Here is a 288358-nt window from a genome sequence, read left to right on the forward strand (position 1 = left end):
CCTAATTGTAGGCTACTACCTTTAATGCTTGAAGTTACTAAAGTATTTTATTGTTGAAATCTTTTCTTTGTCTTTTTAAGCACTACCTCACTACTTTAGCACATGGCCACAGTTGCATGTGTTTCAATGTGAAATCTTTAAGAGATTGGTGAGTCTAAGGCTTTAGAGGGTGTGAACAATGCTACTTGGGCGTAAACAAAGAACAGCACTGTAGCGGTTCAATGTGAAAGGCTATATTTATTATACAACAATAGGCAATTTTATACTGTAAATGGTTTGCCTAATGGGGTAACTTGGTGAGATAATGTTCAGAGAATCCATTTAGGCAATTTGGTGAAAGTATTCCTTTTCTAAATATATGTTTCCCATATATTTAATGTTGAGCAAGTGTGAAAACACAGCAAAATGTTTGAATGCCCTTTTCTCCTAAACGGAATTATAAATTTAAAGAAGAATTACTTCCCCATGTTTCCTCCAACTACAGTGTATGATATGCCATTTACAATGACGTCCCAGGGACTCATCTGGATGTCCCAGGGACTCATCAGGGACTCATCTTAAATGGTGAGTTATCCCACTCTGTTGTCGAACGACCTCTTTGGTACAGCCTCTCCCATAGGGTGTTACGAAAACGAAAGATAAAGTTGGGTTATGGATGTAACCTTGGTTCACTGAGGGGTTTGAGTGAAGTAATAAACAGTATGTCACGCCACACTGCCTGTTATAGTGACAGGTCACGTGGGTACAGTAAGTGTGTGGCGTGGCTGTAAATATATTTGATATTAAGCATCTCAAACACATCAAATGAAGGGGAAGAAGTTCCCATAGGTCGTTTGGCGACCTGATACTCGACTCAGAGAACCAAGTATACATCCGTAACCCAACGTTCTTAGGTATAGTAACTAGCTAGCTAATCTGGCTAATCTCTCTGTGGAAATGCTAGTTGGCCATTTACCTAGCTAGCAAAGTTGGTTTAACTTTTTTGTGTCAACAGCAGCATTTTTCAAACGCACTTCATCTAGATTGTATGTTTGATAGCTAGCTAGCTAAATGACAGGAAGTAGGCCTTTTGCTTTTATTTGAAGGTCGTTTTTGGGACTGTAACTGCAGTTTAAAAAGTCAATATGCCAATTTGACACATTGTAAAGTTGCAAACCATTTGTGAAGGTGCTTTTTGCCCAGGGGCAGACTTATTATTTCTACCTTGAAGTGCCTCTCCCAGTTTTCTTGCCTAAGTCCAGAGTTTCACACCCAACTCAATGGGGTTCTTTAGAATGGATCATATGACTACCTGGGGTACTTTTATCTTATCATGTCACCTTGCTGTGCTATCAGTTGTTATCAATTGAAACTGCTCAGCCAAATGCCAGTGTCAAACATTTCCAAGTATAGCACCAATGGAATTTATACAGATATGATTTAATTCTATCCTCCTTATTCCTGCTTACAAGCAAAAACTAAAGCAGGAAGCACCAGTGACTCGGTCAATAAAAAAGTGGTAAGATGAAGCAGATGCTAAGCTATAGGACTGTTTTACTAGCACAGACTGGAATATGTTCCTGGGATTTTTCCGATGGCATTGAGGAGTACAACACATCAGTCACTGACTTCATCAATAAGTGCATCGATGACTTCGTCCCCACAGGGACTGTACATACCCCAACCAGAAGCCATCGATTACAAGCAACATCCGCACTGAGTTAAAGGGTAGAGCTGCCGCATTCAAGGAGCGGGGCTCTAACTCGGAAGCTTATAAGAAATCCCGCTATGCCCTTCCACGAACCATCAAACAGGCAAAGTGTCAATACAGGACTAAGATCAAAACGTACTACACCGGCTCCAACACTTGTCGGATGTGGCAGGGCTTAAAAACTATTACAGACTACAAAGGGAAGCTCAGCCGCGAGCTGCCCAGTGACACAAGCCTACCAGATAAGCTAAATTACTTCTATGCTCACTTGGAGTCAAGTAAAACTGAAACATGCATGAGAGCATCAGCTGTTCTGGACGACTATGTGATCACACTCTCCGTAGACTGTGTGTAAGACGCTCTTAAGGATCGAACCCTTGTTTTCCCCGCCTAAAATGACACCCAAATCTAAGTGCCTGTAGCTCAGGACATGAAGCAAGGATATGCATATTCTTGAAATCATTTTAATGGAGAAACAGCAGGGGTTCAAACTTTAGAACCCAGTTCCTACATTTGAACGTAAAAAATGATTTTATCAAAAAAACGATGCTACATTTTATCTCCGGGACCCTCAGGATGACAAATCAGAGCAAGATTACTGAATGTAAGAACATTATTTACCTTCAGAGGTGAATGTATCAAACCAAGTGCCGTGCTAAAAGTGTTTTGTTGTTGTGCACTGTAATAGCTACTGTAAACTGGACAGTGCAGTTAGATTAAATTCTTGTTCATCTTTCTGCACATTTAAAACATGTCTATGTCCTGGAAAGTTGGATGTTACTTACAACCTCATTCTAGTCACATTAGCGCACCTTAGCAACAACCTTCCTGATATAGGGACACAGATCCCGTTAAACAGGTCAACATTCAGGAGGCCGCAGGGCCAGACGGATTACCAGGACGTGTACTCCGAGCATGTGCTGACCAACTTGCAAGTGTCTTCACTGACATTTTCAACCTGTCCCTGACTGAGTCTGTAATACCAACATGTTTCAAGCAGACCACCATAGTCCCTGTGCCAAAGAACACTATTGCACTCCACATTTCTCTTTCCCACCTGGACAAAAGAAACACCTACAGTATGTGAGAATGCTATTCATTGACTACAGCTCAGCGTTCAACACCATAGTGCCCTCAAAGCTCATCACTAAGCTAAGGACCCTGGGACTATACACCTCCCTCTGCAACTGTATCCTGGACTTCCTGGCGGGCCACCCCCAGATGGTACGGGTAGGTAACAACACATTCGCCACGCTGATCCTCAACACGGGGGTCCCTCAGGGATGCGTGCTCAGTCCCCTCCTGTACTCTCTGTTCACTCATGACTGCAACACCATCATTAAGTTTGCAGATGACACAACAGTGGTAGGTCTGATCACCGACAGCCTATAGGGAGGAGGTCAGAGACCTGGTCGTGTGGTGCCAGGACAACAACCTCTCCCTCAACATACTTTTTAATTTTTTACTTATCCATTTTTTAATGAACACTTATTTTTCTTAACTGCATTGTTGGTTAAGGGCTTGTAAGTAAGCATTTACTTGTATTCGACACGTGACAAATACAAATTGATTTGATTTGCTGTACAGGGCTCATCTGGAAAAGAGGCCTTGGTCTCAGCATTGCCTTCCTGTCAAAATAAAGGTTAAATACAAATAAATGATGCTGGTCAGTAGCGTTCATTTGGTATTTTCAGTTTTCTCTTTGAGAGTAACGTGTGAACATTTATTTCCACACACTCCCCAGACGAAGAAACATCCATGGATCCCTTCTGGCCAGTTACAGTGTTTGGGCTCTAAGATTGTGGGCTCATCATAGGGTGACCTAGCTACAATACAGAGATTGAGCGAATCAATATATCAAAATATATTTTATATTTGTGATTGTTCAACATGGCCACCCTTTGCCATGATGACAGCTTTGCACACTCTTGGCATTCTCTCAACCAGCTTCATGAGGAAGTCACCTGGAATGCATTTCAATTAACAGGTTTGCCTTGTTAAATGTTAATTTGTGGAATTTCTTTCCTTCTTAATGCGTTTGAGCCAATCAGATGTGTTGTGACAAGGTAGGGTTGGTATACAAAAGATAGCCCTATTTGGTCAAAGACCAAGTCCATGTTATGGCAAGAACTGCTCAAATAAGCAAAGAGATTACTTAAATACATGAAGGTCAGTCAATCTGGAAAATTTCAAGAACTTTGAAAGTTTCTTCAAGTGCAGTCCAAAAATCCATCAAGCGCAATGATGAAACGGGCTCTCATGAGGACCGCCACAGAAAATGGAAGACCCAGAGTTACCTCTGCTGCAGAGGATAAGTTCGTTAGAGTTACCAGCCTCCAGAAATGGGCAAATAACTGCACATCAGATTGCAGCCCAAATAAATGCTTCACATAGTTCAAGTAACAAACACATCTCAACATCAACTCTTCAGAGGCGACTGCGTGAATCAGGTCTTTATGGTCGAATTTCTGCAGAGAAATCACTACTAAAGGACACCAACATGAAAAAAGAGACTTGCTTGGGCCAGGAAACACAAGCAATGAACATTAGACCGGTGGAAATCTGTTCTTTGAGTTTTTTGGATCCAACCGCCGTGTCTTTGTGAGATGCAGAGTAGGTGAACAGATTATCTCCGCATGTGTGGTTCCCACCGTGAAGCATGGAGGAGGTGGTGTGGGGGTGCTTTACTGGTGACACTGTCAGTGAGTTATTTAGAATTCAAGGCACACTTAACCAGTATGGCTACCACAGCATTCTGCAGCGATTATGCCATCCCACCTGGTTTGGGCTTAGTGGGACTATCATTTGTTTTTCAACAGGACAATGACCCAAAACACATCTCCAGGCTGTGTAAGGGCTATAGACCAAGAAGGAGACTGATGGAGTGCTGCATAAGATGACCTGGCCTCCACAATCACCTGACCTCAACCCAATTGAGATGGTTTAGGATGACTTAGTCTGTAGAGTGAAGGAAAAGCAGCCAACAAGTGCTCAGCATATGTGGGAACTACTTCAAGACTGTTGGAAAAGCATTCCAGGTGACTACATTATGAAGCTGGTTGAGAGAATGCCAAGCCTGTGCAAAGCTGTCATCCATGCAAAGGGTGGCTACTTTGAACAATTTCAAATATAAAATATATACGTTTCTTGTCTGTCCAAAATTAGAGAGAGGACAATTTTCTTAGCAAATTTTGACAGCGAGCAGATATAAAAAATTGAGTGCAGCCATCCGGACCTTGTTGAAGACTGAATGTGGACCCCGGGGCAAATTGTTTGACACCCTTGTTCTATAAGATTAAGACCTGCTTAGAGTTAAGCATATGGTTGATACTATTCTTCTTTTGCTCTGAAATCGAAACTACCTATGATGGTGACATGCAGTCAGATGGTTTAAGACTGTAACACCAACGTGAAAGCGAGCAAGGTAATGTCACTTATTCTGTGCTTGTGTATATTATTAGTTGCATATATTAGACAGGAATGGAGTATTTCTGGAGGTTGAGTGTTAATTTGAACAGTTGTTGAGCTGAAACATTCCCAACATGGGACCTTTTAGAGTGAAGGACAATGTAGAAAAACAAATGGCTTTAACAAGTTCCTACCATAATCAAATTACTGTCCCTTATCTTTCCTATATAACATTTCAATGTTTAGTGTGCTATTAGTCAAGCTTCTGAGACAGTGTTGAAGTTTGTTTACAATAAATGTCTTTTAATAGGAATGAAAAATCATTAACCCAACCTTAGAGTTTAACAGTAAAGAATGTATACTGAACAAAAATATAAATGCAACATGTAAAGTGCTGGTCCCATGTTTCATGAGCTGGAATAAAAGATCCCAGAAATGTTCCATATGCACAAAAAGCTTATTTCTCTCAAATTTTGTGTGCAAATTTGTTTACATCCCTGTTAGGGAGCATTTCTCCTTTGCCAAGATATGCCACAACTGTCAGGTGGATGGATTATCAAGAAGCTGATTAAACAGCATGATCATTACACAGTTGCACCTTGTGCTGGGTACAATAAAAGGCCACTCTATAATGTACCTTTTTGTCACACAACACAATGCCACAGATGTCTCAAGTTTTGAGAGAGTGTGCAATTGGCATGCTGACTGCAGGACTGTCCACCAGAGCTGTTGCAAGATAATTTAATGTTAATTTCTCTACCATTTGGCAGTATGTCCAACCAACCTCACAACTTCAGACCATGTGTAACCAGCCCAGGACCTCCACATCGGGTTTCTTCACCTGCAGGATCATCTGAGACCAGCCACCTGGACAGCTGATGAAACTGTGGGTTTGCACAACTGAAATGCACGATAATGCATGTTGCAAGGATCTGGACACAATCTCTGGAAGTTGAAAATGTCCCAGGTCTTCAATGGCCTGCATACTCACCAGACATGTCACCTATTGAGCAGTTTGGAATGCTCTGGATCAAGGTGTATGACAGCGTGTTTCAGTTCCAGACAATATCCAGCAACTATATTCACACAGCCATTGAAGAGGAGTGGGACAACATTCCACAGGCCACAATCCACAGCCTGACCAACTCTATACGAAGGAGATGTGTCGCACTGCATGAGGCAAATGGAGGTCACACCAGATACTGACTGGTTTTCTGATCCACACCCCTACTTTTTTTTAAGGTATCTGTGACCAACGATGCATATCTGTATTCCCAGTCATGTGAAATCCATAGATTAGGTTCTAATGCATTTATTTCAATTGACTGATTTTCTTATTCTTATGTAAAAAAAAACTCAGTAAAATCTTTGAAATTGTTGCATGTTGCGTTTTTATATTTTTGTTCAGTGTAGATTGTGTAAGTCATTTAGGTGTGATTTTAGGTCCATTTAGGCTATTGGCAACTGAAAACAATTGTCAATATAGCATTACAAAGAGCATTAACATTTTGGCTAACTTTAGAGTTATGAGTCATGAAGCTATTGGAAATGGCCATCTTTTAGCATCGATCTCTTAAATTAAAGTCTCTAAATTCCTTTCTCTCATCAAAGCTTTCAGGTGAATGGCTAAAGAACAAGGAATCAGGAAAGGTGGTATCAGAATTGGAACGTTTTTCAAATGAGTACAGCCACAGTGTTTTGCAATGTTAGTTTTACAGGTAACCTTACTTTAGTAACAGATTATATTGCTTACGCTAACCTTAAAAACAACGAAGCTTGACGCTTGCACTAGAATCAACATACTATAAACGTTGATACAAATTTGATGATACTAAAAATATAAATTGTGTTTATTTGTAATGCTGTGTCACAAGGCTGATCCACATGTATTTTTGTCCGCGTGCATTACTGCCAATAATTGCCCCCGTCAGCTGTACCCTAAGGAGTATGACCTGGTCATTCTATGGCTGTCCCAGGATACAGGTGCTTAACTTCTATGGGAAACGTGGGACGTCAGCTTCCCACTCTATTCAACAGCCAGTGGAATCGCATGGCGCGAAATACAAATACCTAAAAAATGCTATAACTTCAATTTCTCAAACATATGACTATTTTACACCATTTGAAAGATAAGACTCTCGTTAATCCAACCACGTTGTCCGATTTCAAAAAGGCTTTACAGTGAAAGCAAAACATTAGATTATGTCAGGAGAGTACCCAGCCAAAAATAATCACACAGCCATTTTCAAAGCAAGCATATATGTCACAAAAACCAAAACCACAGCTAAATGCAGCACTAACCTTTGATGATCTTCATCAGATGACACTCCTAGGACATTATGTTATGCAATACATGCATGTTTTGTTCAATCAAGTTCATATTTATATCAAAAAACAGTTTTTTACATTAGCATGTGATGTTCAGAACTAGCAAACCCACCGAAAACCTCCTGTGAATTTACTAAATTACTCATGATAAACGTTTACAAAATACATAACAATTATTTTAAGAATTATAGATACAGAACTCCTTTATGCAATCGCGGTGTCAGATTTTAAAATAGCTTTTCGGCAAAAGCACATTTTGTAATATTCTGAGTACTTAGCTCGGCCATCAAGGCTAGCTATTCAGACACCCGCCAACGTCGAGGCTCAGTAAACTCAGAATTACTAATAGAAAAATTGGATTACCTTTGCTGTTCTTCGTCAGAATGCACTCCCAGGACTTCTACTTCAACAACAAATTTTGTTTTGGTTCCAAATAATCCATAGTTATTATCCAAATACCTCCGTTTTGTTCGTGCGTTCAGGTCACTATCCAAAGGGTGACGCGCGGGCGCATTTCGTGACAAAAAAATTCTAAATGTTACTTTACCGTACTTAGAAGCATGTCAAACACTGTTTAAAATCAATTTTACGCGATTTTCCTCATAAAATAGCGATAATATTCCAACCGGACAACCTTGTATTCATTCAAACAGGTGAAGAAAAAAATGACCATGTCTAGTGACCGCGCATCTCCTGTCTCTGAGCCACCAGACAGACCACTCACAAACAGAGCTCCTGAACCTTGCCCAGAGACAGCAGACGCCCCAATCCACTTTCTGGCGCCTTCAGAGAGCCAATGGAAGCCTTTGAAAGTGTCACGTAGCAGAGATACTGTATTTTCGATAGCGAGGCAACAGAAGGACCACAAATTGTCAGACAGGCCACTTACTGTATGGAATCTTCTCAGGTTTGGGCCTGCCATATGAGTTCTGTTATACTCACAGACACCATTCAAACAGATTTAGAAACTTTAGGGTGTTTTCTATCCAAATATACTAATCATATTCTCATTTCTGGAAAAGAGTAGTAACCAGTTTAAATCGGGTACGTTTTTTATGTGGTCGTGAAAATACTGCCCCCTAGCCCCAACAGGTTTTAACAGCACGAGCAGGGCTTTCTGGATCCCAAGGAACATTTTGGCTATGTCCAGAGATCCAATGTTTTCAACAGAGGTGTGGGTGAGTTTCTGTGTAAGAGGTCAGGAAGGGATGGGCTTACATGGAAAGAGGGAACGGGGTTGTATTGATATGGAAAGACAAGTTGGATATAAATATCCTCTACACAAAAGACTGTCATGTTTCTTTAACTCCTTCCATTGTTATTTTCTGTTGTTACCTCTATTCATCCATTCTCATCATATATATGGATGTATATATTGTATTGTTATGCTGTACTGTATGTAGCATATTGTATTGTTTTACACTGTTAGTGTGTGGATAATTTTAAATGCACTTTATTTAAAGCTTGGTGTGATGTATTTCTCTGCCGCCCTTCAGGCCAGTGCCCCACCCTGAACCTGATGATAAGGACCCGGGGCAACGTGACATCGGTGAACAAGCAGGCGGTGAGCTCCCGGGTCAGCACCATGAGGGAGTACTCCCACCCCTCCTCAGCCCACAGGTCTCATACTCTCCAACCTGAACTTCATTATAATAGGCATTTGAATTGGGAGAGTTTGGCATTTTTTAAATGTAAGTTATTCCTTTGTGGAACTATTGGGTAACCAACTACAGAGTATTTGTGTGACTCTAGTGAGTCTTTATCAACATGCAAATAATTCGAATTTGCGTTGTTTCTTTACCATACAATTGTAAATCTGTCAAATGTTTTGTTTGATATCAGGTGTGATAATTGCCTTGTATACAGGTTTTCGAGTAATTGTATGTTAACAATACATCTATATGATGTGTTTGTCCCAGGGTTACAACCCAAGCCAGGTGAGGGCGGTGAGAAAACAGTATGTCCATCATCAGAAACCAGCAACGCACCCCCAAAATCTGCCTGATACACGGACCCCCAGGAACAGGAAAGAGCAAAACCATTGTGGGCCTGCTGCAAAAAACATTTGCTGAGGTATGCTGTTTATCTTGTTTCTGGACATTCTGTCTGGATATTTTTCTTTTGCTCTAGCATTCTGGAGAGTGTCTATTTTTTTCATCTTGCTCCTGTTTCTTTCCTGCTGAACACAAGCTTGGCCAATAGCATTGTTAAATTCAAACGTTGATACATTTTCCCTGTGTTCCTCTGTATCAACAAAGCTTTGATATCAGAGGACGCAGACGTCTACCAACGCAGAGTGCAGCTAGATGAGAGCATCAAGAAGATCTCCAAGATGTTTCCCAACTGCCAGACTGAGCAAATGTTAACCACAGGCTTTCGCCAGCAGGGTCCGCTAGAGGGCTAGCCACCTACCTACACTTGCCAAAACTATTCAAAGCTCTCGTCATACGCTGTGGTCTCGCTCATAATCTCTGTAGACCTATGCTCAGACATGCATTAGGAACTGCAAATCCCATTAATATCCTAAGACTTGTTCAGAGTTGTTGTTCATGGTTTCTCTCTTTTATTTCCTCCCTCTCTTATTGGCTGGTGTGTAGTACCATGAGCTGGCAGAGAAAGTACAGACTGCTCCGAGAGAGACAGACTCGGCTACGAGCTAAAACAGGTAAGGCACTGTACCACATTATGTGCATACAGATGTTAGCAACTTTGTCATGCGTATAAGGGCTTATCAGATAAGAGGAGAGATATTATTATTCAGAATTAAAGGGGATAGAAAAAACTGCTTTGGGAAGAGAAATCTCATTAGAAATGCCTCTTTCTCTCAGATCTCGCTTTCTCTTCTATTTCCTGGCTCTTTTTCTTGACCTCTTTCCTCTTCTTCCTTTCCTGTCTTTCTCCCATAGTCTTGCATTAGGAAGCAGGAGACCCAGCCCTGTGTCTTACAGGATACGCATGTGGTCTGCTGCACCCAGAGCACGAGCTGCAGCTCCGCCCTGGAGTCGGCCCTCCAGTGCCTGGGACATGAGCCCTTCAGTTGCATCATCGTGGACGTGGTCAGAATTTGTAGCTCCTTTAGTTTGGCTGCATTTCAATAGTGTAAAGCAGCAATAGTGTTCTATATATCATTGTGGTCATGGAGATTCACGGTGTGCAAGCTTTTGTTCCTGTCCAGTGCTGTAACACAACTGATTCAACAAATTGATGGCTTGATGGTTAGTTGAATAAGGTGTATGGTACTTGACTGGAATAAAAGCTTGCAAGCCCTGTGGAATTACATTTTTTTATTTATCCTTTATTTAAGTCAGTTAACAAAAAAATCTTATTTGCAATGACAGCCTAACCTGGCCAAACCTGGACGACACTGGGCCAATTGTGCGCTGCCCTATGGGACTCCCAATCACGGCTGGATGTGATACACCCTGGATTCAAACCAAGGATTGTAGTGACGCCTTTTGCATTGAGATGCAGTGCCTTAGACCGCTGCGCCACTCAGGAACACCAGTCTTACCCAGTTTGACTGAATCTCCTCTACTCGATCTGTATGAATGTGAGGACCAACCCCTTGTCTTTGTGTTTGTTGTGTCTCCATGGCACTGTGTGCAGGCAGGGCAGACCACTGAGACGGAGACACTCATTCCCATGCTCTACCTCATCCTTGTGGGAGACCCTGATCAGCTGCACCCTACTGTCATCTCTGAGGTACTGCAGCTTTCACTTCAGTATGTGGAACAGGGTCTTACTTTATTAAAGGAGTAGTTCACCCAAATTGCAAAATAATTGCAGTCTGTGGAAACAATGGTCATTTTGTTACTTGTTTGAACTATAAAACGAGAAACTTCCTTAGAATATCAACCCAAAACATTAACATTCTACATTCCAATATATCTACAGCGGATACTTACTTAATACGGCTAGGGGTTCCGCTAGCGGAATGTTTCGACAACATCCGGTGAAATGGCAGAGCGCCAAATAAAAAAACAAATTATTCGAAATATTTAACTTTCATACAAGTGCAATACACCAAATTAAAGCTTAACTTCTTGTTAATCTAGCCACCGTGTCATATTTCAAAACGGCTTTATGGCGAAAGCAAACCATGCTATTATCTGAGGACAGCACCCCATCAAACAAACACATGACAATCATAAATTAACCCGCCAGGCACGACACAAAACTCAGAAATAACGATATAATTCATGCCTTACCTTTGAAGATCTTCTTCTGTTGGCACTCCAATATGTCCCATAAACATCATAAATGGTCCTTTTGTTCGATAAATTCCGTCGTTATATCTCCAAAATGTCAATTTATTTGGCGCGTTAGAATCAGAAAAACACCGGTTTCAACTCGCGCAACATGACCACAAAATATCTAGTAAGTTACCTGTAATCTTGATCCAAACATTTCAAACAACTTTCCTAATACAACTTTAGGTATTTTTTAACGTAAATAATCGATCAAATTTAAGACGGGATAAACTGTGTTCAGGTACCGTGCCCCAACCACAACAGTACACTAGACTCGACCCTCGTTCTGAACAGCCATAGTTCTTCATTACTCAAAAGAAAAACATCAACCAATTTCTAAAGACTGTTGACATCCAGTGGAAGTGATAGGAACTGCAAGCAAGTGCCTTAGAAATATATATCCACATAGAATACCCATTGAAAACACTGTCACCTCAAAAAAAAATATTCCTGGAGGGTTTGTCCTCGGGGTTTCGCCTGCCAAATAAGTTCTGTTATACTCACAGACATAATTTTAACAGTTTTAGAAACTTTTGAGTGTTTTCTATCCAAATCTACCAATTATATGCATATCCTAGCTTCTGGGCCTGAGTAGCAGGCAGTTAACTTTGGGCACGCTTTTCATCCAAAATTCTGAATGCTGCCCCCTATCCCAAAAAAGTTAATATGCATATTTCATTTAATGTCCAATCAAATTAAATAAAAATGTATTAGTCACATACAACAACCTTACAGTGAAATGCTTACTTACTAGCCCCTAACCAACAATGCAGTTTAAAAAAATACGGATAAGAAATAAAAGTAACAAGTAATTAAAGAGCAGAAGTAAAATAACAATAGCGAGACGATATATGGGGGGTACCGGTACAGAGTCAATGTGTGGGGGCACCGGTTAGTTGAGGTAATATGTACATGTAGGTAGAGTTATTAAAGTGACTATGCATAGATAATAACAACAGAGAGTAGCAGCGGCGTAAAAGAGGGGGAGAGGGGAGGGGGCAATGCAAATAGTCTGGGTAGCCATTTGATTAGATGTTCAAGAGTCTTATGGCTTGGGGGTAGAAGCTGTTTAGAAGCCTCTTGGACCTAGACTTGGTGCTCCGGTACCGCTTGCCGTGGCTGGAGTCTTCTACACGTTTTAGGGCCTTCCTCTGACACCGCCTAGTATAGAGGTCCTGGATGGCAGGAAGCTTGGCCCCAGTGATATAATGGTCTGTTCGCACTACCCTCTGTAGTGCCTTGCAGTCGGATACCGAGCAGTTGCCATACCAGGCAGTGATGCAACCAATCAGGATGCTCTCGATGGTGCAGCTGTAGAACCTTTTGAGGATCTGAGGACCCATGCCAAATCTTTTCAGACAATGACCCAAAACACACCTCCAGGCTATGTAAGGGCTATTTGACCAAGAAGGAGAGTGATGGAGTGCTGATGACCTGGACTCCACAATTACCTGACCTCAACCCAATTGAGATGGTTGGACCGCAGAGTGAAGGAAAAGCAGTGCTCAGCATATGTGGGAACTCCTTCAAGACTGTTGGAAAAGCTGGTTGAGAGAATGCCAAGAGTGTGCAAAGCTGTCATCAAGGCAAAGGGTGGCTACTTTGAAGAATATAAAATATATTTTGATTTGCTTAACACTTTTTTTGGTTGCTACATGATTCCTTAAGTGTTATTTCATAGTTTTGATGTCTTCACTATTATCCAAGTTTGATACATCTGTTGCCACCATTATACAGAGTTCAAATAGCATCAACATAAAAATGACCAAACTTAAAATGCTTAATACAATCAAAGATAAAATTGTGACTTACGGTATCGAATGCTTTCTGAAAATCCCAAAATAAGATAACAGGGAAGTCATCCAATAGATCACAATACTCAACCAAATCTAACACCAGCCTCAGATTATTAGATATATGGCGCCCTTTCATAAACCCTGATTGATAATCATCAATCAGATAATTCAAGCACAACTTTAACATTTTCGCAAAGATTGAGGCTATCATTTTGTAGTCGTTATTTAGGAGTGTGATTGGACGCCAACTATCAATAATTAAGAGATGCTTGTGCGGTTTAGGTATAAGAGTAATAACCCCTTGCTTCAGAGAGGCAGGTAGTTCTCCCTTCTTTAAAGCCTCCTTTTAAAAGTTTTCAAGTAAAAATTGTGCTATTTCTTCAGAGAAGGTTTTGTAAAATTCAGAGGTTAATCCATCACAACCTGGAGATTTGTTATTTTTTAATTTAGCAACCCCATATTAGATGGCCATAATGGATAAATCTTGACAAGACCGATTTGAATTCTTCACTAACCGAGTTAAAATACTCTATAGAATCAAGGAGATCCTTAGAGTGACTCAAACGGTTATCTAAGGAGTAAAGATTCTCATAAAACTTAGTGGTAAAGTCTGATAGCAACTGTCTATTCTCAGAGGTTACACCATTAATCTTACATTTCCGAAGTGTGTTGAGTTCCTCTCCTCTTTTCCAAATTAAAAAATGATCTACTGTTCTTTTCACCTTTTTCAAGCCATTGTTCTCTGCCAAAGCAGCAGCTGATCTTCCTGGGGTCCAGCAAAATTAAGGCAGTTATACAATTTTAAAAACATTACAATGCATTCACAGATTTCACAACACACTGTGTGCCCTCAAGCCCCTACTCCACCACTACCACATATCTAGAGTACTAAATTCAAGTGTATGTACAGTGAGGGAAAAAAGTATTTGATCCCCTGCTGATTTTGTATGTTTGCCCACTGACAAAGAAATGTTCAGTCTATAATTTTAATAGTAGGTTTATTTGAACAGTGAGAGACAGAATAACAACAAAAAAATCCAGAGAAACGCATGCCAAAAATGTTATAAAATTATTTGCATTTTATTGAGGGAAATAAGTATTTGACCCCTCTGCAAAACATGACTTAGTACTTGGTGGCAAAACCCTTGTTGGCAATCACAGAGGTCAGACGTTTCTTGTAGTTGGCCACCAGGTTTGCACACATCTCAGGAGGGATTTTGTCGTGGATGGAATACCCATCCACAACCCATTTTCAATGCCCTGGCTGAGGGAAGGAGGTTCTCACCCAAGATTTGACGGTACATGGCCCTGTCCATCGTCCCTTTGATGCGGTGAAGTTGTCCTGTCCCCTTAGCAGAAAAACACCCCCAAGGCATAATGTTTCCACCTCCATGTTTGGCGGTGGGGATGGTTTTCTTGGGGTCATAGGCAGCATTCCTCCTCCTCCAAACACGGCGAGTTGAGTTGATGCCAAAGAGCTCCATTTTGGTCTCATCTGACCACAACACCTTCACCCAGTTGTCCTCTGAATCATTCAGATGTTCATTGGCATACTTCAGACGGGCATGTATATGTGCTTTCTTGAGCAGGAGGACCTTGCGGGCGCTGCAGGATTTCTGTCCTTCACGGCGTAGTGTGTTACCAATTGTTTTCTTGGTGACTATGGTCCCAGCTGCCTTGAGATCATTGACAAGATCCTCCCGTGTAGTTCTGGGCTGATTCCTCACCGTTCTCATGATCATTGCAACTCCACGAGGTGAGATCTTGCATGGAGCCCCAGGACGAGGGAGATTGACAGTTATTTTGTGTTTCTTCCATTTGCGAATAATCGCACCAACTGTTGTCACCTTCTCACCAAGTTGCTTGGTGATGGTCTTGTAGCCCATTCCAGCCTTGTGTAGGTATACAATCTTGTCCCTGACATCCTTGGAGAGCTCTTTGGTCTTGGCCATGGTGGAGAGTTTGGAATCTGATTGATTGATTGCTTCTTTGGACAGGTGTCTTTTATACAGGTAACAAGCTGAGATCAGGAGCACTCCCTTTAAGAGTGTGCTCCTAATCTCAGCTCGTTACCTGTATAAAAGACACCTGGGAGCCAGAAATCTTTCTGATTGAGAGGGACTCAAATACTTATTTCCCTCATTAAAATGCAAATCAATTTATAACATTTTTGGCATGCGTTTCTCTGGATTTTTTTGTTGTTATTCTGTCTCTCACTGTTCAAATAAACCTACCATTAAAATTATAGACTGATCATTTCTTTGTCAGTGGGCAAACGTACAAAATCAGCAGGGGATCAAATACTTTTTTCCCTCACTGTATAGTGTGTGTGTGTATATGCATGCATGCATGTCTGTGCCAATGTTTGTGTTGCTTTACAGTCCCCGTTGTTCCATAAGGTGTTTGTTTTAGCTGTTTTCTTTTTTTTAAATCTAATTTTACTGCTTGTGTCAGTTACTTGATGTGGAATAGAGTTCCATGGCTCTATGTAGTACTGTGTGCCTCCCATAGTCTGTTCTGGACATGTCTTGAGGGGTATGCATGTGTGCCAGTAGTTTAGACAGACAGCTCGGTGCATTCAACATGTCAATACCTCTCATAAATAAAAGTTGTGATGAAGTCAATCTCTCCTCCATTTTCAGCCAGGAGAGATTGACATTTATATTTTTAATTTTAGCTCTCTGTGTACATCCAAGGGCCAGCCGTGCTGCCCTGTTCTGAGCCAATTGCAATTTTCCTTTTTTGTGGCACCTGACCACACGACTGAACAGTAGTCAAGGTGCGACAAAACTAGGGCCTGTAGGACATGCCTTGTTGATAGTGTTGTTAAGAAGGATAGTTAATTGCTTTATTATAGACCAACTTCTCCCCATCTTAGCTACTACTGCATCAATATGTTTTGACCATGACAGTTTACAATCTAGTGTTACTCCAAGCAGTTTAGTCATCTCAACTTGCTCAATTTCCACATTATTTAGTACAAGATTTAGTTGAGGTTTAGTGAGTGTTTTGTTCCAAATACAATGCTTTTATTTTTAGAAATATTTATGGCTAACTTATTCCTTGCCACCCACTCTGAAACTAACTGCAGCTCTTTGAGTGTTGCAGTCATTTCAGTCGCTTTAGTAGCTGACATCTATAGTGTTGAGTCATCTGCATACATAGACACTCTGGCTTTACTCAAAGTCAGTGGCATGTCGTTAGTAAAAAATTTAAAAAGCAAGGGTCCTAAACAGCTACCCTGGGGAATTCGTGATTCTAACTGGATTATATTTGATAGGCCTCTGTGTTCTGTTAGACAAGTAACTCTTTATCCACATTATATCAGGGTGTGTAAAGCCATAACACATACGTTTTTCCAGCAGCAGACTATGATCGATAATGTCAAAAGTTGCACTGAAGTCTAACAAGACATCCCCCACAATCATTTTATCATCAATTTCTCTCAGTCAATCATCAGTCGTTTGTGTAAGTGCTGTGCTTGTTGAGTGTCCTTCCCTATAAGCATGCTCAAATTCTGTTGTCAATTTGTCTACTGTGAAATAGCATGGTATCTGGTCAAACACAATTTTTTTCCAGAAGTTTACTAAGGGTTGGTAGCAAGCTGATTGGTCGGCTATTTGAGCCAGTAAAGGGGGCTTTACTATTCTTGGGTAGCGGAATGACTTTAGCTTCCCTCCAGGCCTGAGGGCACACGCTCTCTAGTAGGCTTAAATTGAAGATGTGGCAATATCGTCTGCTATTATCCTCAGTAATTATCCTTCAGATTGTCAGACCCCGGTGGCTTGTCATTGTTGATAGACAACAATATTTATTTGACCTCTTCCACACTGACTTTACGGAATTCAAAAGAACAATTCTTGTCTTTCATAATTTGGTCCGATATACTTGGATGTGTAGTGTCAGTGTTTGTTGCTGGCATGTCATCCCTAAGTTTGCTTATCGTGCCAATGAAAAAGTCATTAAAGTAGTTTGCAATATCAGTGGGCTTTGTGATGAATGAGCCATCTGATTCAATGAATGCCTCTCCCGAGTCCGTAGGGAGTTGCAGCGATGAGACAAGACTGTAACCTCCAATTGGATACCACGAAATTGGGGAGTAAAAGGAGGGGAAAAAAATAAACAAATAAAAAAGCACTGCAGGCAGTATTTTAGCCTCGTGTTAGGCTCAAGATTAGAGGTTATCACCCACAAGTAAATAATTGATTGTAGTGAATGATCTCTATTACTCCATGTGTACTTTCTCTCCAGGGTTTTTAACTCTCCATATGTCAATTAAGTCCAGGCTTTGGCAGAAATTCACCAATTTCTTCACACCAATGTTAGACCTAAGGGGCAATAGATCAGTCTCATTATAATAAACCATATTATAATCCCCACCAACTACAGTCTCACTGGATGGATATTTTCTCAGAAGCCTTTGTAAGAATTTCCTAAATTTTCTCTAGAATATCAAATCAAATTGTGCTAAGTAGAAAATAGCTAAGTCAAAAAATACGCCGAATACATCAAATTGTATTTGTCACATGCGCAGAAAACAGTAAAAATGCTTACTTACAAGCCCTTAACCAACAATGCTTTAAGAGAAAATAAGTGTTAAGTAGAAAATAGATAAGTACATTTTTTTTAAATAAAAGTAACAAATAATTAAACATCAGCAGTAAAATAACAATAGCGAGGCTATGTACAGGGGGTACCGGTACAGAGTCAATGTGCGAGTGCACCAGTTAGTCGAGGTAATATGTACATGTAGAGTTTGGAAGACTATAACAGTATCCATATGACCACTACTAGCCAATGTCCATTGGTGTCCATTTGAGTAAACAAAAATGTCCCTTTTGAAATGATGTGCTAAATTGCAACCCCAGCTGAATGATTTAGTCCCGTGGGCCAAGAAAATTTCACTACCCCACACATTTTTCTAAAAAGTATAGTCCTCCTTGCGTGAATGTGTTTCTTGAACGAATACAAAATCTGTGTTGCAGTCCTTACAAAAAAAAACAAGTTTCATATCCCCCAGGCATTGATTCACAAACTTATAGTCCATATATACAAAAAAGAAAGGAAAATCTTATGCAGTCTCAACTCTACCCTCTCTATAAAAAGTTGCTTCATATATGTATTAACAGAAGTCTTAACCATAACACCACAATTCAAAACTAGAATGCTCAGTTTGTTGTGGGGAAGGGGCTACCTTGTAACCCTACTGGCGGAACAAATCTCCACGGTCAAATGTATTTTCTGTCGGTGAAAAAGGCTCTGATTCCCATGTAGTATCCACCCTTTCCTTGATTTCGGGGGCCTGTTGGACGAGAGGCCAAAACTTTGCCTTTGCTGCCTTGTCTGCTGCAGTCAGCTCCTCACCGAATCTAAGGCTGCAGTCCAAACACTTAAAAGACACACCCTAAGGAGGAAGGAATGATTTATAAATGGACCGCCCTTGCCCGAAAATTCGTCAATCGTTCATCCCGCGATGATTGTGTTTTCAGCCACTGGTAGCTTGTGGGTGCTTTATATGCTCTACAGTAAATTATGATTGCATATCTACTTACATTAAATACAGAATTATTTATATATGCGTACTGTATAATAGCTAGCAAATTAATTTACTATTTAACGTTAGCCTCCCTAAAAAATATTTTATTTCTACAATTTCCAAAAGCTAACCAAACAAAAACATCATCTCTTTTACGAGACGTGTTTGTGCCGTCATGTGCAGTAGTAGCACAATTTCTAACTGATTTACATTGTATGTTGACTCCATATTGATGTTGAGGTGGTAATTTTGGGCTGACTTTTCTTAGTGGATGTACAATCGTCACAAAAATCGTTGAATTATGGGGAGTTTCAGGCCCCGAAGTGAACATACAGTTGAAGTCGGAAGTTTACATACACTTAGGTTGGAGTCATTAAAACTTGTTTTTCAACCACTCCACAAATTTCTTGTTAACAAACTATAGTTTTGGCAAGTTGGTTAGGACATCTACTTTGTGCTTGACACAAGTCATTTCTCCAATAATTGTTTACAGACTAATTATTTAACTTATAATTCACTGTATCACAATTCCAGTGGGTCAGAAGTTTACATACAGTAAGTTGACTGTGCCTTTAAACAGCTTGTAAAATTCCTGCAAATGATGTCATGGCTTTTGAAGGTTCTGATAGGCTAATTGACATCATTTGAGTCAATTGGAGGTGTACCTGTGGATGTATTTCAAGACCTACCTTCAAACTCAGTTCCTCTTTGCTTGACATCATGGGAAAATCAAAAGAAATCAGCCAAGACCTCAGAAAAAAAATTGTAGACCTCCACAAGTCTGGTTCATCCTTGGGAGCAATTTCCAAATGCCTGAAGGTACCACGTTCATCTGTACAAACAACAGTACGCAAGTATAAACACCATAGGACCACAAAGCCGTCATACTGCTCAGGAAGGAGACGCCTTCTGTCTCCTAGAGAAGAACGTACTTTGGTGTGAAAAGTGCAAATCAATCCCAGAACAACAGCAAAGGACCTTGTGAAGATGCTGGAGGAAACAAGTGCAAAACTATCTATATCCACAGTAAAACGAGTCCTATTTTGACATAACCTGAAAGGCCGCTCAGCAAGGAAGAAGCCACTGCTCCAAAACTGCCATAAAAAAGCCAGACTATGGTTTGCAACTGCACATGGGGACAAAGATCGTACTTTTTGGAGAAATGTCCTCTGGTCTGAAGAAACTAAAATAGAACTGTTTGGCCATAATGGCCATTGTTATGTTTGGAGGAAAAAGGGGGAGGCTTGCAAGCCGAAGAACACCATCCCAACCGTGAAGCACGGGGGTGGCAGCATCATATTGTGGGGGTGCTTTGCTGCAGGAGGGACTGGTGCACTTCACAAAATATATGGCATCATGAGGCAGGAAAATTATGTGGATATATTGAAGGAACATCTCAAGACATCAGTCAGGAAGTTAAAGCTTGGTCACAAATGTGTCTTCCAAATAGACAATGACCCCAAGCATACTTCCAAAGTTGTGGCAAAATGGCTTAAGGACATCAAAATCAAGGTATTGGAGTGTTCATCACAAAGCCCTGACCTCAATCCTATAGAAAATCTTTGGGCAGAACTGAAAAAGTGTGTGCGAGCAAGGCCTACAAACCTGACTCAGTTACACGAGCTCTGTCAGGAGGAATGGGCCAAAATCCACCCAACTTATTGTGGGAAGCTTGTGGAAGGCTTCCCGAAACGTTTGACCCAAGGTATACAATTTAAAGGCAATGCTACCAAATACTAATTGAGTGTATGTAAACTTCTGACCCACTGAGAATGTGATTAAATAAATAAAAGCTGAAATAAATCATTCTCTCTTATATTATTCTGACATTTCACATTCTTAAAATAAAGTGGTGATCCTAACTGACCTGAAACAGGGACTTTTTACTTGGATTAAATGTCAGAAATTGTGAAAAACTGAGTTTAAATGTATTTGGCTAAGGTGTATGTAAACTTTCGACTTCAACTGTAATTGTACACTCGCAGACTCGACTTAAAACGGGGGCTGAGAGGCTTACATTGTAAACTTCCCTTGCTTGGCTAATCATTTGAATCGCCCTCCAAGATGGTGACTGGGATTTCCCCAAGGGCATAAGGTGAGGGTAAGTGGATGAGGATGTGTCTTTTATGAGTTTGAACCGCAGCCTAAATGTTCTCTCTTTCCTTTGCTTTCTTCCAAACTGCATCTCTCGCTGTGCGGAAAGTGAGCTGGATGATGATCGAACGGCTGCCGAAGGCATCTTGCTTCTTCCCAATAAGATGAGCGACATCCACAGCCATGTTCATATATCCTTCTGGGAAGTCTGGGGCCACACGGTCACAGATGTCACTTCCTATGCGCTTCACATTCTCACCCTGGCCCTCTGGGACACCGTAAAGCCGTAGCCCCCACCTTCTCCGGTATTGCTCTGCTTCTGGCAAGAGCTCTTGCGTGTTGGCTAGGGTCTTCTCCTGTTCAGTGCATTTGTGACAAATCGGTCTTATGTAGCAGAATTTTAAATTGTGTGTTTTTTTTTACATTTGATTAAAGTAGAGACGCAACAAAATGGCATATCATACGCTACAGTTGAGGAACATTCTGAAAGTAATACTACTTTGGAAACTCACTTTTGAGAAAATGGCCTATGAATGTTTTGGTACAACTCCTGGAGAGCCCTTCTTTGTCTACACCCATTTAAGGATTGTTCACATCCTCGTAAGCATTAGCCCCACCCATCTCTTTACGGGTTGATCCGAGTGTTCTGTACTAACAGCAGCAGTCAAGAAACCAAGATAACTTGCTAGCTACTTCGACACATAATGAGAGAACACCCCACTCTGACCATTTTACTCGCCCTAGCAGAGCTGGTTATGCTGCTTTCATGTTATCCAGAGCATTAGTGACTACAACTGTGCTACTGGCAACAATTTAATAACGTTTTTTTGCCTATGTTAACTGACACCAGCCATATTCAACGGGTGTTGAGCGTTTCGTAAATTCAGTTATTCTGCGCTCTGGCACACTCAGACGAGAGTGCTCTGAAATTGGAATAGATTGCCAGACTGAATGTGTGAATGCACCCGAAAAGGTTACTTGCATAGTGGAGTCTTCTTATTTTTAGCTAGCTAGGTAAACAATGAACCATAATCCCAACTCATGACTTTATTACCCTGCATGAATCTGCAGGTCGCTAACAAACCAGGTTCAATGTTAGCTAACTAACATTAGGCTATAACTAGCCAAGCAAATGACTCTGACATACGAATAATAAAATCATACACATAACGTTAGCTAGCGAGCCAGCCAGCTAACTTGAAATGAAACCATTTTCTGTCAAAATTAGAAATGTGTAATATCACAAAATGTAGCTAGCTAGACTATCTTACCCATCAAATTAAATCAAATTTTATTGGTCACATGGTTAGCAGATGTTAATGCGAGTGTAGCGAAATGCTTGTGCTTCTAGTTCCGACCATGTAGTAATATCTAACAAGTAATCTAACAATTTCACAACAACTACCTTATACACACACGTGTAAAGAAATGAATAAGAATATGTACATATAAATATATGGATGAGCTATGGCCGAACGGCATAGGCAAGATGCAGTAGGTGGTATAGAGTACATATACATATGAGATGAGTAATGTAGGGTATGTAAACATTATATATAGTGGCATTGTTTAAAGTGACTAGTGATACATTTATTACATCCAATTTTTAATTATTAAGTGGCTGGAGATTTGAGACAGTATGTTGGCAGCAGCCACTCAATGTTAGTGATGGCTGTTTAACAGTCTGATGGCCTTGAGCTATAAGCTGTTTTTCAGTCTCTCGGTCCCAGCTTTGATGCACCTGTACTGACTTCGCCTTCTGGATGATAGCGGGATGAACAGGCAGTGGCTCGGGTGGTTGTTGTCCTTGATGATCTTTTTGGCCTTCCTGTGACATCGGGTGGTGTAGGTGTCCTGGAGGGCAGGTAGTTTGCCCCCGGTGATGCATTGTCCAGACCTCACTACCCTCTGGAGAGCCTTACGGTTGTGGGCGGAGCAGTTGCCGTACCATGTGGTGATACAGCCCGACAGGATGCTCTCGATTGTGTAAAGCTTTGTTACTTGGCGTACACATCTCTGACGAGCTGAAATGGTCCACACACAAACATTGTGGTGAAGAAGGCGCAACAGCGCCTCTTCAATCTCAGGAGGCTGTAGAAATTTGGCTTGGCCCCTAAAACCCTCACAAACTTTTACAGATGCACAATTAAAAGCATTCTGTCGGGCTGTATCACCACCTGGTACGGCAACTGCACCGCCCACAACTGCAGGGCTCTCCAGAGGGTGGTGCTGTCTGCCCAACACATCACCGGGGGCACACTACCTACCCTCCAGGACACCTACAGCACCCGATGTCACAGGAAGGCCAAAAAGATCAAGGACATCGACCACCCGTGTCACGGCCTGTTCACCCCGCTATCATCCAGAAGGCGAGGCCAGTATAGGTGCATCAAAGCTGGGACCAAGAGATAGAAGCTGTTTTTCAATCTCAAGTCCGTCAGACTGTTAAATAGCCATCACTAGCCAGCTTCCACCCGGTTACGCAACCCTGCATTTTAGAGGCTGCTGCCCTGTATACATTGACTTGGAATCACTGGCCACTTTAATAATGGAACGCTAGTCACTTTAATAATGTTTACATATTGCTTTACTCATCTCATATGTATATACTGTATTCTATTCTACTGTGTTTTAGTCAATGCCACTCCGACATTGCTCGATCTAATATTTATATTTCTTAATTCCAATCTTTTATTTTTTGATTTGTGTGTATTGTTGTGAATTGTTAGATACTACTGCACTGTTGGAGCTAGGAACACAAAGCATTTGGCTACACCTGCAATAACATCTGCTAAGTATGTGTATGTAAGTACTTTAGGTGTCGGGGAAAATGTATGGAGTAAAAAGTGCATATTTTCTTAAGGAATGAAGTAAAAGTGGTCAAAAATAAATAGTACAGTATAGATACCCATCAAACACGACTTAGGTAGTACTTTAAAGTATTTTTACTTAAGTACTTTACACCACTGGGTTATTGTATGGGAAGGCATAAGCTATGGACAATGAACACAAATGCATTTTATTCATGGAAATTTGAATGCACAGAGATACTGTGACAAGCTCCTGAGGCCCATTGTTGCGCCATTCATCCAACTCAGCATGATGATGCATGGCCCCATGTCCCAAGCATCTCCCAGTTCTTCCATGGCCTGAATACTCAACAGACCCATTGAGCATATTTGGGATGCTCTGGATCGACATGTACGACAGCGTGTTCCAGTTCCCGCCAATGTGGGACAACATTCCACAGGCCACAATCAACAGCTTGATCAACTCTATGCGAAGGAGATGTGTTGCGCTGCATGAGGCAAATGGTTGTCACACCAGTTGCTGACTGGTTTTCTGATTCAAGCCCCTACCTTTTTTATGTGAAATACATAGATTAGTGCCTAATGAATTTATTTCAATTGACTGGTTTCCATATATAAACTGTAACTCACTAAAATCTTTGAAATTGTTGCGTTTATATTTTTGTTCAGTGAAAATGAACATAGCAAAATAACTGCAAAGCACACTGGACATTATTATTGTCCTTGTTTCAGGGCGGCGCTTATTCGAATAATACTCAGCATGCTATGCAATTGTTCATTTTTACATATACAAAATATTTTTTTCATTTAGCAGACGGTCTTATCATGCGATGGTGCGATCAGAATTCTGATACCAATGCATGGTGAAAGGAGGCCACAATTGTGAACTGCTATATTAAAAATGGTATAGAATAGTATTTTGTAATTTGTTACAAAATACATTGGAGTGTAGTTCAGCAGTGTAATACAAATGACAAAACACATTTTTCAAATACATTTAACAGAAATACTGCACATCTCAGTCTCCAATTTTTGATATTGGAAGGCAATGCTTAATAAAAAAGTTTTTGGGGTAAATAACATCCTATTTTTTTCAAGATTTACTTGTCATATGATGCTTGACTTGAAATACACCAAATAATCCAGTCCTAGTTGAACCAAAAATAGACATGACATCATTTTCTGTATTTTCCAGACTATTTTAAGAAGGTAGATTAAGAATTCCATGTATTTGAAATTGAATGAACCTTGTTTACTTTTCATATTAAGCAGGGAAAGTATTATTTTATTGTTTTATTTGTTTGCAATTGGTGCTGCACCCTCATGGCAATGTTCACCTGGAGCCTGTATTATTGTTCACCAAATCAATCAGCTGAGTTCATCTATGTTTGTAAGCTGTTGGAGAGCTTCCGGTTATATTGATTATATTTAGTGTAAAAACTAAAATGATCATGGTCAACATTGTATGCTGCCAAAAGAGGGGAAAATAAAAGTTGCATTTTTTCATGCATCTTTCATTTGGCACAGGTAGGCGGTAAACTTCCACATCCCATCCCTAGGGGGCAGCAGCAACTGAGCCAGGTGTTGATGAGAAGTAATAGAGAGCAATAGTAATGGCGTTATTTTGTAGGCACTAACTCCGCCATGGTTCGTTGAACAAAGTCTATGGGAAAATGAATGCAGTTTTTCAAGTGTTTTTGGCTGAAAATACTGTCTGTGGTAACCTCAGACTTTATTTTTGGAGTTTATTACAAAACCCTTTTCTCCGAGAATTTTTCCCATAGGAATAGCTGAACAAACCAGAGGTAAATCATTTATATTTTTTAGAACTAGCCTACAAGCTGCTCACAGGTGTGGGTGATTGGCGAGTGAGTGGCAGATTGCAGAGTGAGGTGGAAAGAGGAGCCTGGGGGATAGGTAGGGAAAGATGGCGGAAGTGGATGCTGAGTGAGAATTGGTGAAGACGAATGTTCTGAATCGACAACAGTAGTATCGAAAACTGGAACAAAAAGGAAATTGTCTAAAATTGGAGTGGAGAATATGTTTATGAATGATAATGAATCACTCATTGTTGGGATATGTTTGTTGAGTAAGGATGCATATGTGGGAGACTCGTTTGAGGTGTCGAAAATGGTGAAGTATGCGCTGGGAAAAGTGGGGTCTGTCAGAATGACCAATTCTGGTCTTATTTAGATTAATTGTATTTCTGAAGAACAGAGGAAGATTGCAGTGAGCCTCAAAAGAATCCGCACATCAGAAGTTTTGTGTTTTGAACTTCGGAGTCAAGCAACTGTCAAAGGAGTTATCTCAGGGGTGATGGCAGATGTTCAGGTTGAATACCTGGTGTTGTGAATGGAGAAAAAAAAGAAAGTCTGTCGGTCCTGTTGTTTTTTGATAAAGAGCAAATACCTACGCATGTGAAGCTTGGTTATGTAAGAGACGCTATAAGAGCTTTCGTCCCAAAACCATTGCAGTGTAAGAATTGTAAAGGATTTGGCCATATTTCAAGTATGTGCAGATGGACAGAGGAAACTGAAGAACAATGTGTAGAAGGAAAATGGAGTTGCAATTGTGGTTGGGATAATGATCCCGAGTTCCTGGAGTGCCCTGTAAGGGTCAAGGAGATTGAGCGGTCAATCAAACCTCCTATGCGGAGGCAATTACAATAATTGAGAGAACAAGTGATGCTAGTAGATATGGTAGTGGACGCAGCACAGCCTATAGTAAATGTTTGCTGCCAGTCAAAAGATACCCTGTGTGTTAAAAATATGGATTTTGTGGCGTTCTTTGCCCCACTTATAAACTGTATGGCGCAAGTCTCAAAGAAGTCTAAGAAACTGGACATTATTGTGGCTGCGGCAGAAACGTTTTTGGGACTTCAGGATTTTACATCTGAAGACTTGCAAGGGGTACTGGCGCCAGAAGACCCACCCTCCCAGGTTCCCCTTGAGACTGTGTAGGTATCAGATTAGTTAGATTTTTTTGACAGAAAAGTTCAGTTTATCTTTAGATTTTTTTGTTGGTAGTTTGGTAGTTTTTTGGTAGTTTGTTCTGTTTTTGGGAATCCTGTTTCCATCCCGCACAGTATGTGACGAGATGCACATTGAATTGTGCGATCACCAATATACCAAATAAGAAGAGTCTGGGGGGCCTTCACACGCTTGTTTGAATACTTTGCTTTCAGGCTTGCATGCCTTTGTATTTCCCCTTTTATTTATTATTTTTACTTTATTATTTCTCGTTACCATTCTGCACCAAATAGAACTGCATGCACTGGTTGCCTACCAAGTCAAGGCCGAGATCGCCTTGGGCCTTGGTAAGAACAGTCTTCCTAGTTACCTGGAAACCAGACGTTGAATTGCATAGAGTTCTACATCGGGCAGAAATTAGCATTCGAATCAGGAAAGTTTCCTCTCATGACCTCGAAAAGCCCGAATGTATATCAAGCTTGTGAATCCACAAACTTGTTTGATGCATTTGCTTTTTGTTTTGGTTGTTTCAGATTATTTTGTATCCAATTGAAATGAATGATAAATAATGTATGATCATTAACATTAACATGATGCCTTCTAATTGCAGTCGTTGTACTTATAATATACAGGAGAATGATCGCCTTAGGGCAAGGATAGCTGTGCTGCAAGCCCAGCTTCAGACGCGATCGTTAGGCAAGGGTAATTTCAGTGTAGGAAAGGATGAAACAGCGTCTGTGCCACCAGTAAGTACAGATAGTAACGTTAGTATAAACCCCCTCGCACGGTCCCCGCAGCCGGACATCTTTCTCATGGCTTCTGGAGGGAAACGCTGTAGGAATGCTCAACCGGTGTCGCTTATTCAGCCGACAGAAACTTTCAACCGGTTCTCTCCATTAAGCGAGTCGGAGTCGGAGGCCGAGACTTCTCTGGTCTCTACTCCTCCCGTTGTGGGGTCTGAGACGCCGACGGCTCCCACCATTAGCTCTGACAAATTGAAAAGCCTAGTCATTGGCGACTCCATTACCCGCAGTATTAGACTTAAAACTAATCATCCAGCGATCATACACTGTTTACCAGGGGGCAGGGCTACCGACGTTAAGGCTAATCTAAAGACGGTGCTGGCTAAAGCTAAAACTGGCGAGTGTAGAGAGTATAGAGATATTGTTATCCACGTCGGCACCAACGATGTTAGGATGAAACAGTCAGAGGTCACCAAGCGCAACATAGCTTCAGCGTGTAAATCAGCTAGAAAGATGTGTCGGCATCGATTAATTGTCTCTGGCCCCCTCCCAGTTAGGGGGAGTGATGAGCTCTACAGCAGAGTCTCACAACTCAATCGCTGGTTGAAAACTGTTTTCTGCCCCTCCCAAAAGATAGAATTTGTAGATAATTGGCCCTCTTTCTGGGACTCACCCACAAACAGGACCAAGCCTGGCCTGTTGAGGAGTGACGGACTCCATCCTAGCTGGAGGGGTGCTCTCATCTTATCTACGAACATAGACAGGGCTCTAACTCCTCTAGCTCCACAATGAAATAGGGTGCAGGCCAGGCAGCAGGCTGTTAGCCAGCCTGCCAGCTTAGTGGAGTCTGCCACTAGCACAGTCAGCGTAGTCAGCTCAGCTTTCCCCATTGAGACCGTGTCTGTGCCTCGATCTAGGTTGGGCAAAATTAAAAATGGCGGTGTTCGCTTTAGCAATCTCACTAGTATAAAGACCTCCATTCCTGCCATTATTGAAAGAGATTGTGATACCTCACATCTCAAAATTGGGTTACTTAATGTTAGATCCCTCACTTCCAAGGCAGTTATAGTCAATGAACTAATCACTGATGATAATCTTGATGTGATTGGCCTGACTGAAACATGGCTTAAGCCTGATGAATTTACTGTGTTAAATGAGGCCTCACCCCTGGTTACACTAGTGACCATACCCCCGTGCATCCGGCAAAGGCGGAGGTGTTGCTAACATTTACGATAGCAAATTTCAATTTACAAAAAAAAAACAATGACGTTTTCGTCTTTTGAGCTTCTAGTCATGAAATCTATGCAGCCTACTCACTCACTTTTTATAGCTACTGTTTACAGGCCTCCTGGGCCATATGCAGTGTTCCTCACCGAGTTCCCTGAATTCCTATCGGATCTTGTAGTCATAGCAGATAATATTCTAATTTTTGGTGACTTTAACATTCACATGGAAAAGTCCACAGACCCACTCCAAAAGGCTTTCGGAGCCATCATCGACTCAGTGGGTTTTGTCCAACATGTCTCTAGACCTACTCACTGCCACAGTCATACTCTGGACCTAGTTTTGTCCCATGGAATAAATGTTGTGGATCTAAATGTTTTTCCTCATAATCCTGGACTATCGGACCACCATTTTATTACGTTTGCAATTGCAACAAATAATCTGCTCAGACCCCAACCAAGGAGCATTAAAAGTCGTGCTATAAATTCTCAGACAACCCAAAGATTCCTTGATGCCCTTCCAGACTGCCTCTGCCTACCCAAGGACGTCAGAGGACAACAATCAGTTAACCACCTAACCGAGGAACTCAATTTAACCTTGCGCAATACCCTAGATGCAGTTGCACCCCTAAAAACTAAAAACATCTGTCATAAGAAACTAGCTCCCTGGTATACAGAAAATACACGAGCTCTGAAGCAAGCTTCCAGAAAATTGGAACGGAAATGGCGCCACACCAAACTGGAAGTCTTCCGACTAGCTTGGAAAGACAGTACCGTGCAGTATCGAAGAGCCCTCACTGCTGCTCGATCATCCTATTTTTCCAACTTAATTGAGGAAAATAAGAACAATCCGAAATTTATTTTTGATACTGTCGCAAAGCTAACTAAAAAGCAGCCTTCGCAAATGGAGGATGGCTTTCACTTCAGCAGTAATACATTTATGAACTTCTTTGAGGAAAAGATCATGATCATTAGAAAGCAAATTACAGACTCCTCTTTAAATCTGTGTATTCCTCCAAAGCTCCATTGTCCTGAGTCTACACAACTCTGCCAGGACCTAGGATCAAGGGAGATACTAAAGTGTTTTAGTACTATATCTCTTGACACAATGATGAAAATAATCATGGCCTCCAAACCCTCAAGCTGCATACTGGACCCTATTCCAACTAAACTACTGAAACAGCTGCTTCCTGTGCTTGGCCCTCCTATGTTGAACATAATAAACGGCTCTCTATCCACCGGATGTGTACCAAGCTCACTAAAAGTGGCAGTAATAAAGCCTCTCTTGAAAAAGCCGAATCTTGATCCAGAAATTATAAAAAACTATCGGCCTATATCGAATCTTCCATTCCTCTCAAAAATTTTAGAAAAAGCTGTTGCGCAGCAACTCACTGCCTTCCTGAAGACAAGCAATGTATACGAAACGCTTCAGTCTGGTTTTAGACCCCATCATAGCACTGAGACTGCACTTGTGAAGGTGGTAAATGACCTTTTAATGACGTCAGACCGAGGCTCTGTATCTGTCCTCGTGCTCCTAGATCTTAGTGCCGCTTTTGATACCATCGATCACCACATTCTTTTGGAGAGATTGGAAACCCAAATTGGTCTACATGGACAAGTTCTGGCCTGGTTTAGATCTTATCTGTCAGAAAGATATCAGTTTGTCTCTGTGAATGGTTTGTCCTCTGACAAATCAATTGTAAATTTCGGTGTTCCTCAAGGTTCCGTTTTAGGACCACTATTGTTTTCACTATATATTTTACCTCTTGGGGATGTCATTCGAAAACATAATGTTAAATTTCACTGCTATGCGGACGACACACAGCTGTACATTTCAATGAAACATGGTGAAGCCCCAAAATTGCCCTCGCTAGAAGCCTGTGTTTCAGACATAAAGAAGTGGATGGCTGCAAACTTTCTACTTTTAAACTCGGACAAAACAGAGATGCTTGTTCTAGGTCCCAAGAAACAAAGAGATCTTCTGTTGAATCTGACAATTAATCTGGATGGTTGTACAGTCGTCTCAAATAAAACTGTGAAGGACCTTGGCGTTACTCTGGACCCTGATCTCTCTTTTGAAGAACATATCAAGACTGTTTCAAGGACAGCTTTTTTCCATCTACGTAACATTGCAAAAATCAGAAATTTTCTGTCCAAAAATGACGCAGAAAAATGTATCCATGCTTTTGTTACTTCTAGGCTGGACTACTGCAATGCTCTACTTTCCGGCTACCCGGATAAAGCACTAAATAAACTTCAGTTAGTGCTAAATACGGCTGCTAGAATCCTGACTAGAACCAAAAAATGTGATCATATTACTCCAGTGCTAGCCTCCCTACACTGGTTTCCTGTTAAGGCAAGGGCTGATTTCAAGGTTTTACTGCTAACCTACAAAGCATTACATGGGCTTGCTCCTACCTATCTTTCCGATTTGGTCCTGCCGTACATACCTACACGTACGCTACGGTCACAAGACTCAGGCCTCCTAATTGTCCCTAGATTTCTAAGCAAACGGCTGGAGGTAGGGCTTTCTCCTATAGAGCTCCATTTTTATGGAATGGTCTGCCTACCAATGTGAGAGACGCAGACTCAGTCTCAACCTTTAAGTCTTTACTGAAGACGTATCTCTTCGGTAGGTCCTATGATTAAGTATAGTCTGGCCCAGGAGTGTGAAGGTGAACGGAAAGGCTGGAGCAACGAACCGCCCTTGCTGTCTCTGCCTTGCCGGTTCCCCTCTTTCCACTGGGATTCTCTGCCTCTAACCCTTTTACAGGGGCTGAGTCACTGGCCTACTGGTGTTCTTCCATGCCGTCCATGGGAGGGGTGCGTCACTTGAGTGGGTTGAGTCACTGACGTGGTCTTCCTGTCTGGGTTGGCGCCCCCCCCTTGGGTTGTGCCATGGCGGAGATCGTTGTGGGCTATACTCGGCCTTGTCTTAGGACGGTAAGTTGGTGGTTGGAGACATCCCTCTAGTGGTGTGGGGGCTGTGCTTTGGCAAAGTGGGTGGGGTTATATCCTGCCTGTTTGGCCCTGTCCGGGGTATCATCGGATGGGGCCACAGTGTCTTCTGATCCCTCCTGTCTCAGCCTCCAGTATTTATGCTGCAGTAGTTTATGTGTCGGGGGCTAGTGTCAGTCTGTTACATCTGGAGTATTTCTCTTGTCTTATCCGGTGTCCTGTGTGTATTTAAATATGCTCTCTCTAATTCTCTCTTTCTCTCTTTCTGTCTTTCTCTCGGAGGACCTGAGCCCTAGGACCATGCCTCAGGACTACCTGGTATGATGACTCCTTGCTGTCCCCAGTCCACCTGGCCGTGCTGCTGCTCCAGTTTCAACTGTTCTGCCTGCGGCTATGGAACCCTGACCTGTTCACCGGACGTGCTTGTTGCACCCTCGACAACTACTATGATTATTATTATTTGACCATGCTGGTCATTTATGAACATTTTAACATTTTAACATCTTGACCATGTTCTGTTATAATATCCACCCTGCACAGCCAGAAGAGGACTGGCCACCCCTCATAGCCTGGTTCCTCTCTAGGTTTCTTCCTAGGTTTTTGGCCTTTCTAGGGAGTTTTTCCTAGGGAGTTTTTCCTAGCCACCGTGCTTCTTTCACATGCTTTGCTTGCTGTTTGGGGTTTTAGGCTGGGTTTCTGTACAGCACTTTGAGAATATCAGCTGATGTACGAAGGGCTATATAAAAATAAATTTGATTTGATTTGATTTGATCATTTTGGAGTCACTTTTATTGTAAATAAGCATAGAATATGTTTCTGAACAATTCTACATTCATGTGGATGCTACCATGATTCTGGATAGTCCTGAAAGAATGTTGAATAATGATGAGTGAGAAGGTTACAGACGCACAAATATCATACCACCAAGACACACTAACCTCTCAACATTACAATAACAGGGGATGTTAACATTTTTGGGTGGGTATGACATGTGTACATCAAACTTTCTCAGTCATCATTTTTCACGGGAAATTCAGGACTATGCATAATCATGGTAGCATCCACGTTAATGTAGAAGTGTTTAGAAAAATATTCTATTCTTATTTACAATGAGTGACTCAAATGACACAACACATTATTTACCATTCATTTCTATTGGGCACCAAATAATCTGAAACATTGATGTCATCATTGCGTGCTAGGAATACTAAAGTTTTTGACTACTTTAATACACAAGTGCATTTGTCCCAATACTTTTGGTCCCCTAAAATGGGGGGACTATGTACAAAAAGTGCTGTAATTTCGAAATGATTCACCTGAAATTAAAGTCTGCACATTAAACTCATAATCATTGTATAATTTCAAAGTACAGTACAGTGCATATGGAGTGTTTAGACCCCTTGACTTTTTCCACGTTTTGTTACGTTACAGCCTTATTCTAAAATTGATTAAATACATTTTTTCCCTCATCAATCTACACACAATGCCCCATAATGACAAAGTGAAAACAGATTTTTAGAAATGTTTGCAAATGTATGTAAAAAGTCTAACAGAAATACTTTGTTTCCATAAGTATTCAGACCCTTTGATATGAGACTCGAAATTGAGGTCAGGTTTATCCTGTTTCAGTTGATCATCTTTTATGGTAGAGTGGCCAGACGGAAGCCACTCCTCAGTAAAAGGCACATGACAGCCCGCTTGGAGTTTGCCAAAAGCCCCATATACTACCCACCACTGCGACCTGTACGCTCTCGTTGGCTGGCCTTCGCTTCATAATCGTCGCCAAACCCACTGGCTCCAGGTCATCTACAAGACCCTGCTAGGTAAAGTCCCCCCTTGTCTCCGCTCACTGGTCACCATAGCAGCACCCACCTGTGGCACGCGCTCCAGCAGGTATATCTCTCTGGTCACCCCCAAAGCCAGTTCCTCCTTTGGCCGTCTCTCTTTCCAGTTCTCTGCTGCCAATGACTGGAACGAACTACAAAAATCTCTGAAACTGGAAACACTTATCTCCCTCACTAGCTTTAAGCACCAGCTATCAGAGCAGCTCACACTGCACCTGTACATAGCCCATCTATAATTTAGCCCAATCAACTACCTCTTCCCCTACTGTATTTATTTTATTTATTTTATTTTGCTCCTTTACACCCCATTATCTCTATTTCTACTTTGCACTTTCTTCTACTACAAATCTACCATTCCTGTGTTTTACTTGCTATATTGTATTTACTTTGCCACCATGGACTTTTTTTTTGCCTTTACCTCCCTTATCTCACCTCATTTGCTCACATTGTACATAGACTTATTTTTCTACTGTATTATTGACTGTATATTTGTTTTACTCCATGTGTAACTCTGTGTTGTTGTATGTTGTCGAACTGCTTTGCTTTATCTTGGCCAGGTCGCAATTGTAAATGAGAACTTGTTCTCAACTTGCCTACCTGGTTAAATAAAGGTGAAATAAAAAATACAAATAAAACATGTGGAAAAAGTGAATGGGTCCGAATATTTTCCAAATGCACTGTATTGTCTCACATTATTAGCGCCAAAAACACCAACCGCACGGAGAGCCAGTAAAGTACGTTCAAATTAAATTTTAATGTACTTTACTCGTTGTCCGTACATTTGGTCTATTTGGCAGTAGGATTGTGAGACAATAAATCCAAAGTATAATTACATTGTTGTTTCTCTCTGTCACCCACATGCACACTTGCGAGCGCATACACACACACACAAACAAACACACACACACACACACACACACACACACACACACACACACACACACACACACACACACACACACACACACACACACACACACACACACACACACACACATAACCTTAACTCCTCTCACCGCAACACATACCACAATCGCACACAAGTTTTGATCGAAGTAGGTACAAGTTGCCCCCACTGGCGTGTGTTCATGGATGCCAAGGGAAGCCAGGCTTCTCCCAAATGTACCAATAAGAAAAGAAAATAATGTATCTTTCATCTCTGTGTTTCATAATTGTTCTTCAATTTGCAAGAGGCTGAATGTATCTCACCGGAGAAAGCATCCGAGCGAGCGAAACACTGCCCCTTTGTTTGTGTAGCCCATCTATCTGATGCTGTCTGGTCAAAAATAGTGTGATAGTGTTGCCGCCCATAGCATTTAAGCCAGCGAGCATTTGGCCTCCCTTGATATTCTTTTAAATTCAATAATAGCTAATCATCGTTGAGCTAAACTGAGTGAGCTCAACTGTGAATGGCCCTGGCGCACCAAAAAAAAAGTATCAAGGGAAGCCAGTTTGGATTTGGCATCACACCAATCACATCACAAGCCACACGCCATTGACAGAAAAAAACTTGAATTGTTGAATCTCGTTGTGTTGTTATCCTCTTGCGGCTAGCTAGTTAGTTAAAATGGGCCCTTTCCTAAATTAGCCATGGATGGAGATAGGGATATGGACTTGTGGTTTTACTTAATTCTCCGTACTGGCTAATGATTATAACGGCGATTCTACTCCAACAATAAATTCAGACATTGTGCCTCTGGCCTGAGAGGGTGGAAGTTTAATATGTAGCTAGATGTACGAGGCTAATGATTGCCCATCGAAGGAAGTTAGGCTAGTGAGCAAGAATTGTTTAATTGTTTTATTTTTTGTACTTTTTTACCCCTTTTTCTTCCCAATTGGTAGTTAGTCTTGTCCCATCGCTGCAACTCCCGTACGAACTTGGAAGTGAAGAAGCGAAGGTCGAGAGCCACGCGTCCTCCGAAACACGACCCTGCCAAGCCGCACTGCTTCTTGACACAATGCTCGCTTAACCCGGAAGCCATCCACACCAATGTGTCAGAGGAAACACTGTACAACTGGTGACCAAAGTCAGCGTGCAAGCACCCGACGTGCCACAAGGAGTGACTAGAGTGCGATGGAACAAGGACATCTCGGCCGGCCAAACCCTAGCCTAAACCGGACGACGCTGGGCCAATTGTGCGCCACCTCATGGGTCTCCCGGTCGCGGCCGGCTGTGATACAGCCTGTGATCGAACCCGGGTCTGTAGTGATGCCTCAAGCACTGTGATGCACTGCCTTAGACCGCTGCACCACTCGGGAGGCCCGTGAGCAAGCATTTTAGCCAGGTAGCCTAGGATAACGAAAACTAAAAGTGTGTACTGTATGACAGACTCATAGACTGTTTCAGCAACATGAAAGAGAGGAGGATGGCATTGGCGTTTCTCTACATCTCAGGTGAGTCAACATGTTTTATCTACTTACATACAAACACACAAATCAGTACCATGGACAGCTACATCATGTTTAGCTGATGTTGATTGGACTAAATTGTTTTTGGAGTCTTTTAGTTGTCACTGTCTTAGACTAAACATAGGTGATTTGAAGTTGAAATGGTGCTGAAATAGTGGAGGCAGATCCTGTTTTCTTTGTAACTTGCGGTAACTCTCCGGTGTTCTAAATCAATACTTGTTTCGTAGGCCGAAAATGTCCGAAATGATTGACCATGATGTAGGTCATGAAACTGTTACATGCAATATGCTTTGTGGATTCCAGTGTACAGATTTTGCTCTCTGGTTTTGGGATGAAACAAAGGTGTGGTTGAATTTATTCTGCTACTGTGTTTCGGCATTCAAGACAACTGGTAACTTTGAAAAAAAACGAGTTCAAATCGTGACGTCAGTGATCTTTAGGTTGGAAACTGTGTGGCTCCCTGTGGCTCAGTTGGTAGAGCATGGTGTTTGCAACGCCAGCATGGTGTCTGCAACACCAGGGTTGTGGGTTTGATTCCCATGGGGGGCCAGTATGAAAAAAAAAGTGTATGAAATGTATGCATTCACTACTATAAGTGCGTCTGCTAATAGACTAAAATGTAAATGAAACTCTGAGCTCTAGAAAGATGCTTGAGTTTACGACTTGGAATTCTGAGTTTGATGACCATTTTCGAAAAATATTTTTCCCAGTTGGAGCTCGAGTTCCCAGTTATCTTGAACGCACTGAAGTCGGCGATTTTAGAGTTCCCAGTTGTTTTGAACGCGCCGTATATCACGGTGGCAAGGCATATGAACTAATAAGTTATAGAGCAAACAACACAGTTCTCACAACACATAGGTTGTAATATGGCTTTTTTCCCATGAATTTGCTTCCTCGCGGATTTTACCCACACACCGCTACTGGTTGCTCCTAAGTAAGGTCATAGTTTTCATCCACTGAACACTTCAGTTTATTGTTCTTGGATAATTTCATCCTATATCTGTGCTGTTCAGCCAGGACAACTCCTACCTTGAGCTCTCTGATCTGCACTCAGATCATTCTGTGAGGATCTCCCCCACACGTCTCAATTCACTCCTTACTTACATCTCCACTTTGCCCTTCATTTTAACACTGCAGACTTCTTCTGAAATGGATCCCAGAATAGAGATGCCTCACAGACAGAATAGACTAAAATACCTAATGATTTTTATTTTACCATTGGCACCGGCTGAATGTCTTTCTGTCTTTCTTTTTATTGCATGCTGACACCCACCCCTTTTTTTCCATTCCTCCCAGGTATGCTTTGTGGAGTGCTGGAGTGTGTAGTGCTTTTGTAATGGAGTATTGGTGCATTTCTCCTATAGTTCTCTGTTTATTCAAAATGTCAGTGACTCCAAAGCCAGGAATTACTCTTTCACTGAAATGTTTTATTTTTTACAAAAGCTTAGTAAAAGATGCAACAGTGCCTAGGGTGTCATTAACATGACCCCCTAAGCCTTGGGTTTCCACGCTGATGATGACCTCTGCAAGAGACCGAGAGAGAGTGGGAGAACCATATAAATAAAAATAGTGCTCTGGATGCTTTTTACATTCTAGTAAGTCTATTTCTATGAGGAGAACACTTGTCAGAACCTTACAGGGAAAATGTTTGTTCTGGACATTATGGTGCAATTATTGTTCAACTTTTTATGATTGTATTCTCATGTGCATTGGGGTTGTCTGTCGTTATGAGTGAATCTCATAGTGGTTTGACCGATTCAGTTGTTGGTGTCACTCATCATGTCAGTTCTTCTACCATTTACATAAAACATGTCAGACCTAAATGAAATCAAATACCAATGAATGAGGTTGTCTTTTTTTCCACTTTTCAGCAATCCAGACAGTTCCAATCTGGAGTAGACAATTGAGAGTTTTGGTTGGTAATGACACATTTTTTCTCTTGAAAGAATGAATTGAATCAATAAAGTACAAGCACAGGTAAATCATTCACATTTACTGTAACGCTTACAGTGTAATAAAATGCTCCTCTGGAATAGTTAATTTATTATAACTCCAAACAAAAATAATCTCAACAAAAAATATTCAAATAATGACTTATAATATTGATACTTTCTCCCCTTTTCTCTCTCTCTTTTTAGACTGTTGGTAAGTTAGATTGTTTTATTCCTGAATACTGTGTGAAGATTTAATCTTGCTAAACGGTGGCAACACTCATTCCTATAATGTCCGTAATAGTGACTAAAATCTTAATATTGATAACCCTCTGGATATTGTAATAATTAAATGTATCATCTCAGTCTGTCGGTGGGCACATAAGATACATTAATGGTTTATATTCTAAGTAGTCCTCAGCAGCGAATCACGACCTAGCCCTCCCCCCTCCCACCAGCCCTCCGCCCATGTCTAGTCTTTCCGCAGCAGTAAGTGCAGGGTCTCAAGAGAAGAGGGGTGCATTAACTCAAATCAATAAAGACAAAGGAAACGTCATTGTGTTACATCAGCCATTTCCTCGCTCCCTTCTTCTTCATAGTGAACAGTAATGATTTAAAGTGTTCTCATTTGCTCATTTAATAGTAATAATAATGCTTTTTGGTATGAGATTTCTCCGGGTCTCTCGTATAAAGGGAGAGACAGTGGGTTGGTTGTCTTGATTTTCCTCAGTCTTCCTCTGAAGTCTCATTTTACTCTCACAGCGGTGGGTGGGTGGGGGGGGTCCCTGAGTCAGTAACAGTCTTATGATGTGTGTGCTCATAGGGTCCTTGGCCAGCTAGCAGGCCTTTCCCACTCTTCCCTCTCTGGGGTTGCCCACACACACAACAGTTCCCCCTGTGTTTGAGGGGGCAGCAGGTGACTCAGTGTGCAGTTAATGTGGCCAAAAGGTGTGGTAGTAGGACGAGGGGGGCCAGGAGGTGGAGGGTGGAGGCGGTGTTGCAGGCCTTGCCCCCCTCACAGCGGGACTGTTGGCACAGCACGCCCTTAAACTCTGGAGGACAGATACACTTCTGGTTCTGGGAGCACGTCCCACCATTCTGGCACAGGAGCAGCTCCTCGTCACACACATTAGCTGTAGGAGAGAGAGGGACGGAGGGGGGCGGGGGGCAGAAGAGAGAGAGGTGAGGGAAGTGGTAGAGTGAGAAGGTGTGGATGAAGGTAGCGGGAGGAAGAAGAAAAAAGCGAGAGAGGAATGGTACATGCAGAGAAAGGGGGTGGAGGAAGGTAGGGTTACAGAAGGAGAAAGGAAGAAAGGAGAGATGTAGTGGCAAACAACGGTTTCATGAAAGACAAAATGAGGGTGGGGAGCAAAGAGAAGGAGAATAGTAGGATACAAGGTGAGAGCCATGAGGTGGAAGATGAGAAAAGAGGACAAGTTTTGCCACAGAAACAACAAGATGGGGAAGAGGGATGTAGTGAGAAGGGAGCAATTAAAAGTAAAGATAAAAAGAGAGAGGGGGAAGAAAGAAAAAGAAAATATTAATTCTCCAAGCCTAGCCTCGGCAACAAGTAACACCCTCTTTCTTTTCTGGTTTTCTTGAGCATGCATTTTCTCTGGGTCAGTTTAATTCCTACTTGGTTCAACATGTCCACCCAAGAAAGGGAAGGTAACTGAATTAAATGACTATCTGTCAGGGATTTCGTCGTCGTCAGACGATATGGCGAAATCATCGTCGGAAAAGGAGGACCAATATGCAGCAGGACTGGTTTTGTTCATTTTGAACATTTATTAACTCAAAATGATTACCAAAAACAACAAAACAAACTCACGATATACTGACAGTCTTCTCAGGCTCATACATGCTAGACAAAGAACAATCTCCCACAAATGACAAACACACCCTAATATATGGGACTCTCAATCAAAGGCAAAGAGAAAACACCTGCCTTCAATTGAGAGTCCCAACCCCAATTAATCAACCATAGAAACACACTCACTAGAAATACTAAATCAAACGCCCTTTTACCAAAACACCACCCCGAACCACATAAAACAAATACCCTCTGCCACGTCCTGACCAAACTACAATGACAATTAACCCTTATACTGGCCAGGACGTGACACTATCTGTCATCATGAAGTGCCTTAAGAGGCTAGTTAACGATCATGTCACCTCCACCTTACCCGACAACCTAGACCCACTAAAATTTGTATACCGCCTCAACAAATCAAATCAAATTGTATTGGTCACATACACATGGTTGGCAGATGTTATTGAGCGTGATTCGAAATGCTTGTGCTTCTAGTTCCGACAGTGCAGCAATATCTAACAAGTAATATCTAACAATTCCACTAAATACCTAATACACACAAATCTAAGTAAGGAATGGAATAAGAATATATAAATATAAATATATGGATGAGCAATGTCAGAGCGGCATAGGCTAAGATGCAATATATAGTATAGAATACAGTTTATACATATGAGATGAGTAATGCAAGATATGTTAACAGTATTAAAGTGGCATTATTAAAGTGACTAGATCCATCAACAACGCAATTGCCATTGCACTGCACACTGCCCTATCCCACCTGGACAAGAGAAATGCCTACATTATGTAAGAATGCTGTTCATCGTCTACAGCTCAGCCTTCAACATCATAGTGTCCTCCAAGCTCATCACTATGCTCAGGGCCCTGTGTCTGAACCCTGCCTTGTGCAACTGAGTCCTAAACTTCCTGATGGACCGACCCTGGGTGTTGAAGGTAGGCAACAACACTTCCCCCACACTGATCCTCAACACGGGGGCCCCACAAGGGAGTGTGCTCAGCCCCATCCTGTACTCCCTGTTCACCCATGACTGCGTGGCTATGCACATCTCCAACTCAATCATCAGGTTTTCTGACCACATAACAGTGGTAGGTCTGATTACCAACAACGACGAGACAGCCTACAGGGAAGGGAGGGAGAGCCCTGGCGGAGTGGTGCCAGAAAAAAACCTTTCCCTCAATGTGAACAAATCAAAGGAGCTGATCGTGGACTACAGGAGACAGCAGAGAGAACACGCCCCCATCGATGGGACCGCAGTGGAGAGGGTCAAAAGCTTCAAGTTCCTCGGCATGCACATCACTGAGGACCTGAAATGGTCCTTCCACACCGACAGTGTGGTGAAGAAAGCGCAACAACCGCAGGAGGCTGAAGAAATTTGGCTTGGCCACTTAGACCCTCACAAAATTCTACAGATGCACCACCATCAAAATAATTATGCCGGGCTGTATCACCACCTGGTACGGCAACGCATCACTGGGGGCACACTGCCAGCACTTCAGGACATCTACACCCGATGTCACAGGATGGCCAAGAAGATCATCAAGGACCTCAGCCACCCGAGCCACAGCCTGTTCACCCTGCTACCATCTAAAAGGCAGAGACCGTACAGGTGCATCAAAGCTGGGACAGAGAGACCGATTTAACAGTCTGGTCTGAAATAGAAGCTGTTTATCACTCATCATTTACCGGCCTCCGCCCAGTACCCTGCCCTGAACCTTAGTCACTGTTATGGAGGCTACAAGCTCCACTCAGTTGATCAATGATCAAGGATGATCAAGGGCGGAGGCAGTATTTTTGGGGCAGCGCGCACTTTTGTCCACATTTTGTTGTTGAGTTCCACCTACAGAGGAATTCTGCCTTGTGTAGTGTATATCCACTAGAGGGCTTGGGGTGCCAGAGTAGCTTACCAAGCAACAGGTTTCAAGGCACTCTTTGACTGTAGCTAGTGACGACATTTGAACTTCCGGATCTGGTGTTATATGCCTTTTTGTTTACAAATACTAGCTAACTAACTACATGTCTGGCTAGTCTCGTGTTCTATGCTTTGCGATGCTACTTTTTATCCACAGAAGCAAACTTATCTCTATATGAATTGCAATTGCTAAATCTTGAACAGCTCTTACAGAAGAAAAAATAAACGACTGAGAAAATGGCAAGTTCATCCACTGACCACTACAAGAGGGGATGTCCAACCCATGCGAAGCATTGATGTTTTTGGCGAATGGCAGCACACAAAGTATCGCTGCCAGTTAAGCTAGGAATCTCGACAGTTTGTGCCATCGTCACAGAAGTGTGCCAGGCTATCTTGCATTTCCTGATGAAGGATTTTGTTGCTTATCCCTCTGTGGCAAAATGGGCAGAAATCACAAGAGAGTTTGAGGATTGTTGCAATTATCTGTTTTGTGCAGGAGCAGTCGACGGAAAACATATTAGGATCTGAGCTCCAGCAAATTCTAGCAACGAGTACTACTACAATGACTTTTCTGAATGGTCCTGATGGCAGTCTACGACATAAAGTCCCGCTTCACCATGATCGACATACGAGCATATGATCGGGAGGGAGATGCGGGAATCTTCTCATGAAGCAAGTTCAGCTCCCAAGTCATGGCAGGCCAGCTTTCGCTACCAATGCCAGAGTGCTTGCCGAGGATCCAAACACAGAGCCCATATGTGACTCATTTCAGGAAACTAAGCGTATGTTGTGCATTTGAACGTTTTTTGGCAGAAATGCCTTCTGGAACATGTGAACTTTCATGTGCCTTAATAACAAACTTGTTTGCCATCTGTAAATACGAATAAAATTGTGAAATTACAAACCTAGTTGGTTTAGCCACGGGAAAAGACAAGAACCTTCCCGCTAACCATGATGGGCTGGACATTCCAAGGGATGAGTTCGGATTGGTCTGCCATGTAGCACACTTTTGTCTATAACATGAGCTGGTCAGTATGTGTAGGTAATCCTTTCTACTGTGGCGTTTTTGAAAGATATGTAGTAGAACTGCAAAAATGTTGCTCTCCACTTTCTGGAGGACCGAGTTTTGAAATCAGTGGAATGCCCGGTGGAATTAGAGTATGATAGCTAAGGTGATGGAGAAAATTCTAGCGTTTGATTGCAAATATGCAGAGGGTGTCAAAAAGAGAACACACAGAAGGCTGTTGTATGAAACACCTGTCTCCGGATTACATCTTCAAACTAAGGGCAACCATGGCATCCGTGACAGAGAGGGAGAAGCGTCCATACAGGTATACAGGTAAGATAGTCTAGCTAGCTACATTTTCAGATATTATATGCTTCTAATTTTCTCAGAAAGTCATTTTTATTTCAAGATATAGCGTACTATTAGCTAGCTAGCTAATGTTAGCTGGCTGGCTAGCTAGCTAACATTATGTGTATGATATGTGTAGTAATATTATTCGTAACATTGAACCTGGTTGTTTAGCTACCTGCAGATTCATGCAGGGTAGTAACGTTATGAGTTGGAATTATGGTTCATTGTTTAGCTAGCTAGCTAGCTGCATGTCTAAAGAAAAGACTCCACTATGCAAGTAATCATTTCACTACACCTTCTGTATCCTGTGCATGTGACAAATAAACGTTTTCTGTAATAATGAAGACAAATGAGCTAAAGTGAAGAAGTTGTCAGCTATATGAGGTCATTATTTGAACTGGCTAGCCAGCTAAATTAACTTTAGCTAGCTAGCTAACAAGCTAGAAACAAACAAAAACATTGTTTTGAAAGTTGCTTTGAGTTGCCTGGTTTGTAAAAATAACCATACAAAACGTAAAAATAACCAGACAAAAACATTTGCTGATCTTTTAGGTATGATATTTCCTCTCATGATTGTAAATACATAAGAGGAAAATAGTGCAATGTAATACACAGGTGAAACGTGATGAAAGGGGAAATAAGAGGAAAAAGACACAAAGTAAACACAAGTAATTTACCCACCACATTAACATGTGCATGAGAAAATAAGTAAATATAAAAAAACATGCCCCCCCACCCCAGTAAATTAGCCCCCACCTTAACATGTGAATAAGAAAAAAGTACACACCAGTTTTTGGGGTGAGACGGAGGTCTCACTCGAGAGTGGACACAGTACTGATTGATGGTCCTGTGAAAGTACATTGTCATGTCCCTGACAAATGGGAGGCATTGATCAGAAGGAATAGACACCACCCATAGTACCACCCTTTGCTGGACCCTGCTGCAGTTTCTTTATTTATATATTTAACCTTTATTTAACTAGGCAAGTCAGTTAAGAACATTACAATTCTGTCTCGGAGCTTTAAGGACAATTCCTTCGACCTCATGGCTTGGTTTTTAGTCTGACATGCACTGTCAACTATGGGACCTTATATAGACAGGTATGTGCCTTTCCAAATCATGTCCAATCAATTGAATTTACCACAGGTGGACTCCAATCAAGTTATAGAAACATCTCAAGGATGATCAATGGAAACAGGATGCACCTGAGCTCAATTTCGAGTCTCATAGCAAAGGGTCTGAATACTTATGTAAATACGGTATTTCTGTTTTTTATTTTTAATACATTTGCAAACATTTCTAAAAACCTTTTTTCACTTCGTCATTATGGGGTATTGGGTGTAGATTGCCATATCCCTGTAATGCTTACAGAACATCTCATGTCAAGTTTTATTGAAGTGCTGTGGTTGCAGGTTCACCTGCCTCATCTAAAGCCTTTTATTCTGGGGTGTTGCTGTAGGCCATCAAGTGCTAACAGTCAGTATCTAAATAATGTGTGTGATATCCTTGACAGTGTATGTGATGTAAACAGAGAGGGACCTGAATATTTTCTGGTTTTCATCAAGCTGTCCGCTCAAGAGGAAGCTTTGCACTGTAACCAATGTCTGTAATCTTTGTTCTAAAACTGTATCCATACCCATTGGATGCAGTGATCACAATACAGTGGCTATATCCAGGAAAGCCAAAGTTCCAAAAGCTGGGCCTAAAATAGTGTATAAGAGACCTTAGAAAATATTTTGATGTGACTCTTATGTGGATTATATAAAAAATATTTGTTGGTCTGATGTGATTAATAAGGAGCATCCAGACGTTGCACTTGATGAATTTATGTTCCAATTATTGATAAACATGCACCTGTTATGTTCCATGGATTGATGGGGAATTGAACAACGGTGTGGTTGAAAAAGATGGGGCTAAAGGAGCGGCTCATAAGTCTGGTTGACTTACTGCAAATTGAGAAATGATGGGACTAAACTCAACAAAAAGAAGAAGAAACTGTATTATGAAGCCAAGATAAATCATATCAAGTATGATGTAAAAAAAACTTCAGTACTTTAAATAAAATTATGGGCAGAAAGACAAATTCAACTCCGTCTTTCATCGAATGAGATGGCTTATGCCTCACAAAACCATTTGATGTTGTCAATTATTTTTCCTGATTTCTTCATTGGCAAAGTGGGCAAACTTAGGCAGGAAATACCAACAACGAACAGTAATAATGAAAGAAAAGCATTTTGAATTGAATTTTGTAAATTTAGTGTGGGAGAGGTGGAAAAATGACTGAGGATGGTAGCTGACTATATAGCTACTCCTATCTATCATATCTTTAATCTGAGCCTAGAGAAATGTGTTTGTTCTCAGGCCTGGAGACAAGACAAAGTCATTCCGCTAAAAAGGCTTCAAATCAAATTTTATTTGTCACATACACATGGTTAGCAGATGTTAATGCGAGTGTAGCGAAATGCTTGTGCTTCCGACCATGCAGTAATATCTAACAAGTAATCTAACCTAACAATTTCACAACAACTACCTTATACACACAAGTGTAAAGGAATGAATAAGAATATGTACATAAAAATATATGAATGAGCGATGGCCAAACGGCATAGGCAAGACGCAGTAGATGGTATAGAGTACAGTATATACATATGAGATGAGTAATGTAGGGTATGTAAACATTATATAAAGTGGCATTGTTTAAAGTGGCTAGTGATACATTTATTACATCAATTTTTCATTATTAAAGTGGCTAGAGATGAGTCAGTATGTTGGCAGCAGCCACTCAATGTTAGTGATGGCTGTTTAACAGTCTGATGGCCTTGAGATAGAAGCTGTTTTTCAGTCTCTCGGTCCCCGCTTTGATGCACCTGTACTGACCTCGCCTTCTGGATGATAACGGGGTGAACAGGCAGTGGCTTGGGTGGTTGTTGACCTTGATGATCTTTTTGGCCTTCCTGTGACATCGGGTGGTGTAGTGTCCTAGAGGGCAGGTAGTTTGCCCCCGGTGATGCGTTGTGCAGACCTCACTACCCTCTGGAGAGCCTTACGGTTGTGGGCAGAGCAGTTGCCGTACCAGGCGGTGATACAGCCTGACAGGATGCTCTTGATTGTGCATCTGTAAAAGTTTGAGTGTTTCTGGTGACAAGCCGAATTTCTTCAGCCTCTTGAGGTTGAAGAAGCTCTGCAACACCTTCTTCACCACGCTGTCTGTGTGGGTGGACCATTTCAGTTTGTCCGTGATGTGTACGCCGAGGAACTTAAAACTTTCCACCTTCTCCACTACTATCCCGTCGATGTGGACAGGGGCCTGCTCCCTGTGCTGTTTCCTGAAGTCCACGATCATCTCCTTTGTTTTGTTGACATTGAGTGTGAGGGTATTTTCCTGACACCACACTCCGAGGGCCCTCACCTCCTCCCTGTAGGCCGTCTCATCGTTGTTGGTAATCAAGCCTACCACTGTAGTGTCGTCTGCAAACTTGATGATTGAGTTGGAGGCGTGCATGGCCACGCAGTCATGGGTGAACTGGGAGTACAGGAGAGGGCTGAGAACGCACCCTTCTGGGGCCCCAGTGTTGAGGATCAGTGTGGTGGAGATGTTGTTTCCTACCCTCACCACCTGGGGGCAGCCCGTCAGGAAGTCCAGGACCCAGTTGCACAGGGCGGGGTCGAGACCCATGTTCTCGAGCTTAATGACGAGTTTGGAGGGTACTATGGTTTTAAATGCTGAGCTGTAGTCGATGAACAGCATTCTTACATAGGTATTCCTCTTGTCCAGATGGGTTAGGGCAGTGTGCAGTGTGATTGTGATTGCTTTGTCTGTGGACCAGTTTGGGCGGTAAGCAAATTGGAGTGGGTCTAGGGTGTCAGGTAGGGTGGAGGTGATATGGTCCTTGACTAGTCTCTCAAAGCACTTCATGATGACTGAAGTGAGTGCTACGGGGCGATAGTCATTTAGCACAGTTACCTTCGCTTTCTTGGGAACAGGAACAATGGTAACCCTCTTGAAGCATGTGGGAACAGCAGACTGGGATAAGGATTGATTGAATATGTCCGTAAACACACCAGCCAGCTGGTCTGCGCATGCTCTGAGGATGCGGCTGTGGATGCCGTCTGGGCGGCAGCCTTACGAGGGTTAACACGATTAAATGTTTTACTCACGTTGGCTGCAGTGAAGGAGAGCCCACAGGTTTTGGTAGCGGGCCGTGTCAGTCGCACTGTGTTGTCCTCAAAGCGAGCAAAGAAGTTGTTTAGTTTGTCTGGGAGCAAGACATCGTGGTCCGCGACGGGGCTGGTTTTCCTTTTGTAGTCTGTGATTGACTGTAGACCCTGCCACATACCTCTCGTGTCTGAGCCGTGCTGGCTTGCTGCCAGCTCTTAGTAAACTTTTGTAAAACATGGTGTTTGACCAAATACAAAGCATTTTCCCTGTTAACAAATCAACAACAGACTTTTAGCATTCTTATAGTATAGAGAAGGGCACTCAACATGTACTGCACTGACACAAATGACTGATGATTGGTTGAAAGATATTGATAATAATACGATTATGAGAGCTGTACTGTTAGATTTCAGAGCAGTCTTTGATGTTATTGACCAAAACCTGTTGTTGAGAAAGGTGTATGTTATGGCTAGGGCTGTTGTGGTGACCTTATTACCGCCACACCGGCAGTCATGAGTCATGACCGCAGTAAAATGGATTAATTCAAAACACCCATACGCATATTAGAGCTTATGTATACGCATAGGCTTATGAGCCCAAGACCCCAAAAAACAGTAAAAATGATGATAGTTCCTTATTTTTTTACCCCATTTTCATGGAATCTAATTGGTAGTTACAGTCTTGTCTCATCACTGCAACTCCCGTACGGACTCGGGAGAGGCGAAGGTCGAGAGACATGTGTCCTCTGAAACACAACCCGACCAAGCCGCACTGCTTCTTGACACAATGCCCACTTAACCCGGAAGTCAGCCGTACCAATATGTCGGAGGAAACACTGTGCACCTGGCGACCATGTCAGCGTGCCCTGCGCCTGGCCCGCCACAGGAGTCGCTAGTCTGCAATGGGACAAGGACATCCCTGCCGGCCAAACCCTCCCCTAACCCGGACAATGCTGGGCCAATTGTGCGTCTGCAACAGAGCCTGGACTCGAACACAGAATCTCTAGTGGCACAGCTAGCACTGTGATGCAGTGTCTTAGACCACTGCGCCACTCGGGAGGCCCTGATTGTTCCTTATACAATACATAGCCTACCGCATATTACGCAAGCCAGTAAAACATAAAACAAAACTGATTTAAGATGTCTTTTGTGCATAATTGGTCTAGCATCTACTCAAGTTAAATAATTAGAGTAGGCCTAATAGTATTTGAGTGTGGACTGTATTATTATGCTACGCTCCAAAATTTCTATCCATGAGTCTGGGATAGAACGTATAGCCCTACACAATGATGTTAGTTCATTGATTGTGGCTTACAGTTAGCCTACAATTATTGTGAATTTGTATTTGATTTTGAATAGTTTAATAATAGGGATTTTTTATATTTTCATAATTAATTGGGTGACACATATCCTTTAGCTCTTCAAAATATCTCACTAACATGCGTTTCCATCTCCTCTCTCTCCTTTATTCCTTTCTCGAGCGTGCAGAGGGGCTGTCAACAGTTTAGTGATATTTTTGTTGTTGCGAAAACATGTTACTATCGATGTTCCCGACCAGATTTCACTTGGTTTCCTAAATTAACCACTGGGTAGCTCCAGGAACAAGGTTGGAGGGTCCATGGCATATGGAGTTAGGGAGGAATATCACCTGTCACGCAATGAGAGCATGCTCCTCAAACAGTGGTTGATGCATGGAGTGAAATAAGTGTTTATTTCTCAGCTGCTCATATTAAACACAGCTCCGCCATAACACCAGAGTAGCCGACCAGGCATAATTGAAAAATGGACCGTCGGGAAAGCGCATGTCCTCGAGTTTGTTATTCTAAATCAAAACAAATTTGACATATTAGTAAAATTGAGAATAGTCTGAATAGTTGGATGGGTGAAAATATGATGAGATTACAGCTTTGCAGCCTGAGGCAAGGAACAGAGCGCAAGCTTTTTTGCAACTTTATCAATTCATTAATAGCCTATAGTCGCATCATTTAGCCCATATATATTTTGATTTCTAAGACATTCTAAGGTTTGTATCATTCACAACTAAAGTTGCCAAATAACTCTAAATCTGGTGTATAGGGCCTGTTTGAAATGACAACTTTTACGCTCAACATAGCCATTCAGCTAAATGCATTTTTCTTCACATAATGTTTCTTTAGACCCGTGTGGTATCCCAGGAGGTCTACCCCGGGGGATGGTAATAGAGGGGAGGTACGTGAGGCGACGTTGCTGGGAATATGGGAGCTGGGCACCCCAACACGGACAGCTCTAAGTCGAGGTAATTAGAGGAAAGTGCCAACCAGCCGTGGAGGTCAAATAAAAGGAGCATGGTGGCACACTGTGAGAGAGAATGGGGAGAGACCGACACCAAGCCACAGCAGAGAAGAAGGACTGAGCTAAACCTAAGTCATTTTCTTTGTTGTGTTTATTTTCTGTCTTAGTAAAGTTGTTTTTGCGGACTAAAGCCTCCCTGTCTCTGTGTCAATCTCTCCACGCTCAACCCAACACCCCATGGTTTACCACACCTGACTAAAATAAATACTGGATTTATTGTGATAGTGTATATTAAATTGATTTATTACGCTTTTTTAAAAGAAGATGTTCCAAAGGCACGCATCAGCGGCTTGTATGTAACTTGTATGCATGGAGGCCTGGATTGTCGATCAATTATCGTAAGACCGGCAGTCTTTTGCATGACAATAAATGGCTGACGAAATTTCATGACCGCCACAGCCCTAGTTATGGCTTTTCAACCTCCCCATATCGTGGATTCAGAGCTATCTACTCAAGAGGGGTTTCTTTAATGGAAGCTTATCTAATGTCAAACATGTAAAGTGTGGTGTATCGCGGGGCAGCTCTCTAGGCCCTCTACTCTTTTCTATTTTTACCAATGACCTGCCACTGGCATGAAACAAAGACTGTGTGTCCATGCACGCTGATGATTCAACCCTATACGCATCAGCAACCACAGCTAATGAAGTCACTGAAACCCTGAACAGAGTTGCAGTCAGTTTTGGAATGGTTGGCCAGAAATAAACTGGTCCTAAACATCCCTAAAAATAAGAGCATTGTAATTGGTACAAATCATTCCCTAAGTTCTAGACCTCAGCTGAATCAGTTACTGAATGGTGTGGCTGTTGAAAAAGTTGAGAAAACTAAATTACTTAGTGTTACCTTATATTGTAAACTGTCATGGTCAAAAAACAAATAGATTGAATGGTTGTAAAGAGGGGGAGAGTTATGTCTGTGATAAAGAGATGTTCTACTGTTTCTGACGCAACACTCCACAAAGCAACTCCTGCAGGCTCTAATTTTATGTTGATTATTGTCCAGTCATATGGTCAAGTGATGCAAAGAAGGACCTAGTTAAGCTGCAGCTGGCCCAGAACAGAGCTGTACATTTTGCTCTTTATTGTAATCAAAGGGCTAATATCAATACTATGCATGCCAGTCTCTCTTGGCTAAGAGTTGAGGAAAGACTAAGTGCATCACTTCTTGTTTTCATAAGACACATTAATTTGTTAGAAATTACACATTTTTGGCATAGTCAACTTACACACAGCACTGTCTTTTTCTTTATGTGTCGGACCCCAGTAAGACTAGCTGTCACCATTGGGGTTGGCTAATAGGGATCCTAATCAAATAAATAAAAAATTGAAGGGTTGTAGAGGTTAACGTATTGTCTCTCCAGGTCGCACATTAAACGAGAGACTAACTGTTTCATGCAATTTTTTTCAACTTGAGAAATACTGCACCAAATATCTTAGTTAGATGTAAAATTGCGCGACTAAGATCTCCTTGGCAAAAACTTCCAAATGAATGTCAGATTTCTTGAGTTATCTTAGATTTATAAGACTATTTTGAGAAAGTGTATACTGGCTACCACATCTCAAAATGGACACGGTGCTATTGTATATTCAGTTTAGTAGAACTTGTTAATAACATACAAATGACATTATTTTCATCTTATCATGGGTCGCATGTGAGGTGTATATATACTGCTAAAAGAAATAAAGGGAACACTAAAATAACACATCCTAGATCTGAATGAATGAAATAATCTTATTAAATATTTTTTTCTTTACATAGTTGAATGTGCTGACAACAAAATCACACAAAAATAATCAATGGAAATCCAATTTATCAACCCATGGAGGTCTGGATTTGGAGTCACACTCAAAATTAATGTGGAAAATCACACTACAGGCTGATCCAACTTTGATGTAATGTCCTTAAAACAAGTCAAAATGAGGCTCAGTAGTGTGTGTGGCCTCCACGTGCCTGTATGACCTCCCTACAACGCCTGGGCATGCTCCTGATGAGGTGGCGGATGGTCTCCTGAGGGATCTGCTCCCAGACCTGGACTAAAGCATCCGCCAACTCCTGGACAGTCTGTGGTGCAACGTAGCGTTGGTGGATGGAGCGAGACATGATGTCCCAGATGTGCTCAATTGGATTCAGGTCTGGGGAACGGGCGGGCCAGTCCATATCATCAATGCCTTCCTCTTGCAGGAACTGCTGACACACTCCAGCCACATGAGGTCTAGCATTGTCTTGCATTAGGAGGAACCCAGGGCCAACCGCACCAGCAAATGGTCTCACAAGGGGTCTGAGGATCTCATCTCGGTACCTAATGGCAGTCAGGCTACCTCTGGCGAGCACATGGAGGGCTGTGCGGCCCCCCAAAGAAATGCCACCCCACACCATGACTGACCCACCGCCAAACCGGTCATGCTGGAGGATGTTGCAGGCTGCAGAACGTTCTCCACAGCGTCTCCAGACTCTGTCACGTCTGTCACAGGTGCTCAGTGTGAACCTGCTTCATCTGTGAAGAGCACAGGGCGCCAGTGGCGAATTTGCCAATCTTGGTGTTCTCTGGCAAATGCCAAATGTCTTGCACGGTCTTGGGCTTTAAGCACAACCCCCACCTGTGGACGTCGGGCCCTCATACCACCCTCATGGAGTCTGATTCTGATCGTTTGAGCAGACACATGCACATTTGTGGCCTGCTGGAGGTCATTTTGCAGAGCTCTGGCAGTGCTCCTCCTGCTCCTCCTTGCAGAAAGGCGGAGGTAGCGGTCCTGCTGCTGGGTTGTTGCCCTCCTACAGCCTCCTCCATGTCTCCTGATGTACTGGCCTGTCTCCTGGTATGCCTCCATGCTCTGGACACTATGCTGACAGACACAGCAAACCTTCTTGCCACAGCTCGCATTGATGTGCCATCCTGGATGAGCTGCACTACCTGAGCCACTTGTGTGGGTTGTAGACTCCACCTCATGCTACCACTAGAGTGAAAGCACCGCCAGCATTCAAAAGTGACCAAAACATCAGCCAGGAAGCATAAAAACTGAGAAGTGGTCTGTGGTCACCACCTGCCGAACCACTCCTTTATTGGGGGTGTCTTGCTAATTGCCTATAATTTCCACCTGTTGTCTATTCCATTTGCACAACAGCATGTGAAATGTATTGTCAATCTGTGTTGCTTCCTAAGTGGACACTGGTCACTAATAATGTTTACATACTGTTTTACCCACTTCATATGTACAGTTGAAGTCGGAAGTTTACATACACTTAGGTTGGAGTCATTAAAGCTCATTTTTTGTTAACAAACTATATTTTTGGCAAGTCGGTTACATTGTGCATGACACAAGTAATTTTTCCAACAATTGTTTAGAGACAGATTATTTCACTTATAATTCACTGTATCACAAATCCAGTGGGTCAGAAGTTCACATACAGTAAGTTGACTGTATGTGAACCTTTAAACAGCTTGGAAAATTCCAGAAAATTATGTCATGGCTTTAGAAGCTTCTGATAGGCTAATTGACATCATTTGAGTCAATTGGATGTGTACCTGTGGATGTATTTCAAGGCCTACCTTCAAACTCAGTGCCTCTTTGCTTGACATCATGGGAAAATCAAAAGAAATCAGCCAAGACCTCAGAAAAAGAATTGTAGACCTCCACAAGTCTGGTTCATCCTTGGGAGCAATTTCCAAACGCCTGAAGGTACCATGTTCATCTGTACAAACAATAGTACGCAAGTTTAAACACCATGGGACCACGTAGCCGTCATACCACTCAGGAAGGAGATGCGTTCTGTCTCCTAGATATGAACGTACTGCGAAAAGTGCAAATCAATCCCAGAACAACAGCAAAGGACCTTGTGAAGATGCTGGAGGAAACAGGTACAAAAGTATCTATATCCACAGTAAAACGAGTCCTATATCGGCATAACCTGAAAGGCCGCTCAGCAAGGAAGAAGCCACTGCTCCAAAACTGCCATAAAAAGCCAGACTACGGTTTGCAACTGCACATGGGGACAAAGATCGTACTTTTTGGAGAAATGTCCTCTGGTCTGATGAAACAAAAATAGAATTGTTTGGCCATAATTACCATTGTTATGTTTGGAGGAAAAAGGGGGAGGCATGCAAGCCGAAGAACACCATCCCAACCGTGAAGCACGGGGGTGGCAGCATCATGTTGTGGGGGTGCTTTGCTGCAGGAGGGACTGGTGCACTTCACAAAATAGATGGCATCATGAGGCAGGACAATTATGTGGATATATTGAAGCAACATCTTAAGACATCAATCAAGAAGTTAAAGCTTGGTCGCAAATGGGTCTTCCAAATAGACAATGACCCCAAGCATACTTCCAAAGTTGTGGCAAAATGGCTTAAGGACAACAAAGTCAAGATACTGGAGTGGCCATCACAAAGCTCTGACCTCCATCCTATAGAACATTTGTGGGCATAACTGAAAAAGCGTGTGCGAGCAAGGAGGCCTACAAACCTGACTCAGTTACACCAGCTCTGTCAGGAGGAATGGGCCAAAATTCACCCAACTTATAGTAGGAAGCTTGTGGAAGGCTACCCGAAACGTTTGACCAAAGTTAAACAATTTAAAAGCAATGCTACCAAATGCTAATTGAGTGTATGTAAACTTCTGACCCACTGGGAATGTGATGAAATAAATAAAAGCTGAAATAAATCATTCTCTCTATTATTATTCTGACATTTCACATTCTTAAAATAAAGTGGTGATCCTAACTGATCTAAGACAGGGAATTTTTACTTGGATTAAATGTCAGGAATAGTTAAAACTGAGTTTAAATGTATTTGGCTAAGGTGTATGTAAACTTCCAACTTCAACTGTATATACTGTATTCTAGTCATGGCTCATCCTATATAACTACTGCGGTACACACCTTTTCTATTCATATACTGACTATACACACAATTATTTATTTATATATATTACTGCACTGTTGGAGCTCGATATACAAGCATTTTACTACATCTGCGATAACATCTGCAAATCTGTGTACGCGACCAATAAACTGTCATTGATTGATTGAGAAGACTCATATATAGACTCTTATTTGCCTTTCCATCATAGGTTGAATGAGTACTGTCACACCCTGATCTAGTCACCTGTCCTTCTGATTGTCTCCACCCCCTCGAGGTGTCGCTTATTATCCCCGGTGTATATATCCCTGTGTTTCCTATCTCTCTGTGCCAGTTTGCCTTGTTTGCCAAGTCAACCAACGTTTTTCCTTGCTCCGATTTTTCCGAGTCTCTGTTTGTTTCTAGTCCTCCTGGTTTCAACCCTTGCCTGTCCTGACTCCGAACCTGCCTGCCTGACCACTCTGCCTGTTCTGACTACCAGCCTGCCTATCCCCTTGTACTGTTTTGGGCTCGGACCTGGTTTCTGACCCCTGCCTGGCCTGACCTCGAGACTGCCTATCGTCTGGTACTGTTTGGACTCTGACCTGGTTTATGAACTCTGCCTGGCCTGACCTCGAGACTGCCTATCGTCTGGTACTGTTTGGACTCGGATCTGGTTTCTGACCCCTGCCTGGCCTGACCTCGAGACTGCCTATCGTCTGGTACTGTTTGGACTCGGATCTGGTTTCTGAACTCTGCCTGGCCTGGCCTTGAGACTGCCTATCTTCTGGTACTGTTTGGACTCTGACCTGGTTTATGAACTCTGCCTGGCCTGGCCTTGAGACTGCCTATCGTCTGGTACTGTTTGGACTCTGACCTGGTTTATGAACTCTGCCTGGCCTGACCTCGAGACTGCCTATCGTCTGGTACTGTTTGGACTCGGATCTGGTTTCTGACCCCTGCCTGGCCTGGCCTTGAGACTGCCTATCGTCTGGTACTGTTTGGACTCTGACCTGGTTTATGAACTCTGCCTGGCCTGACCTCGAGACTGCCTATCGTCTGGTACTGTTTGGACTCTGACCTGGTTTATGAACTCTGCCTGGCCTGACCTCGAGACTGCCTATCGTCTGGTACTGTTTGGACTCTGACCTGGTTTCTGAACTCTGCCTGGCCTGACCTCGAGACTGCCTATCGTCTGGTACTGTTTGGACTCTGACCTGGTTTATGAACTCTGCCTGGCCTGGCCTCGAGACTGCCTATCGTCTGGTACTGTTTGGACTCTGACCTGGTTTATGAACTCTGCCTGGCCTGACCTCGAGACTGCCTATCGTCTGGTACTGTTTGGACTCTGACCTGGTTTATGAACTCTGCCTGGCCTGACCTCGAGACTGCCTATCGTCTGGTACTGTTTGGACTCTGACCTGGTTTATGAACTCTGCCTGGCCTGACCTCGAGACTGCCTATCGTCTGGTACTGTTTGGACTCTGACCTGGTTTATGAACTCTGCCTGGCCTGGCCTCGAGACTGCCTATCGTCTGGTACTGTTTGGACTCTGACCTGGTTTATGAACTCTGCCTGGCCTGACCTCGAGACTGCCTATCGTCTGGTACTGTTTGGACTCTGACCTGGTTTATGAACTCTGCCTGGCCTGACCTCGAGACTGCCTATCGTCTGGTACTGTTTGGACTCTGACCTGGTTTATGAACTCTGCCTGGCCTGGCCTCGAGACTGCCTATCGTCTGGTACTGTTTGGACTCTGACCTGGTTTATGAACTCTGCCTGGCCTGACCTCAAGACTGCCTATCGTCTGGTACTGTTTGGACTCTGACCTGGTTTAATAAATATCAGAGCTCTACCATCTGTCTCCTGTGTCTGCATTTGGGTCTCGCCTCGATCCCAACATATGATCATTAAAAAGCTATAAACAGGGTGGTGAAATGCACTCTGGTAGTTTTTATATTGTACAAGATAGTTGACTTAAAAACGTAGTATGTGTGTTTATCACAGCATGTGTGCATGCATCATGCATGTGTGTGTGTGCGTGCGTGAAGATTTGTGGGGCATGACACAAAAGCATGCGGAAGCTTTTCTGTTCTGGATCTTGCTGTGCATCTTGCTGAAGAAAGTAAATATGGTCCTTCCATGCCATGTTTCTTAAAGCGACCAAAAACCTAGCCTTTTACTCTCTCACTTTAATCTAAATATGGGATCCACTATGTCCTACTGACACATTTGGCTAACTAACCAACTGCAGTAAAGAGGGATTCCTTCCAATTCTAGCCTGTAGGGAAAAACAGGTAGGTGAGGCTATATGTGTTTGAGACGTGGCCCTGCCCTGACTGTCACCCAAACTCTTGACGATGTGTTGATTATTTGAATTGGCTATGTAGTGCTAGGGCAAAACCCAAAATGTACACCCCTTGGAGTCCTCAGGACCGAGTTTGGGAAATGCTGCTGTATGGTATATGATATGGCGAAAGAGGCTCCCAAAAATTGGGTTAAGGTGTGACAAGGTCATCAATTAAAGGAACAGGTGATGCTACTAATGTGATACACGCCACAGTCCCATGGGTAAGCAAGGAGATATGGATGCTAACATTAACACAAAGACCAAGTGGCAGAGTGTGGAGAGAGGTTTCTGCATCTAAAGAAAGGGTACAATGTCTGTGACATATTCCCTACAACATTTCTCATTTCATACAAGCATGGGCACTTACACACATGCACCCAAAAAAAACCTCCTCTCCACCCCGCCCCCACACACACACTCCAAGGCCTTCTCCCGCTGTATACTCACAGTAACACCCTTGTTTCCAGTAGTACCCAGGGAAACAGTCGTCACACTTGGGCCCCGTAGTGCCATCTTTACACTGGCAGAAGCCTGTCCCATTACACCGGTCATGGACAGATCCCATCTGGTTACAGTTACACTCTGGTGAGAGCGGAAGGAGGGGGAGACGAGAACGAGAGAAAGAGAGAGAGGTTTGAAGACATGTTAGAAAATATATTTATTTCATTTGGTGTGTGCTTGCATGAGTGCATAAGACGCACACACATACTCTCTTCCTGCGTGCTCTCTCTCCTTTTCTCTCAGCTCTGTATTGATTCGGTGCCAGTCTCAGTGTGCCAGTAGCCTGGCAGGTGAGCTAATGGGGCCTCATTTGTGCTGACTCCAAGGCCTGAACCCCCCCCCCCATTTCCCCTCCTACACCCCTCTAGCCTCCCACCACTCACTTGCAGATGGACTACATCAACACCACAGTCAACTCCAGAGGAATAATAGTCTTATCTCAGTGAGTCAGTGTTTTTTTACTGTCTTTATCTATTTTGTTGTTCTTTTTTCCACGCAGTATTGGTTGGAGATGGAACTGCTGATCTTTGTAAACTGTATTGTTGATCAATGATGCCTTGGTGAATCAACATTACACACTTTGTTTGTGTAACCCACAATGCCTCATGACTAATCTGCAGTAAATACACACACACACACACACACACACACACACACACACACACACACACACACACACACACACACACACACACACACACACACACACACACACACACACACACACACACACACACACACACACACACACACACACCCCACATCCCCCACACACTGTGACTGACCGATGCAGACACCCTCGTCATCCAGTTCAGCTGAGTTATTTCTGAAGTAGCCCAGTCTGCAGTGCTGGCAGTTCTGTCCTCTTGTATTGTGCTTGCAGCTGACACACGTTACGATGTTCAGGTAGTCTATGTAGCTGCAGCGGTTAGAGTGGCCGTAGCACTCACAGTCTGAGAGGAGAGAGAAGAGTTAAAGAATGGTTTGAGAATGGTTATGGGATGGTTAGAGTACAGTAGTGACATTGGAGGGGAGAGAGAAGAGTTGGTGTTATTAACAGTGGGACATAGGACAGTGTTTCCCAACTCCACTCCTTGAGTACCCCCAATAGTTTTAATAAACAGTTAGAGTTGGTTTAGGATATTAACAATTTAGGAACGCTTCAAATATCTTAACGTCAGGCAATCTGAGTCAATGAATCAATAATGAGTGCTTTCATCGTTGTAGAAAGAGAGAGAGATCCTTCCTGCGATTATCTTGGCTGAGGTTTGTACCTAATTAAGGTTTTATTAAGCTTCAGAAGTCAGCTGCAGTGTGTGTGCGCTGCAAGGCATTGCTGTCCTCTAAGGAGGCGTTTACCAGGCATGTTTATGCAAATACACATTTAAATGCACACTAAAAAGTTGGCGTTTAGCTGTTTAATCAGCCATCACATTATTAATTTATTATTGTTTGGTTGATGACACTGAAATATTTATGGGCTGTTTTGAGAGGGGAGAACTACGAACTGAGAAGTCAAATAAAACGCACACACACACTTGCACAGACTCACATAAAATGCTTCTCTCAGTGATAAAAGATGGGTTAGGTGAGAAACGTTACTCAGTAATTCAATATAAATGCCCAATTACTCCACAGACGGGAGAGAGGGAGAATGGGGCATTGTTCCACAAATGAAGGAAAAGTCAACATGGGACTTCATGGAAGGCTGTAAAAATAATATTGTAACAAGGGAGAGGCTCTTATTTTGAAGGTTCCGTATACCTATATTAATTGGTATTCTAAATTGGGATGAACAATATTTCTGTCACATATTAGGAGAAGTGTTGGACAGGGAGCAAATGGACCTGTTTGAATGGTGATAAATAGTGATTAGCAATGACTAGATAGTGACCGTGAATACAAGATAGTGACAGAGAATAAGACATGTAGATGCTTACCTTGTGAGCCAAACAACACCAACATGATGAGGAGGGATGATGGAGTCAGACAGAAGAAACGATGAAAAGGAAGACAACAAAGACACGCAGAGAAAAGGAATCTTTTCACGGTTTTTGCCACTGATCTGGTCATGCAGACAGTGAAAATGTCCATATATAACGTTCTTATTCAATGCAACTCAACTAACTCTCTACTAACTCTCTACTCCACTAACTATACTCTACTCTCTACTCTACGATCTACTCCTCTAAATATCTACTCTACTAACTCTTCACTGATGTCCACTCACTAAACAAGATTCCATGCTGGATGATGCTTCAGTCTCCTGTACGCATCCCTAGTCACTCCACTGCTAGCTACTATTGTTCTGTGTCTTACCTTTGAAATCATCGTATATGATCCCATACAACTGTCTGGCCTGGGGCTCTCCTCCTGAGATCAAGAGCTTGAGAATCCCTTCAGGAGGTGAAGGAATCATTGTTTTAGAAGGGTTTCCTGGATCCAACATGAATCTGCAACCCAGCACAACATGCAAACAGCCCATGCTAGAGCACAACAATGTAGCCTATGGGCTACCTATTGCAGCTGCATATTATTGAGAAGTTGTTCCATAGAGATATAATTATAGAGAGGCTGGTGTTATAGAGCCCCAATGTCCTGGGAATGGAACAGTTTGTCGCCAATCTTGCTTGGGTACAGTTCAAAACCAGCTAGTTTTGTATCTATGGGTTGGTCATCATCTAGTTATAGTAAGGATATGGCTTGGGAGTAGGGTGACCACATTTAAAATACCCAAATGCGGGACAACAGAATTATGTTGTGGGACAGTGTAGCCTACATAAATACAAAATGTTGGCAGCATTCTTATCGTTTTACCGGTGAAACGTCAAAACTACATCTGCATGACAATAATTCAATCTCAATCAGTTTCATGGGAACATGCATTTAGCTCTTCTTCAATTACTTTTTCGTGAGCAAATTAGAGAAGATGGTGTTAACAAACTATATAACCTTCCTGTATTTAGTTTCAATCCAAGAAAATTCTGCCTAGTGCTACCTTGTCCCAGACCTTCTGCTTTCAAACCCTCTCTCTCTCTCTCTCTCTCTATCTTTCTCTCTCTCTCTCTCTCTCTCTCTCTACCGCACCTGCTGTCTCAACCACTGAACGCTCGGCATGAAAGGCAACTGACATTTACTCCTGAGGTGCTGACCTGTTGCACCCTCTACAACCACTGTGATTATTATTTGACCCTGCTGGTCATCTATGAACGTTTAACGTTTGAACATTCTGAAGAACAATCTGGCCTTAATGGCCATGTACTCTTATAATCTCCACCCGGCACAGCCAGAAGAGGGCACCCCTCAGAGCCTAGTTCCCCTCTAGGTTTCTTCCTAGGTTCCTGCCTTTCTATGGAGTTTTTCCTAGCCACCGTGCTTCTACATCTGCATTGCTTGCTGTTTGGGGTTTTAGGCTGGGTTTCTGTATAAGCTCTTTGTGACATCTGCTGATGTAAAAAGTGCTTTATAAATACATTTCATTTAGTGGCGGCCGCTGTTGAGTTTTGAAAGCATGAGAATATTTTTGTGACTATTCAGAAATGACCAAGGTGGTGTTTTTGGTGCAACAGTAACATTATAATATGATATTATATTTGGTTATGTTATGTATAATACTATTGAATCATTATGTGATCGTCGAAGACATTGATTCAGCTTTGATCTAACTTTACTAAACAATCACAGGATCCGGCAGCACTACATCTCTACTGCACCAAATTAGCTAATTAGCCTACTCTTTTGCAGAAGGGAGAGACCATGTGTGGCTGTTTTAATGAAAATCTGGGAATATTTGGCCAAGGAAACATTTCTGGTTGGTCTCAGGGAATGTAAAACAGTTAGGAAGGGAGACTTTTCAAATGGGATTGAGTGAAGAAGCAGCAAATATGTTGAATGAGCAATGAGCATGGAGAGCCTCATAAGTTTGACGAAATCACCTTATATCTTTCAGTCTAATAAGGCTATTTACTTACTTTTGTGGCTCGCTGTCAGAAGCATGAATAAAGTAGTTAGGCAACTGTCCTATCCAAGTTTAACTGGAATTTAGCCTGATGTCTAGTCTTGCCTATGTCAGATCTCAGCAACGATTGGAGAAGTGTTTAACATCACCAGTACCACATCCTTATGATAAAAAAAAAATATTTAGTGCAACATGACTGCAAGAGACAGGTTGGAATGTCTGACTGAAATACGGGACAAATCTAGCTGTTTTCTAAATTAGCAGTGTTTGAGTTTGTTGACAAAATGCGTGATTGTTTGGTTGTGGAACTAAGGGCCAAAATGTGGGACTGTACCGGACAATCCGGGACATGTGGTCACCCTACTTGGGAGAGATGGAATCTACCGGATCCTAGCTTATAGGGTGTGTACATTACACACTAGCATAAGTTCTACCTTTCTTTTTTGCATACTCTCTCTCCTCTTCACTCTCTTCCTCCTCCCACTTCTTCTTCTCCTCTTCTCTCCCAGGGGGCTCTAAGGTCTCCTGACCCAAGCTTCCCCACTCAGGTGTTTCGAGAACTTCCTCTGGATCACCACAGAGGAAGAATGAGAGATCTGAGATCTATTTCTCTACAGGTTGATTAGTGCTGTCTGACTGCTCCCAGTTTCAAGCTCCAACTTCGACAGGCTTCGACTGATCAACAGCTTTACACTCACTAATACTACACACTAGCTCTATACATGTACAGCTCATCCACAGAAGATACCTTCAGTCTTTTTTCCTGTGTCCTCCTCCCTCCCCTCCTCTTTCTCTGCCTCTTTCTCAGAGGGTTTCCCGGTCTCCTGTGTGCCACCCGTTCCCTCCACTTCAGGCATTGGAGGGGTTGTGAGCACCAAAGGATCACATCATTCATTGATTTGTTATTTTGTTTGTTCATTAGTTTGTTCCTCCCTCCGTCTGTTCATTCATTCATTCATTCATTCATTCATTCATTCATTCATTCATTCATTCATTCATTCATTCATTCATAATACTAGTGTACCTAATTGATCCAGTCTATTTCAAAGGAGCACAATGAGTTATAAAACTACTAACTAATGCAGTCTTTCAAATCCTACACCATGACAGATACCTTCTGCCTCAATCTCCTTCTCCTTCTTCACCACTTCCTCCTTCTTTCCTTCTCCCTCAGAGGGGCTCTCACTCTCTCCAGGGCCCTCTGCCTCAGGTTGGGGGGGAACTGTGAGATTCAGAAAGGGTCCGAAAAACCAAGTCAGAATTTGTTCACTTCGCCTCATCCCCTATGAACTACAAACTACAGGTCACTGGGAAAAACGTAACATTTTACACAGCTAGCAAGCTATAACCTTTATTTTTCTCCTTCTCTGTTGTTGTCTCTTTCTTTTCCTCTTTCTTTTCCTTTTTCTCCTCCATCCGCTCATCTTTGCCAGAGGGCTTTTCTCTTTTCCCAGAGTCCACTGCTTCAGGCTTTTGGGTGACTGCGAAGCGAGCACCAGTAAGACATGAGCACTCACAGAAAACTTAGAAAGTAATGTCTGTAACTCTGGTACCGCAAAACTTCAATTAAGAGCCCAGGCGTTTATTTGCTTAAATCACTGAACACAACAGGGAGATTTCTAAGGGTTTGTACTCCCGAAGTTGTTTACTGTTTTTTTGCTTGCCTGTTAGCTAGCAGTTCTCTGCTGTTAGCAGCTAATGGCTAGCAGTTTCTTGCTGGTGAGTCATTACAAAATTATTTATTGTAACAAATAAAACATGAAACAAATCATGTTTATTTGAAACAGGCATTTATTTGCTGAAATGTGTGCTGTTGCCCAGGTATTAAAAGGGACAGGCAGCTATTTGAGACTCAGCTTTTAATTGGAGTTTTTCGTATGCTCCCATTATGATTTAATCAGACGCACAAAACAGACAATGTATCGATTTGAGCTGGATCTTCGTCAGGTCATACCACTGTAAAAACACCTACATAAATAACCTCAGAGGCATTCAATCTGATCAATTTAATTAATTAATATAAATATTACACAGTATACATACAGTGCATTCGGAAAGTATTCACACCCCTTCATGTTTTCCACATTTTGTTACGTTACAGCCTTAATTAAATTACATATTTGACTCATCAATCTACACACAATACCCCGTAATGACAAAGTGAAAACAGGTTGTCAGAAATGCTTGCAAATGAAATAAAAAATAAAAAACAGAAATACATTATTTACATAAGTATTCAGACCCTTTGTTATGAGAATCGAAATTGAGCTCAGGTGCATCCTGTTTCCATTGATCATCCTTGAGATGTTTCTACAACTTGATTGGAGTCCACCTGTGGTAAATTATATTGATTGGACATGGGAAAGGCACCCACCTGTCAATATAAGGTCCCACAGTTGACAGTGCATGTCAGAGCAAAAACCAAGCCACGAGGTCAAAGGAATTGTCCGTAGAGCTTCAAGACAGGATAGTGTCGAGGAACAATCCTTTGCAGCATTGAAGGTCCCCAAGAACACAGTGGCCTCCATCATTCTTAAATGGAAGAAGTTTGGAACCACCAAGACTCTTCCTAGAGCTGGCCACCTGGTCAAACTGAGAGATCGGGGAGAAGGGCCTTGATCAGGGAGGAGACCAAGAACCCGATGGTCACTCTGACAGAGCTCCAGAGCTCCTCTGTCGAGATGGGAGAAACTTCCAGAAGGACAACCATCTCTGCAGCACTCCACCAATCAGGCCTTTATGGCAGAGTGGCCAGACAGAAGCCACTCCTCAGTAAAAGTCAGACAGCCAGCTTGGAGTTTGGCAAAAGGCACCTAAAGGACTCTCAGACCTGAAAATAGCTGTGCAGCGATGCTCCCCATCCAACCTGAGAGAGCATGAGAGGATCTGCAGAGAAGAATGGGAGAAACTCCCCAAATACAGATGTGCCAAGCTTGCAGCGTCATACCCAAGAAGACTCGAGGCTGTAGTCACTGCTGAAGGTGCTTCAACAAAGTACTGAGTAAAGGTTCTGAATACTTATGTAAATGTGATATTTAAATATTTGCTAAAATGTATAAAAACCTGTTTTTGCTCCGTCATTATGGGGTATTGTGTGTAGATTGATGAGGGGGGAAAAACGATTTAATCAATTTTAGAATAAGGCTGTAACGTCTGAATACTTTCCGAATGCACTGTATATGGAAAAACATTCATGCATTTTGATTTGTTTATCCTTATGGGTGTGCAATAGATTAAAAACAGGTGAGACAAATGTGTCAATCATTTTGTATATTATATATGGAAAATGGGAAAATGCAGCCAGCCCCTGGGGAGCAGAACATATCTAGTTTCTAGGGAGTTTTTCCTAGCCACCGTGCTTCTACACCTGCATTGCTTGCTGTTTGGGGTTTTAGGCTGGGTTTCTGTACAGCACTTTGAGATATCAGCTGATGTAAGAAGGGCTATATAAATAAATTTGATTTGATTTTAGTTCCACGTTTAGACCTCTTGGAGAGGTGGATATTTCTCAACATTATTGTTGAGTAAATGTATCCAAAATGACTCTCGTCTCAGGAGGAAATTGTTAATATTGCCCCCTCTACGTGACATTTTCACATGTTCAATTCCCAGGTATTGAAGAGAGGACAAGTTGTGCTTTGACTGGGAAAAGTGCAAAGCAAGGGACTTTTGACATCATTATCCCTTATGCAACTCCTGTGTTCTGTGATTTGTAAGCGCTCTGAGCGCCTTTCCCACATACGCCAATCCAAATGGACACTTGATCAAATAAAGGACGTTTGTGGTGTTGCAGGATATTTTGCCTTTAATTTGTCTCTCTTTGCAAGTCTCTGGGTGAATAAAAACCTGCCATTTGTGAGTCAAGTTGTCCTGAGTGCAATACCCACATAAGCCTACATAATTCCCATTGGGAATATCACTAAGAAAGTGTCTTGCTGGGGTCTTCACACAGGGCAGATGTGTGTAGAGAGCGCGCTGGACCGTACGCCATTACATATGGTTCCTCCTACTCCTCCCTTAACATCTATTTCAACTCCAGCCTTCCCAGCCAGGGTGAGAGCAATATTTTAGGCTGTGGCAGGGGAAAAACAGGCCCAACATCATACCTTCACCATGGAAGAAGATGCGGTGGGGAAGCGCAAACACTCACTATGGAGAACGCAGGTAGGCCTACATGACACAGAGCCAGAAAAGTTGAATGTGATAAATCTATCCAGCAAGTTCCTTATCTGAACCTTGTATCTGTTCTCAGCAAAGGCGTATCATTTGTACTAACAACACATTGTAATGACTTTAACGCTTACAGTATGTTGATTTTCAAACGTTTTTCAGAACTCTAAGACTGATGAAATTCTTTGTCTATTGGAAATGCCCATAATGTTGAAACAAATGAGATGGAAAATGAGAATGCACCAGAAATAAACTTACCCTCAATGCAACGAATATGTAGCAAGTCTGCTATTTTCAGGGGTAAATCCACCTTTATGTCTCAGAGAAATAATGCATCACTGGAAACATATTGAAGACCAAGTAAGAAATGTGAATACAAGGTGTTGAGTAACTTGCCCAAAGAGAGAAGCTTTGAGCGATTTGAACAAATATTTAACTGTCATTGTGAAGCCTTCCGATAAAGGTAGAGCAATATTGGTACAGAACCTGGTGGACTATGAGACAGAGATGAATCGACAATTGTCTGACAATGTTTTGTATCAGAAACTCCCTTTGGACCTTACATCCCAGTTAAATACCTCTATTCATGACAAGCTCAAGCAACTGTATATCTTGGCAGAGAGGAAATCCGTAAGAATGAGTACAACGCCCTATTATTGCCGGAATTGGGAGCCTGACAAAAAAAGATCCACTTTTGTTGACTCATTTCTCAAGCCATGTGTCTCCTCCTTACCCTCCTTCACTGGGGACTTTAGTGACGTGATTAATGTACTCAAGAAGATTCCCCAGATCAATGAAAACACACTACTGGCCTGTTTTGACTTTGAAAATCTATACATGTCTATACCCCACCAAAGGTAGACTAGAGGCCCTGAGCTTCTTTAAGGAACAATGCCCTACAGACTCTCAGCCTAGCTCCTCACGTATCAGAGACCTAGCAGAGCTGGTACTCACAAATAACTGTTTTATGTTTAGAAGTTACTTTTTCCTACAAACAAAAGGAACCACTATGGGGAGTATGATGGCACCCAATTATGTCAATCATTATATATAGAACATGATCACATTCTCAACCCTGAGCAAAATAACTTTCTATCCAAAATCAAACTATATCAACATTATATACAGTTGAAGTTGGAAGTTTACATACACCTTAGCCAAATACATTTAAACTCAGTTTTTCACAATTCCTGACATTTAATCCTAGTAAAAATTCCCTGTCTTAGGTCAGTTAGGATCACCACTTTATTTTAAGAATGTGAAATGTCAGAATAATAGTAGAGAGAATGATTTATTTCAGCTTTTATTTGTTTCATCACATTCCCAGTTGGTCAGAAGTTTACATACGCTCAATTAGTATCTGGTAGCATTGCCTTTAAATTGTTTAACTTGGGTCAAACGTTTCGGGTAGCCTTCCACAAGCTTCCCACAATAAGTTGGGTAAATTTTGGCCCATTCCTCCTGACAGAGCTGGTGTAACTGAGTCAGGTTTGTAGGCCTCCTTGCTCACACACACTTTTCAGTTCTGCCTACAAATATTCTATAGGATTGAGGTCAGGGCTTTGTGATGGCCACTCCAATACCTTGACTTTGTTGTCCTTAAGCCATTTTGACACAACTTTGGAAGTATGCTTGAAGTCATTGCCCATTTGGAAGACCCATTTGTGACCAAGCTTTAACTACCTGACTGATGATGTCTTGAGATGTTGCTTCAATATATCCACATAATTGTCCTGCCTCATGATGCCATCTATTTTGTGAAGTACATCAGTCCCTCCTGCAGTAAAGCAATCCCACAACATGATGCTGCCACCCCCGTGCTTCACGGTTGGGATGATGTTCTTCAGCTTGCAAGCCTCCCCCTTTTTCCTCCAAACATAACGATGGTCATTATGGCCAAACAGTTTCATCAGACCAGATGACATTTCTCCAAAAAGTACGATCTTTTGTCCACATGTGCAGTTGCAAACCGTAGTCTGGCTTTTTTATGGTGGTTTTGGAGCAGTCGCTTCTTCCTTGCTGAGCGGCCTTTCAGGTTATGTCGATATAGGACTCGTTTTACTGTAGATATAGATACTTTTGTACCTGTTTCCTCCAGCATCTTCACAAGGTCCTTTGCTGTTGTTCTGGGATTGATTTGCACTTTTCATACCAAAGTACATTCATCTCTAGGAGACAGAACGCATCTCCTTCCTGAGCGGTATGACGGCTGCGTGGTCCCATGGTGTTTATACTTTTTACATTTACATTTACGTCATTTAGCAGACGCTCTTATCCAGAGCGACTGTACTATTGTTTGTACAGATGAACATGGTACCTTCAGGCATTTGGAAATTGCTCCCAAGGATGAACCAGACTTGTGGAGGTCTACAATTATTTTCTGGAGGTTTTGGCTGATTTCTTTAGATTTTCCCATGACGTCAAACAAAGAGACACTGCGTTTGAAATACATCCACAGGTACACCTCCAATTGACTGAAAGGATGTCAATTAGCTTCTAAAGCTTCATCATTAACGGGAATTTTCGAAGCTGTTTAAAGGCACAGTCAACTTAGTGAATGTGAACTTCTGACCCACTGGAATTGTGATACATTGAATTATAAGTGAAATAATCTGTCTGTAAACAATTGTTGGAAAAATTACTTGTGTCATGCACAAAGTAGATGTCCTAACCGACTTGCCAAAACTATAGTTTGTTAACAAGAAATTTGTGGAGTGGTTGAAAAACGAGTTTTAATGACTCCAACCTAAATGTATGTAAACTTCCGACTTCAACTGTAGATGATACACTACATGATCAAAAGTATGTGGACACCTGCTCGTCGAGCATCTTACTTCAAAATTATGGGCATTAATATGGAGTTGGCTTCCCCGTTCCTGCTATAACAGCCTCCACTCTTCAGGGAAGGCTTTCCACTAGATGTTGTAACATTGATGCTGGGACTTCCTTCCATTCAGTCACAAGAGCAATAGCAAGGTCCGGCGCTCATTTTGGGCGATTAGGCCTGGCTCGCAGTCTCCATTCCAATTCATTTTAAAGGTGTTTGATTGGGTTGAGGTCAGGGCTCTGTGCAGGCCAGTCAAGTTCTTCCACACCGATCTCAACAAACAATTTCTGTATGGACCTTGCTTAGTGTATTGGGGGCATTGTCATGCTGAAACAGAAAAAGGCCTTCGCAAAACTGTTGTCACAAAGTTGGAAGCACAGAATCATCTAGAATGTCATTGTATGCTGTAGCATTAAGATTCCCTTTCACTTGAACTAAGGGGCCTAGCCAGAACCATGATAAACAGCCCCAGACCATTTTTCATCCTATCCTATCATCTACCTATATATATAGTGTTTTTTGCAGGTAGCATAGGTAGCATTCTCCTGGCATCCGCCAAATCCAGATTTGTCAGTTGGACTGCCAGGATGGAGAAGTGTGATTCATCACTCCAGAGAACGCGTTTCCACTGCTCCAGAGTCCAATGGCGGCAAACTTTACACCAGCCAGCCGACGCTTGGCATTGCGCATGTTGATCTTAGGCTTGTGTGCGGCTGCTCGCCCATGGAAACCCATTTCAAGAAGCTCCCGACAAACAGTTCTTGTGCTGATGTTACTTCCGGAGGCAGTTTGGAACTCAGTATTGAGTGTTGCAACCGAGGACAGACGATTTTTACATGCTACGCACTTCAGCACTCGCGATCCTGTTCAGTGAGCTTGTGTGGTCTACCACTTCGTGACTGAGCCATTGTTGCTCCTAGACAATTCCACTTCAAACATATAAACACTTACAGTTGACCAGGGCCGCTCTAACAGGGCAGAAATTTTACTTACTAGAAAGGTGGCATCCTATGACAGTGCCACGTTGAATGTCACTGAGCTCTTCAGTAAGGTCATTCTATTGCCAATGTTTGTCTATGGAGATTGCATGGCTGTGTGCTCGATTTTATACACCTGTCAGCAACCGCCGTTTCTGAAATAGCCGAATCCCTTTGTTGATGTTGTGTATATTGGTATTATTTGCTGGGACTCCCATTGAACTTGAGATGTTCCATGAGTTCTTAGACAAGATGGCGCCGACAAACATCGTCACCCTGTTCCTAGCTCCTAGTCTTATTCCTTACATTATTCATTCAGAACGTTTCTTGCATTATTCCCTACAGCTGAAAATAACTTTTGGATATTTGATCGGCGGTCACTCACCAACATTTCGACCAAAAATGTGACTTACCTGAATTTGATCCTTTGTTCATACCCCACAAGGCAATTCCATTGAGACCAGGGGCTGCTCCAAGACGACATCGACATAGAACAGGAATTTGGAGTGGGCTTTTATTCCGACTCAGGAGGCTTCCGCTTCCGAGTATATTACTCGCTAATGTTCTGTCCCTGAACAATAAAGTAGACGTGTTCAGGGCGAGGATCTCATTCCAGAAAGACCTCAGGGACTGTAACATGCTCTATTTCAAGGAATCATGTCTCTCTCTGGATATACTGTCCCCGTCCATTACAGTCAGCAGGGTTCTCCGTACATCGCGCGGACAGGACGAAAGAACTCCCTGGGAAAAAGAAAGGCGGAGGTGTATGTTTCATGATTAACTCATGGTGTGATTGTGGTAACGAACAGAAACTCAAATCTTTTTGTTCTCCCGATCTGGAAAAGCTCACCATCAAATGCTGTCCGCATTACCTCCTGAGATAATTATCTTCGGTAATCGTCACGGCTGTGTATATTCCCCCTCAAGATGACACCATGATGGCTCTCAAGGAACTACAATGACTTTGTGCAAACTGGAAACCGCAAATCTGAGGAAAACGCTACCGAAGGTTTGTCAACATATCTCCTGCGCTACTCTCTCATCAAGAACTATTGACCATTACTACTCCCCCTTCCAGGACGGCCACAAGGCCCTCCCCCGCCCTCCCTTCAGCAAACCAGATCATGCCTCCATTCTGCTCTTCCCCTCCTATAGGCAGAAACTTAAGCAGGAAGTACCTGTGGTAAGGACTGTTCAACATTGGTCTGACCAATCGGAATCTATGCGTCAAGATTGTTTTGATCATGCGGACTGGGATATCTTCCGGGTTGCCTCTGAGATTAGCATTGACGTACACACTGACTTGGTGACTGAGTTCATCAGGAAGTGCATAGAGGATGTTGCACAAAGTGGAGTGTCAATTCAACAGCTCAGACACGAGACGTATGTATCAGAGACTCCAGACAATCACAGATAATGAAGCGAAAACCAGCCATGTCGCAGACACCGACACCTTGCTCCCAGACAAGCTAAACACCTTCTTCGCCCACTTCGAGGAAAACACTGTGCCGCTGACACGGGCTAACATCGCTCACGAGGACTGTGAGCTCTTGTTCTCTGTGGCCGACACGAGTAAGACATTTAAGTCTGTTAACCCTTGCAAGGCTGACGGGCCAGCCGGCATCCCAAGCCGTGTTCTCGGAGCATGTGGAGTGTTTACGGACATATTCAATCTCTCCCTATTCCAGTATGTTCTTCCAAATTGCTTCAAGATGCCCACCATTGTTCCAATACCCAAGAAAGCGAAGGTAACTGAACATGAAGTGCATTGAGAGGCTAGTTAAGGAACATATGACCTCCATCTTACCTGACACCCTAGACTCACTACAATTTGCATACCGCCCCAACAGATCCATGGATGACGCAATCGCCATCGCACTGCACACTGCCCTATCTGGACAAGAGGAATACCTATGTAAGAATGATGTTCATTGACTACAGCTCAGCCTTCAACATCGTAGTGCCCAAGCTAATCACTAAGCTCAGGGCCCTGGGTCTGAACCCCGCCCTGTGCAACTGGTTCCTAGACTTCCTGATGGCCGACCCCAGGTGATGAAGGTAGGCAACAACACCTTTGTTACGCTGCTTTTTAACACGGGGCCCCTACAAAGGGGTGACTCGACCAAATTAATTCTAATTGAAAGCAAGTCTAAGAAGCGGTAGATCTGTTCTATGTGTGCTATTTCTATGCTTCCCATTCTTAAGTTTAGTTCTTACTTTCAGTTTTGTACACCAACTTCAAACAGCTGAAAATACAATATTTTTGGTTATGGAAAATATATTTCACAGCGGTTTAGATGGTAGAATGATTCTCTACACAATGACTGCTTGTTTTGTCATGTAAACTGAAATTAGGCAAACTATTCGAACGCTAGCGACCAGGAAATAGTGGAGCGATTTCTGCTTATTGCAGGTTTAAGTGGAATGATAATCTTACACTGAACATAAATACAAGCGCAACATGTAAAGTGTTGGTTCCATGTTTCATGAGCTGAAATAAAAGATCGCAGAAATTTTACATACGCACAAAAAGCTTATTTCTCTCAAACTTTGTGCACAACTTTTTTTTTACATCCCTGTTAGTGAACATTTCTCCTTTGCCAAAATAATCCATCCTCCTGATAGGTGTGGCATATCAAGAAGCTGATTAAACCGTATGATCATTACACAGATGCACCTTGTGCTGGGGACAACAAAAGGCCACTCTAAAATGTGCAGTTTTGCCACACAATACAATGCTACAGATGTCTCATGTTTTGAAGGAGCGTGCAATTGGCATGCCAACTGCAGGAATGTCCACCAGGGCTGTTGCCAGATAATTTAATGTTGATTTCTCATCCATAGATTTGGCAGTATGTCCAACCGTCCTGACAACCACAGACCACGTGTATGGTGTCAACTGGGTGAGCTGTTTGCTGATGTCAACTTTGTGTGCCCCATGGTGGCAGTGGGGTTATGGTATGGGTAGGCATAAAGTACAAACAACGAACACAATTGCATTTTATTGATGGCAATTTAAATGCACAGAGATACCGTGACATGATTCTGAGGCCCATTGCTGTGCCATTCATCCGCCGCCATCACCTCAAATTTCAGCATGATAATGCATTACCCCATGTCTCAAGGATCTGTACACAATTCCTGGAAACTGAAAATGACCTAGTTCTTCCATGGTCTGCATACTCACCAGACATGTCAACCATTGAGCATGTTTGGGATGCTCTGTATCGACGTGTACGACAGTGTGTTCCAGTACCCACCAATATCCAGCAATTTTGCAAAGCCATTGAAGAGGAGTTGCATTCCACAAGCCACAATCAACAGCCTGATCAACTCTATGCGATGGAGATGTGTCGCGCTGCATAAGGCATATTGTGGTCACGCCAGATACTGACTAGTTTTCTGTTCCACTGCCCTCCTTTTTTTAAAGGTATCAGTGACCAACAGATGCATATCTTTATTCCCAGTAATGTTTAATCCATAGATTAGGGCCTAATTTATTTATTTTAATTGACTGATTTCCTTATATGATCTGTTACTCAGTCAAATCTTTGAAATTGTTGCATGTTGCATTTATATTTTTGTTCAGTATAGTTTCACCATGGACTTTGATTACTCTAGTGTCAGCTTCTTTGACATTGAGATCACCAAAGGAAATGACACACTCGTCACCAATCTACACAGGAAGCCCTTAGATCGAAACACGCTTCCAAGAAGTGATAGTTTCCAACCCATTCCTCTGAAGAAAAGCCTCCAGATCAGTCAGTTTAAATGTGTCCTCAGAATCTGTGGCACTGATGCTGCTTTCTCCCAACAAAGCAGTCTTGATTAACAGATTCCATGAGAAAGGTTATCCTGAGGAGTGCCTACAATCAGTTGCGGAGTGCATCATGGATACTAGCCAATTGGATAGTGTGAAACCCTCTGTGCGCAAAATGACTGACCCTAGAATACAATGTATTGTGGAATATTCTCCTCTGGGAAATGCCATGCAAGAGGCAATTAAAAATATTGGCATATTGTCAGTTCAGACCCTAGATGCTCCACTATCTTTAAAGAACCACCAAGAGTCGTGTTTTAAAGGCCACAAAATCTCAGAGACATGTTAGTGAAAGCGGACGTCCCACCCCCACGTCCAGCGAGACCCTTTCTCAGTGATACTCCGGATAAGAGTTGTGTAGGGTGAATTCGGAAAGAGTGGGACCTCATATAAACTGGGACAGCTTAATCCTGACCCATTTATTTATTGGTTTGACAAGAGAAAAATCTAAACTATTGTTACTAATCCCTTGTAGATAAACCACATCATCAAAATCACATCACTTCATTGGTGTGACATCATAGAGGAGGACAGAGCAAGCTTCAAACAGGAACATCATTCCGCAAAGCACATGGTAAGATCATAGCTTTCTTTCTGTTTTGATGTAGGGTAGGTAGCATAAATGTAACCACATGTAACATATGGATGTGCATTAATATACGTATTGAAAATCCCAATGCAAAGTTACACCTTACTTTTGTATTTTTGGAGTTATTACAAAAAAACGATCAGAATTCGAAAGAATGACGTAAAATGTTTTTCCGGGGTATGATGTAATGTGGAGGACCCTGCAAGCCAGCCTATTCCCTATAATGTAAACACCAACAGAAATAACTTCAAATATATAACTTCAAATTAAACCAAATTGTTTGCACTCATCACTACTGGTTTCAGTCAACTTACTAACAAATACTTTATGTATTTATTGTTAGAAATCAACATGCAAGGTTTCTAGCCAACTAGCCTACTAACATTAGCCCTGCCAGCCTGCTAATGTTACTTTAGCACTGAATGAATCAGTCAGTTGCTATCAACACCTAGCTTATGACATTAAAGTAAACCAAAGATTTGGAAATACATAACGCCATCTAACCAAATATCAAAGAATGATAGCTATACGTAGTTATATTAGCCAGCAAGCTAATGTTAGCTATTAGCCTAGCCAGTGCAGCATGGCTATGGTCGGCATGCTAGAGCCCAACTACTGGAGACATAACTGCAGATCAACATAACTGCAGATCAAAAGAGCAGAGACTTGCAAATTGATGGCTGGGGACCATCCAATGGTAAGATTTAGGGAAAATCCTATCGCTATAGTGAGAAAAATCCAAAATAAATAGATTCCAGTTGTCAGTCAGCGAGCGTGCTAGCACTAAGCCAAGGTGGGAAAAGTTACAAAACTCCCGTAGCCGACTTCACATTGAACATGCCGAAAAGTTTACAAAACAAAAAGGAGGGCAGACGAGGTACCACCGCTACGCAATTAGAGTAAGCAGGTATGATTTTCTCTTTCATTTTGAGCCCATGGCAAGAAGGCACCAGAGCCTGCAGTGCTAACGAGTTTCCACTAAACAACACAGCCATAAAGTCTGTAAAGAGCATGCAGTTTGGCTAACGTTAGCCAGCTTGAGCTAGCTACCGAGCTAACATACAAACTCAGTATCTCATATCAAATCAAATGTATTTGTCACATGCGCCGAATACAACAGCTGTATACCTTACCGTGAAATGCTTATGTATAAGCCCTTAACCAACAATGAAGATCAAGAAATAGAGTTAAGAAAATATTTACTAAATAAACTAAAGTGAAACCCCCACCCAAAAATCGAAAAGTAACACAAGAAAATTACATAACAATAACGAGGCTATATACAGGGGGTAACGGTACCAAGTCAATGTGCGGGGGTACAGGTTTGTCGAGGTCATTTGTAAAGTGACTATGCATAGATAATAAACAACGAGTAGTAGAAGTTTAAAAATAAGGGGGGGGGGGGGGGTGTCAATGTAATGTAAATAGTGTGGGTGGCCATTTGATTCACTGTTCAGCAGTCTTATGGTTTGGGGGTAGAAGCTATTGGTCCTAGACTTGGCGCTCCGGTACCGCTTGCCGTGCGGTAGCAGAGAGAACAGTCTATGACTTGGGTGACTGCAGTCTTGGACACTTTTTGGGGCCTTGCTCTGACACCACCTAGTATATAGGTCCTGGATGTTAGGAAGCTTGAACCCAGTGATGTACTGGGACGTACGCACTACGTTCTGTAGCGCCTTTTGGTCAGATGCAGAGCAGTTGCCAAACCAGGCGGTAATGCAACTGGTCAGGATGCTCTCGATGGTGCAGCTGTAGAACTTTTTGAGGATCTGAGGACCCATGCCAAATCTTTGGTGAACTTGAAATTCTCGACCCGCTTCACTTCAGCCCCGTTGATGTTAATGGGGCCTGTTCGGCCCTCCTTTTCCTATAGTCCACAATCAGCTCCTTTGTCTTGCTTACATCGAGGGAGAGGTTGTTGTCCTGGTAACACAATGCCAGGTCTCTGACCTCCTCCCGGTCAGGGAGAAGATGAAAATGTCAGTGAAGACACTTGCCAGTTGGTCCGCACATGCTTTGAGTACACGTCCTGGTAATCCGTCTGGCCCCGTTGCTTTGTGAATGTTGACATGTTTAAAGGTCTTGCTGTCACGACTTCCACCGAAGGTGGCTCCTCTCCCTGTTCGGGCGGTGCTCGGTGGTCATCGTCGCCGGCCTACTAGCTGCCACCGATCCATTTTTCCTTTTCGTTTGTGTCTGTCTGTATTGTTTACACCTGTGTCTTATTAGTTGATTTCGGTGGGTATATTTACCTCTGCTTTCTGCTAGTCTTTGTGCGTGATTGTTTTCTGTGGTTACGTCGTTAGGGGTGCGTGTCTGCACCATGGGGTTTTCTTTTCTCACGGTAGTTGTGCCGTTTGAATGAGTTTAGGAGTAGAGGTTTCTCCTCCGTGTGTAGCGTTTTTTTCCCTTTGTGTGTGGCGATCTCGTTTGGGTGTGTTTTCTGTCCCATGTTGATATTGGTTTGGGACTGCTCAATAAACTATTTTGCCACTGGGACTTCCTTGCTCTCCTGCTCCTGATTCCTGCACCTCCCTCCTTTAGGAGGCACGTAACACTTGCTCACATTGGCTATGGAGAGCCTGATCACACAGTCTTCTGGAACAGCTGGTGCTCTCATGCATGCTTCAGTGTTGCTTGCCTCGAAGCAATCATAAAAGGAATTTAGCTCGTCTGATAGGCTTGCGTCACTGGGTAGCTCGCGGCTGGGTTTCCCTTTGTAGTCCGTAATATTCTTCAAGCCCTGCCACATCCGACGAGCATCAGAGCCGGTGTAGTAGGATTCAATCTTAGTCCTGTATTTACGCTTTGCCTGTTTAATGGTTCGTCTGAGGGCATAGCTGGATTTCTTACATGTGTCCGGATTAGTGTCCCGTTCCTTGAAAGCGGAAGCTCTAGCCTTTAGCTCGGTGTGGATGTTGCCTGTAATCCAGGGCTTCTGGTTGGGAAATGTACGTATGGTCTTTGTGGGGAAGATGTCGTCGATGCACTTATTGATGAAGCTGGTGACTAAGTTGGTATACTCCTCAATGCCATTGGATGAATGCCGGAACATATTCCAGTCTGTGCAAGCAAAACAGTCCTGTAGCGTCGCATCCGCGTCATCTGACCACTTCCGTATTGAGCAAGTGACTGGTACTTCCTGCTTTAGTTTTTGCTTGTAAGCAGGTATTAGGAGGATATAATTATGGTCAGATTTGCCAAATGGAGGGTGAGGGAGAGCTTTTTGTGTGGAGTAAAGGTGGTCTAGAGTTTTTTTTCCTCTGGTTGCACATTCTGGCAGAAATTAGGTAAAACAGATTTAAGTTTGCCTGCATTAAAGTCCCCAGCCACTAGGAACGCCGCTTCTGGATGAGCATTTTCTTGTTTGCTTATGGCCTTATACAGCTGGTTGAGTGTGGTCTTAGTGCCGGCATCGGTTTGTGGTGGGAAATAGAGGCTCTCTTGGTAGATAGTGTGGTCTACAGCTTATCATGAGGTATTCTACCTTAGGCGAGCAATACCTCGAAACTTCTTTAATATTAGATATTGCGCACCAGCAGTTATTGACAAATAGACACACACCCCCGCCCCTCGTCTTACCAGACATAGCTGCTCTGTCCTGACGAAAAACAGAGAAGCCGGCCAGTTCTATATTGTGTCGTTGTTCAGCCACGACTCTGTGTATCAGATTTCAGGTAAGACCCAAGTGCAGACTGTGTTGATGTAACAATGTTTATTGCAACAACAGGGGCAGGCAAACAACAGGTCAAGGCAGGGGGTTGATAATCCAGAGTAGTGGGGCCAAGGCACAGGATGGCAAGCAGGCTCTGAGTCAGGACAGGCAAGGGTCAAAACCAGGAGGATGAGAAAGAGAGACTGGGGGAAAGCAGGAGCTGAGACAAAATGCTGGTTGATTTGATCAAAGAAGACGAACTGGCACAGACAGACAGAAAACACAGGGGATAAGTAGGGAAGATGGGTGACACCTGGAGGGGGTGGAGACAAGCACAGGTGAAACAGATCAGGGCGTGACACTGTGAAACATAAGATATTACAGTTTATAATGTCCCGTTGGTAGGATAGTCTTAATCGTAGATCGTCCAGTTTGTTTTCCAATGATTGCACGTTGGCCAATAATACAGAGGCAAGAGGTGGTTTACCTACACGTCAGCAAATTCTTACAAGGCACCCCGCCCTCCTCCCCTTTTTCTTCCGTCTTTTCTTCACGCCGATGATGGGGATTTGGGCCTTGTCTTGACAAAGCAGTATATCCTTCACGTCGGACTCATTAGAGAAAAAATCTTTGTCCAGTTCGAGGTGAGTAACCGCTGTTCTGATGTCCAGAAGCTCTTTTCGGTCATAAGAGATAGTAGCAGCAACATTATGTACAAAATGAGTTACAAGCAATGCAAAAAAAAGTTGATTAGGAGCCTGTAAAACAGCAGCCATCCCTCCGGCGCCATTATATAACGTTGAGAAATAGTGTATTGCGGGTAGTTCCAAAGATATCTGGAAATAAGTTAATATATATGTCAAAAATAAATAAACATAACTATGTTTGTAGTTATAGGTAACCAGATCGTGACAACTAAGTAAATAAGTCTTTGACCACACTGTCTTGTTACGTTGGTGAGTAAAAACTCATGCTTCCTACCCTTTTAAGGTTATAAAACTGTCATAAATAATGCACAGTGACAAATTGTGATGTATATGTGCATACTATGTACAGCTGTATCACAATACAAAAAAAGTATCCAATATTATGATAAAATTTTGTTATTCAGTAATTTTTTTGTTGGCCCACTTTACCAACCATATTTAGCTAAAGTAGGACAGCATGGAGTACAGTAGTTCTTCCTTTTTGAAGTTATGCCGCTACCGTTTGTGGTAGATTGTGGCAGATTGTGGTAAATTGCAACAATGGCTGACAATTAAATAACGTGCCATATAATTGTAGCTAAAGATGGACAGTCTTATAGGCTTTTCCAATGGAGGAAAGCGATCCAATTTACATTAGGGACCACCTGTACTTAGGTTATGCAGGGCTCTCTGGTTCTTGTAGTACTATATCCTTGCAGTAATGTTATTAGTACTGTTATTTGAGTGAATTCAGAAATAGTGGGACACATTTTGCAGGTCAATCAATCAATCAATCAATCAAATGTATTTATAAAGCCCTTTTTACATCAGCCGATGTCACAAAGTGCTGTACAGAAACCCAGCCTAAAACCCTAAACAGCAAGCAATGCAGATGTAGAAGCACAGTGGCTAGGAAAAACTCACTAGAAAGGCCGGAACCCAGGAACAAACCTAGAGAGGAACCAGGCCAGTCCTCTTCTGGCTGTGCCGGGTGGAGATTATAACAGTCCATGGCCAAGATGTTCAAACGTTCATAGATGACCAGCAGGGTTCGTCTTCTGTAACCTCTTCAGACATCTTTCTAACATATGATACATTTCTGAAATCGTCAGATGTTTCCTAATCACACAAATGTCAATTATATTGTAATTGTGGTATAATTAGGACTAGAATAATGGTGTCCCAGTTTATCTCACCTGCTATTACAGTGTGCCAAAAGCAAACTGAAATATGGTCATGCCTCCTGTAAATATGATATCAACATTTGATATCAACGATATCAACATCTTGAGGATTTCAGAAATGTATCATGTGTTGGGCTAATATGTTGGATAGATGTCGAAAAAGGTCATAGAACACACAAAGTGTCCCACTTATTCAGAATACACCCTATGTGGATTGTGCACTCGGGACAACTTTACTCACAAATGCCAGGTTTTTTACAACTCAGAGACTGGCAAAGAGACTGACAAAGAGAAACAAATTAAAGGCCACACTGCAACACCACAAACGTAATTTATTTGATCAACTGTCCATGCGGATTGGCGTATGTGGGAAACACATTCAGAGCACTTAAAACCAGAATCACATAACACAGGATTTGCTTAAGAAATAATGATATCAAAAGTAAAACATAAAAAAATTAAACATGTGAAAATGCCACGTAGAGGGGATAGTCTCAATTTCCTCCTGAGACGAGAGTCCTTTTGGATATATCAAATTAAATTGGATTGGTTAGCAGATATTATTGCGAGTGTACCGAAATGCTTGTGCTTCAAGTTCCGACAGTACAGTAATATCTAACAAGTTATCTAACAATTCCACAACATCTGGGCGGCAGGTAGCCTAGTGGTTAGAGCATTGGACTAGTAACCGAAAGGTTGTAAGAGCAAATCCCTGAGCTGACAAGGTAAAAATCTGTTGTTCTGCCCTTGAAGGCAGTTAACCCACTGTTCCTTCAAGTCTGTATGTAGACAGCAGCCTCTCTGTGTTAGTGATGGCTGTTTAACAGTCTGACGGCCTTGAGATAAAAGCTATTTTTCAGTCTTTCGGTCCCAGCTTTGATGCACCTGTACTGACCTCGCCTTCTGGATGATAGCGGGGTGAACAGACAGTGGCTCAGGTGGTTGTTGTCCTTGATGATCTTTTTGGCCTTCCTGTGACAACGGATGCTGTAGGTGTCCTGGAGGGCAGGTAGTTTGCCCCTGGTGATGTGTTGTGCAGATCCCACTACCCTCTGGAGAGCCCTGCTGTTGTGGGCGGTGCAGTTGCCGTACCAGGCGGCCCGACAGGATGTTCTCAATTGTGCATCTGTAAAAGTTTGTGAGGGTTTTAGGTGACAAGCCAAATTTCTTCAGCTTCCTTCTTCACCACACTGTCTGTGTGGGTGGACCATTTCAGTTTGTCCGTGATGTGTACGGCGAGTAATATACAACTTTCCACCTTCTCCACTGCTGCCCCGTCGATGTGGATACGGGGGTGTTCCTTCTGCTGTTTTCTGAAGTCAACGATAATTTGTTCAACACTCTGTCTCCAAGAGGTCTAAATGTGGAACTAGATATAAAACGTTTTCTATAAAATGTGTTCTGCTGATAGGGGGATGCCTTTTCCCATTTTCCTTATATAATATTGTATACAAACTTATTAATGCATTTGTCTCACCTGTTTTTAACCTACTGCACATCAATATTACTTGACAAGAATAAACAAATCAAAATCTATATGTCGACTGTGTAATATTTATTTTGATGTTAATGTATCGTATTAATTTGACTAGATGCATTCAATGACCGGGTGTAGCCTACATGCCTCTATTCCAGAGGTTAATTAAGTAGGTGTGTTTCACAGTGGTGTATGACCTGATAAATATCCAACTCAGATAGAAACATTGTCAAATCAAATCAAACTTTATTTGTCATATGCGCCGAATACAAAAAGTGTAGGCCTTACCGTGAAATGCTTACTTAGAAGCCCTTAATCAACAGTGCAGTTCAAGAAGAGTTAAGAACATATTTACCAAATAAACGAAAGTAATAAATAATAAAAAGTGGCATCTGTTTGTTTTTGTGCATCTGATTAAGTCACCATGGGAGCATAGCAGAGTTGCGGACATTACTTTTGTCTTTGATACATTCTTCTGTCCTGTACCTGATAAGTTGGATGTGCATATTTTTCAAATTTTTCTTATTTTTTTACACACAGAAAACAACACTAGAGTTTTACCATAAGGGTGGGTCCATGAGGATTTTCCACTGCACATAATTTGGCTGTATTTCACCATAGTTACAGCTCAATTAGCAATCTAATATGAACCATGACAATAAAACAGACTCTTGATAGACCTAATTTATCAGCACTATTCTGTAGTTACCTTAGTCAGTGTATTAGTCTGTCTATGAACAATGACACAGCTACAAGTACTTTACTTCTACTACACATTAACCTACCAGTACACACAGTGCACAATAGGCCTATACCTTCTTCAGTCTTTTCCTCTTTCTTCTCCATTCCCTCTTTCTCCTCCACTCCCTCCTTCTTTAGTCCTATCTTAGAGGGAGTATCACTCTTTGCATTGTCCTCTGCTTCAGCAGGTTTGGAGGTGACTGTGAACATTGAAAGATTTTGTCCTTTACAGTCCGAATATGCATGTCTCTCTACAAAACGCATAGTACTACAGAACTACAGTACCACATAATAGACCTACACCAACTATACCTTCTTCAGTCTCTTCCCCCCTCTCTTTCTCCTTCATCTCCTCTTCCTCACCCTCTTTTTCAGAGGGAATCTCAGTCTCTCCTGCATCTTCTGCCACTTCACTATTAGCATCTGTACAAAAAACATTGCAACCTCCAAAAGAAGTATGTGCAAAAAGATTGTTATTTTCAAAGAGCTCTAAGGGGTATCTAGCCTATAAAATAGAAATGTGGGAAACAAGTTGTAAATAGGGAACATTCTCCTTTAAAGATGGAATCCGCATGTGGGAAAACAGCGTCATGTTTTCACTCTTGCGTGGAGAGGCTATACAGACACGACTGGTGCCCAAAATTGATGACATACAGTGCATTCGGAAAATATTCAGAACCCTTGACTTTTTCCACGTTTTTTTAAGTTGCAGCCTTATTCTACAAAGGCCAGCTCTAGGATATTCCTAGAGCTGGCCGCCTGGCCAAACTAAGCAATCGTGGGAGAAAGACGCTACTTATGTAAATAAGGTATTTATGAAGGACAACCATCTTTGCAGCACTCCACCAATCAGGCCTTTATGGCAGTGCCCAGATGGAAGCCAATCCTCAGTAAAAGACACATGACAGCCCGCTTGGAGTTTGCCAAAAGGCACCTAAAGGACTCCGACCATGAGAAACAAGATTCTCTGGTCTGATGATACCAATATTAAACTCTTTGGACTGAATGCCAGCATCACGTCTGTAGAAAACATGGCACCATCCCTACGGTGAAGCATGGTGATGTCAGCATCATGCTGTGGGGATGTTTTTCAGTGTCAGGGACTGAGAGACTAGTCAGGATCGAGGGAAAGATGAACAGAGCAAAGTACAGAGAGATCTTAGATGAAAAAAAACTGTTCCAGAGAGCTCAAGACCTCAGACTGGGGCAAAGGTTCACCATCCAACAGGACAACAACCCTAAGCACCCAGCCAAGACAATGCAGGAGTGGCTTCGGAACAAGTCTCTGAATGTCCTTGTGTGGACCAGCCAGAGACCAGACTTGAACCCGATCGAACATCTCTGGAGAGACCTGAAAATAGCAGTGCAGCGACGCTCCCCATCCAACCAGACAGAGCTTAAGAGGATCTGCAGAGAAGAAGGAGACTCGAGGCTGTAATCGCTGCCAAATACAGTGTTGCAGTAAGATTATTTTCTGATCCACAAAGCAACTATAAAAACATTGAAAATGCATCCAATCCTGTCATACATCACATCATGGTTTCACAAATGATTTGTTTATCCAACTGTTTGGCTATAATAACAGCATCTATATATATATATATACTGCTCAAAAAAATAAAGGGAACACTTAAACAACACATCCTAGATCTGAATGAAAGAAATAATCTTATTAAATACTTTTTTCTTTACATAGTTGAATGTGCTGACAACAAAATCACACAAAAATAATCAATGGAAATCCAATTTATCAACCCATGGAGGTCTGAATTTGGAGTCACACTCAAAATTAAAGTGGAAAACCACACTACAGGCTGATCCAACTTTGATGTAATGTCCTTAAAACAAGTCAAAATGAGGCTCAGTAGTGTGTGTGGCCTCCACGTGCCTGTATGACCTCCCTACAACGCCTGGGCATGCTCCTGATGAGGTGACGGATGGTCTCCTGAGGGATCTGCTCCAAGACCTGGACTAAAGCATCCGCCAACTCCTGGACAGTCTGTGGTGCAACGTGGTGTTGGTGGATGGAGCGAGACATGATGTCCCAGATGTGCTCAATTGGATTCAGGTCTGGGGAACGGGCGGGCCAGTCCATAGCATCAATGCCTTCCTCTTGCAGGAACTGCTGACACACTCCAGCCACATGAGGTCTAGCATTGTCTTGCATTAGGAGGAACCCAGGGCCAACCGCACCAGCATATGGTCTCACAAGGGGTCTGAGGATCTCATCTCGGTACCTAATGGCAGTCAGGCTACTTCTGGCGAGCAAATGGAGGGCTGTGCGTCCCCCCAAAGAAATGCCACCCCACACCATGACTGACCCATCGCCAAACCGGTCATGCTGGAGGATGTTGCAGGCAGCAGAACGTTCTCCACGGCGTCTCCAGACTCTGTCACGTCTGTCATGTGCTCAGTGTGAACCTGCTTTCATCTGTGAAGAGCACAGGGCGTCAGTGGCGAATTTGCCAATCTTGGTGTTCTCTGGCAAATGCCAAACGTCCTGCACGTTGTTGGGCTGTAAGCACAACCCCCACCTGTGGACGTCGGGCCCTCATACCACCCTTATGGAGTCTGTTTCTGACCGTTTGAGCAGACACATGTACATTTGTGGCCTGCTGGAGGTCATTTTGCAGGGCTCTGGCAGTGCTTCTCCTGCTCCTCCTTGCACAAAGGCGGAGGTAGCGGTCCTGCTGCTGGGTTGTTGCCCTCTTACGGCCTCCTCCACATCTCCTGATGTACTGGCCTGTCTCCTGGTAGCGCCTCCATGCTCTGGACACTACGCTGACAGACACAGCAAACCTTCTTGCCACAGCTCGCATTGATGTGCCATCCTGGATGAGCTGCACTACCTGAGCCACTTGTGTGGGTTGTAGACTCCGTCTCATGCTACCACTAGAGTGAAAGCACCGCCAGCATTCAAAAGTGACCAAAACATCAGCCAGGAAGCATAGGAACTGAGAAGTGGTCTGTGGTCCCCACCTGCAGAACCACTCCTTTATTGGGGGTGTCTTGCTAATTGCCTATAATTTCCACCTGTTGTCTATTCCATTTGCACAACAGCATGTGAAATTTATTGTCAATCAGTGTTGCTTCCTAAGTGGACAGTTTGATTTCACAGAAGTGTGATTGACTTGGAGTTACATTGTGTTGTTTAAGTGTTCCCTTTATTTTTTTGAGCAGTGTATATATATATATATACATACATACAGTTGAAGTCGGAAGTTTACATACATTTAGGTTGGAGTCATTAAAACTCGTTTTTCAACCACTCTACAAATTTCTTGTTAACAAACTATAGTTTTGGCAAGTCAGATAGGAAATCTACTTTGTGCATGACTCAAGTCATTTTTCCAACAATTGTTTACAGACAGATTATTTCACTTATAATTCACCGTATCACAATTCCAGTGGGTCAGAAGTTTACATACACTAAATTGACTGTGCCTTTTAACAGCTTGGGAAATTCCAGAAATGATGTCATGGCTTTTGACGTTTCTGATAGGCTAATTGACATCATTTGAGTCAATTGGATGTGTACCTGTGGATGTATTTCAAGGCCTGCCTTCAAACTCAATGCCTCTTTGCTTGACATCATGGGAAAATCAAAAGAAATCAGCCAAGACCTCAGAAAAAAATTGTAGATCTCCACAAGTCTGGTTCATCCTTGGGAGCAATTTCCAAATGCCTGAAGGTACCATGTTCATCTCTAAAAACAATAGTACTCAACTATAAACACCATGGGACCATGCAGCCGTCATACCGCTCAGGAAGGAGACGCGTTCTGTCTCCTAGAAATGAATGTACTTTGGTGCGAAAAGTGCAAATCAATCCCAGAACAACAGCAAAGGACCTTGTGAAGATGCTGGAGGAAACGGGTACAAAAGTATCTATATCCACAGACCCAAGTTAAACAATTTAAAGGCAATGCTAGCAAATACTAATTGAGTGTATGTAAACTTCTGACCCACTGGGAATGTGATGAAAGAAATAAAAGCTGAAATAAATCATTCTCTCTACTATTATTCTGACATTTCACATTCTTAAAATAAAGTGGTGATCCTAACTGACCTAAAACAGGCAATTTTTACTTGGATTAAATGTCAGCAATTGTGAAAAACTGAGTTTAAATGTATTTGGCCAAGCTGTATGTAAACTTCTGACTTCAACTGTGTGTGTGTGTGTGTGTGTGTGTGTGTGTGTGTGTGTGTGTGTGTGTGTGTGTGTGTGTGTGTGTGTGTGTGTGTGTGTGTGTATGTATGTATGTATGTATATATATTTCTTTGCCTATATAAATTAGCTAGCTAGCCCAAATAGAACTGTCAGCACTGTTTATTAAGATAGCTAGGTAGCTAGTTCATCTTGGACAATTTTTGATTAAATTTAACAGGGTGAGGTCTGGGTACATTACATATATATGTTGACTGTCAAACAATATTCATATACAGTACATGACCAAATGTATGTGGACATCTGCTCGTCGAACATCTCATTCCAAAATCATGGGAAATAATATGGAGTTGGTCCCCCCTTTGCTACTAAAACAGCCTCCACTCTTCTGGGAAGGCTTTCCACTAGATGTTGGAACATTACTGTGGGAACTTGCTTCCATTCAGTCACAACATCATTAGTGAGGTCAGGCACTGATGTTGGGCAATTAGGCCTGGCTCGCAGTCTGTGATCCAATTCATCCCAAAGGTGTTCGATTGGGTTGAGGTCAAGCAAGCAAGTCACGTTCTTCCACACCGATCTCAACAAACCATTTCTGTATGGACCTTGCTTTGTGCATGGGGGCATTGTCATGCTGAAACAGGAAAGGACCTTCCCAAACTGTAGCCACAACTTTGGAAGCATAGAATCATCTAGAATGTCATTGTATGCTGTAGCGTTAAGATTTCCCATCACTGGAACAAAGGGGCCTCGCCCGAACCATGAAAAACAGCCACAGACCATAATTCTTCTTCCTACAAACTTTACTGTTGGCACTATGCATTCGGGCAGGTAGTGTTCTCCTGGCATCTGACAAACCCAGATTTTTCCATCGGACTACCAGATAGCGAAGCGTGATTTATCACTTCAGTGAACGCATTTCCACTGCTCCAGAGTCCAATGGCGGCGAGCTTCACACCACTTCAGTCGACGCTTGGGATTGTACATGGTGATCTTAGGCTTGTGTGTGGTTGCTTGGCCATGGAAACCCATTTAATGAAGCTCCCGACAAACAGTTCTTGTGATGACATTGCTTCCAGAGGCAGTTTGGAACTCGGGAGTGTTGCTAACGAGGACAGACAATTTTTATGCGCTAAGCGGTTCAGCATTCAGTGGTCCCATTCTGTGAGCTTGTGCTGCTCCTAGACTTTTCTACTTCACAATAACATCACTTACAATTGACTAGGGCAGCTCCAGCAGTGCAGACATTTCACAAACTGACTTTTTGGAAAGTTGGCATCCTATGACGGTGCCACGTTGAACGTCACTGAAGTCTTCAGTGTGGCCATTCTACTGCCAATGTTTGTCTATGGAGATTGCATTGCTGTGTGCTCGATTTTATACACCTGTCAGCAATGGGTGTGGCTGAATAGCCGAATCCCCTAAATTGAAGAGGTGTCCACATACTTTTGTATATATAGTGTATCTTGACTATCAAGAAGTTTGTATGAATTTCCCGTTTGGCATGTCTCTTAATGTAATGACATGACTACTGCATCAGTGTTTGGGACAACCATTCCCCCAGATACTGGCTGAAGACCTAGCTGGCCAATAACTAGCTAACACCAGACACAAGTATATTTGCCTTTGATGAATAGGGGAAACCTCTTATTATATTTGCTGAAGACCTAGCTGGCCAATAACTAGCTAACACCAGACACAAGTATATTTGCCTTTGATGAATAGGGGAAACCTCTTATTATATTTGCTGACACGCTGCAGTCAAATTTTGGCACCAGTAGACTAGCTACCTAGCTATGTAAACCACGCCCTTCTGCGATGTTGGTTACAAGACTGTACTTATGTATTAAAATTAGGCTTTTTGTGATGTCACAAAAACCCTGAATAATCCTGCCTCCATCCAGCCTCCTGCATCCAAGTGTTTGACATGGGGAGGGGACCAATAACTTTATGATCAAACTTGATCAATGTAGAAGCAACAGTAATTTTTCATACTTTTGAGATAGATACATTTCCCATTGCTGAGATAAACTACTTTACTTTATCTAGTTTCATCCAAATATCATCCAATTGAATGAAAAACATGATTTTGACTGTTCGGGACCTTTAAGATGACCAGGCTATTGACCATTCAATGACCACATATTGATTATGCAGCACTACTGGGTGTATGGGTGCCATAGAAATACAATCTATTCTATGTATGGTTCCAGGTGTACCCTAGAAGTAGTCTCTATCAACAGCCAGGTGACATGAGAGTCTGCCATAGAGAGCCATTGCCTATCTATACATACATTGTCCCCCTGTGGCTCAGTTGGTAGAGCATGGTGTTTGCAATGCCAGGGTTGTGGGTTCGATTCCCACGGGGGGCCAGTACAGAGAAGAAAAAAAAAAATGTATGAAATGTATGCATTCAATACTGTAAATCGCTCTGGATTAGAGCGTCTGCTAAATGACTAAAATGTAAAATGTACATAGGTATGGCCTTTTCTGTGACGGAGACACATAAGAGCCCGCTATTCATCTATATGGAGCTTACCTAGATGATCATTTAGCTTACACACTCCCTGAGGATTTTCCTCCCAGGCGGTCACCCCTCCACGCCAACTGATAGATCGTGCTGCTGCGCCGCAGAGAGAGGGGACACTGGCAGCTGTTCCCAGAGCACCCTGTCCCCTCGTCCCGCTTTAAACAGCTGGCTCCCAGCCATCATACCTCATCAACGTGACCCCGCCCCCATCCCCCTCATGTCTGAGTCTCGCGATTTTCCCTCTTCCCATTCTCCATACGGGATAGGTAGCGATTGGTTAACACCTCCTCATACATGCATGCACACGTGCGTAAACACAACACACACGTATGCATGTACACAGGGATACCACAGAGAGGACCCACTGGGTACAGACATCATATCATTCTCTAATTTTGGTTTACATTTGGTTGAGTTGTCAACTAATGTTAATTCAACATGAAATCAACAGCAAAAATGTCACCATATCATTGGATTTAGGTTAAAAGTTGGGTGACAAAAATGCAAAATTCCCATACGTTGATCACTTTTTTCAAATCCAATCAGTTTTCCAATCAGCTTTCCAGTTAGTTTTCCACAGTACATCTTTCCAATCAGTTTTCCAATCAGTTTTCCACAGTACATCTTTCCAATCAGTTTTCCACAGTACATCTTTCCAATCAGTTTTCCAATCAGTTTTCCATGTTTTCCAATCAGCTTTCCAATTAGTTTTCCACAGTACATCTTTCCAATCAGTTTTCCAATCAGTTTTCCACAGTACATCTTTCCAATCAGTTTTCCACAGTACATCATTCCAATAAGTTTTCCACAGTACATCTTTCCAATCAGTTTTCCAATCAGTTTTCCATGTTTTCCAATCAGTTTTCCAATCAGTTTTCCACAGTACATCTTTCCAATCAGCTTTCCAATCAGTTTTCCACAGTACATCTTTCCAATCAGCTTTCCAATCAGTTTTCCAATCAGTTTTCCATGTTTTCCAATCAGTTTTCCAATTAGTTTTCCACAGTACATCTTTCCAATCAGCTTTCCAATTAATTTTCCACAGTACATCTTTCCAATCAGCTTTCCAATCAGTTTTCCACAGTACATCTTTCCAATCAGCTTTCCAATCAGTTTTCCACAGTACATCTTTCCAGTCAGCTTTCCAATACGTTTTCCACAGTACATCTTTCCAATCAGCTTTCCAATCAGTTTTCCACAGTACATCTTTCCAATCAGTTTTCCAATCAGTTTTCCACAGTACATCTTTCCAATCAGTTTTCCACAGTACATCTTTCCAATCAGCTTTCCAATTAGTTTTCCACAGTACATCTTTCCAATCAGTTTTCCAATCAGTTTTCCATGTTTTCCAATCAGTTTTCCAATTAGTTTTCCACAGTACATCTTTCCAATCAGCTTTCCAATTAATTTTCCACAGTACATCTTTCCAATCAGCTTTCCAATCAGTTTTCCACAGTACATCTTTCCAATCAGCTTTCCAATCAGTTTTCCACAGTACATCTTTCCAGTCAGCTTTCCATTACGTTTTCCACAGTACATCTTTCCAATCAGTTTTCCACAGTACATCTTTCCAATCAGTTTTCCAATCAGTTTTCCATGTTTTCCAATCAGTTTTCCAATCAGTTTTCCACAGTACATCTTTCCAATCAGTTTTCCACAGTACATCTTTCCAATCAGCTTTCCAATCAGTTTTCCACAGTACATCTTTCCAATCAGTTTTCCACAGTACATCTTTCCAATCAGCTTTCCAATTAGTTTTCCACAGTACATCTTTCCAATCAGCTTTCCAATTAGTTTTCCACAGTACATCTTTCCAATCAGCTTTCCAATCAGTTTTCCAATCAGTTTTCCATGTTTTCCAATCAGTTTTCCAATTAGTTTTCCACAGTACATCTTTCCAATCAGCTTTCCAATTAATTTTCCACAGTACATCTTTCCAATCAGCTTTCCAATCAGTTTTCCACAGTACATCTTTCCAATCAGCTTTCCAATCAGTTTTCCACAGTACATCTTTCCAGTCAGCTTTCCAATAAGTTTTCCACAGTACATCTTTCCAATCAGCTTTCCAATCAGTTTTCCACAGTACATCTTTCCAATCAGTTTTCCAATCAGTTTTCCACAGTACATCTTTCCAATCAGTTTTCCACAGTACATCTTTCCAATCAGCTTTCCAATCAGTTTTCCACAGTACATCTTTCCAATCAGTTTTCCAATCAGTTTTCCACAGTACATCTTTCCAATCAGTTTTCCACAGTACATCTTTCCAATCAGTTTTCCAATCAGTTTTCCACAGTACATTTTTTTGTTGAAATGACATGGAAACAACATTGATTCAACCAGTTTTTGCCCAGTGGGGACAAACACACACACACACTGAAAGAGAGTGCCACCAAATGGTGGTGGACTCCGAAAGATGCCAGTTTCGACTATAGGTGCAACTGTCCCAGAGTCCCGGTAAGAGGACTGAATAACCAGCAGGGGACAGGGATACAACTCACACTTTACTGCCACACCGAACAGACAGGCACACACACAGCAAACAAGAATAGAAGGAAACAGGTGTAATTGATAGTGTAAGTGATCGTTTTAAGTTCAGTGACGCACTAAAGGAAGTCCAGAGGAAGTCCAGAGGCAGGATTGTCCATGTGGAAAAAGTCCAGATGGGAGTTGAGGTGAAGGACAGGAGTTTATAGAGGTTGTTTCAATCTGCCATCCTGGAAACAACTAAAGAGTTCAAGGGCAGACTGGGGTCTCCAACCCCAGGATGGGCCACTGGTTTGCTGACCAGATCAGCTGACTCTGTTCTCTGGCAACCTTGTCCCTAATACATAGGTGTGAAGTGGCCTTCTGCAACAGGACAGTCCCAGGGCCAGAAAGAGGGTTTGAGAGAGGGTTCTGAGAAGTATTCATGGGCAACTGTAAGGGTTTCTACACACACACACACACACACACACACACACACACACACACACACACACACACACACACACACACACACACACACACACACACACACACACACACACACACACACACACACCTCTCTATGGGGTGGGTGGGCTGATCTCTCAGGGACACTGAAGTTTCACTGGCTGATCTAGCAAAACAGAGAGCATAAATGCATTTAATCTCAGTTACCCACGCTGCCTTGGGGGAGAGAGTGCTTCACAGCCATACCGGCATTAATCTCAATCGGCTCGTCAGCTCAACCCGTACTGTCTGACAAGCACGCACACACACACCCAGGGAGATGGGGTTGGATTTGTGTGTGTGTATGCGAGCGTGTGTGTGTGTGTGTGTGTGTGTGTGTGTGTGTGTAGACGGCTTAGCGGAGCAGGACAGTGATGGAGCTCTCAGATCATCTGCTCTGGTCACTGCCAGCAGTTTGATCGAGAGTCAACACAGCAACACTATTTGCCCTCTAGAGCTCCCTGACTCCCCACACCAATTCTCAACCAGCAGGCAAACTGCCTCCCTACAGAATCATGTTCACAGTGCCTGGCAGCATGTCATTCCAGCCACCAAAATTCCTTGACATAAACCGTACAAGTGAAATACTGCATCCATATTAGGAAGTCGTGACAGAGTTTTACCTGAAATTTGACAACTTCCTAATATGAATGCCGTAGATGTGGAGGTAGCCTACATGGAATTGTAAAATGTGAAGGGGGTGAATTTATGCATTGTCGAATATGGAGCAAATTGTGAATACAGTATAGACCTTTGACATTGTGTGTTGACAGCAAGTTTGATCAAGAGTGGTTCAAGGCCTCTTTATGAGTTGTGTAAAACCATTCTCTGGGGGTGATGATGCAAATGGATGGGATTTGTTTTGGCCTCCTCTCTCTACAGTGCCTCTCTCTCTCTCACTCACTCTCCTTCCCCTCTCTTCCTCTGCCAGTGGCTTGACAGGAACCCAGTGTCTCAGGAACATGTTGAAATCACACTGATTTCACACTGACAGTGAAGCAGGACTTTATCCCACCCTCTCTCGCTTTCTCTCACTCTAGCTTTTTCTCCCTCCCCTTCCACCGTCTCTCACTATCACTCTCTGTCTCTCTCACTCACACACACACACACTTAGACACACACACACACACACACACACACACACACACACACACACACACACACACACACACACACACACACACACACACACACACACACACACACACACACACACACACACCCCACATACATTAACTGGGTTTCAATATCATTATCTAAATTGAATGAGCAGCTCTGACATCGGATATGATTTTTGTTCCAGGCCTTACCTCTGAGGGAAGCCAGTCAGAGAGAAAATAGATTATAGTTCTATGACGCCACACCACAGGAATCCTTCAAATGAATCAGAATGCTTTTCAGTTTAGAGGCTATAGCTCTACTCTACATCTACTCTAAACTACTACTCTATGGGTCCAGCTTACCTTCTTCACTCTCCACAACCACTGGCTTAGGCAGCTCCGTTGGGGGCGGTGTTGTGACAGGGGGAGTACTCTCGGTCAGGAACGGTGACGTGAGCTCCTCCATTATCGGTGGAGGGGGTGTGGACTCCTCTGTGATAGACTGAGGGGTGGTTGTAGGGGGCGTGGCCTCTGTGGTAATGTTGATGGAAGTTGTACGTTTTTCCTCTATAAGTGGAGGTGGTGGAGGGGAATCGGTGGGGTTGATGGTGGTGGTTGGGGGGGGCATGCTGTAAATGAGGGGAGGCTCAGGTTCTGTAACAGGGGGCTCTGTTGTGGGAGTGGTGGTGGTGTCGGTTGGGGCCTCGGTTGAAAGGATGGGCTCTTGAGGAGAGAGAGAGAATGTGAAAGGGATGAGAAATGAGTGGTGTAAGGCATTAGCATAGGGAGTGTTGTCTCAGATTGTTTATCCAAAGAAAGCCAAGCTTTTCGTTTCTCTGACCCACACACGTACGCGCACACACACACACATAGACAGACTTGCAAAATGTGCATATAAGCACATGCACAAAAGTGTCAGCATGCACAAGCACATACTCGTGAAACACTTGCAGGCACACGCACAGAAGTGAAGATATGATGGAAGTGTGATTTCACACTGCTGAGTTTGACTAAACTCAAAAGCTGTGCCTTGTTAACCCTTTCCCTACTTTGTGCAGTACAATCCCAGCGTGCTGCTCTGCTCTTCACACCTATGGGGGGATGTTACTGCAGAGGCAAGTTCTTTTGAGTTTACTGCAGAAGATGCAGTAGACTGTTGTGGTAAGAGACAACTGACTGCAATACTAATGGTCCACTTCAGGCTGACAGTATGTGTGTGAGTATTTGTATGGGTCTGTACTGGCTTTAGTAGATTGTGGTACATTAGATCTATGGAGAAATGCAAATGATATACATCCGTTTAAGAGGTTAATCTACACAACTTGTAAATACTGATGTCATACATACACATTAGATAAACAATATAGTAGCAAAGATTTATACTAGATCTATGGCAAATACACAAGATGGTGTACTACATGATAGCCCTATTAGCTAATATACACACTATTGCAGGGGTTCCCAAACTTTTGGGGAATTCTGTGATAGCAAATTCATTAGGGACCCCCTCAATCAGAACACAACTCTGTCTTTACAGTGTGATAAAAATAACATACAAGGAGTTTTACTATGACAAGACTAACCAAGTCTCAGGCCCTGGGTCTAGGGCCTTGGGAACCTAACATTTTAAAGGCCCCCCTCTTAGCATCGGGGATCATTTCTATTGCTTTTTCACAGTAAATTTCCTGCAATTCTACACAGTTTTCCATGGAACATAAAGAAACAATTGCAGTTTAAAAGCACATTCCTGCAATTCTACACATTGTCCCATGGGGCAGAGAGACAATTTTGTAGTTTCAAAGTTTAAATTAAAGTGCACATTTTTACTGAGTACTATGGATCCCTGTGAGCCTCCCAGGCCCTGTTGTGCATCTAAGGGTAGCCTATATTTTAGATGAATAATATTACATTGTATTGCAACCTCTAAACTTGCTCCACAGACCCCTTGGCCAAATTCATTTAATCTGTTTGTCACGAGTGTCGTATAGAGTGGACCAAGGCGCAGCGGGTTGAGTGCTCATTTTGATGTTTATTCTTAAATAACCACGAACACTACACAAAACAAGAAAACAACGACCGACAACTAAACAGTTTGCAGGCTAACCCTAGCAGTGCAAAACAACTACCCACAATACCCTATTTCAAATTACCCCTATACATAGGACCTTCAATCAGAGGCAACGAGGAACAGCTGCCTCCAATTGAAGGTCACATCAATAAACTGAACATAGAACTATACAACCTAGAACTAACATACACACATGGCCCAACAACCCCGAAACACTCTAAACAAATACCCCCTGCCACGTCCTGACCAAACTACAATAACAAATAACCCCTTTACTGGTCAGGACGTGACACTGTTGTTGCTAGCAATATTGAATATTGCCGCAGTACCTCCGCGGACCCCAGTTTGGGAACCCCTGTACTAGTGTACTACAAAGGCCACTAGCTCTTTGTGTTAAAGCATTAATAACAAGCTGGATGTTGGCTTTCGAAATATCAAGCTAAAAAACATATAGCTCAATAGTCCCTGGTTGGCTATATCACAAAATAATTTGCAGTGTTAAATCAACACTTAAAGAGTTCATGTTAACACTATCTCAGAGTACATATGGTCCCACTCTACAGAGTGTAAAAAGTACTCTGATTATAGTATTACATTTTGAGTGTTAATGTAAAATATTAACACTGCATTCCACTTGCCAGTGTTACTAAAATGTAACACTATAGGGTAACTAACTAATTATTTTCAACACTAGTGTTGATCTAGAGTTCACTCCTATTAGTGTTAAACAAAAACACTATTACAGTCAGTCATTTTTGGTGTTGTTTTAACACTGTATGGTGTAAAGCCTAATTTTCATATTTCCCAAGGTAACTTTTCTTTTCGAGTGAATTGTAGAGTTACCACCCATGACTGTTTTTGTAATACCCCTTTCATAGTAATGCATTTTCCCGCCAGTTTTATCATACCGCCATCTTTTTTTCCACCTTTTCTTTATATCTGAAAGGTATTGCCGGTATCAAAGCCAAAACTTTAATTTCCTCCAAACGGCCTAGTAATTATTTCAGTAAAGTTGTGCATACAGCTTAGTATGAAACGTAGCCGAAATGCTGGAAGCGGCTTTGGCTCACATTACGCTCTTAATTAAACTCTTGATGGTTGCTAGGCTCGCCTGTTAACCATCTTCCTACCAGTTCTAAACTTTGCAAGGCATGTCACTTCGCCCATCTTTTCGCATAGCCCACCACTAAGCATGCACTGTCTTCCTAACCACAACTGGATGGATACATAAAGAATTAGGCTACTGTGGGAATAAATATCACTGAATGACAAAAATATAGGGTAATGCAATTGAAGTCATGTACAGTATCAAATTGTTACACACTGAAACTCGCAGTCAAGCAATCCTTGTAATACATTTGAAGCAATTGCCTACCCACGTGTGGTCAACTAGAACTCCCAAACTTGGTCTTAGGGCCACCCCTGGGTGCACATTTTGTTTTCAAATAGCCGACTCATCATCAAGCTTTGATTATTTGAATCAGCTGTGTAGTGCTAGGGAAAAAAACTAAACGTGCACCCGGGGGGTGGGGGCCACAAGACCGAGTTTGGGAAACGTTGAACTAGATGATAATTTCAGCACTGTTTTGATGCCATCATGCTGCTTTGAGACAAGCGTGGGGACTCGTCTTGGTAAATCAATAAATGTCTGATTTTAGTTTTCCCTGAATCTCCGTTTGGATATTGGTTAGGTTATAATTACGCTGGGAAAATGTTAGCTAAGTTGAGGTGAGTGCTGCCTATGATCATCTTGTCTAGTTGGCTAATTTATTAGAACATTTTGTCATGTTATGTAGTTTAACAAATGGATCATTTTGCTCTTCACTCGCAGTCACTTAGTAGCCTAGGCCTACTCCCAACCAAAAGCCTGTGACTTACTTCACGGACTTCACTGATTTTGTTTCACTGATTCTCTGTCTGTATAGGCTATTTGGCTAATTCGTTTCTGACTGGGTAAATAAGTGGAGGTGGTAGCTTATCTATTAGTTGCTCATCTATAACTGATCAGAAACATTTAGCATGTAATAATGTAGCCTAAATCAAGTGTAGGCCTATTAGTTTGCTCAATCACATAGGCAACTCCAAAAGCCAGCGGAGGTTGTGAAATATGAACGAGACTCACATGCATTTCAAAATAGGATTGCGATTATTTTCTATCAGTATTATGATGAAGGTAAGACTCACTAACAAAGCGGGGTGAGGGTAGGAAAGAGATGAAATGTGGATTTTCAAAAGGCTTGGGCTTGGGCTGCGTTTCAAAATATAACTGTTTTATATGACAGCTGTTCCACACGTTCCCATGACACAAGTTGTGTGGGAAAAATATTTGTTGTATTTTATTCTGTTATATTCCATTATATTCTTACTATAAAATATATGTTTTGACTGTGATTGGGTGTCTTGTCTGTTTAATTAACAAAATAACAAACTATTGATTTAATTTGGATGGCACACAAAAATGTGTAATGGGTTCGCACTCAAAAAGATGTCGCATGAAGCTTACTTCATTTTTAGTGCATCAGGGATAGCGTACACAGACGTTTTGGAAGCCATGGCTGCACAGACTCGCAACAGGCCTAATTAAACATTTTAATGTTTTTTAGGACCTGCCTAAATGAATTAATAATGGATTTATTTTTGATGGTGTATATTCTCAATGGATTTATTAAAATAGACATCCACCCACATCTGCACACCACTACTAACACTTGTCCCCTGTATGCCGGCATGTGCACGGGAGGTATACAAGGTGTCTGTTTGTAAGGGGGTCATATAAACATTGCCCAAATTTTTCTGAAGGCTAAATACTGTGTGAAAGCAGTATTAGTGACAGCAGACATGGCTGTTGAATTCTTTCCTTTTAAAGGCCTGTGGATTTCACCAAATGAGTATCTAGGTCAGAATTAGATACATTATAATAATGGCTGCCGTTTTAAGCTCGAGACCCAAATGAGAAATGTACTGTCCTCAAACAACCCAAATTAAGAAGAAATAGATGCTCAGGGCCCAATTTGGGTCCCAAACTATAGGTTAAGATAACCTGATCTAGGCGAATGTTATCATTAAAATGGAACTTTATGACAATACATTACATATATCACAAGGCCTTACTTTGATGGCCTAGTTTTACCATAACTCAGTGGTGTTGGGAAACTCTTGGTTTACATGCCACATCAGGCCTGTAAGTCACATAATGCTGGCTTGCAAAGTGATTTGTAATTCCTATAGGAACCAAGCCAGAGTTAGGATATCCAACAGTTGGAATATGTATTCACCTGCAACCTGCATTCAGAATGACTGCCAGGGTAGGGGTAGATTGAAAACTGACTACCTCAATAATCTAATCTGGAGCAACCATCTCAGTAACAGGTGCAATAAGCCAAACTTCTAACAGATTGGATTAGTTTAGAAAAATGTATGCTATTTATCTTTGTGTAGCATAAAATGTATCAATCATTCAATATACATGCAAAAACACAGATATTAAAAGAAACAATTTTGAAAATCGCCCTGCAATAGAGCATGCCGGGAAATATTATATATGTTTCTATGTAGAACCCTTTTGCCTTCCAAAAAACCCTTCTTGCCTTCCAAAGAATCGTTCTTGCCTTCTAACGAATCATCAAATAATACTTCTTCCAAAAAATGGTTCTTAGGATGTTAAAGGTTCTAGATTGAACCCTTTGCCTTTAAAATAACCTTTGTCTTCCAAAAGCAGTTCTTCAGATCAAAACGGTTCTTGGTAGGTCCCTCCACAAATAACCCTTTTGGAACCTTTTTTCTAAGAGTGTATAGTCTGTGGATGACTATAGGCCATTGGTGATGACTATAGGCCACAGCCTCACCTGTCTTGAGCCCCACCTGTTTAGCTAAAAAATAAATACAAAAAATATAAATTGTTCTTGTTGTCTGTTTTGCATGTTATTTTGGCATTAATATGTGTCACAAACAATGTAAAACATTTTTTGTTTTGCAAAAAATCTACATACAAATTAGTCTCTTTTTTTTGCTTTCTTGAGTAAGGAAGCTCCAAAATGCAGGTGTTTTAGCCTAGCTCAGTGCTTTCTGTGGTGGTGGGGCAGCCAGTGGAAAATACCGTGATTGGCTCAGTGTTCTGTCACTCATGGGGACACTATGTCACCGCAAAATCTACGGGGAGAGCTCAAAAATTAAAGCCCCTTGGGTGCTGCCATAGAGTTAGTACGTCCAATGACACACTGTTGTTTGATTTGATTTATTAGGATCCCCATTAGCTGACGCCAATGGTAACAGCCATGTAAAAACATGAACATGTAGTGTGTGTGTGTGCATCTATCAGTTACACATACATGTCAGTACATACACACAACAAGTAGGTCACATGGGGAGAAGCGTTGTGCCATGAGATGTTGCTATATTTGTTTTATATTTGCTTTATATTTGCTGTTCACTTGCTCTATATAAGATGGAATGGCGTATAATACTGTACGTTTCCTTGAATTTGATCTGGACCTGGGGACTGTGAAAATACTCCTGGTGGCATGTCTGGTGGGGTAAGTGTGTGTGTCAGTGCTGTGTGTAAGTTGACTATGCAAACAATTTGGAATTTCCAACACATTAATGTTTCTTATAAAAACAAGAAATGACGCAGTCAGTCTTTCCTCAACTCTTAGCTAAGAGAGACGGGAATGCATACTATTAATATTAGCCCTCTGATTATTTTTAATTTGTATTTATTTCACCTTTATTTAACCAGGTAGGCTAGTTTAGAACAAGTTCTCATTTACAACTGCGACCTGGCCAAGATAAAGCAAAGCAGTTCGACACGAACAACAACACAGAGTTACACATAGAATAAACAAACATACAGTCAATAATACAGTACAAAAAGTCTATATACAGTGTGTGCAAATGAGGTAGGATAAGGGAGGTAAGGCAATAAATAGGCCATGGTGGCGAAGTAATTACAATATAGCAATTAAACACTGGAATGGTAGATGTGCAGAATGTGCAAGTAGAGATACTGGGGTGCAAAGGAGCAAGATAAATAAATAAATAAATAAATACAGTATGGGGATGGGGTAGTTGGATGGGCTATTTACAGATGGGCTATGTACAGGTGCAGTGATCTGTGAGCTGCTCTGACAGCTGGTGCTTAAAGATAGCGAGGGAGATATGAGTCTCCAGCTTCAGTGATTTTTGCAGTTCGTTCCAGTCATTGGCAGCAGAGAACTGGAAGGAAAGGCGGCCAAAGGAAGAATTGGCTTTGGGAGTGAACAGTAGCACCACCCGTAGCACCTGCTGGAGCGCGTGCGACGGGTGGGTGCTTCAATGGTGACTAGTGAGCTGAGATAAGGCAGGGCTTTACCTAGCAGAGACTTGTAGATGACCTGGAGCCAGTGGGTTTGGCGACGAGTATGAAGCGAGGGCCAGCCAACGAGAGCGTACAGGTCGCAGTGGTGGGTAGTATATGGGGCTTTGGTGACAAAACGGATGGCACTGTGATAGACTGCATCCAATTTGTTGAGTAGAGTGTTGGAGGCTATTTTGTAAATGACATGGCCGAAATCGAGGATCGGTAGGATGGTCAGTTTTACGAGGGTATGTTTGGCAGCATGAGTGAAGAATGCTGTTGCGAAATAATTTTTGATTGAAGAAGCTTAATGTGAGTCTGGAAGGAGAGTTTACAGTCTAACAGACGCCTAGGTATTTGTAGTTGTCCACATATTCTAAGTCAGAACCGTATAGAGTAGTGATGCTAGACGGGCGGTCAGGTGCGGGCAGCGATCGGTTGAAGAGCATGCATTTAGTTTTACTTGCATTTAAGAGCCGTTGGAGGCCACGGAAGGAGAGTTGTATGGCATTGAAGCTCGTCTGGAGGTTAGTTAACACAGTGTCCAAAGAAGGGCCAGATGTATACAGAATGGTGTCGTCTGTTCAGAGGTGGATAAAGGAATCACCAACAGCAAGAGCGACATCATTGATGTATACAGAGAAGAGAGTCGGCCCAAGAATTGAACCCTGTGGCACCCCTATAGAGACTGCCAGAGGTCCGGACAACAGGCCCTCCGATTTGTAATGAAGAGCAAGAGGTTCTGGGCCAGCCGCAGCTTAACTAGGTGCACATACGTACTGTATGTACGAATTCTGTATGTACGAATTGTCTCTGTATGTACGAATTCTCTCTGGGAGAATCTCAATTGCATACTCCTCGTGTCCTCTCCTCGCCTCCTTCTCAAATCCCATTGCATGAGAAAGCCAAAGATCCCTCCCCTCTGACCTTCTCCAATGAGTTTTGAAAAGGAGGCAATGAGAGAGGATGCGAGTAGAATGCACTTGAGATTCTCCCTCTGACCAGCCCTCCTCTCCTGTCCTCTCCTCTCCTCTCCTCTCCTCTCCTCTCCTCTCCTCTCCTCTCCCCTCCCCTCCCCACACCCCTGGCCAAATTGACCAATGCGGTCAGAGAACTGTAGATCCTTCTGGCTGGCCACTGGACAACTAATCCCCTGTCCATCTGAGCATGCTCAGTAGCAGAGACAGACCGGCTGGGGGAGGGAGGCCCGTGAGACTAATAAAGGAGAGTGGATCTACAGATTAAGGCAGCCCTCTGCAGCTCTCTGATCCAGAGTGGTTGGGTTAAATGCGGAAGACACATTTTGTTTGAATTGCATTAATTTGTGCAACTGACTAGGTATCCCATTTCCCTTTCCCTACAATGAGCTCCAAAAGTATTTGAACAGTGACACATTTTTAGTTTTTTTTGGCTCTGTAGTCCAGCACTTTGGATTTGAAATGATAACATGGATTTGAAATTACTTTGAGGTTAAAGTTCAGGCTGTCAGCTTTAATTTGAGGGTATTTTCATTCATATTGGGTGAACCGTTTAGAAATTACAGCATTTCACATTGCGTTTCAGATTATTTTCTGCCCAATAGAAATGAATAGCAAATAATGTACTGTCATTTTTATTGTAAATAAAAATAGAATATGTTTCGAAACACTTCTACATTAATGTGAATGCTTCCATGATGACGGCTATTGCGTCGGGCCAAACAACGCCATTTACCTGCGACTGTATTCATGATACAGCACTGCCTCTTGTGCCTTATTTAAGTATGACACACTTCTGTAACTCTGCAGACAAACTCGTGTGGATGGAATGTGCATTCTTTCTGCAGGGAAGAAGCATACCCATGCCTACACGGACGCACACACGTTTGTTATGACTGGACTTGGAATTATCGGGTGTTTTATTCTTAGATCCATGAGAAGGGGTTGGACTCCTGGTCAGGCACAGCATGATGGGAGGAGTGAGTGAGTGAGAGCTCGGATACCCGGGAGGATGATTTATGAGTTTCGCTGAGCCACCCGTAAACACACAGATGCACACCAGACTGGTAACGAGACGGCTGTTTCTTTTTTTATGTTTTAAAGCCTCAGTTAGCTGCTGCTCAATCACAGCTCATCGGTGACTCTATAGAAGCTCTTGACATCGGCCTTAAAATACAGAAAAGTGCTGTGCAATTCAACAACAGCATTTAATGGATTTCCTCAAAGAAAATTCTGACGACATCAGACACGACGTTCCCGGCATTCCCTCTTTCGCCGTCCTCTCCCTCCCTCCTCCCTACACACTAAGTGCTTTTCCGGAGGAACATGATTGGCCCTCTGGCTCCCAAGATGTCAGGTTTATATTTAACCTAGAACTGTTGTCGGTCGGACCTAGACCTGGTTCTGAGGACCACTTTATATTCCCGGTCTTGACAGAATGTTTGGTCCTGTCGGATAGGGGCTCCTCAAACCCAGTCAATCATAAAGAATCCAGCCAACCTGTCCATTCTGTAGTAGCACAACGCTCACCCTCTTCTATGGATGGACTACATGGACACGCCACATCTGGCATTAATGTCAACCAAGATGATGGATGGTTTGACAACAGAGAGTGCACTTTAATGATAATGCACACACGCGCACATGGGCACACACACATGACACACACACACAATTATTGTCTATGATAAGTCTATATCTATCTACTATACCTATATCTACTCTACCCACTACCACTAACTCTATCTTCTCTAGGTGCCCACCTTCCTGAGTAGTAGTAGCAGAAGCTTCCTGAGTAGCGGTTGTGGTCGGGTCTGGTTCTGGTGTGGTAGTGGGGAATACGGTTGTAGTTTCAGGTTCACTTTCACTTTCAGTTATGGAGGTTGTAGTGGGGGCTGAAGTAGCGAGTGTGGTAGTCAAAGGCAAAGTTTCTGACAGTTCTGTGAGAAAACAGATTCCAAGTTGACGAACAAACAAAACATCCCCTCCCCACTCAAAAAACCCACTGAAACACTACAACATGGGTAGGCAACCCTGTTCCTGGAGTGACGCAGGTACTGCAGGATTTTGTTCCAACAGGGGTAGGCAACCCAGTTCCTGGAGTGACGCAGGTACTGCAGGATTTTGTTCCAACAGGGGTAGGCAACCCTGTTCCTGGAGTGACGCAGGTACTGCAGGATTTTGTTCCAACTAGGCCCTAAACCAGGGGCGCTTCAACGTTTGTTACATTGCGGAATGGTTTGTACTGAACGACACGTTTTCCCAAAACGTTCTTGTACGTTCTTGTACAGACTTTGAGATCCGTTTGGTCCGTTTAGTGGGTGTGCCAGGGTGTGGCTTGAGGCAACGAGTGACTTATTTAAAGAGCAGCGGTACATTTTGAACCCACAACCCAACCCATCCCAGTTTTTCAACTGGTCATTCAGTACAGCACTGCTTCTGTTCAATTGAACATTCTATTACATTTTCATGTATTGAACGCAGCCCTGACCAACTGAGCTAATTGATCAGTTCAGTGATTGCCTAAATTCAACACACCTGGTCTTCTAGGTCAGTTAAATCAAAAACATGAAGTGCCTGCAGCACTCCAGGACCAGGGTTGCCTACCCCTGCACTACAACATTGGCTAGTCCTACATATGACTAGTCTAAAAGCATATGTCATATTTTTTATCCATGAATAGCTTTAAGCCAAGTCTAATAAATGTCTAAGCTTTACAAGTCTGTCTTAACCCCAAAGTTCCCTAGTCAGTCCTATGGGGTGCCGTTTGTAACATGCTATATTTTGTGAAAAATATCAATTCTGTGCAAAAAAAGGCAACGATGGCCCAGTCAGTCCTTTTGACTAACCAGGAGAGCCCAGTGCTGTCTGTCAGGTCTGATGTTGCCACTTTGCTGATCATTTCCGTCTAATCGCTCTGAGCTGAGAGTGTCTCCACAGAGAGTATCCCTAATCAAATTCCCTTTTATTCATGCCTCTAGGAGCTCCTCACCCACAATCACACGGCATTACAGCACACTTACACATTCCCCTGCTCCCCCCTCTCCCTTTCATACTCACTCCCTCTCTCTCTCTCTCTCTCTCTCTTTCTCTCTCACACACACACCGCATTACAGCACACTTACACATTCTCCTGCTCCCCCCTCTCCCTTTCATACTCACTCCCTATCCCTCTCTCTCTCTCTCTCACACACACACACACCGCATTACAGCACACTTACACATTCCCCTGCTCCCCTCTCCCTTTCATACTCACTCCCTCTCCCTCCCTCCCTCTCTCTCTCACACACACACACACACACACACACACACACACACACACACACACACACACACACACACACACACACACACACACACACACACACACACACCCTCTCCCTTTCATACTCACTCCCTATCCCTCTCTCTCTCTCTCTCTCTCTCTCCTCACACACACACACACCGCATTACAGCACACTTACACATTCCCCTGCTCCCCCCTCTCCCTTTCATACTCACTCCCTATCCCTCTCTCTCTCTCTCTCACACACACACACCGCATTACAGCACACTTACACATTCCCCTGCTCTCTCTCTTCCCCCTCTTCTATTTACTTATCTTTTTCTCTCCCATGCCTCTCCACCAGTGACTTCATTCTAACATAAGCGAGACAGAACTGTGAAAAGATTCCTGCAGTGGAAGCTAGCGTAGCTGGGATAAAAAAGGACATAGCGATGCCGTGGTGGCGACAGTTTAGGGAGTCCTATCAATGATATAGAAGACAAGTCCAGCACTGCAACCAACAAATGAGGAAGAGAAGAAGCTGAAGAACAGAGATGGAACAATAGAGAGATAGATGGAGGGATAAAGAGAGTAAAGGAGGGAATGTGAGAGAGAGAGAATGTGGATGCAACATCCTCTTCTTGGCTTGTTATTACTTACTAGAACCACCGCCCGTGGGGGCACCAGCGATTGCACCTGAAAAAAAGGGAGAGAGAGAGGGGGAGAGGGAAGAAGAAAAAGAAAGTGGATAAGTATCTGTTTATTTATGCAGTCTTCCCGACCTTGATTATCAAACTCTGTAGAATGATCTTGTGCGTTTAAAACAAAACTCAAAAAGCTGTATATCAGCGTCCTGACCTTGGTGGGGACCCACAGGAGAGTGTTCAGGCTTTTTCTCCAGCCCAACATCACCAACACACCTGATACAACCAATCAACTACCATTAATAATTTGGCCATTCATTAGTTAAATCAGTTGTTTTGGTGCTGGGGTGGAACAAAAGCCTGCACAGTCTGTGGGATGAGGACAGAGGAACTCTGATCTGTATGCAGTTCGCTATTAGATCCTCTGCAGTAGAGCACGACTCAAGTCTCTACATCCAGGCCCCCTGTTCTCTGCCCAACTCTGGTTCTCTGATCATGGGATGATAGGGGAGGCATAGGCTCTCGCCACCAGGCAAGTGTCAGGGGAGTTGGGCCGCCCCCAGAGCAGACTTGATCTGCCAGAGAGCTGACAGAAGAGTCCAGGCTGGGAGGCAGGGAGGGCGCTCCGCAGTGGTGGACGGAGGGAGGCAGAGGAGGGGTCGGGGGGGTATGGCAGGATGGGAGGTGCTGCCTGGCCTAGATTATTATTTTATCATCGCCAGTGCGAGCGACTGTACATTCTCCAACAAGACCCCCCCCCCCACACTACACTGCTCTCTGCTCTGAGGTACAGGATCTGGCACCTCTAGTTTTGTTACGGAACCTATTTGCCAGGATCCTGTACCTCGTGGAAATATTTTTTAATGTTTTTCTTTAGAATCATAGTCGTGGTATTTGTGCTGCAGCACCTCTGATAAATTGAAATACATTTGTCAAAGTTACAGAATTAGGACTACTGCTGTCTGTTCAGAAATAAATTAAATAATTCAGAACACTCCACCAGGATTATGCCTAGAATTTAGCCATAGAGGATCAATAGCTCCCTTTAAAAAAATCGCCTAGCTGTGAATTGTGTGTATGCCAATCACAAGGTGTTAGGAAAGCGCGGCAAATCTGTCAGTGAACAGCATGCAGCCAAAACAGGCCTTTTGCAATATTTCAAATACAATCACGGGAAAACACAGGTTGGAAAGCAAATGTCTTCAGATGAAAAGAGAAGTCTCTAATCTGTCTATATGCTGCCAAAATCTCTGAGCAACTTCCAAATAGGCCTAGCGAACAGTAGCCTAGGTACAAAGTAAAACAAGAGAGTGCATCGGACAGCATGGTGTTTGCAACGCCAGGGTTGTGGGTTCGATTCCCACGGGGGACCAGTACGGGGAAAAAAATGTATGCATTCACTACTGTAAGTCGCTCTGGATAAGAGCGTCTGCTAAATGACTAAAATGAAAAAATTAAATGAAAATGAATCGCCGGTGAGTGAGCTGGACATCATTGGGTGAGTCAGTGAAAGCTTTTTTAGAACTATACTTTCCTCCTCATATTGTACAATGTCTCCACACACCTAGGCCCAGGTTATTAACCTGTTTAGGATAGGGGGCAGTATTGACACGGCTGGATAAAAAACGTACCCGATTTAATCTGGTTACCACTCCTACCCAGTAACTAGAATATGCATATACTTATTACATATGGATAGAAAACACCCTAAAGTTTCTAAAACTGTTTGAATGGTGTCTGTGAGTATAACAGAACTCATTTGGCAGGCAAAAACCTGACAAGGTTTCAGGCAGGAAGTGGCCTGTCTGACAAGGTGTCGTTCTTCTTGTCTCTGTTTATTGAAGAGTGAGGATCTTAGCTGTCCCGTGACACTTCCTACGGCTGCCATAGGTTCTCAGAAGGCGGCAAAAAGCTGAATCGTGGCTTTGCAGGCTCTGGCTGAAACAAAGTAGCGCGTTTGGGTAGTGGCTGGTTACAGTACTGTGAGACTCAGGCGCGTGCCCGCGTCGACCGAAAGCTTTGTTTACTTTCCTCAGTTTAGCTAAATGGACATTCCCGGTCGGAATATTATCGCTTTCTTACGAGAAAAATGGCATAAAAATGGATTTTAAACAGCGGTTGACATGCCTCGAAGTACGGTAATGGAATATTTAGATTTTTTTTGTCACGAATTGCGCCATGCGCGCGACCCTGATTTACCATTTCAGATAGTGTCTGGGACGCACGAACAAAACGCCGCTATTCGGATATAACGATGGATTATTTTGGACCAAACCAACATTTGTTATTGAAGTAGCAGTCCTGGGAGTGCATTCTGACGAAGACAACAAAAGGTAATCAAACTTTTATAATAGTAAATATGATTATGGTGAGTGCTAAACTTGCCGGGTGTCTAAATAGCTAGCCCGTGATGCCTGGGCTATGTACTTAGAATATTGCAAAATGTGCTTTCACCAAAAGCTATTTTAAAATCGGACATATCGAGTGCATAGAGGAGGTCTGTATCTATAATTCTTAAAATAATTGTTATGCTTTTTGTGAACGTTTATCGTGAGTAATTTAGTAAAATGTTAGCGAATTCCTCCGGAAGTTTGCGGGGGGTATGCTAGTTCTGAACGTCACATGCTAATGTAAAAAGCTGGTTTTTGATATAAATATGAACTTGATTGAACAAAACATGCATGTATTGTATAACATAATGTCCTAGGGTTGTCATCTGATGAAGATCATCAAAGGTTAGTACTGCATTTAGCTGTCTTCTGGGTTTATGTGACATTATATGCTAGCTTGAAAAATGGGTGTCTGATTATTTCTGGCTTGGTACTCTGCTGACATAATCTAATGTTTTGCTTTCGTTGTAAAGCCTTTTTGAAATCGGACAGTGTGGTTAGATTAACGAGAGTCTTGTCTTTAAATAGCTGTAAAATAGTCATATGTTTGAGAAATTGAAGTAATAGGATTTTTAAGGTTTTGAAAATCGCGCCACAGGCTTCAAGTGGCTGTTACGTAGGTGGGACGAATTCGTCCCGCCTAGCCCATAGAGGTTAATGGATTCAAGACAAGGTTGTTTTTATTGATTTCAGATTCTCAGTTTGTCAGTGTCAAAGTAGCCTGTCATTTCGATTTTTTGTGCAGTATTAAAAAGACTCAGCTAAGTCTCCAGTCATGCAAAATTACATTATTTATCAAATGCGTTTTTAAAAGGCCAAACTCTTCCAGGACCCTATAGGCTAACAATGTTCCGGAACCTCAGAGCCCCCGAGTTAACCCTACTCTCGCGCTCACTTTTTGTTCCGTCACCTCCCGATTTACAAATTATGCACTGGGTAAGAGAAAAACAACTCTGTCTCTTCATCTCTCATTTCATTCAGGACATTAGTTGGGGAAGTCTGGGGAATCCACATGCATCCTTCAGAGATGGTTCAATTAAATATGAATAATAAAAAAGAACATAAGAACATAATATTTTATGTAAAAGATCATAAAAGGTTCCAACATACTGTAAAATTCTCATAATTGAACTAATTGGGACCTGTAAAGAATATAATACAATTCACTTTGTATGAGTGAGCTGTGTAAGTGGGTCCTGTTCAAAGTGGTCAAGGAATAGAATAGAAATGAATAGAAACAGAATAGAATAGAACTCTACTGTATAAATGGGGGATACGTACAGGTGTTGGGAGATCCGTTGGGTGTGGGCAGGTAGGAGCCAGCTTTCCAGGACTTGGCCTTGAAGCCCTTCTTGCAGCGCTGACAGTCCTGTCCCGTGGTGTTGTGTTCACACTGACACTGAAGGTTCCCCTCTTGCAGCAGGCACAGCGACGAATGCAGGTTACACTTACACCTGAGGACAAGTGACAGGAAGCAGGGTGTGAGTGTGTGTGAAAGGAGGCACAGAAGTGTGCATGTGTGTTTTTTTTTCAGATGCTTACGCCAAGAGGTGATGACAAGTGTGTGAAAGGGTAGCAAAGGTACAGGAGTGTGTACTCGCTTAAGCATATAGCAGCGACTTTAACCCAACACCTAGGCACCTTGTCAAGAAGTTCAGATCCTTTGGGGGGGGGGGGTGCAAAGTTGTCATCAAGGAAAAGAATGGCTGATTTGAAGAATCTCAGTATGAAATGTATTTTGATTTGTTTTACACTTTTTTGGTTACTACAAGATTCCATATGTGTTATTTCATAGTTTTGATGTCTTCACTATTATTCTACAATGTAGAAAATAGTAAAAATAAAGAAATATCTTACAATAAGTAGTTGTATCAAAAATGTTGACTATTACTGTATACTTCCATTCATTTTTTTCAACGGGTACCGGGTGACATTAAGACAAGTCTTGTGAGGCCTGTGGGCGTCCTAGGGCAAAACCTATTAGTGTGTAGCCCAAACTGTTCGAACGCTACAGACTGAAGTTGGCAGATCAGCTGAACCGACTTCAGATGAGTCCCAAGATGCAGAAATGGAGACCACCATCGTGTTCTTTAGAATCTCATCTTTCCATAGAGGGGTCATAATCATTTCTAGGTAAAACCATTTGGACGCTACAGACAATGTGTGAGAATAACAATTTTCAGGATGTCTCATGGTCTTTTTATGGGGATTTTTGTATTATGCTAATTCGATTTCCAGGGAGGTGTGGACATTGACCTTTTTATTTTACCTTTATTTAACTAGGCAAGTCAGTTAAGAACAAATTCTTATTTTCAATGACAGCCTAGGAACAGTGGGTTAACTGCCTTGTTCAGGGGCAGAACAACAGTTTGTACCTTGTCAGCTCAGGGATTTAAACTTGCAAGCTTTCGGTTACTAGCCCAACACTCTAACCACTAGGCTACCCTGCCGCCCTTAGGGGGTTGAAACCCCCATGCAGTCTTTTTAATGTGATTTTGAAATCATCACTTTATGTCTAATACATCACTGTGTGTGTTTAAAAAAAAAAATCTAACTCCAAAATAAAAGAATGTTTACAATTTATTTCCCAGAGACTCCTTGGGCCAGTGGAATGCTCAGTCTGATTGTGTGAGCGTTAGGAAAAAACATTTAATATGAAATTAGAGATATGTACATACACAGCCTGATTGGTTGATTGGATGGTCTAGAGCCCACCCCCACCCCCTTACACCTTCAAAAAAACAACAACAAAGGCACATGGTATTCAATCTCTCAGCTGGAGCTGGAGTTGGACCCTGAAAGCCGTGAACTTCCACAGGTGTGTAGGCTTCTTTGTTTTGTCATCAAAACAAAAGGCATACAGTACATAATGCATCTTCATTTATTGTATCATTGTTGTACTGTTTTCAATAGGTCACCAGAAGATGCAGGACCAGAACAGCCTATTTGCATGTGGGACCATCCTGGCCTATACCCTGTCTGCCATCTATTCATTGCAGAATGCCATGATTATCTACAGGGCTAACTATAGGCTTCTGCATTTCAGAGGCCAAACACATACTTTGTATTGCTTGTTGTGTTAGGCCTATGATGCAATGGCCCATGGTGTAATCTTCAGTATCATCACAAAGTATATTCATAATTTTGCAAAATGTATTGACATTTTTCTAATGAGTAAACACTCTTGAATTCTGTTGTTGAAAGCCAATAAAGAAACCAGACTGCAATGAAAGGTTGTTGTCAGTTCGCCTTGTAACATTATGCAGCGGCAAAAAATTCCATCCCACCTGAACAGGTTGAAATTCCACTTTTTGACTTCATAGTGTGGGAAATATCATCAAAAAAACTGCACTTCCCATTTAACTTATCCCAGTCGGAATGAATGCCGTAACTTAACCGTAGAGTTGTTTCTGTGTGGCTAATGTGCCTAAATCATCTGGAGTTTATGTGGGAGATGTGTGCCTAAACACAAGATGATGGGAGATTAACTCAGTTTACTAGTCAAAAATAGATGTTTGTCCAAGGATGTCAAGAAATGACGTGAATCTATGATATCTTGTTGCATTTGTATGTGTGACTAAATTGGTGCCTTTTCCAGATGAGCGGCTGGATTCCAATACGGTTTGTTTCCGCTGGAGTGAACAGATATCTGAATGTCTGCATAATATATTCAAAGAATAAGCCCTGTATGCTGGCAAAATGTATGCTGCCAATCTCTTTCTCTCTCTGCATGCTGGGCCATAAGCGACATGCTTGCCCGAAAAGGGAGAAGGCGGAGGGAGGGGCGCAGGAGGTCCTCGTAACGCCTGGGCCCACTGATGTAAGGAGAGGTGGCCCGACAGTGGTAGAGCAGTCACAAGCACCAGTTGCTGAGGAACAAGTTGTCTGTGTTGAGGGCACGGAGTTACAATTTGTACCAGAGGGGAATGTTATGCAGCAGAAGGGGGGGGCAGTACTAGTGATGGGTTACAGGAGGGGGTTCATGTGAAGCTAGTCTCCCAGGTAGTGGAGGAGATGCCCACTACGAGTAATGGGGTAGAGGAGGGGGTTCAGGTGGGGCTAGTATCACAGGTAGTGGAGGAGATTCCCGGTACGAGTGATGGGGTGCAAGTGGGGAGTGTTGAGAGGGATGTGGCTGAGGGGAGTCAGATGTGGCCTCAGTTGAGGAGGATCAGGAGAAGGATATGGATATCTCTCTTGATATGATAGCAGCTGGTGATGACTCAATTTACAATCTGGATCAGACTTTTGGGAAATCTGTCAAATTGGCAGATGTATTTTATGTTGATAAGTTTGTGAGGTCAGCTGTGATGTTACAGAAGACGGTGGGGTTAGAACAGTTGAGTGAGAAGAAGAGTTTTCGCTTGAGGAAATGTGTTACTGCTGTCATGGCATCAAAAGGTAGTGGGAAACGCGGTAAGATAAATAGAAAATTAAAACAATGATGATGATCATGCCTCATAGAGTGTTTTATTTCTCTTTGTCTGGTTTCTCTTTCTTCTGCTTTCCCTTTCTCTTTTCTATATGGATATATATACACTGCTCAAAAAATAAAGGGAACACTAAAATAACACATCCTAGATCTGAATGAATGAAATAATCTTATTAAATACTTTTTTCTTTACATAGTTGAATGTGCTGACAACAAAATCACACAAAAATAATCAATGGAAATCCAATTTATCAACTCATGGAGATCTGGATTGGGAGTCACACTCAAAATTAAAGTGGAAAACCACACTACAGGCTGATCCAACTTTGATGTAATGTCCTTAAAACAAGTCAAAATGACGCTCAGTAGTGTGTGTGGCCTCTACGTGCCTGTATGACCTCCCTACAACGCCTGGGCATGCTCCTGATGAGGTGGCGGATGGTCTCCTGAGGGATCTCTTCCCAGACCTGGACTAAAGCATCCGCCAACTCCTGGACAGTCTGTGGTGCAATGTGGCGTTGGTGGATGGAGCGAGACATGATGTCCCAGATGTGCTCAATTGGATTCAGGTCTGGGGAATGGGCGGGCCAGTCCATAGCATCAATGCCTTCCTCTTGCAGGAACTGCTGGCACACTCCAGCCACATGAGGTCTAGCATTGTCTTGCATTAGAAGGAACCCAGGGCCAACCGCACCAGCATATGGTCTCACAAGGGGTCTGAGGATCTCATCTCGGTACCTAATGGCAGTCAGGCTACCTCTGGCGAGCACATGGAGGGCTGTGCGGCCCCCCAAAGAAATGCCACCCCACACCATGACTGACCCACCGCCAAACCGGTCATGCTGGAGGATGTTGCAGGCAGCAGAACGTTCTCCACGGCGTCTCCAGACTCTGTCATGTCTGTCACATGTGCTCAGTGTGAACCTTCTTTCATCTGTGAAGAGCACAGGGCACCAGTGGCGAATTTGCCAATCTTGGTGTTCTCTGGCAAATGCCAAACGTCCTGCACGGTGTTGGGCTGTAAGCACAACCCCCACCTGTGGATTTCGGGCCCTCATACCACCCTCATGGAGTCTGTTTCTGACCGTTTGAGCAGACACATGCACATTTGTGGCCTGCTGGAGGTCATTTTGCAGGGCTCTGGCAGTGCTCCTCCTGCTCCTCCTTGCACAAAGGCGGAGGTAGCGGTCCTGCTGCTGGGTTGTTGCCCTCCTACGGCCTCCTCCACGTCTCCTGATGTACTGGCCTGTCTCCTGGTAGCGCCTCCATGCTCTGGACACTACGCTGACAGACACAGCAAACCTTCTTGCCACAGCTCGCATTGATGTGCCATCCTGGATGAGCTGCACTACCTGAGCCACTTGTGTGGGTTGTAGACTCCGTCTCACGCTACCACTAGAGTGAAAGCACCGCCAGCATTCAAAAGTGACCAAAACATCAGCCAGGAAGCATAGGAACTGAGAAGTGGTCTGTGGTCACCACCTGCAGAACCACTCCTTTATTGGGGGTGTCTTGCTAATTGCCTAGAATTTCCACCTGTTGTCTATTCCATTTGCACAACAGCATGTGACATTTATTGTCAATCAGTGTTGCTTCCTAAGTGGACAGTTTGATTTCAGAGAAGTGACTTGGAGTTATATTGTGTTGTTTAAGTGTTCCCTTTATTTTTTTGAGCAGTGTATATATATATATATATATATATATGGGTAGGTTCTCTCAATATTAATGAGGGAAGGGACAGGAATAAGAGGGCTTGGGTATTAGAAGTAATAAAACAGAAAAGGCTTAATGTAGTTTTTCTGCAGGAGACCCATAGTGATGAGGCTAACGAGGTTGACTGGGGTATGTGGTGGGAGGGACAGCATATACTCAGTCATGGTACTAATTTCAGTGCTGGGGTGGCAATCTTGTTTTCCTCAGGCTTAGGGGTGACTGTGGTATCTACAACAGAGATTGTCAAGGGTTGGGTGTTATTAGTCAAGGCAGGTGTTATTTTTAATATTTTTTATTTTTATGCTCCTAATGAGGTTAGAGAGCGTATTGCTGTATTTGGTAAAATAAAGGAAACCTTAAGACAGTGTGACCAAGAGGGTTGTATGGTTTTGGGGAGGACTGGAACTGTACTGTGGATTTTACTGTTGACCACACTGCTGAAGAACCTCACCTGCGGTCAGCTACTTGTCTGTCTGGTTTATTAACTGAGTTTGAGCTTTCTGATGTGTGGAGAGTAAGGAATGCAAAAGTTAATGAAGGTTGTGTCAGTGCTGCAAGTTTAGACAGGTTGTATGTATCTGAGCACTACTGTAGTAGGGTTGGAAGGTGTGATATTACTCCTGTGGGTTTCTCTGATCACCATAATGTGACTTGATATTCACTTGTCCTGTCCACGCAGGTCATCACCTTATTGGTACTTGAATGTTAAATTGTTACATGATGTCACGTTTTGTGAAATGTTTTTGTTGTTTTGGGGAAAAATGGAGGGTTCCAAAAGGTAATTTTGAGTCCTTGAGACAATGGTGGGAGGTTGGGAAGGCCCAAATACGATTGTTTTGTCAACAGTATACTGCTCTGTCTAGTATTGAAGTTAAAGAGATTATCAGGGCCCTTGAACAGGACATCAAATCTATTGAATTGAAGTTGCTCACCCAGAATGACCCTGGACTAGTCATGAAATTACAGAACAAGTGACGTGTACTGAGATTGTTTCTACATGAAAGAGTGAAGGGTGCCTTGATTAGGTCTCACTTTGCTACCCTCAAGGATATGGAGGCTCCTAGCGCTTTTTTTTAACCTAGGGCAGTCAACATTGCAACGCAAACAGATGGTCTGACTTCGTCTCCCTGATGGGAAGGTGACCACCGATGACAGTGAAATGCGCCAACATGCCATGGATTTCTACTCTGCCCTCTATAAGGCAGAGGATTGTGATTCTCTGTGTACTGAACAGTTGTTACATGGACTTCCTCAATTGGGCCCTGAGCAGAGAGTTGCTTTGGACTCTGACATTACTCTGCAGAAGCTGTCCACAGCAGTTATGCAGCACTCATCAGGCCGAGCCCCTGGCATCGATGGTTTACCATCTGAGTTCTATTAGCACTTTTGGAGGTCTGTTGGGGGGGATTTTTATGTAGTTTTGTGTGAATCTTTTCATGAGGGTTCTCTTCCTGTTTCCTGTCAATGTGCTGTTCTTTCTTTCTTGCCAAAAAAAGGGGGATTTGTCTCTTCTAAAAAATTGGCGACCTGTTGCATTGCTTTGTGCAGAATATAAAATTGTATCTAAATGTCTTTCAAACAGGTTGAAAGAGTATCTGGGGCTGTTGGTCCACAAGGACCAGTCTTACTGTGTATCTGACCTCTCTACTGTTGATAACTTGTTTCTGATAAGAGATGTTTTAGACATTTGTAAACTGTCTGATGTGAATGTGGGTTTGACCGTGTGGACCACCAATACTTGTTCAAAACAATGAAAGCCTTTGGGTTTGGGGATGTTTTTTTGTCTTGGATGAGTTGACTGTATGCTGGGGCCTCATGTATGGTGAAGGTGGGGGGTGGTTTAAGTTGCCACATCCCCGTTCAAAGGGGTATCAGGCAGGGATGCCCAATTTCAGGACAGTTATATTGTCTGGCAATTGAACCAATGCTTTGTTTTTTAAGAGCGAGGCTTACTGGTTTCTCTGTGCCAGGGATAATGAAGGGTCCCACGATAGCACTGTCTGCATATGCAGATGACGTGACAGTTTTTATTACAGGGGTTGAGGTTGTTAAGGTTCTCTCAAATGCTCTAAAGGTGTATGAGGGGGCCTCCTCAGCTAGAGTCAATTGGGAAAAGAGCAAATCGCTGTGGGCAGGTCAGCTTCAGACGGGGTCTGCTCCATGGTTACCAGGTGGGCTTCAGTGGGGCAGAGATGGGATGAAGACTTTGGGGTTTTTCTAGGCTTTAATGTCTTTCAGAAAAATAACTGGGAGGGTGTAGTGGAGAAAGTGTGTGCCAGACTGTCAAGGTGGAAATTGGTGTTACCCTAGCTGTCTTATAGAGGAAGGGTTCAGGTTGCCAATAATCTAGCTGTCTCTACCCTGTGGCACAGACTAATGATTTTACGGCCACCGGGGGGTCTGATACAAGAGCTTCAGAGGACCTTTGTCAATTTCTTCTGGTCTGGACAACATTGGATTAAAGCTGCGGCCCTGTGTCTGCCACTGCACGAGGGTGGACAAGTTCTGGTGGACATTTCTTCCAGGATCAGAGACTGTTGGACAGTGACTGTTCTAGCTGGGTCGACACAGCCTGTACATTGATGAGGAGAGTGGGCTGTTTGGGCTTAGACAAGCACCTTTTCCTCTTAAAGCTGGAGGGGGGTGATTTGTCTGGCCTGACTCCATTTTATGAGTCTGTTATGCAGGCTTGGAGAGTTCTTGTCAAGTCCCATAAGGCCGGCACGGCACCAGGGATGTGGCTTTTTGAAGAGCCTCTTATTTTACAACACTGCCATCCAGTCCTGTACTATGGGTTCAGCCAGCCTACGTTCATGCCTGTTAGGTGTGCGGTGTACCAAGCTGGGTTATCTGATGCGGAGTATGAGCAAATCGTTGCAGGAGCTGGGAGAAAGAGCGGGGGATCCGATCATCTCGCCTACTGAGGAAGGTCGTAGCTGAGGTCTGTGACTCCTTGCCAGTACTTCATCTGCAGTATGTGATTGACACTTCCAATTCTGATCGGTGGACGAAGGGTCTGGATTATGTGTTCCCTGCGCTGAATGTTAGTGCTGCGGCGGGGGCATTCGAGGAGGACGTGGGGATGCTGCTTTCCTTCCATACCCCGGAGCTGGGGGAGTTCAAGGCGGTGGGATAGAAGGCCATGTACATAATGTGTAAAAGTGTCCCGTGCTTCTACCCTAGAAGGGGTAAAATCGACGAGGTGGGTGGGGGTGTTTGGTCCAGGTGCCTCCCCAAAAGGCACCTGGAAAGAGGACAGCTGACCTACAATGGAGGATAATACATGGAGCCATAGCCACCAATATGCATCTGGTACACCTGGAACCTACTGTTGGGAAAGGGTGTCCATTCTGTGCTGAGTCTGAAACTTTAGCACATCTGTTCTTACAGTGTCCCAGGTTGGTCGGGATGATTGACCTGATCACTAGCTGGTTTTCAGCTCTGGGAGAGGTTTTCTCTTCACAACAGTTTATATTTGGGATACAGTATAGGTTTAGTCGAAGGGGTGTGGTTCTATTGCTTAATTTTGTCAGGGGCAGCTAAATTAGCAATATGGAAGACACAAAAGAACAGTATTCATAAGGTGAATGCACCAATTTGTAAGTCGCTCTGGATAAGAGCGTCTGCTAAATGACATGTAAATGTAAATGATTCGGAGACAGGGGTCTGTGGATGTGGTGGGAATGCTGGGGGGGATGTTTGCAGCAAGACTGAGGGTTGAGTTTGCCTACTACAAAATAGTTAACAATGTTGATCTGTTTATGAGTATATCTGGTATTCAGAGGCTGTTGTGTTTAGTTACTGTGGAGGAAGATTTGGTGTTGTGTTTTTAATTGACGTGTAACGATGGTTTTGTATGAGTGTTTATCGTGTTGTGGGTTCCCAGACCCAATAAAGGTTATTTAAAACTCTCAATCTCTCTCTCTTTCTCAATATCCTCTCTCTCTCTCTCTCTCAATCTCTGTCTCTCTCTCAATTTCCTCTTTCTTTCTCAATCTCCTCTCTTTCAATCTCCTCTCACTCTCTCATCAGTTCTCTCCTCCACTGCTTCCACTGCATTATCTTCATTCATTTTGTTTGATGATAGCACCGAGCTCCACTACGTAGTGGAGGAACGCACACTAATGCCCTGGACCAGCACTAAATAGCACCATGATAATGCCCTGGACCAAAGCTACAGTTGAAGTCGGAAGTTTACATACATTCAGGTTGCATGCATCATTAAAACTCGTTTTTCAACCATTCCACAAATGTCTTGTTAACAAACTATAGATTTGGCAAGTCGTTAAAGGACATCCACTTTGTGCATGACACAAGTAATTTTTCCAACAATTGTTAACAGACAGATTATTTCACTTATAATTCACTAAATCACAATTCTAGTGAGGCAGAAGTTTACATACACTAAGTTGACTGTGCCTTTAAACAGCTTGGAAAATTCCAAGTGATGTCATGGCTTTAGAAGCTTCTGATAGGCTAATTGACATAATTTCAGTCAAATGGATGTGTACCTGTGGATGTATTTTAAGGTCTACCTTCAAACTCAGTGCCTCTTTGCTTGACATCATGGGAAAATCAAAATAAATCATTACTCAGAAAAATAATTGTAGACCTCCACAACTCTGGTTCATCCTTGGGAGCCATTTCCAAACGCCTAAAGGTACCACGTTCATCTGTACAAACAATAGTACGCAAGTATAAACACCATGGGACCACGCAGCCATCATACCGCTAAGGAAGGAGACGCGAAAAGTGCAAATCAATCCCAGAACAACAGCAAAGGACCTTGTGAAGATGCTGGAGGAAACAGGTACAAAAGTATCTATATCCACAGTAAAACAAGTCCTATATCGACATAACCTGAAAGGTCGCTCAGCAAGGAAGAAGCCACTGCTCCAAAACCACCATAAAAAAGCCAGACTACAGTTTGCAACTCCACATGGAGAAATGTCCTCTGGTCTTATGAAACAAAAATTGAACTGTTTGGCCATAATGACCATCGTTATGTTTGGAGGAAAAAGGGGGAGGCTTGCAAGCCGAAGATCACCATCCCAACCGTGAAGCACGTGGGTGGCAGCATCATGTTGTGGGGGTGCTTTGCTGCAGGAGGGTCTGGTGTACTTCACAAAATAGATGGCATCATGAGGTAGGAAAATTATGTGGGTATATTGAAGCAACATCTCAAGACATCAGTCAGGAAGTTAAAGCTTGGATGCAAATGGGTCTTCCAAATGGACAATGACCCCAAGCATACTTCCAAAGTTGTGGCAAAATGGCTTAAGGACAACAAAGTCAAGGTATTGGAGTGGCCATCACAAAGCCCTGACCTCAATCCTATAGAATATTTGAGGGCAGAACTGAAAAAGCGTGTGCGAGCAAGGAGGCCTACAAACCTGACTCCGTTACACCAGCTCTGTCAGGAGGAATGGGCCAACATTCACCCAACTTATTGTGGGAAGCTTGTGGAAGGCTACCCTAAAAACGTTTGACCCAAGCTAAACAATTTAAAGGCAATGCAACCAAATACTAATTGAGTGTATGTAAACTTTTGACCCACTGGGAATGTGATGAAATAAATAAAAGCTGAAATGTATCAATCTCTACTATTTTTCTTCTATTATTTCACATTCTTAAACTGACCTAAAACGGAATTTTTACAAGGTTAAATGTGAAACTGAGTTTAAATGTATTTGTCTAAGGTGTATCTAAACTTCCGACTTCAACTGTATATAGCACCATGATACCGCCCTGGACCAGAGCTATATAGCACCACGATGCATTGTCAATGCAGTACCGCAGTAGAGTAAACATTGTGGTAATATCAAATCAAATTTATTTATATAGCCCTTCGTACATCAGCTGATATCTCAAAGTGCTGTACAGAAACCCAGCCTAAAACCCCAAACAGCAAGCAAAGCATAATACTAGTCATTAACATAGCATAGTTGAGTCTTGTTTCACAATGACAGAAACTTCCCTCTGATCAAATTGAGAAGTTGGCAGGGAGACACCACACTCAATCCACACGTCCACTTTGTAAAACAAACACTCACACACAGACACATGCACACACACACAAACACACACTAAGTCCACTTAGACAGGGGAAATTGGACATATCTCTTTCTATGGGGGCAGATTTGCTGCATTCCCCTATGACTCCATGACATTCTCTATCTCTCGCTCACACACACACAAACGTATGCACGCACGCACACACACCTGCTTCCCCAACTCCTGACACTCACCTTCTCCCCCACCCATCTCCACTATTGCACAACTTTGTTTTTCCGGATGAGTGACGGTGACACTGAGGGTTTTGAAGAGTGTGTGTCTCTCTCTCTTCTGCTCTCCTGCTGAGGACAGCTTGTGGTGGGAGTTCTCAGTCTCTCTACTTACAGTCCCTCCGCAGACAAATAATACATGGGCCACAATCATATGTTAATGTGCAAGATGTCTAACTGCTGCATATCCCCCACTGCAAAGTCATCAACGTGAAATAAGTGGAGCGGAGAAGGAGAGAGCTCTTAGTCAAGGGACGTGAAGATAGGACAGCAGGATCCATCACACAGAAAGAGAGCGAGAGAGATATGCAAACGCATCCCTCTGTCCACTAGTTAGTAACCCCACTCGCGCGAATGGACAGAGACTGTGGACTGTCTGTCTTTGTGCCTGCCTGTCTGTTTGTATGGTCTGAATTAAGTTGTGCACCTGTCTCTCTCTACCTCCCTCCCTGGCAGTAACGTAAAATGTGTGCTCCTCCTGTGTGTGTGTGTGTGTGTGTGTGTGTGTGTGTGTGTGTGTGTGTGTGTGTGTGTGTGTGTGTGTGCATGCATGTGTTTGTGTGTGACGCGGGGAGGAGAGCCAGTTGGAGAGATGCGGCAATTAGGGGAATAAATACGAATAAAACATAAACAAACATCAAGGGAGCGTTGTGGCAGAGGGAAGGAGCGAGGGAAGGATAGAGGAGAGGAGAAGAGAAAGACTGGGGAAGCAGCCGTTAATAGGCCTTTAACTCTCTGTCTTTAACGCCTGTTCCTCCCTTTCTCTCTCTCGCTCTCGCTTTCTCTCTCCAGGGACTCAACCATAACTCCCTCTCTCTTTCCCTTGATCATTCTCTCTCTATCGCTGGCCCAATAGTTCCCTCTTTCCTGGTGTGGAACTCTTCTTCTCTCTTCTCATTTAGTGACTCCCTGAATCTCTTTCTGCCCCTCCTACTCTTGCCCTCTCTGTCTTTCCTCACTTTCCATGTCTCTTTCTCTCTCTCTCTCTCTTCTCTTCTCTCTCTCTCTCTCACCCAATGGACCATACAGTGTAAAGTTATTGGGTTGTGGGGGCAAGGTGAGGATGTGAGAATCCCTTCCTCTGAGATGAAGGGATGATATATGAGAAGAGGAGGAAGGTTTACTACTCTGCGCTGCCAATCTGCCTTGCTTCCTGACTGCAGGGGAACACCAGTAGGACGGTCCGCATGGATGCTTCTCTAACTGGGATGGCAGACACACAGCAGGGGAGATCTACCTCCTGTTCTTTCTCTCTTTATTAGTCTGTTTTTCTCTCAATTCAATTCAAGGGGATTTATTGGCATGGGAAACATTGTTTATATTGCCAAAGCAAGTGAAATGGATAAACAAAAGTGAAATAAACAATAAAAAGTTAACCGTAAATATTACACTCACACAAATTCCAAAAGAATAAAGACATTTCAAATGTCATGTCTATATACAATACAGTGTTGTAGTGATGTGCAAATAGTTAAAGTACAAAAAGGAAAATAAATATATAAATATGGGTTGTATTTACAATGGTGTTTGATGCCCTTTCCTTGTGGCAACAGGTCACAAATCTTGCTGTTGTGACTGCACACGGGTATTTCACCCAATTGATATGGGAGATTATCAAAATTGGATTTGTTTTCAAATTCTTTGTGGGTCTGTGTAATCTGAGGGAAATATGTGTCTCTAATATGGTCATACATTTGGCAGGTTAGGAAGTGCAGCTCAGTTTCCACCTCATTTTGTGGGCATAGTCAAATATTTCCTTAATTTGGGGTCAGGTGGTCAGGTTTCTGCCACTGTGTACTCTCTGCTTAGGGCCAAATAGCATTCTACTTTTTTGTAAATTCTTTCTGATGTGTCAAGTAGAGGTCGACCGATTTATGATTTTTCAATGCCGATACCGATACCGATTATTGGAGGACCCAAAAACCCGATACCGATTAGTCGGCCGATTTTTATATATATATTTGTAATAATGACAATTACAACAATACTGAATGAACACTTTTTTTACTTAATATAATACATCAATAAAATCAATTTAGTCTCAAATAAATAATGACATATGTTCAATTTGTTTTAAATAATGCATAAACAAAGCGTTGGAGAAGAAAGTAAAGCTGCAATATTTGCCATGTAAAAAAGCTAACGTTTAAGTCCCTTGAGAACATATGAAAGCTGGTGGTTCCTTTTAACATGAGTCTTCAATATTCCCAGGTAAGAAGTTTTAGGTTGTAGTTATTATAGGATTTATAGGACTATTTCTCTCAATACCATTTGTATTTCATATACCTTTGACTATTGGATGTTCTTATAGGCACTATAGTATTGCCAGCCTAATCTCGAGAGTTGATAGGCTTGAAGTCAAACAGCGCAATGCTTGAAGCACAGCGAAGAGCTGCTGGCAAATGCAGGAATGTGCTGTTTGAATGAATGCTTACGAGCCTGCTGCTGCCTACCACCGCTCAGTCAGACTTCTCTATCAAATATCAAATCATAGACTTAACTATAACATAATAACACACAGAAATACGAGCCTTAGGTCATTAATATGGTCAAATCCGGAAACTATCATTTCAAAAACAAAACGTTTATTCTTTCAGTGAAATACGGAACCGTTCCGTATTTTATCTAACGGGTGGCATCCCTAAGTCTAAATATTGCTGTTACATTGCACAACCTTCAATGTTATGTCATAATTATGTACAATTCTGGCAAATTAATTACGGTCTTTGTCAGGAAGAAATGTTCATCACACAGTTCGCAACAAGCCAGGCGGCCCAAACTGCTCCATATACCCTGACTCTGCTTGCACAGAACGCAAGAGAAGTGACACAATTTCCCTAGTTAAAAGAAACTCATGTTAGCAGGTGTCACAGTTGTCTTCGTCTTCTGACGATAATGCGAAATCGTCATCAGAAAATGTGGACCAATACGCAGCAGGTACGTGAATGCTCATCTTGATTTTTAATTACTCTCAAAAATGAACATACCAAATAACAAAACACAAAAAACGAACACTCGACAAATAAACAGTCTGGTAAGGCACAAGGCTATACACAGAATAATCACCCACAAATCACACACACAAACACACCCTAATATATGGGACTCTCAATCAAAGGCAGATAGACAACACCTGCCTTCAACTGAGAGTCCCAACCCCAATTAACCAAACATAGAAACACACACACCAGACTAACCATAGAATACAACCACATAGACCATCAACCAAAAACCCAGAAATACTAAATCAAACACCCTTTACACAAACACACCACCCCGAACCACATAAAACAAATACCCTCTGCCACGTCCTGACCAAACTACAAAAACAATTAACCTTATACTGGCCAGGACGTGACAGCAGGCAATATTAACTAAATATGCAGGTTTAAAAATATATACTTGTGTATTGATTTTAAAGAAAGGCATTGATGTTTATGGTTAGGTACACATTGGTGCAACGTCAGTGCTTTTTTTTGCGAATACGCTTTTTAAATCATTACCCGTTTGACGAAGTAGGCTGTGATTCGATGATAAATTAACAGGCACCGCATTGATTATATGCAACGCAGGACAAGCTAGATAAACTAGTAATATCATCAACCATGTGTAGTTAACTAGTGATTATGTTAAGATTGATTGTTATTTATAAGATAAGTTTAATGCTAGCTAGCAACTTACTTTGGCTCCTTGCTGCACTCGCGTAGTCAACCTGACACGCAGTCTCCTCGTGGAGTGCAATGTAATCGGCCATAATCGGTGTCCAAAAATGCCGATTACCGATTGTTATGAAAACTTGAAATTAGCCCTAATTAATCGGCCATTCCGATTAATCGGTCGATCTCTAGTGTCAAGTAATTATCTTTTTGTTTTCTCATTTAGTTGTGTTGCTGTCCTGGGGCTCTGTGTGGTCTGTTTGTGAACATAGCCCCAGGACCAGCTTGCTTAGGGGGCTCTTCCCCAGGCTCATTCCTCTGTAGGTTATGGCTTTGTTATGGAAGGTTTGGGAATCGCTTCCTTTTAGGTGGTTGTAGAATTTAACGTCTCTTTTCAAGATTTTTATAATTAGCGTGTATCAGCTTAATTCTGCTCTGAATGCATAATTTTTTGTTTTACGTTGTATACGGAATATATTTTTGAATGCAGTCTCAATTTGGTGTTTGTCCCATTTTCTCTTACTCTGATTCTCTGTTCGATCACTCTCTCGCTTACTTTCTCTCTTTGTTTCTCCCTCCTGTTCTCTCTCTTAGTCTGTTTCTACCTTTCTCTCTAGTTCTGTCTCTCTCTCACCTCTCTCTTTTGCTCTCTATTGCTCTTTCTCTTTCTCACAATGCATGCAGAGCTAAAAAAATGTGTCTTCGCTGTTTGGAAGGATAGGACTGGGTTAGTTCTATTGGCGTTTTGCTTTTCTCAATGTCTGCATCCTAAATGGCTAATCAAAAGAGAAACTTTACACTCAAATATGTTGCATAAAGCTTACTTCATTATTTAATATTTTAAATTATTTTCACTGCATCAGGGATAGCGTACACAGACGTTTCGGCTTAACAGCCTTCTGTGTGTAGGTAAAATGTTATTTTAATTACGGACAGTGTTATTGTATAACAGTCTACATGTGGCTTATAGGAAGAAGGTGAAATCAAATTATTAATTTAAATTATATATATAAATTAATTTATATATCCACATGGCTTCTCTTTGGAGTAATTTGTTGCCATAGTCACCTACTCTACATGTTGGATGAACTTTTTTGATCCCGACGCAACCATATTCCTCATGTAGTGCTCTACTTTTGACCAGGGCCCATAGGGCTCTGATCAAAAGTAGTACACTATATTGGGAATACTAGGTCATTTGGAATGTACCCAATGGATCTATCATAAGATTGGTAGTCTCATGGCGGCGCATAATTGGCCCAGCGTTGTCCAGGTTTGGCCGGTGTAGGCCGTCATTGTAAATAAGAATTTGTTCTTAACTGACTTGGTTAGTTTAATAAAGGTAAAATACAAAATAAAATATATACATATATATATATATTTTTTGTGCATATGCCAAAGAACTCCATGTCTGAAAGGCCTCGCTGTAACAGCTACTGGTTAGGTCCCAAATGGCACCCTATTCCCTATATAGTGCACTACTTTTGACCAGGTACACTATGTATGGAATAGGGTACCATTTATGACACACAGTTACTGTATCTTATTTCTTTAGCCAAACTGTAGAACTGTAAACTCTAGCTGGCAATGGATCACACCACTTTAGACTCTGTTCACACACACACATCCAGTGCATTCAGAAAGTATTCAGACCCTTTGACTTTTTCAACATTTTGTTAAGTTACAGCCTTATTGTAAATTAACCCATAAAACAATCACAATGTCTGCTCTATATTTTGACTTTTATTTTCTTGTATGAGCTTTCTATTTTCACTGTATATTTGACAGTTTAGTGGGACTTGTATTTTGAAAGCAGGTTTTTTGCATTCTCTGTTTTACGCGCCAAGAGTATATGGAAAACGGGCACGAGAGAGGAAAAGGAAAATATGTTTTTGTTAAGGTTGTTCAAGCACCCAAGAAACAACATCAAACTTAGCACCTAGCTGGAAAGAGAACAATACTGTCTTTCAATATTGGTCTTGTTTCAGAAATCTTTCTAATTATTTTGAACGTGTACTGAACGGATATTTGTGTTGTAATTGATGTTCTGCTAGCAGTATGACATTATTAGCTGTAGCCTAACTCCACTGTGTGCTGGCTAATTTTAGTTCATCTTGCACCACATTATCAAGCTATTAGCATGTAATCACCTATTTGGGTAGAAATTGTCATGCATATTGATGTGTCAAGCACGCTAATGTAAAGGTGTGTAAAAGTGTTTTGTTTGTGGACTGTATTGTTCATATTGTAAGAGCATTTTTGGTTTGTTTCTCCATCAGCTCTTATGGTGTGTTTATGGAAATGGTACCGCATTAAACTTTCATGAACCATCATTCAGAGAGTACACCATTCATTCACATTTACATAAGTATTCAGACCCTTTACTCAGTACATTGTTGAAGCACCTTTGGCAGTCTCGAGTCTTCTTGGGTATGACGCTACAAGCTTAGCACACCTGTATTTGTGGAGTTTTTCCACGTCAGGTTGGATGGGGAGCGTTGCTGCACAGCTATTTTCAGGTCTCCAGAGATGTTCGATTGGGTTCAAGTCCGGGCTCTGGCTGGGCCACTCAAGGACATTCAGAGACTTGTCCCAAAGCCACTCCTGCATTGTATTGGCTGGGTGCTTAGGGTCATTGTCCTCATACTAAGTTGAACCTTAGTATGAGGTCCTGAGCGCTCTGGAGCAGGTTTTTTATCAAGGATCTCTCCGTTCATCTTTCCCTTGATCCTGACTGGTCTCCAAGTCCTTGCTGCTGAAAAACATCCCCACAGCATGATGCTGCCACCACCATGCTTCACCGTAGGGATGATGCCAGGTTTCCTCCAGAGTTCAATCTTGGTGTCATCAGACCAGAGAATCTTGTTTCTCATGGTCTGAGAGTCCTGTAGCTGCCTTTTGGCAAACTCCAAGCGGGCTGTCATGCCTTTTTACTGAGGAGTGGCTTCCATCTGGCCACTCTACCATAAAGGCCTGATTGGTGGAGAGCTGCAGAGATGGTTGTCCTTCTGGAAGCTTCTCCCATCTTCACAGAGGAACTCTGGAGCTCTGTCAGAATGACCATCAGGTTCTTGGTCACCTCACCGACCAAGGACTTCTGCCCCGATTGCTCAGTTTGGCTGGGCGATCAGTTCTAGGAAGAGTCTTGAGGGTTCCAAACTTCTTCCATTTAAGAATGATGGAGGCCACTGTATTCTTGGGGACCTCCAATGCTGCAGAAATGTTGTAGTACAATTCCCCAGATCTGTGCCTCGACACAATCCTGTCTCAGAGCTCTACGGACAATTCCTTTGTTCTCATAGCTTGGTTTTTGCTCTGACATGCACTGTCAACTGTGGACCTTATATAGACAGGTGTGTGACTTTCCAATCAATTGAATTTACCACAGGTAGACTCCAATCAAGTTGTAGAAACATCTCAAGGATTATTAATGGAAACAGGATGCACCTGAGCTAAATTTTGAGTCTCATAGCAAAGGGTCTGAATACTTAGGTAAATAATATATTTCTGTTTTTTGTTTTAAATACATTTGCAAAAATATCTAAAAACCTATTTTCGCTTTGTCATTATGGGGTATTGTGTGTAGATTGGTGAGGCACATTTATAATTGAATACATTTTAGAATAAAGCTGTAAAGTAGCAAAATGTGGAAAAATGGAATGGTGTGAATACTTTCTGAATGCACTGTACATGCAAATACACACCCACACACACCAGTGGAGGCTGGTGAGGGGAGAATGAATCATAATAATGGCTGGAACAAGGTGCCACAACCTCCTGTGGCACAAACACACACACATACACACTCCATAGTGTGGAGCCGGGTCATTGATCAGCAGGCCAATGGCCTCGCCTGATGTCTTCACCCCCCTTTCCCCTTTCCCTTCCTTCCCTCCCTCCTCCCATTGTAAATTCAGCAGAGCTAATTGGACATGACTGCCTTTATGTTCCCGCTTCATAAATTTCTTTACTCTGAAGGAGGAGGATCGATTTTCCTGGAGTGCAGTGCAGTCTTCCGGAGTGTGTGTGTGTGTGTGCTCATGCGTGCGTGAGTCTCTTCAAACTATCTTCGCTTCACCAATCCTCTTTTCTCTATCGCTCTCTTTTTCTTTGATGGGCTCAGTAAATCTATAACGGAACTCCCCTTCGATGATCTGGTGACCGGAATAATTATGCGCTCGTGCACGTGCATCTCCTTCAAACGATCTTCGCCTGACCAATCCTCTCTCTCTTTTTAATTCAATTCAATTAAAGGGCTTTATGGGCATGGGAAACATATGTTAACATTGCCAAATCCAGTGAATTAGATAACAAACCAAAGTGAAAAAAACCACAAAAGTAAAAAAAAAAATACACACCTACTCATACAAGGGTTTTTGTTAATTTTTACTATTTTCCACATTATAGAATAACAGTGAAGACATCAAAACTACAAAATAACACATATGGAATCAAAACAGTGTTAAACAGATCAAAATATATTTTAGATTCTTCAAAGTAGCCACCCTTTGCCTTGATGACAGCTTTGCACACTCTTGGCATTCTCTCAACCAGCTTCACCTGGAATGCTTTTCCAACAATCTTGAAGGAGTTCCCACATATGCTGAGCACTTGTTGGCTGCTTTTCCTTCACTCTGTGGTCCAACTTATCCAAAACCATCTGAATTGGTTTGAGGTTGGGTGATTGTGGAGGCCAGGTCATCTGATGCAGCACTCCATCACTCTTCTTCTTGGTCAAGTAGCCCTTACACAGCCTGGAGGTGTGTTTAGTCATTGTCCTCTTGAAAAACAAATGACAGTCACACTAAGCACAAACCAGATGGGATGTTGTATCACTGCAGAATGCTGTGGTAGCAATGCGGGTTAACTGTGCCTCGAATTCAAAATAAATCACCCAGAGTGTCGCCAGCAAAGCACACCATCACACCTCCTCCTCCATGCTTCACAGTGGGAACCACATGTGGAGATCATCCGTTCACCTACTCTATGTCTCACAAAGACACTGCGGTTGTAACCAAAAATCTCAAATTTGGACTCAGACCAAAGGATAGATATCCTCCGGTCTAATCTCCATTGCTCGTGTTTCTTGGCCCAAGCAAGTCTCTTCTTATTATTTGTGTCCTTTGATAGTGGTTTCTTTGCAGCATATCGACCATGAAGGCCTGATTCACACAGTCTCCTATGAACAGTTGATGTTGAGATGTGTCTGTTACTTGATCTCTGTGAAGCATTTATTTGGGCTGCAATTTCTGAGGCTGGTAACACTAATGAACTTATTCTCTGCAGCAGAGGTAATTCTGGGTTCACATAGTAATTCGTTACGGATCGATAACTAAATCAACATCTGCATTTTGAAAGAGTATTTTTTTAAATCATTATTTTACTAACAAAATGTGTTTATTTGTTTATTAGGCTACTGTGCAGTCTACAATACATACTGTAGTTAACATGGAAAAGTGCCTAACATAAGGGAGAGCAGGCCATGTCTGTACTACAGAATGCTGGGCACGCGGGAGACCGGGGTTCAAATCCCCGGTGGGGAGGAAGCAGTAGGCTGTCCTTGTAAATAGGAATTTGTTCTTAACTGATTCCATATGTGTTATTTCATAGTTGTGATGTCTTCACTATTATTCTACAATGTAGAAAATAATAAAAATATAAAAAATCCTGGAATGAGTAGGTGTGTCCAAACTTTTGACTGGTACTTGCTGGAACAAAAAAATAAGGTCGGCAGTACAGTACTGAGCTATTTACGAGGAAGGAGTAGGCTGTCCTTGTAAATAAGAATTTGTTCATAACTGACTTGCCTTGTTTAACCAATACCCAAATTGAGATGAAGTGAAATATAAACATCCGCATTGGAATGTCCTTTTATCGCCTTCAATTTTTTTTATTAACAAAAGCATAAAGATGTTGATGAAAAAATACTGTACTGCTGTTTTGAGTTATAAATGTAACACTCTAGAGTACTTAACCTGTCTAGGATAGGGGGCAGTATTTTCACGGCCGGATAAAAAACGTACCCGATTTAATCTGGTTACTACTCCTGCCCAGAAACTAGAATATGCATATAATTAGTAGATTTGGATAGAAAACACTCTAACGTTTCTAAAACTGTTTGAATGGTGTCTGTGAGTATAACAGAACTCATATGGCAGGCCAAAACCTGAGAAGATTCCATACAGGAAGTGCCCTGTCTGACAATTTGTTGTACTTCTGTTGCATCTCTATCGAAAATACAGCATCTGTGCTGTAACGTGACATTTTCTAAGGCTTCCATTGGCTCTCTAAAGCCGCCAGAAAGTGGAATGGGGTGTCTGCTGTCTCTGGGCAAAGGACAGCAGCTGAGTTGGTGAGTGGTCAGCCTGGCGACAGTGACACTGAGATGTGCGGGTACGAGACTACTCCATTTTTTTCTTTCAGCCTTTGAATGAATACAACGTTTCCCAGTTGGAATATTATCGCTATTTTACGACAGAAATAGCATAAAAATAGATTTTAAACAGCGTTTGACATGCTTCTAAGTACAGTAATGGAATATTTTGAATTTCTTTGTCACGAAATGCACTCGCGCGTCACCCTTCGGATAGTGACCTGAACGCACGAACAACACGGAGCTATTTGAATATTACTATGGATTATTTGGAACCAAAACAACATTTGTTGTTGAAGTAGAAGTCCTGGGAGTGCATTCTGACGAAGAACCGCAAAGGTAATCACATTTTTGTAATAGTAATTCTGAGTTTACTGAGCCTCGACGTTGGCGAGTGTCTGAATAGCTAGCCGTGATGGCCGAGCTATGTACTCAGAATATTGCAAAATGTGCTTTTGCCGAAAAGCTATTTTAACCTCTCTAGGGTAGGTGGGACGAAATCGTCCCACCTACGTAACAGCCAGTGGAATCCCGTGGCGCGTTATTCAAATACCTTAGAAATGCTATTACTTCAATTTCTCAAACATATGACTATTTTACACCATTTTAAAGACAAGACTCTCGTTAATCTAACAACACTGTCCGATTTCAAAAAGGCTTTACAACGAAAGCAAAACATTAGATTATGTCAGCAGAGTACCCAGCCAGAAATAATCAGACACCCATTTTTCAAGCTAGCATATAATGTCACATAAACCCAAACCACAGCTAAATGTAGCACTAACCTTTGATGATCTTCATCAGATGACAATCTTATGTCATTATGTTATACAATACATGCATGTTTTGTTCAATCAAGTTCATATTTATATCAAAAAACAGCTTTTTACATTAGCATGTGACGTTCAGAACTAGCATACCCCTCGCAAACTTCCGGTGAATTTACTAAATTACTCACGATAAACGTTCACAAAAAACAGAACAATTATTTTAAGAATTATAGATACAGAACTCCTTTATGCACTCGCTATGTCCGATTTTAAAATAGCTTTTCGGTGAAAGCACATTTTGCAATATTCTAAGTAGATAGCCCGGCATCAAAGGGCTAGCTATTTAGACACCCACCAAGTTTAGCCCTCACCAAAGTCAGATTTACTATAAGAAAAATGTTATTACCTTTGCTGTTCTTTGTCAGAATGCACTCCCAGGACTTCTACTTCAATAACAAATGTTGGTTTGGTTCAAAATAATCCATAGTTATGTTCAAATATCCTCTGTTTTGTTCGTGCGTTCAAGACACTATCCGAAGTGTAAAGAAGGGTGACGCGCCCGACGCGTTTCGTTGACAAAAAATTCTAAATATTCCATTACCGTACTTCGAAGCATGTCAACCGCTGTTAAAAATCAATTTTTATGCCATTTTTCTCGTAAAAAAGCGATAATATTCCGACCGGGAAACCGTGTTTACGTTCAAAGAGAGAGAAAATAAAAACATGGGGTCGCCTCGTGCACGCGCCTCAGTCTCATTGTCCTCTGATAGACCACTTACCAAAGGCGCTAATGTTTTTCAGTCAGGGGCTGCAAAGACATCATTCAGCTTTTTCCCGGGTTCTGAGAGCCTATGGGAGCCGTAGGAAGTGTCACGTTACAGCAAAGATCTTACATTTTCAATAAAGAGAGTCAAGAAGCCCAAGGAATGGTCAGAGAGGGCACTTCCTGTACAGAATCTTCTCAGGTTTTTGCCTGCCATATGAGTTCTGTTATACTCACAGACACCATTCAAACAGTTTTAGAAACTTTAGGGTGTTTTCTATCCAAAGCTAATAATTATATGCATATTCTAGTTTCTGGGCAGTAGTAATAACCAGATTAAATCGGGTATGTTTTTTATCCGGCCGTGCAAATACTGCCCCCTACCCTCAACAGGTTAAAATCTGACACCGCGATTGCATAAAGGAGTTCTGTATCTATAATTCTTAAAATAATTGTCATGTATTTTGTGAACGTTTATGCTGAGTAATTTAGTAAATTCACCGGAAATTTTGGGTGCGTATGCTAGTTCTGAACATCACATGCTAATGTAAAAAGCATTTTTTTTATATAAACATGAACTTGATTGAACAAAATATGCATGTATTGTATAACATAATGTCCTAGGAGTGTCATCTGATGAAGATCATCAAAAGGTTAGCGCTGCATTTAGCCCTTGTTTTTTTAATTTTTTTGGGGTGACATATATGCTTGCTTTGAAAATGACTGTGTGATTATTTCTGGCTGGGTACTCTCCTGACATAATCTAATGTTTTGCTTTCGCTGTAAAGCCTTTTTGAAATCGGGCAATGTGGTTAGATTAACCTGTTAGGGCTAGGGGGCAGTATTGACACGGCTGGATAAAAAACATACCCGATTTAATCTGGTTACCACTCCTACCCAGTAACTAGAATATGCATATACTTATTACATATGGATAGAAAACACCCTACATTTTCTAAAACTGTTTGAATGGTGTCTGTGAGTATAACAGAACTCAAATGGCAGGTCAAAACCTGAGAGATTCCTTTACAGGAAGTGGCCTGTCTGACCATTTCTTGAACTTCTTTTCCATCTCTATCATTTACTAAGGATCTCTGCTCTAACGTGACACTTCCCACGTCGTCCATAGGTGCTCAGAGCCCGGGAAAAAACAGAATGTCGTCATTCCAGCCCCAGGCTGAAACACATTATCGCCTTTCTCAAGTGGCCGATCAAGGGACACTGGGCTTATGCGCGTGACCCCGACCGCCCCCGCCTTTGGGATTTTTTCCTCTGTTTGCCGAAAAGGAGATTCCCTGTCGGAATATTATCGCTTTTCTACGAGAAAAATGTCGTAAAAATTGATTTTAAACAGCGGTTGACATGCTTCGAAGTACGGTAATGGAATATTTAGAATTTTATTGTCACGAATTGCGCCATGCGCGCGACACTTCTTTACTATTTCGGATAGTGTCTGGAACGCACGAACAAAACGCCGCTATTCGGATATAACGATGGATTATTTTGGACCAAACCAACATTTGTTATTGAAGTAGCAGTCCTGGGTGTGCATTCTGACGAAGACAACAAAAGGTAATCAAACTTTTATAATAGTAAATATGATTATGGTGAGTGCTAAACTTGCCGGGTGTCTAAATAAGCGAGCCCGTGATGCCTGGGCTATGTACTTAGAATATTGCAAAATGTGCTTTCACCAAAAAGCTATTTTAAAATCGGACATATCGAGTGCATAGAGGAGGTCTGTATCTATAATTCTTAAAATAATTGTTATGCTTTTTGTGAACGTTTATCGTGAGTAATTTAGTAAAATGTTAGCGAATTCCCCGGAAGTTTGCGGGGGTATGCTAGTTCTGAACGTCACATGCTAATGTAAAAAGCTGGTTTTTGATATAAATATGAACTTGATTGAACAAAACATGCATGTATTGTATAACATCATGTCCTAGGGTTGTCATCTGATGAAGATCATCAAAGGTGAGTGCTGCATTTAGCTGTCTTCTGGGTTTTGGTGACATTATATGCTGGCTTGAAAAATGGGTGTCTGATTATTTCTGGCTTGGTACTCTGCTGACATAATCTAATGTTTTGCTTTCGTTGTAAAGCCTTTTTGAAATCGGACAGTGTGGTTAGATTAACGAGAGTCTTGTCTTTAAATGGCTGTAAAATAGTCATATGTTTGAGAAATTGAAGTAATAGGATTTTTAAGGTTTTGAAAATCGCGCCACAGGCTGGCAGTGGCTGTTACGTAGGTGGGACGAATTCGTCCCGCCTAGCCCAGAGAGGTTAACGAGAGTCTTGTCTTTCAAATGGTGTAAAATAGTCATATGTTTGAGAAATTGAAATGATTGTTTTTTTGAGGTATTTGTAATTCGCACCATTGCCTGTTGGCTAGGGGTTCTGCTGGCGGAACGGGGCTCCGCTGGTGGAACGGGGTTCCGCTAGCGGAACGTCTAGATGCAAGAGGTTAAGCATCGAATACATTGCAAGTTGAGGGATTTTCACAACAGTAGCCGGGTTATAAAAAGTCTATTGTCCTGCTAATAGTAAACATTTGTCTGATGGGCTACACCTGCTACAGTTGTGATGTCTTCACTATTATTCTACAATGTAGAAAATAGTAAAAATATAGAAAAATCCTTGAATGAGTAGGTGTGTCCAAACTTTTGACTGGTACTTGCTTAATTAATTGGATTAATATTATGATGTTGCTATTCCATCAAAAACTAAAAACCCTCTGGGTTTCTGTTAGGATGGAACGGAAAATATGGCGCTGTACAACGTGATGTCCGGCAGTACAGTACTGGGCTATTTAGCTTGTCCCAGAGCAGCACGAAGCAGTGCTAAAATAGTTGTAGGCTTTTGCTTCTAACTTCAATATGCTCTTAAAATAAATAAGACCTTCACCATTTTTAACAGTATATCTAAAAATCATTTTTTCAATGATGTGACTCTCCGCCAATAATTACATTTAGAGGATTGGAGGACTCTATATTAATATCTAAGGGGCATTTTCCGTTAGAATATGTGAGAATATCTGAGAATATCTAAGGGGCTTTTATATCATTCTAAATTAATTAATAATAATAATCGCTTTGTTTTTAAAGGTAACTACATTATGGAGATTTCATTTTCATTTAACCTAGAGTGAGCGAGAAAAAGGCAATTCTTGAACATGGAGTGAGACACTCACTAATTTGTAAATTAAACCAGTTATTTAGATGTATTTATTTCTGGAGAAACCTAACTTGATTATTTAGCAGACATCACTTGCTTATATTCAGTCAACACATATCTTAAAAATATCATGGAATATTTTTACATTTTAGTTTTTCCATGCTTGTCTCAGAGCAGCGCGAAACAATGCTGAAATAGACAGCCACAGCGGGAAGGCTATGTATTCTGTGCCCACTCGTGGTATCTCTCTCTTTCGGGTACAAATCCTTGGAATAGCAGAACAGCATAACGGTCTGGGCGGCCCTTGCTGTGCCTGGTGAGCAGTTGGTCAAGTTCTGTTGTCAGAAGAGGAATGGAAATGTCAGGGTGAACCGAAGACCTGATGAACCCGCCATGTACTGTATGCTGACTCTGCCTGTCGGAGGTGGAGTTCCAGAGCTCACAGGTGTGCCTGGCATGGATTGTGATGCCATCTCGTTCCTCAACGCGCGAGTGAGTCAATGAAAATTCAAGCCATTGACTCACTGATGAATGAAGATGAGTGATTGGCAAAGGCAAACTGTAATCTGCGGGCATCACGGCTCGGTAAGAAATATATATATACTGCTCAAAAAAATAAAGGGAACACTTAAACAACACATCCTAGATCTGAATGAAATAAATAATCCTATTAAATACTTTTTTCTTTACATAGTTGAATGTGCTGACAACAAAATCACACAAAAATAATCAATGGAAATCCAATTTATCAACCCATGGAGGTCTGGATTTGGAGTCACACTCAAAATTAAAGTGGAAAACCACACTACAGGCTGATCCAACTTTGATGTAATGTCCTTAAAACAAGTCAAAATGAGGCTCAGTAGTGTGTGTGGCCTCCACGTACCTGTATGACTTCCCTACAACGCCTGGGCATGCTCCTGATGAGGTGGCGGATGGTCTCCTGATGGATCTCCTCCCAGACCTGGACTAAAGCATCCGCCAACTCCTGGACAGTCTGTGGTGCAACGTGGCATTGGTGGATGGAGCGAGACATGATGTCCCAGATGTGCTCAATTGGATTCAGGTCTGGGGAACGGGTGGGCCAGTCCATAGCATCAATGCCTTCCTCTTGCAGGAACTGCTGACACACTCCAGCCACATGAGGTCTAGCATTGTCTTGCATTAGGAGGAACCCAGGGCCAACCGCACCAGCATATGGTCTCACAAGGGGTCTGAGGATCTCATCTCGGTACCTAATGGCAGTCAGGCTACCTCTGGCGAGCACATGGAGGGCTGTGCGGCCCCCCAAAGAAATGCCACCCCACACCATGACTGACCCACCGCCAAACCGGTCATGCTGGAGGATGTTGCAGGCAGCAAAACGTTCTCCACGGCGTCTCCAGACTCTGTCACGTCTGTCACATGCTCAGTGTGAACCTGCTTTCATCTGTGAAGAGCACAGGGCGCCGGTGGCGAATTTGCCAATCTTGGTGTTCTCTGGCAAATGCCAAACGTCCTGCACGTCGGGACGTCGGGCCCTCATACTACCCTCATGGAGTCTGTTTCTGACCGTTTGAGCAGACATATGCACATTTGTGGCCTGCTGGAGGTCATTTTGCAGGGCTCTGGCAGTGCTTCTCCTGCTCCTCCTTGCACAAAGGCGGAGGTAGCGGTCCTGCTGCTGGGTTGTTGCCCTCCTACGGCCTCCTCCACGTCTCCTGATGTACTGGCCTGTCTCCTGGTAGCACCTCCATGCTCTGGACACTACACTGACAGACACAGCAAACCTTGCCACAGCTCGCATTGATGTGCCATCCTGGATGAGCTGCACTACCTGAGCCACTTGTGTGGGTTGTAGACTCCGTCTCATGCTACCACTAGAGTGAAAGCACCGCCAGCATTCAAAAGTGACCACAACATCGGCCAGGAAGCATAGGAACTGAGAAGTGGTCTGTGGTCCCCACCTGCAGAACCACTCCTTTATTGGGGGTGTCTTGCTAATTGCCTATAATTTCCACATGTTGTCTATTCCATTTGCACAACAGCATGTGAAATTTATTGTCAATCAGTGTTGCTTCCTAAGTGGACAGTTTGATTTCACAGAAGTGTGATTGACTTGGAGTTACATTGTGTTGTTTAAGTGTTCCCTTTATTTTTTTGAGCAGTGTATATATATATATATATATATATATATATATATATATATATATATATATATATATATATATATATATATATCATACATATATATATATATATATATATATATATATATATATATACATACATATATATATATATATATATACTTTATATATATATATATATATATATATATACATACACAGTTGAAGTCGGAAGTTTACATACACTTAGGTTGGAGTCATTAAAACTCGTTTTTCAACCACATCGCAAAGCCCTGACCTCAATCCTATAGAAAATGTGTGGGCAGAACTGAAAAAGCGTGTGCGAGCAAGGAGGCCTACAAACCTGACTCAGTTATGCCAACTCTGTCAGGAGGAATGGGCCAAAATTCCAAACCAAAACTCACCCAACTTATTGTGGGAAGCTTGTGGAAGGCTACCCGAAACGTTTGACCCAAGTTAAACCATTTAAAGGCAATGCTACCAAATACTAATTGAGTGTATGTAAACTTCTGACCCACTGGGAATGCGATGAAAGAAATAAAAGCTGAAATAAATAATTCTCTCTACTATTATTCTGACATTTTACATTCTTAAAATAAAGTGGTGATCCTAACTTTTTTACTAGCATTAAATGTCAGGAATTGTGAAAAACTGAGTTTAAATGAATTTGGCTGAGGTGCATGTAAACTTCCGACTTCAACTGTGTATATATATAAAATTGTTTTTACATTCTCAGAACATTAACCATGTATTCGCTTGTTTTGTGCTGTTCTGTAGTTTCGACCCAATGATTCGTCTGACAAACAAAGAACTTTGTGTCCTGCAGGCCCAGGCATGGATCAAAGCTGGATCAAAGCTGGCGAGACATTCAATAACGTCATCTTCACAGAGGAATCAACCGTGGCACTTGAGCAATTTGCTCAAAATTGCTACAGAAAAAAAGGAAGAAGATCAAGAAGATTAACAAAAACATAAAGATGTTGAAGAATTGCTGTTTTGAGTTATAAATGTAACACTCTAGAGTACTTAAGCATCGAATACATTGCATGTTGAGGGATTTTCACAAAAGTAGCCGGGCTACAAATAGTCTATTGTCCTGCTAATAGGAATCATTTGCATGATGGGCTACATTCTTTATTGTAACCACAATGTCATACATAATTTGTATCTACCTTTCCAATTACTTTTAGAGTTTGGGAATTACAAATGTGCGCTTTCTTTTTAGTTACATTGTTTAGTTCGAACGTGCAGACTTTTTCTTTAAATTATTGTTTTATGTAGGATGGTACATTTTTGACCAGTTGCAATTGTAAGTAGGCCTAAAAAAAAAATCCTACTTCTATTAGGCTGTTAAGCCTCATAACTGGCTGAGGTAGGCTAAGTTATTTTATATAGGTCTAGGCTCTGAAGAATTAGACTCCAATTAAGCGCTCTTGTTTGTAAAGTCAAATTCAAAAGGCACTTGCACACCTGAGCTATCTTTTTTGCAGGTGCATGGTAACAGCCGGATAAGATGAGGAAAAAGAAGAAGGAACCCGCACACTGCTCTTGATCGTATCACTGATCTTTAATAAGCTTTACATATCGGCCTCATGGCCTTCGTCAGAGCTTTTGTGAGTTTTTTAAATTAGCACCCTTATGTAGACCTAGCCACACCCACATCCGTTCCACGCTGACTACATGATTCCATATGTGCTGCTTCATAGTTGTCTTTATTATTCTACAATGTAGAAAATAGTCAAAATTAAGAAAAACCCTTCAATGAGTAGGTATGTCTAACGATGTGCGCTGAGTCGGGAAGCAAATTCAGGGAATAAGTGAAACAAAACCCGAACGCACAGACATGAAACTGAAACAGAAACAATGACGCCTGGGGAAGGAAGCAAAGGGAGTGATACACACACACACACACACACACACACACACACACACACACACACACACACACACACACACACACACACACACATTAATCAGGGAAGTGATGGAGTCCAGGTGAGTCTGATGATGCACAGGTGCATGTAACAATGGTGACAGGTGTGCGCCATAATGAGCAGCCTGGTGACTTAAAGTCAGGGGAGGGAGTACACGTGACAGTACTCCCTCCCCGACGCGCAGCTTCAGCTTCAGGACACCGACCAAAATGACGATCCCGGGGATCAGGAGCGGACAGCTCTCTAGAGGCGCGGCAAACCTGTCAATCCACAGGAGCATGGCGACCTAGAGCGCCGGAGAGAGAGCATACCTGACGGTACCCCCCTCCCCGGCACGTTCGGCTCCAGCCGCAGGACGCCAACCCAAGGAACGATCCCGGGGATCAGGAGCGGACCAGTCACTCCTGCTGATGCGCGGGAACCTGTTGCCGGCTGGGACACAGGAACCTGACAGACCCAACGAGGCAGGGGAGCCTGGCGATCCAGCTGAGGCACGAAAGCCTGACAAGCCGGTGGACGCAGGGGAGCCTGGCAATCCGACGAAGGCATGAAAGCACGACGAGCTGGCTGAGGCATGAGAGTCTGACTAGACAGTCTGGTGATCTGGCTGAGGCATGAAAGCCTGTAGTGTCTCCCGAACCCAACGTCATTCCACCTGACACAAACAAACAAGAAAACACTCCCTGATAATTCCCTTAGGTCTGGCATTATTCTGTGACAATGTGCGCTGAGAGTCGGGAAGCAAGTTCAGGGAGTGTTTTAATAAATAAACACAACATAATACAAAACAAGAACCACGAACAGACATGAAACAGAAACAATGACACCTGGGGAAGAAACCAAAGGGAATGACATATATATACTGCTCAAAAAATAAAGGGAACACTTAAACAACAACATGTAACACCAAGTCAATCACACTTCTGTGAAATCAAACTGTCCACTTAGGAAGCAACACTGATTGTCAATAAATGTCACATGCTGTTGTGCAAATGGAATAGACAACAGGTGGAAATTATAGGCAATTAGCAAGACACCCCCAATAAAGGAGTGGTTCTGCAGGTGGTAACCACAGACCACTTCTCAGTTCCTATGCTTCCTGGCTGATGTTTTGGTCACTTTTGAATGCTGGCGGTGCTTTCACTCTAGTGGTAGCATGAGGTGGAGTCTACAACCCACACAAGTGGCTCAGGTAGTGCAGCTCATCCAGGATGGCACATCAATGCGAGCTGTGGCAAGAAGGTTTGCTGTGTCTGTCAGCATAGTGTCCAGAGCATGGAGGCGCTACCAGGAGACAGGCCAGTACATCAGGAGACGTGGAGGAGGCCGTAGGAGGGCAACAACCCAGCAGCAGGACCGCTACCTCCACCTTTGTGCAAGGAGGAGCAGGAGGAGCACTGCCAGAGCCCTGCAAAATGACCTCCAGCAGGCCACAAATGTGCACGTGTCTGCTCAAACAGTCAGAAACAGACTCCATGAGGGTGGTATGAGGGCCCGACGTCCACAGGTGGGGGTTGTGCTTACAGCCCAACACTGTGCAGGACGTTTGGCATTTGCCAGAGAACACCAAGATTGGCAAATTCGCCACTGGCGCCCTGTGCTCTTCACAGATGAAAGCAGGTTCACACTGAGCACATGTGACAGACATGACAGTCTGGAGACGCCGTGGAGAACATTCTGCTGCCTGCAACATCCTCCAGCATGACCGGTTTGGCGGTGGGTCAGTCATGGTGGGGGTGGCATTTCTTTGGGGGGCCGCACAGCCCTCCATGTGCTCGCCAGAGGTAGCCTGACTGCCATTAGGTACCGAGATGAGATCCTCAGACCCCTTGTGAGACCATATGCTGGTGCGGTTGGCCCTGGGTTCCTCCTAATGCAAGACAATGCTAGACCTCATGTGGCTGGAGTGTGTCAGCAGTTCCTGCAAGAGGAAGGCATTGATGCTATGGACTGGCCCGCCCGTTCCCCAGACCTGAATCCAATTGAGCACATCTGGGACATCATGTCTCGCTCCATCCACCAACGCCACGTTGCACCACAGACTGTCCAGGAGTTGGCGGATGCTTTAGTCCAGGTCTGGGAGGAGATCCCTCAGGAGACCATCCACCACCTCATCAGGAGCATGCCCAGGCGTTGTAGGGAGGTCATACAGGCACGTGGAGGCCACAAACACTACTGAGCCTAATTTTGACTTGTTTTAAGGACATTACATCAAAGTTGGATCAGCCTGTAGTGTGGTTTTCCACTTTAATTTTGAGTGTGACTCCAAATCCAGACCTCCATGGGTTGATAAATTGGATTTCCACTGATTATTTTTGTGTGATTTTCTTGTCAGCACATTCAACTATGTAAAGAAAAAAGTATTTAATAAGATTATTTCATTCATTCAGATCTAGGATGTGTTATTTTAGTGTTCCCTTTATTTTTTTGAGCAGTGTATAAAGGGAAGGTAATCAGGTAGGTGATGGAGTCCAGGTGAGTCTGATGACACACAGGTGCGCATAACGATGGTGACAGGTGTGCTCCATAATGAGCAGCCTGGTGACCTAGAGGCTGGAGAGGGAGCACACGTGACAAACTTTTGACTGGTACTGTATACACAGTGCTGTAATGATGTGCAAATAGTTAAAGTACAAAAGGGAAAATAAATAAACATAAATATGGGTTGTATTTACAATCGCGTTTGAAGCTCTTTCTTGTGGTAACAGGTCACAAATCTTGCTGCTGTGATGGCACACTGTGGTATTTCACCCAGTAGATGTCGGAGTTTATCAAAATTGGGTTTGTTTTTTTAATTCTTTGTGGATCTGTGTAATCTGAGGGAAATGTGTGTCTCTAATAAGGCCATACATTTGGCAGGAGGTTAGGAAGGGCAGCTCAGTTTCCACCTCATTTTGTGGGCAGTGTGCACATAACCTGTATTCTATTGAGAGCCAGGTCTGCCTACGGCGGCCTTTCTCAATAGCAAGGCTATGCTCACTGAGTCTGTACATAGTCAAAGCTTTCCTTACGTTTGGGTCAGTCACAGTGGTCAGGTATTCTGCCACTGTGTACTCTCTATTTAGGGTCAAATAGCATTCTAGTTTGTGCAGTTTTTTTGTAAATTCTTTCCAATGTGTCAAGTAAATTATCTTTTTGTTTTGTCATGATTTTGTTGGGTTTAATTGTGTTGCTGTCCTGTGGCTCTGTGTGGTCTGTTTGTGTTTGTGAACAGATCCCCAGGACCAGCTTGCTTAGGGGACTCTTCTCCAGATTCATCTCTCAATAAAGTAAAAGTCCAGGTGAGTCCCATGAAGCTCTGATGCACATAACGATGGTGATGTGTGCGTAATAATGGGCCGCCTGGTGCCCTTGAGCGCCAGAGAGGGAGAGTGGGAGCAGGCGTGACAGTCCTCCCCCCCCCCCCCCCAAGGTCGCCACCCGGCGAGCCTGACGGGCCGGCCGAGGTGTGGGAGCCGGCCGAGGCATGGGAGCCCGACGAGCTGGCTGAGGCATGACGTGGGAGCCCAACGAGCCGGCTCAGGCATGACATGGCGTGGGAGACCAACGAGCCGGCTGAGGCGTGTGGCCCGACGAGCCGGCTGAGGGATGATGTTGGATGGGAGCCTGCTGAAGTGTCAGGGCCCGACGAGCCAGCTGAGGCATGATGTGGGATGGGAGCCTGCCGAGCCAACTGAGGCAAGAAAAACTCTCGAGCCAGCTAAGGCATGGAAACCCGATGAGCCAGCTGAGGCACCTCCGGTTTCTTCATCAACAGCACCCGGATCCGACATCACCAAAACCAAAACCAAAAATCTCCCTGATGCTTCCAATATTGATGTCTGCATTCTGTAAGGACAGACACCGCCTGGCGCCTGAGAGAGCAGACAAAACCTTTTTGGGTTGGAAGGTTTGTATTTTGTCCTGTCGTTCATTCAATGTAATTGGAGAATCCAGTGGGTTCTGGTAGTCTTTAATAGTTGATTCTAAGATTTGTATTTGATCATGTATATGTTTTTGCTGTTTGTCATTTGTTATAGGGCCAACAAGATTGGAGAAGTGGTTTAGCCATACATCTCCATTTTGGATAGATAACTCTTCGTGTTGTTTTTTTGTGTTTTCCAATTTTCCCAGAAGTGGATAGTCTATCGATTCTTCAATTACATTGAGCTGATTTCTGACATGCTGTTCCTTCTTTTTCCGTAGTGTATTTCTGTATTGTTTTAGTGATTCACCAAAGTGAAGGCATAGACTCAGGTTTTCTGGGTCTCTATGTTTTTGATTGGATACGTTTCTCAATTTCTTTCTTAGGTTTTTGCATTCTTCAGCATGTTCATTTTCTTAAGTTTTCTGTTTTAATTTTTTAGATTTGACAGGAAAGCTGAGAGGTCAAATATATTGTTTAGGTTTTCTACTGCCAAGTTTACACCTTAACTATTACAGTGGAATGTTTTGTCCAGGAAGTTGTCTAAAAGAGATTGAATTTGTTGTTGAATAATAGTTTTTTGGTAGGTTTCCACACTACAGTCCTTCCATCTATGGCATTTCTTAATATTATTCAGTTCCTTAGGCTTTGATGCCTCATGATTGAGTATTGCTCTGTTCAAGTACATTTTGATTTTGCTGTTGTCACATCGTGTGTGTAGGTGGCAGGGAAGTCAGGCACAGGAGAAACAAACTTGGTGTAACTGGAGTTGTTCAATAAAGTAAAAACAAACTCCAAAAACAAAGTACATAATAAAATAAACATGGGTACAATAACCCGTTGCGCACCAATCCAACAACACGAGCACATAACAACAAACAATCTCTGACAAGGACATGAAGGGAAACAGAGGGTTAAATACACAACACGTAATGAATGGGATTGGAACCAGGTGTGTAGGACAACAACACAAAACCAATGGAAAATGGATCAATGATGGCTAGAAGACTGGTGACGTTGACCGCCGAGCACCGCCCGAACAAGGATGGGCATCGACTTCGGCAGAAGTCGTGACAGTACGACGCGCGGATCCAGCAGTGCGTCAACACCGGCCTCGGGGACGACCCGGAGGACGAGGTGCAGGGCGATCCGGATGGAGACGGTGGAACTCTCACAGCAGGGAAGGATCTAACATGTCCTCCACCGGAACCCAGCATCTCTCCTCCGGACCGTACCCCTCCCAGTCCACAAGGTACTGAAGGCCCCTCACCCGATGTCTCGAATCCAGGATGGATCGAACAGAGTACGCCGGTGCCCCCTCGATGTCCAGAGGGGGCGGAGGAACCTCCCGCACCTCAGCCTCCTGGAGCGGGCCAGCCACCACCGGCCTGAGGAGGGACACATGGAACGAGGGGTTAATGCGGTAATCGGGGGGAAGCTGTAACCTATAACATATCTCGTTCACTCTCCTTGGGACTTTAAACGTCCCTACAAACCGCGGACCCAGCTTTGGCAGGGCAGGTTTCGGGTCGAGAGCCAGAACCTGTCCCCCGGTGGGAACACCGGGGCCTCACTACGGTGGCGGTCTGCGCCAATTTTCTGGCGCAGTACAGTGTGCTGAAGGTGGACGTGGCGGGCGTCCCATGTTTCCTCCGCGATCCGGAACCAGTCGTCCACCGCAGGAGCCTCGGTCTGACTCTGATGCCAAGGGGCCCTGATACCCCAACACACACTGAAAGGGAGAGAGGTTAGTGGAGGAGTGGCGGAGCGAGTTCTGGGCCATCTCTGCCCAGGGCACGAACTCCGCCCATTCCCCCAGCCCGTCCTGGCAATAAGACCTCAGAAACCTACCCACATCCTGGTTAACTCTCTCCACCTGCCCGTTACTCTCGGGGTGAAATCCTGAGGTAAGGCTGACCGAGACCCCCAGACGTTCCATGAACACCTTCCAGACCCTCGACGTGAACTGGGGACCCCGATCAGACACTATATCCTCAGGCACCCCGTAGTGCTGGAAGATGTGTGTAAACAGGGCCTCCGCAGTTTGTAGGGCCGTAGGGAGACCGGGCAAAGGGAGGAGACGACAGGACTTAGAAAAACGATCCACAATGAAGGTGGAAGATCGGTTAGGAAATCCACCGACAGGTGCGACCACGGCCGTTGTGGAACGGGTAAGGGTTGTAACTTCTGGGCAGGTGTCTAGAAGCCTTGCACTGGGCGCACACTGAGCAGGAGGAAACATAAACCCTCACGTCCTTAGCTAAAGTGGGCCACCAGTACCTCCCACTAAGACAGAGCACCGTCCGACCGATCACAGGATGACCAGAGGAGGGTGACGTGTGGGCCAAATAGATCAAACGGTCGCGGACAGCAGACGGAACGTACAGACGCCCAGCTGGACACTGAGGGGGAATGGGCTCTGCACGTGACGCCCGCTCAATGTCCGTGTCCAGCTCCCACACTACCGGCGCCACCAAACAAGAGGCTGGGAGTATGGGAGTGGGATCCATGGACCACTCCTCTGTGTCATACAGCCGGGACAGTGCGACTGCCTTAACATTCTGGGAGCCTGGTCTGTAAGAGAGGGTAAACACAAAATGGGTGAAAAACATGGCCCACCTTGCCTGGCGAGGATTCAGTCTCCTCGCCTCCCGGATGTACTCCAGATTGCGGTGGTCAGTCCAGATGAGAAAGGGGTGTTTAGCGCCCTCAAGCCAATGTCTCCACGCCTTCAAAGCCTTGACGACAGCCAACAGCTCCCGGTCCCCCACATCATAGTTTCGCTCTGCCGGGCTGAGCTTCTTAGAGAAGAAGGCACAGGGGCGGAGCTTCGGTGGTGTACCGGAGTGCTGAGAGAGCACAGCTCCTATCCCAGCCTCGGACGCGTCCACCTCCACTATGAACGCCAAAGAGGGATCCGGGTGGGCCAAAACAGGATCCGAGGTAAACAGAGCCTACAGGTGCCTAAAAGCCCCGTCCGCCCCAGCCGACCACTGCAAGCACACAGCGCCCCCCTTCAGCAATGAGGTAATGGGAGCAGCTACCTGACCAAAACCCCGGATAAACCTCCGGTAGTAGTTGCCAAACCCTAAGAATCGCTGCACCTCCTTCACCGGGGTGGGAGTCGGCCAATTACGCACGGCTGCAATGCGGTCACTCTCCATCTCCACTCCTGACGTGGAAAGGCGATACCCTAAGAAGGAGATGGACTGTTGAAAGAACAGGCATTTCTCAGCCTTGACGTACAGGTCATGCTCCAACAGGCGACCAAGCACTCTGCACGCCAGGGACACATGCTCGGCACGTGTAGCGGAGTATATCAGAATGTCATCGATATACACCACTACACCCTGCCCGTGCAGGCCCCTGAAAATCTCGTCTACAAAGGATTGGAAGACTGATGGAGCATTCTTCAACCCGTACGGCATGACGAGGTACTCATAATGCCCTGAGGTGGTACTGAATGCCGTCTTCCACTCGTCTCCCTCTCGGATACGCACCAGGTTGTACGCACTCCTGAGATCCAGTTTAGTGAAGAAGCACGCCCCGTGCATTGACTCAATCGCCATGGCGAACAGGGGTAGCGGGTAACTGTACCCCACCGTGATTTGATTGATACCTTGATACTAAATGCACGGACGCAGACATCCATCCTTCTTCTTCACAAAAAAAACTAGAGGAGACGGGTGAAGAAGAGGACTGAATGTACCCCTGACGCAGGGATTCGGAGACATATGTTTCCATAGCCACCGTCTCCGCTTGCGACATGGGATACACGCGACTCCTGGGAAGTGCAGCGTCTACCATGAGATTTATCGCACAATCCCCCCGTCGATGGGGTGGTAATTGAGTCGCCTTCTTTTTACAGAAGGCGAGAGCCAAATCGGCATTTTCTCCTGCTGACTTCATATTAGGGTCAGAGATTCTGTCACATCGTGTGTGTAGGTGGCAGGGAAGTCAGGCGCAGGAGACACAAACTTGGTGTAACTGGAGTAGTTTAATAAAGTAAAACAAACTCCAAAATCAAAGTACATAATAAAATAAACATGGGTACAATAACCTGTCGCGCACCAATCCAACAACACGAGCACATAACAAACAATCTCTGACTAGGACATGAGGGGAAACAGAGGGTTAAATACACAACATGTTATGAATGGGATTGGAACCAGGTGTGTAGGAAGACAAGACAAAACCAATGGAAAATGAAAAATGGATCAATGATGGCTAGAAGACCGGTGACGTCGACCGCCAAGCACCGCCCGAACAAGGAGGGGCATCGACTTCGACAGAAGTTGTGACAGCTGTGATCTGATTGGGGTGTCAGTGGGCTGACTGTGAACGCTCTGAGAGACTCTCGGTTGAGGTCAGTGATAAAGTAGTCTACAGAACTACTGCCAAGAGATGAGCTATAGGTTTACCTACCATAGGAGTCCCCTCGAAGCCTACCATTGACTATGTACATACAAAGTGTGCGACAGAGCTGCAGGAGTTGTGACCCGTTTTTGTTGGTTATGTTGTCGTAGTTGTGCCTAGGGGGGCATATGGGGGAGGGAAGGCTGTCTCCTCCAGGCAGGTGTTTGTCCCCCTGTGTGCTGAGGGTGTCAGGTTCTTGTCCAGTTCTGGCATTTAGGTTGCCACAGACTAGTACATGTCCCTGGGCCTGGAAATTATTGATCTCACCCTCCAGGATGGAGAAGCTGTCTTCATTAAAGTATGGGGATTCTAGTGGGGGGGATATAGGTAGCACACAGGAATACATTTTTCTCTGTTGAGATCATTTCCTTTTGAATTTCTAGCCAAATGTAAAATGTTCCTCTTTTGATTAATTTAATAGAGTGAGTTAGGTCTGCTCTATACCAAATTAGCATACCCCCTGAGTCCCTTCCCTGTTTCACACCTGGTGGTGGTGGTTTGGTGGATGGGACTACCAGCTCCCTGTAACCTAGAGGGTAACCAGTGGGTCTGTCTCCGCTATACCATGTTTCTTGTAGGATGACAATGTCTGTATTTCTTTGGTGAAGTCTAGGTTCCTGCTTTTTAGGCCAAAGGCAGATGACGTGTCCAATGTTGTTAGTCGTGTGGTTTGGCCTCAGGTCAGTAAGTGTGAGCAGAGCCTGCTGAGCATCTGGTACATGCCATTGGCTTGGGCTAGTGTAAGTGTGCGGGTTGGGCCTGTATTCCTGATCACGACCTGGGCGTACGTGTGACTTCCATGTTGAGGCCCTCTTTGCGGGAGTGGGAGACATGGGGTGAGCAGGAGGGGCATAGGTCTGATCTGAGGGGGCCTAAATGGGTGGACCTGGACCTTTATCTCTCGCTCTCTTTTATGGGCTCAGTTAATCTACAACATAATTCCCCTTCAATGATCTGTTGTCCGGGATAATTGTCAGCCCATTCACAGCTCTTCACTCATTCAAACCAAAGGGAAAGTTTGACTCTAATTCTCAATTCTTCCCATTGGACGCAGGTTGATGTTTGTCATGAGTCTTGTCCTGGGGGCAGAACTGAGCAATATCCCATTTTATAAGGCCAACTGCAAAGTCTAAATTGGCTATATTGTAAAAATGTATGAAAACAAAAAGTAACAAAAAGTAGCTTTTTGGTTTTAATTTAAGGTTAGGAGTAAAATCAGATTTGATGATTTTGTGACTGTGCCTGCTAGTGATCACTCTGCAGAGCTGCCTCCAGAACAAGATTCATGACGAAAAACTCTAACCTGTTCAGCGGACTCTCTTCATTGTTACCGGAAACATCATTGTGACAGTAAAAGCTTCTAAAGTTTGAAATGTACATTCAATCTATTCCCTGTCCATTTTCACTGTTGTTTTGGACTTGTATTCCAGATAACATCAGATGGAAACTCTCTCTACTGTAACATCTGAGGGACCATTTGACATGCCAAAGGGACTGTGCTTTTAGGGTAAGCAAAACAAGCACATTGCTCCGCTCCCATACACACACACACACACATACGCTCACACGCACTCACACACACGAGAATGCACAAAATCAACACACACACACATACACACACACACACACACACACACACACACACACACACACACACACACACACACACACACACACACACACACACACACACACATACGCTGAAGCTGAGAAGCATTTGAGATTGAGAGTTCACTGCCATCAGACCCAACCCAGAGGAAAATGGGAAAAGCACTAAGACACTTCGAAATGACCTTGATTGCTTTAGAAATAGTAGTGTGTGTAGAGTAGCAATGGGCAGGCGGGGTAGTTACATAAGTACATGCTGTGAGGGTGTGTATCTATGTCTGCGTGTGAACATGCATGAGGCCGTTTGCCCAGTGTCTTGGTATGTGTGTGTGTACTGTTGTGTGCGTGTACATGTGTCAATAATTCACACAGAATGCAGTAAATGGCTTGGGCAATGGGCTAGGTGGTGAAAGAGAGAGACTCAGAGAGAGAGAGAGAGAGAGAGAGAGAGAGAGAGACCTATGCAGAGTACAGTAATACAGGGCCGCTCTAATGTATGAATGCTGAGCAGCAGCAGCCCTACTGGAAATATGTAAATAATGAAACAAGCTTGGCCACGGCCTATTTCAAACTCTCATCTTCTCACGCACAGAAGAGCAGTAGTTTAGAAATATGGATGGTAGAAGAACATCCTGTGTCCGAATCGTTTGGGCTACAAACTAATGGGATTCAATGGTGTTCTCCGTTTTGCTCTAGGACCCCCACAAGTGTCATGGGACTCGTCTGAAGGTAACCGAAAAAAGAAAAAAAAATGAATGCTAGTATGAAGGTAGTTTTGTGCCTAGCCAAAGAAATGGGTTAACCTCTAAGGGCTAGGTGGGACGCCACCTCTCCAAAAACAAGTCTCTCACCGTTGCCGCCTGCTATAGACCCCCCTCGGCCCCTAGCTGTGCTCTGGACACCATATGTGAACTGATTTCCCCCCATCTATCTAAAGAGCTCGTGCTACTAGGTGACCTAAACTGGGACATGCTTAACCTCTCTAGGGTATATCGTCCCACCTACTCAACAGCCAGTGTAATCCCGTGGCGCGTTATTCAAATACCTTAGAAATGCTATTACTTCAATTTCTCAAACATATGACTATTTTACACCATTTTAAAGACAGGACTCTCGTTAATCTAACCACACTGTCCAATTTCAAAAAGGCTTTACAACAAAAGCAAAACATTAGATTATGTCAGCAGAGTACCCAGCCAGAAATAATCAGACACCCATTTTTCAAGCTAGCATATAATGTCACATAAACTCAAACCACAGCTAAATGCAGCACTAACCTTTGATGATCTTCATCAGATGACAATCCTAGGACATTATGTTATACAATACATGCATGTTTTGTTCAATCAAGTTCATATTTATATCAAAAACCAGCTTTTTACATTAGCATGTGTATAGCATGTGACTAGCATTCCTACTGAACACTTCCGGTGAATTTACTAAATTACTCACGATAAACGTTCACAAAAAACAACAATTATTTTAAGAATTATAGATACAGAACTCCTTTATGCACTCGCTATGTCCGATTTTAAAATAGCTTTTCGGTGAAAGCACATTTTGCAATATTCTGAGTAGATAGCCCGGCCATCACAGGCTAGCTATTTTGACACCCACCAAGTGTGGTACTCACCAAACTCCGATTTACTATTAGAAAAGTTTGATTACCTTTGCTGTTCTTCGTCAGAATGCACTCCCAGGACTTCTACTTCAACAACCAATGTTGGTTTGGTTCCAAATAATCCATAGTTATATCCAAATAGCGGCGTTTTGTTTGTGCGTTCAAGACACTATCCAAAGGGTAAAGAAGGGTGACGCACCCGACGTGTTTCGTGACAAAAAAAATCGAAATATTCCATTACCGTACTTCGAAGCATGTCAACCGCTGTTTAAAATCAATTTTTATGCGATTTTTCTCGTAAAAAAGCGATAATATTCCGACCGGGAGTCGTTGTTTTCGTTCAAAGAGAGAGAAAGTAAACATGGTGTCGACTCGTGCACGCGCCTCCAGTCTCATTGTCCTCAGATCGACCACTATCCAAATGCGCTAATGTTTTTCAGCGATGGCCTGCAAAGCCACCATTCATCGTTCTGGCGCCTTCTGAGAGCCTATGGGAGCGATAGAAAATCTCACGTTATGCCAGAGATCCCCTGTTTTGGTTAGAGATGATCAAGAAGGCCAAGAAATAGTCAGAGAGAGCGCTTCCTGTTTGGAATCTTCTCAGGTTTTGGCCTGCCAAATGAGTTCTGTTATACTCACAGACACCATTCAAACAGTTTTAGAAACTTTACGGTGTTTTCTATCCAAATCAAACACTTATATGCATATTCTAGTTACTGGGCAGGAGTAGTAACCAGATTAAATCGGGTATGTTTTTTATCCGGCTGTGCAAATACTGCCCCCTATCCCCAACAGGTTAAATATGTGTAAAATATATACACTACCGTTCAAAAGTTTGGGGTCACTTAGAAATGTCCTTGTTTTTTATAGAAAAGCATTTTTGTCCATTAAAATAACATCAAATTGATCAGAAATACAGTGTAGACATTTTTTATGTTGTAAATGACTATTGTAGCTGGAAACGGCTGATTTTCTTTTTAATGGAATATCTACATAGGTGTATAGAGGCACATTATCAGCAGCCATCACTCCTGTGTTCCAATGGCACATTGTGTTAGCTAATCCAAGTTTATCATTTTAAAAGGCTAATTTGATCATTAGAAAACCCATTTGCAATTATGTTAGCACAGCTGAAAACTGTTGTTTTAATTAAAGAAGCAATAAAACTGGCCTGCTTTAGACTAGTTGAGTATCTGGAGCATCAGCATTTGTGGGTTCGATTACAGGCTAAAAATGGCCAGAAACAAAGCACTTTCTTCGAGAAATTGTCAAGAAACTGAAGATCTCGTACAACGCTGTGTACTACTCCCTTCACAGAACAGCGCAAACTGGTTCTAACCAGAATAGAAAGAGGAGTGGGAGGCCCCAGTGCACAACTGAGCAAGGGGACAAGTACATTAGTGTGTAGTTTGAGAAACTATGTTTGGGTACAGCCAGACATGGACTCACCTCAACAGAGAATTTGTTAGGTCTGAATGTATTTGAACAACTCAAATCAATCTCAGTATCTGAGAATAACAAGTGTGGAAGTCTGTGTTAGAGCTATTGCAATGCCAATAATATGATTGTGTTGCCAGCCACATACAACAGAGTTAGCTGAAACACTGAATATGTGATTGTTGTGTTGTTTCCAATGTACAGGTTTGCCGTACCTGAAGAATCATCTTGACACAATCACACAGGATGAGACTGAGCATTTAAGGCAGCATTCATCTGATGAAGAGGATTTATTCTCATCACTGACAACCAAACAGTCAGAAGGTACAGGGGAGCTGGATGGGTATTTTGCTAGTCCATTGGACAAAATGGATTTACTTCATTTGTTTCCGTACACAAAGAAGTTGTCCCTCAAACTCAACACAGGCCTGTCTGCATTTGCCGCCGGTGAGCATCTTTTTAGCTGTGCTGGACTACTCTTCACTGCAAAGCAAGCCAGGATAGACTCAATTAACTTAGAAAATCAGCTCCTACTGAAACTGAATGGAAAATTCAGAGAGAAGTGAAGTGAGTTAAGTGTTCGATAGGTAGTTACACCAAAAAAATGCCTTTTGAACATTTTGTATTTGTGAAGATTTAATATTAAAATCAGCTGTGCTGGATCTAATCTTGTTGGTTTTTTTTGTGTTTTATGGAACATTTATCCTGTCAAACATTACATGTAAACAATATTACATATACAGTAGTATATAGAAAAGTACATTTATTTATATTAATTTGTTTGTGAAGCTTGCATACAATTGCCACACCCTTTTCACATGAACATCCATTCTTGTAAAAGGAGAATAAAAATAACCATCAAAATTGAAATAGCGAATTATTTTAGAAGTATCTTAGTAACTTTTCCTCTGAGTACTTTTTAAATGTCCTACTTTTTACTTTTACTTTTACTTGTAGTTTTTTACACCAGTACTTTTACTCCTACTTGATTATAATTTCATTAAAGTAACAGTACTTCTACTTGAGTAGAATTATACAGTACTCTTTCCACCCCTGCTCAAGTAAACTCAGCAACAACAAAAAAAACTGCCCTTTTTCAGGTAAAGATGGCCTGTCTTTCAAGGATAATTCGTAAAAATCCAAATAACTTCACCGATCTTCATTGTAAAGGGTTTAAACACTTTCCCATGCTTGTTCAATGAACCATAAACAATTAATGAACATGCACCTGTGGAACGGTCGTTAAGACACTAACAGCTTACAGACGGTAGGCAATTAAGGTCACATCTATGAAAATTTAGGACACTAAAGAGGCCTTTCTACTGACTCTGAAAAACACCAAAGGAAAGAAATTGCAATGTTCGTACTGTGAGACGCCTAAGACAGCGCTACAAGGAGACAGGACGAAGAGCTGATCGTCCTCGCAGTGGCAGACCACGTGTAACAACACCTGCCTGTCATGGTCTGGGGCGGTGAGTAACAGCATCATCGGACTGAGCTTGTTGTCATTGCAGGCAATCTCAAAGCTGTGCGTTACAGGGAAGACATTCTCCTCCCTCATGTGGTACCCTTCCTGCAGGCTCATCCTGACATGACCCTCCAGCATGAAAATGCCACCAGCCATACTGCTCGTTCTGTGCGTGATTTCCTGCAAGACAGGAATGTCAGTGTTCTGCCATGGCCAGCGAAGAGCCTGGATCTCAATCCCCAGATATGGGACCTGTTGGATCGGAGGGTGAGGGCTAGGGCCATTCCCCCCAGAGATGTCCGGGTACTTGCAGGTCTCGGTGGGAGAGTGGGGTAACATCTCACAGCAAGAACTGGCAAATCTGGTGCAGTCCATGAGGAGGAGATGCACTGCAGTACATAATGCAGCTGGTGGCCACACCAGATACTGACTGTTACTTTTGATTTTACTATTTCTAGGTATGTGTTTGGGTAAAATGAACAGTTTAGTTTTATTCTATAAACTACTGACAACATTTCTCACAAATTCCAAATAAAAAATATTGTGGTCAAAATAACAAAAAAATGCAGTGTTGTCAGAACTCGAATAATGCAAAGAAAATAAGTTCACATTAATTTTTAAACAACACAATACTAATGTTTTAACTTAGGAAGAGTTCAGAAATCAATATTTGATGGAATAATCATGATTTTCAATCACAGCTTTCATGCGTCTTGGCATGCACTCCACCAGTCTTTCACATTGATGTTGGGTGACTTTTTGCCAATCCTGGCGCAAACATTCAAGCAGCTCGGCTTTGTGAGGCTTGTGACCCTCTTCCTCTTGATCACATTCCAGAGGTTTTCAATCACCGGTCCTCCACCATATTTCACAGTGGTTGCGAGACACGGTGGCTTGTAGGCCTCTCCAGGTCTCGCACCCATTGTGAAATTTGGTGAAGGATCGATGATGATCTGGGGGTGCTTCAGCAAGGCTGGAATCGGGCAAATTTATTTTTGTGAAGGATGAATCAAGCCACGTACAAGGTTGTCCTGGAAGAAAACCTGCTTCCTTCTGCTCTGACAATGTTACCCAACTCTGAGGATTGGTTTTTCCAGCAAGACAATGCTCCATGCCACACAGCCAGGAAAATCAAGGTGTTGGTGGAGGACCACCAGATCAAGACCCTGTCATGGCCAGCCCAATCTCCAGACCTGAACCCCATTGAAAAGCTCTGGAATGTGATCAAGAGGAAGATGGATGGTGAAGATGGATGGATGGTCCAAGGGCTCCAACCATTTTCTGTTATAGAACAAGAACCGTTCAGAGTGTTTGTGCAGGATCTGCAGCCTAACTCAAAGATAATATCAAGGCTCACGCTATGCTCCAGGATTGATGAAGCATCCAAGGAAATTAAAAAGCTGACTGAGGCCATGATCGGAGTTGACCACATTGCCACCACCACCGACTGCTGGTCTGCAAGAAGATGGAGCTTCATTGGTGTTACAGCCCATTGGATAGACCCTGACAGTCTCAACAGATGCTCTGCAGCCCTGGCCTGTAAAAGGTTGAGAGGATCGCACACCTTTGATGTGTTGGCAGGCGCCCTAAATGACATCCATTCGGAGTTCGAAATCCGGAGTAAGATTGTGAGAACAACAGACAATGGCTCTAACTTCTTGAAAGCTTTCCAAGTTTTCGGAGAAGATGAAAACAACAAGGCAGTCGCAGCAGTGGGTGGTGGTGAAGCAGCTCAGCCAGGACAGGACGATGGTGAAGAGGAACAAGAGGAGATTGAAGAAGTGGAGTTTGTTGATGTGGCAACGATCCTGAATGAAGATGATAGTTTTGAGTACCAGCTGCCGAAGCACCAGCGTTGTGCTTGCCACCTACTCAACTTAGTATCTACAGTTGATGCCCTGAAAGCAACATGCAGTGAGGCTTACAAAAAAGTGTCCTGTTCAACATTTGGCAAGTGTCATGCACTTTGAAACAAATGCGGGATATCTACACTTGCAGCTGAAACCGTTGAAGATACTTGCAACGACCAGCTGCTGCGCCGGAATGCTACAAGGTGGAACTCCTGGTTCATGGCTGTAGAAAGACTCCTGAGGATCATCAAAGACAAAGGTGAGGCGGCCATCCGAGTTCTCTGCACAGACCTCGAGGTTCCAATGTAAGTAAGAATTATGTATTATTTTATCATAATGTAAGGTCTTGAATATCATCTAAATCTGTTGCAGTGTTTCCTGACCTTTTGCTTGGGGACTAATAACGTTCCCATATTGTAGCCCTACTCTATAATTTAGTCAACTACTCTTCCAGCCATTGATTACTGTAGTTAAATCAGGTGAAATGGTTAGTGGTCCCCTTTTGTAGGTAAGGAAACACAGTATTATTTTTTTATTTTTTATTCACTGGTTCAATCCAGTTGAACTCGCCTTCCTCACAGAGTATGCTGCCACCATGAGCCCAGTCGCAAAGGTCATCAACATCCTGCAAGCTGAAACCAATGTCCAGATGGGGTGGCTACTTCCAACTATCAACCTGCTGATCACAAAACTTGACTGGATCAAGTTGTCCCTGAAGTACTGTAAGCCTCTGGTCAATGTGCTACAACTGGGACTGAAGAAGCACTTCAGCCACATATTTCAAGACCCTGAGCTGATCGCAGCTGCAATCCTTCTCCCCAAATTCACAACAACGTGGGAAAAGGATGACGCAACCATCAGAATGGGTAAGACAACATGTGGTTAATTAACAATATTTTATTATTCATTAACAACTTTGTATATTGTACATTTTGACAGTTGATAGATTTGAGAACCACTCATTTAAACTACAATACTGACTTTGTGGTTCAATTCAATGGGTAGCCTACTTAGCCCTGTTGCTTGATTTATATAGATGGGGATGGATTAACCTGTCTGGGCCAGGGGGCAGTATTTTCACGGCCGAATGAAAAACGTACCAAATTTAAACAGGTTCCTACTCTGGCCCAGAACCTAGAATATGCATATTATTAGTAGATTTGGATAGAAAACACTCTGAAGTTTCTAAAACTGTTTGAATGGTGTCTGTGAGTATAACAGAACTCATATGGCAGGCAAAAACCTGAGAAAAATTCAAGCAGGAAGTGAAAAGTCAGAATTGTAGTTCTTCTTTTGATTCTCTATCGAAGCTACAGTGTCTGTGGGGTGACGTTGCACTTCCTAAGGCTTCCATTGGCTGTCTAAAGCCTTCAGAAAGTGATTTGAGCATTTTCCTGTCACTGGGCAGATAATAGGAACTCAGTTACTGAGTGGTCTGCCTGGCAACAAAGGGATTGGATATGCGCATTCAAGCCGTTCCTTCTTTTTCTTCTTGAATTAATATGCTATTGTCCGGTTGGAATATTATTGCAATTTTACGTTAAAAATTCCATCAAGATTGATTTTAAACAGCGGTTGACATGCTTCTAAGTACGGTAATGGAACATTTTGACTTTTCGTCTGTCGTTCCGCATTCGCGCGTTATGCCTTTGGATAAGTGATCTGTACGCACAAACAAAACGGAGGTATTTGTACATAAATATGGATTATTTTGAACAAAAACAACATTTCTTGTGGAAGTAGCAGTCCTGGGAGTGCATTCTAACGAAGATCAGCAAAGGTAAGAGAATATTTCTAATACTAATTCTGAGTTTAGGTTGCCCCGAACTTGGCGGGTGTCTGAATAGCTCACCGTGATGGCTGAGCTATGTACTCAGAATATTGAAAAATGTGCTTTCTCCGTAAAGCTATTTTAAAATCTGACACAGCGGTTGCATCCAGGGGTAGTCTATCTATAATTCTTTAAATAATTGTTATGTATTTTGTCAATGTTTATGATGAGTATTTTTGTAAATTGATGTGCACATTCACCGGCTGTTTTGGTGGGAATACATTTTCTGAACATCACGCGCCAATGTAAAATGCTGTTTTTGGATATAAATATGAACTTTATCGAACAAAACATACATGTATTGTGTAACATAATGTCCTAGGAGTGTCATCTGATGAAGATCGTCAAAGGTTAGTGCTTCATTAAGCTGTGTTTTGGGTTTTATTGACACATGTCCTTGCTTGGAAAATGGCTGTGTGATTATTTTTGTCTATGTACTCTCCTAACATAATCTAATGTTTTGCTTTCGCTGTAAAGCCTTTTTGAAATCGGACAATGTGGTTAGATTAACGAGAAGTTTATCTTTAAAATGGTGTAAAATAGTTGTATGTTTGAGAAAGTTGAATTATGACATTTTGTTGTTTTTGAATTTTCCGCCCTGATATTTCACTGGCTGTGTCCCGCAGCCCATAGAAGTTAATGTAGGCTCATAAAAATTATAACTGCATATTGTCATCTATTGTCATCTCCCTTGTATTTCAGGAATGGACTACATCAAGGACCAGTTCATCAGATGAGCAGCTTGATGCAGCTAAGTGATGGCACCAGTTCATCAGATGAGGACTTCATCTCTGCCATGAAGACGTCTCAAGCACAATAATGCTCCATACAGCTGGACAGATACATGGCCTGTTCAGCTGATGATATGGAGTTGCGCTGGTCCTTCCCAGCAGTCTGTAAGCTGTCTCTGAGGCTGAACACACCCTTACCTACCTCAGCTGCCTGTGAAAGGCTGTTCAGTATTGCAGGACTTGTTTTCAGCCTCAGGAAAGCAAGGCTGGATTCCAGAAACTTTGAAAACCAGCTTTTACAGATTTTTCAGCTTCAAGTAATTACAGCTTAATGCTAACAAGCCCACGGACAGGGATGCCTTATGCGTTTTGTTAATGTATGTTTAAAATTAACAAGTTATAGGTGTCCTTGTTAAAGGTATGACCTGACACATTGATTTCTAATACAGTTCCATCAGTGGTGATGTCCACATATTCCTACAGTGAGGTTGTGTGCAGTTCTGTACATATACTTTTGATGAGCTCATCATCTACATTTTCTATAAGATGTTGTTTGTTGAGCAAAGTGACTTATTGTAACTGCTTATGTTTACTGGCTATATTCCTTCATTAAGGCATACTTCTATTGTGTCTGTAAGAGATGTATTTTCAAGTGTTGCCTATTTGAGAATCCACATTCTTTTTTTTTATCTGAACACTTCTTGCATCCGTAAGACTGTTACCTTTCAGAAAAACTCAAGCTCAAACCAAATAAAAGGTCTGGCTGTTTTGCTTTTTGGATTTATGGCTCTTACTTTTGATACTTAAGTACATTTAATATCAGGTACTTTAAGACTTTTACTCAAGTAGTATTCTAATGGGTGACTTTCACTTTTACTTGAGTAATTTTCCAGTAAGGCATCTTTACTTTTACTCAAGTACGGCTTTTGGGTATTTTTTCCACCACTGTTCATCAGCATCAATGTAAACGATAAGTAGTTGGAGTTTGCTCCTTTTCTCTCGATGCTGAAGCAAACTGATTGCACAACAGTGTCATCACACCAACCACAAGGTTTTGCATCTCACAAGAGCTTTACACTGGTAGTTGGAGAGCAGGCATGCCACAGTGAAGAGCTGGTTGATGCTTCCTGCAATAGCTAGGGGAATGTTGGCATCGAACAATCCTTTTCCAGCCGAATCACTCGCTCCACAGGGATCCTCAGACGAGTGATATTTGGCTCTGTTTTAAGAGCTATGGACGACGGTAGACCTTCCCTGGTACAAGGTCATCGATGAGGAACCCCTTGTTGGCCATTACTGCCATGTCCTCGGTGAGATTGTGTTGGATGCCTGACGGTATTTGTTGCTGATGGAGCCTGCATACAGTGAGGAAACAAAGCTAATCGTCTATGAGGAGCTATTCCTACTAATGCGTCCATTTTGCAGTAGGATTTGTAGTTGGAGAACATCTCGTTCCTCAGCAGATGAGAGGACGGTGCCTGACACAAGTTCTGTGCAGTCAGCAATGACCTGCGTGTCTGGGTAGCTTTTAAATTCTTCAGGAAAGTTGGCTTTCACTTCCTCTTGTGACATCAAGATGTTCACTGCTCTGAGCTGTGTGTGTAGGAAGTTGGCCCACTTGATGATCCTACTGACTGTAGAGGGATGGATGTGAAAGTGTTGGCCCAGGTCTCTGTCCTTAAACCTCAGAGTGAGATGTGTGAGGAAGAGGAATTGCTCATCCACTGGTTGCAACGCTGTCTCAGTAAACACAGGCAACACATATCTAATTGATTAGTTTGATGTCATCGCTGTACATTTCTATCAAATAACTGTTGTTGGTTTTATAGGGCCTGCACAGCCATTTTGTAGGCAGCAGCATAATAATGTTTTAAGGAGGTTGAGTGTGGATGCATCGTGTGTATTTAATGTAACATTGTTGTATTGTGTATTTTATTTAACATCACATTCTCAAGAAAATTCTTACTGTATTGATAACACAATGTTTCAACTATTTTACAACATGAACATGATCAAAATCATGCCAAGCACTTGGTTGGAAGAGTGACGACCTCATTCCTCAGTGGCCATCAGAATTAAATAGTCACCACTAGCTGGCCGTCGCCCAGTACCCTGCCCAGTACCCTGATTATGGCCGATTACATTACACTCCACGAGGAGACTGCGTGGCAGGCTGACTACCTGTCACGTGACTGCAGCAAGGAGCCAATGTAAGTTGCTAGCTAGCATTAACCTTATCTTATAAAAAACAATCAATCTTAACATAATCACTAGTAAACTACACATGGTTGATGATATTACTAGTTTAACCTGTTAGGGCTAGGGGGCAGTATTTACACGGCCAGATAAAAAACGTACCCGATTTAATCTGGTTATTACTACTGCCCAGAAACTAGAATATGCATATAATTATTGGCTTTGGATAGAAAACACCCTAAAGTTTCTAAAACTGTTTGAATGGTGTCTGTGAGTATAACAGAACTCATATGGCAGGCAAAAACCTGAGAAGATTCTGTACAGGAAGTGCCCTTTCTGACCATTCCTTGGGCTTCTTGACTCTTTTTATTGAAAACTTAGGATCTTTGCTGTAACGTGACACTTCCTACGGCTCTCAGAACCCGGGAAAAAGCTGAATGATGTCGAGGCAGCCCCTGGCTGAAAAACATTAGCGCCTTTGGTAAGTGGTCTATCAGAGGACAATGAGACTGAGGCGCGTGCACGAGGCGACCCCATGTTTTTATTTTCTCTCTCTTTGGACTAAAACACAGATTCCCGGTCGGAATATTATCGCTTTTTTATGAGAAAAATTGCATAAAAATTGATTTTAAACAGCGGTTGACATGCTTCGAGGTACGGTAATGGAATATTTAGAATTTTTTTGTCACGAAACGCGTCGGGCGCGTCACCCTTCTTTACACTTCGGATAGTGTCTTGAACGCACGAACAAAACAGAGGATATTTGAACATAACTATGGATTATTTTGAACCAAACCAACATTTGTTATTGAAGTAGAAGTCCTGGGAGTGCATTCTGACAAAGAACAGCAAAGGTAATAACATTTTTCTTATAGTAAATCTGACTTTGGTGAGGGCTAAACTTGGTGGGTGTCTAAATAGCTAGCCCTGTGATGCCGGGCTATCTACTTAGAATATTGCAAAATGTGCTTTCACCGAAAAGCTATTTTAAAATCGGACATATCGAGTGCATAGAGGAGTTCTGTATCTATAATTCTTAAAACAATTGTTATGCTTTTTGTGAACGTTTATCGTGAGTAATTTAGTAAATTTTTAGTAAATTCACCGGAAGTTTGTGGGGGGTATGCTAGTTCTGAACGTCACATGCTAATGTAAAAAGCTGGTTTTTGATATAAATATGAACTTGATTGAACAAAACATGCATGTATTGTATAACATAATGTCCTAGGTGTGTCATCTGATGAAGATCATCAAAGGTTAGTGCTGCATTTAGCTGTCTTCTGGGTTTTTGTGACATATGCTAGCTTGGAAAATGGGTGTCTGATTATTTCTGGCTGGGTACTCTGCTGACATAATCTAATGTTTTGCTTTCGTTGTAAAGCCTTTTTGAAATCGGACAGTGTTGTTAGATTAACGAGAGTCTTGTCTTTAAAATGGTGTAAAATAGTCATATGTTTGAGAAATTGAAGTAATAGCATTTCTAAGGTATTTGAATAACGCGCCACGGGATTCCACTGGCTGTTACGTAGGTGGGACGAAATCGTCCCACTGGCCCTAGAGAAGTTAACACTCTTTTGGTTACTACATGATTCTATATGTGTTATTTCATAGATTTGATGTCTTCACTGATATTCTACTATATAGAAAATAGTAAAAATAAAGAAAAACCCTTGAATGAGTAGTGTGTCAAAGTTTGACTGGTACTGTATATATATATATTTTTGTTTCAATGTGCATCACTTTCACTTAAAATAAAACAACATTTTTATGTCATTTTTTCTTTTGGGCCAATTCTTTTGAACAAATTGACTCCATAGGGTACCACAAGGAAGAGAGGATAATTATGTAATGTGTTTGTGAATTTAAAAGGATATTTATGGAAGAAGGGGGGTGCGTGCGTGTGTGTGTAAGTGTGTGCGTGAAGCATAGAGAAGAAAGCAAGATTCACTGAAAGAGGAGAAGAAAGCACACCAGTGAAACAAAAAAACAAACAACAAAAAAACGCTGACTTCTTACTTTCTCCTGCCTTGGAGGGGAAATAAACAGTGATTATCAAATCAGTTACAACCGCTGTGTCATAAATCACTGCATATGAGAGGAAGAATGACACCTCATTGCCGCTTTGTTCCCCTTCCTCTCTCCTCTCCTCTCCTTCTTTCTGCATGTCTTTCTTTTTCCGAAAAGCCCTCTCATGAATGATTTAAAGAGCGATCTGTTTTCTGAGAGAAAGCTGTCTCTCTAGCAGGAAGTTAACCTCTGAGGGGAGGAGCTTGCCTGAGGTAACATATAAGGGGCGTGGAAAGCCACAGGGTTTACTCAGGGCCAATCCTTGCCCTTCTGCCACCATAGGCAAGACCAAAAAATGCCACCTCCTGCAAAACTAGAATAGTCCCATTAAGCAAAATTATGTTGAAAAGATGTCTAAAAGACATATTTTCCAAGACGTTGAAAAGGCATATTTTCTAGACGTTAAAAAAATACAGGTACATTTTCGGTTCTGAATGAAAGTTGAAAATAAGTAATTTATAGATTTCTATTTTGGGCCAAATCAAGGCTGGTCCAGACAGGACAAAATCTGAACCAAACATCGAAATCTTATGATTGGATCAGATTTGGTCTGGACCGGACCAAAAATCAATCCCTGTCACGACTTCCACCGAAGGTGGCTCCTCTCCCTGTTCGGGTGGTGCTCGGCGGTCGTCGTCGCCGGTCTACTAGCTGCCACCGATCCTTTTTTCTTTTTCGTTTGGTCTTGTCTGTTTTGATTGTGCACCTGTCCCTTGTTTAGGTTAATTAGTGTGGGTATTTATTTTCTCTCTACCCGCTTTGTTTCGTGCAGGTTTATTTTTGTTTCCCTGGCGAGAATGGAGAGACGAGTGGTATCCATACACGATCATCAGCCACTCTTCAGCCTGCATCACCACCCTCTCCAACGGTATCCAGCTTCAGCGGGATTCGACTCGCGCTCCCGAGGGAGTGCGATGGAGCGGCTGCCGGGTGCAAGGGGTTCCTGCTCCAATTAGAGCTTTACCTGGCGACCGTTCGCCCAACTCCCTTGGGATAGGAGAGTGTTAACGCCCTCGTCTCCTGCCTTTCGGGGAAAGCCCTGGAGTGGGCCAACGTAGTTTGGGAAGGCCCAGACTCAGCGAGGGAGGATTACCCAGAGTTCACCCGCCGCTTCCGGGCTGTGTTCGACCATCCACCGGAGGGTAGAGCGGCGGGTGAACGTCTGTTTCATCTAAGGCAGGAGACGAGGAGAGCACAGGACACAGGACTTCGCGCTGGAGTTCCGGACCCTGGCCGCAGGAGCGGGGTGGAACGAGAGAGCCCTGATAGACCATTATAGGTGTAGCCTACGAGAGGACGTCCGTAGGGAGCTAGCTTGTCGGGACACCTCCCTTACCTTGGACCAGTTAATAGACATGTCCAATCGACTGGACAACTTGCTGGCTGCCCGTGGGCGTCCTGATTGGGTCCTGCTCGTTCCACCTCCCAGCCCACCTGCTCCGATCCCCATGGAATTGGGAAGTGCTGCCACTAGGCCGACCAGAGGAGGAGCCTCCTCCTGCACCAGTTGTGGTCGTAGAGGACACACTGCTGACCGGTGCTGCAGGGGCTCGTCTGGGAGTCGAGAGGGCAGGCAGAGCGCTGCTCGAACATCCCAGGTGAGTCCGCACCAGACTCACCCAGAGCTCCCTGTTGGTAATATGTATGTGTATGTTTCCTTTCCTGAGTTTTCCCCTCACTCCCAGCATAAGGCGCTAGTAGATTCAGGTGCAGCGGGGAGCTTAAATTGATCATGGGTTCGCTAATAAGTTAGGGATTCCCTTGGTTCAGTTGGACCAACCCTTCTCCATGCACGCCTTATATAGTCGACCACTAAGGTCAGGGAGGCCACGGTTCCACTGGACATGGTGACGCGAGGGGGGCATGAGGAGCGGATTAGTCTCTTCCTCATTGACTCTCCTGCGTTTCCGGTGGTGCTGGGGTTTCCCTGGTTGGCTGATCACAATCCTAAAATTTTGTGGAGACAGGGGGCTCTCGAGGGGTGGTCAGAGGAGTGCTCAGGTAGGTGTTTAGGTGTTTCCATCGGTGCAACAACGGTGGAGAGCCCAGACCAAGTCTCCACCGTGCGCATCCCCCCCCGAATATGGCAATTTGGCTATCGCTTTCTGTAAAATGAGGGCGACCCAATTACCACCTCATTGACGAGGGGATTGTGCGATAGACCTCCAGGTTAACGCTGCACTTTCTAGGAGTCACGTGTATCCCTTGTCACAGGAGGAGACAGTGGCTATGGAGACATATATCACTGAATCTCTGAGACAGGGATACATTCAGCCATCCATGTCACCCGTCTCTTCGAGTTTCTTTTTTGTGAAGAAGAAGGATGGAGGTCTGCGTCCGTGTATTGACTATCGAGGTCTAAATTCCATTACAGTGGGGTTCAGTTACCCACTACCTCTCATCGCCACGGCGGTGGAGTCATTCCACGGAGCACGCTTCTTCACAAAACTGGATCTCAGGAGCGCGTATAACTTGGTGCGTATCCAAGATGGAGATGAGTGGAAAACCGTGTTTAGTACCACATCTGGCCATTATGAGTACCTCGTCATGCCGTATGGGTTGAAGAATGCCCCTGCAGTTTTCCAATCCTTTGTAGACGAGATTCTTAGGGACCTGCACGGGCAGGGTGTGGTTGTCTACATCGATGACATTCTGATCTATTCCGCTACACGCGCCGCGCATGTGTCCCTGGTGCGCAAGGTACTTGGACGATTGTTGGAGCATGACCTATACATCAAGGCCGAGAAATGTGTGTTTTCCAAACAAGCTGTCTCCTTTCTGGGGTATAGCATTTCCACATCTGGGGTGGTGATGGAATGTGACCGCATTGCGGCCGTGCGTAATTGGCCGACTCCGACCACGGTAAAAGAAGTGCAGCGGTTTTTAGGGTTTGCCAATTACTACCGGAGGTTTATCCGGGGTTTTGTACAGATGGCTGCTCCCATTACCTCACTGCTGAAGGGGGGGCCGGTGCGTTTGAGGTGGTCGACGGAGGCGGACAAAGCTTTTGGTGGTCTGAAGGCTCTGTTCACCGATGCGCCCGTCTTGGCACATCCAGACCCCTCTTTACCATTCATAGTGGAGGTGGATGCGTCTGAGGATGGGTAAGAGCTGTGCTCTCACAGCGCTCGTGCACACCCCCCAAGCTTCGCCCCTGCGCTTTCTTCTCTAGGAAGCTCAGTCAGGCGGAGCGTAACTATGATGTGGGGGACCGGGAGTTGTTGGCTGTGGTCAGAGCCCTGAAGGTGTGGAGACATTGGCTTGAGGGAGCGAAACACTCTTTTTCTCATCTGGACTGACCACCGTAATCTGGAGTAAATCCGGGCGGCAAGGAGACTGAATCCCCGTCAGGCTAGGTGGGCGATGTTTTTCACCATCCGATGTTCCGCTTCACCATCTCGTATAGACCAGGTTCCCAAAACATTAAGGCTGACGCACTGTCCCGTCTCTATGACACTGAGGAGCGGTCGATCGATCCCACTCCCATACTTCCGGCCTCTTGCCTGGTGGCACAGGTGGTGTGGGAGGTGGAAGCGGACATCGAGCGGGCATCACGATCAGACCCCCCTCCACCAGGTTGTCCAGCTGGTCGGAAGTACGTTCCGCTTGGTGTTCGCGATAGATTGATCAGATGGGCTCACACGCTACCCTCTGGTCATCCAGGTATTGATCGGACGGTGCGGGGTCTTAGAGGGAGGTACTGGTGGCCCACTTTAGCTAAGGACGTGAGGATGTATGTCTCCTCCTGTTCGGTGTGCGCTCAGTGTAAGGCTCCTAGACACCTGCCTAGAGGGGAGTTACAGCCCCTTCCCGTTCCACAGCGACCTTGGTCCCACCTGTCGGTGGATTTCCTCACCGATCTTCCTCCATCACAGGGGAACACTACGATCCTGGTCGTTGTGGATAGGTTTTCTAAGTCCTGTCATCTCCTCCCTTTGCCCGGTCTGCCTATGGCCCTGCAGACCGCAGAGGCCCTGTTTACACACGTCTTCCGGCAATATGGGGTGCCTGAGGACATCGTTTCTGATCGGGGTCCCCAGTTTACGTCCAGGGTGTGGAGGGCGTTTATAGAGCGTCTGGGGGTCTCGATCAGCCTGACCTCTGGTTATCACCCCGAGAGTAATGGGGAGGTGTTTTCCCTAGATTGTTATTTCTAGTGGTGTTTTTGGACTGTGTATTCAGGTCCTGGGCCTGTATGTTTTGGATGGACTTATTAAACACTTTTGATTGCATCTACTCCTCTCCTGCACCTGACTCCTACACCCACCTCTCGTAGAGCCGTGACAATCCCGGTCTGGACTGCACCAAATCGGAACCAACCATAGACGTCTAGGATTGGTTCAGATTTGGTCCTGACCAAAAACCAAAGTCCATGGATGTTGAAATCAAGGCCGGTCCGGAACTGCACCAAAAGACAACCAAAAGGCGTCAGCTTCAGTGCTTACTGAGGTAAATTTAAAACCATGACAATATGGAATGATTGTCCATTCCATATTGTCAATTTTACGATATGTTTTTTGTTAACATGACAGGGCATTTTATATTTGATTGAGCGCCGTTTAGGTTAGGCTATTTGATCGGAGAAAGCTGCATGATGTAAAAAGTGTCCGTCTCATTACATAGTCATACATTTTATCTCCAGCCTGTAGGCTACAAAAAAGGCCACATACTCTTTCTACCATATCCTGTATTTGCTACATGATTTATGTTAGATTATGTTTTTGATGGAACGTTGGTGGAGCGCTGCAGAGATGTGTCTCTCCAACAGGACCCTGGAGAGGCGTGCTTGGAATGCACAAGCAAAATAATTTGCCCCCCTGCCTTTGATAAAGTGGGCACTGCTATCAATGTTCAGCATCTGAGCTCACCTAAAACGCCCATATGCCACTGGTTGAGAGAAATTGTCATTGTTTTTAGGCAGAATTGTCTGAGGTTTTATGTGTTGTTGTTGGAGGTGCGTCTTGGTCAGTTTAGCTTAGAAAATGCCGCCCTTGTCAATCTGTCAGCCCTAATCCTGTCTAATGAGCGGGCCAGCCGTGGGTTTACTCCACACAAAATCTGTCCACGAAAATAAAACCATGAAGTGAGGAATTTTGTTCAGAGTTCAATGACAGTGTCGAATTTGGTCAACATATTTTTTGTTGTTGCTAATTTGCTATGTGAGGTATATTTGATCAAGCGGAAGTGTCGTAATGGTTAGGTTGTTAGGAATGCACTGATATAAATGGAGACCAGTGGAATTTCGGCAACTTAAAAAAACAACAACTTTATATTGGAGTTGTGACTGTGGTTCACACTCGTATCTGCCCTCTCATTGGCTAGAATGGTCCCACCTTATCTGCATTAATGCATGTGTAGAATGTATCTTCCCAAGACACTTCTCACACGTAAGATACATTATGTTTGCATTTCCCAGTTGGATGGAAATGCAAAAAAATATATCAACAGAAAATAAAAAATGGTATGATATGAGATCAGATATCCAGAAATCATTGTGTTAACTTCAATTTATTACCTGATTATTATTACCTAACTGATTATTTATTACCTAACATATTTTTGGTGGAACTGCAGTCACGTACAAACTCATTATCAGTTTTGGAGGTGGAATGCTACTCCCTCACCATGTAGGCAGCTGTGTGTTGGATAACACTTACAGAGCTTCACACACACACACACGCACACCATAATTCAACACAAAATCACACAGCCCAGTCCCATGCTTCTATACTGGAGGTTCATCATCTCAACATCTATCATCCCCCTCCCTCCCTCCCTCCCTCCCTCCCTCCCTCCCTCCCTCCCTCCCTCCCTCCCTCCCTCCCTATATGGGTTTCTACCTCCTCTCCCCTCACCTTCACAAGGTAAAGGACACCAAAGAAAACTTTGGCATAATTCAAAACCCAGTCAGTGTGGCAGTTTCCAAAGTCAAAGTCCCAATAACATCGATAATCAAGTCCTACAAAAAGAGTGCTGTGAAACAGAGAAACAGCAAAGGGCTAGCTAGCAGCAATCCTTCATTCTTCACAGGAGGTAAAGTAGACAGAGCTTTGAGACCAAAAATGACTCACTACTTGGGACTAACAACTTGTCATTTTCACATAATACAGACAAACCTACCTGTCACATAGCCTTACCTGTCACACAGTCTTATCTGTCACCCACATATGTACCTCACACAGAGCTCTTGAATGTCACACATAACTTCCTATCACACAAAGTTTACACAGACCTTGCCTGTTAAACAAATACAGTCCTATCTGGAATACTCAGATGTACTGTGTCTTTGAGCCATGAAGGTAATGTTAAGCCCCCCCCTCTCCCCCCACCCGAACAGCCCTTAGTTCATATGAACGCTCAATTTAATTACATTTACGTCATTTAGCAGACGCTCTTATCCAGAGCGACTTACAAATTGGTGCATTCACCTTATGATATCCAGTGGAACAACCACTTTACAATAGTACATCTATATCTTTTGGGGGGGGGTTAGAAGGATTACTTAATCCTATCCCAGGTATTCCTTAAAGAGGTGGGGTTTCAGGTGTCTCCGGAAGGTGGTGATTGACTCCGCTGTCCTGGCGTCGTGAGGGAGCTTGTTCCACCATTGGGGTGCCAGAGCAGCGAACAGTTTTGACTGGGCTGAGCGGGAACTGTGCTTCCGCAGAGGTAGGGGGGCCAGCAGGCCAGAGGTGGATGAACGCAGTGCCCTTCTTTGGGTGTAGGAACTGATCAGAGCCTGAAGGTACGGAGGTGCCGTTCCCCTCACAGCTCCGTAGGCAAGCACCATGGTCTTGTAGCAGAGTGGTTACACATTCTATTTTACAGAAAGCGATTTGATCAATTGATAGCGACAGAGTCACACATTGTATAAGATTTCTTCCCAAGCAAAGCCCAATTACTTAGACTTTTCAACTTTAGAAGGTTGTAGCTTAGCTTCTGAATGTTGCATCTTTCTCTGGCATTTTACAGCTTGTTTCTAGCCTAAATCATTGCAGATTTATGTCTTATTTTAGATCGGCATAAACAATTGCAAATTGTAAAAAATAAAATTAATAAAACCAGAAATATCCCTCAAATCAAGGAAGGTCTCACCCCCACACCCCCTAGTCCTCCAAACCTGCAGTAGCCTCACCCATTCCATCCCTACCCCCCATCCCCTAAACTTGTAGTACCCCAGGCGTAGCCCCACCTGTTACAACCCTCAGCCCTACCACCCCCCACTCCCCCAAACTTGCAGAACCCTAACTCCACCCGTTTCCGCCCTACCAGCCCCAACAGCTGGGTAGAAGGAGACTGAGGGAGCCAAGAGCTCTCAGCACATTATCTCAATCAGCAGGGGGCCCAGGTATCACAGGGAGATACACATGGCCAAGAGACAAACACGCCAAACAAGCACGATACAACATGTTCATCTGAAAAACACTACTCCCACTCATTAGCATTAACATCGTATGGTCATTTGGTTTGAGGTGAGTTTGAGGTGTCTCCAACGTGTTGAGAAAGTAAAGAAAAAATAAATTAAAAGAAGAGTGGTTCCCTCAACTTGGGAATGGGCCTGTTCAAACTCAACTAAGAAAGTCTTTGGGCAACATTTTCAGTTGCTTAAACAGCTGCGCTGTGAACTAACACACCGCAACATTCAAAATAATGGTAGAATACTATACCTCGCGATTGCAGTGCTTGTTGCGCGTGTACCGCGCTTTAACTAATTGGCCATTTAAACTAGGAAGGGGCATCGCGTGGTGAAATATCAGAAGCCATTCACTTTCAATTAAAGGAAAGTGAAAGAAGTAAAGTGGTCGGGGGAACCGTTGAGTGATGCGAGCATGGGCGAAGCTAAACTTGCACTAAAGTTGGGGAAAGCTGAACATTATTAAAAAAAATACTCTGCAATATCATGACGCAAATGACCAATTGATGCTCACAATAGCTTCCAACCCTTACTGGATTGTCTGACAATGGCTGTTGATATGCAGCACTAGCTTGCTTGCTAGCACCCACATGAGGGCGATGCTAGCGTGGCTAGGCAAGTGCTGCTTGTTTAGTGTAAATGCTCCGTAAATCTGCGGTTAAATGTAAGTTTCTCCTCATTGTAATTGATAAAAAGAAATGCTACAACATAAATCGCGCTGCAGATATAATTTTGTTTACACTATACATTAGCTCACAGCGCAGGTGTCTTTGTGACAGGAAAAAGTCACCCTCTGTGTGCCTTTTAACAGACTGCCGCCCTGCCTTATGCTTTCTGTCAGATTACCAGGGAGACAAATGTAGGTCTTCACCCTCATTGCCCTCATCCTCATCCGTCTCTGGCCACTGCAGGGCTTTCTGTCTTGGGCCTATAATCCATTTAGGTGGCTCTTTCTATTCTTCCCTGTATGGCTCTAAGCCGGAACATTGATTCCATTATACAGACTCACTCAACGACCTGCTGCCTATTCCATTAGAAAGGCCCAATCCACGTCTGTGCACAGTCCTAATCCAAACACATTATACAGTCTAGAATGGTTTAGAATGGTTGCTGGTAGCAGCGACCTCACCCTCCCTCTCCACTCCATAGCTCTGGATAGCCAGTGACAGATGGGGAGATGAAGAGGGGAGAGAGAGAGTCAGAGTTCTGGTCATACTGTGAGATTTCGCGCTGAATCGGATTTCCCTGATGTAAATACGCATACGCACACACACTATTATTGTAGTATTGTACATGTTATAATAATAGAGTAATAATGTTACAATGTATTGTATGATGTATTATTTTATTTATTTTGTAGGCTGTTTTGTTGTGATGTTTTATTCCTGTTTGGACCGTTGGAAGAGTAGCTGCACAGAAAGAGTAGCTGCAGCAGCTAATGGGAATCCTAATAAATACTAAATGATTATGTGGAATTTAGGGCTCTCTCTCCATTTAATTGAGATGGTGCTTCTTTTAGTGTGGCCCCTCAACAACAAAGGAATTGCGCAGTTTTTATAGGACCTGATAAATACAGTATGACCAAGCAAGGTGTATGTACAGTACCTGAATAGTATGGAAATAATTTAATCTCTTGGGGAATATAGACCTATAATAAGCGAAGAACAGAAAAATACATAAACAGACAGTTCTTCAACCCTTGAGGGGAAATGGGTCAATCCTTGAGGGGAAATGGAACAATCAGAATCAATCTATCCAAATATCCCAACCCCTCTGTCCCTCCACCACCTTGCTAAGCCTCTCTCCAATTTCAACACCCTAAACTCTCTTCACTGTCCCCCTCCTCATCATCCCTCCATCTCTCTATTCTCTGTCATTCTCCTTGTCCCTCCCCAATTCTCTCTCTTCTCTTTCTTCCTCCTTGTCCCCCTCCTGTTCATCCCTCCATCCCCGTACTGTCCTCTACCCTGTATGATCTCCAACAACCTTGCCTCCCATCCAGGTTGCTAAATGATTCCAAACTTCCAGCACATACACAGATCTAACCCCCCCCCCCACACACACACACACACAATCTCTCCTCTCCTGTTCATCCCTCCATCCCTGTACTGTCCTCTACCCTGTATGATCCCTCCTTTCTCATGGCTTCTGGAGGGAAACGCTATAGGAATGCTCAACCGGTGTCGCTTATTCAGCCGACAAACTTTCAACCGGTTCTCCCCATTAACCTGTTAGGGCTAGGGGGCAGTATTTGCACGGCTGGATAAAAAAATGTACCCGATTTAATCTGGTTACTAATCCTACCCAGTAACTAGAATATGCATATACTTATTATATATGGATAGAAAACACTCTAAAGTTTCTAAAACTGTTTGAATGGTGTCTGTGAGTATAACAGAACTCATTTGGCAGGCAAAACCCTGAGACATTTTCTGACAGGAAGTGGATACCTGATGTGTTGTATTACCTTTAAACCTATGCCATTGAAAAACACAGGGGCTGAGGAATATTTTGGCACTTCCTATTGCTTCCACTAGATGTCACCAGCCTTTACAAAGTGTTTTGAGTCTTCTGGAGGGAGATCTGACCGAACAAGAGCCATGGAACGATGATGGCCCATTAGACACCTGGCGCGCGAGTTCATGTTGGGTACCCTCGTTCCAATACGTTATAAAAGAGAATGCATTCGTCCACCTTGAATATTATTCATGTTCTGGTTAAAAAGGCCCTAATGATTTATGCTATACAACGTTTGACATGTTTGAACGAACGTAAATATATTTTTTCCCCTCGTTCATGACGAGAAGTCCGGCTGGCTTAGATCATGTGCTAACAAGACGGAGATTTTTGGACATAAATGATGAGCTTTTTTGAACAAAACTACATTCGTTATGGACCTGTGATACCTGGAAGTGACATCTGATGAAGAGAATCAAAGGTAATGGATTATTTACATAGTATTTTCGATTTTAGATCTCCCCAACATGACGTCTAGTCTGTATCGCAACGCGTATTTTTCTGGGCGCAGTGCTCAGATTATTGCAAAGTGTGATTTCCCAGTAAGGTTATTTTTAAATCTGGCAAGTTGATTGCGTTCAAGAGATGTAAATCTATAATTCTTTAAATGACAATATAATATTTTACCAATGTTTTCTAATTTTAATTATTTAATTTGTGGTACTGACTTGACTGCCGGTTATTGGAGGGAAACGATTTCCTCAACATCAATGCCATAGTAAAACGCTGTTTTTGGATATAAATATGAACTTGATAGAACTAAAAATGCATGCATTGTCTAACATAATGTCCTAGGAGTGTCATCTGATGGAGATTGTAAAAGGTTAGTGCATCATTTTAGCTGGTTTTATGGTTTTGGTGACCCTGTCTTTGAATTGACAAAACATTACACACAACTCTTGTAAATGTACTGTCCTAACATACTCTAAATTTATGCTTTCGCCGTAAAACCTTTTTGAAATCGTAAAACGTGGTTAGATTAAGGAGATGTTTATCTTTCAAAGGGTGTAAAATAGTTGTATGTTTGAAAAATTAGAATTTGGACATTTATTTGGATTCAAATTTGCCGCTCTTGAAATGCACCTGCTGTTGATGGAGTGCACCACGGGTGGGACGCTTGCGTCCCACCTAGCCCATAGAGGTTAAGCGAGTCGGAGTCGGAGGCCGAAACTTCTCTGGTCTCTGCTCCTCCCGTTGTGGGGTCTGAGACGCCGAAGGCTCCCACCATTAGCTCTGACAAATTGAAAACCCTAGTCATTGGCGACTCCATTACCCGCAGTATTAGACTTAAAACGAATCATCCAGCGATCATACACTGTTTACCAGGGGGCAGGGCTACCGACGTTAAGGCTAATCTAAAGACGGTGCTGGCTAAAGCTAAAACTGGCGAGTGTAGAGAGTATAGAGATATTGTTATCCACGTCGGCACCAACGATGTCAGGATGAAACAGTCAGAGGTCACCAAGCACAACATAGCTTCAGCGTGTAAATCAGCTAGAAAGATGTGTCGGCATCGATTAATTGTCTCTGGCCCCCTCCCAGTTAGGCGGAGTGACGAGCTCTACAGCAGAGTCTCACAACTCAATCGCTGGATGAAAACTGTTTTCTGCCCCTCCCAAAAGATAGAATTTGTAGATAATTGGCCCTCTTTCTGGGACTCACCCACAAACAGGACCAAGCCTGGCCTGTTGAGGAGTGACGGACTCCATCCTAGCTGGAGGGGTGCTCTCATCTTATCTACGAACATAGACAGGGCACTAACTCCTCTAGCTCCACAATGAAATAGGGTGCAGGCCAGGCAGCAGGCTGTTAGTCAGCCTGCTAGTTTAGTGAAGTCTGCCACTAGCACAGTCAGTGTAGTCAGCTCAGCTTTCCCCATTGAGACCGTGTCTGTGCCTCGATCTAGGTTGGGCAAAATTAAAAATGGCGGTGTTCGCTTTAGCAATCTCACTAGTATAAAGACCTCCTCCATTCCTGCCATTATTGAAAGAGATTGTGATACCTCACATCTCAATGTTGAATAGTATACCTCACATACTTAATGTTAGATCCCTCACTTCCAAGGCAGTTATAGTCAATGAACTAATCACTGATAATAATCTTGATGTGATTGGCCTGACTGAAACATGGCTTAAGCCTGATGAATTTACTGTGTTAAATGAGGCCTCACCCCCTGGTTACACTAGTGACCATACCCCCCGTGCATCCGGCAAAGGCAGAGGTGTTGCTATCATTTATGATAGCAAATTTCAATTTACAAAAAAAAAAGAAATTACGTTTTCGTCTTTTGAGCTTCTAGTCATGAAATCTATGCAGCCTACTCACTCACTTTTTATAGCTACTGTTTACAGGCCTCCTGGGCCATATGCAGTGTTCCTCACTGAGTTCCCTGAATTCCTATCGGATCTTGTAGTCATAGCAGATAATATTCTAATTTTTGGTGACTTTAACATTCACATGGAAAAGTCCACAGACCCACTCCAAAAGGCTTTCGGGGTCATCATCGACTCAGTGGGTTTTGTCCAACATGTCTCTGGACCTACTCACTGCCACAGTCATACTCTGGACCTAGTTTTGTCCCATGGAATAAATGTTGTGGATCTTAATGTTTTCCCTCATAATCCTGGATTATCGGACCACCATTTTATTGCGTTTGCAATTGCAACAAATAATCTGCTCAGACCCCAACCAAGCAGCATTAAAAGTCGTGCTATAAATTCTCAGACAACCCAAAGATTCCTTGATGCCCTTCCAGACTCCCTCTGCCTACCCAAGGACGTCAGAGGACAAAAATCAGTTAACCACCTAACCGAGGAACTCAATTTAACCTTGCGCAATACCATAGATGCAGTTGCACCCCTAAAAACTAAAAACATCTGTCATAAGAAACTAGCTCCCTGGTATACAGAAAATACACAAGCTCTGAAGCAAGCTTCCAGAAAATTGGAACGGAAATGGCGCCAAACCAAACTGGAAGTCTTCCGACTAGCTTGGAAAGACAGTACCGTGCAGTATCGAAGAGCCCTCACTGCTGCTCGATCATCCTATTTTTCCAACTTAATTGAGGAAAATAAGAACAATCCGAAATGTCTTTTTGATACTGTCGCAAAGCTAACTAAAAAGCAGCATTCGCAAATGGAGGATGGCTTTCACTTCAGCAGTAATAAATTTATGAACTTCTTTGAGGAAAAGATCATGATCATTAGAAAGCAAATTACGGACTCCTCTTTAAATCTGCGTATTCCTCCAAAGCTCCATTGTCCTGAGTCTGCACAACTCTGTCAGGACCTAGGATCAAGGGAGATACTAAGGTGTTTTAGCACTATATCTCTTGACACAATGATGAAAATAATCATGGCCTCTAAACCCTCAAGCTGCATACTGGACCCTATTCCAACTAAACTACTGAAAGAGCTGCTTCCTGTGCTTGGCCCTCCTATGTTGAACATAATAAACGGCTCTCTATCCACCGGATGTGTACCAAGCTCACTAAAAGTGGCAGTAATAAAGCCTCTCTTGAAAAAGCCGAATCTTGACCCAGAAATTATAAAAAACTATCGGCCTATATCGAATCTTCCATTCCTCTCAAAAATTTTAGAAAAAGCTGTTGCGCAGCAACTCACTGCCTTCCTGAAGACAAGCAATGTATACGAAACGCTTCAGTCTGGTTTTAGACCCCATCATAGCACTGAGACTGCACTTGTGAAGGTGGTAAATTACCTTTTAATGACGTCAGACCGAGGCTCTGCATCTGTCCTCGTGCTTCTAGATCTTAGTGCTGTTTTTGATACCATCGATCACCACATTCTTTTGGAGAGATTGGAAACCCAAATTGGTCTACATGGACAAGTTCTGGCCTGGTTTAGATCTTATCTGTCGGAAAGATATCAGTTTGTCTCTGTGAATGGTTTGTCCTCTGACAAATCAACTGTAAATTTCGGTGTTCCTCAAAGTTCCGTTTTAGGACCACTATTGTTTTCACTATATATTTTACCTCTTGGGGATGTCATTCGAAAACATAATGTTAAATTTCACTGCTATGCGGACGACACACAGCTGTACATTTCAATGAAACATGGTGAAGCCCCAAAATTGGCCCTCGCTAGAAGCCTGTGTTTCAGACATAAAGAAGTGGATGGCTGCAAACTTTCTACTTTTAAACTCGGACAAAACAGAGATGCTTGTTCTAGGTCCCAAGAAACAAAGAGATCTTCTGTTGAATCTGACAATTAATCTGGATGGTTGTACAGTCGTCTCAAATAAAACTGTGAAGGACCTCGGCGTTACTCTGGACCCTGATCTCTCTTTTGAAGAACATATCAAGACTGTTTCAAGGACAGCTTTTTTCCATCTACGTAACATTGCAAAAATCTGAAACTTTCTGTCCAAAAATGATGCAGAAAGATTAATCCATGCTTTTGTTACTTCTAGGCTGGACTACTGCAATGCTCTACTTTCCGGCTACCCGGATAAAGCACTAAACAAACTTCAGTTAGTGCTAAATACGGCTGCTAGAATCCTGACTAGAACCCAAAAATTTGATCATATTACTCCAGTGCTAGCCTCCCTACACTGGCTTCCTGTTAAGGCAAGGGCTGATTTCAAGGTTTTACTGCTAACCTACAAAGCATTACATGGGCTTGCTCCTACCTATCTTTCCGATTTAGTCCTGCCGTACATACCTACACGTACGCTACGGTCACAAGACGCAGGCCTCCTAATTGTCCCTAGAATTTCTAAGCAAACGGCTGGAGGTAGGGCTTTCTCCTATAGAGCTCCATTTTTATGGAATGGTCTGCCTACCCATGTGAGAGACGCAGACTCAGTCTCAACCTTTAAGTCTTTACTGAAGACGTATCTCTTCAGTAGGTCCTATGATTAAGTATAGTCTGGCCCAGGAGTGTGAAGGTGAACGGAAAGGCTGGAGCAACGAACCGCCCTTGCTGTCTCTGCCTTGCCGGTTCCCCTCTCTCCACTGGGATTCTCTGCCTCTAACCCTATTACAGGGGCTGAGTCACTGGCTTACTGGTGTTCTTCCATGCCGTCCATGGGAGGGGTGCGTCACTTGAGTGGATTGAGTCACTGTCGTGGTCTTCCTGTCTGGGTTGGCACCCCCCCCTTGGGTTGTGCCGTGGCGGAGATCTTTGTGGGCTATACTCGGCCTTGTCTTTAGGACGGTAAGTTGGTGGTTGGAGACATCCCTCTAGTGGTGTGTGGGGGCTGTGCTTTGGCAAAGTGGGTGGGGTTATATCCTGCCTGTTTGGCCCTGTCCGGGGGGTATCATCGGATGGGGCCACAGTGTCTTCTGATCCCTCCTGTTTCAGCCTCCAGTATTTATGCTGCAGTAGTTTATGTGTCAGGGGGCTAGGGTCAGTCTGTTACATCTGGAGTATTTCTCTTGTCTTATCCGGTGTCCTGTGTGAATTTAAATATGCTCTCTCTAATTCTCTCTTTCTCTCTTTCTTTCTTTCTCTCGGAGGACCTGAGCCCTAGGACCATGCCTCAGGACTACCTGGCATGATGACTCCTTGCTGTTCCCAGTCCAGCTGGCCGTGCTGCTGCTCCAGTTTCAACTGTTCTGCCTGCGGCTATGGAACCCTGACCTGTTCACCGGACGTGCTTGTTGCACCCTCGACAACTACTATGATTATTATTATTTGACCATGCTGGTCATTTATGAACATTTTAACATCTTGACCATGTTCTGTCATAATATCCACCCGGCACAGCCAGAAGAGGACTGGCCACCCCTCATAGCCTGGTTCCTCTCTAGGTTTCTTCCTAGGTTTTTGGCCTTTCTAGGGAGTTTTTCCTAGGGAGTTTTTCCTAGCCACCGTGCTTCTTTCACATGCATTGCTTGCTGTTTGGGGTTTTAGGCTGGGTTTCTGCACAGCACTTTGAGATATCAGCTGATGTACGAAGGGCTATATAAATACATTTGATTTGATGATCTCCAACAACCTTGCCTCCCATCCAGGTTGCTAAATGATTCCAAACTTCCAGCACATCCACAGATCTAAACCCCCCACACACAAGCTCTCCTCTCCTGTTCATCCCTCCATCCCTGTACTGTCCTCTACCCTGTATGATCTCCAACAACCTTGCCTCCCATCCAGGTTGCTAAATGATTCCAAACTTCCGGCACATCCACAGATCTAAACCCCCCCACACACACACAATCTCTCCTCTCCTGCATCGGCACTTAATGGCCTATCGAGTTAGGATTACCCGTTGCTTTCTCTCACCTCATTGAGTTAAATTACTGATTATTACCTTTCACTGTTTAGTGTTCAGTCACTGAGCTGCTGCTGAAGGGGCCAGAAGTGGGGAGTGCAGGGGCCACACGAGCCCTTCAGGAAAGGACTCTCTCTCTTCCCACTGTCGATATCACCACCCTATGTCATTACTGCGGCGACCTGGACTAAGAAGCACGCCATTTGGTCTTCTTTTATAATATAAAACCAATTTCAGCGCGGGTGGTCCCAGCGGTGCCTCCGCAACGGGGGTAAATATTCATTATTAAAATGTTCTCCTGAGCAGTTGGGAAATCCAAATGTGAGATGAGATGGCTCAGCCCTATTGTTCCGAGGGAACATTGACTATCCTCCTTCCCTCAATCCCTCCCCCAGGCATCCCAGAATAACAGCATTGATCAGTGATTATGTTACTGGGGGTGTGGGTGGGGATGGAAGAAGACGTCAGGCGTCAGTCATTTCTATGGGGGCTATTTGGGTCCCCTTGTTACCGGATGCAGCAGCATAGTCAGTATTGTGCAGTTATAGCTTCTTTGCTCAATCCAGATGTAAAGGGAGAGACTGAGAGATGAGGTATGTTCTGTAGGTAAGGAAATTATAATATTATATGGACATTTAGCTAGCAGACGCTTTTATGCAAAGCAACTTAGTCAATACGGTTGTTCAGTAGCTATTGCTCTAGCGAGAAATCACAAAACGACTGATAGAGGTATTGTATTTGATTAGGGGAAATTGCACAATGTTGGTAAGCTAAGTATTGGGCAAAGGGGCTTGGGCAGGGTTGTTGGGTTTGGGAGATAGGGTCAGGATAAATTCCTGACCAAGTGACCAGAAAGTAACCAGGATACTCTGGGCTCTACATCTAGGCTATTTGTGGTCAGGAAAAACTGCAAGCCCAACCATGTGAAATGGTATATCCCTCTCCTCTTTACACCTTTCTTTCTATCGCTCGTTCAGCTTTTCCCTCTGCATCTCCATGCTAAGCATGAAAAGTGTCTGTGATCAATACCTCCAGGCCTGCTCCTGCTTCTGGCAGCGCTACCTGGGGGGCTGGAGTGCTGTGTCAGCATCCACTCAAGACCTCAAACACCCCTCTACTCCTTTCCTTCTCTCATCACCTCTGTCAACCAACACTACCTCAACACAATCCCTCACTCACACGTTTCACACTTTTAACGCTACACACCTCCATCCCTTCTCTTCTCCTCCCCTCCTCCCTCCATTCCAATGTGGCTGTTAAATACCATTCAAATGTCACCCTGCCATTTTGATTGGAATAATAATTTTGAGAGGTGGGAGAAATGGCTTGTTGATGCTAAGCAGGCGGTGCAACAGCGAAAGCCATCTCTCCCTGTCACAAAGTTGCCGTGTAAGAGGTTCCCAGTTCCTGCCCGGCACCACGGCGTCACAGTAGATGTGGACACAGGTTTATGTTAAAACCACCGAGGCCATGTGTTAGTGTCGTTCATCATCACACCTTAGTAAACCAATGACAGTGACAGTATTAGGATTCATGCACAGGGAGTAACAGAGGGTCAGTGGAAAAGACCTAGGATTAGTGTGGTTATGTATGTTGGGGAGTGTGAAAGTGTGTATGAATGTAACAGTGATTTAATTAGAGCTTTCTAAACTAACAATAAGAGTAGCGTTCAAACCAAAAAACTAACATATGTTTCAGGTGTTTGACCTATTTTCAGTGTATGAACCTTGAAGTAAACTCATTTACCCAGCAGCCAACACTTCTCTCTATAAAACACCTTGGTCGTGCTCAGTAGGGAGCAAACCGTAGTAAAACATTTGCATCAGAAAATGGACAAGTTCAGGTAGTACGCCCCCGTTTCACTCTGTTTGAAAGTCTCCACCGTACTGAACATGACACTGTTCTCTATAGCATTTAATAGTAACTCAATCTTACCTTGCGGGCACCTCGATGTTGGAGATAGCGTAAAAGTACTTGAGCAGGTTGTCCCTCTGCATGTAGGTGCCCCCCAGGGCTGGCCTGAGCAGCCTCAGCCTGAGGTTAGTGAAGGTAAAGAATTCCCTCAGGCCCTTCATACTCTCCATACGGGTGTACAAGCTGTCCATGTTGAGCAACCTCGGCCCGGCGAACACTGCGAAACGCTCCCGAACCTCGAACTTTACGTTCTTATCGTTCTTCGATCCCACCCAGCGTGAGAACTGCTCAGTGCAGATGACAAGGGTAATGTTTGCAGGCGATAGGTCGGAGACACGCTTTGGTGCCATGTTAAAGGACTCGAGACAATCGTCAGCGTAGAACTGGTAGGGCTGCCAGGTGCTGCCGTGGTCCATGGACTTGTCCAGCACCATTAAGGTGGGGCGGCCGTACTCAAAGGTAATGGCGATGTCGTCCGTCAGCTCCAGGCTCTTGTTCCAGGCTAGGGAGATGTTGGCCAAGAGGGGTTCTGGATAACGGGCCCATGTGACTGTCTGCCAGTAGGTGATGCGGCCGGTGTGCTCACGGTCCTGCATCAGCTGAGGAGGGTGGGCCAGGTCCGGGTTGGAGGCGTCACACTCGTCACTGCACAGGTACGGGTTCTCCTGCAGAGTCAAAAGAACACAAACGAGTCAGTGGACAGACAGTAAATGGATGCACTAAATGATTCTCAAGTCTTAGGTGAAATGGAATATAGTCCATCATCAGTCCCTCCAGGATTCTGCAATCACAATTTTCTTTAACAAAATCAACAATTCCCCGCAAATTTGACCAATCACAACTATTTCCCCATAAAACAGTCAAATCATCATCACCGCAGTACATAGAGGGCTTGCAATTTCAACCATTCACTGCACATTTACTGCATAATATGGTTAAATCGAGCCTCACATCAACAATCCTTTTCCCTCGTCAGCTAATTTTCACAAGAGATTTGACAAAATCACCTACTGGCAGACAGTCACATGGTCCCGTTACCCTGAACCCCTCTTAACCAACATATTGTCATGCAAAATGTCAGAACTTACGCAGGAAAATCAAGCATTTTCGTCCTCAAATATCACAAAAAATGCAAAATCCTGGACTGTATGATGCAAAAGAAGAAATTCCTGTACCTACTTTCATGCTACTGGCATTAATTCTAAAACTTAAACCGAAACATTTAATATTCAAATAAAAAGTGAAAAGTAAATGATTTCATGCTTAATCAAGTCGGTGACCTGTGCCTGTACAAAAAACTAACCACTCAGTCAAACCCACACTAATAACAAAATAAAGTTTACAGTTCTGTGCAGGCTGAGTTTATAAATCATCTGATTTATGATGACACTGAGATAAGAGAAAAAAACAAGCATATGCAAAATCTAGTGGTGCTAGGGTAAGAGAAACTTCTCAGAAGAGAGGAAATGGAAAGGGGGATACCTAGTCAGTTGTACAACTGAATGCATTCAACTGAACTATGTCTTCTGCATTTAACCCAACTCCTCTGAATCAGAGAGGTGCAGGGGGCTGCCTTAATCGACATCCGCGCCCAGGCAACAGTGGGTTAACTGCCTTGCTTAATGCCAGAATGCCAGATTTTGCTGGATTCGATCCAGCAAACTTTTGGTTACTGGCCCAACGCTCCTACCCACCAGGCTACCTGCCGCCTGCTTGAGCGGGGTACTCAGATCCTAGCCTCAGGATAAAAGTCTGTGCGTGATGACATAGCGCACATAAAAAAATATTTTGCGTTTAAATTCCCATGTACCGAATAAAAAATACAAGTTAAATGAGTTTCCAACGCATTTTCAACTCTACTGATGGTTTTGTCACAAAAATGTTGTGTTATATAGCGAATGTGCCCACTCTGGTTTTGGCATGTGCGCTCTAGCTAACGGCTTACAGATACAGTTTAGATTATTATGGACATAAGAGCTAGATTATTTTAAATTGTAAATACGGCAGCCAAGCATCATCGATCATCATGTCACCAGATTAAAACCCTCAATATTTATTGGAAAGGAGCATCAAGCTTCTCACCTTACACTTCAACCACCCTGTGAAGTTCATCGTACCTTATTTCATCTGTACCCTAATAAACTGCATGCTTTCCCGAGTCGTAGTGGGAGAACCATACAACATGTCATCACATGACTCTGTTGTGGAATTATTGAATCAAAATATTTCACAGATACTGGAATTTGTAAATTCAATTAGACTTTATTACAAAGTAACAAAGCCGAGTAATTCCATGGAACAACTGACTCTTCATTTTTAGTACTTGTCTTTTATACAGTCTTACCCTTACATAACATCGTCACTCCACTTTATGAGTATTGTTGTCTTACTTAGTTTCCATTCTCTTATTGACTCAGACATTGGGGCATAGATTCTATTGGTGGCGTGACATGCATACTCATACTGGTGCTTATCACGGATTAGCTAATGTTCCTGTCCAAAAGGTCTTGACAAGTTCAGGCCGATGTTGTCTATGTATGATTAACCCATGTGTGCGTCCAGTAGCCTTCACAAGATCAGATATGGCCCAGACCAGTCACGTCTTGTTGGTCTACCTTGCCTCATCCACACAGATTCTGCTTACATTCTGTTTTTTACATGTCTAATAGTTGACTCAATGTTGATCCAGCTTTGTACACTCACATGGGCTCAGCCTTCATTCTGTTTACACATGTCTAATATTTAAACTTATATTGATTATTCGGTCTACTTCAAAAGAGAACAGTATAGGTACTGAGAATCATCAGATGACTGGAAACTCTCCAACAACTCCAAGTTTACTTCGCAATGATGGTTATTACAGTACCTTCAGAAAGTATTCACACCCCTTGACTTTTTACACATTTTGTTGTGTTACAGCCTGAATTTAAAATAGATAAAATTGAGATTTTGTGCCACTGGCCTACCCACAATACCCCATAATGTCAAAGTGGAATTATGTTTCTTCAATTTTCTTTTACAAATTAATAAAAAAATGAAAATCTGAAATGTATTGAATCAATAAGTATTCAACCCTTTTGTTATGGTAAACCTAAATAAGTTCAGGAGTAAAAATTTGATTAACAAGTCACATGATAAGTTGCATGGACTCACTATGTGTGCAATAAAAGTGTTTAACATGATTTCTGAATGACTACCTCGTCTCTGTACCCCACACATACAATTATCTGTAAGGTCCTTCAGTTGAGCAGTGAATTTCAAACACATGTTCAACACAAAGACCAGGCTTTTCAATGCCTCGCAAAGAAGGGCACCTATTGGTAGACTGGGGAGTTTTTCAGGATAAAAAATAAATAGAATAGCGCTAAGCACAGCCAAAGTCCTAGAGGAAAACATGGTTCAGTCTGCTTTCCACCAGACACTGGGAGATAAATTCACCTTTCACCAAGAAAATAACCTAAAACACAGTAGATGTGGATGCTCCTGAGTGGCAGAGTCACTGTCTAGCAATGATCAACAATCAATTTGACAAAGCTTGAGGAATTTTGAAAATAATAATGGGCAATTGTTGCATAATCCACGTGTGGAAAGCTCTTAGAGACTTATCCAGAAAGACTTACAGCTGTAATCACAGCCAAAGGTGCTTCTACAAAATATTGACTCAGGGGTGTGAATATTTATGTAAATGAGATATTTCTGTATTTCATTTTCATTAAATTTGCAAAAATGTCTAAAAACATGTTTTCACTTTGTCATTATGGGGTATTGTGTGTAGATGGGATAAAAAAAAAACATTTTTAATCCATTTTGAATTCAGTCTAAAAACAAAATGTGTAATAAGTAAAGAGGTATGAAGCGCCATTTCCCTACATTTTTTACAGAAACAAAAAGATACCACCTTAGAGTATTTTGTTTTGTCGATATTTGGAAAGTTTACAAAAAAAAAATCTGCTTCCATCAGACCTTTACGGGCATAAAAAGGTTGGATGGAAACCTGGTTACTGATTGGTCAAAGATTCCACTCGAGGCTGTGTTCAATAGAGAGATAATGTTTTGAAACAGAGGTTGTAAAATGTTTAGCTTCGGTGTGCCCTACTGCACACTACCCTGCTGTGTTCAGGTCATCAATCCCTGTTAAGAGGGGAAGAATGAAACGCCAGCAGTACTACAGATCTTGAAGCTCGGAATTGAACAGCCCTGCTATAGAAGATATTGCATTGTGGGCGGCTATGACTAAATATTGAAACGACTGGGTCTTCTCTCCCAACAACAACATTAGATGAGAAACTCCCACTCTCACTGGGGAGAGGTGGCATGCTTGTTTCCTCTCTGTAACTATTACTACATTTCCAGGATTTCCAGAAATCCCAGTTGGAAGATTCCTAGAATCAGCAGGGAATGAGCAGGAAATTCTGAATCATCCAACCAGGATTTGTGGAAAACCTGGGCATTTTCAGAAAGTTACCAGAATCTGGTCCTGGGCCAAAAAAAGGTACACATATTTGTCCAACCTTCACTCCTGCTTCAGACACAACGAGGATTAGTGACATGCCGTAAGGAAATGACCATTGACCTACAAATCCTATTGAAAATTATTACACTGTATAGACACCGTCCCAGATGCACAAGGACATATAGGTTACTCTCGACCCTGATTTCTCTTTTGACGAACATATCAAGGATATTTCAAGGACAACTTTTTTCCATCTTCATAACATTGCAAAAGTCCTAAACTTTTTGCCAAAAATGATGCCGAAAAACGAATCCATGCTTTTGACACTTCTAGATTAGACTACTGCAATCCTCTACTCTCCAGCTAGCCGGATAAAGCACTAAATAAACTTCAGTTAGTGCTAAACACAGCTGCTAGAATATTGACTAGAACCAAACAGTTTGAACATTATTACTCCAGTGCTAGCCTCTATACACTGGCTTCCTGTTAAGGCTAGGGTTGATTTCAAGGTTTTACTGCTAAACTACAAAGCATTACATGGGCTTGCTCCTACCTATCTCTCCGATTTGGTCCTGCCATACACACCTACACGTCCACTATGGTCACAAGACGCACGCCTCCTTATTGTCTCTAGAATTTCTAAGCAAACAGCTGGAGGCAGGACTTTCTCCTATAGAGCTCAAATTTTATGGAATGGTCTGGCTATCTATCTCTTCAGTAGGTCCTATGATTGAGTGTAGTCTGTCCCAGGGGTGTGAATGTGAATGGCAAGGCACTGGAGCGACAAACCGCCCTTGCTGTCTCTGCCTGGCTCCCCTCTCTCCACTGGGATGCTCTGCCTCTGACCCTATTACGGGGCTGGGTCACTGGCTTACTAGTGCTCTTCCATGCCATCCCTAGGAGGGTTGCGTCACTTGAGTGGGTTGAGTCACTGACGTGATCTTTCTGTTCCGTTTTGCACCCCCTCGGGCTCGTGCGGTGGAGGAGATCTTCATAGGCTATATTCAGCATTGTCGTAGTAAGTTGGTGGTCTGTTGATATCCCTCTATTGGTGTGGGGGCTGTGCTTTGGCAAAGTGAGTGGGGTTATATCCTGCCTGGTTTGCCCTGTCTGGTTGGCCCCGTCCGGGGGTATTGTCGGACAGGGCCACAGTGTCCCCCGACCCCCCGTCTCAGCCTCCAGTATCTATGCTTCAATAGTCTATGTGCCGGGGGGCTAGGGTCAGTCTGTTATATCTGGTGAAATTATCCTGTCTTATCTGGTGTCCTGTGTGAATTTAAGTATGCTCCCTCTAATTCTCTCTCCCTCCTGGAGTACCTGAGCCCTAGAACCATGCCTCAGGACTACCTGGCCTGATGACTCCTGACTGTCCCCAGTCCACCTGGTCGTGCTCCTGCTCCAGTTTCAACTGTTCTGCCTGCGGCTACGCAACCCTGACCTGTTCACCGGATGTGCTACCTTGTCCCAGACCTGCTGTTTTCGACTCTCTCACTCTCTCTCTACTACACCTGCTGTCTCAACCACTGAACGCTCGGCTATGAAAAGCCAACTGACATTTACTCTGAGGTACTAACCTGTTGCACCCTCTACAACCACTGTGATTATTATTTGACCCTGCTGGTCATCTATAAACGTTTGAACATCTTGAAGAACAATCTGGTCTTAATTGCCATGTACTCTTCTAATCTTCACCTGGCACAGCCAGAAGAGGACCTCTAGGTTTCTTCCGAGGTTCCTGCCTTTATGGGGAGTTTTTCTTAGCCACCATGCTTCTACATCTGCATTGCTTGCTGTTTGGGGTTTTAGGCTGGGTTTCTGTATATTTATAAATAAATGTGATTGACATACCAGCACTGTATAGCAATACCTAGGACAGAGTGATGAAGGTCTGTATAAAGAATGATGCAAATATATTATAGTGTTTGTGGATTGGGTGTTTTGCATGTACAGTGGGGTCACTTGGCACCATTGATAAGGGTGAGTAAAAAAGACTGTATAAAATAAATAATACAAATACTGAGCTATATTGCATGCCCAAAACATTTTGAAAATTATATTATTTTATACTAATACAATTACTCAGAGAAAGAGATATTGTTTAACAAGTACATACCTAAGTGTACTAAACATTAAGGGCACCTGCACTATCCATGACATAGACTGACCAGGTGAAAGCTATGCATTTCTTTACTCCCTTACTCATAAAAGTAATCTGATTACATGACACGTTAGCCCCCAGCACTGAACGGCACAGAACATTTTTCTAAAATGTTTTATGTTATACAAGAACACATTGGGAGGGATCTTAGACCATTCCTCCATACAGCATTTTTCCAGATCCTTGATATCAATGGTCTGTGCTTATGGACTGCCCACTTCAATTCAACCACAGGTATTCAATAGTGTTCCGGAGACTGAGATGGCCATTGCAAAATGTTTATTTTGTCAAGGATCTGGAAAGATGCTACTTGTGTCTGAACGGTCAAATCTGATTTATTTTTCCTGAAGTGGTTTTTAGACTCTTATTTGGCATAGCTAGTGTTGACAGTTTGACAAGGACACGTGGTAGCTAACTATCTCGCTAATTGTTTACAAATAAATTTGTGAATGTCTTGTAAGCTAAACAGCTAGCTAGTTGACTGCTGTTTTGATAGTTGGATCATCATATCCTTTGAGGCTTTAAAAGTGTTCTAACACTAATTTGAACATTCAAAGTAACTGGGAAACGTTCATGGCAGGCATTGTTGTCACCTTAGCTTCTGAGTGATGGGAAACACAAGAACCACCACCAATCAACCTACACCACTCACACCCGTTGTTACTATGACAACTAGCGTAGCCATGTCATCAAATGACTGCTGTCTGAACACAATAAATCTGATTTGGTCACTTGTAACTTGCTGTTTGGACAGTCAGCATTCCAAAACAGATTTGAAAAACAAAACTGATTTGAGCATTAAGGCCTGCAGTGTGAACAAAGCTTTAGATCCCTCCTAATGTGTTCTCCAATATCATAAAATATTTTTGAAAAAGGCTCACATGCAAGGTATTGAAAACAGGGGTGTCAATAATTTTGACCCCAATCTTTGAGAAAAAATATTACTAATTAAACAAAATCGCTCTGAGCAATTGCATTAGTATAAAATAATATAATTTCCCACCAAAAAATGAGCATACAATACAGCGCAGTATTTATATTATTTATTTTATATATATATTTTTTGCTTATCTTTATCAAGGTTGACAAAAATGGCAGACGCCACTGTACATCTGGATCTGGTGCGTGTGTTGAGTATGAGGGACTGAGCTGTGATGCGCTAAATGATTCACTGAAAGCTGCACATGACCTGATTGTCTGTCCTCTCTGTCTCTCAGATAATCAGGGACGGGATGTATTTCATTTTGCATGGGAGGGTTGTGAGTGTCGGTATTTGTTTAAACCCTCCCCCTCCCATGCCCTCTTTCCTTATCTATCCAGCTACTCTCTCCTCTTCTCTGGCCCACATAGCTACCTTCTGCCAGCAGTGTGTACACACACACACACACACACACACACACACAGAGAGAGATCCTGGCCAACTGCTACGGCAGGTGGCCGGCACCGCTAAGTCCCTCCAGCAATTATCCTCGCTGGGATCCTGTCACCGTGACGACCAGCGCGATGGAACTCTGTCGCCGTGTCTACACGCAGCGGGCCATGGTGATAAGTGGGTTCTTGTTTTGGGCGGGACAAGTCCCAATCAGAACAGAAGCTTGCTCATTCCTTAGGTACATATGTCTGACTCGGAACACTCAATAACCATGGTCTAAAAAGTATACAGTGTTTTATGATTCGATATGACACGTCCCAATTGGAAAAGAAGCTTGCTTGAGCCCTCGATCCCTACACCTGAGGGACCTAGATTTGGATACCAACACTCATCATGGCCTAAAAAGACTAAAACCTAAATATGATACGCAGAGACATTTTGATATGTAATTTGGAGAATTTATGTAGCAGACTAATATACACTGAGTGTACAAGACATTAGGAACACCTTAATATTGAGTTGCACCACCTTTTGCCATCAGAACAGCCTCAATTATTTGGGTCATGGACTTTACAAGGTGTTGAAAGCGTTCCACAGGGATGCTGGCCCATGTTGACTCACAGTTGTGTCAAGTTGGCTTGTGGAACATTCTTGATATGTTATGTTTTTTGTATGCTATTTTAATATGAGAATTAACCAATGATATCAGGCCACACCCAGCCATGATTACAGACACCTGTGTGTCTTTTGACACTATATAAATGAGTCATCCCGCAGTGTTTGTCATTATACCCTGATGAAGACAGCTTGTCTGGCCAAACGTTGGACATAAATATTTTTGCATCTGAGCTCCTAGAGTGTGCGACGCTCCTTTATTTTTTAAAGTGTTCTTGATACACACAGGAAATTGTTGAGTGTGAAAAAGCCAACAGCATTGCAGTTCTTGACACACTCAAACTGGTGCGACTGGCACGTACAATACCCCGTTCAAAGGCACTGACATCTTTTGCCTTGCCCCTTCACCCTCTGAATGCTACACATACAAAATCCATGTCTCTAATTGTCTCAAGGCTTAAAAATCCTTCTTTAACCTGTATCCTCTCGTTTATCTACACTGATTGAAGTGAATTTAACAAGTGACATCAATAAGGGATTATAGCTTTCACCTGGATTCACCTGGTCAGTCTATGTCATGGAAAGAGTAGATGTTCCTAACATTTGTACACTCAGTGTAGGTGGGCACATCCATCTTGATGAGAGAGGAAACATAACAAGTTTAGAGACATCCCAACACTGGAGAACTATGTACCAAACATTCATATATTAAATTAAAAAATAATCACTCACAATATCAATGCACTTTGGCTGTTTATCTAAAAAGTAATAGGACTCAATCAAATTCAAATTACCTACACCAACAAGAGGGATGTTTTGTAACTCTCTCTCTCATTATAGTACTTTCCAGGTATTGCCAGCAAGGGGAATAAAGTCCATGACAGCCAAAGAACACAATGTAGTGTTTAGAACAATCATCAAATGAAATGAGCCTCCCATAAAAAAAAACACACAGTGGGACAGACATGGGATATTGCTTTCTTGCATTATGTTGTTTTGTTCAGAGATGTGAGTTTAGGTCACTAGAGGACTCTCTGTCTCCCTTGCCCTGTTGGGGAATGTGATTGTCCTGTACAGAAAAATGTGTGTGTCTGTTATTGGTGATACTTGTTGTCAGTTGTTATGCTGGTGAGTGTGAGCGATAGTGGGACTAGTAGTGTGATATAGTAGGATGAGTGATGAAATCTGTGTGTGTGTTTGTGTGTGCGTGCACGTGCGAGCATCGGTGTGAGTATTGCGTGTGTGTGTGCTGATGTGTGAGACAGAGTGTGTGTCTGCAATATTTTGCTCTACCCTCTTTTGCCACGGTTAATTACAGGCTCAGTTTCCCTGAGGAGTCACAGTGACAGAGGAGCGGCTGGTGTGTGTGTGCGTGCATATGAATGCATGAATCTGCATCTGTACATGCATTCGTCTATATAGCACCAGTCAAAAGTTTGGACACACCTACTCATTCAAGGGTTTTTCTTTGTATGTTACTATTTTCTACATTGTAGAATAATAGCGAAGACATCAAAACTATGAAATAGCACATATGGAACCAAAAAAAGTGTTTAAAAAATCAAAATCACCCTTTGCCTTGATGACAGCTTTGCAAACTGTTGGCATTCTCTCAACCAGCTTCATGAGGTAGTCCCCTGGAATGCATTTCAATTAACAGGTGTGCCTTGTTAAAAGTTAATTTGCAGAATTTCTTTCCTTCTTAATGCATTTGAGACAATCTGTTGTGTTGTGACAAGTTAGGGATGGTATACAGAAGATAGCCCTATTTGGTAAAAGACCAAGTCCATATTATGGCAAGAACAGCTCAAATAAGCAAAGAGAAACGACAGTCCATCATTACTTTAAGACATGAAGGTCAGTCAATCAGAAAAAATTCAAGAACTTTGAAAGTTTCTTCAAGTGCAGTCGCAAAAACCATCATCCGCTATGCCGAAATTGGCTCTCATGAGGACCGCCACAGGAAAGGAAGACCCAGAGTTACCTTTACTGCAGAGGATAAATTCATTACAGTTACCAGTCTCAGAAAGTCCAGCCCAAATAATGGCTTCACAGAGTTCAAGTAACAGACTGTCACGTCCTGACCATATACTTTTTGTATTTTTGTATTATATTTGGTCAGGACGTGGCAGAGTTATGTTTGGTTATGGTATAGTGGGGTTGTGAGTGTTGGTTTAGGTTCTAGGTTAGGTTTTCTATGTGTAGGTTGGGTGCTGGACTCTCAATTGAAGGCAGGTGTGTTGAGTTGCCTTTGATTGGGAGTCCTATATTAGTAGGGTGTGTTTGTGGGTAATTGTATTTTGCACTGTGTTTCGTTTCACCTGTGAAACTGTCACCTTTCTCCTTTGCGTGTTTATTTTGTTTTGTTGTTTCCATCTATAATAAATATGATGTGGAACAGTCAACCCGCTGCGTATTGGTCATCGAGTAATTTCGACATATCTTCCGATGAGGGAGAATACGAGGAACGTGACACAGACACATCTCAACATCAACTGTTCAAAGGAGACTGCGTGAATCAGGCCTTTGGGGTCGAATTACTGCAAAGAAACCACTACTAAAGGACACCAATAATAAGAAGAGACTTGCTTGGGCCAAGAAACACGAGCAATGGACATTAGACTGGTGGAAATTTGGTCTGATGAGACCAAATTTGAGATTTCTGGTTCCACCGGCCATGTCTTTGTGAGACGCAGAGTAGTTGAACGAAAGATCTCCGCATGTGTGGTTCCCACTATGAAGCATGAAGGAGGAGGTGTGATGGTGTGGGGGTGTTTTGCTGGTGACACTGTCTGCGATTTTTTTTAAAAACTTTATTCAAGGCACACTTAACCAGCATGGCTACCACAGCATTCTGCAGTGATACACCATCCCATCTGGTTTGCACTTAGTGGGACTATCATTTGTTTTCAACAGGTCAATGACCCAACACACCTCCAGGCTGTTTAAGGGCTATTTGACCAAGAAACTCTTTCAAGACTGTTGGAAAAGCATTCCAGGTGAAGCTGGTTGAGAGAATGCCAAGAGTGTGCAAAGCTGTCATCAAGGCAAAGGGTGGCTACTTTGAAGAATCTAAAATATATTTTGATTTGTTTAATACTTTTTTGGTTACTACATGATTCCATGTGTTATTTCACAGTTTTGATGTCTTTACTATTTTTCTACAATGTAGAAAATAGTAAAAATAAATAAAAACCCTTGAATGAGTAGGTGTCCAAACTTTTGACTGGTACTATACGTGCACATGCATGCAGCTGTGAAAAGCAGGCCAAAAGATGGGAGACAAATCCCAGTACTGGAAGAGAGGAGAAGTGACGAGAGAGGAGAGGGGTGATGAGGGCCGGGTCATCTGGCTGCTGCTCCACCACAGGACAGTGTGCCCAAATTACCAGCAGCCAGGTCTGCATTGTGTGGTAGGCTATCCTTTGGCGGCTTCTGCTGTGTGCAAATGAGACAGTGATGTCCCAATCCCCAGGGTTACTTATCTCTCCTTACCACTAGTTGCTCTGTTTGAGGGATGCTCAAAAACTAGGGGGAGATTGAGCCTATGGCTACCATAGCTGTAGGAAAATGTAACACTAGCCTATGTTCCATTTATGAAACTCAGCCTAAGTACTAATAAAATAATACTCAACCAACTTTAGCAGCTTTGGGGACATATTTCAAGGGACACAGGATATCCTGCTATCTTTTTGCTATAAGTATCCCATGGCTAAAGACAGGAAATCTTAACTTACAAACCCTAGGCTATGTTCCCAATATTGTACTCCATCCAATGATCCAAGAGACAGAGAGGTGAAGTGGTATCATTGGGAGGCTTAGAGGTGGTGTGAGTTCTTCACCTCAGGCTGTCTGAGCCCAGTAACACATCCTCCCTAGTCCCAATTTGAACCGCCTAAGGCTTTATTGATATCATTCCACCAACAAACCATGTGTACCTAAACAGTCTCAGCATGCATGTACATCATGTACACAAACACTCTCGTATGCACGCAGATATGAAACATTGCACCTAAAAGAAATAGAATTATAAACTATGAAAAGATCCACCACCATATTTTACAGTAGGTATGTGGTTCTTTTCTGCTTATACATTCTCATTTCGACACCAAAGTGCTCTATTTTCATATAATCGTACCAAATCAAATCGCTCTTTGGCCACTCACACCAGTGGTGGGTTTGGCATCGAAATGAGAACGCATGAGCAGAAGAAAAAAAACATATCTACTGTAAAATATGGTGGTGGACCTTTGATGTTATGGGCCTATTTTGTTTCCAGTAGTCCTGGGGCTCTTGTTAAGGTTAACAGTATCATGAACTACCCTGTACCAGGACATTTTAGCCAAAAACCAGGTTGCCTCTGCTAGGAGGTTGAAATGGTTAATTGGCCACAAAATCAACATTTTGAAACCCATTGAAAACCTGTTGTTTGAATTGAAGTGCAGACAAATTATTTCAAGGATCTGGAAGGATTCTGTAAGGAGGAATGATCTAAGAATTCTCCCAGCGTGTTCTCCAACTCTGAAAACATTTTAGAAAAAGGGTCAGTCCCATTACCCTCGCAAGGTGAGGTATAGAAAGGTATTGAAAAAAGGGGTGTCAATAATTTTGACGCCTACTTTTTGGTGGAGAAAAAAACACTTGTTAAACAAAATCTCTTTCTCTGAGCAATTGTATTAGAATAAAATAATATAATTTCCAAAGTTTTTTTGAGCATACAGTATAATTTAGTATTTGAATGATTTATTTCACACAGTACTTTTTGCTCATCTTTATCAAGGGTGTCAATAATTTCGGACCCTATTGTTTATAGGCCTAAATAGGATCATTGATGATATAACTATACTGAACAAAAATATAAAAACGCAACATTCAACAATTTCAAAGATTTTACAGATTTATATTTCATAAAAAGGAGATCTGTCAATTGAAATACATTAATTAGGCCATAATCTATGGATTTCACATGACTGGTGCAGCCATGGTTGGGCCTGGGAGGGCATAGGCCCACCCACTGGGGAGCAAGACCCAGCCAATCAGAATGAGTTTTAACCCACAAAAGGACTTTATTATAGACAGAAATACTCCTCAGCACAAACATCCCCCCCAAGAGCTTGGTGAATAGTTGGTCACTTCGCAATGATTAAGTCCCTGCCCTTTGTACACACCGCCCGTCGCTTCTACCGATTGGATGGTTTAGTGAGGTCCTTGGATCGGCCCCGCCGAGGTCGGTCACGGCCCTGGCGGAGCGTTGAGAAGACGATCAAACTTGACTATCAAGAGGAAGTAAAAGTCGTAACAAGGTTCCCACAGGTGATCATTAATGGGTTGCCAGCCTCGGGCGCGGGGCTGTGCTCCAAAAACAAAACTCTGCTGTGAGCTGGGTAGGGTAGGGGACTCACGCCCCCCGCCTCTCCCTTCCCTCGGCACAGGGTTCTTGGCCAGGGGGGTGGCTTCAGCCCCAGGACGGTTCCCCGCATCTCCATGTCCCCTGGGTTGCGCTCGACTAGTTCCACCTTACCTTTCCCCGTTAGGCAAGGCCGCATGGCGCACCTGTGGGCAGGTTTTGGTGTGGAGTCTAACGTGCGTGCAAGTCAGAGGGTTTTCTCCAAACACACCCCGTGGCGCAATGAAAGTGAGGAACGGTGCACGCCAGCTGAGGTGGGATCACTGCCCTATTGGGCCGGGAGCACCACCGGCTCGTCTTGCCGCTCTGTCGGGAGGTGGAGCGTGAGCGCGTGCGATAGCACCCGAAATATGGTGAACTATGTCTGGGCAGGGCGAAGCCAGAGGAAACTCTGGTGGAGGTCCGTAGCGGTCCTGACGTGCAAATCGGTCGTCCGACCTGGGTATAGGGGCGAAAGACTAATCGAACCATCTGGTAGCTAGTTCCCTCCGAAGTTTCCCTCAGGATAACTGGCGCTCAAAGTCTCGCAGTCTTATCTGGTAAAGCGAATGATTAGAGGTCTTGGGGCCGAAACGATCTCAACCTATTCTCAAACTTTTTATATTTTTAAATTTCACCTTTATTTAACCAGGTAGGCCAGTTGAGACAAGCTCTCATTTACAACTGCGACCTGGCCAAGATAAAGCAAAGCAGTGCGACAAAAACAACTACACAGAGTTACACATAAACAAACGTACAATCAATAACACAATAGAAAAATCAATGTACAGTGTGTGCAAATGTAGAAGAGTAGGGAGGTAAGGCAATAAATAGGCCACAGAGGCGAAATAATTACAATTTAGCATTAACACTGGAGTGATAGATGTGCAGATGATGATGTGCAAGTAGAGATACTTGGGGTGCAACTGAGCTAGAGGATAAATAACAATATGGGGATGAGGTAGTTGGGTGTGCTATTTACAGATGGGCTGTGTACAGGTACTGACAGCTGATGCTTAAAGTTAGAGAGGGGGATATAAGACCTCAGCTTCAGTGATTTTTGCAATTCGTTCCAGTCATTGGCAGCAGAGAACTGGAAGGAAAGGCGGCCAAAGGAAGTGTTGGCTTTGGGGATGACCAGTGAAATATACCTGCTGGAGTGTGTGCTATGGGTGGGTGTGACCAGTGAGCTGAGATAAGGCAGGGCTATACCTAGCAAAGACTTATAGATGACCTGTAGCCAGTGGGTTTGGCGACGAATATGTGGTGAGGGCAAGCCAACCAGAGCATACAGGTTGCAGGGGTGGGTAGTATATGGGTTTTGCTGACAAAATGGATGGCACTGTGATAGACTACATCCAGTTTGCTGAGTAGAGTGTTGGAGGCTATTTTGTAAATGACATCGCCGAAGTCAAGGATCGGTAGGATAGTCAGTTTTACAAGGGTATGTTTTGCAGCATGAGTGAAGGAGGCTTTGTTGCAAAATAGGAAGCCGATTCTAGATTTAATTGTGGATTGGAGATGCTTAATGTGAGTCTGGAAGGAGAGTTTACAGTCTAACCAGACACCTAGGTATTTGTAGTTGTCCACATATTCTAAGTCAGAACCGTCCAGAGTAGTGATGCTAGTCGGGCGGACGGGTGCGGGCAGCAAATCGGTTGAAGAGCATGTATTTAGTTTTACTAGCATTTAAAAGCAGTTGGAGGCCACGGAAGGTTTGTTGTATGGCACCAGCAGCAAGAGCGACATCATTGATATATACAGAGAAAAAAGTCAGCCCAAGAATTGAACCCTGTGGCACCCCCATAGAGACTTCTAGAGGTCCGTACAACAGGCCCTCCAAATTGACACACTGAACTCTGTCTGAGAAGTAGTTGGTGAACCAGGCGAGGCAGTCATTTGAGAAGCCAAGGCTATTGAGTCTGCTGCTAAGAATGCGGTGATTGACAGAGTTGAAAGCCTTGGCCAGGTCAATGAAGATGGCTGCACAGTACTGTCTTTTATCGATGGCGGTTATGATATCGTTTAGGACCTTGAGCGTGGCTGAGATGCACCCATGACCAGCTCGGAAACCAGATTGCATAGTGGAGAAGGTACGGTGGGATTCGAAATGGTCGGTGATCTGTTTGTTAAATTGGCTTTTGAAGATTTTAGAAAGGCAAGGCAGGATGAATATAGGTCTATAACAGTTTGGGTCTAGAGTGTCTCCCCCTGTGAAGATGGGGATGACCACGGCAGCTTTCCAATCTTTGGGGATCTCAAACGATACGAAAGAGACGTTGAACAGGCTAGTAATAGGGGTTGCAACAATTTCGGCAGATCATTTTAGAAAGAGAGGGTCCAGATTGTCTAGCCCAGCTGATTTGTCGGGATCCAGATTTTGCAGCTCTTTCAAAACATCAGCTGTCTGGATTTGGGTGAAGGAGAAGTGGGGGGGGGGCTTGGGCAAGTTGCTGCAGGGGGTGCTGAGCTGTTGGCTGGGGTAGGGGTAGCCAGGTGGAAAGCATGGCCAACCGTAGAAAAATGCTTATTGAAATGATCGATTATCGTAGATTTATTGGTGGTGACAGTGTTTCCTAGCCTCAGTGCTCTTATTCTCCATGGACTTTACAGTGTCCCAAATTTTTGGGGAATTAGTGCTACAGGATGCAAATTTCTGTTTGAAAAAGCTAGCCTTAGCTTTCCTAACTGAGTATATTGGTTCCTGACTTCCCTGAAAGTTGCATATCACGGGGGCTATTCGATGCTAATGCAGAACGCCACAGGATGTTTTTGTGCTGGTCAAGGGCAGTCAAGTCTAGGGTGAACCAAGGCTATATCTGTTCTTAGTTCTACAAACTTCAAATGGGTAAGAAGCCCGGCTTGGAGCCGGGCGTGGAATGCGAGTTGCCTAGTGGGCCACATTTGGTAAGCAAAACTGGCGTGGCGGGATGAACTGAACGCCGGGTAAAGGCGCCTGATGCCGACGCTCATTAGACCCTAGAAAAGGTTGATATAAACAGCAGGACGGTGGCCATGGAAGTCGGAATCCGCTAAGGAGTGTGTAACAACTCACCTGCCGAATCAACTAGCCCTGAAAATGGATAAATATTCAAACGAGAACTTTGAAGGCCGAAGTGGAGAAGGGTTCCATGTGAACAGCAGTCGAACATGGGTCAGTCGGTCCTAAGAGATGTATGCTCTCTGGGCGAACGCCGTTCGGAAGGGAGGGGCGATGGCCTCGAAAGAGATTCAGGTTCAGATCCCCAAATCCGGAGTGGCGGAGATGGACGCTGCGAGTCGAACGGTAACGCGACCCTTTCCCAGAGAAGCTGGTGGGAATCCCGGGGAGAGTTCTCTTTTCTTTGTCAAGGACAGGGCGCCCTGGAATGGGTTCCGAGAGAGGGGCCCAATCCCTGGAAAGAGTTGCGGTTACGGCGGCGTCCGGTGAGCTCTCGCTGGCCCTTGAAAATCTGGGGGATAGGGTGTAAATCTCGCGCCGGGCCGTACCCACATCAGGTCTCGATTTATAAGTCCAGGATGATAGTAAAGTGGGCAATAAGTGACATTACAAGAAAGGGAACACAGATATAACCGTAAAAAAAGGTTGCAGGTTGGAGGGCCATCTAACAAAAGCAGATCGGAGGGCCGTCAAGCGAAACAGACCAATGAAGCGTGGATAAACAGCGCGAGTTTCTATAACTCTCTGAAGGCAGGGTAAGCTTCTCCCTTCCCTCGGTGTGGTGTTCTGGGCCAGGAGGGTGGCGTCGGCCCTCGCCCGAGCTCAGTTCCCCACATTTCACGTGGCCTGGGTTGCGCCCGACCGGCTCCACCCCCTATTTTCCTGTTAGGCACGGCCGCATGTCGAGACGCTCATGTCTCCGTCATAACAATGGGAGTCATTGTCCCAAAGGCAGGAAGGCAGGCAACAAGGCAGGCAACAAGCTTAGGTCCATAGAAAAGCATTGGGCTTATTTTGGACAGATTTTGGGGAGAGTAAAACCTCTAGCTTCACCTCTTCCTCTCTACTCTCTACTCCACCACACTACCAGCTGCCATCTTCTTCTCCTTTCAAGCACGCTCCTCTTCCGCTAAGCTTCTCTCTCTCCCTCTCTCTCTCGTCTATTTTTAGAGCTGGCTGATTTCTACCTTCTAAAACAGGCAAAATCTGTTGTGGAACAGAAAGGGTTTTTTCCCTTCTTTCACACATGAACATACTGTACACACACACACTCCGTTCCTCCCTCATCTGTCACTACACACATGGCGAGGAATCAATTTTCATGTGGGTACTTTACCTAAGGGACTTGATTGAAGGTTTTGGTTCAAACCAAGCCACATGAAAGACGTACTGTACACTAACGCAGGCTTGTTGTCTCTCTCTCTGTGTGTGTGTGTGTGTGTGTGTGTGTGTGTGTGTGTGTGTGTGTGTGTGTGTGTGTGTGTGTGTGTGTGTGTGTGTGTGTGTGTGTGTGTGTGTGGTGTGTGCGCGGACAGTGCTGGTCTGATTTCATCTTTCTGCTTAGCTAAGATCTGATCTTCTCCACCTCTCCCTCATCATTATCTCTCTCTCTCTCTCCCTCCCTCCCTCCCTGCAACACACACAAACCATCCCCAGGGGTTACACACCACCAAAACAGTACAACTACCATGTATAGAGAGCTCGCTACAGTACAGTAGCATCGTCCTCAAAAGAAAGAGGGCCGCCATGTTTAAAGGAGCTACCATACTGCCCCAGTTGGCAGAGAAGGACACTACCTATAGCTAGCTCCACTCCCCATGAACAGGAGATGAATATAACAGTGTATCCCAGAGGAGAGGAGGAACAGGGCTAAACGAAGGCAGGGAAATCTGTGCCTCAACACCAAACTAGCATCCGCTGAATTTCACGGTCTTTGTTTTGGGGCAACAGTGTATTCATGTGAAAAATAATTAAGTTACAGTGGTGACATACATTAGTGAAAAAGCGCACGCACATACACACACACATAAAAACACAGAACACACACATGCATAAAACACCCACACATACACACACACACTACTGTAGTGTAGGTCTTTAAGTTACATCTGTCCCACTATTGCATAACGTAATTGAAAACAGTATTGGGATCTGACTAATGTCCATATGTCCATTCATATACTTCAGCACCATGTCGGTGTCTTCCAAGTGCTGCTCTCTCTCTTTGGGGCTCAAACCATTTCAGGACCATGGCGCTCTCTACCAATGCATACTGTACACAGATGCTGAACTGCCATCACACGCACGCACATGCATGTACTGTATGCATCCATACACACAAACATACATGCACACACACACTTTCTCTGTTTGTTACTTATTCCGATGAACACCAAGATTGTTGAAACTTCAATCACTATTTAACTTTTATAAATAAATGATTTGGGGGAGTTAACAAGTGCACACTTCAGTGAAGGAATGAAGTATGCAGAATGGTGACGACACACAGCTTTAGATGATCTAAGAGTAGGGATGCACGATATATTGGTCGATATTAGCTAAAAATGCCAACATCGGTATCGGCCTGATGTCTAGTTTAACGCCAATGTGAAAGCTGACGTGCATACCTATAATGTAGGTACAGCACATAATGACGCCACATAAAATTTTCCGCTACTGTCAGGGATTTCTTCGTCGTCAGACGATATGGCGAAATCATCGTCGGAAAATGAGGACCAATATGCAGCAGAGTTGATATAGTTCATTTTGAACGTTTAATAAACTCAAAGATGAACATACAAAAATAACAAAACGAACTCACGATATACTGACAGTCCTGTTAGGCTCACGCACACTAAACACGAAACAATCTCCCACAAATACACAGACAAACATACCCAACTAATATAGGACTTCCAATCAAAGGCAACACCACACAGCTGCCTTCAATTGGAAGTCCACCCCAATTAACTCAACATAGAAATAGATTACCTAGACTAAACATAGAATTACATAAACAAGGAACAGTGCCCAAAAACCCCGGAATACATAAATCAAATGCCCTTTTTAGAAAAACCACCACCCCGAACCACATAAACCAAATACCCTCTGCCACGTCCTGACCAAACTACAATAACAATGAACCCTTATACTGGCCAGGACGTGACAGCTACACGTGCAACACAGCATCCCTAACCTAGCCCACAATGTCTGCTGTGTGGATCGAGCAGTCAACAAGTCGAGCAGTCAATTGAAAGATAAATAAAATTTCAGCGAGACAACTCAAAGGCGAAATCTATTAACGCCAAGATAATGGAATTCATTGTCCTTGACAATCAACCGTTCCCTGTCGTGGGTGATGTTGGCTTTCGCCGACTGGTTGAGCACCGGTACACAATAACGTTACCAAGTGCGCTATTGTTCAGATGTTGCCCTACCGGAGTACACAGTAATAGCGTCACTGCTATTATCTTCATGACATACTATGGAACGCTGTTTGGGTCTTTGCGTGTCAAAAAATATACACATTATTTGACGAATTAAATGAGCTTTTAATTTGACATGTCAAATAACACAGTTCTATTATATAATGTTGTGTGTTCTGAATTTGCACGTGCAAGCCAAGCGCCACCACTACTATCAGTAGCACTGTCAAAGCTGTACAAAAAAAGTCTGCAAACAAGCAAACACAAACAATGTGTTTACAATACCGTGTTGGTAATAAAGCATTATTTGTTCGACCGCAACTTCTGGGGTAGCTAGCTAGCTTTAGCTTGGTACTTAGATCGTGCCAATACAACCAGGCTGAAAACAATAACCAGTTGAAACTGCAGTCATTTAAACTATTCTTATTAATGATTAAGGAATCCTTGTGCGTAGGTATTAGCTTGGTAGCCACGTGTTGTTCGCCTATTGAAATTGAACTTCAGTTCATGAAAATAAATAGCTAGCCAGCTACTTAACCCTGTTGCCCAAAGCAGCCAGCTAGCTTCATCTGGCTAGTGAGACCTGACAGGGTTATGTGTTGAGAAGCTAGCCACATTAAGGATTAGGCACAATAGTGGAATTTACAGTTTGCCTTCAAAATAAAAGTACCTCTTTGAAATTGATGCAGAGGGTTACAATTGGTGGAATCATGCCATATTAAGACTAGATCATGTTAAACAAGGTTGGAATGTGAATCTGTTGCTAGCTAATTTGTCCTGGGATATAAACATTGAGTTGTTATTTTACCTGAAATGCACAAGGTCCTCTACTCCACCAATTAATCTACACATAAAACGGTCAACCGAATCGTTTCTATGCTTTTTCTTCTCTGGACTTTATATTGCGATTGGCAACTTTCATAAATTAGGTGCATTACTGCCACTGACCTCGTTCGTCTTTCAGTCACCCACGTGAGTATAACCAATGAGGAGATGGCACGTGGGTACCTGCTTCTATAAACCAATGAGGAGATGGGAGAAGCAGGACTTGCAGCGCGATCTGCGTCAGAAATAGAACTGATTTCTATTTTAGCCCGTGGCAACGCAGACGCTCGTTGGTGCGCGCGAGCAGTGTGGGTGCAATAATTGAATAACATAGGTTTCTACATTTATTTTGCACCCCTCGCGCACGCGACACAAGCAGTGTGGTCAGCCTGTTAGACCGCTGCATCCATGTGTGTGTTAACTATTTAACTGTTCTAGAATGCTTAAAAGACCGCAAAAATGTTAAATATTGGTTATTGGTATCTTTGTTTTGGCAAGGAAAATATTGGATATCGGTATCGGCCAAAAATGTCATATCAGTGCATCACTATCTAAGAGGAAGGGACCAGTCTGCTCCACTGAAGCCTATAGATCCCAGCTGGTGTAGAAACTGATGACTAAGACTAATCTGCTGTCCCAGGTACCACCCAGCATCTCTCTCTCCCTATGGAACATTCCGGGAGGATAGAGGGAGCCTAAGACTGGGATCTGGAACGGAACATACCATGGCGGCTAGCGTCCGGAGCTCCTTGTAAGGAAGAAGCCCATTAAGGAGAGCATCAATATTTCATCGCTGAGAAACATAATTGTGAAGGTTTCTAGCTGCAGGTCCGGGCCATGCCATTAGAGGGCAAACGTCAATACAGGAGGCCCCAGCATTTTTCTCTCTCTCTCTCACAGGACGCCTCAGCATCTCTCTCTCTCTCTCCCCCTCTCTCACACAGGATGCCTCAGCATCTCTCCCTCTCTCACACAGGACGCCTCACCATCTCTCTCTCTCACACACACACAGGACGCCTCAGCATCTCTTTCTCTCACAGGACGCCTCAGCATCTCTTTCTCTCACAGGACGCCTCAGCATCTCTTTCTCTCACAGGACGCCTCAGCATCTCTCCCTCTCTCACACAGGATGCCTCAGCATCTCTCCCTCTCTCACACAGGACGCCTCACCATCTCTCTCTCTCACACACACACAGGACGCCTCAGCATCTGTTTCTCTCACAGGACGCCTCAGCATCTCTTTCTCTCACAGGACGCCTCAGCATCTCTCCCTCTCTCACACAGGACGCCTCAGCATCTCTCCCTCTCTCACACAGGACGCCTCAGCATCGCTCTCACAGGACACCTCAGCATCTCTCTCTCTCTCACACAGGACACCTCAGCATCTCTCTCTCACACACACACACACAGGACGCCTCAGCATCTCTCTCTCTCTCTCTCTCCCTCTCCCCCTCTCTCCCTCTCCTTCTGAGGAGCAGTCACTGGAGAGGGCTTTCTCAGGCCGTCAGCAGTTTCTACTACTTCTACATTAAACAAATCATTAACCATTAGGTATCCGAGGAAGGAGCATATCCACTCTGCTTCACGTTATCAAATGATCCTTGAGTCCTGTTATTAGTCTCAATGAGGAGGTGTGTGTGTGTGTAGATATGTTTGTAAAATGCAGGATTAAGGTAGCCATACACTCTTAGAAAAAAGTGTTCCAAAAGGGTTCTCGGTAGATCCATTTGTAGACAGTTCTAGGAAAAACCTTTAGATGATAAAATGGTTCTTGGTAGAACCTTCATAGAGGATTCTAAGCAGAACCCTTCATAGAGGGTTCTAGGTAGAACCATATACAGACGGTTCTTTGAAAAAGCCTAGAACCCTCTGCAAAAGTTTCTACCCAGCCCCAAAAAAGGGTCCCCCTATAGGGACAACACAAATAACCCTATATGGTACTACTTAGCACCTTTTCTAAGAGTGTACAATACACAGTGTGTGTATGTGAAAGTGTGGTTCTGAGACATCAGTGGATAATGAGTAAATCACTTCTACTCTATTAGAGTTCTGTATCTCTGTCCTTGGTTGTAAGTCCTCCCTCATCTGATTACCTCACTGACTCATTGACTGGGTAGCTGTTACAAGGATTGTCCAGCCAAGTGATAGGGATCCTGCGCCAAACACATTAAGTAGACTCTCAGATTGTGTCAAGTTGTGACAATTAAAAGTAAGCAGTATGCTGTAGCTAAAACAGGCCCACAGAGGTAGCCTATTCTAAAAAGTTTCAAACTATCCAAACTTCCTACTTCTAGAGTTTAATTCCACTCAACAACCTATTAAAGCGGGAACTATAACGTTGAGCCTTGCATTCTAATGCCTAGTATTTTCCCGCAGTTCTCCACTCTCGCCCTGCGAGTGCCCTTGAAACGAAAGGTCCTCCACCCTCTCTCTCTCGTCTTGATGCTGTTTAGCAGGCGAAATTTGAAGTCCTCCCGAAAACGCAATCAAGCCGGTTGACAGTCTGCCAACACAATGTGAATGTAAACAACACCTCCGCACCGCTCTCAGTGAGCTCGAGCCCATGGCCAAGTCATTTCACTGATGTCATGGCTTTTGGAGCCCGCCAAACTTGGCCAAGGCCCGTTCAAGCCTGCTCGAATTCACACCGCATCAGGAGGTTCTGACCTGACTAAGCCCAATAGCCTGGTATGTTTTTTTTATCCAACTCTGCTTCTGTTGTTCTCACATTTCCTTTATTGAGCAAAAACTCTGCATATCGCCTCTTACTGTGTTATTTAAGTCCGCAAACAAATTAGACTTTCCCAAGTCACACTGAAATAGTGTTGATTGCAAATAGGCATTGCGATAAGTTACCCCTTGCCTGGATGTTCCCTGGACTATAGTTCAGGCCTGTCAATTCAACTCATTCTTTAATTCATCACCCTCACTGCAGCAACTTCCAACATCAATTTCAGTGCATTCCAATAAACCAACCACTCCACCTTTTCAACTAACCAGAGTGCAGAATCTCTCAGGTGGGTTCCCGCAGGTGATGCCCGGTGGGTCCACCTTCACCCGCATGTAGTCCTTCATGGACTGGGCCTTGGGCTGGCATGCATACTGCTCCCACACGGCGCCATCGTCCGTGCTCACCAGGGACTTGCACAGGTCGTACTGGCCCAGCGTCAAGGAGGCAAAGCAGTGCAGGAGGAGCAACACGGCCTGGCGGAGCATGGCACGAGAGTGGTCCGAGGACGAGTGGGGTCTGGCGGCAAAGGGCGAGGGCGGCCACATTAGTCAGAGTTGGGGCGAAGAGCATGGAACTCGACTGAGTATCATACGGACACAGTAAGTAACTTTGTTGTCACCAAGATGCGTCTGCACGCTCACCTGAGCTTAAGGGGACGTTTTGGGGATGATGGAAAAAATACAAATGCACTAAGAGAAATAAAAGTGTTCGAGTTGGCTAAGTCAATTCACAGCCGTTCAACAAACGTGGGCCTACAAATATCACAGGTCCTTTAGGAAATTAAACTAACTTGTTTTGATGTCGGATATGGAAAAGTGACAAATAATAGAGCAGGGGGCGTCGAAAGTCAGAGAAACTTCTCATCTACTTCAACCATATAGTGGCGCCAGTGCTGCGTTTGCGGTGGTGGGGGTGATGGTTGGAAAATCAGCAGAACAAATCCATATTTCAGAGGTCCTTTTCGGCTGGAAGAGATGAGAGCTTCCCGCTAGGGATGATAAGGTACAGTTGACTATGTCTTTAGATACAGCCATCAGGTCGTGACGCAGCGGTCCGGCGCCTTGCCTCAATGATTGTCCTGGAAAGAAGAGGGAAATGATAAGGATATTAGACTGATAGAGGGAGAGAGAGACTACATAGCATAGTTTATCTTGTTCATCACATGTTTCGCTTATCTTATTTTCCAATATTGGACATTTAGGCTACATAACCTAATTTGTATTGGGAGAGTAGGCCTATGACTGAACTTCCAAGAAACTGGACAAAACCATGTAGGCTGACACAGAGGATATTGTAAGCAAACAGATGTTTGTATGTAATACCGTATGTCATTGTGATCGTGTAGGTGACATATTTCCGAGATAATATTTCCAGAATTATGCACAAGTTTTTAAGTCATATGCAGGGCTTGATGGCAATTTTCAAAAGTTGGGTATGTGTGGGTGGTGTGCTTTGGGCGTGGACTGTCAATGAAAGAATGAAAGATATATGAGCTAAAACTTAATTTATGATGTATCATATGCATTGCGTCTTGGAAGGGGGGTTGAAGAAAAGTGAAAAAGTCACTCCACCACTTTGTGCATTCGTTCCATAAAATATGAGGCATCCTAACTTTACCTGCATCACCATGCATTATATCTGACATAGCACTTAGTAAATTATTACACACACCTTCACTCTGCTGTCCTGATTGCGCCCCTGCGTAAATGTAACAGTATAGCTTCCGTCCCTCTCCTCGCCCCAACCTGGGCTCGAACCAGGGACCCTCTGCCGCCTATGCGCGAGAGAGTTTGAATCGGCATCGCCTTTCCAAACGCTAGATGACCAGAGTGAGCAAAATGCGTTTTAATTGGATTAACCCTGTTCACAGTTTGGCTTCGCTGTCCCACAGATATATTTTTTCTCCGCGAAAATTAGGTAAAGCTAAATTCAGCTTTTAGTTTGAAAGTCGCCAAAGCTGTTGTTTAACTCGAAATACGGTATAGAGGTGTGTCTGACTAGTGCTTCTGCTTGCTTCAGCAGCGCCAATCGAAGGTAGCAACCGTTCAGGCTGCATTTCATTTGGTAGCCTAATAAATCATATTATTTCTAAACATAATATGAAGTGACAACTGTTTTATTGATTGCAGAGTATATGCCTATTAATATTTTGAATAGTGAGTGACAATGTAATAGTCTACATCACTCGAAGTGAGCGGTGCGTTTTAGACTAGGTTTCGTAATCTCGTAAAAAAAAAAAATCTAACATTTTGACACGTGTCCGATTTGCGACTTACTTAGAACATTCATCTGATCCGGGAGAGCTTCTCTGTCCCTTTATACGACCGCCTCTCTGCCGTAAACCTTGCACGGCTCCATCTACACTATCGGGCTCCTGTCGAGGTGTAGGTTACTGTACTCCACTCCTGTTATCTGGTCTGGTCTCCTTGTTGGTCTTCTCCAGCGGGTAACTTTTTTATTACACCGCGGAAGGCTGCACAGGGTAGAACGGTGTCCTAGATCTGGAAACGGGCGGTTGGGAAAAAAGAGCGTGATTTCCAGCGTGCAGGAGAATCAAAAGTGAAAATATTGACTTTGAGGAAGGGCTGGTGCCCGTTTCTTCTCCTCCCACTTTACAAGCTCGGGTTTACCCGGGATGCTCAAGGGCAGAAAAAAATGCTGGGTGGAAAATCTCTCTCTCCCCTTCTCTCTCTTATGTACTCACTTACCCTTCTCTCTCTCTTATGTACTCACTTACCCTTCTATCTCTCTCTTATGTACTCTCTCTCTCTCTCTCTCTCTCTCTCTCTCTCTCTCTCTCCTTAATGCCTGGGCTAAATCCTTTTCACCATCACTTCCAATCACTTTCAGGGCTTTTATCTGCTAACCTCCGGGGCGGGCGGCGCAACTTCGCTCTCGACGCTTTCTCGCGTGGGCCGACGTGCACCAAACTGAACTGTCCCACAGGCTGATCAGCACGCGCTGCTTAAAGGACCTGCGGAGAAGTGGAGCTATAGCCTATGTTGTATCGTTCTGCTCTCTGTGTCACCGATTCATCCTGTGCGTCCGAGCGGTCCGATAGTTGTATCAGGAAATCGCTAGCAGCAGATAAACCAGAGTTGTTTACGCGTTTTAAACGTGTTGGATAGATGGCGGTTTAGATGCGGGACATAAACACTGCGCGGGTTTAACACCATCTATATTGGATTTCTATTTGACATATCTTTTTCAACTGTGCTGTTTCACAAAAGTTCTGAACCTTTCTATTCTCATTGTTTCTACAGATTGAAAATAAAATGTTTTGCTAAAAGTATTATTATATAATTGATCGATTGACTATGCCTTTTCAGATCGCTCAGTAGTGCTATCTGCAGGGTTAGCTCCAGGTAAATGTTGCAATTCTTCAGCCATTCCTGAACCTGCGACCAAAAACAAGCTACATATGGACAGTACCAAAACAAATTATCTAATGATTCTGCCTCTTCGCATCAAAATCTGCAGAGCTGGGAAAGTTGTATCCCCCATATAATTAAAATTCCATTGGTTGCAAGAATTTTGTATAATAATTTAAATTGAAAATTTTTGAATCTGGCGTCGTTTTGCGTATCTGTTCATCATAAACCATATGTGCCATGGAATCAGTACGTCACAAATCTTTTCAACTTTTTTGCAATCTATATGGCACGGCTGTCAATGTTTTGGTCCTTAAATTGAACTGGTATACTTTTTTATTTATCACAATTTTCTTCAACCAATGATGGTCTTTAATGCAGGGCCGACAGGCAAGTTCCTTACTTTCCACTTTCCTCTTCCATTTTTGCAGTAATGCTGCATTAGTTGGTTGTAATTTTGGGTAGAGCAGACATTTCCATATGTTTTTGTTGGCTGCTGTGTGACATAGCTCCACCGGTCCTATAAAAAAAAATGTAACCTTTATTTAACTAGGCAAGTCAGTTAAGAACAAATTCTTATTTTCTATGACGGCCTAGGAACAGTGGGTTAACTGCCTTGTTCAGGGGCAGAATGACAGATTTTTACCTTGTCAGCTCCGGGATTCAATCCAGCAACCTTTCAGTTACTGGTCCAATGCTCTAACCACAAGGCTACCTGCCACCCTTATAGCTCTGGCTAGCATTGGTTTATGTTGTTGATGTGCATAACTGCAATAAAAAACACAGTTCCACTTACCAGGTGATGATCATTTCAAACTTAACTTCTTGTTGAAAGTTATTCTTTAAAAGGGAGAAGCAAACACATTTAGCAACAACATCCTCTTTGATAACACCTGCTGCAGCCACTGCAAACTAGCCCACAACAAAAGCTTCTAGCTAGACCATGGGAAAAATACTGCTCGCTATTGCTCAGTGACCTGTTAAGCTATCTAGCTAGATACTAGCTAACATTAGCGAGCTGAATCCTAGCTCTTGAAAACTCTAGGCGGCATTCTGCCTTCTCTCTACAGTTTTCAGCGGGCAGCTTTGCCCACAACTGGCTCATGTGAACTACAATCCTGACGCTGTGTTTTGATGTTTAGAAACATCAGTAATCATCGCTTGCGATATGGCTTTCAAAACATGGCCCTTATCTTTCATCAGCGAGAAAAAATCATTCAAATAAAAAGATGAACTTACTGTAGCCGTTTTGCACAGATCCATACAGTTATTGGTGCCTCCTGTCTGACGAAACGACACTTTTGCGACACTTCCAGAGTCATGCTTACACAGTGTTCAGCGCAAGCTAGATAACTAATTAGCACAGGTGGTCTTCTGTCTGTTTTTGGTAAACAAGCGCTGTAACATAGCGATATAGCTGCGTGGGAACACTAACCCTAACCGTATAAAGGTGTGTATCAATTTAACCTTTTTTATTATTATTATTTCTCGCTGATATGAAATATAAGGTCCTTATGCTTCCAAAAATGTACCACAAGTGATGCGTGTTAATGTTCAGACCGAGCGTCGGGGCTCTTAACAAAACTCATGATCAAGGGCTAGCTGAATCCCAGACATAGGGGGAAAGCGTGAGAGGAAAAGTATGCCTTTGGGAGCATTTCACCTTTACTTTTTATGTAGCCTACAACAGGTAGGCCCCCTAATTATGTAAATATAAATGTCAGGTCAGCAACGATAGGTAGCTATCCTAGTTGCAGTCGCTAAGCTAACGTTAGCTACCTAGCAGCACCACCACAATATTATGTCCTTTACCTTTAATAATAATAGCTAGCTAGAAGAATAACTATTTAGATGCTTACTTGAAAGGTTGCTACTGGCTGCCGGATGCAAGATGTATGAGACAGAACCCTGATGGAGCAAGATGGATGAAGCTGCTAGCAAATCCACTGGCTGGTTAGTGCAGCTAGCTTGTCAAAATGTCTAATCAGATGAAGTGATTGTTCTGATAGAAGACAGTGCAAAGAAACAATTGCTGCTACCGCACAATATCTTTTTTTCAAACAACTCGTACACAAAAAAGGGAATTATCACAATCTTTTTAAATGTCTGTTTTATTTCGACCTCATAGTGTGGCAATATCATCCCAAACTAATTTTAGATGTTCAGACTGCACTGTCCCTTTAACATTTATTTTAAGCCTTTTCCAGAAAAGAGAATTAGACAAAACATGAAATAAATAGTCTGACGATGGTGCTGGACCATCTGACATAAAAAGAAAAGGGGAAAGTATGATGAAAAAAAAATTGTAATAAAGGTTCAAATCCAGGTCATGTGACATGATTAACCAAAACACAGGGCCCTACTATAGGCTGCTGGGGGATGAAGGTAGGGATGAAGGTAGGCATAATTTAATTTCTAAAATATCAAGCCCCTCATTCATCACCATCATCACTGCTGACATTTGAATCAAGTTACATTGAAGTGGATCTAGTGGAGTGTAAAACTATTGGAATATACAATATTCCAATCGTTTACCAGGTTTTACCTGTTTTTGATCACCATTATACAGTAAAACCTTGAGAATTGGGAGGGGTAGTATTATCAAAGACAGTACAGTATGAAGATAGGCAAAAACTGCTTCTCGAAATATAAATCCCCGATCACACTTGTAGGTGATATCATGGCGATGTTGGCTAGCTAAGCTCATGCGTAGTATCACGTCATCTGGTCTAACGGTCATCAAGCGCCGAGCTGCGCATTTGCAGGCCATCAAAGGCACTCCTTCGATATAAAGTTGTTTTTGATGAAATTGGAAATGTGTCACTTTGTTGGAGTAATAACATCTTCAACTACTTACAACATTGTCTCGAATTTAGGTTGTGCCTTTAGATTTTGAGAAAATGAACAACTAAGGAAGAATTTTCACTTCTCTCATTGACTTCTCAAACCCCAAACCCTGGCCTGGTCGGTTTCACAAGCGTTCCCGGAAGTCTCGCAATGTTGTGCATCTAGGCTTAGAAACTCTATGGTATTATCAAATTATTCAGCCTTGATGTAACAAAAGTTTAGGGAAGCAATAGATGTGATGCATTGTTTCCATAGGCCTAACCATCTCAAGCAAGACCAAAGACCAGCAAATAAATAGAGTATAGTTTTATTGATCCCAACTTTGGAAATTATTTTATCACCTCAAGCATCATCAATGATTACAAGGATAAGACAAGGCTTAAGGACAAACACATAATAAAAAAAAACATATAAGACACGTATGAAAGCACCTGCATGCTGCACCTTAGTAGCCAGAAAGATAGAGACCAATACTTTAGCATACTTTAATTAGCAATAAAATGTCCAATAAGTTGACTACAAACAGAAAGTTGAATACAAAAACATACATGTCAATAATATCCAAAGTGAGATCATTCATTGACGTATTTATTGATGCTGAAATGTTCTGATGCCAAGTCTCGTTTCAAGTGAACTGGATTCGATGTGACCAAACTAGCTAATGTCAGTGACAGTGCTGACGTCAGGAAAATGACCAAATCTAAATCAGGTGTGGGCCTTTGAGAAAGATGTCAGGACTCATATCATATGGACAGCTTTTCTAACTTTGATGAATGCCACATCCTAATGCATGTTATGTGACTCCAAGCTATCACGGGCCAATTTAGCCTGTTTATTTACTTATTTTCTCAACTGTCATCGGCATTTTAGAGTGTTTATATGAAGACTTCATTACAGAGTAAAACATTTATTCGTAGATGGGTGAAGGGGGCACTGCAAGGGTTAAGAAGAATCTGAAAGATGTGAGAAAGACAGAGGAGACGCGGCAAGGACAAACTATCGATCAACGCCACGCTGTACTGTCAGTGTTCCCTTCCAAATCTCTCTCACTCTCTCTCTCTCTCTCTCTCTCGCTCTCTTTCTCCTCTTCTCTTCTCTCTCTCTTTCTCTCTTCTCTTCTCTCTCAAATCACCATAAAGAAAGTTGTAAACCAGAAAACCCCATGACATTGTTATTACACCATAGCCTATTGTAGCTTCGGGTTCTTCTCTTGTAATACATGTCAGAGCTTTTAAATGTTTGAAGTGCAACGCAGCTGTCACCAGCTGGGCTCATATTGTCCCTGCGTATGAGATCCGTGGAGAAAGTACCAGAGTACAAACTGTCAGTCTGCTTTAGGACCATGAATTGCCCCTTCAGAATGCCTGGCGATGCGCGGCTAGTGACGAGCTGTCGATGTTCCTGAAATGAAATCGCGAGCGCCAAGCGGGATCAAATACCCTTCTGAAGTTTTCTTCAAAGCTGGTTCGTTTTGTGACATCCACAATCAAAGATTGAGTCAAAGAGTTGGATAATTTATCAATCTATAATCTGTTTAAATTAAATCAATAGCCTACAACTTGGTTATGCAAAAAAATGTGTTGTGATTATTGTGCCATTATTATGATAGGCCTATACCTAAAAAACAAAACATTACAATGTCAGGGGTGCAACTTTCACTGGGGACGGGGTCATATCTCCCCCACATTCCGAAATAGAAAATGGAAATGGTGTGCTTTAGGACCATGCGATGTTTTGAGCTGAGTGTGGTTCCCAATCAGAGGCAGCTGTCTATCGTTGTCTCTGATTGGGAATCATACTTAGGCAGCCTGTTTTCCACCTGAGTTTTGTGGGAGGTTGTTTTCTGTTTAGTATTCTGTTACCTGACAGAACTGTTGGCTTTTCGTTTTGTTACTTTGTTCGAGTGTTTTTTGATCTAATAAAATCATGAACACTTTCCACGCTGTGCTTTGGACCACTCATTCCGATGAGAGCCGTTACAGAACCTCCCACCAAAACCGGACCAAGCAGTGTGGCCAGGAGAGTTGGACATGGGACGAGATCCTGGAAGGCAAAGGACCCTGGACGCGGATTGGGGAATATCGCCGGTCAAGGGAACAGATGGAGGCAGCGAGAGATGAACGGCAACAATATGATTAACTAGCACGGCCACAACGGAAGCCCGAAAAGGCAGCCCCCCCCAAAAAATAGGGGGGGGGGGGGGGCACACGGGGAGATTGGCGGAGTCAGGGGTAAGACCTGAGCCAACTCCCCGTGCTTACCGTGGGGAGCGTGTGACCAGTCAGGCACTGTGTTATGCGGTGATGCGCACCGTATCTCCAGTACGCATTCACAGCCCGGTGCGCTCATTGCCTGCGCCCCGCATTTGCCGGGCTAAAGTGAGCCTTCAGCCAGGACGGGTTGTGCTGGCTCAGCACTCCTGGTCTCCAGTACGCCTCCTCGGTCCAGGATATCCTGCGCCAGCTCTACGCACTGTGTCGCCAGTGTGCCTTCACAGCCCAGTTCATCCTGTGCCAGCGCCCCGCACTTGCCGGACTAAAGTGAGCATCCAGCCAGGACGAGTTGTGCCAGCCCTACGCTCCAGACCTCCAGTGCGCCTCCACGGCCCAGTATATCCTGTGCCAGCTCTGCGCACCCAGTCTCCAGTGCGTCTCTCCAGCCTGGTACGGCCTGTGCCTGCTTCACGCACCCGGCCTCCAGTGTGTCTCCCCAGTCCGGTGAGACCTGTTCCGGCTCCACGTACGAAGCCTCCAGTGATAACCCATGGCCCGGAGCCAGTAGTGATAATCCATGGCCCGGAGACTCCAGTGATAACCCATGGCACGAAGCCTCCAGTGATAATCCATGGCACGAAGCCTCCAGTGATGATCCATGGCCTGGAGCCTCCAGTGATGATCTATGGCACGAAGCCTCCAGTGACGATCCATGGCTCCAGAGACGGCCTGCAGTCCGGAGCCACCAGAGACGGCCTGCAGTCCGGAGCCTCCAGAGACGGCCTGCAGTCCGGAGCCTCCAGAGACGGCCTGCAGTCCGGAGCCTCCTGAGACGGCCTGCAGTCCGGAGCCTCCGGCGACGATCCAGGGTCCGGTTCCACGAAAGTGGGGGGAGCCCCAAGCGGAGGGTGATTGGCGTCCCACACCAGAGCCTCCACCAAGTGGAGATGCCCACCCGGACCCTCCCCTATAGGTTCAGATTTGCGGCCGGAGTCCGCACCTTTGGGGGGGGTACTGTCACGCCCTGACATTAGAGATCTTATTTATTCTCTATGTTTGGTTAGGTCAGGGTGTGACTCGGGTGGAAATATCTATATTTTCTATTACTTTGTTTTGAGCCGAGTGTGGTTCCCAATCAGAGGCAGCTGTCTATCGTTGTCTCTGATTGGAAATCATACTTAGGCAGCCTGTTTTCCACCTGAGTTTTGTTGGAGGTTGTTTTCTGTTTATTATTCTGTTACCTGACAGAACTGTTGGCTTTTAATTTTGTTACTTTGTTCGAGTGTTTTTTGATCTAATAAAATCATGAACACTTTCCACGCTGTGCTTTGGTCCACTCATTCCGACGAGAGCCGTTACATTGTGTTTATTCGCAGTGCTGAGCTAGTATTGTAATTGACATGTACAGTAACGTAAGCTAATGTTTCATCCCCTCTCGACTGAGGTAAATGAATAAGCTATGCTAGCTGGTAGCCATAGGCCTATTTAGAAAGTCAATTTCCTTGGAAAGATAAATGTCCCGTGCTTCTCCACCCATGCATAGACTATAGCCTACTCTATTTAATTGAGACCATATGCGCAGCTGATTTTGCAGGTACATCTACTGAACTTAAAGCAGAAAGAATGATGACAGCAACACTTGCTACATTTTGCATAGGCCTATAGGATATAGCCTACCTTTTAGGAGGAGGATTTGCAGACAGAGACAAATAAATGGGTAATCAATACTTATTGAAAATTAAAAGGCTCAAAGTTCTCTCACCAAAGTAGCCTATGTGCCTTTTCCTTTTCAATGATGATAACTTTTTTTGATTGCATTTCGACTCACGTTGGTTGAGCACCCTTCACTTCTTTCTATTATCAATATTTATTTACAGACACTGCAGTAAGCTACAGTCTAATCATATTTAAGTTAATTTAATATTCAAGTTAACTCAAAATTCAAAAGTCACTCGCACATCTTATGTATCTTTTTTCAGGGAGTTTATTGTTTTTTTGTTTTGGTTGGTGACGTCGGGTCCGTGTGCCGGCTCGTCAGGCTCCCACGACTCAGCCGACTCGGGTGCTGCTGCCGAAGGAACCGGGGATGCCTCAGCTGGCTCGTCAGGCTCCCACGACTCAGCCGACTTGGGTGCTGCTGCCGAAGGAACCGGGGATGCCTCAGCTGGCTCGTCAGGCTCCCACGACTCAGCCGACTCGGGTGCTGCTGCCGAAGGAACCGGGTATGCCGAAGGAACCGGGGATGCCTCAGCCGGCTCGTCAGGCTCCCACGACTCAGCCGACTCGGGTGCTGCTGCCGAAGGAACCGGGGATGCCTCAGATGGCTCGTCAGGCTCCCACGACTCAGCCGACTCGGGTGCTGCTGCCGAAGGAACCGGGGATGCCGAAGGAACCGGGGATGCCGAAGGAACCGGGGATGCCTCAGCCGGCTCGTCAGGCTCCCACGACTCAGCCGACTCGGGTGCTGCTGCCGAAGGAACCGGGGATGCCTCAGCCGGCTCGTCAGGCTCCCACGACTCAGCCGACTCGGGTGCTGCTGCCGAAGGAACCGGGGATGCCTCAGCTGGCTCGTCAGGCTCCCACGACTCAGCCGACTCGGGTGCTGCTGCCGAAGGAACCGCCGATGCCTCAGCTGGCTCGTCAGGCTCCCACGACTCAGCCGACACGGGTGCTGCTGCCAAAGGAACTGCCGATGCCTCAGCTGGCTCGTCAGGCTCCCATGACTCAGCCGACTCGGGTGCTGCTGCCGAAGGAACCGGGGATGCCTCAGCCGGCTCGTCAGGCTCCCACGACTCAGCCGACTCGGGTGCTGCTGCCGAAGGAACCGGGGATGTCTCAGCTGGCTTGTCAGGCTTCCATGCCTTAGCTGGCTCGAGAGGTTTTCTTCCCTCGGTTGACTTGGCAGGCTCCCATCCCACGTCATGCCTCAGCCGGCTCGTCATGCCTCAGCCGGCTCGTCAGGCTCCCACGCCTCAGCCATCTGTCAGGCTCCCATGCCTCAGCCTGCGAGTTTGGGGAAGGTGCTTAAAAGGTTGTTGGGCCTGAAGTCGGAGATTTCTGAGTTTTTGCAAATTAAAGGAAAATATGTAGATTTCCTTCAACTGCAAGATAAAGAATGGTTGGCTGATTTTGTTTTCACCTTGGGCATAATGGCACTCATGAATGAACTGAATTCCAAACTACAAGGGAAGGGCCTTTTTGTACATCAGATGTACAGCCTTGTCAAAGCCACCAAGGGAAAATTACTCCTCCTGACCCGCCAAGTAAAGCCAACAATCTCACCCACCTTCCGACGCTACTAGTCTGTTCCCTATCAGATGACCAGCGGGAGAAGTATACATCGCTGCTGCGTGCTTTGTAAGGTGAGTTTTCTCGTCGTTTTGAGGATTTCAAAGTGTTGGAAAATGGTTTCCTCTCCTTTCACCTTCAATGTGGATAACGCTCCCACTGACCTGCAACTTGAGCTTATCGATCTTCAGTCTGATGCAGTGATTGGAGAACTATTCAAAACAATGTCACTGACGAGGTTCTATGCATCTCTCGATGAACAAAACTTTCCAAAGATTAGGAATCATGCTCAGAAGATGTTTGTACTGTTTGGGTCAACCTATGTATGTGAACAGACATTTTCAGTGATGAAATATAACAAGTCAAGGCACAGATAATCTCTTACTGACTCACACCTCTCAGCAATCCTGTGCATAGCGATGTCAGAAACTATACCTGACTTCACTGCTCTAGTCAATGCCCATCAGACTTCACTCCTTACACTGATTGACTAGTTTAAATGTAAGGTTGAGGTCTCGCTCTTTCTTGTGTTTTTGTGCATACCCGTTAAGGAGTTCTGTCCGTGGTGATGAATGCACAGTGTACTTTTCCCCGTGTGTAGTTCATTGCATGTTTAATAATGAAAATACCTACCAAAAGGAGGACATGGATGTGGTTTATTTCTGTGTATGTTAAAACAGTAAAATAAAGAGCATATCTGGACGTGATTTACAGTAGATATATCTGTCAACACAGTCATACACATGATGTATAATCCTGTAATATGATTCTGGCCCGCGATGGCACAAATATATTCTAACGTGGCCCTCCATGGAAAATAATTGCCCAGGCCTAGGCTAACGCATACAAAGCAGAAATAGGCCCATTTCCAAAGAACCTGTGGGACAAAGTCATCTGTCTGACCGCCCGCTCCCGCACGCACCATGAAAAATGCTGAATGCAGCCCTCTAGGGCAGTCAGTACACAACACTATGCTCATCATGTCTTAGCAAGATAAGATGGTGACAGGGGTCCCAGCAGGGTAGATACAGCCAGGGAAGACCAGTCTACAGAGCTCAGGGGAATTTTGCAGTATATTAACAATACCAGTGAATGATACGAAGTTCCATCTTGAGTTGATGGGTAGACCTACAGTAGCTACAGGACAGCAGCTTAAAGCTACAGTCTGGGATCTGGGAATAATGGTCATTTCATTTATTGAACCACTGATTATATTATTGGATAATATAATGTATAAATGTACATCAAGGTCATTCTTTGTCATGCCTCATTTAAGGAGGTTCAGATGGTGACGGGTCTCAGCAGGGTCAGGCAGCCAGGGAAGACCAGTCTGTGACAGAGGTGAGGTGAATGTTTGCAGATACAATATTTTATTGTCTCTGTGCAGTAAACATTGGACAAGCCAGATGCTATTTTAAGGCAGCCTGACAAAACCTCCAAAGTTGATTTCCAAATTGTATCCAGTGTTGATAGAGGTGATAACACAAACCAGGAAGACCTGGTAGAAGCTATTGATGATGAGTAGATACAGATATGTTTGAAGGCCCAGTCATGTTCGTATCATCTCAGACATAAATTACTGCAGTTTAAGGCCATCCGTAGAACGTACTATATGCCAGTGAAACTGAACTACATGTACTCAGAAGTGTCAGTCCTCTGCTGGAGGTGTTGTCACAGCCTGATCTGTTTCACCTGACTTGTGCTGATGGGAGACCCCCCACCAGGTGTCTCCCATTTGTCCCCATTATCTCCTGTGTATTTATACCTGCGCTTTCTGTTTGTCTATTGCCAGTTTGTCTTGTCCCACCAGCGTGTTCCCGTGCAGTAGTTTCTTTCCCCCTAGTCTCCCCAGTTTTGACAATTCTGCCTGCCCTGAGCCTGCCTGCAGTTCTGTACCTTTCTGACACTGCCCTGGATTACTGACCTCTGCTTGCCCTGACCCTGAGCATGCCTGCCGTTCTGTACCTTTCTGACACTGCCCTGAATTACTGACCACTGCCTGCCCATGACCTGTCATTTGCCTGCCCCCTGTCTGCATCTGGGTCTTATCCTGATTCCTGATAGGTGAAAAACACAAACGGGACATTTTTGCATATGTATGGTCTTGTGAAGGCTGGCTGAATTCTGGAAGAGAGTATGTTATTTTATTTCAGCATGTCTACAGATTCTCCCTTCTCCCAGTTTTTTTTTGCCATGAAATGTTGATACTGGAGACTGTTATATTAAAAACTGAATAACCAAGCATTTATAGCGGCTAAGAAATGCATTGCCATTAATTGGAAGGTTGGTTATCCTCCCACAATGTCAAGTTATGTATCACTAGATTTGATTTATTACAAGGTATACTGGGCAACTTTAATAAAGTCTGGATGCCTTACATGGAATACAGTATGACTAAAGGAGTCTGTATTGAAAACATGCCCACGTCAGAAGAGATAACTATTTAGGCAATCCCTAGCTGCTGGGCTGCTCAGTCCTGGCCTTGGGGATTCTGCTGTCCTGTAGGTTGTCACTATGTGTTTTTTTTGTTTCCAAACCTTTCCCTTGGGAATTATATTTTTAAAAGTGTGAACTGGAAAGGCAATTGTGTTGGGGGAGAGTTGAATTATTGACTAGACTGTTCGGGGTCGGGCGTGCAGGTGGCTTGGGCTGACTGGTCGGTCAAATATGGCTATTTAAGAGATAGGAGGGAGGGATAGAATGGAGCTGAAGGTTGGGACTAATAACTAATAAGAACAAGATAACTGAAACATACTGTGACCGTAAAACGTACAGTTGAAGTCGGAAGTTTACATACACCTTAGCCAAATACATTTAAACTCAGTTATCACAATTCCTGACATTTAATCCTAGTAAAAATGTTAGGCCAGTTAGGATCACCACTTTATTTTAGGAATGTGAAATGTCAGAATAGAGAGAATTATTTATTTAAGCTTTTATTACTTTCATCACATTCCCAGTGGGTCAGAAGTTTACATTCTCTCAATTAGTATTTGGTAGCATTGCCTTTAAATTGTTTAACTTGGGTCAAATGTTTCGGGTAGCCTTCCACAAGCTTCCCACAATAAGTTGGGTGAATTTTGGCCCATTCCTCCTGACAGAGCTGGTGTAACTGAGTCAGGTTTGTAGGCCTCTTTGCTCGCACATGCTTTTTCAGTTCTGCCCACAGATTTTCTATGGGATTGAGGTCAGGGATTTGTGATGTCCACTCCAATACCTTGACTTTGTTGTCCTTAAGCCATTTTGCCACAACTTTGGAAGTATGGTTGGGGTCATTGTCCATTTGGAAGACCCATTTGCGACCAAGCTTTAACTTCCTGGCTGATGTCTTGACATGTTGCTTCAATATATCCACATAATGTTCCTACCTCATGATGCCATCTATTTTGTGAAGTGCACCAGTCCCTCCTGCAGCAAAGCACCCCCATGTTTGATGCTGTTACCCCCGTGCTTCACGGTTGGGATGGTGTTCTTCGGCTAACAAGCCTCCCCTTTTTCCTCATAACATAACGATGGGCATTATGGCCAAACAGTTTTATTTTTGTTTCATCAGACCAGAGGACATTTCTCCGAAAAGTACGATCTTTTCCCCATGTGCAGTTGCAAACCGTAGTCTGGCTTTTTTATGGTGGTTTTGGAGCAGTGGCTTCTTCCTTGCTGAGCGGTCTTTCAGCTAATGTCGAAATAGGACTCGTTTTACTTTGTACCCGTTTCCTCAAGCATCTTCACAAGGTCCTTTGCTGTTCTGGGATTGATTTGCACTTTTCGCATAAAAGTACGTTCATCTCTAGGAGACAGAATGCATCTCCTTCCTGAGTGGTATGACGGCTGCGTGGTCCCATGGTGTTTATACTTGTGTACTATTGTTTGTACAGATGAACGTGGTACCTTCAGGCGTTTGGAAATTGCTCCCAATGATGAACCAGACTTGTGGAGGTCTACAATTTATTTCTGAGGTCTTGGCTGGTTTCTTTTGATTTTCCCATGATGTCAAGCAAAGAGGCACTGAGTTTGAAGGTAGGCCTTGAAATACATCCACAGGTACACCTCCAATTGACTCAAATTATGTCAATTAGCCTATCAGAAGCTTCTAAAGTCATGACATAATTTTCTGGAATTTTCCAAGCTGTTTAAAGGTCACATACAGTCAACTTAGTGTATGTAATCTTCTGACCCACTGGAATTGTGATACAGTGAATTATACGTGAAATAATCTGTCTGTAAACAATTGTTGGAAAATGTACTTGTCATGCACAAAGTACATGTCCTTTAACGACTTGCCTAGTCTATAATTTGTTAACATGAAATTTGTGGAGTGTTTGAAAAACGAGTTTTAATGACTCCAACCTAAGTGTATGTAAACTTCTGACCTCAACTGTATATGTTAAGAACTTTTGTGAAAGAGCACACTTTGAAAGATATGTAAGATAGAAAATCAGAAATAGATGGGAGAGGTTGAGGGTAGAGGAAGGACAGGGGTAAAAATAAACAAAATATAACTATTGTAAAATAGACTGTGTCCAATAAATGTATATAGTATGTATAAACTGGAAATACAGGCCAAAGTGTTTTGCTCCAGTTGGGGGAGGGATGATAGGGTTGGAGGGTAATAAAGGATTTCCTTTATTTATTTATATATTTAAAAAAAGATATGTATATATGTATGCATATGTTTTTAAATGTATGTACAGTGAGGGAAAAAAGTATTTGATCCCCTGCTGATTTTGTATGTTTGCCAACTGACAAAGAAATGATCAGTCTATAATTTTAATGGTAGGTTTATTTGAACAGTGAGAGACAGAATAACAACAAAAACATACATAAAAACCCATGTCAAACATGTTATAAATTGATTTGCATTTTAATGAGGGAAATAAGTATTTGACCCAGGGTTCCATAGCTGCAGGCAGAACAGTTGGAACTGGAGCAGCAGCACGGCCAGGTGAACTGGGGACAGCAAGGAGTAATCACGCCAGGTAGTCCTGAGGCATGGTCCTAGGGCTCAGGTCCTCCGAGAGAGAGAAAGAAAGAAAGAAAGAGAAAAAGAGAGAATTAGAGAGAGCATATTTAAATTCACACAGGACACCGGATAAGACAAGAGAAATAACCCAGATGTGACAGACTGACCCTAGCCCCCCGACACATAAACTACTGCAGCATAAATACTGGAGGCTGAGACAGGAGGGGTCAGGAGACACTGTGGCCCCATCAAATGAATCCCCCGGACAGGGCCAAACAGGTAGGATATAACCCCACCCACTTTGCCAAAGCACAGCCCCCACACCACTGGAGGGATATCTCCAACCACCAACATACCATCCTGGGACAAGGCCGAGTATAGCCCACAAAGATCTCTGCCACTGCACAACCCAAGGGGGGGCGCCAACCCAGACAGGAAGACCACGATCTTGCATGGAGCCTGAAGCCGAGGGAGATTGACAGATCTTTTGTGTTTCTTCCATTTGCAAATAATCACACCAACTGTTGTCACCTTCTCACCAAGCTGCTTGGCGATGGTCTTGTAGCCCATTCCAGCCTTGTGTAGGTATACAATCTTGTCCCTGACACCCTTGGAGAGCTCTTTGGTCTTGGCCATGGTGGAGAGTTTGGAATCTGATTGATTGCTTCTGTGGACAGGTGTCTTTTATACAGGTAACAAACTGAGATTAGGAGCACTCCCTTTAAGAGTGTGCTCCTAATCTCAGCTCGTTACCTGTATAAAAGACACCTGGGAGCCAGAAATCTCTCTGATTGAGAGGGGGTCAAATACTTATTTCCCTCATTAAAATGCAAATCAATTTATAACATTTTTGACATGCATTTCTGGAGTTTTTTGTTGTTATTCTGTCTCTCACTGTTCAAATAAACCTACCATTAAAATTATAGACTGATAATTTCTTTGTCAGTGGGCAAATGTACAAAATCAGCAGGGGATCAAATACTTTTTTCCCCTCACTGTATCTACATAGGCGTACAGAGGTCCATTATCAGCAACCATCACTCATGTGTTCCAATAGCACGTTGTGTTAGCTAATCCAAGTTGATCATTTTTAAAAGGCTGATTGATCATTAGAAAACCCTTTTGCAATTATGTTAGTACAGCTGAAAACCGTTGTACTGATTAAAGAAGCAATAAAACTGTCCTTCTTTAGAGCCAGTTTGCGCTGTTCTCTGAAGAGAGTAGTACACAGCATTGTACGAGATCTTCAGTTTCTTGGCAATTTCTCGCATGGAATAGCCTTCATTTCTCAGAACAAGAATAGACTGATGAGTTTCAGAAGAAAGTACTTTGTTTGAGTATCTGGAGCATCTTGGGCATCAGCGTTTGTGGGTTCGATTACAGGCTCAAAATGGCCAGAAACAAAGACCTTTCTTCTGAAACTCATCAGTCTATTCTTGTTCTGAGGAATGAAGGCAATTCCATGCGAGAAATTGCCAAGAAACTGAAGATCCCGTACAACGCTGTGTACTACTCTCTTCAGAGAACAGTGCAAACTGGCTCTAACATGAATAGAAAGAGGAGTGGGAGGCCCCGGTGCACAACTGAGCAAAAGGACAAGTACATTAGATTGTCTAGTTTGAGAAACAGACACCTCACAAGTCCTCAACTGTCAGCTTCATTCAATAGTACCCGCAAAACATCAGTCTCAACGTCAACAGTGAAGAGGCGACTCCGGGATGCTGGCCTTCTAGGCAGAGTTGCCAAGAAAAAGCCATATCTCAGACTGGCCAATAAAAAGAAAAGATTAAGATGGGCAAAAAAACACAGACACTGGACAGAGGAAGATTGTAAAAAAGTGTTATGGACAGACTTTTATAAGTTGGAGGTGTTCGGATCACAAAGAAGAACATTCATAAGTCATAAAAAATTAAAATACATTTCTAAGTGACCCCAAACTTTTGAACGGTAGTGTATACAGCATATATATATATATAATATATATATTTGCAAAAAAATATATGGGGGATTGGAAGTGATGCAGACAATTATAATCTATATGCAATATTAAAGCTGATCTACCCCCTAAAATAAAATACAATTACAATTAAAAAGGTTCATTGAACAGTGATGATGTGCATAACCTCTGATAGCGTAGAATTGCATTAGTGGAAACCAAGACTGTTCTCAGGTCAGGCCTGGTTGTAGCTAGATATGTTTGAGTCACGTCAGGGACAATTTTAGCATTTTAGCTACCCATAACCCTAACCCTTTTCCAAACCTAATTCTCCTAACCTGCCACGTTAATTCTCCTATCCTGCTTTGTTAGTTAACCTAACCTGCTTCGAAAAGTCACTTCTGTCAGCTAAAACCGGCAGACCTGTCCTGAGAACAATATTGGTTTCCACTATTGTGATACAGCTCTGATAGCAGCCCCTAAATGCGGTTGTGATAAACAGAGTGCTTTCTGTGTTTCTTCTGCAAATGTGGCTCTAACTTTTTAACGGTTGAAGTTAAACGCTATTATGATCGCATTCCTGAAAGATATGATTATCAGGAACAGGAATGAGATGCACGCAAACTGCACAGGACTGGTAAGAACAGAGCGTGGACAGGGCCAGGCAGACCACATCATTGAAGCAATTTCAATTGTGTTATTTTCTACACAGAAGATCATACAACTATTGACTGGTGATCTTCTGATCACTTCCCAATACCCTTCTGAATAATTTCAGTCACTTCAATCCATACTTCCTTCAGATTGACATACTGTTAAAGTACTGTCAGACTGATTTGTAATACTGTCATAGCCCCAAAGAAAAAGTAAACTTTGGCTGTTGACTGGGTTACCACTTACCAACAACAATTTTTATGTCACCACATTCTATATTCAAAAGGTAAGGTGTAAGAGGGCAGTGAATATTCAGTTTCAATCTGGCAAATTATGGTATGGATATGAAAGTTGGATATGAAAGCTCATATGTTCTTTGTCTGTTCATGTCTTTCTGCAGACAAGTTTCCAAACCCATCCAGGATGGGTTCCCTTGTCATCCTGGAACTCCTGGTAGATGCGATGGATTGCGCAGGCTGCAGCACCCCTCTGTTCCTATGGAACAGATAACCCCAGCACCAGCTAACAAAGCTCCTATATGCCAAATACCTGTAATGACTACCAACGTCTTATATTGGTCATACAGCCAATCACAGATGGACGAGTAATCAAAATAAAATCAAATATATTTGTCACATGCGCCGAATACAGCAGGTGTAGACCTTAACATGGAATACTTACTTACAAGCCCTTAACCATCACCGCAGTTTTAATAAAATAGAGTTAAGAAAATATTGACTAAATTAACTAAAGTAAAAAAGTTTATATTTTTTAAGTAACAATAAAATAACAATAATGAGGCTATATACAAGGGGTACCGGTAACGAGTCAATGTGCGGGGGTACAGGTTAGTCGAGGTAATTTGTATATGTAGGTAGGGGTAAAAGTGACTATGCACAGATAATGAACAGCATGTAGCAGCTGTGTAAAACAAAGGGGGCGGGAGTGTCAATGCAAATGGTCCGGGTGTGGAGGGGACTAAGCATGCACCCCTGAGGGGCCCCTGTGTTGAGGATTGTTGCCTACCCTTACCACCTGGGGGCGGCCCATCAGGAAGTCCAGGATCTAGTTGCAGAGGGAGGGGTTTAGTCCCAGGATCCTTAGCTTAGTGATGAGCTTTGTGGGCTCTATGGTGTTGAATGCTGAGCTGTAGTCAATTAACAGTATTCTCACATAGGCACACCTGTGTGATGTCCTTTATACATGAATACCTGGAATATTGTCCTTGGAATATTCTGTCTCTAGTGTTTGTAGAAAGAGGTACTGAATGCTCTTGAAAGAGAGAGCAAGATAGTGTTTTACGTAGTTGATTATATTGAGGACTATAAGGGTGCCTTCCAATCAGTCAAATGGATGCGTAAAAGAAGCAGCAACTCAATGGTTTTCAATAGGAGGAGTGTGTTTGGCTGTCCAAAGACTATAAAACCAATTAAAAACCCCAAACAGCTATGTTGGACATGTGTTTCACGCATTTTGGTTTGAATGTAGCCTTATTCTGTGGTTCAAGTTGTATCTTCATGTCTGTAACTTCCCTCTTGCTCCCTCTGACCCAGTGTGTGATCTTGACTCTTGTCTCGGTGTCGATACATTTGGACTCGGTCTTGACTTGGTTTCAGGTCTCAGACAGTGAGGACTGGTCATTTCTACCTGAGACCAGCAGAGTAAAAAATTATCAGCTTCCATTTAGTCAGCGCATTAAACCGCTCTGCCAGGCCAAATATATACACACCTTTCTTGAAACAATATCTTAACAGCCTTTATATATATTATAGACATGTTTGCGCAGTGGCGAACCTATAGTGTGTGACAGGTACATGAATCTGAAAGGACAGCAACTGTTATACCAGCGCACTCATGTAGGATAGTGCACTTTTTGTAAAACCCAAAGGGCCAGTGGTGTAGTGGAGGCTATACGCAGGTATAAACTGTATACCCAGTTATTGTTTTCAGTGGGCATTGCTTAATTTCTTAATCCCTACTGATTCTTATCAACGTGGTGTAGTGGAGGTATACGACTTATCAATTATGTAGTACAATAGAGAAATAATGCACAAAGTAGCCTACACAATCGCAAAGCAGGTTAAATATATTCACATGCGCCGCACACAGCCTAGTTTCAGCTAAATATCATCTGCAGGCAGCAAGAGTGTGCAGCTGTCAACTGGTTTTGGCATGGAGCAGCTCACAGAAGAATGACATCGGTAGCCGGTAGGGTAGGAAAGACGTTTCATCTTATGATATCTACCAGTAAATGCTAACTAATGCAACAATGCATATGCAAACCAGGTATTGAAAAAGCTTAGTCAGAAATGTTGGTTAGTAGGCTGTTTGTGCTGAGCAATTGTCATCATGCACTATTTTCATCAGGGGTGTAGACATGGATGGGCCTGGGTGGACAGAGGCCCAACCACTTGGGAGCCAGGCCCTGAAAGGCCCACCCAATCAGATTGATGTGGTTTAAGAATAGTTGTGGACTTACACCATCAAATGTTTGTATTTCTTCTATTAAAAAAAAGTGTGTTTTTGAGAGTGAATCTGAAGAAAAAAAACATAGGATAGATAAACATAGGATTTTTTACACATGGTGCCTTTACTTGGCTGGGTGGTCGGTTTTGGGAACTTTGGGGCAAATTTAGACGATACCCACTTCCACAGGCACCACTACACCACGGCATAGGGCCGATGGAAAGACAGCAGTCACACACAACATGATGTTAAAGCATAAGCAGCCCATAAACTCTGAAATAATAAGCCAGTTGGTCCCAATCGTAAAAATACAAAAACTTAAGCATTTCCCAGAAATGTACAACTATTACTTCCCACTACACACAAAGTAACCAGTTACCTAAAGTTTAAAGTGGAACTAACAGCGTTTTAACTACTTCACAGATATGAAACAAACAGACAATCACTATATCAGTCAAAAATATACAATTCCCAGTTTATGCTACAAAACCAACTTTGAGAGGATTTAAAAATAGATTCTATTTGACTCAAAATTCCATGACGTACACAAAGGTTTTGTGGGCAGAATAGTTGTATGCAGTTCAATGCATGATTAGTATAATTCACCAATACTTTTCTTGGTAGTCATATTGCTATCAGGTTGTAAATCACAGCTGGCCTGGTACATTGTTTGCTGCCTCCATTCGGGATGCACTGTTTCAGTTTCAAATGACTCATTGGTTTATGTTGTTGATGTGCATAACTGCAATAAAAAACACAGTTCCACTTACCAGGTGATGATCATTTCAGACGTAACTTCTTGTTGAAAGTTATTCTTGAAAAGGGAGAAGCTAACAAATTTAGCAACAACATCCTCTTTGATAACTCCTGCTTCAGCCACTGCAAACTAGTCCACAACAAAAGCTATCTAGCTAGACCATGGGAAAACTACTGCTCGCTATTGCTCAGTGACCTGTTGGACTTCAAGAAGGGAGAAGTTTCCATACGTTTTTGTAAAAACAGTCCCACTCATTAAGCCAAAATGTGATTGGTTGATTCCCCTGTCAGTCCAGAATTTTGCCCTAATACAATTGAATGACAGGTGCCTTTATCGAGCTTCTGATGGCATAGCCAATGGCTGACTTAGCTAGCTAGATTTATCTCCACAGAGATCAGTGTTAACCCTTTCCTTTCCAACAAAAACTGAAGAGATTCAATCAGAACATAATTGAAAATAATAACATCATTATCATTATTATTTTATAAATCCTTAGCCCTTCTCTGAAGGCGTAGAAGGCCCTCATTGCTCCCCCCCGTGTTTGGGTTAGTAATCATTTGTAGAGTGGCTCTATTTTCCCTCAGCATGCATTTATGCACTATTCTGAATGTCTAAAGAATCCACATGTTGTTCTGAAATATAAACACAGAAATACTGGACATTTAGAACTCTTATTATGGTGGTGATTTGACTAAATTACAATCATGGTCTTGAACTGGACTTTTTCTGGTCTCGATCTTGACTCTGTCTCGGACCCTTCTCCCCCTCCGGGTCTCGGTCTTGACTCGGTCTCGCCCCTCTTCCGGTCATGGTCTTGACTCGGACTCGATTTGCTCAGGTCTTGAATCGGACTCGCTTTAGGTGGTCAAATCAATCAAATTCTATTGGTCACATGCACATGGTTAGCAGATGTTATTGTGAGTGTAGCGAAATGCTTGTGCTTCTAGTTCCGACAGTGCAGCAATATCTAACAAGTAATATCTAACAATTCCACAACAGACACCTAATACACACAAATCTAAGTAAGGAATGGAATAAGAATATATAAATATATGGATGAGCAATGACAGAGCGGCATAGGCTAAGATGCAATAGAGAGTATAGAATACAGTATATACATTTGAAGTCAGAAGTTTACATACACCTTAGCCAAATACTTTAAAAATCAGTTATCACAATTCCTGACATTTAATCCTAGTAAAAATTCCTTAGGTCTTAGGTCAGTTAGGATCACCACTTTATTTTAAGAATGTGAAATGTCAGAATAATAGTATAATAGAGAGAAAGATTTATTTCAGCTTTCATTTCTTTCATCACATTCCCAGTGGGTCAGATGTTTACATACACTCAATTAGCATTTAGTAGCATTGCCTTTAAATTGTTTAATTTGGGTCAAACATTTTAGGTAGCCTTCAACAAGCTTCCCATAATAAGTTGGGTGAATTTTGGCCCATTCCTCCTGACAGAGCTGGTGTAACTGAGTCAGGTTTGTAGGCCTCCTTGCTCGCACACGCTTTTTCAGGTCTGCACACATTTTCTATGGGATTGAGGTCATGGCTTTGTGATGGCCACTCCAATACCTTGACTTTATTGTCCTTAAGCCATTTTGCCACAACTTTGGAAGTATGTTTGGGGTCATTGTCCATTTGGAAGACCCATTTGCGACCAAGCTTTAACTTCCTGGCTGATGTCTTGATGTTGCTTCAATATATCCACATAATTTTCCTACCTCATGATGCCATCTATTTTGTGAAGTGCACCAGTCCCTCCTGCAGCAGAGCACCCCCATGTTTGATGCTGCCAGCCCCGTGCTTCACGGTTGGGATGGTGTTCTTCGGCTTGCAAGCCTCCCCCTTTTTCCTCCAAACATAACAATGGTCATTATGGCAAAACAGTTCTATTTCGTTTCATCATACCAGAGGACATTTCTCCAAAAAGTACGATCTTTGTCCCCATGTGCAGTTGCAAACCGTAGTCTGGCTTTTTAATGGTGGTTTTGGAGCAGTGGCTTCTTCCTTGCTGAGCGGCCTTTCAGGTTATGTCGATTATAGGACTCATTTTACTGTGGATATAGATACTTTTGTACCTGTTCCCTCCAGCATCTTCACAAGGTCCTTTGCTGTTGTTTTGGGATTGATTTGCACTTTTCGCACCAAAGTACGTTCATCTCTAGGAGACAGAACGCATCTCCTTCCTGAGCGGTATGATGGCTGCGTGGTCCCATGGTGTTTATACTTGTGTACTATTGTTTGTACAGATGAATGTGGTACCTTCAGGCGTTTGGAAATTGCTCCCAAGGATCAACCAGACTTGTGGAGGTCTACATTTCTTTTCTGAGGTCTTGGCTGATTTCTTTTGATTTTCCCATGATGTCAAGCAAAGAGGCATTGAGTTTGAAGGTAGGCCTTGAAATACATCCACAGGTACACCTCCAATTGACTCAAATTATGTCAATTAGCCTATCAGAAGCTTCTAAAGCCATGACAGAATTTTCTGGAATTTTCCAAGCTGTTTAAAGGCACAGTCAACTTAGTGTATGTACATTTCTGACCCACTGGAATTGTGATACAGTGAATTATACGTCTGTAAACAATTGTTGGAAAAATTACTTGTGTCATGCACAAAGTAGATGTCCTAACCGACTTGCAAAACTATAGTTTGTTAACAAGAACTTTGTGGAGTGGTTGGAAAACTAGTTTTAATGACTCCAACCTAAGTGTATGTAAACCTCTGACTTCAACTGTACATATGAGATGAGTAATGCAAGATATGTAAACATTATTAAAGTGGCATTATTAAAGTGACTAGTGTTCCATTTATTAAAGTGGCGAATGATTTCAAGTCTGTATGTAGGCAGCAGCCTCTCTGTGCTAGTGATGGTGTTTTAACAGTCTGATGGCCTTGAGATATAAGCTGTTTTTCAGTCTCTCGGTCCCAGCTTTGATGCACCTGTACTAACCTTGCCTTCTGGATGTTAGCGGGCTGAACAGGCAGTGGCTCGGATGGTTGTTGTCCTTGATTAGCTTTTTGGCCTGCCTGTGACATCGGGTGCTGTAGGTGTCCTGGAGGGCAGGTAGTTTGCCCCCGGTGATGCGTTGGGTATACCGCACCATCCTATGGTGAGCCCTGCGGTTGTGGGCGCTGCAGTTGCCGTACCAGGTGGTGATACAGCCCAACAGGATGTTCTCAATTGTGCATCTGTATACGTTTGTGAGGGTTTTAGGTGACAAGACACATTTCTTCAGCCTCCTGAGGTTGAAGAGGCGCTGTTGCACCTTTTGTGAGGTCTTAGGGGTCAGGAGTAAAGGTCCTGCCCCCAGAGCGCAAATCACATTTTCACTTCAAAATCTCTTTCTACAAACTGACAAAACTTTGTACCAGCTTACGAATCACTTGGTAACGTGACAACAGTGACAGAACTCCAAGCGCGCATAAATTCAAATTCTGCAAGTGTATTTTTGGATTCACAGCATACTCGTAAATGGACTTGTAATAATTTGAATAAATTATACTTGCAAATCTTATTGAATGTATTCAAATGTGAAGTTACAACTTTACGACCGTTGTTAAATCTTTCACACATATGATACAAGCTTACAAAATTAAATTACACATTTGCGAATCGTACTTGCAACCACGAATCTCAATGTGTGACCACGGAATTCAAAATATAAAAACGCAATAGAAGACATCCTAAATGCCCCCCAGCCTTGTTTTTAGGCTTTGAATGAGAAAGTCAACTTGTCATTTCCAAACGTTTAGCTCAGTTGTATGCTTCTTTGCGATATATTAACAGCAAGGGTTGCATTAAATAGGCAAACTATTTTTGCTGAGGTTCAATTAATTCCAACATAACCTATAAACAAAATAATTCACTATAAAGTTGATGCATGTAGGCCATTCATATATAGGCTATATGCAGCACTTCATTCAATTTATCGAATCAGTTATTGTTTTCATGCTCAAACTGCGAGCAACACCTGTCAAACTCAAATATTTATCTCAGAACACAGGGATGTTTATATTCGCACGGACAAGTATTATCAGAGGACTTTGGAGTTTGCCAAAAAACAGTAAGTTATTTTGTCTGGAATTGTTACTCTCATGCTAGGTACAAATGACTGACATGGCAGATTCGGACTGGACTAGAATTACAGATGTTGTGTTTTGTGCTCGTGCACATAATTACATTACCCGACCTCCCCCAGTTAAACGAATCCTGTCCGAATAAGGCTTTTGTTGTTGTTTTTTGAAGGGATGGGACCTAGACCGTCCTATTAGCCAACCAGGGCTGTGTGTGAAAATATCTAATTTCATGTTAAAATTTTCAAAAATATATTTTGTATTTATATTTTAAAAATGTATTACACATAAAATGATGATTTAAAAATACTATTAAAAGGACTGCAAGTGGGCTTTAAAATCCAGGCATGATTTACCAAAACACAGGGCCCTACATACCGTGCATTCGGAAAGTATTCAGACCCCTTGATTTTTCCCAGATTTTATTCTAAAACGGATGAAATATTTTTTTCCCTCATCAATCTCCACAAAATACCCCATAATGATAAAGCAAAAACATTTGTTTAGATTTTATTGCAAATGTAAAAAAATAAATCAACTGAAATATAACATTTACATAAGTATAGAGACCCTTTACTCAGTGCTTTGTTGGAGCACCTTTGACAGCGATTACAGCCTCGAGGCTTCTTGGGTATGATGCTACAAGCTTGGCACACCTGTATATGGGGAGTTTTTCCCATTCTTCTCTGCAGAGCCTCTCAAACTCTGTCAGGTTGGATGTGGAGCGTCGCTGTAGAGCTATTTTCAGGTCTCTCCAGAGATGTTCGATCGGGTTCAAGTCTGGGCTCTGGCTGGGCCACTCAAGGACATTCAGAGACTTGTCCCAAAGTCACTCCTGTGTTGTCTTGGCTGTGTGCTTATGGTTGTTGTCCTGTTGGAAGTTAAATCTTTGCCCCAGTCTGAGGTCCTAAGTGCTCTGGAACAGGTTTTCCTCAAGGATTTCTCTGTACTTTGCTCCGTTCATCTTTCCCTCGATCCTGACTAGTCTCCCAGTCCCTGCCGCTGAAAAACATCCCCACAGCATGATGCTGCCACCATGCTTCACCGTAGGGATGGTGCCAGGTGTCCTCCAGACGTGACGCTTGACATTCAGGCCAAAGAGTTCAATCTTGGTTTCATCAGCCCAGAGACTCTTGTTTCTCATGGTCTGAGAATCTTTAGGTGCCTTTTGGCAAACTCCAAGCGGGCTGTCATGTACCTCTACTGGGGAGTGGCTTCCGTCTGGCCACTCTACCATAAAGGCCTGATTGGTGGAGAGCTGCAGAGATGGTTGTCCTTCTGGAAGGTTCTCCCATCTCCACAGAGGAACTCTAGAGCTCCTTCAGAGTGACCATCATAGGTTCATAGTCACCTCCCTGACCAAGGTCCTTCTCCCCCAATTGCTCAGTTTGGCCCCGGGCGGCCAGCTCCAGTCTTGGTGGTTCCAAACTTCTTCCATTTATGTCACACCCTGATCTGTTTCACCTGCCTTTGTGCTTGTTATCACCCCCCTCCATGTGTCACCCATCTTCCTCATTATCCCCAGTGTATATATACACCTGTGTTCTCTGTTTGTCTGTTGCCAGTTCGTCTTGTCTTGTCAGGTCTTACGAGCGTGTTTTCCCGTCTCTCTGCTTTCTCAAGTTCTGTTTCCTAGTTTCCCCGGGTCTGACCATTCTGCCTGCCCTCACTCCGAGCCTGCCTGCCATTCTGTACCTGCCTGACTCTGACCTGTTTATGGACCTCTGCCTGCCCTGACCCCCCTGATGTCCGGGACGGCACTCGCCTTGTGGGAGCAGCAGTCCGCTGTCTGCATCAGTCTGGAGGAGTTCGTGGAGGAAGTTCGGAAAGTGTTTGATTCTCCGTTGTCCGGGAGAGGCTGCTCGTAAGCTGCTCCAGCTACATCAAGACTCCTGTAGTGTGGGAGACTACGCGGTGGATTTTCGCACGTTGGCGTCTGACAGTGCCTAGAACCTGGAAGCATTGTTCGACATGTTCCTTCACGGATTATCAGAGGGGATCAGAAGATGAGCTCACAGCCCGGGAGCTGCCCATGGACCTTGACTCCCTCATAGCCTTGACCATCCAGATCGATGGGTGGCTTCGAGAACGTAGGAGGGAATCTGTGCCCTGTCGCCCTCGATTCCCACCTTGCCTCCGAAGAATCCTGGAGACCCCCGAAGTCTACATGTCTGAGTGAACCCGACGTCACCCGAGTTCTCTCGGGAATCACCTAGGGCTGCCGACTCGCCTCCTTCGGAGTCCATGCACCTGGGCAGGGCTAGCTTGACTCCACACACAGAGCTGTCAATATTGTGGAGCTACGGGACATTTCGTAGCTATATGCCCATTAAAAACCCAGGCTCTTCAGGAAAGGGCGAGTACTCTGGTGGGCCTTATAGAGAACTTTTCCTCTCCCCTTACTCGCACCCCTTTCCATGCCATCCTGCTGTGGGGGAACCAGTCAAAATCTCTCCGGGTACTCATCGACTCTGGGGCCGATGAGAACTTTTTGGACCCTACCCTGGCGTCAGAGCTGGGCATCCCCACTCAGCCCCTCTCCATTACCATGGACGTTAGAGCGCTGGACGGGCGCTCTATAGGCCAGGTCACTCACAATAACACTCCCATCAACCTACGAGTTGTAGAAACATCTCCAGGATGATCAAAGTAAACATGATGCACCTGAGCTCAATTTCGAGTCTCATAGCAAAGGGTCTGAATAGTAATGTAAATAAGGGTTTTCTGTTTTTTCTGTTTAATAAATGTGGTAAAATTTCTAAAAACACATTTCTGCTTTGTCGTTATGGGGTATTGTTTGTAGATTGATATTTAAAAAAAATCAATTTTAGAATAAGGCTGTAAGGTAACAAAATGTGGAAAAAGCCAAGGGGTCTGAATACTTTCCGAATGCACTGTAGGGCTCTAGCCAAAAGTAATGGCTATATAGGAAATTAGGGTGCCATTTAGATTGAGCTTGGCAATGACACAAGTAATTATGAAATGATAGTGTTGGTGTATGAATCTGATAATACAGTGTTATCATTGGTCAGAATATACTGAACATACTCTATATATAGGCCAATTCTGGATGTATTAGGCTAATAAACCTACACAAACTGTTTTGTCATTTGGGTCATTGTTAGCTACCTAGGTCATGTTCAGTATCCACGAAACTAAAGAAAGTGTTCCGAAGCGAGGAGGTACGATCTCAACGTCTCTAATAAGAAACACACATTTTAATTTTCCATTGCAAAACCATTTAAATATTCCATTCCAAAACATTGTGATACAGTGTTCGCTAATGAACCCAACCCCTCTCTAGATGTTTGATTTCCATGACATCATAGAAGTGTGCAAAATGCTGAGTTTGAAAACGTGGTAAGGGCAGGTGAGTACTCTGTCTCTGGTTGTGTCCCAATTGGCACCCTATTCCCTATGGGCCCTTATCAACATTAGTGCACTAAATAGGAAATAGGATTCCATTTTGGATGTAGCCTCTGTGTGTCCATATGTCTGGCAGAGGGTTGGGGTGCCTGAGTAGCCTGGTTGGCAGACCTTGATAAAAAGATATACTGTTCATCGTAACGGCATGCATAGTTTGGACTGGGCTCAGGACGGTGCTCACGCACGCACACGTACACACACGCGCACACACACAGTCTCTCTCTCTGGCCCTCTTTCTCAGTTCTTTTCCGTCTCTGTCTCTACTTCTGTTGCTCTTTCTTTCTTTCTTTCTTTCTTTCTTTCTTTCTTTCTTTCTTTCTTTCTTTCTTTCTTTCTTTCTTTCTTTCTTTCTTTCTTTCTTTCTTTCTTTCTTTCTTTCTTTCTTTCTTTCTTTGCATCTCACTCCCTCCTATCAGTTTGTGATGACGCAAAAGTCAAGTTGTGTGGGAGTCGTGCTTGTGCATAAATCAGTCTGGAAATGTGGGATGGCTCCAAAGAAGTGGTGCATGATCTGCAATGTAATGTAGCTGTTCACCATGGTCCGTGGACACACACACACTGCGGTTGCTGTGTTTGGTCAGGAAAAGTGACACATCTGTAAACAACCAGAGGTTGTCGTAGCCAGGGCTCAGGTGAGGATCCTTAGGGGAGAAAGAGGACAGAGACCATGGAGAAATGTTCTTAGTTTATTGAGTTGTAGTGAATTGTCTGTCATTTTCCCAATGGTCCCAGGTCTCATGATGAATTAGGGCGCATGTGTCAAAACGGTGGTATCACAAGTTAATCAATGACTGAAATACTACAGTGTTTTATTCATAAAGTAGAAGTGTGTGTAATCTGTTTACTGTGACAATTTTTTTTAAATGTAATTTACCAAAGTTTACCAGTAAGGCTGGTCTGAATGTCTCGTCACTTTTACATGTATCTAGTAAACACAATATAATTCACATTGTGTCCTATCTCACAGGCATAGCAGGTATTCATATGGTAGCATGTATAATGTTACCTCATTAGCAGAGCAGGTATTTATATGGTAGTGTTTATAATGCTACCTCATCAGCGTAGCAGGTATTTATATGGTAGTGTAGGCTCGGCCCTAATTTATGTGTTCTCTGTCACCTGGAGCTGCATGGCAAATGGTCCAGGAACAAGGGACATTGCCCAAGGACTAGTCAGCCCTTCCCCTCTGTGGGGCCAACATGTATCTCTTTGTTACAGTATCCAGAGGACTGACTATTGAATGTGATAGAATAATACTATATTATCCATGTCTGGTATCTATCTGAAACTTGTTCTGAGAGGATAACTGCTATCTATATGGATGTATTATCTCTGTGGTTACTTGTATCTGTACAAGGTGAACTATGAATTACTCTATGTCTTCTCAGGAATTCTGTCTTATTTGCATTTGTCTCATCCCAAAAGTTGCCTTTAAATGCTGTGACACCCTGGGCCTGTGAGTGTTAGGTTGCCGTAAACTTGGGATTGTTTGATTGGTCAATGGTGGATAGTTTGGTTGCACCTTAAGATGTTATAAATGGAATTAAATGCCTTTGTTCTCTCTCTTATCCTGTATCCAGTCTGTGGAGGAAGGTTGTATGATCAATTCTCATTTACTAGGCTTCTGGGCCTCTGGTCTAGCCTAGCAAGCCGCTAGGGATCGCTATTTAACAGTCTGATGGTCTTGAGATAGAAGCTGTTTTTCAGTCTCTCGGTCCCAGCTTTGATGCACCTGTACTGACATCACCTTCTGGATGATAGCGTTGTGAACAGGAAGTGGCTCAGGTGGTTGTTGTCGTTGATATTTTTGGCCTTCCTGTGACATCGGGTGCTGTAGGTGTCCTGGAGGGCAGGCAGTGTGCCCCCGGTGATGCGTTGCACAGACCGCACCACCCATCTCGACAGCCCTGTGGTCGCGAGCGGTGCAGTTCCTGTACCAGGCGGTGATACAGCCCGAGAGGATGCTTTCAATTGTACATCTGTAAAAGTTTGTGAGGGTCTTATGGGCCAAGCCAAATTTCTTCAGCCTCCTGAGGTTGAAGAAGCGCTGTTGCGCCTTCTTCACCACACTGTCTGTGTGGGTGGACCATTTCAGATTGTCAGTGATGTGTACTCCGAGGAAATTGAAGCTTTTCACTTTCTCCTCTGCGGTCCCATCGATGTGGATAGGGGCGTGCTCCCTCTGCTGTCTCATGAAGTCCACAATCAGCTCCTTAGTTTTTTTGATGTTGAGGGAATGGTTATTTTACTGGCACCACTCCGCCAGGGCCCTCACCTCCTCCCTGTAGGCTGTCTCGTCATTGTTGATAATCAGGCCTACTACTGTTGCGTCATCTGCAAACTTGATGATTGAGTTGGAGGAGTGCGTGGCCACACAGTCATTGGTGAACAGGGAGTACAGGAGGGGGCTGAGCACACACACTTGTGTGTTGAGGATCAGCGTAGTGGAGGTGTTGTTTCCTACCTTCACCACCGGCGAACGGCCAGTCAGGAAGTCCAGGACCCAGTTGCAAGGGCGGGGTTCAGACCCAGGGTCCGAGCTTGATAATGAGCTTGGAGGGTACTATGGTGTTGAAGGCTGAGCTATAGTCAATGAACAGCATTCTTACATAGGTATTCCTCTTGTCCAGATGGGAAAGGGCAGTGTGCAGTGCGATGGAGATTGCATCGTCTGTGGATCTATTGGGGAGGAATGCAAATTTTACTAACCTCTCAAAGTGCTTCATGATGACAGAAGTGAGTGCTACGGGGTGATAGTCATTTAGTTCAGTTACCTTTGCTTTCTTGGGTACAGGAACAATGTTGGACATCTTGAAGCAAGTGGGGACAGCAGACTGGGATAGGGAGAGATTGAATATGTCCGTAAACACTCCAGCCAGTTGGTCTGCGCATGCTCTGAGGAAGCAGCTAGGGATGCCGTCTGGGCCGGCAGCCTTGCGAGTGTTAACACGCATAAATCCTCTTTGTGCTAGGGGGCAGTATTTTGACGTCCGGATGAAAAGTGTGCCCAAAGTAAACTGCCTGTTACTCAGGCCCAGAAGCTAGGATATGCATATAATTGGTATAGAAAACACTCTAAAGTTTCTAAAACTGTTACAATAATGTCTGTGAGTATAACAGAACTGATATGGCAGGCGAAACCCCGAGGACAAACCATCCAAAAAAAATAATGTTCAGCCTACCACTGTTTTCAATGGCTGTCATGTTTATTATGAGGCGACATCCTCCCAGATTGCAGTTCCAAGGCCTTCCACTAGATGTCAGTCTTTAGAAAGAGTTTCAGGCTTGTTTTTGGAAAAATTAGCTCGAATCTGTAGTTTTTCTAAGTGGCTCCCATTTTGGCTGTAGTGTTTTCATGCATGTGGATGAGAGCGCGTTCTTTATCTCCTGTAAAGACAATTACGATTCTCCGTCTTAAATTGTATCGTTTATTTACGTATTAGGGTAGCTGAGGTTTGATTATAAACGTTGTTTGACTTGTTTGGAGAAGTTTATTGGTAACGTTTGGGATTCATTTTGTATGCATTTTGAAGGAGGGAAACTGGTGGATTATTGAATGAAGCGCGCCAGCTAAACTGAGTTTTTGGGGTTATAAAGAAGGACTTTATCGTAGCTGGGACCTTTTGGAGTGCCAACAGAAGAAGATCTTCAAAGGTAAGGCTGTTATTATATCGCTATTTCTGACTTTCGTGGCACACCTTCCTGGTTGAAAAATGTTTTTCATGCTTTTGTATGTGGGGCGCTGTCCTCAGATAATCGCATGGTGTGCTTTTGCCATAAAGCCTTTTTGAAATCTGACACAGCGGCTGGATTAACAAGAAGTTAAGCTTTATTTTGACGTATGACACTTGTATTTTCATGAATGTTAAATATTTCTATTTCTGTAATTTCAATTTTGCGCTCTGCAATTTCACCGGATGTTGTCGAGGTGGGTCGCTAGCGGAATGCCTGCGCCAGAAAGGTTAAATGTCTTACTCACGTCAGCCACAGAGGACGAGAGCCCACAGTCCTTGGGAGCGGGCTGCATCGGTGGCACTGTGTTAAGTGGGCGTAGAAGGTGTTTAGCTTGTCCGGGAGCAAGTCACTCACCCACCATTGCACATTGTACCAAATGGTAGGTTGGACCTCACTTTATATGCGCAGAAAGATACATACATTTGTATGTGTTCATCAACAAAGCCCTTTGGGTAAACTCACTCTTTACCTCTGTAATCTGGTCTCCTTCACCACCAGCAGTTACCATACCCGGTCTGTTAGGTGGTTGCTACTTAAAGTCTCCAAGACAATTACAGTATTAGGCAAGACTGCCTTCTCTTCTTGTGCACCAGTAGCATTGAATAATCTACAATCCATGCTTCATCTAGATATGTTAGTGCCACTGAATGAATTTAACATATTGATGGGAGACTCTGTTACAGAGGAGTGTAAATGCTTTTTTAGGCTGGATCATGTTGTTGTATTGTATTGTATTGTTGTATGTTTTAATTGTATTAATTATTGCTGCCTTCTTGGCCAGGTCTCCATTGAAAAACAGACTCTGGGTCTCAATGGGATTTCCTGGTTAAATAAAGGTTAAATTAAAAAAAGAGGTCGGTGTCCGCGACGTGGCTGGTTTTCCCTTTGTAATCCATGATTGTCTGTAGAAACTGCCACATATGTCTGAGCCGTTGAATTGCGACTCCACTTTATTTCTGTGCTGACGTTTTGCCTGTTTGATTGCCTTATGGAGGGAATAACTACATTGTTTGTATTATGCGCGAATGCTGCCATCTATCCACGGTTTTTGGTTTGGGTAGGTTTTAATAGTCACAGTGGGAACAACATCCCCTATACACTTCCTGATGAACTCAGTCACCGTGTCAGTGTATATGTCTGTCACGTCCTGACCAGTAGAGGGTGTAGTTGGGTCAGGACGTGGCAGAAGGGAGTGTGTGTTTTTTATTGTTTCATTGATTTTGGCCGTGTGACTTCCAATCAAGCACAGCTGTAGAGGGTTGTGGTTGATTGGGAGTCACACATAAGGAGCATGTTTTGTGGGTAATTGTTTCTTGTTTAGTGTGTTTGCACCTGACAGGACTGTTGGCTGTCAGTTTCCTTGTTTTGTTTGTTATAGTGTTCTTTCTAATTAAATTGAAAGATGAATACTAACTCCGCTGCATTTTGGTCCATTCCCGAAGACAGCCCTTACAGAATTACCCACCAAACAAGGACCAAGCAGCGGAAGAGGAAGGAGCAGCGACAGGAGAGAAAAAGGGAGGAATGGACATGGGAGGACGTCCTGGATGGCAAGGGAGCCTACACCTGGGAAGAGATCCTGGCCGGAAGGGATCGCCTCCCATGGGAACAGGTGGAGGCACTCAGGAGAGTGGAGGCAGCTGGACAGAGGAACCATCGGGAACGTTACGCTGGAACACGGTTGGCTAGGAAACCCGAGAGGCAGCCCCAAGATTTTTTTTTGGGGGGGCACACGGGTAGCTTGGCCAGGCCAGGGTAGAGCCGTAAGCCAGCTACCCGTGACTACAGGGAGGTGCAATTGAGGTGGAGGGCGCCATGTTACGCTGTGGTACGCACCATCTCGCCGATACGGACGCACAGCCCAGTTCGCCCAGTACCAGCGCCCCGCAGGTGCCAGGGCAAGGGGAGCATCGAGCCGGAAGGGGTGATGCCAACCCTACAATCAAGACCGCCAGCGCCCCATTTCGGTCCGTTGTTTCCCGCCAGACGCACAAGCATGGAGGTGCGTGTCTCCGGGCTGGCACGTCCTATACCAGCCCCGCGCATCAGGAGTCTAGTGTGTCAACCCAGCCTCGTCATTCAACAGTCGCCAGAGCTGCCCGCCAGTCAACAGTCGCCAGAGCTGCCCGCCAGTCAACAGTCGCCAGAGCTGCCCGCCAGTCAACAGTCGCCAGAGCTGCCCGCCAGTCAACAGTCGTCAGAGCTGCCCGCCAGTCAACAGTCGTCAGAGCTGCCCGCCAGTCAACAGTCGTCAGAGCTGCCCGCCAGTCAACAGTCGTCAGAGCTGCCCGCCAGTCAACAGTCGCCAGAGAGGTCAGACTGCGCTGAACTGCCGGAGAGGCCAGACTGCGCTGAACTGCCGGAGTGGCCAGACTGCCCTGAACTGCCAGAGTGGCCAGACTGCCCTGAACTGCCAGAGTGGCCAGACTGCCCTGAACTGCCAGAGTGGCCAGACTGCCCTGATCTGCCAGAGTGGCCAGACTGCCCTGAACTGCCAGAGTGGCCAGACTGCCCTGAACTGCCAGAGTGGCCAGACTGCCCTGAACTGCCAGAGTGGCCAGACTGCCCTGAACTGCCAGACTGCCCTGAACTGCCAGAGTGGCCAGACTGCCCTGAACTGCCAGACTGCCCTGAACTGCCAGACTGCCCTGAACTGCCAGAGTGGCCAGACTGCCCTGAACTGCCAGAGTGGCCAGACTGCCCTGAACTGCCAGAGTGGCCAGACTGCCCTGAACTGCCAGAGTGGCCAGACTGCCCGGATCTGCCAGGGTGCCCTGCCTGCCCTCCGGCCCAGCCCGAGTGGCCCTCCTGTCCTCCGGCCCAGCCCGAGGGGCCCTCCTGCTCTCCGGCCCAGCCCGAGGGGCCCTCCTGCCCTCCGGCCCAGCCCGAGGGGCCCTCCGGCCCAGCCCGAGGGGCCCTCCTGCCCTCCGGCCCAGCCCGAGGGGCCCTCCTGCCCTCCGGCCCAGCCCGAGGGGCCCTCCTGCCCTCCGGCCCAGCCCGAGGGGCCCTCCTGCGCTCCGGCCCAGCCCGAGGGGCCCTCCTGCCCTCCGGCCCAGCCCGAGTGGCTCTCCAGTCCTCCGGCCCAGCCCGAGTGGTCTGTCTGCCAGGGTCAGCCCGAGTGGCCCGTCTGCCCGGCGCAGCTATCGGCGCCACCAAAGTGGGCGACGCCGAAGGTGGAGCGAGGTCCACGTCCTGCACCTGAGCCACCTCCAGGATAGGTGGGTTGGGGAGGGAGGGTGTAGCACAGTGCCGTCGGTGACGGCAGCCACCCTCCCTTCCCTCCCTTATTGTTTAGGGGTTATTTTTTGTTGGGGTATTGGGGATTTTCTTGTGTGTTCTTTTTTTAGGTGCATCCCGGGGTCTGCACCTTGAGGGGGGGGTACTGTCACGTCCTGACCAGTAGAGGGTGTAGTTGGGTCAGGACGTGGCAGAAGGGAGTGTGTGTTTTTTATTGTTTCATTTGATTTTGGCCGTGTGACTTCCAATCAAGCACAGCTGTAGAGGGTTGTGGTTGATTGGGAGTCACACATAAGGAGCATGTTTTGTGGGTAATTGTTTCTTGTTTAGTGTGTTTGCACCTGACAGGACTGTTGGCTGTCAGTTTCCTTGTTTTGTTTGTTATAGTGTTCTTTCTAATTAAATTGAAAGATGAATACTAACTCCGCTGCATTTTGGTCCATTCCTGAAGACAGCCCTTACAATGTCAATGATATTCTCAGAGGCAATTCGGAACATATCTCAGTCCACGTGATCAAAACAATCTTGAAGCATAGATTTCGATTGGTCAGACCAGCCTTGAATAGAACTTAGCACAGGTACTTCCTGTTTGAGTTTCTACCTATTGGAAGGGAGGAGCTGGATGGAGTCATGATCTGATTTGTCAAAGGGTGGGCGGGGGAGGGCCTTGTTGCCATCCCGGAAGGGGAGTAACAATGGCCGAGAGTTCCTGATGCGTGAGTTCTACAGGCATACCTAATTTGCTTTGTTATAATCCCCAGCTACAATAAATACGGCCTCAGGATATGCGATTTCCAGTTTGCACAAAGTTCAGTGTAGCTCCTTGAGGGCCGTCATGGTATCGGCTTGAGGAAGAATATAAATGGCTGTGACTATAACCAAATACAATTATGTTGGGAGGTACTACGGTCGACATTTGATTGTGAGGTATTCTAGGTCGGGTGAACAAAAGGACTTTAGTTATTGTACGTTATCACAATCACACCATGAGTAGATAATCATGAAACAAACACCACCGCTTTTCTTCTTCCTGGAGAGTTATTTATTTCTGTCTGCGTGATGTACTGAGAACCCAGCTGGCTGTATGGACGGGGAAAGTATATCCACAGAGAGCCATGATTCCGTGAAACAGAGTATGTTACAGTCCCTGATGTCTCTCTGGAAGGAGATCCTCGAATTGCTCTTCTCCACCGGCGACATCTTGGAGAAGCCTTCGGGATAAGTTCAATTGCCTTGGGGGATACGAACAAAGGATCCAATTCGGGAAGGTCGTATTTCTGGTCATAATGCTGGCGAGTTACCACTGCTCAGACATCCAAAGGTTATTTCGAACTGTATATAATAACACAAAAACCGTTCTGGGCTATTATAAGCCTTTTTCGTTTTTCTACAAAAAATGCCTTGAAGATCGACCGGTTGGTGACCACTGGTGTAGATGAAGGGGAGGAGACAGGTTAATTAAAGAACCATTTTTAAGCCTTGAGACAATTGAGAGATGGTATGTGTGCCATTCAGAGGGTGCATGAACAATAGCCAATTAATGAAACACGGCTTCTAACAAAAATAAATAGGCTTTAACGATACACGGCTTGTAACAAAAAAGAAAACATTTGCAGTAAACAATAGCCTACCAAGAAAGTCAATGGTCACTATCTTCCTCCTGTGCACTGAAACCACTGAAGTCATCTCCTTTTGTGTCGGAGTTGAATAGCCTCAGAATTGCTTCATCCGATATTGGATCGTTTTCATTGTCGCTCTCGTCACTTTCATCCGGAGGCAAATCCCCTGCTGAGCCCTCTTCAACACGCAGCAGTCCAGCCTTTCGAAACCCGTTGATGATAGTGAATTGTTTGACAATGCTCCATGCTGTCAGGACCCACTGGCAGACTTGACCATAAGTTGCTCTTCGCATGTGGCCCGTTTTAGTGAAGGATTTCCCCCAAAAAAATTGAAAGCGGGAAAAATCCATATATTAGCCGTGTCATTGTTTAAGCCGCGAGGTTCAAAGCGTGGGAAAAAAGTTGCGGCTTATAGTCCGGAAATTACGGTAGATTGATGAGGAAACACACATACACTGTTCCCCCATTGTGACCATTTCCCCAAGCATCTTTGTGAGTACGACCTTTTGATTATGTTGTGCCACAATAATTTGCCCCCTCTCTGATCTGTCCCAAAAAATTATGCAGCATTGAAGGTCCCCAAGAACACATGAAAACAATCACATACAACAATTGATGCCACAAATACACTATACCATTAAAGATAGGGAATGTTGTGAAATAATTAGTATTTGACTGTTGAAAACAACAGTTTTCAGCTGTGCTAACATAATAGCAAAAGGGTTTTCTAATGATCAATTAGCCTTTTAAAATTCTCAACTTGGATTTGCTAACACAACGTGCCATTGGAACACAGGTGTGATGGTTGCTGAAAATGGGCCTCTGTACGCCTATGTAGATATTCCATTAAAAATCAGCCGTTTCCAGCTACAATAGTAATTTACAACATTAGCAATGTCTACACTGTATTTCTGATCAATTTGATGTTATTTTAATGGACAAAAACAAGGACATTTCTAAGTGACCCCAAACTTTTGAACGGTTGTATATATGAAGCTTTATTTGATATACTCAAAGCTCCATTGCTAGCTTGTTTTAACGACTCCTATATAAATGGTAGTCTGTCAAGTACTCAGCAGGAAGGTCTGATTTCACTATTATTAAAACAAGACCCAGATGGCAAATATAAAGATCCAGTCTATCTGGAGGCCTCTTACACTTCAATGTTGTGATGCAAAAATACTAGTGAAATGCATTGCACTCAGAATTAAAACGGTTTTACCAGGTATTGTTCATCCTGATTAGACAGGTTTTTTTACATGGACATTACATTGGAGATAATATACGACAACTACTAGAAATAATAGAACATCATGAAAAATCTAAGAAGCCAGGCCTGGTATTTATTGCAGATTTTGAAAAGGCCTTTGTGTAAAAGTAATGTATAACAACCCTAGGTATAAAAGAGTAAATAGCGGCTACTTCTCAGAGTTTTGAATTGTCAAGGGGTGTTAAACAAGGGTGTTCGCTGTCACCATATCTATTTGTAATGGCCATTGAAATGCTAGCTATTTAAAATCAGATCAAATAACAACATTGGAGGATTAGAAATTCAATGCTTAACCCTTTCACACGTACCATCACATGGGGTGTGATCGTTCTACAGTGGTCCCTGAAGCGTACGATCACACCCCGTGTGATTAGAACACTCAATTAGAACGCTCATTTAGAACGGCCAGTTTCGAATGACGCAACAATCAACATTTGAGCTGGCCACACTTTTTTCAGAAACTATTTACACAAACACAGTCCTTACAAAGTTATGTCCAGAATGTGAGCAGTTTATTTTTGGATGCAATGTTCAGATATTCACAGAAGTATCTATAGCATAACACAATCATCCTAACCGGGAAAATGTAGGCTACATTTGTCCTAGCGCTGAGGAAAGATTGACGCAACACAAGCGGTCATATTTTCTAACTCTCCGCTGACATAAACTACACTATGAATTAGCTAATAGCAATTACTATGTACAATTAATCACATCACGGGTGAGCTCACCGTTGATCAAAATAATTGAGTAAAACACTTTCTAGAAATCGAAAGTAATCCGACAATTAGTTTCAGCGCGCAGCCATGCTTTTTTACCTCACAGAAACCGAAGATAATAAGAGAAGACAAGATGAGTTGTTGAAGGGGTGTGGTCTACCATCATTCACATCCCACATTCACTTCCTGAAGTTCTCAAAAAATGAGTGAACCCTTACTCACCTCATTTTGTTATAGCATCTTTGGTCCGACAGATGATCAAGTGAAACCCAGAATGCATTGTATGTCAACAAACATGGCTCCATACACAAAGCTGGAATTAGCTTAGCTCATCATAATCAGTACAACCTTCAAAACATTATTTTACACACATACTATGCACCCTTTACAATTTATGCAAAAATCGGAACGCATGATTTATTACGGGTAATTGAAAAACGTAAATAAAATAGTAAATATATCAATAATACCACACAAAACATTTTCTGATAGTGATTTATTGATACAAATTGCGCGTTTAGGCAGTCAATCACGGTAACCTCTCACTCCCACTCTGAGCCATTCAGTGTTGTTGTTTATGTAACAATCACATCCTGGAATGGAGAGAACGTTCGAACATCACGTGCATAAAAAAACTCACGCTGGGGCGACCGTTAGAGATATTTGGAACTCAAGCGTGAAAGGGTTAAAAAAAAGGTGTCCATGTATGGCAATGTCTCAAGTTTTATATTAAGTCCGCAAGCTAGATCCCTGCAATGTCTCATTGAAGATCTAGATAACTTTTCTGGACCTCTGGACTAAAACCTAATTATGATAAGTGTACAATATTACATATTGGATCTTAAAAAATACAACTTTTACATTACCCTGCAGTTTACCTACAAAATGGCTGATGGTGAAGTAGATATACTTGGTATTCATATCACAAAATATATAAATGTGCTCTCCACAAAGAATTTCAATAGAAAACTTGTAAAAATAGACAAGATCCTGCAACAAAGGAGAGGTAAATACCTGTCTGTTTATGGAAAAATTGCCTTGATTAACTCCTTAGTCATATCTCAGTTTACTTATGACACTGCCTACTCCTGATGATTCCTTTTTTCAAATCTTATGAGCAAAAAATATTTCGCTTTATCTGGGACATTAAACCAGGCAAAATTAAGCCTGCCTATCTATATTATGAATTGGGTGGGTTGAGATTATTAAATATAAAAGCACTAAACCTCTCTAAAAGCTTCACTTACTCAAAAGTTTTCTTTGAACCCTAAATGGTTCTCATGTAGATTGCTAAGAAACTCATCCATTGTTTAAAAATGGCCTTTTTGCCTTTGTGCAGATTGCCATGTCTCATTTTCGATTAATGGAAATTATACTTTTTTCAAAGTATCTCTTTTTCAAACAAGCATTGCAGAGCTGGCTACAATTTCCATTTCATTCCCCTGAAAAGATAGAGCAAATATTATGGCTGAACTCAAATGTGCTGGTTGATAAAATACCTGTATTTATGGGAAAGACGTTTGAAAATGGTATTTTATTTTTAAATGATATTGGAATGGTAGCGTAATGTGGAGTTATCAGAATTGTTTGGGAAGGTCTGCTCAATCCAAGAGTACAACCAATTGATTACAGCATTACCCCAAAAATGGAGGAGGCAGGTGGCAGCGTGAGGAGGAAGGGAACTGGTCTGTCTGCCCGATATAAAGGATGAAAACTGGCGAAGGAATAAAAATAGCATAAATAGGAAAGTATACCAGTTTCATTTGAGGACCAGGATGTTGACAGCTGTGCCATACAGATTACAAAATAGTTGGGAAGAGAATTTTGATGTACCGATTCCATGGTACAGGGTATATGAATTGACACTTATCTTCTGTGTGTCGCCTGGATGGGAGTCTGTTAGATGACTAATGTGTTGAGCGGCTTCACTGCAAGTATGTTTTAAACATTCAATAAAAAAATTATAGTAATAAATAAATAATAAACCTTGGAACGTTGTTGGGAAATTACCCAAGATGAACTGTGATTTCAATGCTGAATATCATAACTTTGATTAAAGATTAAATAAATTATATGCTACTTTTTTTATCACACAGTATTCATGTTCATAATGTTGCTGAAATTTAGCAGTTTCATTTTCTGGGTCACAAAACAACACATTTTTGGTGGGTGGCCTTTGGAATTTCTCTTCATCCTGTATGGCAAAGAAATGCAAGAGAGAGAGAGAAAAAGGCAGATCTAGAAGAGAGGGTTGAAAGAAACAGGTTGTTAACAACTTTCTTGGGATGACCAGGTAAAGGTCCAAAGGTCACTATGTGTGGTTTTGGGGGGGGGGGGTTTCAGGGTCAGTGGGGGGTAATTCCGTTTCCTGGTGCGTGAACAGAACACCTGATGGAGGAGGTGAAAAGAGCACCGCTCCCAAGGTGGAACCACTCACTGTGGGTTGCTAGGAGACCAAGCTGAGGAAACTGTGTGTGGGGGGATGTGTATGTGGAGGGGAGATGTGTGTGCAAACCCAAGCTTGTTTATAAAAGCCCATATGTAAACTGACAGGTGAGTTACACGGAGTATACAAAACATTAGGAACACCTACCTAATATTGAGTTGCACCCACTTTTGCCCTCAGAACAGCCTCAATTCGTCAGGGCATGGACTCTACAAGGTGTTGAAAGCGTTCCAAAAGGATGCTGGCCAATGTTGACTCCAATGCTTCCCACAGTTGTGTCAAATTGGCTGGCTGTCGTTTGGGTGGTGGACCATTCTTGATACACATGGGAAACTGTTGAATGTGAAAAACCCAGCAGCGTTACATTTCTTGACACGCTCAAACCAACATACAAAAGATTTAACCTCTATGGGCTTGGTGGGACGCTTACGTAACAGCCACTGGCAGCCTGTGGCGCGATTTTCAAAACGTTAAAAATCCTATTACTTCAATTTCTCAAACATATGACTATTTTACAGCTATTTAAAGACAAGACTCTCGTTAATCTAACCACACTGTCCGATTTCAAAAAGGCTTTACAACGAAAGCAAAACATTAGATTATGTCAGCAGAGTACCAAGCCAGAAATAATCAGACACCCATTTTTCAAGCCAGCATATAATGTCACCAAAACCCAGAAGACAGCTAAATGCAGCACTCACCTTTGATGATCTTCATCAGATGACAACCCTAGGACATGATGTTATACAATACATGCATGTTTTGTTCAATCAAGTTCATATTTATATCAAAAACCAGCTTTTTACATTAGCATGTGACGTTCAGAACTAGCATACCCCCCGCAAACTTCCGGGAATTCGCTAACATTTTACTAAATTACTCACGATAAACGTTCACAAAAAGCATAACAATTATTTTAAGAATTATAGATACAGACCTCCTCTATGCACTCGATATGTCCGATTTTAAAATAGCTTTTGGTGAAAGCACATTTTGCAATATTCTAAGTACATAGCCCAGGCATCACGGGCTCGCTTATTTAGACACCCGGCAAGTTTAGCACTCACCATAATCATATTTACTATTATAAAAGTTTCATTACCTTTTGTTGTCTTCGTCAGAATACACACCCAGGACTGCTACTTCAATAACAAATGTTGGTTTGGTCCAAAATAATCCATCGTTATATCCGAATAGCGGCGTTTTGTTCGTGCGTTCCAGACACTATCCGAAATAGTAAAGAAGTGTCACGCTAGGCGCAATTCGTGACAATAAAATTCTAAGTATTCCATTACCGTACTTCGAAGCATGTCAACCGCTGTTTAAAATCAATTTTTACGACATTTTTCTCGTAGAAAAGCGATAATATTCCGACAGGGAATCTCCTTTTCGGCAAACAGAGGAAAAAATCCCAAAGGCGGGGGCGGTCGGGGTCACGCGCATAAGCCAGTGTCCCTTGATCGGCCACTTGAGAAAGGCGATAATGTGTTTCAGCCTGGGGCTGGAATGACGACATTCTGTTTTTTCCCGGGCTCTGAGCGCCTATGGACGACGTGGGAAGTGTCACGTTAGAGCAGAGATCCTTAGTAAATGATAGAGATGGAAAAGAAGTTCAAGAAATGGTCAGACATGCCACTTCCTGTAAAGGAATCTCTCAGGTTTTGACCTGCCATTTGAGTTCTGTTATACTCACAGACACCATTCAAACAGTTTTAGAAAATTTAGGGTGTTTTATATCCATATGTAATAAGTATATGCATATTCTAGTTACTGGGTAGGAGTGGTAACCAGATTAAATCGGGTATGTTTTTTATCCAGCCGTGTCAATACTGCCCCCTAGCCCTAACAGGTTAAAGCATATTTATAGGATGACCATACGTCCTCTTTTTCCCGGACATGTCCTCTTTTTGGACCTAAAAAAATGCGTCCGGACGGGATTTCTAAATCGCCCAAAATGTACGGGATTTGGCTTTTGCTTTCTTCAGTCCCATTCATTGTGTGCGTTTTTGGGGTTTTGCATTGCTTTGACCTGTCACGGTTATCGTCGGTGAAGGAGGACCAAAATGCAGCAGGACTGTGTTTGTTCATTTTGAACATTTATTAAATCAAAATGAACACCAAAAACAACAAACAAGAGAACAAACGATCCACAGACAGTCTGGCAAGGCACAAGGCTAAACACAGAACAATCTCCCACAAATACAAGACAAAACACACCCAACTAATATAGGACTTCCAATCAAAGGCAACACCAAACAGCTGCCTTCAATTGGAAGTCCACCCCAATTAACTCAACATAGAAACACACTCACTACACTCACTACACATAGAAATACATAAACATAGACCATAACTCAAAACCCGGAAATAATAAATCAAACGCCCTCCTAACTAACACACCACCCTGAACCACATAAAACAAATACCCTCTGCCACGTCCTGACCAAACTACAATAACAATTAACCCTTTTACTGGCCAGGACGTGACAGTACCCCCCCTTAAAGGTGCTAACCCCGGAAGCACCTTAAACATTTAAAAAAAAAAAAACACAACCCCCCAAAAATAAAAAATTCCCCTCTACTAAAAGGGAGGGAAGGGAGGGTGGCTGCCGTCAATGACGGCATTGTGCTACACCCCCCCTCCCCAACCCACCTATATCAGGAGGTGGCTCCGGTTCTGGCCGTTCCAGGCAGTCAGGCCACTCTGGCAGCTCGGGGCAGTCTGGCGGCTCGGGGCAGTCTGGGCAGGCTGGCGGCTCGGGACAGTCTGGCGGCTCGGGACAGTCTGGGCAGTCTGGCGGCTCGGGGCAATCTGGGCAGTCTGGCGGCTCGGGGCAGTCTGGCCAGTCCGGCGGCTCGGGGCAGTCTGGCCAGTCCGGCGGCTCGGGGCAGTCTGGCCAGTCCGGCGGCTCGGGGCAGTCTGGCCAGTCCGGCGGCTCGGGGCAGTCTGGCCAGTCCGGCGGCTCGGGGCAGTCTGGCCAGTCCGGCGGCTCGGGGCAGTCTGGCCAGTCCGGTGGCTCGGTGCAGTTTGGCCACTCTGGCAGCTCGGGGCAGTCTGGCCACTCTGGCAGCTCGGGGCAGTCTGGCCACTCTGGCAGCTCGGGGCAGTCTGGCCACTCTGGCAGCTCCTGACTAGTGGGTGGCTCTGGCGACTCCTCACTGACGGGCGGCTCTGGCGATTCCTCACTGGCGGGCAGCTCTGGCGACTGTTGACTGGCGGGCAGCTCTGGCGACTGTTGACTGGCGGGCAGCTCTTGCGACTGTTGACTGGCGGGTAGCTCTGGCGACTGTTGACTGGCGGGCAGCTCTGGCGACTGTTGACTGGCGGGCAGCTCTGGTGACTGTTGACTGGCGGGCAGCTCTGGTGACTGTTGACTGGCGGGCAGCTCTGGTGACTGTTGACTGGCGGGCAGCTCTGGTGACTGTTGACTGGTGGGCAGCTATGTTGACTGGCGGGCAGCTCTGGTGACTGTTGACTGGCGGGTAGCTCTGGTGACTGTTGACTGGCGGGCAGCTCTGGTGACTGTTGACTGGCGAGGCTGGGTTTACGCACTTGAAGCCTGGTGCGTGGTGCTGGTACTGGGCGTACCAGATTGGGAACACGCACCTCCAGGCTAGTGCGGGGAGCGGGAACAGGACGAGTCGGACTGGGTTGACGCACTTCCGGGTCCGCACGAGAGACAGGAGCTGTAAACCCAGGGCTATGGAGGCGCACAGTCGGTCTTGATCTTACCTCCTGCACAACCCGTCTTGGCTGGATGGAACTAGTAGCCCTGTACGAGTGGGGTGCTTGTACAGGGCAGACTGGGCTGTGCAGGGGCCTGATGGTAGCCGTGCGTAGAACGGGAGTTGGGTAGCCTGGTCCTCGGAGGCGTACCGGCGACCAGATGCGCTGCGCAGGCATCCTCCTACCAGGCTGGATGCCCGCTCTAGCACGGCACCTGCGAGGGGCTGGAATAACGCGCACCGGACTGTGCGTGCGTATGGGTGAGATAGTGCGCTCCTCAGCGAAACATGGCGCTCTCCACCTCATACGCTCCTCCATATAACCACGGGTAGCTGGCTTCCGGCTCTTCCTAGGCCTAGCGAAACTACCCGTGTGCCCCCCCAAAAAAATTATTGGGGGTGCCTCTCGTGCTTCTCCCTCAGCGCTTCCAAGGCCTCGTACCTCCACCTCTCTGCCTTGGCTGCCTCAATTTCCTCCCGTGGGCGACGGTACTCCCCAGCCTGGTGCCAAGGTCCAGCCCCATCCAGAACTTCCTCCCAGGTCCATTTCTCCCGCCAGTCCAACTCGAAATCCCTTTTCTTCTGCTGCTTGGTCCTTAGTTGGTGGGAGATTCTGTCACGGTTATCGTCGGTGAAGGAGGACCAAAATGCAGCAGGACTGTGTTTGTTCATTTTGAACATTTATTAAATCAAAATGAACACCAAAAACAACAAACAAGAGAACAAACGATCCACAGACAGTCTGGCAAGGCACAAGGCTAAACACAGAACAATCTCCCACAAATACAAGACAAAACACACCCAACTAATATAGGACTTCCAATCAAAGGCAACACCAAACAGCTGCCTTCAATTGGAAGTCCACCCCAATTAACTCAACATAGAAACACACTCACTAGACTACACATAGAAATACATAAACATAGACCATAACTCAAAACCCGGAAATAATAAATCAAACGCCCTCCTAACTAACACACCACCCTGAACCACATAAAACAAATACCCTCTGCCACGTCCTGACCAAACTACAATAACAAATAACCCTTTTACTGACCAGGACGTGATATGACCTTTCTCTTTAGGTCCCGCCTTCTTACACGCCACCATTGGTGGGTCATGTAGGCCTACGCAAACATTGGTCAAACTGCATCTCAATCATTACCCTCACCATGGCAACAGCCAAGAGACAGAGCAGCAGCTTGCTTGTCAACAGTGGCACATGGCTCCAGAACAGCGTAAAAATGCCAAAACGCAAATTCACAGACGATTTCCCGTGTTTTCGTCTTGGTCGGGATCCGTGTGAAGCAGAATGCATGACCTGCGAAGCTGGCATGTACGTGTCAGTGTCAAATAAAGGTGCTAGCGACCTAGAAGCCCACATAAGCTCCGCAAAACACAAAATTGAAGCTCAAGGAGAGAGTTCGTCAGGTAAATTAACTGACTATTTTGTGAGAGCCGGTAAAACAGAAGATGCTGTTACTGCTGCGGAGGGAGTTTTTGCATTCCACAACACGAAGCATCACATTAGCTACAGATCAATGGACTGCACGTCTAAAAAAGGCTTTCCCTGATTCCAAGACTGCGCGAACATTTTCAAGCGCTCATACTAAGACCGAAGCAATTGTTAACGCTGTGATAGCACCACATAGACATAGCTCAGAAAGCACTAGAAGACATACCTTACTGTGGTGTTTCTACTGATGGGAGCAATCACGATGCTGTGAAAATATTCCCTCTACTTATTCAGTATTTTGATTGGAAGAATGTTGGCGTGCAAAGTAAATTAGTCGAAGTTAAAAACACTCCAAATGAGACAGCTGATACTAGGGTGACCATACGTCCTTTTTTTCCCGGACATGTCCACTTTTTTGAAAACTAAAATATGGTCACCCTACTATTTATTTTTGTTACAAGCCGTGTTTCGTTAAAGCCTGTGTAAAGTTCATTTGTTTCAATGTAGCGGTAGGCACCTGCGGCTTATAGACATGGGTGGCTTATGTTCAAAATAAGATATCTTTTTTTAATTCAGTGGGTGCGGCTTATATTCAGGTGCGCTTAATAGTCCGGAAATTACGTTACACATAATACCCCGTAATGACAAAGTGAAAACAGGTTTATAGAATTTTTGCACATTTATATATAAAGAAACTGAAATACCTTATTTCCATAAGTATTCAGACCCTTTGATATGAGACTCGAAATTGAGTTCAGGTGCATCCTGTTTCCATTGATCATCCTTGAGATGTTTCTACAACATGATTGGAGTCCACCTGTGGTAAATCCAATTGATTGGACATGATTTGGAAAGGCACACACACATGTCTATATAAGGTTGCACAGTTGTCAGTGCATGTCAGAGCAAAAGCCAAGCCATGAGGTCAAAGGAATTGTCCGTAGAGCTCCGAGACATGATTGTGTCAAGGCACAGATCTGCGGAAGGGTACCAAAACATTTCTACAGCATTGAAGGTCCCCAAGAACACATGAAAACAATCAAATACAACAATTGATGAAGAAATGAACTACAAATACACTATACCATTCAAGATAGGGAATGTTGTGAAATAATTAGTATTCGACTTTCGAGTATTCGACTATTTATAAATAGATAAAAAACAGCATTAGAAGAAAGGATAATTATTAAATAATACATCTTCAAATATAAGGAACTGGAACACAAAAGTACTTAAAGGCCCAAAATGATGTAGGAATCAACATTGTAGCAATAAAAACACAGCAAACAGAGGACATAGAAGACACAGTATGGGAGTATGCGTGGGTGTATTGTGATGGAAGGTGGGGTGTGTGTTTTTGTGTTTGGAAAAGTCTGGAGTTAAGTGAGTGAAAAAGGTTGCAAATGCCAGAGCCCATGTGTGTCTGCGAGCAGGAGTTGACAGAGAGAGCTTTCAATTTTGTGCAGATATGGGATATACATTTTAAAATATATTATAAATACGGTGTATTTATTTATTGTCCTATCATGATGGAGTGGTCCCCAACCCTGTACACTAGACACCCACCTGAGCGACCCACACACTAAGGAGAAATCCTTCTGTTTTATAGGCTACTGCAAATAGCCTATATACAGTTAAAACAGAAAGATAAACGTGATCAGAGACCCACGAAAGCAGCACTGCCCTCTCAAGAGTCTGAGCCTGCCAGCCAGAGTTGGTCCAACAAAGCCAAAGCCCCCGTATGGGTGAGCATAATATACAAGGAATTTCTCAAAGCAGCTAATGAGAACCTTAATGACCTTGTACCTATTCGGTGGGGATTCCGGTGGGGTGCCCCCACCCAGGTAGTGGCAGTGCTGGCAACATTAGCTGCAGTAACCCTTAGGGAGGGGGGGGGGGGTCACACTTGGACAATCAGAGGGGGCAAATTATTGTGGCACAACATAATCAAAAGGTCAGACTGCACAGAGATGCTTGGGAAAATGGTCACAACGTTGGACCAGCGTATGTGTGTTTCAGGGTCTGAGCGCCATCAGCTAGGACTTTACATTGGTTAATCAAATCACCCCATTCTTGCTCAATTTTGCATGCCTTATAAAACTGCTACAACTGTATATGCATTTGCACATCTAGCCATCTCTTGAGTTGGGCTCGGGGAAGGAACAACTGAACATCTGAGCTTGTGGTTGTTTGTGGGGGATTGGTGGTGTGTGTGTGGGGGGGATTGGTGGTGTGTGTGTGTGTGTGTGTGTATCCCACATCTGTTGCTATGGGGTAATGTTAGGGGCAATACAGGATGATTCACAATAATTGCTTGCCAAAAATGTAATTATTGTAATGCCAATCCTGGTTATAGGTAAGAATCCTTCGTATGAAATGCCTAGATTATTACACATATTATTAGTTAATTGTGGAAATAAATTATGATGTACAAGATTTTTTAATATGTAAATACACTACCGTTCAAAAGTTTGGGGTCAAGCGTTTCTGGATTTTTGTTGTTGTTATTCTGTCTCTCACTGTTCAAATAAACCTACCATTAAAATTATAGACTGATCATTTCTTTGTCAGTGGGCAAACGTACAAATACTTTTTTCCCCTCACTGTAAGTCTGGAAGGAGAGTTTACAGTCTAGCCAGACACCTAGGTATTTATAGTTGTCCACGTATTCTAGGTCAGAACCGTCCAGGGTGGTGATGCTTGCCGGGCGGGCGGGTGCGGGCAGCGAACGGTTGAAAAGCATGCATTTGGTTTTACTAGTGTTTAAGAGCAGTTGGAGGCCCACGGAAGGAGAGTTGTATGGCATTGAAGCTCATTTGGAGGTTAGTTAGCACAGTGTCCAAGGAAGGGCCAGAAGTACACAGAATGGTGTTGTCTGCGTAGAGGTGGATCAGGGAATCGCCAGCAGCAAGAGCGACATCATTGGTGTATACAGAGAAAGGAGTCAGCCCGAGAATTGGACCCTGTGGTACCCCCACAGAGACTGCCAGAGGTCCGCACAACAGGCCCTCTGATTTGACACAGTGAACTCTGTCTGCAAAGTAGTTGGTGAACCAGGCGAAGCAGTCATTAGAGAAACCAAGGCTATTGAGTCTGCCGATAAGAATACGGTGATTGACAGAGTCAAAAGCCTTGGCCAGGTCGATGAAGACGGCTGCACAGTACTGTCTTTTATCGATGGCGGTTATGATATCGTTTAATACCTTGAGCGTGGCTGAGGTGCACCCGTGACCGGCTCAGAAACCGGATTGCACAGCAGAGAGGGTACAGTGGGATTCGAAATGGTCGGTGATCTGTTTATTAACTTGGCTTTCGAAGACTTTAGAGAGGCAGGACAGGATAGATATAGGTCTATAGCAGTTTGGATCTAGTGTGTCACCCCCTTTGAAGAGGGGGATGACCGCGGCAGCTTTCCAATCTTTAGGGATCTCGGACGACACGAAAGAGGTTGAACAGGCTGGTAATACGGGTTGCAACAATGGCGGCGGATAGTTTTAGAAAGAGAGGGTCCAGATTGTCTAGCCCAGCTGATTTGTACAGGTCCAGGTTTTGCTGCTCTTTCAGAACATCTAATATCTGGATTTGGGTGAAGGAGAAGCTGGGGAGACTCAGGCAAGTAGCTGCGGGGAGGGGGAGGGGGGGGCTGTTGGCCGGGTTTGGAGTAGCCAGGAGGAAGGCATGGCCAGCCGTAGAGAAATGCTTATTGAAATGTTCGATTATCATGGATTTATTGGTGGTGACCGTGTTACCTAGCCTCAGTGCAGTGGGCAGCTGGGAGGAGGTGCTCTTGTTCTCCATGGACTTTAGTGTCCCAAAACTTTTTGGAGTTAGAGCTACAGGATGCACATTTCTGCTTGAAAAAGCTAGCCTTTGCTTTCCTGACTGACTGCGTGTATTGTTTCCTGACTTCCCTGAACAGTTGCATATCGCGTGGACTATTCGATGCTATTGCAGTCCGCCACAGGATGTTTTTGTGCTGGTCAAGGGCAGTCAGGTCTGGAGTGAACCAAGGGCTATATCTGTTCTTAGTTCTGCCTTTTTTTAAAGGGGTATGCTTATCTAAAGATGGTGATGAAATGACTTTTAAAGAATGACCAGGAATCCTTGACTGACGGGATGAGGTCAATATCTTTCCAGAATACCCGGGCCAGGTCGATTAGAAAGGCCTGCTCGCAGAAGTGTTTAGGGAGCGTTTGACAGTGAAGAGGGGTGGTTGTTTGACCGCGGACACATAGCGGATACAGGCAATGAGGCAGTGATCGCCGAGATCCTGATTGAAAACAGCAGAGGTGTATTTGGAGGGCAAGTTGGTCAGGATAATGTCTATGAGGGTGCCCATGTTTACGGATTTAGGGTTGTACCTGGTGAGTTCCTTGATGATTTGTGTGAGATTGAGGGCATCTAGCTTAGATTAGGACTGCTGGGGTGTTTAGCATATCCCAGTTTAGGTCATCTAACAGAACGAACTCTGAAGATAGATGGGGAGCGATCAATTCACATATGGTGTCCAGGGCACAGCTGGGAGCGGGGGGGGGTCGGTAACAAGCGACATCAGGGATGGCGGAGTGTGCTAAAGCAATGAGTAAAACAAACTTAGGGAGGAGGCTTCTGATGCATGAAACCAAGGCTTTTTCGATCACAGAAGTCAACAAATGAGGGTGCCCGAGGACATGCAGGGCCTGGGTTTACCTCCACATCACCCGAGGAACAGTAGGATGAGGGTACGGCTAAAGGCTATCAAAACTGGTTGTCTAGAGCGTTGGGGACAAAGAACAAAAGGAACAGATTTCTGGGCGTGGTAGAATAGATTCAGGGCATAATGTGCAGACAGGGGTATGGTTGTGTGCGGGTACAGCGGCGCTAAGCCCAGGCACTGAGTGATGATAAGAGAGGTTGCATCTCTGGACATGCTGGTTATAATGGGTGAGGTCACCGCATGTGTGGGAGGTGGGACAAAGGAGGTATCAGAGGTATGGTGAGTGGAACTAGGGGCTCCATTGTAAACTAAAACAATGATAACTAACCTAAACAGTATACAAGGCATATTGACATTTGAAAGAGACATAAAGCAATCACAGGTGTTGATTGGGAGAGCTAGCTAAGACAACAAATGGGTAAGACAACAGCTAATCAGCTAAAACAACAACAGGTAAAATGGCAATGAATGGGCAGAGAGGGTCGGTTAACTACACACAGAGCCTGAGTTCGCGGCTGTGGCCGACAGAAACAAAAATAAACAGAATGGAGTACCGTGATTAATGGACAGTCTAGCAGGCATCAGCTATGTAGCCAAGTGATCATAGGGTCCAGGGGACAGCAATAGATGGAACAGGGAAGTTGCGGAGTAGTCGCTATTATGCTAGCACGCGGGAGACACAGCGTTTAAAGTTAGCAGCCCGGGGCTAATAGAAGTGTCCGCGCCGACGTCCGACGGAGGCCGGTTGAAGGCACAGCGGATGGAGTATTCGTCGGCAGACCAGTCGTGGTGGTGCGGCGGGGCGCCGTGTCGACAAAGGATCCAAGCCAGATGGTGAAAGAGGTATTGTAGTTGTAGTAATTTAGTTTGCTAGCAGGGAGATGCGCCTGGCTCACGGCTAACTGGTGCTAGCTTCGGGGCAGGGGGGTTAGCCACTATAGCCACTCGGTAGCAGCGGTAAACCGGTGCCAAGGTCCAGAGCTTACGGCAAGGATCCGGTGGAGTAGTGAATTCTAGCCGTCTTTGAGTGGAGTCCGGGTGAACAACTGAGTAGGCTGGGAGGTGGGCCTCAGGGATAGCTGTGAAGATCAAGAGTAATGGTCCAGGGTTTACGGCAGGAATCCGGCGTTGTAGTGGAAAAACAGTCCGATACTGGTAGGCTGGCGAGTATTATCCAGGGTTAAAAAAAGGGCTGGTATCTGTGCAGAAGGAAAAGGCTGCTAGCAGTGGCTAACAATGACTAAATAGCTTGTAGCTAATTAGCTGGTTAGCTGCTGATGGCTAGGTGGTTCTGGCTATAAGGTCTAAAAAATTGTTTTAATAATAGCGGTTCCGTATCACATTGGGTGAGGCAGGTTACCGGAAGGTATAATTGATTTAAAATGGAAAAGAGATTGAAAATAAAATTGAAATATATACAAAAAAGGACGAAAAATACAAAAGTACACGAGAGGACAAACAAAACACGTCTGCACTGCTACGCCATCTTGGACTCACTCAAAATAACATCAAATTGATCAGAAATACAGTGTAGACATTGCTAATGTTGTAAATGACTATTGTAGCTGTAAACGGCTGATTTTTAATGGAATATCTACATAGTTGAACAGAGGCCCCTTATCAGAAACCATCACTCCTGTGTTCCAATGGCACAAGCTAATCAAAGTTTTGCATTTTAAAAGGCTAATTGATCATTAGAAAACCCTTTTGCAATTATGTTAGCACAGCTGAAAACTGTTGTTCTGATTAAAGAAGCAATAAAACTGGCCTTCTTTAGACTAGTTGAAAATCTGGAGCATCAGCATTTATGGGTTCGAAATGGTCAGAAACAAAGGACTTTCTTCTGAAACTCGTCAGTCTATTCTTGTTCTGAGAAATGAAGGCTATTCCATGCGAGAAATTGCCAAGAAACTGAAGATCTCGTACAACACTGTACTGCTCCCTTCACAGAACAGCGCAAACAGGCAATAACCAGAATAGAAAGGAGTGGGAGGCCCTGGTGCACAACTGAGCAAGAGGACAAGTACATTAGAGTGTCTAGTTTGAGAAACAGATACCTCACAAGTCCTCAATTGGCAGCTTCATTAAACAGTACCCGCAAAACACCAGTCTCAACAGTGAAGAGGCGACTCCGGGATGCTGGCCTTCTCGGCAGAGTTCCTCTGTCCAGTGTGTGTCCTTTTGCCCATCTTTATCTTTTATTTTCATTGGCCAGTCTGAGATATGTCATTTTCTTTGCAACTCTGCCTAGAAGGCCAGCATCCCGGAGTCGCCTCTTCACTGTTGAAATCTCTCTCAAAAAAAAAAATGTTTGGACTCATCAGACCAAAGGACAGATTTCCACCTGTCTAATGTCCATTGCTCGTGTTTCTTGGCCCAAGCAAATCTCTTCTTATTGGTGTCCTTTAGTAGTGGTTTCTTTGCAGCAATTCAAACATGAAGGCCTGGTTCACACAGTCTCCTCTGAACAGTTGATGTTGAGATGTGTCTGTTACTTGAACTCTGTGAACCATTTATTTGGATTGCAATCTGAGGTGCAGTTAATTCGGAATTTATCCTCTGCAGCAGAAGTACAGTGGCTTGCAAAAGTATTGATATTTTTCCTATTTTGTTGCCTTACAACCTGGAATTAACCAACCTGTTCTGTACTTCTCCACAACTTTGTCCCTGACCTGTTTGGAGAGCTCCTTGGTCTTCATAGTTTCGCTTGCTTTGTGGTACCGCTTGCTTTGTTGCAGACTCTTGGGCCTTTCAGAACAGGTGTATATATACTGAGATCATGTGACAGATCATGTGACACTTAGATTGCACACAGGTGGCCTTTATTATGTGACTTCTGAAGGTAATTGGTTGCACCAGATCTTATTTAGGGGCTTCATAGCCAAGGGGGTGAATACATATGCACGTACCAAAAACTTTTATTTTCTGAAACAAGTTATTTTTTTTATTTCACTTCACCAATTTGGACTACTTTGTGCATGTCCATTACTTGAAATCCAAATAAAAATCAATTTAACCTCTACGGTAGGGGGCAGTATTTTCACATCCGGATAAAAAACGTACCCGATTTAATCTGGTTATTACTACTGCCCAGAAACTAGAATATGCATATAATTGTTTGATTTGGATAGAAAACACCCTAAAGTTTCTAAAACTGTTTGAATGGTGTCTGTGAATTTAACAGAACTCATATGGCAGGCCAAAACCTGAGAAGATTCTGTACAGGAAGTGCCCTCTCTGACCATTTCTTGGCCTTCTACACCCTCTTTATTGAAAACAGAGGATCTCTGATGTAACGTGACACTTTCTAAGGCTCCCATAGGCTCTCAGAAGGCGCCAGAACGTTGAATGATGACTTTGCAGCCCCTGGCTGAAAAACAGTAGCGCATTTGGATAGTGGTCGATCTGAGAACAATGAGACGGGTGCGCGCGTGCACGTGAAGAGGCCATTTTACATTTTCAGTCTTTGAACGAAAAAGACGTCTCCCGGTTGGAATATTATCGCTATTTTACGAGAAAAATCGCATAAAAATTTATTTTAAACAGCGTTTGACATGCTTCGAAGTACGGTAATGGAATATTTTGAATTTTTTTGTCACGATACGCGTCCGCGCGTCACCATTCGGATAGTGTCTTGAACGCAAGAACAAAACGGAGGATATTTGAACATAACTATGGATTATTTTGTACCAAAACATAATTGGTGGATGAAGTAGAAGTCCTGGAGTGCATTCTGACGAAGAACAGCAAAGGTAATCCCATTTTTCTTATAGTAATTCTGAGTTTAGTGAACGCCAAACTTGGTGGGTGTCAAATTAGCTAGCCCGTGATGGCGAGCTATCTACTCAGAATATTGCAAAATGTGCTTTTGCCGAAAAGCTATTTTAAAATCTGACACCGCGATTGCATAAAGGAGTTCTGTATCTATAATTCTTAAAACAATTGTTATGCTTTTTGTGAACGTTTATCGTGAGTAATTTAGTAAATTCACCGGAAGTTTTCGGTAAAGTCACATGCTAATGTAAAAAGCTGGTTTTTGATATAAATATGAACTTGATTGAACAAAACATGCATGTATTGTATAACATAATGTCCTAGGAGTGTCATCTGATGAAGATCAAAGGTTAGTGCTGCATTTAGCTGTGGTTTTGGTTTTTGTGACATTATATGCTAGCTTGAAAAATGGGTGTGTGATTATTTCTGGCTGGGTACTCTCCTGACATAATCTAATGTTTTGCTTTCGTTGTAAAGCCTTTTTGAAATCGGACAATGTGGTTAGATTAACGAGAGTCTTGTCTTTAAAATGGTGTAAAATAGTAATATGTTTGAGAAATTGAAGTAATAGCATTTCTAAGGTATTTGAATATCGCGCCACTCGATTCCACTGGCTGTTGACTAGGTGGGACGATTTCATCCCACATACCCTAGAGAGGTTAAATTACAGGTTGTAATGCAACAAAATAGATAAAATGCCAAGGGGGGTAAATACTTTTGCAAGCCACTGTACATGGTGGAGGCTCAATCAAGCTAGTCGTCTTGACTACTTTCTTATGCCATTCTCACTGGCACCTAAAGTTTAAAAAGTGTTGATAGGGGACAGAATGCGGTCGGACCATCAAATAATTGGCACATACATTACTCTTGAAGAATTCAAATCAAATCTTATTGGTCACATACACATGGTGGGCAGATGTTATTGCGAGTGTAGCGAAATGCTGGTGCGTGATGTCTAATATTAAGGAATGTCTCGAGGTATTGCTCGAATAAGGTAGAGTGATAAACTTATCTACCAAGAGAGTTTTCATCTATATTTTTCATAGCCGTCTATTTACCACCACAAACCGATGCTGGCACTGAGACCGCACTCAACAAGCTGTATAAGGCCATAAGCAAATGAGAAATTGCTCATCCAGAAGCGGTGTTCCTAGTGGCTGGGGATTTTAAAGTTGGCAAACTAAAATCAATTTTACCTAATTTCTACTAGCATGTCAAATGTGCAACCGGAGGGAAAAAGACTCTAGACCACCTTTACTCCACACACAGAGACGCATACAAAGCTCTCCCTCGCCTTCCATTTGGAAAATCTGACCATAATTCTATCCTCTTGATTCCTGCTTACAAGCAAAAACTAAAGCAGGAAGTACCAGTGACTCACTCAATACGGAAGTGGTCAGATAATGCGGATGCAACGCTGCAGGACTGTTATGCTAGAACTGGAATATGTTTCGGGATTCATCCAATGGCATTGAGGAGTATACCACCTCAGTCACCAGCTTCATCAATAAATGCATCGATGTCGTCGTCCCCAGAGTGACCGTGCGTACATATCCAAACCAGAAGCCATGAATTACAGGCAACATCTGCACCAAGCTAAAGGCTAGAGCTACTGCTTTCAAGGAGTGGGACACTAATCCGGACGCTTATAAGAAATCCCGCTATGCCCTCTGACGAACCATCAGACAGGCAATGCGTCAATACAGGACTAAGACTGAATCCTACGACACCGGCTCTGATGCTCGTCGGATGTGCCAGTGCTTGAAAACTATTACGAACTACAAAGGGAAGCCCAGCTACGAGCTGCCCAGTGACACGAGCCTACCTTACAAGCGAAATGCCTTTTATGATTGCTTTGAGGCAAGCAACACGGAAGCATGCATGAGAGCACCAGCTGTTCCAAAACGACTGTGTGATCACGGTCGCCGTAGCTGATGTGAGCGAGACCTTTAAAACAGGTCAACACAGACGAATTACCAGGACATTTTCAACCCCTCCCTGATCGAGTCTGTAATACCTACATGTTTCAAACAGACCACCATAGTCCCTGTGCACAAGAAAGCGAAGGTAAGCTGACTACTGCCCTGTAGCACTCACGTCGGTAGCCATGCATGCCATCCAGGACCGAATCAGCTAGCATAGTGGATCTGGGCCAAATCCGGCAGAGAGTTGGGGCATTCGGCTGACAGTCAGACTCAGCTGATGTCATGTGGCTCGAGTCTGGCCCGCCTTCGGCAGTATTGCTTATGGCTAGGATGCGGGGATTGAGCTCAGGCCAATTGCTGTGTGAGTTATCTAGCCCAAATGTATTACTTGGGGCTCGGGCCAATTGAGGCTACTCTCTGGCAGATGATTACACGGACTGCGTGTAATTAAGATTTCATTATTTTTCCATATTTTCTCATTGTTTCTGTGATCAAAAAATAAAATGTAACATTTAAATTAAATTCTAAGAGTCTTTCCTGTTTAAGTAGTATTTTAGTATTTTGATACTTTGTGCAAGGTAATTGATCAGCATTAAAAACTTAGTGAATGGGGCCTCTCGAGTGGCGCATCGGTTTAAGACACTGCATTGCAAGCTGCGTTGCTACAGATGCTGGTTTGATACCCGTCTGTGTCACAGCCGGCCGTAACCGGGAGACCCATGAGGCGACGTACAATTGGCCCAACTTCGTCTGGGTTAGGGGAGGGTTTTGTCGGTCGGGATGTCCTTGTCCCATCACGTTGTAGCGACTCCTGTGGCTGGCCAAGCGAATGTACGCTGACACGGTCGCCAGATGTATGGTATTTCCTCTGACACACTGGTGCTGCTGGCTCCGGGTTAAGCGCATTGTGTCAAGAAGGAGTGCGGCTTGGCGGGGTTGTGTTTCGGGGAAGCACGACTCCCAACCTTCCGCTTCCACAGAGGCCATACATGAGTTTCAGTGATGGGTCATTCTATGGCTGTCCCAGGATACAGGTGCTTAACTTCTATGGGAAACGTGGGACGTCAGAGTCCCACTCTATTCAACAGCCAGTGGAATCGCATGACGCGAAATACAAATACCTCAAAAATGCTATAACTTCAATTTCTCAAACATATGACTATTTTACACCATTTGAAAGATAAGACTTTCGTTAATCCAACCACGTTGTCCGATTTCAAAAAGGCTTTACAGCGAAAGCAAAACATTAGATTATGTCAGGAGAGTACCCTGCCAAAAAGAATCACACAGCCATTTTCAAAGCAAGCATATATGTCACAAAAACCAAAACCACAGCTAAATGCAGCACTAACCTTTGATGATCTTCATCAGATGACACTCCTAGGACATTATGTTATACAATACATGCATGTTTTGTTCAATCAAGTTCATATTTAATTGAAGCTAGCTAGCTAACGAAGAACAACAAAGAATATCTAGTTAACAGAAGAAAAGAAAGAGAAAATCAGGACAGAAGAAAAAGGATATCAAAGTGAAACAGTTCTCTAAAGACACAGGAGACAATAATACAAGAAACAACACTTCTGTAGCTTGTCAACTATGTGTCTGTCTATCCCTGTTCTCTCCTCTCTGCACAGGCCATACAAACGCTTCACACCGCGTGGCCGCTGCCACTCTAACCTGGTGGTCCCAGTGCGCACGACCCACGTGGAGTTCCAGGTCTCCGGCAGCCTCTGGAAATGCCGGTCTGCAGCCAACAAGGCTGAGTTCATCTCAGCCTATGCTACCCTCCAGTCCCTAGACTTCCTGGCGCTGACGGAAACATGGATTACCACAGATAACACTGCTACTCCTACTGCTCTCTCTTCGTCTGCCCACGTGTTCTCGCATACCCCTAGAGCATCGAGCCAGCGGGGTGGTGGCACTGGAATCCTCATCTCTCCCAAGTGGACATTCTCTCTTTCTCCCCTGACCCATCTGTCTATCTCCTCATTTGAATTCCATGCTGTCACAGTTACCAGCCCTTTCAAGCTTAACATCCTTATCATTTATCGCCCTCCAGGTTCCCTTGGAGAGTTCATCAATGAGCTTGACGCCTTGATAAGTTCCTTTCCTGAGGATGGCTCACCTCTCACAGTTCTGGGTGACTTTAACCTCCCCACGTCTACCTTTGACTCATTCCTCTCTGCCTCCTTCTTTCCACTCCTCTCCTCTTTTGACCTCACCCTCTCACCTTCCCCCCTACTCACAAGGCAGGCAATACGCTTGACCTCATCTTTACTAGATGCTGTTCTTCCACTAATCTCATTGCAACTCCCCTCCAAATCTCCGACCACTACCTTGTATCCTTTTCCCTCTTGCTCTCATCCAACACTTCTCACTCTGCCCCTACTCGGATGGTATTGCGCCGTCCCAACCTTCGCTCTCTCTCTCCGCTACTCTCTCCTCTTCCATCCTATCATCTTTTCCCTCTGCTCAAACCTTCTCCAACCTATCTCCTGATTCTGCCTCCTCAACCCTCCTCTCCTCCCTTTCTGCATCCTTTGATTTTCTCTGTCCCCTATCCTCCAGGCCGGCTCGGTCCTCCCCTCCTGCTCCGTGGCTCGACGACTCACTACGAGCTCACAGAACAAGGCTCCGGGCAGCCGAGCGGAAATGGAGGAAAACTCGCCTCCCCTGCGGACCTGGCATCCTTTCACTCACTCCTCTCTACATTCTCCTCTTCTGTCTCTGCTGCTAAAGCCACTTTCTACCACTCTAAATTCCAAGCATCTGCCTCTAACCCTAGGAAGCTCTTTGCTACCTTCTCCTCCCTCCTGAATCCTCCCCCCCTCCTCCCTCTCTGCGGATGACTTCGTCAACCATTTTGAAAAGAAGGTTGACGATATCCGATCCTCGTTTGCTAAGTCAAACGACACCGCTGGTCCTGCTCACACTGCCCTACCCTGTGCTTTGACCTCTTTCTCCCCTCTCTCTCCAGATGAAATCTCGCGTCTTGTGACGGCCGGCCGCCCAACAACCTGCCCACTTGACCCTATCCCCTCCTCTCTTCTCCAGACCATTTCCGGAGACCTTCTCCCCTTCCTCACCTCGCTCATCAACTCATCCTTGACCGCTGGCTACGTCCCTTCCGTCTTCAAGAGAGCGAGAGTTGCACCCCTTCTGAAAAAACCTACACTCGATCCCTCCGATGTCAACAACTACAGACCAGTATCCCTTCTTTCTTTTCTCTCCAAAACTCTTGAACGTGCCGTCCTTGGCCATCTCTCCTGCTATCTCTCTCAGAATGACCTTCTTGATCCTAATCAGTCAGGTTTCAAGACTGGGCATTCAACTGAGACTGCTCTTCTCTGTGTCACGGAGGCTCTCCGCACTGCTAAAGCTAACTCTCTCTCCTCTGCTCTCATCCTTCTAGACCTATCTGCTGCCTTTGATACTGTGAACCATCAGATCCTCCTCTCCACCCTCTCCGAGTTGGGCATCTCCGGCGCGGCCCACGCTTGGATTGCGTCCTACCTGACAGGTCGCTCCTACCAGGTGGCGTGGCGAGAATCTGTCTCCGCACCATGCGCTCTCACCACTGGTGTCCCCCAGGGCTCTGTTCTAGGCCCTCTCCTATTCTCGCTATACACCAAGTCACTTGGCTCTGTCATATCCTCACATGGTCTCTCCTATCATTGCTATGCAGACGACACACAATTAATCTTCTCCTTTCCCCCTTCTGATAACCAGGCGGCGAATCGCATCTCTGCATGTCTGTCAGACATATCAGTGTGGATGACGGATCACCAGCTCAAGCTGAACCTCGGCAAGACGGAGCTGCTCTCCTCCCGGGGAAGGACTGCCCGTTCCATGATCTCGCCATCACGGTTGACAACTCCCTTGTGTCCTCCTCCCAGAGTGCTAAGAACCTTGGCGTGATCCTGGACAACACCCTGTCGTTCTCCACTAACATCAAGGCGGTGACCCGATCCTGTAGGTTCATGCTCTACAACATTCGCAGAGTACGACCCTGCCTCACACAGGAAGCGGCGCAGGTCCTAATCCAGGCACTTGTCATCTCCCGTCTGGATTACTGCAACTCGCTGTTGGCTGGGCTCCCTGCCTGTGCCATTAAACCCCTACAACTCATCCAGAACGCCGCAGCCCGTCTGGTGTTCAACCTTCCCAAGTTCTCTCACGTCACCCCGCTCCTCCGCTCTCTCCACTGGCTTCCAGTTGAAGCTCGCATCCGCTACAAGACCATGGTGATTGCCTACGGAGCTGTGAAGGGAACGGCACCTCCATACCTTCAGGCTCTGATCAGGCCCTACACCCAAACAAGGGCACTGCGTTCATCCACCACTGGCCTGCTGGCCCCCCTACCTCTGAGGAAGCACAGTTCCCGCTCAGCCCAGTCAAAACTGTTCGCTGCTCTGGCACCCCAATGGTGGAACAAGCTCCCTCACGACGCCAGGACAGCGGAGTCAATCACCACCTTCCGGAGACACCTGAAACCCCACCTCTTTAAGGAATACCTAGGATAGGATAAAGTAATCCTTCTAACCCCCCCTCCTTAAAAGATTTAGATGCACTATTGTAAAGTGGTTGTTCCACTGGATATCATAAGGTGAATGCACCATTTTGTAAGTCGCTCTGGATAAGAGCGTCTGCTAAATGACTTAAATGTAAATGTAAATATTTATATCAAAAAACTGCTTTTTACATTAGCATGTGATGTTCAGAACTAGCGTACACACCGAAAACATCCGTTGAATTTAATAAATTACTCAGCATAAACGTTCACAAAATACATAACAAGTATTTTAAGAATTATAGATACAGAACTCCTTTATGCAATCGCGGTGTCAGATTTTAAAATAGCTTTTCGGCAAAAGCACATTTTGCAATATTCTGAGTACATAGCTCGGCCATCACGGCTAGCTATTCAGACACTCGCCAACGTCGAGGCTCAGTAAACTCAGAATTACTATTACAAAAATTGGATTACCTTTGCTGTTCTTCGTCAGAATGCACTCCCAGGACTTCTACAACAAATGTTCTTTTGGTTCCAAATAATCCATAGTTATATTCAAATCGCTTCGTTTTCTTTGTGCGTTCAGGTCACTATCCAAAGGGCGACGCACACGCGCATTTCGTGACAACAAATTTCAAAATGTTCCTTTACTGTACTTAGAAGCATGTCAAACGCTGTTTAAAATCAATTTTTATGCGATTTTCCTCATAAAATAGCGATAATATTCCAACCGGACAACCTTGTATTCATTCAAACAGGTGAAGAAAAAAAATGGAGTAGTCTCGTGCCCGCGCATCTCCTGTCTCTGAGCCACTAGGCTGACCACTCACAAACAGAGCTCCTAAACCTTGCCCAGAGACAGCAGACGCCCCAATCCACTTTCTGGCGCCTTCAGAGAGCCAATGGAAGCCTTAGAAAGTGTCACGTAGCAGAGATACTGTATTTTCGATAGAGAGGCAACAGAAGGACCAGAAATTGTCAGACAGGCCACTTCCTGTATAGAATCTTTGCAGGTTTTGGCCTGCGATATGAGTTCTGTTATACTCACAGACACCAGTCAAACAGTTTTAGAAACTTTAGAGTGTTTTCTATCCACATATACTAATTATATGCATATTCTCGTTTCTGGAAAAGAGTAGTAACCAGTTTAAATCCGGCCGTGAAAATACTGCCCCCTAGCCCCAACAGGTAAAAAAATTAAAAATAAACTTGGTGGATGGGTATAATTTGTATGTATAAAATGTTGTACACATTTATTTACATCAGGCCGCTTCTGGGGGATTCTGGTAAAATACCGGCAAAGTCGGCTGAATTCCGGTAGACAGAAATGGCCCGATGTACTTGGGACGATTCTGGGCAGTCATTCATTTTGATTTCAGGCCGAGTCCAACACCCGATTCCGTGCCGATTCAATCAGTTCCGGCCCCCCGGAAGAGGGACGCTTCTGGGCCGATTCCTCATTGCTTGCTGGGTATATACTAGGCGGTGTCAGAGGAAAGCGCAAAAAATTGTCAAAGACTCCAGTCACCCAAATCAGACTTATCTCTGCTACATGGCAAGCAGTACCGGAGAGCCAAGTCTAGATCCGAAAGACTCCTTAACAGCTTCTACCCTCAAGCCATAAGATTGCTGAACAATTAATAAAATGGCCAACCGGACTATTTACATTGAGATTGGTCTCACATCCAGGGTTTTAACCAAAGGGTAGCTGTAGATAGAACAATTCTCCAGTCGGAGGTGCTGCCCAGACAATTTTATTTCTTCTGATATAACGTTGAAGATCTGATGTTTTAAAGGTACAAATTCTATATATTTTGCACAAGGTTTGTCTATGTTGAAATTTGGTTACCATGATGACATAATCCTGTGGTTGAAATTTCATTTTAAATTTACATTTACGTCATTTAGCAGACGCTCTTATCCAGAGCGATTTACAAATTTGTGCATTCACCTGGCGTCGTGAGGGAGCTTGTTCCACAATTGGGTGCCAGAGCAGCGAACAGTTTTGACTGGGCTGAGCGGGAACTGTGCTTCCGCAGAGGTAGGGGGGCCAGCAGGCCAGAGGTGGATGAACGCAGTGCCCTTCTTTGGGTGTAGGAACTGATCAGAGCCTGAAGGTACGGAGGTGCCGTTCCCCTCACAGCTCTGTAGGTAAGCACCATGGTCTTGTAGCAGATGCGAGCTTCAACTGGAAGCCAGTGGAGTGTGCGGAGGAGCGGGGTGACCTGAGAGAACTTGGGAAGTTTGAACACCAGACGGGCTGCGGCGTTCTGGATGAGTTGTAGGGGTTTAATGGCACAGGCAGGGAGCCCCGCCAACAGCGAGTTGCAGTAATCCAGACGGGAGATGACATGTGCCTGGATTAGGACCTGCGCCGCTGTTGTAGAGCATGAACCTACAGGATCGGGTCACCGCCTTGATGTTAGCGTAGAATGACAGGGTGTTGTCCAGGGTCACGCCAAGGCTCTTAGCACTCTGGGAGGAGGACACAATGGAGTTGTCAACCGTGATGGCGAGATCATGGAACGGGCAGTCCTTCCCCGGGAGGAAGAGCAGCTCCGTCTTGCCGAGGTTCAGCTTGAGGTGGTGATCCGTCATCCAAACTGATATGTCTGCCAGACATGCAGAGATGCGATTCGCCACCTGGTTATCAGAAGGAGGAAAGGAGAAGATTAATTCTGTGTCGTCTGTGTAGCAATGATAGGAGAGACCATGTGAGGATATGACAGAGCCAAGTGACTTGGTGTATAGCGAGAATAGGAGAGGGCCTAGAACTGAGCCCTGGGGGACACCAGTGGTGAGAGCACGTGGTGCGGAGACGGATTCTCGCCACGCCACCTGGTAGGAGCGACCTGTCAGGTAGGCCGCAATCCAAGAGTGAGCCGCGCCGGAGATACCTAACTCGGAGAGGGTGGAGAGGAGGATCTGATGGTTCACAGTATCAAAGGCAGCAGATAGGTCTAGAAGGATGAGAGCAGAGGAGAGAGAGTTAGCTTTAGCAGTGCGGAGAGCCTCCGTGACACAGAGAAGAGCAGTCTCAGTTGAATGACCAGTCTTGAAACCTGACTGATTTGGATCAAGAAGGTCATTCTGAGAGAGATAGCAAGAGAGCTGGCCAAGGATGGCACGCTCAAGAGTTTTGGAGAGGAAAGAAAGAAGGGATACTGGTCTGTAGTTGTTGACATCGGAGGGATCAAGTGTAGGTTTTTTGAGAAGGGGTGCAACTCTCGCTCTCTTGAAGACGGAAGGGACGTAGCCAGCGGTCAAGGAAGAGTTGATGAGCGAGGTGAGGTAAGGGAGAAGGTCTTCGGAAATGGTCTGGAGAAGAGAGGAGGGGATAGGGTCAAGCGGGCAGGTTGTTGGGCGGCCGGCCGTCACAAGTCGCAAGATTTCATCTGGAAAGAGAGGGGAGAAAGAGGTCAAAGCATAGGGTAGGGCAATGTGAGCAGGACCAGCGGTGTCGTTTGACTTAACAAACGAGGATCGGATGTCGTCAACCTTCTTTTCAAAATGGTTGACAAAGTCATCCGCAGAGAGGGAGGAGGGGGGGAGGGGGAAAAGGATTCAGGAGGGAGGAGAAGGTGGCAAAGAGCTTCCTAGTGTTAGAGGCAGATGCTTGGAATTTCGAGTGGTAGAAAGTGTCTTTAGCAGCAGAAACAGAGGAAGAAAATGTGGAGAGGAGGGACTGAAAAGATGCCAGGTCCGCAGGGAGGCTAGTTTTCCTCCAGTTTCGCTCGGCTGCCCGGAGCCCTGTTCTGTGAGCTCACAATGAGTCGTCAAGCCACGGAGCAGGAGGGGAGGACCGAGCCGGCCGGAAGGATAGGGGACATAGAGAGTCAAAGGATGCAGAAAGGGAGGAGAGGAGGGTGGAGGAGGCAGAATCAGGAGATTGGTTGGAGAAGGGTTGAGCAGAGGGAAGAGATGATAGGATGGAAGAGGAGAGAGTAGCAGGAGAGAGAAAGCGAAGGTTGCGACGGCGCAATACCATCTGAGTAGGGGTAGAGTGAGTAGTGTTGGAGGAGAGCGAGAGAGAAAAGGATACAAGGTAGTGGTCGGAGACTTGGAGGGGAGTTGCAGTGAGATTTGTAGAAGAACAGCATCTAGTAAAGATGAGGTCAAGCGTATTGCCTGCCTTGTGAGTAGGGGGGGACGGTGAGAGGGTGAGGCCAAAAAAGGAGAGGAGTGGAAAGAAGGAGGCAGAGAGAAATGAGTCAAAGGTAGACGTAGGGAGGTTAAAGTCACCCAGAATTGTGAGGGGTGAGCCATCCTCAGGAAAGGAACTTATCAAGGCGTAAAGCTCATTGATGAACTCTCCAAGGGAACCTGGAGGGCGATAAATGATAAGGATGTTAAGCTTGAATGGGCTAGTGATTGTGACAGCATGGAATTCAAAGGAGGAGATAGACAGATGGGTCAGGGGAGAAAGAGAGAATGTCCACTTGGGAGAGATGAGGATTCCAGTCCCACCACCCCGCTGACCAGATGCTCTCTGGGTATGCGAGAACACGTGGTCAGACGAGGAGAGAGCAGTAGGAGTAGCAGTGTTTTCTGTGGTAATCCATGTTTCCGTCAGCGCCAAGAAGTCGAGGGACTGGAGGGTAGCATAGGCTGAGATGAACTCTGCCTTGTTGGCCGCAGACCGGCAGTTCCAGAGGCTGCCGGAGACCTGGAACTCCATGTGAGTTGTGCGCACTGGGACCACCAGGTTAGAGTGGCAGCGGCCATGTGGTGTGAAGTGTTTGTGTGGCCTGTGCAGAGAGGAGAGAACAGGGATAGACAGACACATAGTTGACAGGCTACAGGAGAGGCTACGCTAATGCAAAGGAGATTGGAATGAAAATTAACTAAACAACTGGGGAAGCGAGAGAGCAGGGCCTCCCTCACTAACCATTCGCAGAAACACTCAAACATAACTTTTCCAACTTCCACTTTAGAAATTATAATTGATGTAAACTACAGTGGTTCAATGTTTCCAGGAATAGGCTCAAACTTAGTTTATTCAGCTAGATAACTTTGGTACAGTATTCTTCCGTGAAACCCACCCAGTGCACCGTGTACTATGACGCCGTAGCTAACTAGCATGCTAGCATCCAATAACACACGGTTAGCACCAATACTTGGTTACAACAAACTACCAATGGATCATTCGTGTCCATTCACCCTCAAAACAACAATTTACTTTGATAACTTTTTTCAAATCCAATGTATTTTCCACATAGATTTCACATCACAATACGTTGACAAACTATGTTGAAACAAAGTTGATTCAACTAGTTTGTGTCCGATGGGTTTTTTGGTGGGTGGCCCTTGGACTATGTAGGCTGATCTTCCTTTGAGATTTCGCTCCTTTGCTTGTTAGTCGAGAGATTGAGACCTGTAGTGGTAAAGTGAAATGAGCGGAAGTAATCATATGAAGCCTCAGGGGTTTAATTATGCTCATCATTTGTAAAGGGATTGAGTTGATAATTAAATCCAATAGTAGTCAAATGCTGGTCGTTAGCCCAGTCGTTGTTTCACACAGACTGAGGTAGGAGAGTGATTTACTGTGTGTGTGTGTGTGGCATGTATGTGTGTAGTGGACTCTTTTCTGCTTGGCGGCCTGTGCTTGAGTGAATCTCCTCAGCTGCCTTGTGTGATCTGGTGATCGATGCAGGTCCTCTGGAGGTGCCTTTCACACACACTCCCCTGCTCTCTAGACTACACCACGTCTGTCTCCACTGAAGGTTACACACACACACACACACACACACACACACACACACACACACACACACACACACACACACACACACACACACACACACACACACTCCACTGAACTGTGCATACAGTGCATTGGCAGCCAGGCATTTTGAGGTACTTACCCTGTTATAATGCAGTTAGAGGAGATTGTGTCCCCGACTAAGGTTAAACCCTGACAACCAGCCTCCCAATTCAAACAAAAGGCATCCCTAAGGTCTTCACACACAAAGAATGCAGAGCACATTTCAAGATAGCTCACCTTCAGTGCTTAATTTGTAAATCGGGAGGTGCCGGAACAAAAAGTGAGCTTGAGAGGGGGGTTACCTGGGGGGCTCTGAGGTACCGAAACACATGAAAAAACAACTTTATAAAGTATTTCCTGGATATCACCGCATGTGTGTAGTGGCATAGAGCAATAGAGTAGAGGCGTTTGCAGAAGTTGCACACATGGGGAATATTATTAGTCTATAGGTGTCACGTCCTGATCAGTAAAGGGGTTATTTGTTATTGTAAGTTTGGTCAGGACGTGGCAGGGGGTGTTTGTTTTATGTGTTTCGGGGTTTTTTGGTTAATGTTCTATGTTAGTCTATTTCTATGTCTGTGCCTAGTTATTCTATTTCTATGTTTAGTTATTGGGTTGACCTTCAATTGAAGGCAGCTGTTCCTCGTTACCTCTAATTGAAGGTCCTATTTAGTAGGGGTGTTTTTTCATATGTTTTTATGGGTAGTTGTTCCATGTTTAGTGTTTAGCCTGACAGGACTGTCTTCGTCGTCATTGTTTGTTATTTTGTTTTGTGTTCATGTTCCTTCAATAAAAGAAGAGGAGTTCACACATTCCCGCTGCGCCTTGGTCCCATCTTTATGACGAGCGTAACAATAGGCTCCGGGGAAATATCAACGTCATGCAGTTCTACGTCATTTTACATGACTGGAGACTTAGCAGAATCTTTTTAATACAGCACAAAAGATTGAAATGACAGGCTACTTTGACACTGACAAACTGAGATCAATAAAAACAACCTTGTCTTGAATCCATTAATAGCCTGGGCCTAGGTGTGAGGAGACACACATATTGTACAATATGAGTAGGAAATTATAGGCCTAAAAAAGCTTTCCAGTTTCACTGACTCATTCAATGATGCGCAGCTTACTCACCGGCGATGACCAATTCACTCGTGCCAAAAGCCTATCTCCCTCTTGTTTTACTTTGCACCTGTAAAACTTTTCCCTGTAAATTTACAGTATTATACTGGCGCCAGGATTGCCAGCTTAAAACTGAAATGTTGCTTTACAGTGGAGATGCTGTAAAATACATTTTATAGCACTATTTTCCTTACTGTAAAACATTACAGCATCCCTGCTGTAAATGTATGTTTTACAGTAAGAAAAATAGTACTGTGAAATATATACTGAACAAAAATATCAACGCAACATGCAACAATTTCATTGATTTTACTGAGTTACAGTTCATATGACGAAATCAGTCAATTGAAATAAATTCATTAGGCCCTAATCTACGGATTTCACATGACGGGGAGTACACATACGCATTTGTTGGTCACAGATACCTTAAAAAAACAAATAAATGGGCCTCGTTCTCGTCACTGTATTTTTGGCCATTCAAATTGCCATTGATAAAATGCAATTGTGTTCGTTGTCCGTAGCTTATGCCTGCCCATACCATAACCCCACTGCCACCATGGGGCACTCTTAACAATGTTGACATCAGCAAATTGCCCGCCCACACGACGCCATACACAAGGTCTGTGGTTGTGAGGCCGGTTGGACATACTGTCAAATTCTCTAAAACGACATTATGTTAAAGAAATTAACATTCAGTTCTCTGGCAACAGCTCTGGTGGACATTCCTGCATTCAGCATGCCAATTGCATGCTTCCTCAAAACTTGAGACATCTGTTGTGTTGTGTGACAAAACTGCACATTTTAGAGTGGCCTTTTATTGTCCCCAGCACAAGGTGCAACGATCTTGCTGTTTAGTCAGCTTCTTGATATACCACACCTGTCAGGTGGATGGATTAACTTGGCAAAGGAGAAATGCTCACTAACAGGGATGTGAACAAATTTGTGCACACAACATGATAAATAAGCTTTTTGTGCATATGGAACATTTCTGGGATCTTCTTTCAGCTCATGAAACATGGGACCAACACTTTACATGTTGTGTTTATATAATTAAGAAAATAATTGGCAATAGAAGTAACAACAGTTAACACGTTTCCAAATAACACTAATTTAATAACTATTTTGTGTGCGGGGTTATAAGGGCACAGGGAGAGACACAGATGCAGATGAGTCTTTGATATTTATTATAATCCAAAAGGGTAGGCAAGAGAATGGTCGTGGACAGGCAAAAGGTCAAAACCAGATCAGAGTCCAGGAGGTACAGAGTGGCAGGCAGGCTTGAGGTCAAGGCAGGCAGAATGGTCAGGCAGGCGGGTACAGAGTCCAGAAACAGGCAAAGGTCAAAATGGGGAGGACTAGCAAAACAAGAATAGAAATAGCAGGAGCACGGGAAAAACACACTGGTTCACTTGACTAAACATACAAGACGAACTGGCACAGAGAGACAGGAAACAGGGCTAAATACACCAGGGAAAATAAGCAACACCTGGAGGGGGTGGAGACAATCACAAGGACAGGTGAAACAGATCAGGGCGTGAGAGAGAGAGAAAGAGATTGAAAAAGAGTAGAATGAGAGACAGAGAGCACCAGGGATGTTACTCTATAGGTAAAAAGACAGGTAACAAGGGACATATCTAGTTGGTGTCGTGTACAGTATGCTAGCCTATTAGCCACGTTATGACTGACTTGTGATCATTGCCCTTGCTAGTTTTATTGTATTTACATTCCCAGCCCTACTTACATTCGTCCGTTTTTGTCCAGAATATTGAGTCATTGAAATTGAAACAGAGGCAGCAAACAATGTATCTGGCCAGCTGTGATTTACAACCTGATAGCAATATTTTTTGGACTACCAAGAAATGTATTAGTGAATTATACTAATCATGCATTGAACTGCATCCATCTATTCTGCCAACAATACCTTAGTGTTTGGCATGGAACGTTGAGTCAAATAGATCCTATTTTTTAAACCTCTTAAGTTGGTTTTGTAGCATAAACTGGTAACTTGATATTTTTGACTGATGATTGCAGATACGAAACAAAGTGGTGAAATATCTTTTGCAATGGGAAGTAATAGTTGTACATTTCAATTGGAAAATGCTTAATGGTTGTGTTTTGCATTATGATTGGGAGCTACTGGCTTATTATGTCTGAGTTTATGGACTGCGTATCTGTTGCGTTGTCGACTAAAGGAGGAAAACTATGCTCGGAATCTTGGGAGTTCCACCAAAGTGTTATGAAATGTAATATTTGAAATTGTAAATAACTGTCTTAATGTTGCTGGACCCCAGGAAGAGTAGCTGCTGCCTTGGAATCCTTAATAAATACAAAGACATAACGCTGTGTGAGACTGTCCTTCCATTGGCCCTATGCAGTGGTGTAGTCGTGCCTGGAGATGTGGATATACTCAAATTTTGCCCCCCAAAAAACCCACACGCTCAGCGAAGGAAAGGCACCCTGTGTGAGCTTTTTAAATTCAAATTCACACTTTCTATAGAAAAAATACAAATGTGATCTAAGTCCACAACAATGCTTGAACCACATAAATCTGTTTGGGTGGACCTGTCAGTCCACCCAGGTCCATTCATGTCTACGCCCCTGATGCAAACACATGATGACAATTTGCGTGTCACAAATACCCTACTAACCAACACTTCAATTCCTGGTTTGCATACCCATTGTTGCCTTAATTAACATTAACCGGTAAGTTGAAATGTCCCCACACGCTTTCATGGCTGGGATCAGTTCTTTCCTCTTCTGGCACACAGCTTCAGGATAGTCCTCGTTGAGGAAGATATATAATCCTCTTAAGTTCTTGGCTCTTTCCAGAACAGCTACCTTGTCCTTGAACCTCAGGAACTTGACTATCGGCCTGGGCCGGTGGTAGGGTTTCCAGTTTGTCATGGTAGCTAGCAACGTAGGTTACGCCTTGCAGTTCCAGACAGAGAAGATTGAAAACAACAAACAGCAGGGATCTAGACAGCCACAAACTCGGGACAATCTGCAGTCACAGCCAGAATGGCTAACCATGTCGTGGGATGTGTTCAATCCCACAAAATCTTGCTAGCTTGATATGCAGCCATCTAGCATCTAGGCTAGCTGCAATGCCAAATAGCTCCTCAGACCTGTCCTTGGTCATCTGGATCAATGGACAAAGACTAGCAGTCTCAGCAACTGATGCCAACTGTGTCACAGGATCCCAAAATAAGAAATGATCTAGCTACTAAGAACTTTTCAACAAACTTTCAAAACAACAAACTTTTTAAAACAACAAAACAGAGCTCTTCCTCATTCTGCATTCAAAAGGAAGTGACGTGTTATAACATGTCATGGTTGGGGTGGTACACAGAAGATAACTGAAGGAACAGAGTGCTAGATAAATGGTAATCAAGGTAGTAATGAAGTACAGGTGTGACTGATGATGGTGCGCAGGTGTGTGTAATAATGGCTGTCAGGTCTGTGTAATCATGGGGTGCCAGGACTGGTGGTTAGTAGACCAGTGATGTAGAGCGCCAGAGGCAGGTGAGCGGGAGAAGACGTGACAAGGTTAATGAAAGTTCACAGAAGTAGGAGATTAAGGGTCCCAAATGGCTTTAAAGTATTTTTTCTAGCCAACTATGTTGTAGGTAGATAAGTGATAATCCACTGATGTATCATCTTATTATGAAGTCATTTTTATGCATATCAACCATGACTACTGATTTGACCTATGCAGATACTTCACTCAGCCTTTGTATGACCTTAAACAATGATATGGGTAATACAAAGGCAAAGTGCAGTATCTACAATCTAAATATGTTTATCCAAATTTGTTGTTTTTCTGTTTGATGGAAACAGTTTGAGAGTTCTAACTACATTCCAACTGTATTTAATGGTTTTATATAGTTATGTTTTCATGTTTTGAATGTTGTATTTGAATAACCCTGACTTTTTTTGCGCCATAAGTTAAGGACTATTTCATCACGCAGAATGTTTATGCTTAAAAAAACAAAACATTTTACGATCTTCAATCTAAATCTGTTTATCCAACTCTCTGGTTCTTTTTCCGTTTGACTTTGTATGGGAATTTATTTGACTGATATGCATTAACAATTACTACATAATACATCAGTGCATTATCACTTATCTACCTACAACATATTTGGATGGTGTCATAAAATAAGTCGTACTCATCCTTAAAAATGTCGTACTGGAGAGAAGAGGACCAAAACGCAGCAGGTATGTGCAGGCTCATCTTGACTTTTATTAACTATCAAAAATGAACACCCAAAATAACAAAGAACTCACGAGAATGAACGAACAACCAACAGTCTGGCAAAGAATAGGCTCAACACAGAACAATTCCCCACCACCCCAAAGACAAACACACACACCTATATAGGACTTCCAATCAAAGGCAACTATACACACCTGCCTTCAATTGGAAGTCCCAATCATCAACCCAACATTTAACAAACACAAACCCCCTGCCACATCCTGACCTAGACTAAGCAATACGCCCTCTGCTGGTCAGGACGTGACAGTACCCCCCCCCCTCAAGGTGCAGACTCCAGGATGCACCTAAAAAAGAAAAACAAGAAAATCCCCAATACCCCAACAAAAACCCAACAAACAATAACCCCTAAACCATAAGGGAGGGAAGGGAGGGAAGGGAGGGTGGCTGCCGTCAACGACGGCACTGTGCTACACCCTCCCTCCCCGACCCACCTATCCTGGAGGTGGCTCAGGTGCAGGCCGTTCCAGGCAGTCGGGCCACTCTGGCAGCTCGGGACAGTCTGGGCAGTCTGGCAGCTCGGGACAGTCTGGCAGCTCGGGACAGTCTGGGCAGTCTGGCAGCTCGGGACAGTCTGGGCAGTCTGGCAGCTCGGGACAGTCTGGGCAGTCTGGCAACTGGGGACAGTCTGGGCAGTCTGGCAACTGGGGACAGTCTGGGCAGTCTGGCAACTGGGGACAGTCTGGGCAGTCTGGCCACTCCGGCAGGTCAGGGCAGTCTGGCCACTCCGGCAGGTCAGGGCAGTCTGGCCACTCCGGCAGGTCAGGGCAGTCTGGCCACTCCGGCAGGTCAGGGCAGTCTGGCCACGCCGGCAGGTCAGGGCAGTCTGGCCACGCCGGCAGTTCAGGGCAGTCTGGCCACGCCGGCAGTTCAGGGCAGTCTGGCCACGCCGGCAGTTCAGCGCAGTCTGGCCACTCCGGCAGTTCAGCGCAGTCTGGCCACTCCGGCAGTTCAGCGCAGTCTGGCCACTCCGGCAGTTCAGCGCAGTCTGGCCACTCCGGCAGTTCAGCGCAGTCTGACCTCTCTGGCGACTGTTGACTGGCGGGCAGCTCTGACGACTGTTGACTGGCGGGCAGCTCTGACGACTGTTGACTGGCGGGCAGCTCTGACGACTGTTGACTGGCGGGCAGCTCTGACGACTGTTGACTGGCGGGCAGCTCTGACGACGACTGTTGACTGGCGGGCAGCTCTGACGACGACTGTTGACTGGCGGGCAGCTCTGACGACGACTGTTGACTGGCGGGCAGCTCTGACGACGACTGTTGACTGGCGGGCAGCTCTGACGACGACTGTTGACTGGCGGGCAGCTCTGACGACGACTGTTGACTGGCGGGCAGCTCTGACGACGACTGTTGTCTGGCGGGCAGCTCTGATGACGACTGTTGTCTGGCGGGCAGCTCTGATGACGACTGTTGTCTGGCGGGCAGCTCTGATGACGACTGTTGTCTGGCGGGCAGCTCTGGCGACTGTTGACTGGCGGGCAGCTCTTGCCCCGTCAAACAGCCCTTGTGCCCCCCCCCTAAAAAATTATTGGGGGTGCCTCTCGGTCTCCCTTACCTCGCCAGCCTTCTTCCGCTGCTTGGTCCTTTGTTGGTGGGGAATTCTGTCATAAAATAAGTCGTACTCATCCTTAAAACTGTCGTACTGGAGAGAAGAGGACCAAAACGCAGCAGGTATGTGCAGGCTCATCTTGACTTTTATTAACTATCAAAAATGAACACCCAAAATAACAAAGAACTCACGAGAATGAACGAACAACCAACAGTCTGGCAAAGCATAGGCTCAACACAGAACAATTCCCCACCACCCCAAAGACAAACACACCTATATAGGACTTCCAATCAAAGGCAACTATACACACCTGCCTTCAATTGGAAGTCCCAATCATCAACCCAACATTTAACAAACACAAACCCCCTGCCACATCCTGACCTAGACTAAGCAATACGCCCTCTGCTGGTCAGGACGTGACAGATGGACAGAAAATCAACTTTAAAGCCATTTTTCTGTGATTCACTGTTTGTGTAGTTACTGCTCTTTGCCTTTGTATGGCAGAGCTGGTACCTGCAGTCAAAACACAGTGGAACAAAACCAAAGTGCAGTACCTTCGGTTACTGCTGTTTGCCTGGCTTTTCACTTGGATTTTGTAGTTACTGCAAATATCACACTCCATTTTCAATGAAACGAAACATAATTGAACCAAGACACTTTGTCACAAGATAAAAAATATTCGATAAAGCCTGATTTCAGTCTTAAATATTTTGTTTTTGCAAAAGTGTAGTTACTGCATTGTGCCTTTGTAGGGCAGTATAGTACAGTACTGTACAGTAGAGTTTAGTAAAGTATAGCACACTAGAGTACAGTATAATGTACTGTACTTTACGGAACTATATGTACTGTACTGAACTCTACTCTGCTGTGCTGTGCTCAACTGTGATGTCCAAACTTGTGAAACATAGACATCTATGATTGTTCAAATTTGGTCCGATCTGTACCAACCACAGTTGGTCTTGTTTGGGAGGGAGCTCATTAGAATAATAGCCAATGTGTTGAATAATACCCAAACATGCCAAGGAGGATATTGTGCTTTTCTACCTATTCAGGATACATCACAATGAATACATCACATATCCATAATTATGCATTTCTGTATAGTACATATCAGGGACACATGATGTCATTATGTTACCTTCATTCTGTTATCAGGTGTTAATCCACTTCACTTACTGTAGCTCAAAACCCAAAAGAGATTTTTTTCGAACTCCAGGTGTCATTATAATTAAGTGATAATGCCCGTGAAGCCAGTGTTTGGAGGATATATTGGCCCTGGGGCATTAGCACATTCATACAATGGGTTACCAACATATTCAAATAATGATTGACATATGTTCATTACAAATGTTATTTTGATGAATTTATTCATACTATTACATCCTTCCACAAGATATAGTCCCAACACAAATCTAGGGTTGCTACCCAAGCTGGCCGGTCGTTCGTTCTATCGGTTCGGTTGCTAGAGACGTGACCCAGTTGTTTAGTCTTTTTGTTCTGTATCTACATTCATTCTAAATGTTCCATTGCCATACTGGCTGGCAACGTTCTTATCCCTTGCTTGCTAGCTAGACAACTACGGCTAATTTATAGTCAAGTCAAAAAGTGCAGCCATTTGCATTTGTTTAAGCTGTTTACTAGTGACATGTATTTGGATACATCCATAACAATGAGCTAATGTGTTACGATTTCGCCTGACATAGAAAATTTGCTCACTCGTCAGGACAGTTGTTCAAAGGAGCTAGCCAACAACACAGCTAACACAATCAATTCAAACTGAAGCTAGAAAGACTGCAAACTAGCTGCACTTCGTTTCGTTTTATCCTTTTTCAACTGCCATTCCTTTGTATATATCCATAAAAATGATGCCAGCTGATTCATGATTTCGAACTGGCTGAGAAGCCCTTCCTGCATGTCTGTCTGTCTCGTCCCCGACACTTTCATTACTACCGGACAGCTGGAGATCGAATTTGAATATTGAAACAGTGTTGCAAATATCAGAGAGACAGACAGCAAGATTTATACAAATCTCTGCTGTTGAAAACTAAATGTGAGATAACCCTTAGTTATGATACCCTCTTCCCTCCCAATTCCCTTCCCAACCATAGAATGGGTGTAACTGTTGCTGTTGACACTGATCTTGTTGCTCTCTCTACCCCGTACATAAACCATTACACATTACCCCATATCTCTATTGTAGGGGTGTCAAACTCAATCCGAGCACGGGTCATATTGAGAGAACACAACGAATTGGTGGGCCAGAAATGGCCTATTAAGTTTGTTTTTACAAAATAAACATGTATACAACTGTCTGCGACCCAAACTGGCCATTGTTTTATTATAAAAAATATGGCCCTTTATAATGTCGATACAGCATTGCGTGTAGGATGCTCTATAATAAAAAATGATTTAATAACTCCAAATAACTAAAACGTAGAATGCAGCATTGCTGTAAGGTGCACTACATGGCTCACCAGCAGTTGAATGCAGCATTGCTGTAAGGTGCACTGCATGGCTCACCAAGCAGTTGAATGCAGCATTGCTGTAAGGTGCACTCAAAATCTCTTGCAGTTGAGTAGCCAGCCTAGACTTTTGCTCAAATGTTGCTGTAATATTCCTTAATGTTTCTCCTTTTAATGGTGTTTTGTTGCAGGTTATTTCATTTTTTGGTTATTGATTGTCAAGCTTTTAAAACCGAAGCCAGAATGCAACATTTTAGTAGCTTAGGTAGGACTGTGGCATATGTCAGTAGTAGCCTACACTTTCTATCCACTTTGCTATAAACAGGACACACAAAGCAGCGTAATTGCTGTTGAATTCACCAATGTGAGCATATCAGGCTGTAATTTCATAAAATAGGCTAGATGACTCAACTAACTCATTTATACTTGCTTGTGTGTCCTTTGTCCTTTAATAGTAATTTATACCCACGTGTGAATCCTTTATATTATAACTCAATGACAACCAAGATTACGTTTTCTGTCGGCTACTGCTCCTGTTACATCAATGACACATTGGAACCCGAAATGTGGCATGGACATTTAGCCTACAACAAGTTTAAACTTTCAGTCTGGTAGAAGATTGTTCAGTGCCATCAGTGATGATATGATACAGTGCACTGGCTGGCTCATGTTTGGGTGGGTCTGTGAGGAGGGGTGTGTGTGGCAATGCACTGCCGTTTGGCGTGCAGCATGTTGGAAGTTGTTGATGTTACTTGTAGTGCAATGCATTGCTGGCGGTATGCAAGCCGGCCAAAATTAAGATAGAAATCTGTGGGTCTTATGTTTGACACATGCTCTACTGTATCTCTACTGAGCATCTCTAATAAGAAGTCTGATTATCATAGAGACAATGATCCCCTAATGATGCCCAGCTAATGAGCGTTCACTAACCTGTTAACCTTATGGAACCAAAGTTTTACACATCGTTTAAAAGCATTCTCCGTTTCCCTCTCTGATTCAATCTCCTTTATTAGCCTGAGGAACGGAACTGTGTTTCCCATGCAATTATTTTCACTGGCCCCACCAATGGAGTGAGAGTATGAGGAATCACAGATTTATTTGTTTCTATGCTGGTTGTGTGTGTGTGTGTGTGTGTGTGTGTGTGTGTGTGTGTGTGTGTGTGTGTGTGTGTGTGTGTGTGTGTGTGTGTGTGTGTGTGTGTGTGTGTGTGTGTGTGTGTGTGTGTGTGTGTGTGTGTGTGTGCGCTAGAGTATTATTTTTCCACAGCATGCATGTTAAGGGTGATGGAGCTGAGGGAGGTGGAAGTCCCCCTATGTGGGTGGGAGGTGTATCTCTCTCCCTCTCTCTCTCTCTCTCTCTCTCTCCCCTTACTCCTCTGTATCATCTCTGCTATTCAGGGTGGGAATGGAGAAAATAATGGAGGGAAGGAGTGGGTGGAGGTCTGGACCAGGATTAGCTCAGCTCTGTGTGGTGGAGATCCCAGCACTGCAGCCCGACGGCTGGATACGGTCAGGCTCGTCTACTGCTCTCCTTCTGGAGCTCAGGACTTGTCCGTTAATGTAAACACCATCAATGTGTTTGTCCTCCTCAATCCCACAGATGTCACACCCTGATCTGTTTCACCTATCTTTGTGCTTGTCTCCACCCCCCTCCAGGTGTTGCCCATTATTCCCAGTGTATTTATACTCCGGCTCCCCTCTATTGTCTCGGGCAGAGGGTATGGCTGTCTACACGGGACCTTCCCGTAAACCTTCCCCTGTTTTTTTGGTCCTTTCCCCATCTCTAAAGTCCTTAGTCCCACTGCTGTTTGTCTTCTGTTGCCCCGTACTCTCCGTATACATCCCACTTTTCATGTGTCCAAGATTAAGCCCTTGTCTCACAGGCCTTTGTCTCCTGTTTCCAGGCCCACCCCTCCTCCCCATGTCATCGATGGCCATCCGGCGTACACGGTGAGATGCTTCCTGAGTGTTCGACCACGGCTCAGGGGTTTCCAGTACCTGGTTGACTGGAAGTGTTATGGCCCGGAGGAGAGGTGCTGGGTTCCTGCTAAAGACATCCTGGACCCCGCCCTCATCGCCGACTTCTACCGCCGGCACCCCGGTCAACCAGGTTGGCGGCCTGGTGGGGGTGGTACCGTTACACCCTGATCTGTTTCCCCTGTCTTTGTGCTTGTCTCCACCCCCATCCAGGTGTCACCCATTATCCCCAGTGTATTTATACCTGTGTTCTCTGTTTGTCTGTTGCCAGTTCGTCTTGTCTTGTCAACCAGCGTGTTTTTTTCGTGCTCCTGCTTTTTTCTAGTCTCTGTTTTCCTAGTCTTCCCAGTTCTGACCTTTTGCCTGCCCTGACACTGAGCCCGCCTGCCTGACCATTCAGCCTGCCCTGACCTCAAGCCTGCCTGCTGCCCTGTAACTTTTGGACTCTGACCTGGTTAATGAACTTCTGCCTGTCCTCGACCTGCCTTTTGTCTGCCCCTTACTTTTTAATAAATATCAACGACTCAAACCATCTGCCTCCTGTGTCTGCATCTGGGTCTCGCCCTGTGTTGTTATAACAGAACTATAAGGAGCAGAACTCAGACCAGACAAGGCTTAAATCCTCTCTCTTTTCTTTTTTTTCCTGGCACCATCTCTCTCCCTGTACAGAACAATTGTAATGTATTTTTCTTTCACTGTATTGTCCCCCCCCTCTTTCTCATACCTTTCCCTTACTGTGTAAGATCATTATAGCTTTCCAATTTTCTCATACATTTTTTGTCATCCACTCTGTGTATACCACTCTTCCAAGCTTTAGTGAGTCTAAGCTCTCCCTCCCCCCACTCCCTCTCTCCCTCCCTCCCTCTCTCTTCTTCTCTCTCCCCATCTCGCACCCCATCGCTGTCTCTGTCTACATTGGAGGATAAACCGCATTCAGGCCTTTCCGGTGTTACCCAACACTGAGAGACGTAGGGAATCTTCTCTCCGTCAGCTCTCCTGACAAATCAATGAGCAACGCTAGCCCACTAATTGAGTTGACTGTGTGTTTGTGATGTGGCTCAGGATCTAGTTTTTCTACGTTGTTAATGGCCCTGTTTCATGCCTCGGTATCTCTCCTCCTCTCTCTCGCTTCAAAAGACAAATCCAATAATCCATCATCCGGAAAGACTTGTGTCGTGTTATATTTTTTATGATACACACACAATCACACAAACACATACTCACACTCAAACCCACACACCAACACATAGAGTTTTGGACCACTGACGGAGGATCAAATTCATATTTTATACGTTTTTCAATGTTGGTTTGCTGCATGTGAGAACTACAGGCTTTTTACTTTGGCCCATCAAGATACAGCCTTCAAGTTTTTGTGCATTTTGATTTAAGTTGATGGTCGTCCATATTCTCTCTCTCTCTACTCTCTTTCTCTCTCTCCGTCTCCTTCTCTCTCTTTGTATGAGAACAGATGTTTTCTGAGAACTTAATTTTATTTTTCACATCCTTGGAGGGCTTTTGTTTCAGAGGTTCAGAGAGTACTATTGTCAGAGCTCTATACAAAGATTTTGAAGGACATTTGTGACTCGTTTCAGGAAACTAACCGTATGTCACGCGTCACTGCTTCACAGGAGAGCCATTTGAACTTAAGCTTTTTTTAAATCAAAATGCCTTCTGGAACATGTGAACTTTCATGTGCCCTAATATCAAACGTGTATGCCATCTGTAAATACGAATAAAATGGTTCAATTACGAGCCTATTTGGTTTAGCCACAGAAAAAGACAGGAACCTTCCCGCTAGCCATGATTGGCTGAGATAATGGGTGGTAGGGTGGACATGCTGAGAAATTAGTTCGGATTGGTCTGCCATGTAGCACGCTTCTGTCTATAACATGAGCTAGTCAGTATGTGTAGGTAATCCTTTAAAACACAACTTTAAAAAAAAGATTTCACACAGTTGAACCGAGTTTTGAAATCCGTGGAATGTCCAGTGGAATTAGAGTATGATACCTAAGGAGATGGAGAAAATTCCACTGCTAGCTAGCTAACATTGAGCCTAGTAGTTGGTTAGTTACCTGCAGATTCATGCAGGGTAGTAACGTAATGAGTTTGGATTATGGTTAATTGTTTAGCTATATAGCTAGCTACATGTCTAAACAAAAGACTCCACTATGCAAGTAACCATTTCAATAGAATATTCAAGATGCCACTGTGACAACTGTCGATAGACGTAGCAGGTAAATTTGCTCTGGCTATCTACTCCGATTTCAGGGCACTCTCGTTTGAGTGTGCCAGAGTGCAGAATAAACAAATTTACGAACGCTCAACATCTGTTGAATATGTCCGGTGTCAGTAAACGTTGGCAAAAAAGCATAATTACATTTTTGCCAGCAGCACTGTTACAGTCACCAACGCTCTAGATAACATAAAAACAGCCTAACCAGCTCTGCTAGGGCAAGCAAAATGGTGTGAACTGTTCTCTCATTTGTGTCTGGAAGTAGCTAGCCAATGTTAGCTAGTTAGCTGTGGTGCTTGACTGCTGATGTTAGGTCAGAACTCTTGGATCAACCCTACTCCTCGGCCAGAACGTCCAGGGTTCGCTCTAAACGCTCAGAGACAACGCTTTGAGTTTACGAATGCCCAGAGTGAACTCTGTCACTCCAGATTGAGTTTACGAACACAACCGTAGTATAACCTGTTCGGGATAGGGGGCAGTATTTTCACGTTCGGATGAAAAGCGTGCCCAGAGTAAACTGCCTGCTGGCTGAGCTCTGTACTCAGAATATTGAAAAATGTGCTTTCGCCGTAAAGCTATTTTGAAATCTGACACAGCGGTTGCATTAAGGAGAAAAGTGTATCTATAATTATTTCAATAACTGTTGTAAAGTTTATCAATGTTTATGATGAGCCGCCCGCCTGTCCGGAGCCGCCAGAGCCGCCCGCCTGTCCGGTGAGTCCTGTGCCTGCGCCTAGGGCCAGGCCTCTTACATGTCTCCTCAGCCTGGTGAATCCTGGGTCAGTGCCGCCGGAGCCGCCAGGGACGCCCGCCAGCCGGGCGCAACCAGGGTCGCCCGCCAGCCGGGCGCAGTCATCGCCGCCCGCCAGCCGGGCGCAGCCATCGCCGCCCGCCAGCCGGGTGCAGCCATCACCGCCCGCCAGCCGGGCGTAACCAGGGTTGCCCGCCAGCCGGGCGCAACCATCACCGCCCGCCACACAGGCGAAACCAGCGTCGCCCGCCAGCCGGGCGCAGCAATCACCGCCCGCCAGCCGGGCGCAGTCAGGGTCGCCCACCAGACCACCAGACCTTCAGAGGCCACGTCCCGCACCTGAGCCGCCGCCGTAAGAAGGCCCACCCGGACCCTCCCCTTCAGTGTCAGGTTTTGCGGCCGGAGTCCGCACCTTGGGGGGGGGGGGGTACTGTAACGCCCTGGCCATCGAGAGGGGTTTTTTGTTCTTTATTTTGGTTAGTCCAGGGTGTTACATTGGGTGGGCGTTCTATGTTCGTTTTCTAGGGTTTTTGCATTTCTTTGTTTTGGGCCGTGTGTGGCCCCCAATCAGGCACAGCTGAAGTTCGTTGTTGCTGATTGGGAGTCACACATAAGGAGCATGTTTTTCAGGACTGTTTTGGCTGTCGGTTTTCTTGTTTTTTTTGTATCGTGTTCTTACGTTAATTAAATAACTATGATGAACACTAACTCCGCTGCACCTTGGCCTACTCTCTCTCCCGACAGTCATTACAGCTATTCCATTGGCTGTTGGCTAGGGGTCCCGCTGGCGGAACGGGGTTCCGCTAGCGGAACTCCTGTCCATAACAGGATAACCAAGACTTTTAGTCTTGAAATATTTGGTTGTTTAGTACATGGCTTAAAACCTTTTAGGGCTAGGGGGCAGTATTGTCACTTTCGGATGAAATACGTGCCCATATTAAACTGCCTCCTACTCAAACTCAGAAGCTAGGATATGCATATTATAGAAAACACTCTAAAGTTTCCTGTTTGAATGATGTCTGTGAGTATAACAGAACTCATATGGCAGGCAAAACCCTGAGAGAAATCCAACGAGGAAATGAAAATTTGGTTACCTGTAGTTTTCTCAAGTCCTTGCCTTTCTGACACACAGTGAGTTAGGACTCAAATAGCACTTCCTAAGGCTTCCACTAGATGTCAACAGTCTTAGAAAGTAGTTTGAGCCTTTTGCGGTAAAGACAGACCGAAGGAGAACGCTGGTAATCAGGTGCCTGAATATCACATCAGTTCATAGGGCGCGTTCATGTGAGAACTCCCTTTGCGTTCCAAAACGTTTTTCAAGGCAATGCAAACGTCCGGTTGGAATATTACTGAAGTTTCACGTTCTCAAGGTCCTAAAGATTGATGCTATACAATGTTTGACATGTTTGAACAAACGTAAATATAACTTTTTTTGACTTTCCGTCGTCACATTTTTGAGTAGCCCACAGAACGCGCGAACAACATGGAGTTATTTGGACATAAATCATGAACTTTATTGAACAAAACAACATTTGTTGTGGACCTGGGATTCCTGGAAGTGCCTTCTGATGAAGATTATTAAAGGTAAGTGAATATTTATAATGCTATTTATGTGTTTAGATGACTCCAAGATGGCCGGTGTCTATAATTGCCTGCTGTTATTTTCTGACCACAGTACTCAGATTATTGCAAAGTGTGCCTTCCCAGTAAAGTTATTTTGAAATCTGTCAACGTGATTGCATTCAGAGTGTTAATCTATAATTCTTTGAATAACAGTTTAATATTTTATCAAGGTTTATGAATTGTATTTTGTAATATGTTGTGCTGATTCACCGGCATTTTTGGAGGCAAAAATATTTTCTGAACATCACGCGCCATTGTAAAATGCTGTTTTTGGATATAAATATGAACTTGGTAGAACAAAAAATGCATGTCTTGTCTAACATAATGTCCTAGGAGTGTCATCTGATGAAGATT

The 288358-nt window shown here is 43.7% G+C and overlaps 1 protein-coding gene and 1 long non-coding RNA gene across 7 annotated transcripts; one reads left to right on the forward strand and one right to left on the reverse strand.

Moving 5' to 3' along the window:
• The first annotated feature begins 8737 nt into the window (after positions 1-8737).
• LOC106562871 (uncharacterized) lies at positions 8738-11434 on the forward strand. The gene is made up of 4 exons (XR_001319116.2): positions 8738-9117; positions 9346-9499; positions 10024-10091; positions 10333-11434. It is a non-coding gene; the product is annotated as an uncharacterized lncRNA (long non-coding RNA).
• Positions 11435-38036: 26602 nt separating this feature from the next.
• On the reverse strand, positions 38037-206028 carry LOC106562870 (netrin-G2). Of its 6 annotated transcripts, none has more exons than XM_014127925.2 (17): positions 205407-206013; positions 203397-204208; positions 179246-179889; positions 108070-108242; positions 104415-104450; positions 102253-102429; positions 92476-92835; positions 81658-81789; positions 81390-81545; positions 62569-62700; positions 62334-62441; positions 61968-62066; positions 61654-61785; positions 59581-59658; positions 58047-58214; positions 57208-57342; positions 38037-39122 (listed from the first exon to the last, which is right to left on the reverse strand). In XM_014127925.2, exons 2-17 carry the CDS (start codon positions 203673-203675, stop codon positions 38911-38913), a joined length of 3021 nt encoding a protein of 1006 aa, XP_013983400.2. In that variant the 5' UTR covers positions 203676-204208; positions 205407-206013; the 3' UTR covers positions 38037-38910. The 6 variants fall into 6 exon arrangements, 5 of the variants coding, with proteins under 5 accessions (XP_013983400.2, XP_013983402.2, XP_013983403.2 ...); XM_014127927.2 differs by having other exon boundaries at positions 81420-81545; positions 205407-206012; XM_014127928.2 differs by lacking the exon at positions 102253-102429 and having other exon boundaries at positions 205407-205930.
• Between the last annotated feature and the right edge of the window lie 82330 nt (positions 206029-288358).

The sequence above is a fragment of the Salmo salar genome, chromosome ssa11 (genome assembly GCF_905237065.1).
Source record: "Salmo salar chromosome ssa11, Ssal_v3.1, whole genome shotgun sequence".
NCBI lineage: Eukaryota > Metazoa > Chordata > Actinopteri > Salmoniformes > Salmonidae > Salmo > Salmo salar.

Bases quoted from the DNA above. Each gene is read 5' to 3' on its own strand.
- LOC106562870 (XM_014127925.2), bottom strand. From the start codon at position 203,675: ATGTGGCCGCCCTCGCCCTTTGCCGCCAGACCCCACTCGTCCTCGGAC. The intron at 108,243-179,245 runs GTAAGATTGAGT...ACTTGTCCTCAG, and splicing joins AACATCGAGGTGCCCGCAAG to GTGTAAGTGTAACCTGCATT. The intron at 81,546-81,657 runs GTATAGTTGGTG...CAATGTTCACAG, and splicing joins GGGGGAAGAGACTGAAGAAG to TCACCTCCAAACCTGCTGAA.